The sequence below is a fragment of the Mastacembelus armatus genome, chromosome 1 (assembly GCF_900324485.2).
Source record: "Mastacembelus armatus chromosome 1, fMasArm1.2, whole genome shotgun sequence".
Lineage (NCBI taxonomy): Eukaryota > Metazoa > Chordata > Actinopteri > Synbranchiformes > Mastacembelidae > Mastacembelus > Mastacembelus armatus.
This window is the reverse complement of record NC_046633.1, coordinates 17036444-17324801: the sequence shown is the minus strand read 5'-3', so window position 1 is coordinate 17324801 and position 288358 is coordinate 17036444. Positions and strand designations below refer to the sequence as shown.

Sequence of the window (288358 nt, the reverse complement as noted above, 5' to 3'; positions counted from 1 at the left end):
TTTTTTATACCATTGTCTTATTCATACTTTTTCTAACCTGATAAAAAAAAATACTTAAAGTGAGAAATTAAGGAAAGGCAAAAGAAAGGCAGAAATGAACAGAGAACATGAAAGTGAGAGTAAGAAAATACCAGCCATAGAAAGACAGACATGAAATAAATCAAAATTTAAAATGAGGTCACTACTTACCAAAGTAGACGGGTTTCCCACAGATTGGACAGTAGCCTACCATGATAGTATATAATTATTAAACGCACAGTGTGTGTCCGTGTGCTTTAGTTGGTGTAGTGAGAAAATAAATCCTAAGAGAGCATACGTGTACATAAGTGTGCGAACTGAAAATTGACAAGAAAACCGCTTAACTGTAAATATGCGGGTGTCTTATAAAGTTAGAACCAGGATGTGGTGAGTGGGACGTCACAGGAAGAGAGAAAATGTGATTTGTGAAGTAAATACTATTGGCAGGAATAAAAGCAGCTCTCTGTCTCTCTAATCATGCTTTTTTATATGTAATATAAGCTATAAAGTCACATAAACTAGCATCATTTTATAGTCAACTGTGTATTTCCTTACATCGAATGCTTTGGGCACCGAGGCTTGAGAGTTTAAAAAAAGAGAGAGAAAGAAAAAGACAGAAGGGTTAGGAAAGAGGGACAAAAAGCAGCTGTCAGCAGCTCAAATTCCCAGATATCTTCTCTCCTTTCCTGCTCTTTTCACCTTCTTTTCTAGATTAAAAACAAGAAGTTGAGCCTCTGAATTGAAAAGCGAAACCTGACACTTGTTCCTTTCTTTCCTTCTTTCTGTCGATCCTCTTTTTCTCTGTCACATACTCACACACATCCGTGCCCCCGCTCACTGACTCACACAGACACACACACCGAAAAGGCTTTACTTCTCAATGACATCACATATGGAGACTGCAGCCAAAGTGCACAGGGAGAGGCAGGGTGAGGCCGGGTTGGTTGAGGGACAGACAGGGAGGGAGGGTGGGTGAGGAGGTGCGTGTTTGTGTGGAGGCAGCTATCCCCTCGGGAAAGGGGATGGAAGCAGCCCTGGGGAGGGACAAGGCTGAGGAGAAATGAGCGAGACAAGGATGGAGACAGTAGCCAGCTTCAGCTCAGCAGTGACAAAGAGGATGAACTCTGATGAACTTCGCAGGGCAGGACAAGGCCGATGAAATCAGTGTGGAAGACAGTTAAACGTCTGTGTGTGAGAGGAGTATGACTAAAGGTACAACTGCCTAAACTTGCAGTCAGGAAAATATAATGGTAAACGAACTATGCAGATTTTTTTTTTACTTACCTCAAGATTACTTTCTTTCAAGTAAAAGAGAGAGAAAGCATTTTGCTTTATTTTTGTATCAAAAATAAATTAGCTCATTATGAAAACTCCGTGTCAGTGTTACATTGTTAGGCAGAATTTTATGTGGCCTGTTGTTTTCAAAACAGGCCATATAAATAGCTTTTTGTTTCTATTTACCCTAACATGATATATATAGGTAGACAGTTTTGGCTGTTAATGTTACTAATTATTTTGTTTGTATTGTTTATGTTTGAATGTTGTGACCTTGTTTGGTGTATGTCTGCTGCCATCTTGACCAGGAAGAAGAGATCTTGTATCTCAGTGGGATATTCCTGGTTAAATAAAGATTGAATAAATAAATAAATAAATAAAATTATTTTTAAAATCTTCATCAATTTTACCCTGCAAAGTGCTTTTACATGTCTTTGGGTGTACTGTCATATATGTGGCAAAAGTTATATAAAGCCTTTTGTGGCTGCAGAAGGAATTGCATAAAATCTGCTAAACTACCTTATGTGATGTCACTTGAGTTGGCGTCAGCTGGGGCTGAAAACTACACTGACAGTGAAAAAAAAATCTGTAGGTGTGGAGTAAGAAAAGAGCTTACCAGACATCTGTAGCCCATTCCTTCTCGCCGCTTGAGACTAAATAGCAACTACCAGCAAAAACACTAAGTCTTGTAGAACTGCTGGTCATCAGATTGCATTGTGGGCAATGTATATAGTCAAGCATCACAACAAATTTACTCCTAATGATAACTAATGGTAAAATTGTCTGCAGGTGCACTGTTTTGGCTTATTAGATGGTCTGCCGTGAAGTTTAATACAAACTTTCATAGCCTTCACCTGATGAACTATACTGACTGTGGTGATACCCTGCTTCTCCCCTTGTGTCACCAAAGCTTGTTATTAAATGTCTTGACAGCCAGCAGATAGATTGCTATAAAATGTGATACTTTAATGCCAGTGCCACTAGCCTTCACAATTTTGACTTATTCAGTACAATGTGTTAACATCTGCAAGATGGATTGGGACAAATTTTGTCAGAAAAAGTCATGTCCATTTCAGGATAAACTGCAATAACTAATAGATAAACTATGCTTTAAATCACATGAATTATGTTCAAGCAAAGACATCAAAGTCGGGTAATTGTATGTAGTGGAACAGATGAGTACATCATTTCTCCCTGAAATGTATTGGAGTTAAAGTACAAAGAACACCATAATGGAGCTACTTAAGCAAAATCCATGTATTGTACATTAAAACTTTCCTTAAGTACAGTACTTCAGTGAATGTACTTTGTTGCACCACTGGGCAAATGTATCTAAATACATACTTGCATATACCCTACAACATTTATCTGTTAAAAGATATTTTCATTTATTACGACATTTTCTGCATATCATTTCTGTCGCTGATGAACGCTCAAAATGCATGTATTTCATCATTTGCATATTTGCATAGCATCCCTCTCCTGTGTGTCATGCTTTGCAGAAGGATGGAATACCAAGTAGCCATTTCGTCTGACCAGCATTCCCTACAGGATAACTTATCATGTCTCTCCATCAGCATTCATTGTATGTGGACAGCACTAGGAGAGTTGCATCCTGAATTGGAGGCCCATATGCATGCACAGCTTACAGTGTTTTGATGTAAATGATGATGTTGTGACTTTAATAGAGCACAGATACTGAATATACATTAAAAAAGCAGACTGGTGTTATTAGAATGCAAGGGAATAGCGAGAAGTAGAGGAAAGGAGGATTTTCACAGTTTGATCTTAGGAAAATGGAACACAGTCAAAGGGAATAGGACAAAATTAAAAAGTAACAAGGGACATAGCAAGGAGAAAGAGAGGGAATGTTATTGTGAAATGTAGAAAGGAAGGAAACAAGACGAAAGAAGAGAGGGGGCGGTAAAACCACATTTCCCATTGGATCTTTTTGGTAAGACTGTGTTGAGAAAACTGCCAAAACTCTTAACACACACATTCCCACACTGGCACACACATATGTATGGTTCATTTCTGCCAAGTTATATGAGATACACCAACACACGCTGGATGGAACGATATGGGAATATTTGTGTGCATTAGGTGTATGAACAGGATTTCTAGTAACATTCAGTAAGTGGTGGAAAGAGACAGAGCTCGGAGGAGGGAGAGAGGGAAAAAAACACTGGCTACTTTCCTCCATCTCCTCTGGTGGGTTGGATCTGGCCGAGGCCAAACCCTCCGACGCTGGCTTTGAGAATTGTGTGCAGGGGGGACACAGGAAGAGGCTCAGGAAAGAAAACGGCTGGAAGGGTTCCTTCTTCCCACGCATAAATGCACTCTTGATCACATGTGTGTACACATGAATGTACAATCACACACAGAGCAAAAAGGAGGCCTTGGAAGAATTCTTTTCCCCCACTCACTCTCACACACCCACTCATCATCACGTTTCATTTCTTGGCATCCTCCTTTCTCCTCCAAGCCCAGAATATGACATGGCTTTGGGGTTGCATCTCAGCTGCATACACACAATCAGCCGAGCAGTACAAGACATATGGCAAACAAAATCATACAGCATTTCAAACAGTTGACAGATGAAGATAACCAAAGGAAGGCAAATACTTTTTCTTTCTTCTTTTATTGTATTGTCAAAGAAAGAAAAACAGCTTAAGCTTTTCCAAAACAGAGCCAATAAAACAACAACAACAAAAAAAAAACTCTCACCCTTTGCTGTTACAAAGCCATTCTGGTGTTCATTTGGCACAGTTGGATGGATATTTTGGTGTGCTGTGTAGTGTGGTGAGCCATTACTGGGGTGTGTTATTCCACAAATATCCCCCTCTGAGATGGCCTTTCTGCAGTCAGACGATCTAAATGCTATAATCCTCTACTTATAATATCAGTGGATGGAAAAAGTCAGGAAAATAAGTCCTTGTTTTTCACTATTAATCTGGCAAAGGCTGTAAGTCCCCCCTTGCTTCTGTGTAGGGATATGATTATGGCATGGCGACTATTACTACATGATTAGTAGCCATGAGTGGCTGGGTTGGTGAGATTACATTATGGGATATTCTGCTGTTTTGTATGGTGTGTGCAGAAATCAATGGATAGATTATTTTTGTTTGTTTATTTTCTTGTGTGTGTGTGCGTGTGTGTGTGTGTGTGTGTGTGTGCACATGTATGGCAAGTCATCTAGAGGACCAGCTTGAGTTTTATAGCATGGGAGTGAGGACACTTTGGGAAAGTGAAGACATTTTGGCTGGTCCTCACTCAGTCAAACCCATGTTTTAGAGTCTAGGTTAGAATTGGGTTTAGATTAGGTTTATGGTGAAGGTTAGGCACAGTTTTGATGGTTAGTGTTAGGGGCTAGGAAATGCTTTATGTAAGTTAGATAGTGTGTGTGCTTGCGTGGGTGTGTGTGTGTGTGTGTGTGTGTGTGTGTGTGCGTGTGTGTGTGTGCGTGTGTGTCATGAATTAAACAGGTGTTGATGCCACTCTGGCTTTCACTTCCCCATAGGGATGATATGCAATGCCAGTCCACCAAATGGCTAACACAACTCTTGAAATGCCACACATACACAAGCAACAGATACTTACATAAGCCATGCCACAAATACCAAGAACTGAACTTCTAGCATGAAGAGCCCTTTGCCATAGTTAAGGCCAAGCTGAGTCTGTTAACATGCTGATGTTCATTTAGCCAAATAGAGGCTCACAGAACTCTTACTAACAAGCTTGTAAACTCAGCCTTGTTTTGAGATAACACACGAGAGGGTATTAAAGTGTGGTATAGGATCTAAATCTCTCCTTTTTGTAACACTAGCAACACATGTGGCCTGCTAGTAGGTCGGTCAATACAAATGCATGCTGTGCAGCCAATATTCAGCCTACTTCCAAATTCTAGTGATAAATGCAAATAAATCACAATGGATTTAGAAAAAAAATGTATAAAATGAACAAGACATCTAAAATGTTTTCATTTGATCTATTAATCCAACCATAAAAACCATGTCTTTCTTTTTAAATATTTCACTCAGTGTTAACATCATGTAGAAGACTGGGACAGGCTGACACAGAATGATACAGTTAGTCTGCGTGGAATGAGATTTTTACCAACCTTAAGCTACTTAAGGGGAAACAAAAAAAAAGAAAAGTGTATATTAAAGTGATGATATGCTCATTATACACTTCCAGAGTCGATCTCAGTCACTCAGCAGGGTTCTGAGTGTATGGTGCCTAGTTCTTGAGGCTGGTCCCACCTATTGTTTAGATCTGCTTGGGGAAACAGAGAGGCAGGCAGAAGGAAAGAACCTAATGTGTTGCTTCTTGCCTGTGCATTCTTGGCATAGCTCTTTTGCCCTTTTCATTTTTTGACTGTGATTTTTTTTTCTCCCATGCTTTAATAGTGAAGCCAAGGGTCCACAGCCAGCCAAGTCCCACCGCTCCAGTCTGGCTAAGCCACAGAAAGCTTGGCTTCCTCTACTCTCTCGCTCATTCTCCCTGTATGTCTACAGTATGTGTCCCTCTCTCTTTCTCTTTGTATGCCTCTCTGTTTTGCTATGTGTCTTAGTCATCTCTTTCCTTTCTGTTTGATTTAGTGTGTCTGTCTGCGTTGGTCAATCTGTGTCTTTGTCTCAATTTCATTTCTATTTTTTGTCTTCTTTTCTAACAAACACACATACACACACACCACCCTCTTTATTTCTCTGCCTGTCAGTCTGTCACAGCCAGTGGACTGGTTTAGCAGGCGGGGTTCAACTGGGTTCCACAAACACATGGCTCTCAATCTGCCTTCTTGTGTGTGCCGTAATAGTATTTCTTTTTCTATGTTGTACACACTCTCTGGTTAATGTCCTTTTAACTTTATGGACATGTTTAAAGATAGTCAGGTATTTTTACATTCATATATATTGACGCAACAGACATATGGTATAACCATATGTGCATATTTTTGCAAATTTATGTCACATTTTCAACTCCTCTGATCATTTGAAATGTCTTTATTGTCAAATATAACCTTCCAAAACATATTGCATAACCATTAGGTAATACTGAAGGTATTAAAGCTACGACGTGTCATCTAAAATTCAGCTGCTCCTCTGAAGACACTCTTTTTCAACATGGTGTATATTAGAATGTATCTAAAAAAGACAGGGTTGGCAATTTGCTCCTCTCTGTCTCTCAAGTGAAATTGAATTATAGATCAAGGACCCCTTGTGTGCAATAAAAACAGAATTCTCCAACTCAAACAAAGCCTGCACTCTGTTCTACTACGCCCATTTCTATCTGATCAGCACCATTCATTCCGCCACTTAGACAGGAATCTAATTAGACCAGAATATCAGTATTAAACCACATATCTGCCCCCTCCTTCCTCTTTTCTCTCTCCCTCTCCTTGTGTCTCTGCTCTTCCCTACAGCTGGTGAGAGTATGGTTTGTGGCTGCCCCTCCCCCAGCATTTGAACAAGCCAATAAGAGAGCATGTCAGCAAAATACCCCCCAACCCCCCCCAACACACATACACCATCACTCCTTTTTCCTTACCACCCTATCCATTCCAACCCCATCCCCCAGAGCCTTCTCTACACCCCATCCCCCTTTCCTACCACCCCTAACCCACTTACTCATCCTGCCTCCACCCTCCACACACCCACGAGACTACCCCACCCTCTCTACTTTCTCACCCGTGCTCACCCTCCCTACTAACTGCTCCCTGGTTTTCTTCCCCTTTCCTCTCAATCTGCTTCCCACTCACCCTTTTTCCTGGACACTCTTTCTTCTTACTCCCCTGTCTTCCTTGCACCCACTCGCCATTTTCCATATGCCCATCTATGTTGCTCCCTTTCCTCCCCCCACCTTTCTCCCGCCTCCCTCCCTCACTCTTCTGCGGCCTTATCTTATGAATATCGGTAGCACACTGGGTGAAAAATTGATCCTCCCCGCCTGTCTGTGGACGCTGCCACAGAGCATTAGTCTGTGTGTGATGTGTGTGTGATGTGTGTGTATGTGGAGGCTTGCTGCTCATGGGAGAGTGAGAGGGAGGGAGGAGAGAGGAGTGAGGGTGGGAGGGATATTTGCATATCATCAAAGTGGGGAAAGGGAGTGTAATGAGGAGAGAATGTGCATGAGGGTGTGTTGGGCTATGTGTGTATTAGGAGTGGTGTTGATGGGCTGGGGTTGAGTGTGTGTGAAATGAGAGAACAAGACCAAGGGAAGAGGCTATGGGAGGGGAGATGAACTGAGATGGGTATAGGTGTGTGTGTCAGAGAGAGGGAGTAGGAGGGATCCCCCATACCATCCATCAGACTACCTCCCATAAACACAACTGCTGAGAATATCATTATTATTATTATTTATATGAGTTTATGTCATCAATGCTTAATACAGGCCATATCCTTGACCTTTGACATGGTTTGTCCACAAAAATATCATGCTCTCCCTAGCTTCACTTATTGCTGGAAAAGATATATGAGGAATTGCCATACCTCATTGTACTTCACTATTGTCAGATTGTAAAGAGCTCAGTTGGTTTGCTTAAGGATGAATACACATGCACAAACCTGTTCTGTCAGTGAGAAATCCCACATGCACCATCCACACACACCTCCTTCGTGGTCCAAATTGCATTAGGCTAATTTACTTCAGATAAGGGCTAGATAAACTTCTTTTCTGTGTTTGTCACTACTGTCTTTCTGAATCTCTTTCTGGAGTTTGCTGCTGTAAAACCTTTAGTCTATGTACCTATACTTAGTTTTAAAGCGAACTTTCGGCTCTAGAGATAGCAGATGCAATGGGTAGGCTTGGTATTTGTAAATAAATAATTTAAATCCCCTTTTAGCCTGCCTCTCTGCTATCCACAGCTTCTGATTTAACAGGCATAACTAATCAATTGCCAATCATAAACCAATTCGTAGTGCATCGGCGCACTTCATTTTAAGTGCCGTGAATAAGAAATACAGCCGTATTCATCACTTTTAAATACTGCTTGGTGGTTTTTTGTTCGCGCTGAGTAAACGAGAAAGGCGTTTCCTACAAACAACTACAGATGCTTTGTGTTTTCAGGTATCGATTGGTCCGGCCTGGTGAAATCCGACTTGAGCGTTGACGGTCTGTCACATTTCACGCTGACACCAGGCGAGCAGTGGGTGCGCACACACACATTCACATACACTCGCAGGCAGGGCTCACAATATTATCGACAGATCCGAGTCAGGAGTACAGTCGAGGAGAGCACACTGACGGTAAGTTGTTGTTTAAAAAACTACTTCGGGCAGGAAAAATAGACCGGGAGTCAGCGGCAGACTCCGAGGCGGGGTCATTGGTTAAGATCGTGTTAATTTTAGCCGTGGTTCTTTCTTTGTAAATTTAGGTTGACCACTTTTTTTTAATCTTTCTCTGTGCGCTTCGCTGTTCGCCCCTTTCCAGTTGCGAAAACGTTACCGGCTCGTCCCAACTCAATGAAATCACCTCGAATAAGTTTAAACACAAAGCCCTTTTCCGTTTAGTTTCAGTAACCAGACATTTTAGGGGGAGCCGAGCCGTGGGTGGCTAGCTACGGCGTTTTTCTCCGTGTTGGTCGGTGGAGGAGGAGGGGTTGGTATGGCTCGCCAAGCTAGCGAACGACATTACGTAGACTGGACTTATACAAGTTTAAATGCTCGTTAAAGTGAACAAAGTTGCCTTAAACTCAGTTTGGGGATAAATAGGGTTATGAGTAAACGTCCGGGTATGAGCTCGTGTTGTTTTACGGTAGGAATAAGCATAATAACGCGTTTACACCGCATGCTATGCGCACTAACGTTAGCATGTCCCCCCGTCGTTAGCCTCCTGTGAGCTAGCGAGCCATGGCCGTACTCGCCGCTCTGTCGTCGGTACTGAGCCATGACAGGTTTCCCTACTGTCCCGTGGAGCCAGCTTTATAAAACCTAATGGAGCCGCCGACCCCAGTCCAGGGCGGTGTTTAGTTAAAAAACCTCGCTCCTGTCCTGGACACACGGCGTTGTGTAGTTGTTGAACCAGTTTGGGGAATCATGCTGTGTTGAGTAACGTTACTTAGTCAAAGTTGGGGGAAGTAGCTAACGCCAAGTTACAACACACACATACAGGTTTGTTAAACTTAACAGTTTAATATGAACTGTCGGAAACGGGTGAACGTGGTGAATGTTTTGATTTGTGCGTTGAACACACAGCGCTCCGGAGCTCGGTGTAACTCCACAACTTTGTGTTTTTAACAGACTCTAAGAGCTTCTTCTGTGAGAGGAAACGAGAGAAAACGCAGAAAAAAGAAAACAGAGGAAATCCCCCGAAAGGAAATGCCAATCGCAGCCGCTGGACAGCCAACGACCCAGGAGCCTAGAGTTTGCCCCCGGCTGCCCTCCACCCCGGAGCCTGTCCCTAAAGGGGCTGATTTATTCGACGAGGCGGGGGCGGCGGAGTCGGCGGAGCGAATAGAGTACGGGGGCGCGGAGGGGGGCAGAGGACTCGGGGGCTATAGTTACAGCCAGAGCGGCGCTAGGGGCTTTGTACAGCCCAGATCCACCAACGGCTCTCCGCCGCAGTCCCCAACCGCGTCCTCTTCTCTTCTCATCCACCCGCTTCACCCCCACCAAATGGCCATGGAGCCCCCACGGACTCGATCGCGTTCTCGGTCTGGATATTACCAGCAGTACGGAGGTGGGAATGGCAATGGAATAACCGGCAGCGGAGTCATGGGATCTAACCATCACCACCACAACCTCCACCACCATCAGCAACAGCAGCAGCAGCTACATCCACAGCAGCAGCAGCAGCAGCAGCATGGTACCGGTTGCGCACCACTTGGAGCTCACAACAGCCACTCGGAGAACCAGCAGCGAAACCCAGGAAGTAACGCCTCTCCCGGCGGTCAGAGGCTTTCTTCGGTTCCCGGAGCGCACCGCATCCCCGTGGCAGGTAAATATATCTCCTTGTTAGTGTCCCTGATTGTGTATGTGTTAGTGTACCCTGACCAAGAGGGGCAGATAAATAACACGGTTTATTAGACTTTTCTCTTAACATGAGCAGCAGGTAGAAGTGATAGAAGTCGAGGTGTTTAATGCCTTGGGGATGTTTTGAGAGGCAAACTGATAGTGGTAGGGGGTGTCCTGAGGTTGACATGGCAAAAGTGACTGTGCATGTGTGGGTGCATTTGTTGTATTACAATTAGACAGGGTGTTTTATGTGCTTGCCACAAAGCTGCAGTGTGGATGTGTTACACATACAGTAGGTAAATGAACAGCAGCACTCTGCAGTGTGGACTAGGGTAGCCTCAAGCTTATTGAGCTGCTGTGCATAGTTCCCCAGGCTGCTTTTCTTAAGGAACAGTGGCATGTCTACTTTTAGTCAACTACACAAATATTGATGTAGCCAGGTAACAAGCCCGACCGTGTATACAGACTAATCTTTGTCTAAACTAGTCATGGTCTATTTCCTTTCGAAGTCTCACAGGTAAGAAATATGGCTAGATAAACCATGGGTTAGGCCTTGTGGGCTGCAAATGTGGTGAACAAGAACTAAGAAAGCAAGCAGACATTCATATTTTTTCATTTTAACTACAGTCTTGTACAGCTCTGTGGGTGGATGACGTTGTTAAAGATGCAAGTTTTTATTTAGCATGTGCACATTAAAATCATAGTATTATAAATATGCTTTTGACAAAGCACTTTACAAAATGATAACATAGAAATGGAAAAGGTTGGTCATAACCTCAGTAATAACAGAGCCACAGTCTTCATAGTGGTGTTTGGGCATGTTCTGTCTACTAGTAGCTACCTGTGTGATCAATACTTTGATATGTGTCTTTCACTGCAAAGGAAAGGAAAACAAGAGTGTGCATGGGTTGCTGCTGGGTGTAGAGTACATGTGAGGGCAGTCTCACACAGCAAATGCTGTGAAGTGAAGCACACAATGTAGAAACAGCACAGCTAAAGTTTCACGTTCAGCAAGGCCATGGGAAAGCTTTTCTTTCAGCACACCTAAGAGGCTTCTCAGGTTAGGAAAATGCTTGATAGCTGGTTGTCTCCTGTAGTGCTCTGGGGAGTATTTTATTAGTATTTATTTCTTAATTAAACAAAGTAAAATACTGAAGCAAAGGCTTTGATTTTTGAATATTTCAGCCCTTCCGAATAATAGAGGGGTTTAAGAATTACTTATAGCTTAGATTATGTAAAACATCCCAGTAAATAGTTTGCTCTGGCCAGTGTAAACTGATTGCACATTGGGAAAAGGTATAATACATTCAGAAGAGTAGCAACCCACGTTTGACAGATACCAAGCCTAACCCTGGAACAGACAGAATCAGCCCCAGGATTGACTTGGTCATGCTTTTTTCTGTTTTGGGCAAACAATTTTTCTACACAGTAAAATTGAAACAGATTCCATCTCCACACACACAGCACTGAAAATTTATGAGTTTTTTGAGACCTTTGTAAAGAAGAGAACATTTTTTAACAAAATGTGTCTGCATATTGCGTGCATTTGAGAGGCAGACTAACTGTGTTTTTGGGACTGGAATTACCTGTCTGGGAGAGTGAGACTGAAAAAAAAAAATGAAATAGCTAAACATACATAAACAAAGAAAGATCCCTCCTGAAATCTAAACCTATAGTATGTCTAGCATTTTGTAGGCTTGCTGGGTTACAGGGAAATCAAGCTCTATTTGTATCCCTATTTGGACTAAAAATACAGATAAGTTTGCCAAGACATACTGCTTCAACACAATATGTGAAATATCCATCTTCAGAGTTCAGTGGTACACTGTGACCTATGACCCATACTGAGTCATAGTAGCTCGGCTTTGTGTTGGATAGCTCAAATAATGGATAGAATGACCATATTGTGTTTCCATCCAAACAAATTTTTAGGAGGGGGCACCAGTTAGAAATTTTATAGGCGCCCTCATTGTCATGAGACCTGTAGTGAGAAGCAAATAAGTTAAGATCAAACTTTATTGATCCCACAATGGGGAAATTCACTTGTAAAAGCTCATAAAGATTGTATATAAAAAAAAAAAACACTACAGGTGTGTTTGTGTGTACCTGTTTGTATGTTCAAGAGGTAGAGAATAAGAAAATCTGATAGCAGATTTGCAAGCACAACAAAAAGACTGTTTATTTTAGGAGCTACATGAAGATGGTGTTTTAGTTGCTTTAGCTCCTAAAGCAAAGCAGCTGCTTTATTTCAAGTAAAAAATATAATGCAGTTGTTTCTGACAACTGTTTACTTTGTCTTTACCAACTCGAACCTTAAGACTAATTTATAGTTGAATATTCTCTTACACAAGAGAAGCAGCTGGCTAGCTGGATCTTTCCCAATACTACACACCTTTTGTTAGTCCCTGTTTCTTTTCCCAGAACGGGTCCTGCTTGTTAGGAGAGAGTGAGAGAAGCTGAGATACTTAGCCTATTCTTCCCTTGCTAGTCACCTGCGTTGGGCTTGAAAGCTAATGAAACCCTGTACTCTTCAGTCCCCGCTTCTCGCTCTTTTCCTTGTAGCCTGTTCTAACTCCCCTTCCCCTGCTTTGTTCCTTGTTCTTTCATATTGGTTTCATACTGTTTGCAGTGATCACACTTGATAATTTCATAATTCAGTCTCATTGCCATTCACATGACTTTGCCTGTCATGTTAGAAATGTACTGTATGTAATGAGGTAAGGACTCACGAAAGCTCACGTCCACAGAGTTGAGAGTGAAAGGCATAAGTCCTTAAGCAAACGTACACTAAAATACTTCTAACAGCTGCCAAAGTACATAAAAACCTCCACTGTAGCAGTTGATATCCTATCCTGATCCTGACACACCTCTGTCACAGCCTGTCCCCTCTCAGTCACATTCATTCCTCCCTCCCTCCCCCTAGATCAGTCAAGCCTTTCTGTACCCATCCGGTCCATTTTCTCTGGTCTCCTCCCTCACATTTGGCTAATGGAGGGATCGTTCTAATGGATTGCCCAAAACAGCAGAGGGGTAGACACTCCTGCCACTCTACCCTTACCCTACCACTCCTATCCTCTCCATCTTTATGTCTACAACAGAAATGGAAATGTTTTTTTTTTAAACTTTCCTTTGTCTTGTCGTCCAGGCAACCCCCTCCAGTTTGAGGAGGAGCACTTTCACTTGGCTTGAACAAGTAGAAGGTCTTCCCTGGTTTTCTGTCTTTCCAAATATATAACAAAGCTGTCACTTTGTTCAGGAAGAGACAATCCTGGGGGATAGTAACCTCAAATTAGCTCTAAACTCAGGAGAGAAGCTCTGATCTCGTTTGAAAAAAAAAGTTGGATTTCTAAGAGGGACCGGGAGCAAAATTATCAAAGGTTACTGAAAAAGCTTTGAGAAAGACAGTCAGGGTGCAAAAACTTTACTGGAAAAGAGGAGGAATAGGCGAGTCACTTACACAACAAGTGAGTTGGATTAGGCAGTCATAGCAGTTGATGTGGGGAGGAAGTGTGGTGCATGGGAAGGCTAGCCACAGAGACGGGATGAGGAAGGGAAGGGAAAGATGATTAGACTGAAGCACAGGAAAAACAGCAAAACGGGGGATGCAAACAAACTTCATGGAATAGGGCTGACTGTGGAGGACACATAGTCTGTCATGTGCATTACTGTAAGCAAAGCACAGAGGAAGCGTGCCTGGCAGACAGCTGTTGAATGTGCAACCTGGGAGGTGGCGTGGATACTGGGAATGGAGAGAGAAAATGATTGGGTGGGAGCTGATGGAAGCACAGAGAGGTGATGCTAGTGATGAATGAAGCCATGACCAGAGGCGGTAAGTTAGTGAGTGTAAGTAAAGGTGTGTGTGTGAGAGCAAGGCATGAATGAATGTTTAGTAGCCTAAGTTAAGGAGGGGGTGAGGGAGGGGTTGTTTACTCCTGCTGTTTGAAAGCCTCCTATCCCTGTTGACAGCACTGGGAATGTCCACTGGATGTGACTGAAAAATATGTTTCAGTCAGCTGATTTGTGCTGTTCTAGTTCTGTCTTACTGACTGGACTGGACTTTATTCATATTACTTCCTATTACCTCCATATTATGTCCAAATCTGCACTCTACACATCTTTGGCAGAACTGCCATTAACCCTTTGCTTCAAGTTTAAAGCTAACTTAAAGCTGACTAAGTCCTTACAAGTGACATCTACCAATTATTCTCATTCTCACACTGTTTTATTTTAACCTCTGCTTGTGGCATTTCTGTCTCAACAAATTGTTAGTATCTTCAGCTTTTGCTGTGTTTTCAACATATCCCCTGTCTATGTCCTTTCCCATTTCCACATCTCTTTCTGCCTCAGCTGTAACTGTTAAGCAAGGAGTTGGCACCATGTATAGAACAGAGTACACCACTGCAAGTCTGTACACATATATATATATGTTTTGTTTTGGACATTTCGTGCAGTAAGTATTAAAAAAAAAATCCACACATATTCTGTGTGTTTGTTCCAAACAACCATCATCTATTCAAGAAGTATTTAAGTTGAGTTTTGGCAGTAAGGTTTTTGAAACATACGGAGCATACAGATGGGCAGCGAAGATGCTGCAAGAGTATTAGAGAAGTTACATGAAACTATTTCTGTAAATCATTCTGATACCTTTCTAGCCTGCAGGGCTTGAATATTTGATACTCATAAGTTATATTTTTGGTGGATGTTCCTGTTTTAATTGGGTTTCGCAGGAATGTATAGAAACTACTTTAGGTAGCCACTCTGTTTGGACCTACAGACTGACATCTCCCAGCTTATGACATTATCATAAGTCCTTGCCTTTCAATTCACGTATAACATGATTATATTTGTGGCTCTTGTACATGTATTTCTGCCATATTATGATCACATACTGCACAATGTGTGTGTATACCTTCACTGTGACATTTCCTCCATCCAACGGCAATATGGCTCACTTTTTAATATTAGCATCTTATAGCCATATGGTGTATTATTGGTGGTTGACTGTTGAGCAAAAATTGAGTAACACGTAATGAGGGGAATGAGGGGAATGATCTCAAATGCAGAATGAATGATATTCAGTGAATTAATGATATTGAAATGTACTATTTCTGAATTTTCTATAGATGGAGTGACATTGACATTTGGCCTAGTGTACGAATTGTGCATTGGTTGCCCTAGAGACACTGAGCAAGTACATTTGTTACAAGCCATTTCCATTTAGGTCATCACAATGCAGTCTAAATGAGTCATTGTCTCAATTTGTGATGATAGTGTTGCAGTTTGTAATGGAGGAATAGAATTAAGAATATCACCTGTCTCTGCCTTTCTGTCCATTACTTTCTCTTGACTAACACTCTGTCTTTCAGCTGGTTCCTGTGCTTCACTGGGGGAGAATGAGGAGAGGGAGATTATGAGCACAGAAGGCGGAGTGAGACAGTGTAAGGATTGTGAAGGAGGGGTTAGCTGTGTGTGTGTGTGTGTTCATGTACCTCTACTCAATATGTGCATGCGCACACGCCTTTTTTGCTTGCTGCTTGGGTGGGCTAGGAGCAGAAACATGACTGTCAGAAACATGCATACGTATAGAACAACATCACTGTTTTATGTTACTGCACTGAGAAGAAGTTGGTATAAGTAAAAGCAAAGCAGAGAATGAAGCAAGATTGTATTTAATGTAATGTAGGGATATTTCACTAAAATATCAAACAGCAGGAATATTCTAATCGACTGATAATACTCAGTGGAGCTGTTATGGGCAGTAAAACTGCGTGGGACTCTCAACACAGTCAGACCGGTATTGGCTGTGAGCTGCTAGTATGAATTGAACAGTGGGGTCCAGTTACAGCATTATAATTTACTTTAAAAGTTATCTACTTAAACCTGGCTTTTTTGTTATTGACCAGCCAGCAGGTTAGAATTAGCTGATGTCTTCTGTTGTATGGCTTCTAAATTTTGTGAAGATGTAATGGTTTCAAGAGTTGCCAAAGGCAGTCCTGTTACCACCACAATGGATTGTGTGGAAGGGCGAAGACCAAAACTCAAACGCCACTTAAGCAAAACTGATGCCGATGTCCTAATAGGCATCAAAAGAAGGGCATTCTCTGTAGCAGTTGCTCATATAGGCATATGAGTTAGATGACATGAATACCTTAAAACGCAACTCTTGTCAGTGGAGGATGTGCAGTAGTATTGCATTTATTTGTTTTACATGATTTCTATGATTGAAAACAGACATCTTTCTGCTGTTTTATGTTCCCTGTTCATTCTTACTTTTGTAAAAGGCATTCTACTGTCTGTACAATAATTTCACGATCAAGTGTGTTGGATGTGAGCACCTGTGCATGTTCGCAGACTGTGGGACGTATGATCAGAAGAGCAGGACAGATGAGTAACCTCAAAGAGTGCAGGAGTGACAGAACAGAACAGAAGATAATGAGAAAGATAATGAGGAAGCAGAGAACAATAAATAGATGGAGGAGGACAATGAAGTGGGAGATGGATAAACCATTCCTATTTTCTATATGCACCCACTTGCCATCGGGTCTGTGTGAAGCAGTGTTAGGCAGGTAATGGCTGGGCAGGCATTACTTGCCCACCTATTTTAAGCCTGTGCGCCAGCTTGTTACTCGACTCTGCTTTTGCGGTAGGGTGTGAAGTGTGCTGTGACATGTGTTCAGGAGGCGGGGTGATGTGTATTTATCTTCACGTTCTGTGTATTTTATAGAAATTGATATAAGTTCTGTAGCACTCAACAAGGTTTCTGTACGTTCTCCCATTTGTTAATGATAAGCCAGTAATTTATCAACTAAGTGAGTTATCTATCATTTTATTGATGCAACTGCCGTTTGCATTCACCCAAACTCTGCTGTGTCTTTCTGTTTTGCTAGGAGAGAGGAAGAGGTAGTTTAGTAGACAAAGACTGCAAGAGAGAGGGTGATGGAGATCATGGACATAGATGGTATGATAGGGAAGGCAAGGAAATGTGGATGCTGTCAGATAAAGCAGCAGGAATAAATGGGAGAAAGACAGGCCGGTAGATAGGGAAATAGATCGGTGGCAGGGAGGGATGGTGATGAAGTGATGGAGAGTGTGAGGAGGAGGAGGAGGATGTGTGAGGAGGGTGTCTGAGCTGAGTGCAGCAGGGGGGATGAGAAAGAGAGGGAGAGGTGGAGGAAATGGATAGAAATAGCTGATGCACTCTGAGGCTTACAGAAAATCAATAGCAGTCAAGAGGGGAAGCCACAACCCCCATCCTGCTCCCTCTCTCTGACTGCCCTCTCTTCCACCAGTTGTCTTCCTCATGTTTTTTCCTCCACTCTTTATCTGTTCCCATCTTCCATTTCCCTCAGTGCTCTCGCCCTTTCGTCTGCATTTCCAAGCTTGAACCCTTCTTCTGTACCTCCACTTTGCTGTCTTCTTGTCCCCCACATTTCTCTCCTTCACACTCCCTCTTCATCCTCACCTCCTATGACTGTTGCAGCCTTCTTGTCTTTCACCTTCTTTCCATGACATCCACTTTACTCCCAGAGGCTGCTGCATGCTCTAGATGGAGCAGGCATCATGGCCATCTGTGTCCACTCTTTCTGAATATTTTGTTCATTCATTTATTCATTCATCACACTGCTACTTAAGTTAGTTTTGATAGGTTTACACCCCCCCCCCCCCCCCACATTCATCTTTTTCTTCATTTGTGTCATGTGCCTTTTTAAATTTAAACTCACACAGCGGTTCATATTCATTTGATCAGACTTTGTTCTGTGATATTGATTACTCTGTGGTGCTAAAGACTCCTAAAAAAAGCAAGATAATCCTTTTGTTTTCCAGCCAAAACAATAATTTATGTTGTCGAGTTTGTCAAAATAAATGTACCAGCATCTGAATACTCATTGGCTACAACTACTTGTTCACAATCGAACCCTTCACTATGACAGACACCATCTCTCAACTTTAAGTTTAGATAGTTCAGAAAATTAGGAGCTTGTCACTCTGCTGTGGTCAAAATCATTTCCTTAAGGCATGTACACACATCAAAGCATGTTTCTTTTTCTACCATACTTCTCTCCCAGACCTATTCATCTTGCTACAAATGAAAATCTCTTTCTTATAGTATAAATGGTCCAATGTAGAGATGCAAGATAAAAGTTAAAAATCTTCAAATAGCTATGGTGAATGAAATTTCTCCAAAAGGAACTTGTTTGTAAGCCTATAATCCTAAATAGCTTTTTCTTTATCTAAAATGCAGGTTTTCTTTTGTTAGATTCCAATAATTTCCAATTAGTGTTCATTCAATTCCTCAGCCTTGAATTCGCAATACTGGTTTGTGTGTAGTATTGGTGTATTGGTGTATTGGTTAACTGTCTTCCTGGGTGTGTGTGTGTTGTTTGTGCTCCTGAACTGAGTTAGAAGTGCGTTCATGCAGAGAGTCTGACTCTGGTTCTGGTCCAGTCTGCACCAACAAAAACAAGGTTTGTAAATCAACACTGATCCTGTCAGTCCAAGGTGATTTTAGAAGGCCTTGTGTTGTGCAGAATGCTCAGTCTGCACAAATAAAGTCGTATATGAGAGCAGCTTTCACATTACAATAGTTTAGAGTACATTCCTTTTGTTTACCCTTCGTTAGTATTCAAGTATTCAGTCAAGAATTCAGACTCATTCTGTAGCTCTGCTGGTCAGCTCTCCTTAAGACTCAATCTGTAAATACTACATTTTGTGTCCTGTGTAGTCTGTGTTAGTCCAACTTCGGACATGATGTCATTGAAACATTGTAAACCTATCTGTAGCTTCTGTGTTGTGCTCTATAGAGTGACTGAATGACTCGTAGCTGACTCAATTTACTAGACTCTCTGCAACGGAGACAGTATTCAGGGAGGGAGCTGAATTTCTGGCCATTGTGATCAGTGAATGTGTGTCGTACAGAAGCGCGCTATGCAGCCGGTGAGTCCCGTCAATGCTTCACCAGCACTCCGTTCCAAATCACCTCTGTGAAAATAGCCTTTTAGTTGGTTTTCACTTCACTAATATAAGATTTACTTATACCTCAACCTTTTCAATCCATTAATTTTGCCTGCTCTAGGGATAGGAGTATGAGAGGACATAGTTTAGTTTTTTTTTTTTTTTTTAAGGATTGAGGAATTTAGTAGTGAAAACCTCACTGTCTGCCTCTTCTTGCATTTTCTCTCTCCCTTCTCTTCTTTGTCATCAATCCTAGCTTTTCTTCAAAGAGAGAGAGGCTGTGAGCAGGGAAAAATCCCACAAACAATCAGCCAAGGAGTGAGAAATTCTCACTTAAAAGGCTGTTTTGCATCCATTGCCTTCTAGGTTAGCTTTTTTCAGCTGTATCGTGAAGGTAGCCTTGTCTGGAGTGCCCTTGGGAGTGTTTACCCTTGGAGTCTATACCACTGCCACCATCTGTGGTGAGGACGTCTCCAGCTAAAGACGTGCCCATGACAAAAGGAATGAGAAAAGGCACAATAAATAGAAAAGACAATAAAAAAATGAAAGGATTGTGGAAAAACAAAACAGTAAAAGTCTTAGCCATGATGCAAGCGGCAGTATCATCAGAAAGCCTCTCTAATCCAGGATTAGTGTTTATTTTCTTTGTGTGTATGTGCGCATGCCTGTGTGTGCACATGCTACTGTCTGATCTGAGACAAGACTATTCCATATGTGTTTCAGTGACTTCTGCACTCGGGCAGCACAGGCATATTATCATTGTTTTTTGCTTTTGCGTATGAAATCCAAGTTGGATGAGAACAATAACAAAGGGATTACTGTACTGTTTGTAGATAAACAGTAGACTCCCCACAATGACCTAGTTGTAATGGTTCTATCGGTTTCAACAAAAGGTATTAACAACATGTTTTGAAATATTGTGTTGTAAAATAAGACAGCACAATAATTGATACAGTAGCATTCAAACACACATAACAGGCTGAGTTTAAAGAGCCATACAAATGCAGATGTTTATCTGTAAATATACATTCAGTGATTTGTCTGACAATATACTCAAAAGAAGATGCATGTTGTAAAAAATGTAAAAAATGTTTTGTGTGTGTGTGTTTACCCCAGAAATTTCAACACTTTCTAAGTTCACCGTTGTTTGGGTAGTATGAACATAGATGTTACAAATGGCAGTTTTGAATGTTGCAATGTGTTTTGGAATTTATAGAAAATAAGCTGTTGCTGAGTTCAGCGACATCACATAAAATAGCTAAACATTATATACTGATAAGTTTATGAAAATGACTAAATAATTCATTAGTGAAATTGCTGTGTGTACAGATGTGCAGAACTTGTATGACCACAGAGCAAGTACAATTTCTATGAATGTGATGTCACCATTTGACCTGTTCTGCTCTTTCCTGCTCTCCATAGGAGCCTCTAGTGGGGCCTATCACTGCCACCCAGACCATGCATATGGAGATGAGAGTGATAAGGTAAGCCACACACTTTTAACTTACTTATGTTCACCCTAACATCAGCAGTGTAGGCATGTGCACACTATTCCGATTAAGATCATGCCGCACTGTGACTCTATATCAGATTATATTTGCGACTGCAATGCATACTCATTGAACCAGAGAAGTTTGCAATTGTGTGAGTGTGCATGCACCTGGTATTACTCATGTTGTGGGAACCAAAACAGACTACGGTAATATAAATCACTGAATTTCATGCAGATTATTTGGTGTAAGGTTAGTGAAAAACCTAGGGTGAGGTTAAGGTTAGGGTTATGGCTAGGCAAGTAGTGGTTATGGTTAATTCTCCTGAAAATGAATGTAAGTAAATGTGAAATCTCCACAATAAATGGTCACACTTAACGGATCCTCCCCCACTAAACTTACAGAGAACAGGAGGCTGTGTTTTAGCCAGTAAACGTAAATGGATTTATTCAGTGTTGGTGGTGATGTGGTTCTGAACTCCAGTAACTCATGGATTTGGTTTACTGTAATGTTCTTGGGATGATGTGTGGTCAAAAATACTGCGCATCATCATACCTTTTTATTTAAATACAATATGTTTATATTAATGTGCAAAAATAATAGAAATACAGTTATAATTTAGTTTACGGAGACTTTAAAGTCAAAGTAAAATATTTTGTAACGAAATGTATTCACCTTCACCCAATTTAAAATTAATCCAACATATGAACAAATTAGAAACATTTTAAAATTGAGAAATGTTGTGTAGACATTAACAGCAGTGCCAGCACACTTTGCAAATAGCAACTCTGTTTAGCATTTCAAATTGATTGGACATGATTTGGAAAGGCATACACTTCTCTATGGAAGGCCTCACAGCTGGCAGTACATATCAGAGCAAAAACCAAGCCCTGGAGGTCAAGGGAACTGCCTGCAGAGCTCAGAGACAGGATTGTTGATAAGCATAAGGCTACAAAAACATTCTGCTGTACTAAAGGTTCCCAGAAGCACAGTAGCTTCCATAATACTCAAATGGAAGATGTTTCGCACAACCAGGAGAAGGAGTCAAGGAAAAGGAGAAGGTACCAAGAACCTGATGGTCACTGCCTGAGCTCCAGAAATCCTGTGTGGAGATGGGACAAAGTTCCAGAAGTGCAACCATTATTGCAGCTCTCCACTGATCCCGACTTTATGGCAGTGGCTAGACAGAAGCCTATCCTCAGTGCAAAACACATGAAAGCCTCCTTTGCAAAAAAGGACTGAAGGACTCTCAGACTGAGAGGAACAAGATTTTTCTGGTCTGATGAAACCAAGATTGAACTGTTTGGCCTCAATTCTAAACGTTATGTCTGGAGGAAGCCTGGCACTTTAAACTTTAAGCTATAAGAGTAAAAAACATACAAATTGTGTATGATCAGCGTAGTGTATATGTATTACTATTTTATAACTCCAGCAATTCTACCATTTCAATAATGGCACCATTTGCAAAACATAATCCTGTAGATGTAAAAATCATTTAAAACTAGCCAAGCATAAATATGTACTTCAATAAATGATCATCAGAGCGAAGGCCTGTGTTGAAAGCACACAGATAAAGAAGGAAGAAGGAGAAGAGGGGAGACAGGATGCTGAGGAAGGTGTTGCAGAATGCTTGTAGGGAGAGAGGGGAGGGTGGGAGGGAGGCGAGGCCAAAAACAGGGAGGGGGTATTGCTAATGATTTCACCTCCAGCTGTGGGACGTGGTTGAAGCAAGAGAAGGGAAAGGAGGGGAAGGAAGAAGGGAGGGCAAGGAAGGGAGGAACAGTGGCAGAGGAAACAAAATGGGCTTTGAATACTTGATGGAAAGAAAATAAGCGGGGGAAGGAGAAGTCTTTTAGCATTAGTGGAAGCATGTCTGCAAATATTAATGACTCTGTAAAAGCAAATGACCATATTTGCTCAGTGTTCATTCATGCACAGTTTCTAGGGCATAGATGCTGAAAAAGAGAAACCTGAGCTCAGTTGTGTTTCGTAGGTGTGTGTTAGCATGCACTCTGTGAGACTCTCAGCAATGACAGCGAAGCCACAACAGTTGGTGGCCACAGTGTGTGTGTGTGCGTGTGTCCCAAATTTGAACATTGTGAAATAGTACATCGAAGGGTGTGTCTATCTTATGAATCAGGATATCAGCCATGTCTGTGCGTGTGTCTGTGCGTGTGTCTGTGCGTGTGTCTGTGCGTGTGTCTGTGCGTGTGTCTGTGCGTGTGTCTGTGCGTGTGTCTGTGCGTGTGTCTGTGCGTGTGTCTGTGCGTGTGTCTGTGCGTGTGTCTGTGCGTGTGTCTGTGCGTGTGTCTGTGCGCGTGCGCGAAAGATCATGGGCAGAGCGAAAGGAAATACGTAGGGATGGGTTCTTAAAGCCGTTTCTGTTTTCAAGTGTTTCAGTCCCATCCTCTGTTTATTTTATTTCTTTATTTTGCTTCTGACACTGCTAGCATTGGTAAAGAAAAAGATAAGACTCATGGTCCTTAAATAGCAATAAAATGACCAAGTATACAGATAATGTAATTGAAAGAAGCTAAATTGCTGCTTTTCACATAAAATAGTTAAAATTAGTTTTTTCTTACTGTGCTTAATGAAATGCAGACTTTTATAAACTAAGATGCCTTTTTTCCCCCTATCAGCTAAACTACTTACATAGATTCCATGCATGACTGGGTTAGAATTTTGTGTGTGCTTGTTGTCATATGTGTGTCATACACACACACACACACACACACACACACACACACACACACACACATACACACATATATATATATATATATATGATATATGATACTGATGATGTGTTGTTGCACTAGTATAGTACGGTATTAAAACATCAGGCTACGTTATGGCACGTGCTTGAGGTCACACGCACATATTCCTTTGTCTGACACTCCTCCCCTCCCACTAACATGGGTAGACAGGCCCATCAAACTTTCATACTAATGGGCAATAGTCTACATGTGTTGAGACAGACTGTATGCGTGTGCATGTGTGCCCTATCTAAGAACTTGTCCCCTCAGATTTCAGTCTGGGGGTCTGGACAGGACAGACAGAGGCAAACGTGGGAGGGAGGAAGAGGGTACTGTAGAGGGGTTGCGCTTATCTGATGGAAGCAGAAGTGGGGGATGGGAAGAGGCTGTCGAGAAGTGTGGGGATGGAGGGTTGTTAGAGGGGGAGGGGGAGGGGGCAGGGGTGGGTATGTCAGACCTGGGATAGAAAAGGCTGGCTTAGATATGAAAATGGGCACAGTAGATGTCCCTAGGGTTTTGGGGTTGAGACTAGGCTGTGGGGTGTTGGGTTGGAAGAGAGGGGAGTTGTTGCTGAGATTTTGGGTTGGGGGTGGATCACTTGTGCCATCCATTCTGTGTATGGGCATAGATAGAATGTGTCTTCCATATCAGCTTTGATAAAGTGGGCCCCAGAAATGCTTCTGTTTCTTCTTTTTCAACAAAGTGACACTCATCTACACTAAATCTTGAAGAACTCGACCATATGTCTTTATTGTGTTATTTACCAAAAGGAACTCTGTGTCTTTATATATCGCAGTCTGGAAAGCAGGAGGACCTCATTGTGTTGGAAACATTACAGAGCTGAATCAGACAAAGCACATTTGTCTTTGATGTTAGTGTCACAGGTCTTAAGAGCTCTAGTTATGCTTCTTGGCATAAATAATGCCCCAATCATATTGTTTAAAAATTCTAAGGTTTAAGGACTCAACCCACATTTGGTCTACTCTTAACATCTTTCTTTTTCATGATGAAAGAGGCAAATCTTTTGTGTTTGATAGTCAGGGTCATTTAATTCAGATTCATAATAGTATGTAAGTATTCTTGTTTCACAAAAGATTTTTTTAAATATTTTTACAGGAAGTTTTTTCTAAAAGTAATTAAAACTTGAGTTTCAGAGTTGTTCAACCTGAGAAACAGCCCAAGTTAGTAAGCATTTTTTTTTTTTTTTTAAATTAATTTAGAACCAGGACCCATTTCAACAGATCTGTTATTTGAAAATGTTTGATCTTCCATACTGGCCACCACAAGAAGTCTCATTCTACCTGTCAAAGAGAGTCAACTGTTACTTGCAGAAAAAAATGTGTCTTGGACAATGCGTAAGGTAAGGAGGGCTCTTCACAGATACAGTATGGCTTTAAAGGGTTGGGAGAGGCTTACCCATGCACCAGTTGTCTCAGACCCAAATGTTCATGCATGGTAATTTACATGGCTTATAAAAATACAGGCAGGCACAGACGGGCACACTCAAAAGTGCGGTGTGTGTAACCCCTGCTACGACCTAAATTTGTTCTGTCACTTTGGGCCTGGTGCGCCCTGAGGCTTGATCTAGCTTCACCCCTTTTTCACATCTGCTTCTCTATTTCTTCCAGTGGCCTTCCCTTTTTGCAACCCTGTCCTCGCATGTAGCTCAGTCAGGACTAAATGTAGTCCTTGTTACTGTTTGTCTTTCCTATAAGCTGTTCAAGCTCAGTTCACATCCAGTGACTGAGCGATGGAGCCATTAGTGTTCAGCATGTTTGTGGCCCTACAGTCAACATGCATTTTATTCATGTTTGTTAGAACAGCGGTCTCCCTGTAAAGAGCTTCTGAAAGTATTGTTCTTTATAGGCTGTAGAAATCAAACAGTGGCAGCTGCCCATGTCTGAGTGTGAATTTGCGCATGTCTGCAGGCGTTTCCATAAATGTGTGTGTGTGTGTCTGTTTCTGCAGGCTGCTCTCCAGCTGTTTCCTGTTAGCTATCACACTGCTCTCAAGGTTGTGTGTGTGTGTGTGTGTGTTAAAAGTCACAGCCGCTGAGTCATTTTTATCACACTTTAACAACGTGTCTCTCCCACTAAGAGGAGAGGTGGAAGCGGGATTGAGTAAGTTTGGGGGAGGGGGAGGGGGGTGATGAGATGGTAACTATGAAGAATTGTATGTCTGTGTGCGGGGGGTGTCAGTTAAAGAACCTGCTTGTTCTTCAGAGCACAGCCAAGGTCTGCATACAGGAGAATGACTAAGAACTGACACATGAGCGTGTGTGTCTGTGTATTCTTGCCTCACCAAGTGCCAAGTGTGAGAGTCACTGCTTGACTGTAAATGCAGTGACTCACAGATGAGTTAATAGGATTGAAGCAAGAATGTATAACTCCTTAGTCAGTCTAAACCTGGATGACTACATCTTTAGCTGTGTCACAGTTTTTGTGTATCACTAATTTTTGTGACTCCAGTTGAAATTGTGTGTGTATGACGCGCACATGGGCCTGAAGTGGTGAGCGCTTGTCTTGCATTTGAATTTCCTCACTAGAAAGAGGAAGTGACTTTGAACCCTTGAGGCCTCAGAGTGCTGGTGGTGTAAAATGCTGACACCCACATGCACACAAATGCATACACACACACTCTGGACTACGCAGGAAATTCCATGTGTCACAGAGGAACTTAGTGTCTATGCATTAGTGCGGACTGTAGGCCAAGGGGAATGTTGAGCATGGTGAAAATGATTAATTTAATATGAATGCTATGGGTCACTTACCACAAACCCACCCCTCTCCCACCCTCCTCTTCTTTTCCATCCTTCCCTGTGCAGAGTGAGGAAAGCCCCAGTCCAAAGCGCCAGAGGCTGTCCAGTCAGTCTGTCTTGGAACAGCTAACCTCATCTGCCCCCCCACCATCCACACCATCTCCACCCATCCGCCCTTGGGAGTCAGGACCTCCAAGTCGGAGACAACCTCACCCCACCACACAGTACCACCAGGAGAGGTGCCTCACACCTGCTCGGCACAGACGCAGGTAAGGCGTTTTCTTTTTTTTTTTTAGTTTTAGAGATTAGTTTAACTGTAAGTTAATGGTGGGTCCCAAATATAAAACTATCCCTTTCTTCCCACATCTAGCCCGCCAGCAAGGCGTCAGCGTGGCCGTCCCTCCAGACCTACCCGTCACCTGCCTCCTCATCATCACCCCACCAGCCAAGGCCCCACAACTCGCCTGTCGCCATCAGAGCTCCAGGATGAAAACTACCAAAACAATCCCCATCACTCCACACAGCAGACATACCCAACACACACTCCCAGCGTATACACGCAGCCCCCCACAGCTGGTAGTGGGGGGGCGGGTTCAGAGGAACCCAGAGCTTTCCACCCACCCACCTTGTCACCACGTCTACTGCACCCAGCTGCTCACCACCACCATCATCACCACCATCATCAGCAACAGCATCATGCAGCACAACAGCAGCAAGGAGCCATGGTCATGGACTTGCATGAGCAGGTCAGTATGCAGGAGTTTTTATGTGGCGACATGAAAAGGCATTTCACGTGCGTGGGGCTGTCTGTTAACTGTGGTGTGATTTCTCACTAGCTGCAGCAGGGCAGTGTACCAGTGTCCTACACAGTCACTCCAGTCCCTCCTCATGGTCTTGCAGCACCTTTGTGTAGCGGTCAACACATTCCCCCTACCTGTTCGTCGCAACAGCAGGTCCCCGCCTGCAGTGTGGTCTTCAGCACTGGACAGCACTATCACCCGGTGAGATGAACAGAGAAGTGTGCATTTTGTAGGAGACGGTGGTCTTGTTTTTTAACAAAAAGTAGAATTTGTTTTGTGCAGAATCTCCTAAAACTAACCAAAGAGAGCGAAAACGTGCTAGAGGGAAAGTGGGTAAAAAGTAACAATGATCAAAATATTTTTGTTTAAAGGGGTGTGTTAGCCTTTCCAGTCTTGACTGCCATCTTGTGGCAAGACTCAGCAGATTACCAGTGCCACCTAATGCAAATATTTATTAAATCTGCAATTAAATCTGTTCTGTCCTGTGTTTTTCCACTTTCTCTTATCTATTCTTTTCCAGATGCTACAGGCATGTTCAATGCAACATTTGCCTGTGCCCTATGCCTTTCCCTCACTGCTGTCCAGTGATCCTCAGTTCCTGCTTCCTCCTCCACCACACCTTTCTCACCACCCGGCCCACCTCTCCACACCCGGACAGTTCCTGCCTTTCCAGACGCAACAGCCTCGATCGGTATGTGAATGTCTCTTAGTTTAACTAGAATTTATTCATAATATATTATTTGTATACATGCCCGTTTACTGTTAAATAACTTCTAATAGTTGAAATAGTGTTGTGGTCAGATTAGAGGAGGAGCCATACCAGCAGAAATATTACAGCTTAGAAATTAGAATTACAGCCCTAGAAAAGCAAACTACACAATGGATGCCTCTGTCTGTTCACAGCACCACAGCAATGTATTTTGTTTTGTGTGTGTAATTACTTTTCCCTGGCATTAATGGATACATTGGTCATTATACTGTAGAACAATATGTCATAACATATGCATATTTCATTCTAGTCATGCTTAATTGCGATATTGAAACCAGCAAAGTTTTCTCCAACTTTTAAAAGCTACTGTCCTGATTTAGTTAAAATGGCCTAGAATTAAAACAGCAAACCTTTTTGGCTGTGTCGCATTAACATCTGTTCTGCATTTATCGTTGTGTTGCACCTAGCCATTACAGAGGATCGAAAATGAAGTTGAGCTTCTCAGCGATCAACTTTCAGTGGGTGGAGGATTCAGCTATGCCCACCATCACCACCACCACCATCACCACCAGCCTCCGTCCACGCTGACGCCCTCCACACCACTCCAGTTCCTATCGCACCATGACCCTCTGTCTCAGGAGCTCTTTACAGTGGTGAGTGCATGGAAAAAAAAGACATGTTCGCATTATAATGTAATGTATAATGTTATGTCCAGTTCAAACCAATGAATTGATTTTTCTACTCTCTGTGCCTTTATTCACAGCCCTACCCCCACTTTATGCCTCGACGATTCACAAGCCGGCGCTACCGCTCACAGCAGGCTGTACCCCCATCACCCTACCACCCCAGCTTCCTACCTTACTTCCTGTAAGATTTTTTTACACTTCCTCAGATTTATGTTGGAACTATACAGGTGAATTTGCTTCACATCTGAGTATGAATCTAAAGAGTTACATAAAGTCTCCTAAACTTGTGGTTTTTGTTTTCAAACACCTACCACAGGTCCATGCTTCCTGTGCCGCCAAATGTGGCCCCCACCATCAGTCTAGAGTTGGATGTGGACGATGGAGAGGTGGAGAACTATGAGGTAGGATAAACTGCTGCCACAACATTAATCCAAGAATATTGTCATCATGTGATATTCAACATGAGATTTAAAAGGGCAACTTGTAAAATTAATTATTTTGACAGCACGCATGCACTATGAAATCCAATGCTCATCAGTTTTAACACAGCTTTAATGTTTTTCCTCATTGTTTTTAAACACTTGACCTGTACTAGCAATTTTTATACTAAACAGTTTGCAGTTGTACTGATACTATCAATTTGTAAACCTTGTCCTCTTCACCTTCAGGCCTTGTTGAACCTCGCAGAGCGTCTCGGAGAGGCCAAGCCTCGTGGGCTAACTAAAGCAGATATAGAGCAACTTCCATCATATAGGTTCAACCCCAACAACCATCAGTCTGAGCAAACACTGTGAGTACTGATCTTCCTTTAAAACTGTATGTGTCAATTTGTTCTTGTCTCCGTCTTTGCATTTTGGGTGCTAACAATTGCTTTGTCTCGCAGGTGCGTGGTTTGTATGTGTGACTTTGAATCTCGTCAACTCCTAAGGGTCTTGCCATGTAATCATGAGTTTCATGCCAAATGTGTAGACAAATGGCTTAAGGTGAGTCAAGAAGCTTATTGGATAACTGTAGATTTATCAACTATTTTCCACTGGGCCTGTCACAACTGAATGTGGCATAGCAAAATTTATCCGATTGTTTTTTTTGAAATATTTGGTTGTGGGAGCTTGTTGACATCATGATTACTCACAGGGTAAATTGGTGAGTCAACCGTGTTATTAATACTGGCTTTTGTCTTCAGACATCTTTTCACATAATAATCATAAGGACAATATAAAAAATAAATAACTAAAAATCCCAGCGCTAACAGTATAGCTAACTGACAGACAGCTAGCCAGTTTGCTCACAGGAGAGTAGCTTAACACAAAACACTCTTCTGTGATAAAGGTGGATAGAGTGACACAGCACTGTACTACCTGATGGCTACTGACATAACTATAGCTTACTATTAAAAGCTGGTGTGACTGGGCCTGAAATCTACTGACTTCTAAATTGATTCAGCAGACATGAAGTTTGAACACTTTTTTCAGTTATATTTGTGTTTATTATGTATTGAGCTCCTTATTCTCTGTTCTATCCAGGCTAACCGGACCTGTCCCATCTGTCGAGCCGATGCCTCTGAGGTCCAGCGGGACTCTGAGTGACCTCTGACTCATATCAACACCCAACAGACACAATCCCTAACTCATTTTTGGATGCATCAACTAATCGGTGAATCTCTCTCTTACACATTCTGCCACATTACTCAGACCAGTTCTCCTTAATCCTTCACTCTTCATCCTCAAAGACATTGATCAGTAATTCTCACCTAGGATCAGCATTTAGGGATGTGGAAACTTCCTACTGACTCGTGCTCACTTTATCACTGGACTTCCCAGGCCTTCTGCTTTGGACTATTACACCCCAGATACTCTGCCTTCCTTTAATGGTTTCTCCTTTCTATGAATGGCCTTTGAAACGCAAACACACAATGTCACATGCAGGTGAAGATGTATATGTGTTTTTTAGATGCATTATGAACCCTTCCAAACTGATCCGACTCTTCAGTCTTTGGCATGATGGACAGGGAAAAGCATTTAAAAACCTCTGTACAGTTCTACTAACAAACCTTGAGGGAGAATTGGCAGTCCAAAGATTATGATGATTTCATTGTCATTCTTCTGGTTATAATGAAGCATTTTTACTTGGCTGATTAAAATTACAGTTGAACTTTTTCTGTTAGTGTATTCTTGCATTCCTTGGTGTGAAAACAGACTGTATAGGGTGAAACAAATACACTGTACGTGTCAAAGAGCGAGTTACTTTGGAACAGTGAAAAATATACTTTATTTTTGCTAGGTGTGTGTGTTTGTATACTTGTACCTCTGTCTTTGTGAGGACCATTTCACCATAATAATCCTCAGATCTTGAGGATATTTTGGCCAATCCTCTCTTCTTAGACTCCTTTTTGATGGTTAAGACTTATTTTTAGGGTTACGGTTAGAATTGGGGTTATGGTAAGGATTGGGATTAGACATTCAGTAGTGATGGTTGAGGTTAAGGTAAGGTGCTGGGAAATGCATTATGTCAGTGAGTGTCCTCACAAAAGATAAAAGTACAACTGTGTGTGTGTGTATGTGTGTGTGTGTATGTGTGTGTGTGTGTGTGTGTGTGTGGTCCATTAACTTCCTTCCCCCTGTTTGTTCCCCACTGTAGATGAAAATGAAATTGAAATGAATTTAGACTCACTGAAGGTCATTTTAGACCTTTTATAAGCAGGATTTTTCAGAACCAGAGTTTAGCATCCTGGGGAAGGTAACAATGCTGCATCATGTTTGTTTGTTTTTATGTAACACAACATTGACACACTCTACAACACTGACTCCATCACCCCATGCTTGCAAATCTACGTAGTTCTACATTTTTTCAAATATTTCCTAACTGTAATGAAATTAATTTGGACTCTTTCTCTGTCTCACCATATCTACAAGGCTTTCCCCCAAGGAATGCTGTTGAAATGCAGTTAGGTCTCATAGAGCTAACCAGGTGGAAATAAAATATTAATTAAAAATCTCCAAAACTTTCATTTGTTCTCAGTTTACTAGCTTCCTGACAGAAATACGGCCTTTAAAACATGTATGTGTTAGTACCCAAACAGCTTTCTGTAAGTGTTGGCCGATACAGATAGAATGTTTTATCCATCAGTGACAGAGAACAAGTTTAAAGAGACTTATAATGGCAGATGTGACACTTCAGCACTTTAATATGTAGATTAAAGGCCTACACACTCTATGTTCCACACAATCCACTGATCAGTTTTCCAGTCTTTGTGTATATGAGAACTAACATTTGAATGCATTAAAACACATGTTTAACTTCCAGTACCTAAAGTATATGTCCAACCTTTTTTGTTCACTTCCTGAGGTTTTTGGGCTGTATTTCTTAATCAGATTTGATATCTTTGCAAAGTCTATGTCAGCATGTCATTAGTAACTCCAACAATGCACAGGGCAAATTTTTTAATATAATTTATCACAACTGATATTTTCTGTCAAGAGGACAGACTAACATAGGCTTATACAGACATTTGGTTTGGAATTTTCAGTTGGGCATCTGTGCTGTAATCATCAATTTTGTTGATGATTTGTTGATGATTTTGTTGTTTTTGTTGTTTTTTTTGATGTGGAACTTGCCTGTATCCAACTTTCTCCACATCACACTAAAATTTAAATGCAAACTAAGTGAATTGGTGTCCAGGAAGAACATCCATTTTATACAACTCCAGTATTGCCATTGTATAAAGTCCTGTAATATCCATGGGAATGCAGGGAAATTATATTTTATGTCATCTTTTTTTCTTTGGGGTCAAAGTTCATATTTGTGACTGTATGCATCCATTTTGTGTCTTAGGGTTGTTTTGTGTTGGACAGTTTTCTGTTGCTTGGTACACTAGCAATTACCTCAGTCCTACTATTTATGTCTTTTCAGAAGATGGTGTCACCTGAATGATTAGAGCTTATCCTTTCATTTTGCTAATTTTTTTTCCATGCAGGTTTGAATATTTTTCCTTTAAACTCTATGAAACTCTATCATTAAAATGGTGTCCTGGTAGTTTCATTATGTATTATATCTGTAACCAAAATCATTTGAAGGTCTGTTATGATGATAATGAAATTTTTAACAAACATTTGTACATTTTGTATGAGAGTTATTACTAGTAATACTTTATTAAGTAGTGCAATGATTTTTTTAATTCTTTACCCCATCTTTTGGATTTCAAAAGCTGGTTGAATAATAAATGTATAACATCCTCTTCTAAATCATGGGTGTTTCTTAGTTATCCTTTCCTGATCTTCTCTTGTCCTGTCATGTAAAATGAATCCTGGGGTGCACACACAGTTAAGGGTTTTGTTTTGTACAGCACTGTCCACTTGGTGGCAGTGTGGTTCTGTTATCCAGGAGGCTCTCGTTTTGGGTTGCACCAGCTCATGACTTCAGACCCCAGTGACATTTATCTATTTTCTGCAAAAGCCTACATTTATTTCTTTGCTTGTTAAATAGTGACATCTGCCCCAAATCGGCCATGCAGTTCATTATATAAGCATTTGTTTTATTTTAATACCACATAAAAGCTCTAAACCCCTAATTCAGAGGAAGACAAAGGCCCCTGCATCTCTATGTGTATTTAAATAGTGCAGAGGTCTGTAAAGGGATACAGTTTAGATGCAAGTCTTTGTGCAAAGCCCTAAGTTTGTAATCTAATAAAGTAATATAGTAATTGAATTAAATCTAAATCTAATGTAATGTTTTTAATCAATATGGCACAACAGAAACTAATACTAACATCTGAACATAACAAAATAGCAAACCTTATTAAATACTGAATTTTATTTATCTTTTTGTGTCGGCAAAATCATGATAATGATCATAAGTGCTTACTGTTAAAATGTGCTAAGTGTAATAACTACAGGCTATAAGCTGTAAGCTAAAGCCGTTTTGTTTTAGACTGCATCTAAATAGAGGGTTGTTCTATGCATGTTTGAGCCTGTGTGATATTTTTGTTTTAATTTCTCAATTATGGCATGGTATCTACATAAGAATTGCGTTTGTCCATTTATCTTGGTTAGTTGTAATATTTTTGCATTAGACCCTATACTGTTTATTTCCTTTTTATAGGCATGTAATGACCTTCTAACAGGTAGGCCAACATCTCAATATATATGACTCATGATGGGGATAATGTAAAACTCAGAATCAAATTTGTTCTTATCTTCAGTGTAGAAGGTGGGAATCACAGTTCTAGCCTGGAAATGTTAAAAATAGTATTTTACATTTACAGTGGTTGTTGTTGACACATGGAGTTGCTGTGAGGCCATCGTTTTCGCTGTGCGTCTGTTGTTTTCATCTTGCTTTAGGAAGGAACAGAAGTGCATCTGGTGGGTGAGCATACTGGTAAATTTAGCACTATAGGAGCCTGATTGTCTTGTTTGTTTGAGAAAATCATTGTGCATATCTAAACTGCCCTGAACAAAGCCATGGCTAGGTCAATAAACAGCATGTATGACCATGGGAAAAACTTTAGCCTCTGCATAGTCAATGTGACATTTTCAAAATTGTCAACAAACCCACTGGCAACACAACTGTTGTTCCCTTTGCTCCTTTTCCCACTGTAGGTGCTCCTGACCATCCCTCCTGTATACTTTATACTGTATTCAGCAGTGTCACAGAAAAGACTTGGATTGATTCAGTAGGTATAAAAAATATTATATCTAACAACATCTATTTTAGATACAGATATTTAAGAATCCACCACGATAACCAAATATTATTATTGCTTGGACTCAAATATGTCTCATTTAGTATGATTTAGTATACATAATATTTATGTATTATATAAATATAATCATGGTAATGGTGGATGTACAATAGTTTCTGAATACACAGTAACAGTTTTTCTGTGGCATAGATAATAGAGTGATGAATATTTCTTTATTTTGATACATTATCTTATTTTGAAACAACATGACTGATCAACAGAGAAGCTCTGCTGGAGTCTAGAAAGACAGTGTAGAAACAGGCAGACAGAAAGCTGCTAATTGACTGGCTGACTGACTGAATGAGTCACAGACAGACACAATGACACATATACACACCCAGCTGGCACATGACTGACCTTTAACACAGGAATTTGGTCGAAATAATGTCAGTTGATGTTTCAACATTGTTTCAACATTGAAACTGACTGACTGTGTGACAGACAGACAACTACATTGTCCCCATTCTCAAGAATCAAGTGAAGAAAACAAGCAGGCAATGATGAGTCAGGCTTCATCTCTAGAAGATGGAGTGTTTCTTGGTTTTAAGTAGCACATTAATTCATCACACACATTGACTTTGAACTGAACGTACCTTCTGATGCAGCAAGCTTTAAATCAGGAATAGAGTGAGTGTGAGAGTTTACTAAATGGACATATGACTAAATTAAAACAAAGTTGCAACCTGGCACCAAGAACTTGAGAAGTTCTTTACACACGCAGACTAATGGATTTTTGAATAGCTGGTGCATTTTAGTGCAGACATCCCCATGGTGCACTGTGTCGCAGATGAATATGGTCATGAACTTCTACATAAGCAACTTGGAGTTTTATAGGAAGCCAGACACTGATGCACATACATGTATGCATATGAGTGTCAGAAGTTTCTCTTTCATAATTTTTGTTTGTGGTTTGCTTCAGATACATGGGGTCAGACTGAGTCTTCAATGTTATTAGGACCAACAGTTTCAGCTTAGCCACTGGGTCACTATTGCCATCTAGTGGTGTTTATCATACAGTGGCAGCACATCGCCTCTCCTGTTGTACAGCATCCTCTTCAGGATCAGGAAAATTAATTCTCAATTAATGGAAATGTTCATTGCCTGTTGTAAGAGCTGGTTCATTCCTACCTTGATGTTCATGTTTTGGGCAAATTCTTTGTGTATGTGTATCAACTTACATACACCATGACACAAAGCTTTAGTGACAAGTGATACTGAGTCAGCAGCTTATTTTTGACTGAAATAATTTTTTTAGAAACTCGTTTTCTGATTGTTTGAAACCAATCCAGGCTTCTTTCAAGATGGATCAGTAAAGTGGTAGGTGTTGTTTACATCACGAGTCAGCTAATCCACCTAAGGTGAGTGAAACACCTCCAGAACACTTGGAAATATATAAATATATAAATCCAGCTACACTCAGTAAATTGTGCCAGTAATGAAAACAGATTAATCCTACGGTAAAATAAAGGAGTGTAAATGTCATCTGAAGCAAATTTTCTGCCTTTCTTAGTCCCCCACCTTCACCAACCACCTCTGACCCTGCCAGTCAGGTATGAAAACTTATTTTATACCAGAACAAAGGGATCATGTATGTATGTATGTATCATACATAGCACAATATATACTCTAAATACAATTAATTAATGGTGATCTACCTATTGGCAGCATGGTGGATGAGTGGTTAGCACTGTTGCCTCACAGCAAGAAGGTCGTGGGTTTGTAACCCGGCCTTTCTGTGGAGTTTGCATGTTCTCCCTGTGCTTGTGTGGGTTTTCTCCAGGTTCTCTGGTTTCCTCCCTCAGTCCAAAAACATGTATGTCAGGTTGATTGGTGACTCTAAATTGCCCATAGGAGTGAGTGTGAGTGTGTGAGGTTGTTTGTCTCTATGTGGCCCTGTGATGGACTGGTGACCTGTCCAGGGTGTACCCCTGCCTTTCACCCAAAGAGAACTGGGGTAGGCTCCAGCTGATCCCCATGACCCTGATTCAGGAAAAGTGGGTATAGAAGATGGATGGATGGATCTACATATTACATTGTTTAGAATATCTTTTTTTAAACGCTATGAACAATCATCCAATTAAAAACAAATGGACAGGAAGCAATGACTCTTAAGTCAGAAAGTGTGGCTCATGTTCACTTAAAGTTTCCACCACCACCTAAAATCTCTTGTTTAGTAGTTGATTAAACTGCTTGATCTGATGTACTAACATTAGTATGACGCTTCTTACATTTAGCAGCATCCTGTCTCTGTCGGCTGACACTGGTGCTGCAGTTTTAAAAAAAAATCTCTTTCCCCATCCCTGTACATGTGGCCAGGACCACAGTAGGACCTCCTTTTTGAATTTTGGACATAGGAGGTTTTTGTGTTTATTTGTCTGAGGTTATCTGTTCAAAAAAACAAAAAAAACAAACCAAACAAACAACAACAACAAAAAAAAACAAAAACAAAGTGCTGAGTTGTAAAAGTCAAACAAATATAAAGATTGAATCTGCAGTAAGACCTTCTCGTCTAGTTAGTCATTCAATTTCTTTTCTAAGAAAATAATGAAATTACTGCAGATGTCCATTGGCTAGCATTGCCTTACTTATTCAGGTGTATGTGTATATATTTGTGTGTGTGTATGTGTAAGAATAGAGGTTGTTTTGTGCAGATTCAGCAGTTATTCCAACATGAAGACTCCTTCTGAATGAATGAATAAAGATTAAAAACAGACCAGTACACAGCTCTAACAGTTTTAACTCCTCAGTGTAATGTTGATATACTGGAGCAGGTAGGATCATGGCATTTTGGGTTTAGCAAACTGATTCTGCCTCTATGGAGCACTGGAGAGGCTGTTGTCACCTCCTGTAAAATGTGACATCTTTATGCGATTTAGCCTGACTAAACTAGACACGCACTTCCATTATGGCAGATTGAAATCTCCACTGGTCCGTGCAAGGGAGTAATGTGTTAGCTATATGGCCTGGACTGCGAGGGATTTATGTATACTCTGAACCCATCTGTGCAAAGGATAAATCTCATCATGTTTTCTGTTGACATGATCATTTCTATTTTAGGGAATTATCTGGTGTGTAGGGAATGAGTGCACCCAAATTCATGTTTTTCAAACAAAAATTATGGGAAAATAATTGGAATTAGATTTAGATTGTTTTGACAGGCAATTTCTGTGTGATTTTTTTTTTGACCCAAAAAGATGTTTCCATAAGGTTGTTTTGTGTATTCTGCTTTTGTATTCAATGTTTTATTGTATCTCAAATAAATAAAATCATAAAATAAAAATGTATCTTGTCCAGTTTCAGCTGGGATTGGCTCTAGTGACCCTCTGTAGGACAAACTGTAGGAATAATGGACAGATGACAAACATCTCCAAGATGAATCTATACTGACACTGCCACAAAATCTGCAATGGATTATTGATGAGTGACAGGCGGCAATGTCTGAAAGAGGCACAGGCTGTTCATGTCCTTTACTCTTCATTGCTTTCACACCCAAGCCTCTGTCTTTTCACTGCGACTCTTGGTGCATAGTGGCCAGCGACATGACTCTCCTCTTCACAGACGTGCACCCACATCTGTGATTAGAAATACTCTTGGTGTGAACTTCTGTCATCCATTCAGTGTAAAAGCAATAATTATGCCAAAACTGAGGCCTCTGTTTTGGGGCTCTGAGGTAAATGATATAAGATAGCAAGATGAACTGCAGACATTAGCTCCACTGTACTCCATTGTCTTTACAACAGAAACCATGCAATAAGATTTTGTTTTGTGTTACGCCAAAGAGCAAAAGATGACCAAATTAGAGTATTCTTTACTTACTGGAATTTCTTGCCCTCATTTTTTGTGATGTTTTAAGTCTCTTCTCCACTTTAAGGTGTTTTTTTTTTTTTTTTACACACAAATTGCTTTTCAAAACTGGGTATTTTCAGATGTCATTTACAAAAGTTGAAGATTTTTACTTTTTTCCACATGGAGGTCAAATGCAGAGTGTGGAGCAGTGTGTGTGGAATGGCTCTCTGAGTGACACGCAGGACCAACCAAATTAATTTTTATTAATTTATTCACTGGATCACCAGTGTCAGAGCTAGTCTATACACTGTATACATAGCCCATATACTGTAAATGAGGTAAAATAAAACAATAAGCTGTTTTATATAACAAGCACTGTAGAATACACACTGCAATCCAATGTTCATATGCAAATACAGCATTGAACAACACACTCATTTGTGTCACAGCACAGTGCTGGTCTGATGACACATAGACTGTTAACAAGTTTGAGCTGTTTTGACTCTTCCACAACAGGCTCTGATTCTGGTGAAGCTGTTGTTTGCTGATTTGTGGCAGCACAATCTGAAGCCCTGTAGTGTGACATTCTGCATTTAGTATTTTTACTCTAATATAATAAATATCAAAAGTGTTTCATCAGGTTGAAAACGAGTGATTTATGACAACTAGACAGAGTTTGGTGAGTCTGAACTGGAAGACTCATACGAAAAAACTGAAGAGGATAATTAGATTAGATTAGATGGGTGTATATATTCCTAATATCCCTGTTGAGAGCTGTGGACTCTTCTGTGTTTTATGCTCTGTGATCAAGTTCACTTGGTGCCATGGAAAGTAGGCTAACAAAGCACCACTGGCAGAACATAGGCCATCCAGGGCAGACTGGCAGCGAAATGGTTTCCACTCAAGGAGCACACACACACACACACACGCAACTCCCCCACCCCACTCGCTTCTTCTGGCTTCTCCTCCGGGCAACACGGATGGCAGCAGGGGAAATTGTTCCTGGCTTTTTTGTGGACTTTTGCTGCACGTAGTTGTCCCGAGGAACATCGTGCGTCCTGGCTGTGCGCCCTACACTTTTGAGTTGTGCCACTTTCTTAGCGCACTAGAACTTATTGCGCACTTACTGCAGATGGCTGCTTGTGGTTTTATTCGCTAAAGCAGATTCCATCATTGCGCTGATTTGGACCATTGGATGTGGAGCGGGAATAGTTAAAATCTCACCACATCTGGTTGATGGCTGAGGCGGCAGAGCTCAGTGGGCAGTCCGGCTCCTGTACGCTATGAAATAAAGGGCCAACATGTTATCTTTGGTAAATAAACATTTTCTACGGATAACAGCTTTATTGCATTAACCTAAGTTTCTTTGCGTAGCCTGTTTGTTGCGCTGCTCAATAGTTCATCAGTCCTCATCCGGAGCAGGTGTGCGGCGAGGACGTGCAGTATCACAGCGGATTAGAAGTCCTGTTAGTTTATTTTAATTTAGAGGACAACATAAAGAAGTAGGAAATTTGCGCCGCGGAGAAAGGAGATGACTGCCACCATTCTGCTCCTGCTCTTTATTCTCTCTCACACAGGTAAGTTATTTCAATATTCTTACAAATTCCCAAGCGTTTTCGTGATACCTCCACTAAACAGCGCTTCATCTAATGATAACAGATAATAGACGCTGTCCATGGTGCTGGTATACGCGTCACAGATGAGAAAAGTGAATTGGACATGGACTTTTATATAAATATTGAAGCGCGTATGATGAGCTCCTTTCCTGTCAGAAATGATTTAAATGACATTCTCAAAGGAGATGCACTGATGGAACTGATGAGTTTGGCATGATACCGTAACCCTTTCATTAATCTCATTATTACAGCACTAACTAATGTAAGTTATGTTACTTCAAACCAACAGGAGGTGGTTGGGTGTAACCTGCTGTGTGTTTAAAATCTGGCAGTCTTTTATATTCTTTGGCAAAGAGACGCACATAAAAGGTCATTTGAACCAGTCAGCAGCTCTTACACATTTTTTTAGACTAGTAAGAAAAAAAGGTGCAGTGAAATCTTTATTATTTTTTTTAACATGTAGTAATTTATGATTTGTCCATTTTATTTATCTATGATGCAAAGCGTCCAGATGTCAGAAACATATACATGGTAGCATTAATTCATTTATTATTATTTATAAGGATCATGCTGTTTTTTTTTTTTTGTTTTTTTTTTTTTAACCAGAAGTCTGTTGGCTAAATTGGAAATATATTTTGTGCGAAATGACATCAGACTCAGCCTTCAATAATTATTAGAAATAACATTAGGCCATGATAAGGCAGTGAAAAGAAAGAAACACAAAGTCAGAGGACCCCTGTATATCCCACAATAATAAGAGGATGTGATGTGTGTGTCTGGTGTTGTCTCTGAGCTTTCGCCACAACACTTTTGCCAGCGACTCTTACCGCATGGTTTTAAAAACTCTGTGTGGTGTTCGTTTTCTTAAAATACTTGTAAGTAAGAGCAGATGGTTTGCTTGAATAATTTACAGAGGGCTACTTCATACTCACCACCAAGAAAGCATCTCGTGCCTTTTAGGAAGAATACTCAGGTGCCTCCGCCACTATCCTAAAAGATGAGTGTCCGTTTATTAACCTGACCTTGATTCAGGTTTTTGTTGCATTAAGTGGTTGAGTTCATTCACCCAGGAAAATGTTAAAACTGTAGTGTAGGCTTCATCTTTATCTCACAGGGCTATAAAAATGCAATAAATCCTACTGAATAGTGTCAATGAAACACATGCCTAGGATTTACTATAATAAATGAACATTTTCAGTGCTGTTTTACTAAAAGGAGATCCCTATCAATTTAACATATCATAGTGTGTATACAGGTCTTTGTGAACTACTGCATATTGTAGTGAAAAGTCTTTTGTGGCCCCAGAGGGAGCTCCAGGAAATGTAATATAATGACTGAAGTGAAGTTTGAGTCAGCAACAGTTGGGGCTGAAGACTGAGTTTAAAAATGGAAGAATATAAAAACTCTAGATGCAGTTATCATACCTAAGTCTTTGACCAGCTGGAGGGAAGGTAATGTGGATGTCAGGGTGTGATAATGTAAATTAATGAATGAAATAAAAGAAACAATATTTCTAGTTCTGCTGTAATGAGTTAGAAAGGTTACATAAAACATGGTTCTGAAGTGCAAATACAAAAAGTACTCTATTTAAAGTAATGGCTATTCCCTCAGTACTACTTAAAACCAGTACAGGTAGTTAATTAGTGTTTTATTCATACAGTACATATTCAGACCCCATGATCTTTACCCTGTAATGTGCAGGTTGTAATCTAAACATTACCATACATGTTTACACACTGTATATACTTCTGTTGCTTCTGCTGAAACCTAAATATGATTAAGGTCTCTATCTTCAATTTAAGAAACATCTTTCTCTTAATCATCTCTCTCAGATATGTTTTTCAGGGTCTCATTTTATGGTAATTAATTTATTCTCTGTAGTTCAAAGAAGCTGCAGTGCTGAGATTCATTTAACTCTAAGCTGAAAACACTGTCATTCACTGTGATATGAAAACTTGAAGCAGTAGGGTGGTGTTGAAAAAGAATATCCCTGCTCACTCAGCCTTCCCTGCATGTCATTTTAAAAGAAAAAAAAAAAAAAAACAAAAACAGGCAATTCATGTGACAGGCACAGTGCGGTCCAGATGCTAGCCACTGTGCACTTTTGTCAATTTGTTTGACAATGTAGCTATGATAGAAAGTGTGTGGGTCAAAAGCATTTTTTGTTCTGAGGTATTCATATGATGACTTTTACATAACCCATAATTTAGGGCTGGGTAACACAAAGCTTCAGGGATCCTAATAGGGATGGATGCATGACTCGATTTTTGTCTGTTCTTTTGCTCTGCATTGATTTACAAGGAGGGTACCAGCAATCTGTTAAGCTCCTCTACCCTACCCTAACCCCCCCGTCCTTCCCTGCTGGAGGTTTTTTCTTCCGTTAAAGGGAGATTTTCCTCTCCACTGTCTCCAAGTGCTTGTTCGTAAGGGATTTTCTAGGTTTTTTTCTTTTTTGTAAAGTGCCTTGAGATGATTGAAAGATGATTGAATTGTGATTTGACGCTATACGAATAAAACTAAATTGAACTGAATTGAATTGAATTGAATTTTAAAAAGAGATTCATCCCTAAATTCACTTTCTCAAATGTACACTATTAAAATGACTTTTCTGCCCACAGGCACTAGGGCAGAGAACGCAGAGGAGCGGTTGGTGAACTACCTGTTGGGACCAGAGCGCTACAATAAACTGATCAGACCAGCTGTCAATAAAAGTCAGCAGGTCACCATCTCCATACAGGTGACACTGTCTCAACTCATCAGTGTAGTGAGTATACACACATACTGTACATACAAATACACACAACTGTATACACACGTACAGATCATCATGTTAGTCAGGCTCTTCGGTGCTTGGACATGAGTGTTGTTGTTAATAACTCAGATATTCAATTCTCTGACCATTTTATTTGATGGGACTGAAACACATTATAAATTGTTCAGTTTAACTGGTGTGTTAACAGATATGATGATTGTATATGATTAAGGTTCAGCTATATCACAGGGTCACTTGCACTAATTTCACTTCTGCTGAAAGTGATTCTACAGATCTGCCATGGACCTTATTTTTGTTTTGTTTTTGTTGCCTGGATTTAGCTGTGACATCCATGTTTGTCTGCTTTTTATTCACTTTGAAATTAGACCTCTCCTTTGCACAGCATAGGAGTGTGCACAGGTTGTGCTTAATTGATAAACTTTCTTGTTTTTTGCACTTGAAAGTAAAAGTCAGGGAAATTTATGCTTTGGTCTTTTGTAAATTGCCAGGACTCTGAAACAGAAGCAACTAACTTGAATTCTGATAATTCCATGGTTTACACTAGTGCTGCTCTTATGCCTAAATGTCTTTCATAAAAAAGGTATTTTAACCTCACTAGGGGTCTAATCAGGCAGAATAAATGAAAAACATGTATGGCCGAGTGCAGAACTTTTACTATATGCAATCTGCCTCTTAACAGCTGCTATATAAGACCATCTTGGAAAAATCTTCATTACAGTGGTGACTTTTGAATTGTCTCATTGCAGTAACACGGCCTGGAATGCCTCATATTAAGCTTACTAATACAGCTACATAAATACTATACTAGCATGGAATAAATATTACATGTTATGTCTTATAATTAATATTTAATTTGAATGCATTAAGCTGCCAAAGACATGCAAAGCAGATTAAGTGTGAACTTTAAATTGCTTGAGGTGTAGATGACTTTGAGTTTGTCCCTTACCCAACCTTGCACTGGATAAGCAATTCATAAAATGGATGAATTCATGATTTTCAAACATTTTAAAAAGACATCCATTTCTGAATTATCTTGTGTTTATGAACTAATACATGTTAATTCACTATGGCTAAGGTATGAATGGCTCTGCTGTGGCAAAGGGCTGTGTCCACAGTCAAGACATAATGATAATGTAGAAGTTTAGAGGATTTTTTGAAACATCCATCACATTTTAGTCACTGTATTTTAATGTCACATTATGGGCTTCTAAACAAGATTGTTCTATTCATTTTTATGCTGTAGATGTATAGACATATTACAGTTTATATTACTTTCTGTGTTAAAAGTGCTTTTCAATAATATCCAAAGGCATCACACACTTCAGCCTGATTCTGTAGAAGTAGAAGGTACACTTATCCCTGAAGGTATACTTTGACATTTGAGTCTGACCTTGCTAAAACCACTACCAGTAGGCAATACTGCAACTCATTATTAACAGCTAAGTTATGTTCAACAATATGACAAGTTGACTTATTTTCTTACAGAACGAGAGAGAACAAATAATGACGACCAACTTGTGGCTGTGTCAGGTACACCCAGTGCACGTACAGTACATGTACAGTATTTTGGTGCGTTTGTCAGAAAATAAGTTCATGAAAATTCTTTCTGCAGGAGTGGAATGACTACAGGCTGAGGTGGGACCCAGACAAGTATGATGGAATCAAGAAACTACGAATACCATCCAAACACATTTGGCTTCCTGATATAGTGCTCTACAACAAGTAAGTGCCATCCCATCAAAGAGAAAAGCTCTTTGTCATTATTTGACTTATATGGTCTCATTGTGTGGCTGCATGTGTGGTGGCCTAATATTGATGGATTACATTGTTATATAAATTGAGATACAGAATGTCATTCTACAGTATTTGCCAACATTACAGCCCAGACTTTACAAAGCTGCTAAAATAAGGGTATATTTTCTAGTAATTAGTCTAATAAAAATGTTCCAGATTGTCTACAATTGATTTGCCTACAAAGCAATTTGTGATTAACCTGATTTTTTTATCACTTCAACCAAGCATGAGGGAGAGTTTGGATCTGCCATTGTAAAAAAGGGAAAGAAACCTCCATGGATAGCTGACTTCAGATACACAGATGGATGACAAATTAAAGGAAAAACCTGAATGTTCAACCCCTACAGTGAGGAGGATCTATTGGTTCTGTTAAGGTGTATGAGGACATTTTGCTGGCATGGTATGAGTCCCCCTGTCTCCTTAAAGGGAAGGGTCACTGCAAATCAGTACAATTAGTAATGAGTAATTACCATGGTCCAACATGTCTGGTAGTCTCTCCCAGGATGACTCCCCATCCATGGGGGCATGAGGGGTGATATGCCTTGGGAGATCTTTTATTGATGAGTTAGACAGCACTCTCCACCACCATCATTAAAACACCAAATGATGGAGTATATTTTCAGAAGAATGATGTTCATCTCTCCTGGGGACTGGTTGAATCACTGTCAAGGTGCATTGAAGCTGTTCTGGTGGCATATGGTGACCCAGTACCTGACTAAGGTGCTTATGTTGGTTTTCACTTAATCTGTCAGCCATCTGTATCTGATTTAATTGTCTGACATTTTGAGAAATATGCCTATTTGCTTTCTTGAAGAGTTATGTAAGATTGATGACAGTCATGTCTGTTAGATATGCTCACTTATTAACACACTCACATATTAGCTATTGTAGCTAAGCTAACATTTCCTGCCTGTAGGTTCATATTTAACAAAAAAGGCAAAAGAATGCTATCGACATTCTCAACTATCTCAAATGAATAAATGTATTTTCCAAAATATTGAATAATTCATGCAAGTGTTGATTGTATTTGCAGGAGGGTCAGAGACATGCTGGTAGAATATGACCACTGAGTATATTAAAGGGTTTTTTTGGCCTTGATTTATATGCATTCTTCTACCTCTGAGTCCATATTCTCTTTAATCTTACATTACTCAAACCTCTTGCAGTGCTGACGGTGTCTATGAGGTGTCCTTTTATTGCAACGCCGTGGTCTCCAACACAGGGGACATCTTTTGGCTCCCTCCGGCCATCTACAAGTCAGCCTGTGCCATTGAGGTGCAGAACTTCCCCTTCGACCAGCAGAACTGCACTCTCAAGTTCCGCTCCTGGACCTACGACCACACAGAAGTGGACCTAATCCTCACCAGTGACTTTGCCAGTCGTGATGACTTCACGCCCAGTGGAGAGTGGGACATTGTCTCTCTACCAGCACGCAAAAACGAGGACCCCAACGACATAACCTACCTGGATATCACCTATGATTTTGTGATCAAGAGGAAGCCACTGTTTTACACCATTAATATGATCATCCCGTGTGTGCTGATCACGTCACTGGCTATCCTGGTGTTCTACCTGCCGTCAGACTGCGGGGAGAAGATGACACTATGTATCTCGGTGCTGCTGGCACTCACTGTGTTCCTGCTGCTGATCTCAAAGATAGTACCACCCACCTCTCTAGCTGTGCCACTTATAGGTCAATCCAGTTTATGTGTGTCTATATGTGACTATGTCCTGATAATACTCAACACATATTTTTTAACCTTCATCAAAGAATCTTCTCAATATTTAAATCAATAATATTTTATTTTCAAACAGCAAAAACATATACAAGTGAAATGATCTATTTTTCACTATAATGCTGATGAAAACCGTGGAAGAATTTAAAGCTACATCTATGATTTTTATATTTCCATAAATGTTTTGCTTTACATTTACTGTTCAATGAAAAAATACAGAATAATATAACCAAAAACATTACAAGCAAATGGTTGTGTTGCATGTGCAAAAAGTGTTAATGCATCGTCCATGTTTACTGTTGCCTTGATACATTCATGTTAATGCACCTTTCCATTAAATGTACATCAGCAATGCACAATACTTGCCTCTGTGTTGCCTGAATATTGAATTTCTTTCTCTGTCACTTTCTTTAAGGTAAATACCTGATGTTCACCATGGTGTTGGTCACTTTCTCCATTGTAAGCACAGTCTGTGTCCTCAACGTACACCACCGCTCCCCATCCACCCACCACATGCCAGAATGGGTCAAGTATCTCTTCTTAGTTCGCCTCCCCACCTTCCTTCTCATGAGGCGCCCAGGCTCGTCCAACACCAGAGATAAGTTTCGCCAGAAGTACGCCACCGGGAGTAGTACTGGGAAAACCATTTCCCACAGTGGCATGGGGACGAAGCAGTACTCCAACTTCAGACTCGGTGGGATCCAAACTGACACAGATTCCTTCTATGTGAATGAAGATTTGGCCCACAGGTTTTGCTGGAAGGTGGGTGACATTCCAGATACAGGTGGTGGGTTTTCAGACCTCCGAAGACCTTTAGCTCTTCAGTGGGATGCAGATCTGGAGGAGGCAGTGGACGGAGTGAGATACATCGCTGAACACATGAAGACTGAAGATGATGACGAAGGGGTGAGAAGCTGAAAACTAACGATAAGCAGGGAGGGATGCTATCAAATGAATAAACAACAGGAAACATATTATATTAGTGATTTGAATGAGGAAAGAACTGAGTCACAAAAGCAGATTATAGAGATGGATGAGGACACATAAGCATTATAGAGGAATGAGATTTATTTATGGAGATGTGAAACATGTCTTACATAATTCAGTATTTGCTTTTGTCCTTCTGTGACATTATTCAAACATGTGACTTATCTATTTTTTAAAGATTAGATATCCTTAAAAAACTCTGTATGCATTCTTTTACAAACTTGACTGAACACAGCACTAACCTTAAAATCCAAATTGGTGGCCCCAGGCTTCTAAACCTTCCCAAAACACCCCCACTTAATAAATATTACAAACAAGTTTTGCAGCTGTAATTGCTTATAGCAGATTTTTCATCAAGCTACATCTCTTCCTCTCAGCATCAAGCGACAGCAGTGCAGTTAAAATTACACCCAGATATGCATTTGGTGTCCTCAAAACTTCCTAACCACTCCAGCAGTTAATAAAACCTCTCCTGACAGAAATCCTTCCCAAGCGTGTTTGCTTTTCCACAAACTTTACTTTCATGATTTGATCGGCCTCAGCACCCTAATAGTCTTGTTGGTTTGGTTCCAGATCATAGAAGACTGGAAGTACGTAGCCATGGTGATAGACCGTCTGTTCCTGTGGATCTTCATCCTGGTGTGTTTAGTGGGAACGCTGGGGCTCTTCATGCAACCACTGTTCCAAAGCTATAACACACCCACTGCTGATGACACTGAGTGAGTTACACACCAAAACACACAGTTACATACACCACAACACTCCGGGCAAAAACTGTTATTTAAATGTCTGGGACTTAGATAAGAGAAATGCTTGACTGTAGTGCAGCATGAACTGACATGAAGTGACCCTCTGCAAAATCTAGACTGGAAACATGGATTTGACTTTAAATTGTTTTGCAGGTAGAATGCATCTTTTCTTTTACTGTTGTCTTTGTCTCCCAAATGTGATACAGTCATGATCCTTGTTCAGCAATTATCTGTGTAGAAACAGTCTCTGTGGCTCTAATCTGGCTCTGAAAATATGTTGTCTTGTGCACATAAACCACCAAAACATTTTTATTTCATATAAACCAGTTACTGGAACACAAAACATAACATATGTGGACCAACTTTTTTGCTTTTTCTTTTCTCTTTTTTCCCCATAGGTATGGTGATTTCTAGGATTTCTCTGATGGAAGACAGAATTTAAAAAAAAAAAAAAAAGATCTCTGGAAACTTTAACTGCACCAGGTCTGGCTCTGATCTGTCTCTAATGGATGGATGTGACCGATAACTGGTCTAATCAATGCTGCCAGCAGACTGTTGTATTTCCTGGAGTGGACCTCAATTAAAGATGTAGTTATACTGGAACACTTTTCTTTCTTATTGCATGACTTCTGTTGCTGATGGCCTCATCATCATCACAGGCAGGACAAACATATCTTTTTTACAAATACAAACTTTCATTCAAAATGCCATTATTATGGCAAAGTTTTTGAAAACATACGAGAGAACTGCAGACTATTTTCCCCATTTTTTACTTCCACAATTTAAAGAATAACCAAAAGCAACAAAACTGATAGAAAAACAGTAGGCCCTTTCCCTTTCCCTCTATAAAAATATGAACACACCATCTCTCTAGCTCTGTGTTTTTCTTGTTCTGCTTCATAGCTTTGTGCCTCATCTCCACAATCCATCTCCCAAACAGTATTGCAACTTTTACTGCATTGTATTATTTTGAAGAATGTGTATTCTCCAGTTACTTTCTCTTGCTGTCTTTTTCTCATTCACCTGTTCTCTTTTTTCTACTTTCTGTGCTACATCACATCACAGAAAAATCCAAGAACGCTTAAAGAAAACCTGTGCAGAAATGAAAAATGACAAGGACGAAAATATGCTTATAAGTGATGAGAACACACATGAAATTTAAAATAAATGTGACTGTAACTGTGCAGTATATACACACACACTTTTATTGTCCACCACATTTAGAAAGGAAAAGATAAATTCCACCTGTTTGTGCTTCTTTGCTCACCAGCTCATTCCATCCCTCACTTACACAATTACCTTAAACTGTGGTTCAGTATCCTGACAGAAGATCAAATAAGCCAGAACTGTAGCACCACAATAAATCAATGGTTTTGACACTCACTGTATTTTAATGCAACAACATGCTGAATAAAAAGCTGAGAATTTATTAGGTTTGGCTAACCCTGTTCCCTGAATCAAGAAAGTTCTGAGTTTGACTCCAACTCGACCCCAGGTCCTTTCTGTGTGGTGTTTACATGTTCTTACATTGTCTGTGTAGGTTTTCTCTAGTCACTCCGGCTTCCTCCCACAGTCCAAACACACAGTTTGGTGTTAGGTTAATTGATGACTATAAATTGCCTGTATGTGTTAATGAGAGTGTGAGTGTTTGTCTCTGTGTGTCAGCCCTGCGATAGACTGGTGATCTGTGCAGGAAATGCCCCACCTCTCACCTTATGTCAGCTCAGATTGACTCCAGCCCATCATCACCCTGACTTGGACTAAGCAGTATAGAGAATGGATGAGTGAATAAATAGATGTTCCTTGAATAAAATGTTTTTTTTTTTCTGGGATGTGCTAATTTGACATATATGTGATATGTCTCTCTAGAAAAAGTAAAGGTGTAAGTAATAAAACAAGTAGAGCTGTCATGATCCTAGCTTATTCCCAGCTTCATGCTTTTATTTTGGTAGCATTTCCTGTCTTGGGCTTGACCCTTACTTCTGGCTCCTTTATTTTGTCACTTATTCTCCTGAATAGTTTCACTTGTGTCTCACTTTCTCGCTCTCCATCACTATATAAGCCCCAGTCACGTTGCTCTCAATGCCTCAGTGATGAAGCTACTGGAACTTGCCTGAATCCCTGTAGGCCTACATGTACCTGAAAGCTTCAGATCAAGGTTATTATTCACTACCTGTCTGATATCCTGCCACCCTGTGTGCTTCTCTGGACATGGATCTTTCTGTCCCAGCCTCATATTTCTTGTTGGCTCATGGTTAGTGACTCAGCACCACATGTCTTTACTTTAACTCACTCAATAAAACAACAAAAATAGCTTATTAGAAACAGAAGCTCTTAGCTCATATGACCTACAGACGTCATAGAGTAAAATTATGTAAAGAAGGATTAGGCTACCTGTCCCTTGCTTCAGCTGTATGAATGATGAGTAATGCTCAACTTTTGAATGTGTACGTACAGTATGTGGTATAGTTTGTTGTAGTTCACTAACTGTGCGCTCTTAGTGGGATGTGCAGCAGTGAAGGAGTAAGCTATGCAGATGAATGGGTCTGCTATTGCAGGAGTAGGAAATGAACATTGTGGGTGTATGTCCTGTCACATAAGAATATGTATAATTCCTTATCTACTTATCTATCTGAATCATCTGTCTATCAACCAAAGACTATTAACCAGGCCTACTGGGCCTGTCTGCTGTAGGTCCTTTCATTAATCCATCTTTAATATCATTAAAGGCTGGTCAGCTCAGTCTTGCAGGACTCAAGAGCATTGTTGCTGTTGTTACTTGCATTTTCTATATCTTTTTATCCAACATTAGAGTTGTAAAATTTGCCACTTTAGATTTTTTTTTTTTATCACCTAACCTTTGATGTCATTTAAACAATAAATATACATCTTAAAATAATATAACCAACACAAGCAAATCAAATCCAGGGCTAATCCAAATCCATATAAACTTTGTTTTGGCAGTTTCTTCGTTGAAACACAATCTTTTTTTTTAATGAATTTTGACTAATTATTATTATTTGAAGTCAAATGATGCTTCAGTTTTCATCATGTAGCCAATAGTTGTTTAGTGATGCCATTTGGACATCCAATGACATATAGTTTGTGTTAAATCTAATACAGTTTGATACAGAGATGGATATTCTGCAGGGGAGCTCCTCAGGGCCCTGGGCCTGTGTCCTGTAGTCCTGTTCATTAATCCATCAATGGATTTTTTTGATTTTTTTTTTTTTTTTTTGTCCTTATGCTGTTATGTAATGATTTATATTGTAGTGGTTGTGTTTTCTGTATTTGCTTGGGTTAACTGTATTTACAACAGTTTTTCTAAATGATGCCAAATTGTTGAATATATTACCTAAATTTGCGTGTGTTATTATGTTTACTCGTAGCAAGGAACTTTAAGATGGCTGTTGTTAGTGAGACAAGTTTTTTTGTGAATAGGTTACCAATATACTCAGAACTGGTTGTTAAGCAATCTAAATACTTTGGAAACTCCCTCATTTCCATTGTTAGGGTATCAGTGTCCAGCCATTTCTGTAACTCTGAAAGAAGTAACATACTCATTTATTGGCCGGCTTTGTGAGCTGTTATTCTTTTTGAGTTATTTGTCAAGTGACTGCCATCCAATGAAAGACACCTAGGAGAGAGTAAAGTGTTTCCATGTTTAAGCAACATTGTTTCATTCAGATCGGATATAAACACTTTTTCCAACTGATGTGGTATAATACAAACTAGTTATGTTGTATTGCTATAATAGGCAGGTGTCAGAGCAGACACCTGCCTGTTATAGCCAACATTAGGTTTTTTTTAGCAGTTTGTGCTATAGTAGCTGTTTAGACCAGTCTGGTTCAGCAGTTCACCGATTGTCCTTCTTTGAGTTCTTTTTGGTGGGTACTGATCACTGCAGAATTGCCATGCCCATTTTTCAGATTTGCAAAAACACAATAACCAATGTTATGACTTCACCTGCCAGGTTTTAAGATTGTGGCTGATCTGTGTATGTCGAAGCACAATTTCAGAAGCTCACAATCTTTTAGACGCTCTCTTGATGTCATACTTGAGGGTAAGTCTCTGTATTGTATCAGCTGTCTGTCCAGATTACTCTGAGCTGAAGATCGGGAGTTCTACATGTGAGTAAATATAAATATATATACTGTGGTTCACTCTCACCATAAAAGAGCATGGAAGTAGTAGTGGAAGAGAAATCATTTTGTTGCTTTGTGGATGGAACAGCTGACATTCTGGAAATACTTAGGCTGAGTACTAATGGTTCAGGATAAAAGAAGTTGTTCAGTGCTCAGAAAGGGACAGATGGGTTCAGCAGAAAGTGGCATAAGTATTTTTATACTTTTCAAAAGTTGATATAATGACACTAATGTGTCATTGTGACACGTGTTTTATCAGGATGACCTTAAATACATTTTGTACTTTTACCAAACTTGTTTTCATCATGTGCTGATCAAACAGCTTTGAAGACAGCACTTGACAGTTGTGTGTGGGTGAGGTGAATGTCTGTATATCTCAGTGCTACTCTGCCTGAGAAATACATGCTCAGACAACATGCATTTGTCCTGTTTAAAATTTAATAATTTTTTTGTCAGTATTATTGGTGAGACAAAATTAAGCATTCCTTTCTGCCCATGCACAGACACACAAGCACATACACTAATGTACCTGAGTTAAAACCCTTTCTAAGCCTTAGATCCTGTCAGTGGAAAATGTTTGAATGCACATGCAAGATCACATCCTGCTAATGGACAGTCTGGCTTTTGTGTTTCCGTGTGTGTATCAGAGAGGCTCCTTCCTCAGTCTGAGAAAAGAGGAAATGTGCTTGACAGCACTAATGCGCTTATGTTCAATTGAGGCCGAGTGGGTTTGTGCGTCTGCCCAAACTCCATCTGCTAACAAGAAGGTGATTTCAGGTGAAAATAACATCACCTTCCAACTGTCAGCAGCCAGTGATGACAGAGCTCATTGTTACTTTTTATGTACTAGTGCATATAAATGAACTGCACACTTGTAGCGTATTGTAAGATTTAACAGCCCCAAATTCTTTATCTCCACAAAAGTGAAGCACTATTTTCTGAAGTGAGACCATCAGCAAAAATATGATGAACTGCTGCTGTTGTGGATTGCAGTCGACAAAACACATATTTACTGTGTCCTAACTGGTGCATGTATGTGTGTGTGTGCTTGTATGCGTTCAGGTTTTTCTCACATCATGGGGACTGAGACTTGTTTACACCATGGCAAAATGGTGGCCAGCTTAGGAAATATCTGAATTTGGTTTGAGGTTAGAGATAGTCTCCAGGAAATAAATGTGAGTCAAGGTGATGTACCCTTGAGGTATAAAAGCAAATCTCTCTCTCTCTCTCTCTCTCTCTCACTCTCTGTGTGTGTGAGTGAGTAAAACAGAGACATGTACCACGTACCGGGACGTCCAGCAGCCATTAGCCGGCCTGTGAGCACTATCATCTGGTATGGGCTGTGCCTCAGTGCCACAGTGTTCTCTGGTTCTTCACCACCACCACCACCAGTAGACAGACAGGTCCAGCTGTTCTTTGACACCCTGTGAGCACCTTTGCTGTGCATGTGCTGTACCACAGTGTCCCTTCATCTCTGGTTCCTCCCACTACCAGGTGACCAGGGCATCCAGCCCCCTTTATCTGGCATGTGAGCACATTTGCCTGCATGTGCTGTACCACAGTACCCCTTGGTTCTCTGGGTCTTCCCCAGCACCAGGGGACTGGGACATCCAGTGGTCATGAGTCAGCCTGGGAGCACCTGTGCTCGGTATGGGCTGTACCACAGTGCTCCTTGGTTCTCTGGTTCTTCCCCACTGCCATGGGCCCAATGCCAATCTCAAAAAGTGAAAATGCAAGTCTAAGTGGCTAATCAATTTACTAGGGACAATGATGAGCCTGAGATCCTCCAGTGCTGCAAGCCCTGACATGTCGCCATCTAATATTGCAACATGGGATATCCATCAAATGTACAGACCTAATGAGTGTGCCAAATTGAACAACCTTTAGACACAGGAAGCACCAATTGCTAGGTTGGCACACGGTGGCGCTATGTCAGTCTACTTTGGTACACGTGTATATCATCATAGTCATTGTCAGTAACCACTGACGTTTGGTGTTTGTTAAGGAATGCATTTTATATTTATGACACATTTCCTGTTTATTTTGAGAGATGTGGAAATTGTTTGTACCGGGGTCTTCCATACACCTACCAATTTTGGTGTGTGTAGCTGAAACTACATGCCAACCACAAGACTCACTGACATAAGGGGGCACCATGGAGTCCCTGGGCCACACCCATGGCTTAGACTTTGTCTGTGACTGCTCACTGTGGTAACAGATATGTGTGGTAAATTTAGAGTTTTTGCCTATGGGAACCAGATCAAAAATAATAATTATAATTCTTACAGAAACTTGGGCCCTAATTACCCTAATGATGATTGAAGTTACTATACATTTCAAAATGTGTTACAGTACTTGTGACAGAAATGAACTGTTATTGTTTAATTTTCAGAAAAACCTACTGTAACTACAAGGTTAAGATGAATCACTACTTTCTTTTTTCCTTCTACTGTGACTCTAAATAGTGTCACCATTTTTCACAGAACAGCATTTTTCCAGGACAGTAGTTTTTAATGGATACCTTTCCATTTCTTTATCCCATGTCCTCACCCTCACCCTCACCCTCAGCTCACCCCATCCCATCTCCTCTGGCAGTGCTGGCCTCAGCTGATCCAGCAGCACTGCTTTTCAGATCAACCGTTTTTGTCCAGCACACATGTACAAACCGATCAGGCTGACATGAAATTTCACAAAATGTTCGAAGTCTAAAATAATAAGGTATATGAAAGATAAAGCTTTTTCTTTTTTTTAAATATATATAATATTTCTAGAATGGAACATCAATCAATATAGTTTTATACAATAGCTTGGCTGTGTGCATTCAATCATTTGTCATTCAGCTTGTTGAATGAAATTATATTTCTATTATCAGTTTATTTTTTTAAGACTTTGATCATAGCTTTCTTTACAGGAACAGTTTAATATGTTTTGTAGTTTTCTTAAAAAGAGTGAGATTAAAAGATCGATGCCACTCATCTGTACAATTAGATTTTTCTTATTTAATTCTAGAGAGGATAAAAGTATTTCTATTCCCAAAAAAGATGTTTTGTCTTCAGGCTGCATGCGTTACATTGCTACTATTGATTTTTGTATTTTAGTCATCCTTCTAAAACAGGATTCTGCAACAAAAATAAAAAAAAAAAAACTAACATTTTCTTTCATTTCCAGCTTGTACTGCCAACATGTTCTTTATCTCACCTATCAACATGATGTGACGCCTCAAACCACAGAACAACTAACAGATTCATATTCTTGCCCTGCAATGTTTGCCAATGTTAAAAGGGGTCTGCATCATGGTGAAAAATCTGGGTCCTGCATTGTGAAAGTTGCTCTCCCAAATAAGCGGGATCTGCCAGACACCCCTGAAGTCATCCAGAGGGCTCGTTCTGCTCCATCTACCCGCACTGGTGCCTCAGGGTGGAAACATTACTGCTCCTTCACACACACTCCGCTAAACCTGGACATGTGCCAGACCCCATCTCTTTGGCCCATTCCTTCTTTCTCGTTCCTTTATTAACCTCCATTTCTCTCCTCTTCTTCCTCCTTATCCTTCCATTATTCTCTTCTCTCTGTTTCTGTTCTTAGACCCACCCACCCTTTTTCATTCTTTTGTAAGTTGCGTGTGGAGAAATGGCAAACTAAAAATACCCCAGTGATAAACCCAATTATCTGTCCTTTTTCACGCTACACGCCCGAGTAGCTTAAAACATGGGACAGGCGATGTGCTGGATACCAGCATTCAGTATGAATTCTAGTGTGTTTGTCTCCCCACACCTGTGTGTTGTACTATTTAGTGAACTAATTTAATAGCTTCTACTGCCTGCTGGTACCAGTGTGGAACTACAAATTAACTAATCGCAGCAGTCACCTTTAAGAAGTTTGAAATAGTTGACACAATTAAAATATATACTAAAGAAAAGATGTGTATTCTTCAGTCCAGAGTAAAAATGAGTTGAAACATCCAAGATAAGGTCATGCCAGTGCAGCCAATAGGCCACTCTGTTTAGTAGCAGTCCCTTCACAGTTTTCACTGTGTCTCAGTGGTTATTCTAAATATCACCTGCTAAGCATGATGGCTTGAGTCAGCATGTCCCAGTGGATAACCCACTTTTGGCTGCATACAATATTTGATTGGTCGGTGTGTCGGCTTCTTTGTGTGTTTGTCCAGTGCATTGGCTGGATATTGTCCAAAAGCCACTGGTACAAAAAAACACTTCCCTGAGAAGTAAATCAAGATGAAAAACAAATGTCCAACCAACTTTTTTTGTTTTTAATGAACAAATCCCAGAGCAAACAATTAATATTTAACAGACTTATCCGTTCTGATATTTTACAGTCTGTGCTGCACCGAATAAGGATTTTTAGCCCATTTTGGGTATCCAAGCCATGTAAAAACATTCCCAATGTTGACAGTACTGAGCTCTAATCATGATCCCCTTCCTGTTCTGCTGCCATAGTAATGAATAAAAGATATCCAGCTCTGTCGACAGTAATGAGAGCAATACTCTTAGATGTTTATGATGTACTAACAGAGGTTTTGAGCTTGTTTAAACATCCATCTTGCCTGTGGCTCAAGTACATCTGAGTGTCACATACTCCATCCCACAAGCTGTAACAGTTAAAATGTTTCCAGACTGGTAAGCTGCCACAATTTTTTCACAATTATACCCATCAGTTTACCTGAAATCCCCTCACACAGAGACCTGTGGAACTGGCATGAGTGCATGTGTGCGTGTATGTGTGTGAAGACTCAAACACTAGGACTTTAAACTTGTGATTAAATAGAATTTATGTACAATTTGGGGCAAAAATTGGTGTCCACAAGTTGGTTCATTGTACACTCAGCGTGAGTTAACCCATTTTTGGGCTACATGCACCAGACCATATGACATTTTACTGTCCCATGGGAAATTACTTTTGCAAAACTAGCACAAAGTCATGGTGCATGAATGTGTTTCTGTCTCTGCGCATGTTCAATCTGGACTCCAGTGTAAAATATAGTTACCTGGTGCTGACGTAAATCATTACTATGTTGGTCTACTGCACACTCGGCTACAAAACACTACCTTCCCACTATAGAGCTATAGGCTTATGTGGGCAGAGTGACTGAAACTACTGCCTTCCTTTTAGACAGAAAATGATCATATGTGTTTGTGTAGTTGTGTGTGTGTGTGTGTGTCTGCTTCCACCTGCATTTGTCTGTATGTGTACAAATTAGGCAGATTGTCTCTCACTACAACACTGCTTCTGTTGGCACATGTCATTTCATAAGGACACAAATGTAGATGGTAGAACTTACATAGAGTCTTGGTAATTTTTTTTAAATTTATGACAAGGATGCACAACATTGTCTTTTGGTAAAGAGTTAGATCTATGGCAACACTCATAAATGTCATGTATGAAGCAACAAATAACACTACACTACGCTGCTTCTTCTTCAAACACAGAGAACAATATGGAACTTAGTTTAGTTTTAGTTTTCCTCACACACACCTCAACTAGGACATGGTTTGGAGGAGCCAGGGTAATCACTACTACAGGCACATTTTATTGAGGCCATTAAAGAAATGTATTGTTTAAACTCTCTTATCATTTTGGAGGCTCTGGTTTGCAATCCAACCCAAAATAAAATTCTCTGGCTGCATGACTTTTACAATGAATTACCTTGAATGAACTGTATTCTGTATTTCCAACTATCGTTTCTTTTCTCAATATATAATTAAGACATGATATCTACCTCCCTGTCTTGTGGAAGTTTGCAGAAGCCTCTGATCACCTCCGCTCTATTAAACTACAGTGAGATGCTCATGCCAGGGAGAATAAAAAAAGGGCCATCTAGATTTCATTACTTGGGGTTGAAAATAAAAGCACTTCTCTCAGGGTCAGGAAATGGGGTGCAGATATGTGGATGTGAATAATTCAACATTGTCTAAAAGTCCTAGCGAGGAGGATAGATATTTTTATGTGTTGTGTTTCATTTGAGACAGAAAGATGGCACCAGTGTGTATTGTATGAATGAGTGCAGGTGCAGGGGGAAAATGTTTGAGACATATGAGGTGAAAGCAGAAGGGCGCAACAAAGCATGGAAAGAGAAAATTGTACCGAACAATGAGAAAAAATCCAGTGCAACAATAGCAACTTAGACAGGGTGGAAAACTGAAAGAGGCCATGCAGTGATTGATAAAGTTGATTTATGTTGGTATGAAAAGAAGGCATGTGAAAATGGTGATGCTGTGGAGAGAAAAGAGGATGACACTAATGGCTTTTGGACATGGTGCATTCAGCTTTTACGAAAAAACATGAATTAAACATTGCTCAAGACAGAGCAGTGGAACAGGCCATGGTGTGTCACGCTAAACAATCCTGGCAGAAACACTGATTCTTACCTAGTTCCTTCTCTAAACCACTACACTAATAAGGCTGGTGAAGACAAGCGTGTCATGACGCCACACTGTGAGCTCAGCAGTTGTCAGATGGCAACAGCAAAATCACATTATCCCCGTTGTGCTTATTCTGTTTTTCTTCATCTGTCCTGTTTATGCAGTGCTTGTCTGCAGGGATTAGACTCGGTAAACTTCTTCTAAAAGCTAAAAACAAAAAAGAAAATGACAATGTTTTGATGGTTTTGCTTGTGTTGAAATGAGAGCGTACTGATTGTTGTGACAAATCTCAGACATTGTTATGAAGGGTGATTGTATTTATCCTGAGTGATAAGCCTTGAAAGTGAGGGAGAGGTCCTGACATAGTGTGTTTACAACACTAGTGTACACACACTTATGCTGACTAGCTTTAGATTATATTTATATGCCAGATGCCATATGAGTTTCACCACATACAAAAATACTGAATCAGTTCAGCTCTTTCTCTTATTTATTGCAAAGTACACAACCTATCACTGTTGATTCCTCAATTGTAGTGATTTCAGCATGTTTTTAGCAAAACTGAAAGGTAATATGTAATTAAACTAAACTGTGGCTCAGTGGTTGGTTGGTGTTGATAGAGTTAGAGGTCTCAGTTTACACAAAATCTGTAAGCAAGAATTACTACTTAATGGGCATACTAGGCACAGACCCAGCCAAGATGGGCGCATAAAATAAGTTGGAGCTGGTAGAGGGCAGACAATACATTTTCCTACATAATATGTCCGTACATCCTTTAGCTACAGTATGTCTGCTTGTTTTGACCTACTGACTACTTCTCTGTGTTGGATTACCATAATTAAATATATTTAACATATGATAGAGGCAGGTAGTAGTAGTGGGTAGAAGGGGTAACTTTTGAGTGTCTGTGTTTCGGCATTTCTCCCAATCGTGTCTGGTTCCTTCTCTCACAACTCATGGAAAAATTTCGACTCGGCTCAGCTCGGCTCGGCTCAGCTCGGCTCGGCTATGCATGGGCTCCTTAATTACTTTGTTTGATGACGTCAAACCAAGCGTAGAAAATCACCTTCTAAAATGAAACTTAATCAGCAGGATCTGGGGGCGGTAAACGGGGACCTGCAGAGCATAGAAGACCAGCAGCGCGTCTGAGCCAGCAATGATGTTTGGGAGCAGGCAAAGTTTCCTCCTCAGCACAGCGCAGTAGTGCAGTTTAGCGGCTGGAAAAGATACAGCATGCTAAACAATCTACCGCTAATCTTTGATACAGCTACACAAACAGTCTGGAGAAATGCAAACATCTACTTTAGCTCGTCAAGACCGATGATGACGTACTTTAAATATTTCTGTGTTTAGCATTCACACGTTTAATGTCACCAGACATGGCGTAAAAGAGTAAAAACGCTTGGAATAATAAAATCTAAATCTCTAAATAAAGTGCAGACAGGTACGAGGATTTCAGCACCATGGACAGCGCTCACTGAAACTCAACTGTCGGCGCTCACTAAAACACTTTCCTTTAGTTACTATAGAGTAGTACCAAATGATACTATTAGTTTTAGACTTTAAACTCTTATTCATTAATATATGTTCTGTTCCCGTCAACCACGGAATTAAATTACGTCTATTTTCCTTCAGTGCAAGTGCTGGGGCGGTTTTCCCTCCCTGTGTGGGGAGTCCATATGGATGCGCCAGAGGGAAGCTTTGTGCTCATAGGGGAGGGACGAGCCAAGTCAAGTTCGGATCAGATCTTGAAGGAGCGCACCGCAGAGCGAGCCAGGCTGCACCAAGGGATAGACGCACGTCGTTTGCCATTATTTCTGGCTCCCACTAATTAAACCGACAGGGTTCCCTGAGACAAAAAAAAAAGTGAAGGGGATTCCCAAACGACACGAAGAAAAGATGTGGTCGGTAGCGAGATGGACTTTGCTGCTTCTTCTGCTGGTTTTGATAACACAAGGTAAGATATGATCATATATCCTTCAAAAATGATATTTCACAGATATATGAGGGATTTTAGATTCGGTGTTTGTTTTTTTTAAAGTGGCAAAGATATTAGGTTTGTCGATCAGCGTCTGGACACTTAACCATGAGATTTTAGAATGGCTCAGTCAAACGCTTTTACACTAGATAAGTTTGTGCTGTTCTTTTCATTCTGAGATCACCAAGGTAGTGGTCTTTGTAAGCTGCGGAAAAGCCTAAGCGCCTTACGTTGGAAAGGTGGTCGACAGTAAACTTGCAACTTTTTTCAGTTTTATTCATTTGTAAATGACAAAAAACGTTAAAACCACCGAAGGATTAAACTACCTACTACATCCATGACTTGGTTTTCGCGTTAACTGGGTCAACTTAATGAAATGCAAAAGAATTCAAGTGAAAAGCAAATGAATTTTTATTAATGCAAATTTTGTTATGAGGCATGAGGCGTGATTTCAGGAAACCAAAACAGATTATTTGTTTACAGATTCAGTTCAGGGCTATAGGGGGCCTGTGTTTTGTTTGGATAGAAGACACATATGTATTGCTCAGCCTAGATGGGCAGTCTGCAGGCATTTCAGATTAACAAACTTCTTATTGCTTTTTGTTCTTCTTTAGATAAATCTGATAATATTATCCACCCCCAAATATAATGAATGAAAGTTGCATTGAGTGACGTGTGCTCTTTGGACAGGAAGGGGGAAGGAATAAGGAAGAAAGGAATTGAGGGAAGGAGGAAAGGATGAAGGATTTATTACTGAAATGCATCCAGTGACTTTATCACTGACCAGCTGAGGGAGAGAAACTGCATCTGAACTGGAGCCACTGTGTGGAATAGATGCAGAGAGATGGTAATTATGCTGCAGCATGTCAGAACATTAATGTAAACGTTTGCTCCATGGGCATAAATAGCAGCTGTCTAAATTATGCAAGGTGGCACACAGGCTCTTTCATGGTTTATCGTCCTCTACATACAATCTTTATTCCATATCCTCTTGGCCTGAGCTGCCTGTATGTATTTCACTCCTTCTCTCACTGTCTCACCCCCCCCCCCCAATCTCTCGATTTTCAGAGACACATAGTTACTTATAAATGTTTATGGAAAGTTGTGAACCTGACCCTGAGTCTGTACATGTGAAAATGTTCACATTGCTGAAGACAAAGAGACTTCTGCCCTTTAAGCTGAATAATCTTGAATGCTCCTAAAGCTACTGGTGATTACTGGAGGGCTACCTAGCTAATATTAGCCAGCTAGCACATTAGCATGCTAATGGACATGGATGGTATCTTCCACAATTTACTCACAATTTGCAGATTTATGTTTAATTTGCATTGTCATATATATATATATATATATATATATATATACATATATGTAATATAACTCATGTATGCATTTCAAAAATTAATAATATATTTTTTTAATTTTCATTAACTTGTATGTAATATATAGATATTCAGATTTTGGGGAGGTTTCAATTAAACTGTACTTTTATTTACTTTTCTGTAATGAATTATTTAATTAATTTCTATTATTTTGTTCACCTCATTTGTATGAGTGAGAGGCAAAAAACTGAAACCTTTGTTTATTTACTGTATAATGCAGCACAGTTCAATAGCACCACAAACCACAGCCTCCAAAACTGAAACAATTCTAGTTTGAGTTAACCACACTCACAATTCCCGACACATTTTTGCATATTTTAAAGCTCCATGCAAATTAGCAAGCGATTCAAGGTGAATTCATTAAGTTTAGTAGAAATATTACATGACCACACCACAAAACGCACCACTCTGAGACTGTCTAGGATTTGTGAGGACTCTGATTACCACTTATCTAGCGTCCACATTTATGCTGTAAAATAATTTCATTTTTTTCAGGGCAGAATGTTGGTAAATTTTACTGACTGTGCCTTTACCTGTTTTTGTTTTAGCATCAAATTGCACATACAAAAACTAATATGCACATAGAGGTCCCCTGTGCTAAGAGTAAACAGCATGTACACATACACAGAGGATCTTTTGCTTTAAATGGTTCCAAAATGTGCCAGTGTGTGTGTGTGTTAGGTCAGTCTGTAGGTGTATTCACAATGTTGTTTTTTGTGTTCAAACAAAAGCTGCCCTTTTAATGTGTTTGAATGCATGACTGATGATCCAGTCAGTGAACTGTGGTGATGAGGTGTGAGTGTCCGTGTGTGTGTGTGTGTGTGTGTGTGACTGTGTGGTAACAAGGCTTAAATCACAGTAACATTTATAGAGCAGAACACAGAGCAGAGGGGGCGTGGCTAAACACAAACTGAGTCATCGATAAATGTGTTGAGAACACCTCACACTGCAGCTTCACAATACTGCAATCAACGCTCAGCCTGTTCATCAGATTTAATAGTTTTAATGACATTTACTAAGCAACATTTGAACCATGTTTGATAATATATGCAAACACGGTTTTCTGAGTTTAACAAATAGCATACATATATACACACATATATATATGATTTAAATTCACACATTTCTGAAACCTAAATTTCTCTGGATGGTCCAAGGTGACACTTTCTTAACCCCGAGAGAATTGAGTGACCACTTCAGGGTCTCATTTTCACCTATCAATGCAGCATGTTAAATGAGCTGCAGGACTATAAAGGTTGAATGATTCTTTTACATAAGACCTCACATGAAAATCATGAAACACATTTTTGATGAGCATGCCTTGGAGGAATGATGTTTGATCTGCTCACTTTGAAGGTGATACTCTTTCTATGGGAAAATGTAAGAACGAACAGATACATGTGCCACCTTGTTTGAATGTCATGTGACTTTTAATAGAACCATACTAGACCTATATTAATGTATATATGTGCTGAAAATGAAAGAAAGGAACGAAACACACAGTTCTTCCTACTCTGTTTACTGGCCACACACACACACACACACACACACACACACACACACACACACACACACACACACACACACACCAAGTTTTATCCCTGTTCCCCTGTCCTATATATCTCTCACACTTTCCTGTTCCTTTGTGCACCACAGTTTCTCACTAACAAATCACACAGGTTCTGTTGCTGTCATCAGATTTCCACTTCATCTCACTCAGTTTATCTGTCTCTTCTGTCATCTGTCTCCCTCTCTTTACTTTCCCTTTGTAGTTCAATCTGTCATTTGAATTCAGCTCATTTCAACTCTCCTTTTCTGGTATAAAATTAAAACAGTTCCAGCAGAGCATTGCAGCACATTGTAAATGCAATTACTTGTTTATATAGTGTTTCCCATACAAGCTTTGTACATAATAAAGATGTAAAGACACTTTCAACGCTGTCTCTCACTCCCGCTCTGTCTCTCTCACACACTCTCCTTTAAAAGCACTTGCGTGCTCAGGGGAGAATGAAGGCTAAATGGTTCGTATAGCACCCGCTAAAACAGCCTATAAAATGGTCTCTTCTTCTCCATAACTCATTATCCATCCTTTACTGCTCTCCTCCTGCCTCCCCACATTCTCCATCCTTCCTTCTCATATTCACGCTCCATCACCGCCCCATATGACATTTATCTTCAGATCTTTTTTTTTTTTACACTATTCAAGTTGCCCTCCAGCCAACATGTCTCGGGTGCATTAAATATCTCACATGGTCTATATTTAAAATAAGTTTCTCTGAAAGTGAGTTGTGACAGATTCTGCACATTGAATTGAATAATTGATACTGTACTTTTTAGTGCATCAAGTGTAAACTACAATCTGCTGACTAATCACTAATCCTCTTCCCTCTCTTTTTCTTTCTTATAAACTGTAACTGCCTTGTCGTTTTTTTTAAATTTTTTTTAAAAACTTCAATCAGGAAGATATTTTCAGCCATTAATGAACAAGAGTCTACAGCTATGCTACTGGCTTTGTGATATTGTAGTTAGGCACAGAAGTAATTGCAAATATCAGCATGCTAACAGTTGTCGACAGTGAATGTCAATGTACAAAGGTTCAAGCTTAAATGTGATAAATCAAGATAAGAGTGGATAGAACCTGTGGCTCATTTTCAGTCATAGTTGGTTCTTTTATGATTTCCAAGATGAAATTCATTTGACCATGTCCAATGTGTCTTTTTTGCATGTGAATACATCAGCGCATGTGTGAGTGTAGGATTCTGTTTTGATCAAAGGGCTGGTTTAGTGAGTGGACGTGTAACAGAAAGCAGCTCTGCCTTTTTTAATTATACTCACAAGTAGATGAAGCCCCATGTCCATCTAATTTCTCCACTTCTTTTCTCTTGTAATTAAAAATTACTTTTCTTCTTTCTTCCCTACTTTCTATGTTCCCTGTACTTATCCAAAAAAATACAACTGTCAACATTTATTTTATTGAAATGTTTTTTTTTTTAAATTCTTCAGTTTTTTTTTGGCAATCATGGATCACATGTAAATCCATGGTGCCAATACCATGCCTCTGTTAAACTCGATTTAGCATAGCATTAGCCCCTGCTAGGCAGCTAGCAGACAGAAGGTTAGGAAGTCTGGATCCACATAATCTTCTGAGTGACATCTTAAGAAGATTTTACTTTCAGACTGTCTCTACTTCCTCTCCTCTCCTTGTCTTTTTTTCTTCTTCTTGTCATCCGCACCAGAGCGCTGTCACCAGGAGTTCAGACACAGCTGGGTTTCTGGTGTCATTGTTGTTTCCGTGACGAGGGTTATCTTTTGCCTTTGAGTGAGAGATATTGATGTAATAGGGTCAACACTTTCAGCATTAGGACTTAAAGGCCTTCTACAAAGATTTTCCTCTCAACTATTCCAAACAAAAGTTTGTTTGATTTTAGTCAAGTGGGGATATTGCTTAAAAAGAGCTTAAAGGGGAAAAAAACAATGAAACACCTCAAGGCAAAATCTGCCAGTGTCTTTCAGGTGTGCTGCAACATTCTCCTGTGTGAAAGACTATGACTCTGTCTCGCCGATCCTGTAGCGTCTGTGGTTTTGTTCTTGCTTTCTTTGTCTCTTTCTGCATTTCTTCCTTCTAATCCAGCTGCCCAACAACCTGTGGTACTGAACTATTTATAGAGGGTGATGGGCAGCAAGCACGGTGTCTGCACAACACCTCAGAGCGCACTAAAGGAGGGTTTTGAATGAGGAGGAGTGCGTGATCATCACAACACAATTGCATGAGTGCTAACCATTGTAACTGAATTAGAGGCAGGTGTTACTGTGGTGACAGCAGCTGCAGTTTTACACAGCTACTACTCAGCTACTCCGGCAAAAATACAACAGAAAAGCAAATGATGCATCTGTTTAACCAAACAAGTTTGTTATTTTAATAAAGAACTCAGTCAACACTAACTATAAACTGATGCTGCACATGGTATGAGTAGTTTTAAAGCAGCAGCAAGACACAGTAAATTGTAAATTGTTAGCTTGCTGAGGAGTTGGAGGTTTGCAGCTCGTTGTTTCCAGCTTTTCATCTAACAGCTCCCTGTGGTTGCTTCTTCCTGTCTTGTTACTCTCTGCAACATTTAAAACTGATCTGCTGTCGAAGTAACCGGGAGGATAAATACGTTGCATTTGTTGTGGCTGCTTCCCATTAAAAGCTACACTATATTTTCCCAGTTGGATGATTCAGTGTGAACCAGCAGCAGTAGGAAATATTCAGAAAACAAATACAGCTAATAGAAGTTAGGAAAGTAAAAAGTAAGATGTTAGTATGTTATCAATGCTTTTAAAAGATTTACACAATAATTTAACCTTTAGCATTGTACATTATCTGAGAGGCCCCAGTGTTAGAATGTTAAAATTTTAAAATGGAAATACAGAAATATGTGCAACCAGAAGCTCCTCCCACTCCTCTTGCAAATGTATACCTGATTGCCAGGATGCAGGCAACTCCTCTGAACTATGTTAAAATAGCTTGCTATGGATTTTCCACTAAGTAGACATGCTGATATTGTGTATTTTTAGGTTCCTTCTTAGATAATTAGTAAGTAAGACCTGGCAGTTTAGTCAAACACAGACCTATATTTAAGTAAATTATAATAAATCATGTTTTTGTACAGGAAGAACCCCAACAGCTGCCAACACCTACCTATGTATGTTTTCTATTACTCAGGAGAAGAGACGAGGACATGCTTGTCACCGTGATTTATCTCCATTTAGATATTACATGTCTGTTTGAGCTTAAATGAGATTCTATTCTAGGATGTCTTGGATATGGTAATACACCACCTGTCCATAAAGCTACCTAAATAAGCAGATGGTTTTACTTTTGGGGCTTTTAAAGTGATAGTCCACTGAATGATGAACAGCAGTAGATGTTTAATTCCACATGAATTCAGGTCAGTTACAATGATTTCTAATAGAAATGACTCTATACTGTACCGAAGCAGGCTACATTCACTGCTACCACGTGGGACTGAAGCCCTCCTCAAAGTATTTGGCCATGACCTTGAGGCAGAAAAGATTCTAAGCAAGAAAAATGTATACACTGTCGTAGTAAATAACATGTTACTCTGATTAGCGGTTGGCAGTGTGATAAGATTCAGTATCAAAAAGCTGCATAGGGATCAGCTGATAGAAAAAAAATGAGCCAATTGCCACTGAAGGAGTTTTGGTTGATGTGAACTTTGTGGTTTCAATGGTATTGAATTTTGTCAGAAAATGACAAATAAGAGGTGAAGTTTTTGCTGCCAGTGATGATCTGTTTTTAAGGTTGTGTTTGTTAAATAGTGGTTTAACATCTGCATTTAACTGAAAAGCTGTAGGACCAATGGTGGTAATTTCATTCACACGTATCTCTCTTCTCTGTCCTGCTCCCTCAGACTGTTTCTCATCTAAAGCAGAGGACCGACTGTTCAGGAAGCTGTTCAGAAGATACAACCAGTTCATCAGACCAGTAGAGAATGTCTCCGACCCTGTGACTGTGGAGTTCGAGGTGTCCATCTCCCAGCTGGTTAAAGTTGTAAGCAACCTCACCCTCGTACCTGTGCGCGTGCACACACATAGACAAACACACAAAGGTGTTTATCTTCAAGTGTCTTTGCACATGCTGTTCAGCCTCATCCTTGAGTTTGAGGACATGCATGTCACAATGTTTTCAATCTTGTGTAAAGTATGTGGTTCATGCATGCTTGTAAAGGGTTTATGTTGCATTCAGAGAATCACAGGACTTCAAATCAAAACTGAATTGGTCATAAATGAAAGCTAGTGAGGAAGGGATTATTAACTCGCCATCAGAGGACAAGCTCAGGTTCCTTTAGGGGATTTTGGGGGGTTTTATAGCTGGTTATAATTTTTTCTATATAAAACAATATAAATTATATATAACTATATAAACCTCCACTAGGGTGCACTTTTCTTGAAGTCAATTCACCTGCTGTGCAAACAACACACATTCTTTCTAATGCACACACACACACACATTTCTCCTAGCTAACAAGCACTGTTTGTCGTCTGTGTCTCTGCAGGATGAGGTGAATCAGATCATGGAAACAAATTTATGGCTAAGGCATGTAAGTACACATGTGTACACACACCCATACACAGACCCATCCCTCAAATGTTCTAAAAAGTTGTGAATGAAGATAAAAAGAGGGAACAGGTGAACAAAAAAAAAAAGAAGATATAGACATGACTGCAGTTAACTGGCGATCGATGTTAGTGTTATGCTTAGTCACACTCTGTCTCTCTGCAGATCTATAGTCCCACCCCCTGAACTCTTGACCTCAGTCAGCCAGCTGTCCTCCCACATAGCACATGTTTTGTGTCTGTACTCCAAACTGAGACTTTTCTGTTGTTGTTGTTCTCCTTTTCTTTCTCTTGTACCCAGTCTTCATAAACCTTACAAACAGCACAGATAGCGTCATGATTTAAATTTGTGACTAATTGTACTACATGGCCACAGCTGCTGTTGGATGCTGATTTGGGTAACATCATTCTATGATATGTGGGCTCTCCAGTTAAAATGCATTAAAAGGCCTGTGTAGGTTGGTGTCCTCTGTTGTTTCTAATAACCAAGCTGTGTATTTATAACAGGGCATCACTAATGAGAAGCCGTGTAAACACCCATGTCACTGAAAAAGACTTTGAATCTCAGCCAGTGGGTTTATAGTTGAAGCCATTTTAGGAAGCCCCCTTCCCCCTTCCTCCCCCAGTGGCTTTATTGCATCTGTTCTGCAGCAGCACAGCAGGGGAATCCTTCTGTAACACGTACTCTCTTTCTAAATGTGTTTGCTTTAATCTCCATAAAACCAGACTCACTTATTTATTTTATATAAACAAGAGAGCTTAACTTTAAACAGTACGCAATATTGTAAAACTACAGAGAGATATTTTTAACATTGACTCATTAAATTAGTGACTTTTTTAGGCTTAAATATTTTAGGTTCACATGTGCTTGCAACACAATAAAGGAACAGTTCAAAAAGAATTTAATATCTCATCCTATCTCTGCTCCTTATCTTGGATCCTTTTTTCTGATTTTTCATTTTTATTTCATTTTGTTTTTTTATTTATTCTTCATAAACCACTCAATAATGTACAGAAATGATTAAAGGTTAAGCCTCACAAGCAAGATGGTTCATAATTTTAATAATACATACAGAAATAAGAGAATGTGATATTATGTGAAAAGTCAAATAAATCTCCCCAAATAAAACTAGAGACAATTAAACAAATGTATTCCTAAATAAATGGATATCTACAGAAATAAATAAATCAGTTCATTCAATCTCTGTTATTTATGTTTTAATGAATTTTGAGTGTATATATATTTGCAGGCTGGCCTTTTTTTAAACATGTACTATATTTGTTGGATTTTTTGTTGTTTTATTAGTTTTCTCCCAGGCTGACCGCTTTTATTTATATCAGGGCATTTATTTCAGGATGACATACTTAATATCTGGGGCCAGGGACCCCAACAGGTAATTTGTTGGCTGATTGGATGTTCTGTCGCTTAGCAGAGATTAACACTCTCCAGTGTCTCAAGGATTGGTACAACACAATAAGAGAGTACAGTTTAGTTTAGTTTAAGAAGTTACATATAATCCATTTTTTGTCCCAAGTATACACCAGTGGTGTCCCAAATATACTTGTAGTTATTTAGCCACTACATGGTTTTCTCATTACTGGAATGTAATAGAAAGCAAATGTAGACTGGGTGTAGTGATATTTTAAACAATCGGCCATACACTTTGACCTGTCAGGACTTATATGTCCAGATAAATGTTAATGGTAGTGTGAAGTGGGTAATTAAACAGCTTCCAAGTCTTGGTTGGGTGTTAATCCCCCTTGCTAATGAATAAAGTCATGCAAATAGTCAGGACTAATGGATCTGTGACTCATGGAACTGTGACACACAGGTACGTTGACAGAATAGCAAAAAACACACATCCTTTATTTCTGTCAGTAAGCTAGGCTTTCATTTACTCCCATCTCTCTGAGCTGCTCTTATTCAGATGTGACTATTGTAGCTGTGTTATGTGCTTTCAGAACTGCCACAATCTGACTCTAATCCCAGAAGGACTTGCATCAAAAAATACACATTTGCTCGATTCTTGGTGTGAAAGCATTGAAGGCATTCCAAGTGAAACTCATGCCTCTGACTATAAACATTAGATTTTTTTAGCCATAATATCCTCATTTGGCTGTAATGTAAAACATCGAGGGAAGTTCTGCCTGCAGTATAAATAAAGCATTTTCAAATATTCTCACGAAAGGGGATGTCTCCAGTGACTAAAACTGTCTGCGGTATACAATGCAAAACACAAAACAGAAGATTGACACTTCAGCATGCTGTGAATGTTTTTCTCCTCCAGATTTGGAATGACTACAAGCTGCGATGGGCGCCGGCGGAGTTTGATGGGATTGAGTTCATTAGAGTTCCATCAAACAAGATCTGGAGACCGGATATTGTGCTCTATAACAAGTGAGACCTTGACTGAACCAGTCATTTTTTATTTTAGCAATACCTTTTTAAAGGCATCACTCATGAAACCACAGTGAAATAATGTTCAGTTCTGTGGTTCCTTTCAATTGTGTGTAGTGGTTTAGCTTCTTTTTGTTTTGGTTATGGAACCTGTAATCTTACTGTTACTATCTCACCAGATCTCATCAACTTTGTTAGCAGCAGCAGCAGCAGCAGGCTGCTGTTTTCATCAAAAACTAAAACGTCTGCTAAACTCCCTACACCCTAGCTGCCCAGCTTTAGACAGTAGACAACGTTAGCCACCAGTCTGTTGTACACAGGAGAGAATTTAGCTGCCGATTTCCTTCAGGTTTTGCAGGAGAAACAGCTAAAACATGAGTGACTACAGGATTTGAAATTCATCTCATCAGCAGACAAATGAATACAGCCAGTGAACTTGGAAGGCACTGGCAAAAAAAATCCTAATTTTATCACGATAATTTGTGCTATTAACATCAGCAAATTATTTCATCAGTGTCCACATTTCTGAAGCACAAATGGCTTTTATACCTTCAGCTGCTATACCATTCAAAAGAGCACTGTAATTAAACTAAAATATGCTAACATGATTGTCTATTGTTTAAGGTCATTTTGTGCTCTGCTCCATTCCTTCACTTTCACTGCACTTAATTGTGGACTCATTTCTTTCTACATACAACAGTGACTCATAATGTTCAATCAATGACAATTTTGTATTTCACAATAACGTGTATTACAGCTTCATTTTCTGCTGTCCTTTTTTCTTAATGCTCTTTCCTTTACTTTTTACCTTTACTCTTTCCTCAGTAACCTCACCTTTTTATTTTCTCCCCTCTTTTGTGTTCATGTCTTTCATTTTCTTCTCGGCTTTCTTCTCATTGTTTGGCATCTCTACTTCCCTCTAATGTCTGTGTCCTTTTCCAAACCCACATATGTTTGCATCATGTGTCCTCATGCTTTCTCTGCCATGGTAATATTTCTGCTTGATTGTACTGTACACACCCTAACATCATATACAGCGCTGTAGGTGATTTCCTGGTGGAGGATAAGACCAAGGCTCTGCTGAAGTTTGATGGTACCATCACTTGGGTTCCTCCAGCCATTTTCAAATCCTCCTGCCCCATGGACATTACCTACTTCCCCTTTGACTATCAGAACTGCTCCATGAAGTTCGGTTCCTGGACCTATGACAAAGCCAAGATTGACCTGGTACTTATTGGGTCCAAGGTCAGTCTTTGTGACTTCATTTGAGTCTGGCAACTATTTATGATCTCCTGATATATTTTATAATTATGTCTTCTGTCCTAAGTACAGGAAATCAGTCATCTGATCAGATACTGCATGTACGTATTTACTGCAGGACACAGTAAAGGTTTTCTCTTGATTTTACATAAAAAAGGTCAGTTTACTTATAAATGTAAGCTCTACCTCTAATCTATCCACTCATCCACTGGGCTAGAGGTGGGGTTCACCAGTCAATCACAGGGTTGACACATAGAGACAAACACTCACATTCACACCTCTGGGCAATTTAGAGTAACCGATTAACCTATTTAACTGCATGTGTTTGGACTGTTGGGGGGAAACCATCCATGTCACCAACTAGGGATCTTGATTTCAAACTAAATTGGATTTAAGAAACAGGGCAGGTTTAATGAGAAATGCAAATGAAAAGCATTATGGGAATGTAGGACCCAGCATTTTTGAAGCTTGACCCATACTAGGAATAAAAATCAGGACATTTCAGCCTTTGGTCACTACTGTTATAATCCTGTTAGTGTCTTTTTTTTAATGAAACTATGCTACTAAGTCACAGGAGTACCACCTGCAGACATCTTTTAGCAGGTGTATTCTAAATACAAATCCAGTGAAAATAACACTTTAATATTTTGCATTTTCTCCCTAATTTCCTTTTCACCTCCTGATACTCTATATAACTCTATGGTTATGGCTATTTACTTAAAACTACAGTGGTGAGAAAGAAAGTGTAAATAACAAAAACATGAACAATGGCAAATTGACACTGTATGTTGTTGCGTGGTTAAATCATTTAAATCATAATGGGGCTTGATTTTAAGATTATCTATCTCCCAGGTGAACCTAAAAGACTTCTGGGAAAGTGGCGAGTGGGAAATCATTGATGCTCCAGGATACAAGCATGACATCAAGTACAACTGCTGTGAGGAGATCTACCCAGACATCACCTACTCCTTCTACATCCGGCGGCTGCCACTCTTTTACACCATCAACCTCATCATCCCCTGCCTCCTCATCTCTTTCCTCACAGTGCTGGTTTTCTATCTCCCATCTGACTGTGGAGAGAAGGTCACGCTCTGTATCTCCGTCCTGCTCTCCCTCACTGTGTTCCTCCTTGTTATCACTGAGACCATCCCCTCCACGTCGCTGGTCATTCCACTCATTGGAGAGTACCTGCTCTTCACAATGATCTTCGTCACACTCAGCATCGTCATTACTGTGTTTGTGTTGAATGTACACTACCGCACACCAATGACCCACACGATGCCAGGTTGGGTGCGCTCTGTTTTTCTCAAAGTGCTGCCAAGGATTATGCTGATGCGGAGACCAGTTGATGAAGACAGCAAGGCTGGGGGGTTGGACAGCAGTGGGGAGGCAGGAGGAGCTGGAGGGGGAGGAGGAGGCGGAGGAGGAAAAGGAGGGAAGAAGAGGAAGAATAGCTTGATGCAGGTAAATAGTCTTTATGCACTGGCATCCTCTTGTCCCCTTGACCAGTGTCATCTTCAATAAACTACAGAAATACTAGGCTACATCACTTGAAGGTCAACTAGAAGGTCTGGAGTAGCAACCGCCCTCACCAAAGACAGCTATGGTTTCTTTATTAAAACAAATATTCTGTCTGTGACAGGGTGAAAGTTTCAAATCTGATGGTGTTGCTCACCCGGATCACATCATCATGCACATGATTGTGTGGCAAAGAACCAAATGCAAAGGTTTATGCCCCCAGTACACAACAAAATCTGAAAAAAAAAACTAAACCTGCCCAGAAAAATATATCCCAGTTTACCACAAAAGGCAGTAGCAACAACAATCCAAACTAGCACTGCTGCAAAGTTTCCTGTTTTCCCTCTCTCACTAGAAAAATGATGGTTTACACCAGTGCAAAGCAATTCTACAGGCAGACTACTTTTCTGCATATAGAGTATGATTCCATAACTGCAACAAAGAAAGCTCTCAACAATCAACTTAAAGATTCACTCCCCAGAGTAACATGTTGATATCACTATGTACAGTTGTACGATCACACTGATATATCCCAGAGATACCTGTGAAAAAACAATGGCTGAAAATAGAAATTACTACCAACAATCTCTGGCAGAAGCAGAATCTGAAACTTAATCTGATCCCCAGCAGGTCAGCAGCGGCTCCCTCAACTGTCTGGAGTTTGGGGACAGTAACTTCTCATCCGTGGAGGGTTGCACTGGGAAGAAATGCCCTTGCCCCTGCCAACATGGCAAGGAGCCCTCAGAAACGACAGACACAAGCAAGATGACACGTCAGCTGAGTCCCCAGGGCGTCAACACAGTGGTGGCCTTTTCTATGGTGTCACCTGAGATCAAACAGGCCATCGAAAGCGTCAAGTACATCGCTGAAAACATGAGGAGTCGCAACAAGGCGAAAGAGGTGAGTCGAGTCATTCTTAACTTCACTGCAGCTGACTACAAGTCAAAAATAAGATGTAAAACCGTTCCCTTTTTAGGGGTTGTCTTGCTTTTGCCTATCCATTGCACCTGTTGTTGCTTTGATTTGCACCAGAGCAGGTGAAACTGATTCACAATATCTTGTGCTTTCTAAATGGACATGCTGATATGCCTGAAGATTGTACTGTGATGATTCTGAAGGTTTCCCTTCATTTTTTGAGCCGCTTATAATAAATTAAATTCACTGAGGAGTTGAAGTAAACAAGCATTCTTTACATTAATCACATTCCAAAAATTATTTGTTGACATGCACGTAAAGCAACCATACCATTAAACGTTGAACATACTAATAATACAATGCAAACCTCTATTTATTCAAATATGCATTCTGTCCATTAGTATAATAATTGTGATAAATAGCTTTAAATGACAGATTTGGTGAAAGCAGTAAAGTTATACTTAATACCAACTTTGGCTAAAATAAAACAATAAGGAAAACACAACTGCGGAGGGAAACAAATGTTTTGTTATAAAAGATTAAGATTAAATAGCAGCAAAATTCAAACACACCAAATGCCAGTTTTAATCCGCAAGACTGTTAATGATAATCACTACCAGACAGGTGGTGTGATGACCTTGTCACATCTGAAAAACAAAAACCACCAGGAGAAGAGATGAAGCCTGTAAAGCTGTTAGCGTGTGATAGGACTGCACCTGAAAATCAGGACAGAGCTCTGAACACAAAACTGTTTGTTTGGGAACCGTGGGGTGCTGTGATAAAATCTAGCTCTTGTTCCATTCAGTGGAGTTTACGTTTGCTTTTGAGCAAAACTATCTGCCAAAAAAATGTTATTTAATGAAACAGTATCCAGGCTCTTTTGGTGTGCATGAGTTCCACCAACCTGCAACATCACAGGGGTTAATCCTGTGTTTGTTTGTTTTTTTTTTTTTACAGTTTGGTTCTTATTTCCATCCAATATTTGTTTCAGCAATGACATTTTCCTCACTCAGTAAAATGTATTTACACTTGTATTTTTCATATTATTACATGTCAGAATATCTGCAGATAAAAAGGCCTATCAGATTTTGACCAAACCCCCTGTGACAGGTACAAAAAACTAAAAATTATCCAGTCCTTCTGCAGCATGCAAGGGATCAGAGCCATGACAACAGACTCATTTATTATGAACACGTGGAGGAAAATTCATCATGAGCATGGATACTTAAGTAATTTTCACAGATTATGTGTGAGCTTCAAATATGCAGTACAGAGGTTGGCACCTGGCACTCCAGATTCATTTTCCCTTCTTAAATACTAATCCATTTCTTATTTCATATTAAGAAGAAAGCACATAAAAATAGAAAGTAATACTCAGATGGCATCTTGCAGCTGTTTCATTTTATTATAGAGAATTTCCTGTGACATGCCTGAGACAGTAACTTAAAGAAAGAAGGTGGTCATATATCTGTCTGATTTAAAATTATTACTCCATATTGGCTGCTGTGAGCATATATTACAGCCTAGAGACCAGTTTCCCATAGTCAGCTCTGCCCTACTATACTCTGAACTGTTTAAAATAAAATAAAAATAAATATTCCATTGTTATATAAATCAACCACCACCAAAGTAAACACACAGCAAGTAGACTTCATCTATAATGCATTCATGCAGAAATATGGTTATGTAGTGTTGGCCAGGGAAAGCTTTGCTGCAGGTCTGCACAGCATTGTTGCACGGCCTAACCTGTTAACAATGGTGTGAATTAGAACTGAATCATTTCAGATGTGAGTCAAGTGCGCTCCCTCCTCTCTCTGCCAGATATAAATACAGTGGGTGAACTCGCCCTCTGGGGAAGCAGCAGCCTTTGATATGCAAAACTCGTGGCTCAATCAGCTTTGTCAAAAAGCCCATCCTGTCTTTTAACACCATGGATTGAATATGATTATCATAGTTATTTCCTCCTGTGTAATTTACCATGTGCATTAGTTTTCTGTTGGTTTACAAGAAAAGTTCAAGTTCATTTTCTCTCTTGCTCTTTTTTTTTCTGTTTTTCCATCCCTGCTGTATAATCCCCACCTGTCGACTCCCACCACATCTCACCTGAGATTCTGAGATTTTCCACTTGCTTTTTAAAAACTTTCTCCCCACGTTTCACTTTTCATTTGTCACCAATGTCACTTTCCTCTGTCTTCTCACGCTTTTTGCTGTATCCCCTTCCTCGCTCACAGGTGGAGGATGACTGGAAGTATGTTGCCATGGTGATTGATAGAATCTTCCTTTGGGTGTTTGTGACGGTGTGCGTCCTGGGAACCGTGGGCCTCTTCCTCCAGCCTCTTTTTGGCTTTGTCTCATAACAGCTGATCAGTCAGGGTTTGCCGCCACCCTGTGTCAACCAATCCTGAACAAGTCACTAACTCTCCATTCTCACTTGACCAATCAGAAACCAGATGTTTGAGTCCAACTGCACTATTTGGTGTGCTGGTTTTGCTTCTTGCGTTTCACAGTAAACAGCAAAGTTGAGCAAAGTGAAGTTTATTTTTATGATTTTCTAGCTTGAAAATTTCATAACAGATAAAAAGGTTGCAATGCCTTAATATCATCCTTTTCATGACTGATTATTTTTCCTAAAACCTGCATAATAACCAAAACTGCACTGCCCCTTGCCTTTGGATAGTCTTCTTAAAGCAAGAGAATAATTCAGTAAAATTAATTATTTTAAAGAAATCTTATTTGGTCATCAAGGACCAAATATATTGATTTGATGCAAAGTTTTATTTCCATCCATTATTTTTAAATCAATACAAGAAAATAAGTTATACTCTAATAGTCAAATAGCATGAATATAAAGTTGAACTTTCATGTTCATTTTTTGTGTGTAGAGAGCTTAGTGAGCCGGAGTCAAATTCCTTGTGTGTGCACAAACTTGACTAATTAAGTTGATTCTGATTCTAATATTAGTTAGATGCTCAGCTGCTGTTTCCAGCTTTCTAATAAGATAATCAACTTTAGCACTAGTTTAGGTTATCTTTTGGCATCCATATTTTTCTGCTGTCTTATTTACTTGTGTGGCATCACAACTGTTAATTTTACATGCTGTCTTCAGAGACAATATTTCTTTATAATTCTTAATGTCATAAAAATAGATGTCAAAAAGTCAGGTCTTGACTTAATTTTGACCAAATACTGCATTTAAACCTTGTAGAGCAATGCTGATTCCTGCATGGTTCAAAAAGGTACTGTGTATTAGAGCTTGGCTGGGATCAGCTTGATGGTGTACTTTTTACAAATAAGGGCAGGCTCTTCTTTTTATAAGCAACTGTATGTTTATAAATGTTCTTTTTGATTAATGTTCCAAAAGGTAATTGGTTGGCCTGGTAAATAGTAAACTGGATTAAATGGCGCTTGATTAGTTGCTCCTGAAATAGCATTACATTCATTAATTTATGAGAGGATTCTATCATCCAGTTCCATGCCTATTAATTTAATCTTTTCCTTGTCATTTTTGATTAAGTTCACTATCAAGAGCAAACCTGCAAGAAACATGCACAACAGAAAATGTATCCTCACATTGAAGTACTACATGTTCAAAAATATAGCTTAATTTTATTTATCCCCATCGTTTTTTGTAACATATATGTTTTAATGCATCTGTAATGCAAATCTCCTGGTTGTTCTTTTGTCTGACTGTCTTTGAGCTGAAAATAAAAGCAATATTTCTTCAAATAATGTGAATTGCATTTTCTGGTTGAGCTTTTTCAATTACGTCAAAGGAAAAAAAAAATCAACTTCTGTGTAAAGCACATGGCACATTAAGATTTTATACAGTATATGCATACACACACGCACACACACACACACACACACAAGCATACACATATTGATGCAATTGTTTTGATATTTTTGTTGCCACACAGAAACAGCCAACAGAAGTACAGTCATTCTCCAGTTGTAATATGTTATATGTTATATAATATAGTTATATGTAATTAAAATCTGGACATTTCAGTGCTATTCAGATATTGTTTTACATTTGCAATCAAATGAACAACATCACATAATCACACTGATTCATCTCAAGGCTGTAGTGCATGTGAAAAAGGTTGCAAAAGCAGTCAGTTGTTGCAGGTCGTAACAAGTCAGTAAATCTTAGATGTGCATGGATTATAACAGAAGACTAAATTTAGGTTAACATACTGGCGTTTGTTTCAGAATATTTATTGTTTTACTGTCTGTGCTACATAGTAGTTTTCATATCTGTAAATGACAATCATCCAACTGTATGTAAACTTTTATGTGGTATAAACAGTCTATATGACTAAAGAAATCCACCCACAGACAGTATTTTTATGCATTTTGTTATGCAGGATGGCACATGTTTGCTTATGGGTCCCTTTATATTAGCCAAGAAAATTCTACAACTTGTAGGTGTTTTTGACAATTGTATCCTTACTACACAAATACATGTGTTCAGCAACTCAGGGTTCAAGAGCCTGCAAAACAGTAAGGGACTTATTCTCATGTTCCAGTTGCAAGGTTTTTCTCTGCAGGGTCTGATTGATGCAACCTTTGACTGCCCAGCTGCCCTCTGTTGGACAAGTAATACTGGCCAACATAAATGTTTGACCTCAATCATGCTCTTGTGCCTGAGTGGGAAAAAATCTCTGCAGCCAAGGTTGTATGATCTGGTGGAAAAACTCCACAAAAGTGCTGAGGCTGGTGCAGCAGTAGATGAATGCTTATGCATATGGTATGACATGTTCAAGAATCATATATGGGTTTGGGCGTCTGCATATTTCCTACCATGTATGGTTTAAGGGATAATTTTACCAACTGGAACATGTTTTTAACTGTAAATTTCTTTGATAACATTTTAAAAAGATTGGGTTAAATGAAACTTAAATACCACAAAGCAAACACATACAGTATATGCCCGACCTTAATGGGTCTCAATGAATCCCTGCATTGGCACTGAACATAAACCTCTAATACTGAATAGCTGTATGTAAACACAACTCATCAGAGACATGGCTGCACATATACTTATGCACGTACACACACAGAGCAATTTGACTCACTGAATAATCTTGTCTATAGAACGTTATGGTGCCCTCAGAGCATGGACACATGACTTTAGCATACAGGCTGGAGAAGTCTCAGAGATGCTGCAGGGGGTGCAGGGATCAGGGACATAGCGGAGCTGGACAAAATGCTACCGTCCACAGCTATTTGTTGCCAAATGAATATACAACCAAATGAAAGGGGTGTTCATGGTCATATATTCTATGGAAACTCATAACCTAGAAATATTAGCAATATGATCTGTTACTGGCTGAATTAGCCTTCAGATAGCTGCAGTAATATTGTCTCAGTAACATAACTGTGTGGTACAGGGCTCTTTATGTTGAAGCCTCTGGATGCAGTGTGGTTAGGCTGGTAGTAATTATTTAAGTGAGAGAGTTCATTTGATTCATTGAGAGCAATCTAATACATGAATATGGATGATAGATTAAGAATTCGCTTTACAAAGAATACAAATTCCATGCGAACAATTTAAGGCTTGCTGCTTGTTCAGTAAGTCTACTGACCGAAAAAAATCACAGATAAAAATAACAGATGTGCTTTCCAGTTTAATGTAGTGTTTATCACAATACTCTGCCTCGACCAAGAGCAGCTTAGATTAAACAAGCATAACAAACTAATATTGTGTGTGCAGTCAGACTGGAGAGAAATGGCTTCATTTCAGGTGTTAACGGCAAAAAAGTAATATCCAGAACTGCCCTCAGCGGCCCGCAGTATTGCAAATGGCACTTTAATGGTTTGTTTTTTAAATATGTGTGTGAGAAAGAGATGGCAAGAGAGAACATTAGTAAAGAGAGGCATAAAAAAATATTTTTTGTACTAAAATTTGTGTTGGTATGAGTGCTGTTATATAGAGCAGGACATTTAACACGTTAAGTGCATCTCAAGTATCTCTGGAGCATCCTGCTTACATGTTGCACCAATATAACAACAAGGATAACACAGAATATTTATCATCTTCCATTAATGGAGTTAATGCAGCATAAACCAAGTGTGTTCATCTTTAACTGCTGAGAGACCTCAGTGAGTACTGACAGAGACATAGGGATGCACAGACAGGAGGGAGCATTCAGACACTGTTGTATAATGTTATAGATAATATGATTCAAGTAACTCATTTATTTTCTGTTAAAGCTGTTATTCCCTTGACAAAGAAAAAGATTTAAGTAACCTACTGTATGTATGTACTCAGAAGACTAAATAAAGTGCAAGCTGTCTTCATGTACATACAGTATCACACACATTTGTAACACTCAAATGAAATGGATATACGTCTACAGTTAATAAGGGGTAGTGTAAGGTGCAGTTTTAATTTTTGGTCATTAAAGAGAAGAATACAGTGTGGCAGTGGCAGTGTGGCTCTACATCAGAATACAACACACACACACATACACACATACACACACACACATTCAGCCCTATGACACAATAAGCGGTGCACACATGCAGCAGCTTTGCTCTGGTGGATTCTTGAGCTTTATAGGTTATCCTTCTTGAGTCTTTTCGGTGTATGTCCGTTTTGATACACTGGATTGATGTAAATTTCATTGGATAGTGTCCAATGACAATAGAAATAAATGTATAGATTGGCTGATTGAGTGATTGATCTTGGTGGGCTTAAGATTGTTTTTCTTGTAAGGAGCCATGAAAACCAGGATTTTGTTCACATTGTGAACTCTGTGATGTAAATATTGAGTCATCTACCCAGAAAGTATCAATAGTCTGCAATGTGCAGCCGACAGTGTTCGGTCACTTGATTTTCCAAATTGTATATAAGCAGGCAATTAGATTTAGACTTAATTCAAAATGATTTTCACTCTACACTTACAGGCAGAAGCAACTTGTAGAAATGAAAGGCATTAATGGAGTAGCATAACCTAGTATTATGAAGTACTGTCTACAATAGCAGGCTCTTAGTAACAGAGGTCAAATGAAATTGGGATGCTATGCAGAGTTAGAATTACATTGTATCAAGTCATTTGATTCATGTACTATTTTCTGTGAGGTTTGCAAAAAGGAATGGCGCTCAATCCTAATAGGAAACATTACCATATGTAATACAAATTTACATCTGAGTCGCAGTAGAAAATTATATTTCAGTGCTGCACTGGCATATTAAATCATGTCATATGGCTTTATGAAAAGCCAAGTTGTGAAAATGGATGAAGCAAAACAACCTATGTGGCTGCTGTAATATTTAGATACATAATTCATTTTTTTTAATGCTGCCAAGGCTGCCAGGGATTTATGACGTAGCTGAGGAACTCTATTTGAGCAAAAGTGACTAAGAAAGTGCATTTGATCAAATTCACGAAAGGGATGGTGACATTGAAAATTGTGTTAAATGTCCCACAACACATATCCACAAATAGTTGTCTTCATATTGTATTATCTGAAGGTGGAAACTTGTTAACACTGTCATACTGATTTTTCCTTTTGTAAACACTGAAGTGGTGTGAAGAGTTATGATGCAGAAAGGCTCCAATCCATTCAAGAATAAGAACTGTTTATCACTTGTTTTTAATATTACACACACACACTCACACTCTTGTATTTGTTATCTTCTTAGGGCCTCATCGAAATTACTACCTTTTAGGACCACACTTTCTCCATGCAAATTACATCCCTGAACTTGAAAAATTCAATTTTAATGATATTATGTCAGATGACTGAAATGATTATTTTTAAAGTGTCAATATTTTTACTGTACTTTTTAAGGCTGTCTCAAAAGAGAAGCAAAAAATCCACTATGAATTCAATCAGTCGGGCGCCTTTCAGACATAGCCATGAATTAAACGTGGGTAAGGTGCATGTCAGAAAGGGCTTTGTAGCAATATGACAGCTCTGGCTACATACAGGAGAGAAGCAGAGAAGAAGTCAGTTGTGGCAAAACCTTTCACAATACTTTTGTGCTGTTCTTTTACAGCAAATGGTAATTCATACTCAGAAAGTAGAATAAAAGTGACATTCATTACAAGATGACTAGTTAAAAACACAATCATCTCCTCTAATTTTGTATTGGTCTTGACCCCCGATACATTATCTAAGCTGTTTTTTTTTTTTTTTAATTGATCTCAGTTTGTGGAGTTTTTTAATCTTGTGTTACTTACTTCTTTTTGAGGGTGGACTACATATTTCTGATAGTCTATCTAAACTGTCCCACTCTGATGATACTGGGACATGCTCATCTTCAGTGATGTCTATGTTGTAAACATAGTTGGTCCTTACTAGTCCAAAGGTCCTAATATAGAAGGTGTTTCAACTTGAATAGAGGTTGAAGCACAACAATTCACACACACACACACACACACACACACACACACACGCACACAGACAAATCAACACATACAATGTCTTGATACATGTGAGGTACAAATACACAATATGCTGTGTTTCACACAAGTGTTCCATTTGGAGGATGTGTCCGTTAAACAAGTGCACTGACTATTATTGATTCTAAAACTTTTATCTGTGTGGGAATCCTTACCTAACTTTGTTTTTTTTAGCGGGATGAGAGCATACCTGATGTTCCCTGTTTGAGCAATCAATTCACTTGTGAGATACTGGAGGAGGAAGAGGTAGAGAGCAGAAGAATAAAGACAGAAATGCGGTCCACAGCAGCAGAGAGGTGTTTCTTTGATGGCTGGTGGAGGCAGGAAATCACAAGATTTAATGTTTGACATTAAACTGAGCAACTCTCACAGGCACACTTCAGACAGAACAGTAGGAGGGAGATATACAACAATATTGCATACTGGCAGGCTCCAAAAATATATCATACTGAGTGTTGTTTCCAAATTGAACATTCCCAAATATAAATGAGTTAAAACTGAAGTGCACCGCAATATAACAATTTAACAATTTAACAGCCATTAGTAAAATATTTTTCAGAAATTTCACAGTTTCAGACAGATTTGTTTTTGGCTTACACAACTGGGATGGCTGGTGAAAATGATTTTATATGAGTATATTTATGACACATTAAAAACAAAACTCCACTGCCAATATCCAGACAGTTATCAATACACAGTTAAACATACCAAAAGCATTTCCACAGCAGACCAGTATGTAAAATAATGATCTGACCCATCAGTGGCCCTTGCAGTGGGTATCAGGCTATGCCCTCATAGATTTTCAGATCTCTATGACATTTCACCCCATTCTCTATCCCTCACCTCCTATCCCTTTGATCCGACCTTTCTACATCGTATCTGCTTTGTATCTGCTTAAATTAAATTACCCCACTGGCTTTAGTTGCAGTTTCAGGGAAAAGACATGCCACTTTAAATGTCATTTTCTTGATATAGCTGGACCCATCTGCCTTATTTTGTGTGTCTTGTCTCTTTTGTGTGTCTTGTCTCTTTTGTGTGTCAAAAAAAAAAAAAAGTTGTTTCACACTCTAGTTTTGTCCTAGGGAGAGTTCATACAGCAGGAGCTCTCTCATAGGCAGGTGGGTTGAATTGTGCTGAAGCAGCTTTCTGGAGGTCTGGCAAGGATAGACTTAAGTCAACACCCAGGAAAATACAAAGTGTACTGCTACCATTTTACATGGTATAAAGGGGTGATCTGGCCCTTAAAGATGAGTGAAATCACCATGACGACAATAAGTAAGATGGATAAGAAAGCCAATTCCTTCATCTGAAAGTGGTTTGGGTTGTCACATGTCTGTCAAAACGGGCCTCTAAGAATACCTTACAGCAGCTATTGCAGCAATCTGGTTGGGCTCTAAGCAGAAAAAGATCAGACTGGTCCTTGAACTAAGAGAGTCCTCCATATTGCAGTTATGTTACAGTTGCAATATGTATATTATGTTTCCATAATTTTATTACTGTTAGATGATCAAACAGGTTTTAAATGAACTTTGCCTGTTGCTTCTAGAAGAGGCCACAATGGTGCACACATGGCCATTTGATTTCATTTTGTTTTATCTTATTTAAAACCACTTTGATTTCTGCACGTCTTTCCCCATCATTGTTGTTTTCCAGACCTTCAAAATAATAATAGGTGAGAATGGAGAAGACTTAAACATGCGACTTTTTGTGAAATATCAGTGCTAATTTTATCTGTGTGGATATGCCTAACCTAGCCTGCCAGGCAACCAGGCGACACTGCAGGAAGTCACTGCACAGGCCACTTTTTCCAACAAACAATTACAGACATTTAAATTCAAAAAGCATATGTGTAAAAACAGACGTCAGAAAACGCCAGAAATATTGTGTGGCAATGTTAATTAAAATATTGGCAACATTTCATACTGACATGTAAACTAATGGAAAAATTATATTGTGCTCTGGTCAAGCACCTTCACTGACACGTTGATTAAATGTAAACAAAAAGGGCAGGTCTGTCAGTGAGATCAAAACAGTGTAGCATCAATATGCTCAGTCACCCACGCTATTTCTTCATTTAAGTGCTCAATACCATTGATTTGAAAAGGTCATTTCAGGGAAGTCACACAATCTGCAGTATCTGCTGGAATGACATTTTCATCCTGCCTGTTTTGTGTCGGCCTCGACGATGAGGCAGTGTGGTGGCATAAGCTGCTTTGAGAGCGCTATGACATCATAATGGATCTTTAATGACCCTCTCTTTAGAAATCTCATTAAAGATCACTCACTGAGAGCTACTCAGAGAACAGGAGAGCAGAGAAAGAAAAATGTTGTCTAACGTCTAATAACACACTGATCATCATAGAGGTATCACCTCTTTCTTTTCAGACCCCAGATCAAGTGTTGTAACGTTAGCAGAGCTATGAAATGAAAAGCAGCATCCACTAGTGTCTCTGGATTTCCTATGATTTTATTACTTTTTTTTTAATCCATGAATTATCAGGCAGATTTAAAGACAACATGGGCTAATATCCCAAAAGAATGAATCATAAAACGCCTGTTAACATATTGGAACAAGGACAGCGCACAGCAGCAGATATTTCATTTAAATTCTTAATGGGGGAGACAGAGGGCTAGTTAATAATACGGTATGATATCAACATGTTTGTTACTGACAGTTATTTGAAAGCCAAGTGACATAAATATATGACAGCTCTTTACAAATCAAACTACTACTTTGTATTTCGGGTGCAGTAAGACAAGTATGGTGCATGCGTGTGTTTGTATACTACAGATAAAAATGCCACATTAAGACCGAATTGATAGCTGTCATAGCTGTGCCCCCAAGATACTGCTTCAAATATTGGTCTGTTCTAGGGCTGTATTATTCAGTATTCATTAGGGTTTGTGCATGCTTGTGTATGTGTGTGTGTGTGTGTGTGTGTGTGTGTGACAGAAAGAGAGAGATTAAAGTTGGCTGTATGGTGACAGAAACACTATAGCCCCAATGATTCAGACCTGAAAGTTCTTTATGACAGCTTAACTTGAAGATTTTTGTGTGTTTCTACATGAGTGCACGTACAGGAGCATGCATGCATCAGCATGTGCAGTTCGTGTATGTGTGATGTGAAAAGCTGAGGGAGTAAAATGAGGAAGAGAAAAGAAGTCTGATTGAGTCATACCTTTAACTTTCAGCCTAGAACATTTTTGTGACAACTTTAGTGGTAGACGCGCACGATGTGTGTACAGCCCTGTGTGTGCAGATGGTGCATGCGTGCAAGTATCAAGGTATGCAGCTCCCACAAGTGCAGACAGAGAGTCGCACTGAGTCAGATCTCTGTCTCTCCATGAGAATATTTTTCTGACAGCTTCAGTAGAAAGGAGGCAGAGAGGTAGAGGGAAAATGACATACTTGGTTTTACTTCATGACAACTTCTGTGTGTGTGTGTGTGTGTGTGTGTGAGTGTGTGCTTGCTAGGTGTTGGGAATTTGCTTTTCTATCCCTGTGCTACATTTGCTTTTCACTGGAAAAACAGCAAACAAAATGTCTGTCGAACAAAATGTCAGTCCAGCTCTACATGTGTTACAGAGCTGATGTTACTGATGACATTAGCTGTTAAAAACCTCATTTGTACAATACTTGCATTAATCACTTTGTGGGAACATAACTTCATCCACACAGTTACCTCATGGGGACTCACCTGACATTTGGTGAAAAATGTTGTTCTCCACAGGTGTATCCATTCAATTTAAAGACTTTGTTTTTGTTAGGATTTAGGATTGGGGTTGTATCAAAGACGTTTGTCTTATTCATTCTATCAGAGATAGAACCAGCTTTTTACCAGTAAAACATTGGCTGTGCACTATGCTTTATCATGGATTGGTACTTAGTCAGCCATACCTTTGCTCCACCAACCACTACTCCCTAATTTTTTAAGCCCTTTCTCTGGCAACATTGAAATATTGTTTTTGGAATTCCATAAATCCTGTTCATCTTTGTGTGGTTTATTCAACTTTGATGTGCTTTTGATGTGCTACTAGAAATGCAGTTCTCATGTAGATGACCTTTAGTGCATGGCTCTAGTAATTATGTCACACAACATGGAGTGAAATGGGTTATGTAGTATGTGAATGGAGAACGCCTGTGTTAGGAGGATTTTGATAAGTGGCTCAGAAAACACCAGACTTTTCCACGGGGACTATTTAAAGGCATAATAACATCTAAATATTTTAGTTTTACTAGTGTGTAGATATCAGCGATAAAATCTTTTTGTTGAAATGTGTCAGCATTACCCATCCATCCAACTATTATTCATACCATTTCTTTTTATCAAGAGTCTAGGGGGTTTTGTTAGGAGTTGAAGCCAATCCCATTTGAGATGAGGGTGATAGTGGGGTACCCCCTGGACAGATCACAAGTCTATCACAGGGCTGACACATAAAACAGACAGAAAAACTCACATTCACACCTACAGACAATTTAGAGTCACCATTAACCTAACAAAGACAGCAACACATCCTCATCTCTCTGTCACCATTAACCTATGTCCAATCTACATATCTTTGGGAGAACATGCGAATTCCAGGCTGAAAGGCCCAAGGTCAACTGGGGTTCAAAGCCAGAACCTTCTTGCAGTGAGGTGACAGTGCTAACCATTACGCATATTGTTAATGGTAGTGAATGTATCCCCTCCTAAAGGATAAAAAGAAGTTTGCGTGCATGGTTGTGTGTGATAGTTATTCTCTTCCCTTATGCCTTTAAGCATGAACTGGTGCACTAACAAAGCCAGCAACACGTCCTCATCCCTCTCTGTCACCATTTCTCTCAGTCCATGCTTTATCCCCCTCCCCCCTCCCATAGCTCCAGCATGTGCTGGGCAGTGGGCCTGCAGGATCTTCCTTGTTTTTCCGTATCATTGATAATCGACCGGCTCGGGGAATGGAGGAGTGGAACAGCAGAGCGAATGCTACCCTGCCACTTCAGCTGCTCCTGGCCGCCACGGCAACTGGGGCAGAAAATCAGACTTATCACTTTGTCATAATCAGCAATCCGCCACAGTTTCCAATCTCTGACACCCTCTGTGTCTCTCTGTCTGCTTTCTATTTTGTCTGCCTCCTTTTCTCTTCTTGATTTGTATTTGATGATGTTATTTATGATGTTATTTTACAGTAAAGAGGCTGTTTTTCTTAAGCATCTGAGCCATGCTATTTCTGTGTGTGTGTGCACATGCCATACGTGTTTGCAGCTCTTTACCCTGAACCATCCATTAGCAATGCAGAACTTTGTATATCTGCTTCCTCCAGGGAGTCCAATCATGGAGCACTACCTGTGCAATCCAATCTGAATAGCAGTCTGAACTAGACATAGACATGTGATTTCTGGACTGTCTTCCAAAACTTTGTGCATTCTATTTCCCCTCTGGGGTGTTAGAGACCAGAGAACTTCCAATCAATAAAATGCACAAACTGTACACAAGCATACTGATTTAGACTGATTTTTGTTTGGGATCTAAATGATTGCCTTTGTAATACAGTCCACATCTCGTCCCTTTTTACTGTGCTGTTCCCTTTGTCACCTATTGCCCTTTTTTTCTGTCTCCAGTTTTGTCTCTGTCTAATATCACTAGTCTGAGAGGAGGATTTGTCTTTACCCTCATGGAAGCCACTGCTTCCCAGAAATGTTGGTCATTCAGCCGTACTGGATTATTGGTGGTGGGAGAGGCTTTGCACCAGCCTTTCATTGTCACCCTAAACGCTAAAGTGACTGCTCAGGTGCTTGTTTTTCCTGTGAGACACCATAGAACAGTGTGCAATTGTGCATGTGCTATAAATGCTACAACAAATATGGGCAAATGCATGAACATGTTTTTTTCTAAAATAAATTGTCTCCCAGTAAATATCTGGAAGAAATGATGCTTTGTGAGAGAGGGCTCAATTCTCAAAGAAGGACAGATATTGAGGCATAAATTGCTGACGAGGTGGTGGAATGGGAGTATGAATGCTACAGCTGGAGTCAAAGAAATAGCTGTTTTATAAAATTCAAATAAAGAAGTACTGATATAAAAATATGCGACAGTGAGAAAGCAGGAAGGAAGCCGAATAATGTGACATTACACCAATGTAGGTATTATCTCCTGCAGCATGGATTCATGTCATCTTTAAATTACATTGTGTGAAATTCAGATACGTATATGCTTATACTGCCATGCATAGGCTTAGATGAATGCAAACTTTCCTATATTAGCAGCATGTGCATATTTCTATGTGCTTTATATGTCAATATTTTAATCACAAACCACAATCCTAACCTGAAAGCAGCCTCTTAAAGTGTTGAGGATCAGTCAAAATGGTCTTGAATTGTCCTTATTTTGAAGGGTTTAAACTCAAGGTGGTTCACATAAATGTAGACACGGGAACACACAGACACAAACAAGCACACACGCACATATACACAACCAGATTATTTCGATCGCCATTTACCTGTCTTTTACTTTTGAACTGAAAAGGTCACTGAACACATGGGAGCATGGCTGTTAAACAGTAGTGGCAACAACCACAGTTTGATAAAGAATATGTGGACATTTTTTATTATGTGTGTGTGTGTGTGTGTGTGTGTGTGTGTGTGTGTGTGTGTGTGTGTGTGTGTGTGTGTAAGCAGCCAGGTGAATGTGCCTTTAAGTTTTTTCATTAGGTTTTGCTATGGTTGACTTAAAGGGCAGCAGTGTCTGAGTAGTCCAACAACATAAAGTGCTGCATTACGTTGCCATACTTCCTCAAACATGGCACTTTCTGCTTTGCAATCAGAGACAAATACAGTAATTTGAGAAAGATCCCACTGATGGGGTAAATGGATCCCATGTGGTTCTCTGCTACACTAAATTACTCTTTTCTCTCTGAAAAAAAGTAGTGGTTTCCAGACAGATGAAAAGCTGTTATGAAACAGGAGAAAGAAAGGAAAATAAAGAAAGGTCTGAGAAAGAACTGTGTGATCGTTCCTATGCTCCCAAGAATTTTTACAGTTTCACATTAGTTTTATAACTAAGCCACAGATAGCTCACTTTGACCTCAACTCAGCACTGATGACCCCTAACGTTAACTCAGTTTCATAATTATCTTGGATTAAAAGTGGAATAAGACTAATTACTGCAGTAGTCTGCAAATTAAAGACCATCCAGGATCTACATTTTGCATCCAGCGCTGGATAACAAGACTTCTTAAGCATTTACTGTCAGCTTGTGTGCACTGACAAAGAAAAAAAGAGTTTGTTTGGGTGTTAGATAAGCAGTGAGGAAGAGCCTGCTTGATAGGTGTGTGTGTGTGTGTGTGTGTGTGTGTGTGTGTGTGTGTGTGTGTGTGTGTGTGAGATACAGATAGGCGGCATTTCCCTCTGGGCAAGTCTTGGCAATAGCAGAGCAGTGATCAGGTGCTCAAGAAAGGCAGTATTTAATGAGTAACACAAAGCCAACGAAAGCAGCCAAATGCTTTCAAGCATGTAATCTGCATGGGTACAGCAAATAAGTGTATTCCTGATTATGAATGAACCATCAAATCCAATGCATTTGTTTTTAAAGCTTGTGTGTGTGTGTGTGTGTGTGTGTGTGTGTTAGCATGTGTGTGGGTGCAGAATGATTCACCTTGCAGTTCTTCCAGCTGCTGTTAGCTCAAACTTAATTAGGAGAGAGAGCAAGAGTCCATCTCCTTCCATGAGTTGTTTATGAGTCAACCAACTGCTTATTTGATTGCCTGAATAAATGACACAAAGCAAATGAATCTGTTCTCTCTGCTCTCTGTCAGATGGTCTCGCTCTTGGCCCTTTGCACCACCATAAATCACTCCCATTCTTCACACTCTATCTGTGCTCAGCTACTTATCTTTTACACGGTGACATGCCTGCGTTGTATATTACATGTGAGGTAAATAAAACTGTTATACCTACTTCAAACCCTTATTATGTTCATATAGGTCCACTATTCTCTCTTTGTTATGCCACCATTATTTGGTTACAGGAATGAACTGAACCAGAGGAGATGTATATTTTTCACTTACTCAACAGTGCAAGGAAACTCTCTGAAAGATCAATAGCTGGATCACCTCATCCGCTCAGCTTGTACAGCAGGTAATTAGATAGATTGTTCTACAGTAAGTGCTCATCTTCACCACTTTACCTTTTATCAGTGAAAGGTGATAGTTTGGGAATAACAACATACATAAAATGATAGCACAGGCACCTTCTTACGATGGTTCACATGCACTGGAATCAGGTTCTAATCAGAATCCATGATGCCAACACACATTAGAGGCTTTAATCAGATTTGGTGTCACAGTGTGATGTGGTGTATTGTTCCTGTCAGCTTATTCCTTCACTCCAGAGCATTGTGTCCTTTGCTTAAAACATTTGTTGTGCTCTACTGGCGCAGACACAATCTCTTTGTGACAACAAAGAGATTATAGCACAGCATATATAGTATGGTGTCTGTCTTTAGGTAGCTGAATGAATGAAGCAGCAAATTGCACTCTGACAATTTACGATAATGTGCTGTGTGATGGGCTTCTAGGCGGAAACTTACAGGTCACTGCTTCCTGAAAGATGATCTGAAACCATTTATCATAAACTAAAGTGCTTCATGACATCTATGAGTGTCAGTCCTAAAGTAAAGTGGTAAGTCCAGTAGTTCAGCAAAAATCCTTTGTGAGCTTTTGTGCTGTAACTTGAGCTGAAGTCTTGATGGAGTCATGACGGATGTTGGTCTGGCGAAGATGTGAAGTAAAGATTTTGAATACCGTTTTTCTTCTCCAGTTTAAGTCAGAGGTGAAAATTAGTTTCCCACACAACAGAAAAAAGTTTGGGTACAGTAAGAATGTTATGCTAATAGCATCTAATGTAGTTCTGGCAAATTCACTTTAACCTACTTCTACTCTGCAAGATTTTTCATTTTCAGACTCGTAGGCCTCTAATTTATCAGACTTCACACAGCTTCCTCTGGAGCCACCAGAGGCTTTATACAACAAATTTTCACCTATGCAGTTGTAATCCTCAAGACCTGTAAACAAACTTTGATGTGTAAATTCGATGCTGTCCCCATTTAACCTTACACACACACACAGTCCTCACTCTTCAGCTGCCAGCTGTAGTAAGAGTGGGGTCAAAGGTGTGTCAGTGTCATCAGTGATGGGTGTGATACGTAACACAGCGTATCGCTCAGCATTTATATTTACCCCTGTGATGCTGAATCAGACACAGACCTGAAACCTTAACCCATTGAAGATAGTACATGGACTGCTGCTTTCTTTTTTTGTGCCAGACGCAAAGGACTCTGGGAAGGACTGAGGTAAAAAGTTGTTAATTTTCTGTGTTTTACCTGTTATTACTGTTCTTACCGTCAGTTTTGTGATTAACTGTTAGTTGTGTAAGGGAGTGTTGTTTTGGAGTTCATTTTGTGGTTCTAGGAAGTAAGTGAGGAGGGTTGCTGTGGGAGAGATATATACACTTGATGTTGCAGTTCTGGGTAGTGCGGTGTATGGGACACGTGCACTTATGAAAGACGAACAGCTCGTGCTCGTCCCTCAGTGCTTTGCTCTCTGCCTCAGTTCGTTCAACCAAGCTGACGTGTGCCAACCATATCTTCACTTGTGTTTTGCCAGGCCTTCATCTAACCAGCCTTCAATAGCTACTGCTGTCTGATATTAAAATATTAGTCCATGCATTTAATATTATTGCACGCTAAAAATGCAGGTTAACAGCAAAGTAAAGGTACTTCACAAATTGCAGTGTAATTAGTAGACACAGTAGGAAATGCTGTATATTTAAGATTCATATGGGCTAAATGGATTGTGAGATAGGCAGCATATATCATATATGTGCATTTAGTTATTTGTCGGTTTCCCTCTAGATAGACACCAGCTCTGCTGTCCCCAGCTTGTCTTCATTCCTCCATCCTCTGACAGGCCAGTCCTCTTCTGTCCCGCCCTCAGCCTGGCTCTGCTCCGGCAGCATCCCATCTCTGCACCAGGACACACACACACACACACACACACACAGAGGAAGAGGCTACAGGGAAGTGGAGGCAGAAAAACCTCTCAGAAGCTGTCGCTGCTCCACCGCTGTGTCGAACTCGGTCCGAAGCCACAAAGAACCATCCGTCCTTCATCATTCAAAGTGGGCATCACAGCCGTGATCCTCCGTTGGTCCCACTTGGCTGATGAAGTCATGAGTCCTGCGGGACCGTGGCAACAGTAAGATGATATGATCTTCGCTGAGTATGAACGCAATTTCAGTCTGGGCGATCTTAAGAGGAAGCATGAAGTTTGCGGTTGCGGTGTTGTGGTTCTGCCTGGCTGTCGGGAAGGCTTCACTCCAAGGTAAGGATCGGGAAACGCATTCATCTTTGAACTGTTGCAGCTGCACCATCCTGTCCCTCCACAACAAAAGCTCAATGCTGAAACATTTGAACCTTGAAGAAGGTTTAGGATGGTGCTGCGCGATCAAACATAGCAACCGCACCATGTTCAGGTCTCATTAGTCTAATGAACTGATTGGCCGCTGTGAGAGTTGGATAAAGAAGCTGTTATATTGTATAATCCACACGCGTTTGCGCTTTTTATCGTGCGCGTGGCAGCAGGAGAAAATGACGGGGTCAGGTGAGAGGAGCACAGTCCTGATTTATTAAAGGATGAGAGCGCAGCGCCCTCCCGGGGACTGAGGATCGACGATCGGATATGTAACACGTGAGGACACTGTGGGACAACATAGTCTTTAATAAAGACTGGAATGAATGGGAAATGAATTCCCTTATATAATAAAGTTGTGGCTGTGGTAGGTAATATATTTTAGTTTTGCTATGAAAAGTAAAGAAACAAATTTTGTCAAGGTGTAGTTGAGCCATCGCTTATAAATACAGAGTATAGTGGTCCAGCTGCCGTGCTCTCTCTGCCTCACTTGCTCTCCGTGCGTGTAACGGTGTATATTGATATTTACATCACTCTAATCTTGAGATGGAGTAGCTGTTGTCAACACATGCTGTAAATCCTGCTCGTTGTATATAGTGTATATATGCTATATGTGTGTTTGTGTGGGTGAAAGAAAGAAAAAATGAGGTGAGATGTGCTGATTTATTGAAAATAATTCCATCTTCAGTGACCAAAGTCAGCTCCCACTTAAATTCAGGGGGAAGACATTTTAAAATTATCACTAATCTTCTTGCAAAGACGTTTTGATTAGTGGCACCTGTCAGAACAAGATGAGATTAAAGGGCTAGTTCACTCAAATTACAAAGCAATCAATGAAAATAAAGTACCATGCAGATATCATCAGCAAATTTCGAGATGTTCGTCTTCATCACTTTTTCTTTTGGGGTACTTACAGCATTGAAAACACATATTGAAATCTTCAGTTGCACAGAAATTATGCCCCCAGTGCAACTCTAAATTGCCAGTTGGTGTGGATGTGAGTGTTTGTCTCTATAATTTGTCTCTGTGAGGGACAGAAGGTGTAGCTTGGCTCTCGCCCAGTGTCAGCTGGGATTGGCTCTTGCCCCCCTGCGACTCTGGATGTTCCAGGATAAGCGGTGTGGGTACGTGTCTACAACACTCAGGATAATGCACAGAACTTGCTGGTAGTTACCCTAGGGGCTGTTTCTTTAGTAGAAAGTAATTTAATACAAAGCTACCCTTCGTGATGTTTGATGCATGCATGTGCGGTCATATACTGTATGGTGCGTTCTCTAAATCAAGGTCATTATGACTGCTGGGTTAACCACTATGGAAAGTCTTGGTTCCCCTAGAGGGATCTTTCTAGTTGCATTGTGGGTACACTGATGGAATCTGTCTTTTTTTTTTTTTTTTTTTTTTTTGTTAGTCTTGTTTCTTGCCTACAAACATTTCCTGTAGTCTGGAAACAGCTCATGAGGAGCTGGTCACAAATGAAGTGACAAAAGGCAGAGACACAAAGTTAAACTGCCATTCATTAGGGGCTCCCCTCTGTTTCCCCTCTCATCCTATTACCCCTCTCTGTGGTATATCCCGCTGTGGATCCACAGTGAACAGATGGTTCCAGTGTCAAGGTGATCATACCACTGTGCCGCCCATGGGGTGTTTCAGATGGAGGAGGAAGCACATTGAGTGTTGGGTCACCCCTGTGTCTGTATCAATCATCAGCAAATGGTAGTTTCTCTCTCATACACACACTTGCACACAGTGGCTGCACTTGCTGCACATTGTCTTCTTATAAGAAATACACACACGCACTTAGACCCACAAGCACAGTCACAAACATAATGCATCATAATTTCCCCACAGAGAATCAACCCCATCCTTCCAGCCATCCCGCTGTATGTCCTAATCGATACGCTCCCCTTCACCTTTGCTCAAACAACCACACACACAGACACACACAGTCAGTCAGGGTTTATCTGTGGGAGGAAATGGGCCTTGTAGAGGAATCTGTCCCTGTGGTGTTTGACTGGTTTGGCTCCTGTGTTTTTGTTGTTGAGGATTATGAGGCACAACTGCTTCCTGCAGTGATGGTAGATAGGATTCAGCTGAGTGAGTCTGCCCCCATTTCAGGCCTTTACAAAGTGAGTACTGTACAGGGGATCTGATGCAATGGGTGGTAACCTGTCTGAGTCTGAACATGGCATGTACTTTAACTTCAGAATCCAGCACAGTGAAGACGAAACAGTATCTGTATCCATTACACTTTGCCACTATCGACACAGCAACGTTTCTGTGAAATTACCTTTGTGTCTTGTTTTTGCAGGTGTAAAGTCAGTCTTGAGTGCATATTTCTTACTCCAATCAAAAATTTAATTTGTAATTGAAAACAAGCAAGACTTTTTTTTTGTGTCATAAAAGTGTTGATTTGAATGCAAGTCAAAAAGCTTTTCTTGCAAGAAGAGTTTTTATTGGTTGGTTTGACTTGGCTCAACAGTGTGGCTCCATTCACAATTCTCTCGCTCTGGACCGGAGAGAAGATTTAATGTGTTAAGCAACATAGAGGTACAGTAAGCTGGCATTATACTGCTCTTTTTAATTAAGCCTCTTTTAAATTTAGCATATGATTTTCGTTATATCAGAGGTCTTTAACCCTGGTCCTCGAGCGCCACTGTCCTGCTTGTTTTCCAGATATCCCTGCCATACTCACTGCTGATTGCCTGGATCAGGTGTGTTCAGCCAATCAGAAACTGGAAGGACAGGGATACTTTTAAAACCTGCAGAACAGTAGCGCTCAGACCAGGGTTGGAGACCCCGCCTTAAATTATAGTTTTATGGGTACTACAGTGGGTACGGAAAGTATTCAGACCCCTTTAAATTTTTCACTCTTTGTGTCATTGCAGCCATTTGCCAAAATCAAAAAAGTTCATTTTATTTCTCATTAATGTACACTCAGCACCCCATCTTGACAGAAAAAAACAGAAATGTAGAAATTTTTGCAAATTTATTAAAAAAGAAAAACTGAAATATCACATGGTCATAAGTATTCAGACCCTTTGCAGTGACACTCATATTTAACTCAGATGTTGTCCATTTCTTCTGATCCTCCTTGAGATGGTTCTGCTCCTTCATTGGAGTCCAGCTGTGTTTAATTAAACTGACTGGACTTGATTAGGAAAGGCACACACCTGTCTATATAAGACCTTACAGCTCACATGTATGTCAGAGCAAATGAGAATCATGAGGTCGAAGGAACTGCCCAAGGAGCTCAGAGACAGAATTGTGGCAAGGCACAGATCTGGTCAAGGTTACAAAAGAATTTCTGCAGCACTCAAGGTTCCTAAGGGCACAGTGGCCTCCATAATCCTCAATGGAAAAAGTTTGGGACGACCAGAACTCTTCCTAGACCTGGCCGTCCAGCCAAACTGAGCAATCGTGGGAGAAGAGCCTTGGTGAGAGAGGTAAAGAAGAACCCAAAGATCACTGTGGCTGAGCTCCAGAGATGCAGTAGGGAGATGGGAGAAAGTTCCACAAAGTCAACTATCACTGCAGCCCTCCACCAGTCAGGGCTTTATAGCAGAGTGGCCCGATGGAAGCTTCTCCTCAGTGCAAGACACATGAAAACCCTCATAGAGTTTGCCAAAAAACACATGAAGGACTCCCAGATCATGAGAAATAAGATTCTCTGGTCTGATGAGACCAAGATTGAACTTTTTGGCGTTAATTCTAAGCGACATGTGTGGAGAAAACCAGGCACTGCTCATCACCTGCCCAATACAATCCCTACAATGAAACATGGTGGTGGGAGCCTCATGTTGTGGGGGTGTTTTTCAGCTGCAGGGACAGGACGACTGGTTGCAATTGAGGGAAAGATGAATGCGGCCAAGTACAGAGATATCCTGGAAGAAAACCTCTTCCAGAGTGCTCAGGACCTCAGACTGGGCCGAAGGTTCACCTTTCAACAGGACAATGACCCTAAGCACACAGCTAAAATAACAAAGGAGTGGCTTCGGAACAACTCTGTGACCGTTCTTGACTGGCCCAGCCAGAGCCCTGACCTAAACCCAATTGAGCATCTCTGGAGAGACCTGAAAATGGCTGTCCACCAACGTTCACCATCCAACCTGACAGAACTGGAGAGGATCTGCAAGGAAGAATGGCAGAGGATCCCCAAATCCAGGTGTGAAAAACTTGTTGCATCATTCCCAAGAAGACTCATGGCTGTACTAGCTCAAAAGGGTGCTTCTACTCAATACTGAGCACAGGGTCTGAATACTTATGACCATGTGATATTTCAGTTTTTCTTTTTTAATAAATTTGCAAAAATTTCTACATTTCTGTTTTTTTCTGTCAAGATGGGGTGCTGAGTGTACATTAATGAGAAATAAAATGAACTTTTTTGATTTTGGCAAATGGCTGCAATGACACAAAGAGTGAAAAATTTAAAGGGGTCTGAATACTTTCCGTACCCACTGTATGCTAGTCAGGCTTAGTGAGACTAGTTTTGTGCAGCCTTACCTCTATAGAGGTCATCCACGTCATCCACGGGCAATGAGAAATACAGTGTATACACGACCAAGTCAAACCCACCAACAGAAACTCAGTGTAGATCCTGTCCATTACATCCAGTTCAGCTTGTAGATTTGAACTCACAAACACATTTTTTTTCATTTAATCAAATAAGCTGATTTGCAATAAAAATTTTATGATGCAAAAACCAGTTCTACTGGCTTCTAATTATACATTAGATAATTCAGTGTGAGAGATTTTTGTAATATTTAAATTTTCCTTTTTTATGGTCAAATTGATTGCAGTCTCAGACCTGCCAAAGAACTGGCATATGGAAAATCACCTTAAACTCTGAAACTCATAAATATGCAATAAGTTAATGTGTCTAAATTTATCACCTATGTGTAATAGTAATTCTAACTGCATCTCTAAATTCAAGTCCTATCCTTAAGAAAGTGACTTCGACGTGAAATGCAAATGTACAGAAAGACAATTAAACTGTGCCTGCATCATTTCTTACACCATCACTTAGATGTCTGCTCAGGATGCTCCATTCTCAACTCACCAACCCCTCAGGCCTTCCTACCTCTACCATAAGGAGCATACCACCAGCATCAAGTATGTAGGATGTGAGGGATTGGATTGAGCCTTGTCTGAGTTGAGAAAAGTTGAAATGGGAATTTGGTTTCTGCTTGCTATCTGTTTAGCTGTCTGTTCTCATTCCCCTTGCCCCAGTTAACTTCTCCTTGTGTACCAATCTCTCCCCTGCCCCCTCGTTCTGTCTCTGTCAGACACTGAAGGGAATTGCTCTGGGTCACTCTGTATCACCCCCTCCCTTATCAGCTCTCTCCACTCCTCTGCTGCATTCCCCTTATTTGAGAGGCTGTTGATTTGAACTTCTCATTTCTGTCTATCAGCCTCTGTTGCAGCACTACCACTGGCAGTGCCAAATCATTCCCTCTTATGCTCAGAGCTCTGAGCTGATAGAGCGGCTGAATTACTGTGGGAGGATCCACTGTGCAGCTCAAGTACAAATACCACATAACGCTGTGAGCGTCCAGCAAATGCTGCTGTCATCTGCATCTTTCAGAGCGATTTACAATGAGTAGCAGGCAAGAGGTTAAATGTCTTGCTAAAGGACAATTCTGCAGTGTATAAATCTCTTAATGAGCACACATACAAAACACATTTGTTTCTGTGATTGTCTCCCTAAGAGACCTCCCTGTCACCCAGCTGTCTGCACCTGAACAGTGACTGGTAAAAGAAATGTTCCTTCATTGCAATGTCTCCTGCTCAGTATGAGCATCATTCTTTAACTGACTATTAGGTCTTGTGCCTGACTGCACAGAGCACTCTGAGCTCAGCGCCTCTCCCCTGGCAATTGTTCTGTCTGAGGTGATCATGTCAGCATGATTATTTTGTCAGCCTTGGGAGCTTAGATGCATTCGCTGGGCCATGACCAGCTGTCAGTCTGGGGTTGAGTGTGTGTATGTGTGACTCTAAGGTCCTGACTTAATTTTTCCTTCCCCTTGCTTTTGAAACTCTTGAGAGGTGAGTCACGTTGTTCTGTGTTCTCAAACATGTATGACTTGGAATAGGGTGTGATTTATGTGTAGATCTGCCTGTGCACATAACTGTTACTGACATTTAAGTAAACTAGCCAACGGGCAATTTTTCATTACACTTAAGATTCCTACTAGCATCAACATTTAAGTTGACATTTGCGGTTTTAGATGAGATGTCTTGTCAGGATGAATTTTATGGATGTATTTTTTTTTTTATTTTAAAATTTACAGCTACTTATTATAACTGCATCCACATTATACCATTTTTTTCTCTCAAACTCTTTCTTTCTCTTTTTATCCCACCCATCCAGCTCAGGAGGACTTTGTTTCACTGGCTGAGATGGAGGACTCCTTGTTGAGGAATCTTTTCAGGGGTTACCAGAAGTGGGTTCGGCCGGTCCAGCACGCAAATGATACCATCACTGTTCGCTTCGGACTAAAGATCTCACAGCTCGTTGATGTGGTGAGAACACAATACACAGATACACAAACACAGAGTGGACCGATCCTTGCCACAAAATATATACGCCGTGTGAATATTACATAGGTGGAGGTGTCTGAGCAGTGATAACATCCTCAGCACCCTTGAGCAAAAATTGGAACCATACATAGATGCTTCACGGAGACGAAACCCAGCGCACCATGGAAGCTCTCTGAAGAAATTAAAATGGCCTTATATAACATGGCTAATAAAATCCTGACATAGTCTTCTGAGGATTGGTGGGTATTTTTTGGAATGAGATGAGGAAAGAAAGGGAAGGAAGAAGGAGGGCAAGAAGTAAAACAGAACTACTGCGAAGGAAGGTGATACAGTGTACAGCATGGACTGATGATTATTATGAGAGAAGAACGAGGCAACAGATGGAATAAAAAGGAGACTGTGAAAAGGATTTGTTCATCAGTTGCTCTTCCTGTGTTTAGGATGAAACAGGCTGCAATTTAATGTTAAGAACTGGCAGAAGGAAAGCAGGGAAGGAGAAAAATTGCAGACAGTTAAAAATGATGATTATTTGCTAAGGTCAACAGAGGGAACTACACCCTAGAGGACACACTTAAGACAGTGTGAGGATAAACGAGGCAAAGGCTGAGGAGCTGTAGCATTTAAAGGTACAAAAGACATGAAGAGAGTAAAAAGAAACAAGAGGACGAAAGGTTAAATGAGGAAGGTCCAAAGTGGTCTTTCATAGCAGCAGAGGAAGTAATGAGGCCATCAGGCTGAGAGGAACTGGATCACATCTATTATTTACACAAGAACACACACACACACACACACAGCCGTGCTCACAAAGCTGTTCCCACAATGCCATAGAGGGCTACACTTTGACTACATCAGCTTTTGATGTTGGTACTCCTGCCATAGAAAGAGAATGTTTAGGACAGTGCCATCTTGTGGTAATATGCTAAATTACAGTATATTTTTTAACCAATCCCCACCTCAGATCAATTTTCATTTACAGATAATGGGAAAACAACCAGGATTGCCTTAGTAGCTCTCAACAGCAGACAAACCAGAAAATCTATATAATAGATGTTTCCCTCAAAACTAGTTTTACTTTTTTTCTGAAAATTTCTGAAAGGATTTTTCCTCAGAAGCTCCACAAAATGCATTACTGCTTTTCTCCTCATCCTCTTTTTTTCCCCACAACCCTCTCTCACGCGTCTCAGATGTTTTTGGGCAGTTCTTTGTATTCATAATTGAGGCAGCAGTATTGATACCAGTTTAGCCATAGATATTGGTCACTGAATAGTAACTTGCACTCCTCTCAAATTAAATGCTGAAGTTGCGTCTGAGCTGTTGTACTGTGCTTTCTTAGTGACAAGCGTGTGTAGCAATTAACCCACTTTGGGGGAAATAAAACTTCCTTTCTAATGAGGATTAATTACTTTCTTTCATTCCATTTAACTTTTTGTCTCTAGCTTCTGCTTGGCTCCTCATTACCTCATTAGCCTCTCATTTTGTCCACAGTAATCACTACTGAGATTTATAAATTATGAACAAAATTCTCTTCCTTTTCTTCCTACAGGATGAAAAGAACCAGCTGATGACTACAAATGTCTGGCTCTGGCAGGTAAAGCTGAATATGGCCTCTACCATTTATAATTACTACATCATTTATGTGATTTGTTATATCTGTGATCATTTTATTTTTAAAAAGGTGTTTCTACTTGACTGGACTGGCCAGATTGTGACACAGAATAATTCATCAGGGGCAGTGTCCTACAATATCCTTTCTACTATAACACATTTTAGTATGAAATCTACAGAAAATTGTAGATAAATCATATGGAAAGATTTTAAGATATGAGAGAGTGCTAAAAAATGGTGTAGTCATGGAATACAACCTAAATTTTAACATTCATTCTAAGATGATTTCAAAATCAGCTATCGCAACCACCAGAGCAGGAGGACCTGAGAGAGGCAAAGGCACAGGTAAGTATCCAGCTGAAAATTCCTCTAGGATGGAGGGGCACGGGACCCAAGAGTGCTCTTCTTGCCCTGTAACCCTCCCAGTCTATCAGGTACTGGAGGAGACATACACCAGGAGAAGAAGGCATAGGGATGTAATTTATTGTCTGTTTTCTGAGAGTTGGGACAGGACAGCTCCGACACCTACGTCCTGCCATCCCCCTCCACTATGAACTGAAGTTGCGGGTCTGGCTGAATGAGTATGGATGCCGACATGAAGTGCTCCTTCAACTCCTTGAAGGCCTCTTCCAGGGACCAAATGAACTGGATCTTAGGGAACGTGAGCCTGGTGAGGGCCTGGGCGATGCTGCTGAAGCCCCTAATGAAACGGTGCCCGTGTCGGGGGAGAAGAGGAGGGTGGAACTGGGGAAACCCAAGCCTGGCTGTCTCTCACGGAGACTTTCCCGGAGTTGGTTGTCCAGACGAATGGCTAGTTGAACAAAAGAATAGAAATTGGGAGCATCGCCCCGACAGGTTAGCTCATCCTTTAATTGCTCAGATAACCCTTGCCTAAGCAGTTCTTTGAGAACTGACTCAGCCCACCCCGTAGTAGTCCCACAATGAACAAATTCTTCAACTTATTTATCAGGTAGGCTCTGGGGCACATCTCAAAAACATTTGAGCACTGAAGCAAGAACACCCAGCAACCCCTGGGCAACAGCGACTCAGGAGGCACAGCAGATCGACTATGATCTGGTGGTTCGATCCTTGGCTTCCCTGGTCCACAGGCAAGACACTGAACCCCAAATGTATGGTGTGGACAAATAGTGTAAAGAGTACACTTGAGTGTAGAAAAGTGCTGTACACGCATGGACAACTCCTGGTTAGTCTTAACCAGACTAGGAAGCGTATGTTCCTGCTCCCCTAGCAAGGCCTCTTGTTGGGACAGCAGCTCATGAAGGGAAGCACTATTGGCTGGTTTCTTGGGTTGGGAATCTGCTGGGTCCATGTTGTTGGCCAGTTTGTTCTGTTATGATTCAGAGGCAGGATCCAAATGGAGATTCTGGAATCTGGTAAAGAGTTTATTAAACAGAAAATCACTGGAGATGGGCAAAGAAGCTAAAACTCCAGGACTGGACACAGGTGGAGCTCGTCAGTGATGCCTGGTCTCTGGAGGTGCACCTGCAGTTAAATAACAGACAGGGGAGACAGCAGAACACACACGAGGAGAGAGGGAGAGAGACAGAAGGGAAAGGCAGGTACTGCCGCCTCATGACTAAACCATACAACAGTTTCCAATTGTCCACAGTGCTGAAGTGGAAAAACTGTTGTTCCTGACTTAAAGACAATTTCCTGAGTCAAGTGTCTTTTATAGCTACAATATACAGTCATAATAAAAAAATTACTGTTTTTCAGGAGTGGATTGATGTGAAGATGAAGTGGAACCCAGATGACTACGGAGGTATTACCTCCATCAGAGTGCCTTCAGAGACAATATGGCTGCCTGACATTGTCCTGTATGAAAAGTGAGTTAGACTGCACTGTGCACATTTTGAGGTGGTGCTTCATGAATCTAATGCACATTTATCATCTAAATCTATTTAGCTTTTCTTATTATTCTCCGTCTTGTTTTATTCCCCTCCACTCCTACTTCCTTTCCATTTTGTTTTCTTCTTTTCTCAGTGCGGATGGTCGTTTTGAGGGTTCTCTGATGACCAAAGCCATTGTACGCTGGGATGGCACCATAACATGGACCCCACCTGCCAGCTACAAGTCCTCCTGCACCATGGATGTCACCTACTTTCCCTTTGACCGACAGAACTGCTCCATGAAGTTCGGCTCCTGGACGTATGATGGAAACATGGTTGACCTGGTCCTAGTGGATCACTACGTGGACCGCAAAGACTTCTTTGATAATGGCGAATGGGAGATTCTCAATGCTACAGGAGCAAAGGGAAGCAGGCGGGACGGGGTCTACTGGTACCCATTTGTCACCTACTCCTTCATCCTCAAGAGGTTGCCCTTGTTCTACACTCTCTTCCTCATCATCCCATGCCTGGGCCTGTCCTTTCTGACTGTCCTGGTGTTTTATTTGCCATCAGACGAAGGAGAGAAACTGTCACTTTCTACATCTGTCCTGGTGTCACTCACTGTGTTCCTCCTGGTCATAGAAGAAATCATCCCTTCATCTTCAAAGGTTGGACACCTAAAGGGTTTTTGTTGAAAGCAACATTAATTTGAAGTGTGTAAAAAAAGTGTCTACTCTGCTGTATTTTGTTTAATCTACCCTGCTTTTCCCTGTGTTCAGTTATCCTAATTGCAATCTTAATTGCATCATGCCCTAATTAACAAAGATCACAACTACAGTTCTCTCAGTAACCTGCAGCTTAAACTGCATGTCAACTCAATTAACAAGCTACTGATACATTTCAGTTCAGCAGAGAAATCTACAGAAAACCAGAGCACAAAGAGCTCAGAGAGACATAAAATGATCACTATCACTGGAATCTCACTATACACTTCATTTTTAAACATGTCTTTGACCCACACTAGAGTCAGTGTGGGTCAAAGATGTATTTAAACTCTTTACAATATTGAAGGTCCTACATTCAAAACTCCACTTGAGTAAAAAAGCAAATAATGAACGTGTAAAATGTATTTTAAGTATCCAAAGTAAAAGTACCCATTATGCACAACTGCTGCTTTCAGGGTGTCAAACTGTGCAATCTGCACCATCCTGAAGGATGTTTTTCTTTTAATTGTACATGCAAAAGATCATATTTTGAGTGTAAATAATTAGAAAAGTCAGGTGCATCAATTCAAGGAGTCACTTTATGGTGGTGTTGTGTGAAAAGTAACATCTTCACTCTTATTTGTTCATGTAATTCCCAGCAGAGCTGCAACAGTGACAACACCTACAGGGTTATGTAGGCAATAACTGTGTATCTGTAGCCGTGAAATGTATATGTTTTTGTATGTTGTTAAATTTAAATTCACTGAGAATTAAATGCTCTCAACAAGCCAAGTGCCAACTATTACCTTTTTTGATACATTCCTTTTCTTTTTTTTCCATCTTAGGTAATCCCACTGATTGGAGAGTATCTGCTCTTCATCATGATCTTTGTCACCTTCTCCATCATCGTCACTGTGTTTGTGATTAATGTCCACCATCGCTCCTCTGCCACTTACCACCCTATGGCCCCCTGGGTAAAGAGCCTCTTCCTTCAGAGACTGCCTAGACTGTTGTGTATGAGAGGACACACTGACAGGTAATGTAGGACCAGCAGGAATAAAAGGAATGTCTCAGCATTTAGGGAAATATGCTCAACCTCTTACTGAGAGTTAGAAAAGATTTACATTATTCTCATGTCTTTATAGACATATATGGTAAATATATAGCCAAGGTGTTTTTTTTTATCATTTGTTTTATCAGTCCTCTTATCTAACTCTTGGCAGGACATTCAATATTTTAACATTTTTATTTTCTAAAAATGTTGAACTATCATTAATATTTGCCAGGAGGCATCAGATGACACATATATATGTAAAATGAGTAAAACATTTATTGTCTATTGTCCTCAGATATCACTACCCAGATATGGAGATGCACAGCCCAGAGCCAAAGCCCCGCAGAGGTGCAGGGAGGAGGGGGGTTCCTGGCCACAGTGGAGGCCAGCAGAGAGGCCCTCTCAGAGGGAAGGAGGAGGAGAACCAAGACTGGCTGGCCATGCTGGAAAAAGCCACAAATTCAGTTCGCTACATAAGTCGTCACATCAAAAAGGAGCACTTCATACGAGAGGTGTGGGGGTGGGCGAAGATGAGGAAAGGTGTGGGAGGAGATGGGTTTGCAGCGTTTGTTGTATTACATTCTTTTTGAATATTTGATACTGTTGCAGCTCCTTGCTTGTTAAATCATCACTTAATTTATGTCTCATTTGCTCTACAAATGGTTACCAAAATAACAGAAAACAATGTGAGGAAAGTTCCACTCTGACAGAATGCTTGAAGCTGACACTTTGTCACATCAATCACTTTCTTTGCCCTGTCTCTCCCTCTCTCACTGTCTCTTTCTCCTTATCAGGTAGTACAAGACTGGAAATTCGTGGCTCAGGTACTGGACAGGATTTTCCTTTGGGCTTTCCTCACAGTGTCAATACTGGGCACTATTCTCATCTTCACCCCTGCTCTGCAGATGTACCTCAGCACACCTCCATGAACATGAACCCACTCACAAATATTCTTCAGCAGCTCATTATTGTTTTCCAATTTGTCTTTGACTATGATTTATTGATAAAGCTCAATAAAACATTCATACTGTGTATTTCTATTGTAGAAACAAGCTCAAGCTGCACATGTTTACCTCCCTACACAGTGTTTTTGCAGCCCGTGATGATGAGTGGAAACTGTTCTGATCTGGATGCGACTAAGGTTTAGGGAGCATGCACAGGAGTGCAAGTGGTAAAAGCAATAAGCGGGCAGTAGAAGTGTGTATGGTTTAAATATCCATGTTTGTATAATTGTAGTTATACAGTACATACACAATGTTAACCCATGAGTTGTTTTGTATGTCACATGCACCATGTTGTCCAGTCAGCTGTACTCCACTGTATGTACTGTAATGATGACCACAATAAAAAAGAAATTCAAATGTAAAAATTTCCAGCCTTGTTTTTTAGAGTAGCAGGTGAGCTGGTCAACTTTTCAGAGCTGTACACAAGGGGATACTGGTTTGGTGATCCACTGGCTGATAATTGCAATAAGTTGTTAAATTGATAACTGTAAATGTGTTTGGCATTTACAGACATTTCTGCTGTTGGTCGACAGGGTACATCAGTGAAATCATAAAATGAAGAGAATTCAGAACACAATAAAGATACTTAGTGAGTGTCAATAACGCAGTGTAACCCATCTTACCTAATAACGCAAGAACCATGTACTAGTAGAGACCTGTCCAGGGTGTACCCCTGCCTTTCACCCGAGAGAGAGCTGGGATAGGCTCCAGCAGATCCCCGTGACCCTGGCTTTCAGGAAAAAGCGGGTATAGAAGATGGATGGATGGATGTACTAGTAGATAAGTAAGCGAATTAGAATGTGTTTTTGGGTGTAATGACACTGAATCACCACTAAATGGCAGCAAACACCTTTTTTTTTACTAACGAAACTCCATTCACTGCTTGAACTCTGTTTTCATGGAAATGGTTACTTGATAACAGCACCTCCAGAGTGGTCTGATACAGGAAGTTCTGTGACCATGTTCTAATGCATCAAACTGGATGAATTGCTGGATATTTGAAGGTGATTAGTATCTAACAGAGCAGTGCAGATAAACAAGCTGGCATAAAAATGATCAAAGCCTGTATGACTAATATCGCTGGGAAATTTAAAGTGTTCTGTTATGCTGAGATTTGTTATTTTTGAGTGCATATGTTGTAATAAGTATTGTAGGTCATATATCATACTGTCTCTGTCCTTAAGCTGTCAACTTTGCTAATGAGCACATCATCAATAGTAATTAGAAAAGGAAGCAATACTTTTTTTGTTTCCCTGTGCTTACTAACGCAGGCCTACCTCTTATTAGTTGTAACTTTTTTTTATGTAGCCTTCAGGTTTGTGTCACCCATCAAATATTGTTACAAGTACCTAGTGATACCATAGCATTTTGCACATTGGCTTAGCTTTTGAAAGCCAGTTTCTTCTCTTCATTAAAAATGGCATGACATGCTTAAGTGAAAGCCTCTCTCCTGTTTCCCCTGCACTTAAACAGTCTGACCTCAACCCACTCTTCTATTATTCACTGCATCGGTATGTCTGTGTGAGTTTAAGACTGCATGACAAGAACAGTGTGTGTGTGTGTGTGTGTGTGTGTGTGTGTGTGCGCGTGTGTGTGGTTGTGTGTGGTTGCGTGTGTGTTTGTGTGCGTGAGACAGACCATGACAGAGGTGAATGTTAACCCCTCAATATTCCACATAAATTAGGAAACTTTCAAGTCCTTAGAAAAATCTCTGACCCTGTGTAACCCCTGTGTAGAGCAAATTGTCACATGGAATAAAGCAAAAATATCCTACAAACAATTATGATTTTTATTATGGGAATGACAATGTCAGTCTACCTGCTGTTCAGTCCACAACTGCATTTTTTTGGGTTTTTTTTGCCTGAACTGGCTTCGATTTATGTCTCCAACATGTGCTAGTTTTGTGACGGTGGGAGGTATTTGTCTGCTCCAGCTTCTGTCTCCTACTCTGCTCCAGCTTTAATCTCCCAGTCTGCTCCAGCTTCTGTCTCCTACTCTGCTCCAGCTTTAATCTCCCAGTCTGCTCCAGCTTTAATCTCCCAGTCTGCTCCAGCTTCTGTCTCCCACTCTGCTCTAGCTTTAATTTCCCAGTCTGCTCCAGCTTTAGTCTCCCAGTCTGCTCCAGCTTCAGCTCCTAGTCTGCTCCAGCTTGGGTGTCCTAGTCTGCTCAAACTTTAGTCTCCCAGTCTGCTCCAGCTTTAGTCTCCCAGTCTGCTCCAGATTCAGCTCCCAGTCTCCTCCAGCTTTAGTCTCCCAGTCTGCTCCAGCTTTAGTCTCCCACTCTGCTCCAGCTTAAATCTCCCAGTCTCCTCCAGCTTTAGTCTCCCAGTCTGCTCCAGCTTCTGTCTCCCACTCTGCTCCAGCTTAAATCTCCCAGTCTACTCCAGATTCAGCTCCCAGTCTCCTCCAGCTTTAGTCTCCCAGTCTGCTCCAGCTTAAATCTCCCAGTCTACTCCAGATTCAGCTCCCAGTCTGCTCCAGCTTTAGTCTCCCAGTCTGCTCCAGCTTTAGTCTCCCAGTCTGCTCCAACTTTAGTCTCCCAATCTGCGCCAGCTTTAGTCTCCCAGTCTGCTGTAGCTCCAGAGCCCCAACCTGTGACTGTGATGGAGACCAGAGCTATCTGGAAAGAGTTAAAGGTCCAGGTTATCCACACTCTGATCCTGTGTGATGTTAACACCGGTGTCCCTGCACAGACCTGTGTGTTCCCGTTCATGTCTGTGGTTCATCTGCTCTAACCGAGACCATGTCTATTCCTGATCCTGCATGTGGTTGGGGAACCAACGCCCAGACAATGTGTGCTCCTGTTTCATGCCAGTGGTTCAGCCATCCCCACTGAGGCAACGTCTGTTCCAGCAGTTTGTCAGATGATCAGCCACCTGAGATTGCTCTTCTATCTGCCTGTAGGTGGCCCTCTCTGTGTTCTTGTTCCAAGACCCATGCACCCACCCACCATTATACTAATGCTTAATTTTCATGTCATAATACATAATTTTCATGTCATATTCAAAGGGATAATTTGAGGCACACTGCATCTTAAGGCAAAATATTTACAACATATTGCAATAGGGCATTTTTTTAATGACAAAGTATACTAAGGGGTAAAAAAAAACATATTTTTAAACCATCCATCCATCATCATTTATACCCACTTACTCCCAATTATGGTCACAGGGATCAGCTGGAGCCTATCCCAGCTCTCTTTGGGTGAAAGGCAGGGGTACACCCTGGACAGGTCACCAGTCCATCACAGGGCCACATAGAGACAAACAACCTCACACACTCACACTCACTCCTATGGGCAATTTAGAGTCACCAATCAACCTGACATACATGTTTTTGGACTGTGGGAGGAAACCAGAGTACCTGGAGAAAACCCACACAAGCACAGGGAGAACATGCAAACTCCACGCAAACTGACTGGTTGTGAACCCAGGACCTTCTTGCTGTGAGGCAACAATGCTAACAACTCAGTCACCGTGCTGCCTATGTTTAAAACCATATCATGAAATTCTTTCTTGCACACTTCCCTTCACAATATTGAAACAACAATAAAATAGAAATGATAATTCAGTGAGATTAATATAAATTTAGTAAAATATACTAAAAAGAGTTCGTGTGAAGCTGCATAGACAGTAAGTTTGGTGTGTAAGGAGTAAGAGGGAAAGGCTGCTCCAGAGACGCACTGTGCAGTTTTTATTACATAGTGGAGAGCCTCCCTGTCCTGCATAGTGCAGTTTCCATACTACACTGTGATGGAGCTGATGATGACACTCTCCACTGTACCTCTGTATAAGTTGCTAAGGATCTTGGTTGGCATCCCAAACTTCCAGAGCTTTCTCAGAAAATTTTGTGTGGGCTCTCTTGATGAGGTGTTTTGTGTTTTGAGACCAGGTGAGATCCTCGCTGATGTGGGTTCCAAGGATCTTAAAAGTCTTCACCCTCTCAACCGCAGCCTCTCCAATATAGATGGGTATGTGCTTCACCTTCCTCTTCCTCTGATCAATAATCATGTCTCTGGTTTTGTCTATATTTAGAGAAAGATTATTTTCCTTACACCAGGCCTCGAGTCCCACCACCTCAGCCCTGTACTCTGTCCCCACCCCTCTGGAGATCAGTTCAATTACTGTGGTGTCATCAACAAATTTAATAATGCTGGTGTTGTTCTGAGGGGCCACAGAGTCATATGTGCAGAGCAGAGGACTCAGTACACAGCCTTGGGGGCAGCCAGTGCTAATCATTCTTGTGCCTCATGTCAGGTTTCTAAGTCTGACTGACTGGAGTCTGTAAGAAAGTTCAGCACCCAGTTGCAGAGGGGTGGTGTCAACCCAAGGAGGAGAAGCTTGTCAACCAGTGACAGTGTGTTGAATGCTGAAGAGTAATCAATACAGAGCCTACTTACATATGTGTCCTAATCCTCCAGTCTGTCTATATTGTGTCTTGGCTTGTCTGATGGATCTGCGCAGGTCATATCTTGCCATTTTGTAGCCAACAGCATCACCAGAGACAAATACAGCAGTGTGGGCATGGACATGGACCGCACCTCCCAATTAATCAATGGTTTATTATTGGGGTAAATTCTGCAGCGTTTTGTGGGGATGAAATCGCCTGTACAGATGCTTATATATGTACCCAGACACAGCGGCTGTTGGAGCCAATACCAGCCAACACTGGAAGAGAGTCAGGGTACACACTGGACAGATCATCAGTCCATCACAGTGCTAACACACAGAGACAAACAGGCACACTAGTATTTACACCTTCAGGCAATTTAGAGTCACCAATTAACCTAAACCTTGGACTGGGTGAAGAAGTGGAGTACCAGGGGAAAACTCACACAGACAGAGGGCAAACATGTAAGCTGTGCACTGAAAGACCTCAGGTCTGAACAGAATTTGAAGCTGGAATCTTCTTTCTGTAAGGCAAGCTGTTCTGTAAGCTGTTTACCTCGGTTTGCATGAACAACCGTCATATCAGGTAGTGTAGTTTGTGTAGGGTGTAGATTGTAGGGCATTTTGCCTCCTGTTTCTTTCTTTCTTCTCTGCTCTGAGTCTATGTTGCTTTTAGTGTGATTGCTTTCAGTCCTATACTCCGGATTATAGGACCTAATGTAGCTCTATCGCTACCTCGTGTAAAATCCACTAATTTTAGATGGATGTCCTTCCTATAAAGGACCTGACTTGTTTCTTTTTCATGTGTGGCTTTGAAAACATGGCTTTTTATCTGGGAACAAGAATTTAGCTTCAGTTTTATTGCATGTCCCAAGAAGGTTGCTTGTTGCTCAACTCATTTTAATTTGCACAAATTTATATTGGGAACATTTTTGGCCAGATGTTAAAACAACACAGTTGTGTCTGTCTCATCGGCCTCCCTTGTTGATAAGCAGATGATCAGATCAGCTATAGGTAGAAAGTTTGTTAGAAGAAAGAACTAAACGGGCGAACACAGGCTACTCACCATGGTCAATTTTTACCACATGCTACACTAAGGCATAACTTTCATGACATTTTGTCATAGCCTCCTATTGAATCTTTTTTGCTGAGTACTTTTGTGTACGTTTACTTAGTTATCAGCAGACTTTTTAAAGCTTAAACCCCAGTATACCACAGTTAGGTATACTATAAAATGTCACCTTAGCTGAGCTCAAACTGATAGACACTAACATATATGTCAGTTTTTATTTAATATAAGCTAAACAAAATACAAATGATATATAAATATAATTATTTCATGTTCTAAAAATATTAAAAAAGAAAGATTCTTTTTTAAAAGGGTTTGTCTGGTAGTTGATTAGTGAAGCATTGTTTCCATATTTTAAAATACTTTTTAAGATGAGTGAATAAGTTTTGAATCAGTGTAATGATTGAAAATCTGATATTTATTCATGATGATAAACACAGCGAGTGCTGTCAGTTTGATTTCAATAACAGGCATATCTATAGGGATTTTTAGTGTCTTTCAGCTTGATTTTTTTCCCTTTAACAAAACAAAGTTACATAAAGCTAACATTAAAATAAGCTGCCTTTTCTGCTCTCACCATCTTTGTTCAACAGCAACAGGGAGCTGTTGTTAGTATAAATGTTCAACACCAAGTAACAATACAATTCAACTGCTAGCAGGTTAAAATAGTGTTGCAGCTAAAAGCCAGATAGTAGTAGCTGTTGTGAAAACCAAAACAGAGCTTAAAAAGTTAACATTAGACATTATATTCATAAGCAAAGTTATCAAATGTAGTGAAACATATGTGAATGTTTTCTAGATCATTATACCTTTACTAGTCTTTTTGCTTGTCTAATCCTGGTGGCTAAATGTTGTGGTGAGCACAAAGAATTTTTCTTATGTGTTTTTCCTAAAGTACTGCAGCTGCATTCTTGTCATTTCACTTACCAGACATGTCAAGTACATTTTGAAGTGACAGTATGCTGAGACATTGCAAGGGCATAAGCCTCAGCTCACATCACGTCTGGTCTGACTCCACATGAAATGTTGTTTATATGTTTATATTTCTGGCCTATGCTCAGGGCTCCTGTGCTGTATGCTATATCTTATCTTGTTGTGTGTGTTAAATAGGGGAGGGTTTCCTTCCGTTGAACTAGAAGACACAGCACACTATACATATAACGCACAGGAAATAAAATGCGTGAATGAATGAATGAATGAATACTTATTAAAACACACAAGCTCACATGACTACAAGCACACATGTACTGCTAACTCCAGTCCCTGCAGACCGAACCAAAAGGACAATTATTTAACTGAATTGAGCTGAGCTGATGGTAGTCTACATACATCTATGACACTCTGTGACCAGACTGAAGTCAGAGAAGGACAGAGGAGAAAAGGAGAGGTATGGGAGATGGGGCGTGGGGGTGGGTGGTTTACAAACGCACACTGAAGCAAATGGGGGAGGAAGAATGACAAGCTTAAGAAGTGCTGCGGGCACTCTCGTAATGGTCTAAGGACATTACAGCATCTGATGTTCACAGGCAGAGCGGCAGGAGTACAGAACAAAGACGTGGAAGATAGGAAACAGGGTGGGAGAAGGTAAATGGAGGGGTGAGGAGGAGAGGGGGCAAAAAAGTACATGAATGGGGAATCAGCAGGTGGAAGATGTGTAAAGGGCATAAAAAAGCAGAAAGTTAGAGCAAGTCAAACTTAGTGAAGGAGTAGGAAGGCCTATAAAAAGACGATCCAAAGGTAACAAATGTTAACAGATCATCTCTGCATTACACCAAACATCAACTTAAAATATCTCCATACAATCGAATGAGGCACAGACACATACCTGCACACACACCAACACACAATAATGCACCGTTTCATGTCATGGTGGTGTTACGTGTGCCCTGAAGAAGTTTTTCCTACCTACCTACCGTTTCCTGAGGAGTATCTCCTTCTACCCATCCATCCCCAGCCCTGAGTAGAATTACTTGTGAAATAACAAAATAATACTGGACAGTACTGTGACCACAGTGCCTCCCTGCTGTGCTCTCTAAAGGTGGTTGATGCGTCATCATGTCCTACCACTGTAAAAAAGTGAATACAAAAGATAGTGAAAACGTGAGCTACCATCTTGCTTCTGTGATGGATTTTGCAAAGCGATTCAAAGAGATTAGCAGGAGGAGGGTGTACAGACTTTGCTCCTGTGCAGAATCTGGTGAAAATGACAGAAATCAACTTTAGGAAACACTAAGAGTATGTGATTTGTACTTTGAATTAATATTCTGGCTCATGTACCATAAGCTAACAAGGAAGGGGCGGGGTTTATGAACTATATTGCAGTCAGCCATCAGCTGATGTGGGGATATGATGTTCCAGCAGAAAGCAAAACAAGTCATCCTAAACTTTGAAACGGAGAGGGAGCTTCATTTTTGCGCACGCGCACGCCGTAGTAGTGGGCCCTCCCCAGGTCAAAAGTTTCTAAATTCGCCCCTGGAGTTGAAAAAAAAACTATAAAAAGGAAATGACTCACACTTCAGAGTGAGTCATTTCTGGACAGAATGTGTGTGTTAATGTAAAACATTTTATTGTTGCTCAGATGCATTAAACACATCCTTCTCACCTGACTATGGGTCAATAAGATGCCACCTCAGAGGTAAGCCGTTGAGCACGCGCTAAGCAAAGGTTGAACTAATCATTTAGGCTATAAAAAATAGTTTGGGGGTAATTAAAGTAAAGGTCGGGCAGGTCGACATCTGTTTGAGGTGTGAGGGTGTGAGTGTGTGTGTGTGTGTGTTCATCTTTCCTTTGAGTCATCACCTATGCAAAGAATGACGACGAGCCCGAACTGACTGGAGGGCACTAACCTTGACGAAGTTGACGGCATTGCGCGTCAGCCGCAACGGACAGGTGGCTGTCACCTTCAGCGCGCAGGAAATACGCAGAGGACCAGCTCGAGATGCTTGTTATTTAAAAAAAATGCAACCGAGTGCAGAAACAGGGAAAGAGCGGAATCCAAAGAGACGTCTGAGGTGACCGTGGACCCAAACACTAGGAGACAGACGACGTCTGTGTGCGCGCGCGTCTCCTCCAACATCAGACAAGGGGAGAGGGAGAGAGAGGGAAAGAGAGAGAGAAAGAAGCACCAGCAGACAGAGAAAAACCTGACTTCCTCGAAGTTTGACATCTCCACCTGCATACAGAGGGAGACCTCCTCCGCCGCTGCCATGGAGCCTCGGAAGTGCACTGTGTCAGTACTGCTTGGACTTTACCTGTGGGCGACATTCTTCTGTCAAGGTTGGTAACTGATGCGGCTTTCAAGCATGTTCTGTCTACGTCTGTCCAAAGAGGCCAAGCGCGACCAAAGAGAAAAGACGCAGTTTGGCACCTTTGCGTTGTATTTCTGCCATTTGAGCATCATTGACGTAAATATTTGTCAGAAAGATGAGAGTTGCAGTTCAGACACACTTCGGCGTAGTTTGGCTGTTTACTGCACATCTGGCGTGTCAGGAACATCTGTTTTTATAACTGTAAAGGCCATGCAGAGGAGTCGTCCGCGGATCCTTCTGTGGTAAATGTTTCTTATTTTATGCATCAAGAAAGTTTAAACGACCTTAAGATATTTGTGTCATCCATATTTGACTTTTGCGCCTGTAAACAATAGTGTGTGTGCTGCGTCCCTCGAACAACAGTGTGATAAAATGCTGTATCACCACATTTCTGGGTGTTTTGGCCAGCGAGTCTTTTTTATTAGACCACCAACATCTGGCCCAGAATTAGGAGAGCTTCCCGGTGATGATGCATAAAGCCCATTGGGGCCATTCATCCCTTTAGTGTAATCTGCTGCTGAAGGATTGTTAAATGCATGACTGCAGTGGAACAGAGTTAGAGGACCCTCAGAGGAGCGTAAATCTCTGTAATATATCCCTGGTTTACGCTCAGTGTCTCTACATGGAAATGTTTGCGTTTTTTTTTTACCTCCGAAAAATTGATCAGACCTTTCTGGTGTCTTTCCCTCTGACTGGAGAAGAAGGAGAAGAAGAAAAAACAGGCTGTGACACAGAAGCACAAGCAGGAACGTCTGAACGGCAACAGTCAGTCTCAGAAATTGATGAGGGTACAGTGAAGTTGAGGTATTTGTTAATTGGAGGAAAGCTCATACATTTTATTTCCTCATCTAAAAGCTCTGACATGGGCACAGGTGAGGCTAAACAAGCTGCCGTCTGTGGATATGTCATACCAGCATATTCCATCAGGATATACAGTCACTACATTGCAAGTAAACAGGAACAGGCAAAACCATACAGCATCAAGCTCTACAGGAGCATTTGTTGCTATATGTTAGTGTGTTTACTTCCAAGATAGTTAAAGCTGAACATCTTTGAGTCTTCAAGAAAAAAAAAATGTCTGGAGTTTCTATCTCCCTCATGTCTCAATGAAACAAAGGTTTTCTTTCTTATATTGTGGGACAGTTATTCACAATTCTGTGGTAACAATATGTAGGAAAACAGTGCAAGGCTGGTTTAAGCTGTGCTAATAATAAAAAAGGTGTCCTGTGATGTCCTGTGATCTGTGATGTTCATTTATTTAGCTGTTCTTGTGCCCATTCTCTGTTCCAGGCACATTATTTCCAGTTAGTTTCTTTAAATGGAGTGTGTCAAATATATCCTCGAACTATAACACACTTATTATTCACTATGAAGATTTAGATCTTTCTAGTTGTCACAGCTCCAAGTTGGGTGCATGCCTGCAATTGTGAAAAGGGGGTCCTAGGTGCAAACATGCATTCACATGGATAAGTTCCTGCCAGCCTGTGGCCATTAAATGTGAGCAAAGTCATTTTATGCTATTACAGCTGATAAGAAATTTCCTTTAATGATAACATCAGCTAAAAAAAAAAAAAACAGCAATTCCATGAATCACTGAGTATAAATGAATGTAAATGAAACTGCTATTTAATGAATCATGCATCACCATTCAGGATGACTCAGACAAATGTCCTTTTCTATGGCTGCTGATTACCTGCGGCTTAGGGTCATTTGCAGTTTTAAACTACCCTCAGTAGCTGGCTGAGACAAAAACAGCAAAGAGTCCTCATGAATTTACCTAAACATTAGTCATGCATTCACTTTGACACAGAGAAGATTCCAGCTGAATTATAATGGTGCCCCTCATCTGCACAATGAGCAAATAGGCAACATTTTGCAAAAAGGTCAACTTTGTTTGTGGTTAACTGCCCCCAAGTGGCCAAAAACCTCATTAATGCAGCTTTAATGAAAGATGCTTAAAAGAGATAATGCTGCACCGCATCAAAAAGTGATTCCACTAAAAAAAAGGATAGCAAATATCTTATCAGGAAAACTTGCATGTTGCGTGAGACTGCTTGTTTTCTGCATTTATTTACCATGTTTGTGTGTACTCTTGGGTCAGAGCGAATGTTCCTTGAAACTTATTTCCACAAGTAAATAACTGACCTTGTTTGAAATTCTTGAAAAAAAAAAAAAAAAAAAAAAAAAACTTGGCACGGTCACATTCTGCTCTGTTTTCTTTACTTCTCAGATTCAGGATATGTATCGATCTTTTACAGATAATTGTGAACCAGCTGGTTTAATGTGATTCGATTTGAAACTTGGCAAAGTTTCCTAGATGTTCAGAGTGCCTGAGGCTAATCAATACGTAATCTGTCTCTGGTGGCATAGTCTGTGTGCATGTTGTCATGTTAATTGTCCCTGACTTCAATTGTATCTAGTTTCCTGTAAATTCCTAAAGCAGCTTGTTAGGAATCAAAAAGGTGCTTACCAGTGCTTTGCTTTACATCGGAGCTATATATCTTACAATGCGAAACACTGTAGATGCATAGCATGATAATGTGAAGAATATGCTATTTGTACCCGCAACATCGGCAAGAAAAAATAGAGGAACCCATTAAGGAAAAGGTGGATCAGCTCCTTTTATCCTCTCAGACCCCAGGGTCAAATGTTCCTTGTCATCTGTAGTAAACACTAACAGCAGTCTTCCTCTAATTTCCAATGTGTTCTCTATGATTTGTTGTGTATTTATTTTTCTTTCTTTTGCTGTTCAGTTTGACTATCTGTAAACCAAGCTACCTCTTGGGGACATTAAGGATTTATTCTGTCATGGCCTACTGTCCTCATCCCTCTTAGTGTGAAGTTAATACTGCTATGGGCAGCAAGCTGTCGAGAGTTGCCTTCCAGCACTGATATGGCGTAAATAAAAATGGGCAAAAAGCTGAGATTAGGATGTTCAGTCAAGCTAATTCAACCTAATTATAGGACCTACATAAAAGTTATGAACCATGTTGAGCCAAATATATGTCCACAATGTTGCATTGCCCATTTCAATATTAAATATCTGGATTCTGCTTTGAAAATTAAACATTTCTTTAGTGCTCCACAAATTTTACAAATCGAGATCAATTTACCCATCACAGTTAGTACAACTCTGCCTGTGAAAACTTGTATAATGAGCCTTGGAGGAGCTTTATGAAGTCTGGAAATGACCTTGATGGAGTAATTGGCATATTCTCCACTATGGGCTTGGGGATTACAAGTGTGCAACAGACAGCCTGCATCATAAAGTGGAGGTGTGGAGTTTGAAAGATGTGGCTGTGGGTTTGACTCAGTGAATTGTTATACACAGACTTGAATTGTGTCAAGTCTGTGCCAGGAAAAATGAGAAAACCCTGGATATGTCTGTAAAAAGGATTTCAACAGCAAGTGCTTTCAAGATTGAACGACTCGTAAATTGAAATGCCTGTCTGTCTAGTGCTGCAGCAGCTATAAAAACAACCCCTTTTTATTTCTGTACAGTCCAGCTGAGCTTTAATGCCTAAGGTTCCCAGTGGTCTCTAAAATGGAAATATGAGAGGTCACTAATGCAATGAATGAAATGAATGGTAGCAATTTGAAAATGATAGATGCCTTTAGGTTGTGTTGGGCTCTGTCTCTGCTGGTAGCCTATGTTCAGTCTGTCTGCTGACGATGTGGATCATGAAGCAAATCAATGAGCGCTGGGTTTATTGATGAAAGAAAAAAGAAGTTGTAATCTGGGAGATGAAAGAGAAGACTGATTTGGAAATTTGGAAAACATTTTGAGAATGAAACCTCCTGCTGAGAATAAAGTCTTTTAGACTTGGTGGGTTTGCGATATGTTTCATGTGCAAAATATTTGCAAATATGGAAAGAGAAATATTTGGTATTTGGCATTGGATTAAAATGATTTATACTGGTTTAAAAAAGCAGCACTGACTGTTATATCAAGTTTTTAACTTAATGATCAGTAAAATATGTTCATTTTGTTTAGTAGTGCCATGAGCATTGTGCTGATTTTGAGCATGGTTTAGTTTTATGCAGCTGCCCTCGACAAATGTGGATGTTCCTTTAAATCAGGTAAAATCCAATAATCCCAGGGGAAGTCACATGGTGGTAACAGACTACAGAAAATCAATTAAACGAAACATTAAATAAGAGAAACATATTTAGACATTTTAAAACATACTTATATTACAGTATTTAGGTGAAGCAATAATGAAACTAAACAGTGTCTTTAGAACATCCTTTGACCACATCACACTTTCTTGTGTTGCAGATTTAATTTTAATTGGATAACATTGGCATTTTTGACCATTATTCAAGAGTCAATAACCCCTAATGGCAAAGAGAAAACACTACCCCTGTTCAACATGATGTTCCACCACCATGCTTCAATAAAGGGACTCAAATGATTAGGATTGTGTGGTTCACTAAACATGCTGCTTTGAGTTCTGCATAAAGACTTGAACTTTTGTCTCTGTGTGGCCCTGCGACGGACTGGTGACCTGTCCAGGGTGTACCCCTGCCCTTCACCTGAGAGAGAGCTGGGATAGGCTTGAGCAGATCCCTGTGACCCTGGCCTTCAGGAAAAAGCGGGTATAGAAAATGGATGGATGGATGGATGGACTTGAACTTTTGTCTCATCAGACCAACCATCAGTTTACCTGGACAACCACGATAGGAAAAGTCCTGGTGGCTCCAAACTTCTTCCATTTCACAATAATTAGGTCCGCTGCGCTTCTGGGAGCACTCAAAGTTTTATACCCTTGCCCTGATCTATACCACAAGCTCATCACAGAGGTCTAAAGAGACTTCCTTGCACTTCATGTGTGTCTTCATAACCAATGTCCCTTCGGTTCTCTTTGCTACAGTCAAGTTCTATAAATATGTTTTTTTGGCTTTGTTATTATGGGCTATTGAGTTTAGATAGATGTATAAGTTATGTCTTTCAGTGTAACCAAAGGTCTTATTGTGGTACAATTTTGATCTATTAGGAGTTATTGTATTGTTTCAGTACATTGCTAAAGAGTTAATGAAAGTGAATGAGACAGCATTCACTTTCCCTACTATTGCTTCTTAGCCAACCTCCACTCCAGTCTGTCAGATTAGAGATAAGTAAATAACAACAACATACTGTACACAGCAGCAATTGAGAAAAGCAAATCCATAAGTTTTGAGCACGTAGAAGGAAAGAATTTTGTTTAATGACTGATCCATTAGTTGCTGACAAGCACACACACACACATACACACACATACACACGCACACACTTACAGCTGTGTCACAGATATTCCAAGTCTTTGTTTAGTACCCTATGGTACATTTTGCTTTGATTACTGAATGAATTTACAGGATATGATCCACACAAAACTACTGTATAATATTTCTAAAAAAATAGCTCAAGTTTTGGTTTCAGACTGGCTTAATATGTCCTAATGCTTAAAGATGCAATGTGTAAAATAGGAAAGATTTAGCGACATCTAGTGGTGTGATTGCAAAATGCAACTTTTTAAGCAGCAGTTAGTATTTTTTGGTGATTTTAAACTAAGGACAACGTATTTATGAATACCATGTTTCATTTTTGCTATTTGAGCCCTATAAATACTGCACATAGAAGTCACAAGTATATCGCCAGACTTCAGCAGTCATACGTGTATAGTCCGTGGGCCATAGGCCTTCAAAATCAGTCAAAGCTGATACTACAGGGGTCAACTCCTTATTGGTACCAAGTTCACTGACACAAAGTCTGACAACTGCATATGTTGTGGACTAATATAAAAACAGAAGAAATGATCTTCCACACCCCTCTCCCTCATATAAACTAATCAAATCCAAGTAACAGGTCCTAAACACATAGCCACACCCAACTACCCACCCACCCACTGTGACATCACAGTGTACTATAGCACCCTAAAACACACATGTGCATGAAAGTTACAAGGTTAGACATTAAATCACAAAAAATATTTACAAGTAGAATATACTGTGTAAATGCAAACATACAGACCACACTGAAAAGAAGGAGGCATGCAGAGAGAATAGTATGAAAGACTGACGGCATAAAGCATTGCATGTGACGCACTGTAACGATGAACATGTTGCTCGTAGGAATCAAAGCAAAACTCAGTCTGATAACCCAGACTCACAGCCCGAGGATGCCCTAGAATAAGTCATCAGAGCTAAGCCATGACAGGCTGCATGTATCTACTGTACCTGTCAGTATCTCAGTCTGTCTGAGGAGTAGGAAGTTGCTTTTTCACTGAGAAAAATCAAGTTCAGAACTTGCACTTGACTGTGCCATCTCTACCATCTCATAGGCACAACAGTGACAAGACTCTAAGTGAAGCAGGAAATAAATGGATTGACTTAATTTTATTATTGTAGCTCAACAGCAGTAAGCCATGTTTCCACCCATTCGGAGATCATCTCATTTTTACACTGACTCTGTGTGAAGCGTGTTCTTCCGCTTGTTTTGGCTCAGCTTGCTTCACTCTATCAATTCGCAACACTTCCGCTGGCTGCCACTCTGTCACATCAAGATTTAGGGGTGCCCCATCTGACATTCGCCAGCACCCTTATGCACAAACACAGCGATCTCTATTTGTTTATTTTTGTCTCATTAGCTGATCAGTCATCCACTCAGTCATCATGGGTTTGCGCATGCCTTGGCTGTCCCTCTGTAATTGCTAGACTATGTAGAGACAACAGCTAATTTAGACATGGGTCAGTGGGAAGATGCAGGCAGAGACCTTTTCAGGCCTGGCTGAGATGAGACACTGAATGATGATGGAGTCTGGAGGTTTGACTGAATGCTGTGCTGGTGGTAAACTAGACATGAGAAAGCAAGATGTGTTTCAATCTTAAGGGTGCAGATTGTGTGTAATTATTTTTTACATTGTTATAGTGTCAACTGCAGGGCACCAAAGCAAAAACCACACTATTTTTAACACATAATAGCTTTTAGTTGGAATTATACAAAATATAATGACCATAAGTTAGAAAATGTTTTTATGAGACTGACCCTACTAGAGAAAATCTGCTCAATCTATATTAGAAATGTCATAATGAAAGAACAATTAATGCAAAAGAGGTTGTGTTTGCGATTGCATAGAGTATGTAAGGATTCTGAACTATCTGTGACTAGAAAAAGATTTGAGGATTTTAGGATTGCTCATGTAGTCAGTTGTAAAATACACTCCTGAAGAAAATCTGAACACCAGGCTAAACATTACAAGTATTTGGATTTCCTGCTGGTGGATTGTAACCAGGTTGTAAGTAGTGCTTCAAAATGCCAAAAGAAGAAACAGGAGCAAGAGACAAAAAAAGGAGTAGGCAATTTACTGAAAACATTTAAACTCAAACAGGCCGATCATCAGTTGATTAAGTTTAAGACCATTACCTTAAAAAGTTAAAATCTGCACAAAAATCTGGTTTTCTGTCATTTTCCTTCAGACAAAAAGGCTTTCTGTCTTGAACATGGCAGGATTGTTGAGCTGCACAAGCAAGGCCTCTCGCAATGTGCCATTGCTGCAGAGGTTGGACATAGTAAGACAGTCAGTTTAAATTTCTTAAAAGCAGGATGTCATCATCCTGAGGATGATTCAGGATTCCCCTGTACTGAGCCAGAGGATCTGACAGGCTGTCTGTGAAGACACAGGCCGTTCCTCAACCCAAATTAATACAAGGGAATCCCACTGGAGATGTTTTCTATGTGGCACAGTGGAGAAGGCTCCATCATGATCTTCAATAGGAAAATGGAGTTTCAGATTGTGCAGGGCTGTCAAATGGTGGCTGGCTATGTGGAGATGTTGTAGCGGGTATCCCTCTTGACTGAGGGCCCTCATCTGTGCGGTAATGACTGGGTCTCTCAACAGGACAATGCTACAGTTCACAATGCCTGCCTGACAAAGGAGAACAACATCACTCTTTTGGACCATCCTGTGTGTTCCCGAGATCTAAATCCCACTGAGAACGTTTGGGGATGGATGGCAAAGGAAGTTTACGCCACACCGTGGCTGCCCTTTGTGAAGCCATCTTCACCACATGGCTATTTTCTATCTCCTGCTCCTGTTTCTTCTTTTAGCATTTGGTTATGGTGGTTATGATCCACCAACACAAAATGCGTGTTCTTGTAATGTTTCCTCAGGTCTTAAGATTTTGTTCAGGAGTGTATTATGGACATATAATTCTAAGGTGTAATATCGATCAAAATTAAATTAAATGGTTAGGATTTTGTTAAATCAAATCATGTTGATGCATGGGGATGTGGTCTACAATATGAGATGCAGTGCATTTTTAGTCAGATTTGACTATGACACCTGCATTATTAAGAAACTACAGTATAGTGCCAAAGGGAAGACATGCTAGCTTTACAACTGAGTTTATTGTTGCACTAGGGACTGTACTGTAAGACTCATTCCTGTTAAGTCGAATGCCTGATTATTGGCTGCAAACCTCCTGATGAGCCCTGATAAATACAGACAAAACAAAGCATAGTTCACTAAGCTCATTATGTTCATTATATTGTGACTTAATTAGGATTTCTTTATGGATTTGCTGTCACATTAATAATGTTGGAAAATACATGTAATAATAATCTTGATTAGATTAAACTCATTATTATTAAATAAACATTTTATTTTTATTAAACTACTGAGTTGATTCTTTGTTAAAGATGTATATAGTAGAATTTAAATGCTAGTTCCTCTTTCCATTGTTTCTAATTCTTCTGTTACTCTCCCTCCTATAACTTTTAAGTTAATCTTTTTCTTTCTCTTCACAAACTGCCTCTATCCTTCACATCTTCCCTTTCCTCTGCCACTTTCACTGTCCATCCCTTTTCCCCTGCAGATTGTCAGGGTGGTGTGCACCAGCGGAAGCTGTACCGCGACCTGATGGTCAACTACAACCGGCTGGAAAGACCCGTCCAAAATGACTCAGCACCCATCGTGGTGGACCTGGGACTCACACTGCTGCAGATCATTGATGTGGTGAGTGTGTGTTTGCCTCGCTTTAAGTACAAAGAACATTTGAGAACAGAAGGAAGAAATGACAGTGTGTGTGGAATTTGTTCCAGAAAAGAGCACAGGGGAGTCTTTTTGAAACTTTTTGCATATTGAATATTTTTCAAACGTTTTTTGTTTTATGTTAAATGCATTCCATCTTATTTATTTACAGTAACTGTGGTGCATGCTAATGCACATACCTTGCAGTTGTTGTGTTTCATCTTCCTGAACTTAAACCTGCTCGTCCACCAGTGACAGCACCAGACCACATGAGAATATTCACCTTTGAAATAGCAAGTTCCTTATTTCTTACCTTGATCCTTTTTCATTTCTCTGCACTACAGGATCTCAGCCTGTATTTGCAGAGAAAGAAAATTCAGCCTCAGTGCTGGGATATGCCCTTTTTTCTCACTTCCCTCCCCTTTTTGTTTAGTTTCATGTGTTTCCATTAAATTAATAGGTCAACATTTTATGACTTTTTGCTTTCTTGCTGAGCGTCAGATGAGGAAACTACTTTCACATCTATTAAATGTGACGCTACAACCATGAGAAACCTTATCTTATATATATATATATATATATATATATATATATTACATTTCATTTTTGTTTCATCCAACAACCGAAGAGTCAAGTCAAGGACCATTTCATGCACTGGAGCAATAACTTCCTCTCCACTGGTTGTATGGTAACCTCACTCTGAGCAATACTTGTGAGTTTCAGAGGTGGTCTATTTGTATACAAACTGAATATAAAGATGTGATTATATGCAAATGTGCTTAGGAGGGTGTAAACCAATTCAAATATGCATTTGCACTGTTCATCTTGGGGACTTTATGAATCAAATTCATATCATGTATAGAGAGAAACTAAAAAAATTGGAGAAAAACGTATTTTTAAAATACACACTATTATCACTATTCTCCTCAAGACAATCACAATATAGCAACAAAGGGCATTTCTCAAAAGGTCAGACTATTCTTTTAAACATTCCAATCCCAAACGCAATAGCTTTTTCTTCTTTATTTTTATGTATAACATTTGAAGCGGTTTCTTAAGCCAAAAACATTTAACATTTAAAGCATCAAGTTTCAATGTTCCCTACATCTTACACACACAAACATACCCCAAAACACACACACAAACAGCAATCCTCTCTTTCGTTGTCATTTTTAACACCTTTTCATGTCAAACCCACAGCTCTTAAATCAATGCTTGTGTGGTTTTGGTATATTTTCTGTCACATCTTATTTTATGTTTTCTCCCTTCTATGTCTGCATTTCCTCCTGTTCCCTATCCCGTGTACCTACCCTCACAGACACCCACATATAACCTCTTGCTTGTTAGCCTCACCACAAAGTCAGAGCACTCATCCAAAAAACCCAAGCCGACACCCCGTCACATCCCTGAGCCAGCACTGTCATGTCTCCTCATGCTAACTACAGGGTGGTAGGAGCTGGCCTCTAATATAAGATTCTTATTCTGTCAATAATAACATTAAGTCTTTACGGCACATATAAGAAAACATTTTGATGCCTTCTTAGAGCTTGCAAATAACAGACCAGAGACACAGAGTCAAGATACAAGGGGAGAGAAAACATATGGTGCTCTTGAAAACCCATGTGACAAGACTGTTTATTTATTTATTTATTTATTTTTTGAAGGACGACATAATTTAACATGCTAATAATTTAGTGTTGGTTGACAAATTATAAATACTGTTGTGCTTAAATTATTGTTAATAGTCTTCAATAAAAGAAAAGTAATAACACACGTTAGCCATAACTCTACAAAGACCAAAGACAAACATTTCATTGTTGAATATTATATATTCAATAATATGATATATTCAGCAAATCAGTATCTGTGTGTTTGCTGTTTATGTATTGTGATTAAGTTATACTATTCGTCGTTGTGATACACAATGGATATACTGGCAAACAGTAAGAACTCAGGCTTACTGGGCAGTTGTAAATAATGTAAACTGGGTCGTGCTTGTGTGTGTGACTGATATGGCCTTTGATTCCTCCATCTGCTCCTCAGTAACTCTCTAACTGGGGAACTGGGGCAGGTTTGTGTCCACAGCACAGACTAGATTCATCCCCATGAGTAATGACACATACATAGACTGACAGACCAGCACAGGGATGGTCGGCATCTAGCATAAAGACTGGAGGACTTACAAAGAAACTAGTAGGGTTCACTGGTAGAACATAACTAGGCACTCAAGTACTGTATTTAAATTGAGATTAGTGATACATACTGGTAAATTCCTATTTCAAGTTTCATGAGAAAAAGCTGCAGTAGATTAAACTAAGTTAATTCCTAGGCAGCATAATAAGATCCTGAGTCTGCTGGTTTACTGGAACTCACTCAAAGCCAGGAAGCAAGTCTGCTAAAGAACCCCAGGAATGAGGACAATTTGTAATTTGTACACTACACAAGTTATAATGTGTTAATTATTGAGCCTAGAGGTACTGGCAGGCAGATTCTGTCATCTTTAGACAGAACCAGGGCACCTCTTTCCCTCAGTTTTCAGTCCTCCTGTATAGAAAAGCTAAGTGGCTGTTCCCTGTAGTTTTATGTTTAAAAACACATCCTTTAGTTATGCTCATCTTCTCATCTAACTCTCCATGAGTAAATGAAAAGGTGTATTTCCCAAAATGTTGAACATCCTTCAGCCTCCAACACTTCCAAGGTTAAGAAAGAAAGAGACAAAGAATGAAAGAACCCGTCAAAGAAACCCGTGATAGTTATGCAGTACATCAGGAGCTGTTTGCATGGTTGCAACTTAGAAATATTCCTCTAAACAAATGTTGCTTTGCAGAAGATAGCTGTCAGTATTGCTCTTGTCTTCTGATGCACTGGTATGGTGCAGCAGAAATTTGACCCTATGTGTTGAACCACTGAAATGACAGGACAGCCTCTCCATCCTTTTTTATCACTGTGCCCTATTAACGAAATGTTCTGCTGTAAATCAATGAAAATCTAAGGTGAAGCCAAGTGCGTTAAAGCACATAAGGAAGGTGTGATTCATGGTTTTAGGTCTTTTCCTCACTGTTTGTTGAATCACCATCACTGAAACACTGATCCTCTGATCTGAATTGAAAGAAAAGATATAATGTAGGATGCTATCCTGTGGGGATAAAGCTGAATGGATTTCACAAAAGAACGCAATTTCTGGAACAATATGTATTGAAATAGGACAGAATCAATACTTGCGTATGAAAACATGTTTTTCGCCTCAGTAATATGATGTTAGAAAACAGTTAAGGAGCTTTCACTAAATGTGAAACATGTCCATCAGTCCTTTTTCATTCTGTCGAAAACCAATCAGAGCAGATTTATGAGGAGATTACAGTGTTTTTGGCGAGTGTGACAGGGCTGATACTGCCCATTGCAGCTGAGTGAAAATCCCACAAAAAACTACAAAGGAGAGGTCAGGCACAAACCAGAATGAGAACACAGCAACCGCGAAGCAAAGCCAAATCTCTGTGAATGCGCGGTAGATCGTACACCAAAGGGACAGAAAATCATTGCTTTGTGAAACACACAATAGGAGACTGTGCTATTTACGCAGCAGAGAAAGGAGGCTGTTTAAAGAAGGACAGATCAGAAAGGACAGGTGGAGATAAGAGCACAGAGGGAGTTAGGGAGGAGGTGAGGGGCAGAGACAGAGAAGCAGAGACTGTGAAAATTGATCTTCACTACAAGGAGAAGTATGAGCAGCGAGTTTAGTTAACTTGTTATAGATGACAGCAGTTAAGCACCTTCAGAAGGTACATTTTTATTCTAATGAGACAGAAAGTTGAAATTGATTTCTTTGTATCGTAGTATCAGATTTAAAACTTACATGATATACTTTGTTTCCTTGGTATTTCCACAGCAGAAAATAGGCATGTGTTATCTTTTAGTGATGATGGTACAACATACAACAGTATGAATGAATGAGTATACAACAGTAAATGGAGACCTGCTCCCTATGTAGATGTATAAAAGTGATATCATGCAGGTGGAGTCACAATTAAAGGTTAACTCACATCCAAGCATATGGTCGGTACTATTTACATCTTAGTCTGTTTCACACTATTGCAGTGCTCAGCAATTGGTAGTTGTAATCTGCCCCCCTCAAATAAACAAAACAAACAAAAACCCATTAATGCACCTGCAAATACTGAACTAGGTGTGATGGAGTAAAGTACAATATTTGTCTCTGAAATGAATTTGAGTCAAAAATAGAAATACTTGAGCACAAATACATTAATATTGTACTTAATTACAGCAGGTCAGTACATTGATATTGCACTTAATTACAGTATGCCAGTACATTCAGTTACATTTACTTTTAAAGTACTCATGTTGTCTCCACTCATTAGGTCTTTATTTTTAGAACAAGCTGTTATAAATCACAGATAAAGATTTTTTCAAATCAGTCAATGTACACAGTGAGACTGACTGAGACTGAAGAAAACTGTCTTTATGATCACATTGAAGCACAATCCTCTGTGACCATCTCTCGACATAAGAACCAGTTAAATTCTCACTTTCCCTCTAAAACAGTGTTAAGAGAGGAAAATAAAAGCAGAACAAAACAAGTGAGATGCGGATGAAATTGTGTGATAGGAAGGAAAAGTGCCTTATGTAGTCGAACAGGTCAGGTGGAAAGGGAACTAGAAAGAAATAAAGTGAGTAAAATGATTTTATGATTTGATTTTACCACAGTAACATTCAAGGTTCAATGAAAGTTCATATAAAGGTTCAATAAAAATTCTCAAACGGTTGGAATAGCTGTATTATTCCAGCTTCATGGGTATAAGATAATGTGATATGTCACTTCAGTGATTCTGTGAAAATAAAAAAGGACAAAAAACGAAGACAATAGATGCTGTTGTGGCCGACTATCACCGTCACAGTTTGCACATTTTCTCAGGTGGAGGAGGGAGCCAGCACAGCGTACCAGTGTTTAACATGAAACAAAACCTGTCCCTGTCATGTAGGATTCTGCAAAACACACTGTAAAGAAGCCCGCTCCTGACACTGATTTCTTTTCCTCTGCCTCTGTCTGTTCTGCTTCTCTCCCAGTCAGTCTTGATTCTTCTCACTCTCACTCTCACCTTTTTGTTTTTTATCTTCCTCCTGACTTCCGTGCTTTCCCTTTTTTCCTGTCACCCACTGTTTGACCATCAGCTGACCCTTAAGAAACATGATAAAATGCAGCTGGAGTAATTGTGTATTTCTGTTTTTCTAATGGTGATAGGAATTGCTATGAACTCTTTATTGAAGAGCCCTATCCTTTCCACCCAACATCACTCTTGACTTCCTGCACAAATTGCTGTTTGCCCTAGTTTGCATTTTCTAAATATTCCTATTTTTTTCATGATTTTTAAATGGCAAAACATTGAAACTGCTGCATTACATTTGAGTGCATCATTGTGATTCAGTGGGCAAATCAGCTCTGAGTCATCTGAGGTGCTGTTTGACTTCATTGCCAATCTGTCTCATAACCTCACATTATGTTTACCAGATATGCAGTGTTTATTTTTTATTCTTTCCTGCCCTACAGAATATTTTATATTGCCACTATCTGTCTAAAACCACATTCACTCACTGCTGGTTGTTTTCTCTCTCTCTCTCTCTCTCTCTCTCTCTCTCTCTCTCTCTCTCTCTCTCGTTCACCTCCAGGATGAAAAGAACCAAGTGTTGATCACAAATGCCTGGCTGCAGCTGGTATGTCTCCTCTGCAAGCACTTTTTCTGTGATCACTCTGTGATAATTGCCAGTTAGTATATTTTTGGAAAGTGTGCGTGTGTGATGTTTGTATCATGTGGGCTCTGCCATTCATTTTTTTCATAACATGGTCCACAAATGACTGCTTTTGAAGCCAGAGAGCGAGGTATAATTTAAAGTTGTAACTACAGAAACTGTTTCTGCAATTACAAAAAAAAAAAAAAAGTTTATATATTGCACTGACACTCAAGGGCCTCATGTGACAGAACGTAATACAAGCCTGAAGGAGGTTGTACAGTGTCATGTCATGTGGTTTTAATGTTGCTTTCACTCCTTTCAAAATAAAAAGACAACAACATCAGACTGTGTCAGAAGGGACATTTGGCACTTTTTTTTAATGGTATTTAATAATAGCATGTGATATGGTAATGTTGCTTGTAAACATATGTCTATGTGATAGGAGGATGGGGCTAAAAATACAGTGGGTACGGAAAGTATTCAGACCCCTTTAAATTTTTCACTCTTTGTGTCATTGCAGCCATTTGCCAAAATCAAAAAAGTTCATTTTATTTCTCATTAATGTACACTCAGCACCCCATCTTGACAGAAAAAAACAGAAATGTAGAAATTTTTGCAAATTTATTAAAAAAAGAAAAACTGACATATCACATGGTCATAAGTATTCAGACCCTGTGCTCAGTATTGAGTAGAAGCACCCTTTTGAGCTAGTACAGCCATGAGTCTTCTTGGGAATGATGCAACAAGTTTTTCACACCTGGATTTGGGGATCCTCTGCCATTCTTCCTTGCAGATCCTCTCCAGTTCTGTCAGGTTGGATGGTGAACGTTGGTGGACAGCCATTTTCAGGTCTCTCCAGAGATGCTCAATTGGCTTTAGGTCAGGGCTCTGGCTGGGCCAGTCAAGAACGGTCACAGAGTTGTTCCGAAGCCACTCCTTTGTTATTTTAGCTGTGTGCTTAGGGTCATTGTCCTGTTGAAAGGTGAACCTTCGGCCCAGTCTGAGGTCCTGAGCACTCTGGAAGAGGTTTTCTTCCAGGATATCTCTGTACTTGGCCGCATTCATCTTTCCTTCAATTGCAACCAGTCGTCCTGTCCCTGCAGCTGAAAAACACCCCCACAACATGATGCTCCCACCACCATGTTTCACTGTAGGGATTGTATTGGGCAGGTGATGAGCAGTGCCTGGTTTTCTCCACACATACCGCTTACAATTAACGCCAAAAAGTTCAATCTTGGTCTCATCAGACCAGAGAATCTTATTTCTCATAGTCTGGGAGTCCTTCATGTGTTTTTTGGCAAACTCTATGCGGGCTTTCATGTGTCTTGCACTGAGGAGAGGCTTCCGTCGGGCCACTCTGCCATAAAGCCCCGACTGGTGGAGGGCTGCAGTGATAGTTGACTCTGTGGAACTTTCTCCCATCTCCCTACTGCATCTCTGGAGCTCAGCCACAGTGATCTTTGGGTTCTTCTTTACCTCTCTCAGCAAGGCTCTTCTCCCACGATTGCTCAGTTTGGCTGGACGGCCAGGTCTAGGAAGAGTTCTGGTCGTCCCAAACTTTTTCCATTTGAGGATTATGGAGGCCACTGTGCTCTTAGGAACCTGGAGTGCTGCAGAAATTCTTTTGTAACCTTGGCCAGATCTGTGCCTTGCCACAATTCTGTCTCTGAGCTCCTTGGGCAGTTCCTTCGACCTCATGATTCTCATTTGCTCTGACATGCACTGTGAGCTGTAAGGTCTTATATAGACAGGTGTGTGCCTTTCCTAATCAAGTCCAATCAGTTTAATTAAACACAGCTGGACTCCAATGAAGGAGCAGAACCATCTCAAGGAGGATCAGAAGAAATGGACAGCATGTGAGTTAAATATGAGTGTCACTGCAAAGGGTCTGAATACTTATGACCATGTGATATTTCAGTTTTTCTTTTTTAATAAATTTGCAAAAATGTCTACATTTCTGTTTTTTTCTGTCAAGATGGGGTGCTGAGTGTACATTAATGAGAAATAAAATGAACTTTTTTGATTTTGGCAAATGGCTACAATGACACAAAGAGTGAAAAATTTAAAGGGGTCTGAATACTTTCCGTACCCACTGTATCTTAAGACAGCTTCATAATGCGTGAAAACATGTTCTCTCAAAAACACTTCTCATCCTAACATTATTTTCAATTGCCCTTTATAATTTAAATTGACTGTACTACAAAGTTATGAGTTGAGTTTGTTTCTAGTGTCAAATTGAGCATTTTTGTACTGTTTGATGGTTTTAGCACTATGAAAACAGTGGCACAGTACCCAATCAAAATTCTTTGTGATTTTTGAAACAATGAGTACTTGATGTCAGATAAACATGCAATGGACTGGTGACCTGTCCAGGGTGTACCTCTGCCTTTCACCCAAAGAGAGCTGGGATAGGTTGCAGCAGATCCTCGTGACCCTGGTTCAGGAATAAGCGGGTATAGATAATGGATGGATGGATGAATGTCAGATAAACATACTGTAGGCAAAACCTACATCTTATTTCCACATGTAAAATGACAGTTTTAACTACTATGCTAGATTTTATCAGTTAATCAGAAAACATGGAAATAAAGGTCTTTTATATAGCAGTGTAGTTCTGGTATTATAAGGAAAATTGTAAGACCAGATACTTAATCCTAACACTGGTTGCAAATCTTACATACTAGTTCTTATTTTCAACTATAATCTACCTTTAACATTACAAGAGAAGAGGCAGATGGCAGATGTAGTGCTATGTCAGGTAATGTTGGCTCAGGTTGGTGGAGTGTAGGCTTCTAAATCCTCTAAGACTTGTACTTGTTTTCAGTTTAGGAACAACTTTGCAAGGTTTTTTGACTATTTAGATTTGCTCTGACAGCCCAGTGCACTGTGCTTGTGACTGGACATGCTTATTTACAGTTGCAGAGCTGTGTCCAGACAATCTCTGTTTAAGGAGAAGTTTAATGGAATGTTAGTTGTCAGGTTTCTAACGGCATCTACTGTATGCATCACCATCTAAGCTGCTCAACTCAGCTACACCTACTCCATCATGGAGAGTTGAAAATAAGTTAACAGTACCAGAAATAGGAATTATAGCTGCTTAGTGGCTTAAGGAAAATATTACATCAGGACAGTCAGTAGGTTAAAAAAGCCTCATCATCACAACAGCCCCAGTCAAAGTAGTCCATAATGCATGTCACTGCCTCAGGTTGAGTTGGCTGTAAACCTGATTACATGATATGAATTAATCAATTTTTCAGGAGCCCACTTCTTTAATACTGGCATTTGGTATAATGGCTTAAAGGGGCTTTGCAGATGCAGCAGATTTTAAAGTAAACCCAAGAAATACATTAAGTAGCACACAGAAAGTGAAATAAGAAGTGGCAGGTTCGCTTTTCATTTTAACTGGTTCTTAACTGTGAGAATTGTAATAAGCTCAAGTGTTCTATAACCATGGTGTTACTTTGTAATCCTTATAGCCAGCTCTTATGGTTGAGTGCACTTTAGAGGGTCAGTTCCCTTTAATGAATAAAAAGCAATTTCACCTGGATTTGAAGATACTGTACCTGTCTCGGATATTTCTGGCCCGACTGAATACAGTGTACAGTAGGAGAATGAGACAGCATTCACCACACTGAAATTAAAATCCTCAGCAATGTGTCTTTCCAGAAACTGTGTCATTGTTAATCTTGATAAAGTACAATTCATGCTGTCACTGTTTTCAGTGGATCTACTTTCTACAACACCTGCTCACACCGTGGATTATCCGGTGTAACTGGGACACCACTTCTGGAAAGGTATATTACTGCTGAAGATTTTAAATACATTTTTTCCATTGCTGTGAGCAGTACAAATGAAAATCCATTTACTTCAAGTATTTTGGAGTAAAGACAAAAATCTCAAAACTGCACTAAAAAAAACAAAACTTTGAATATTGCTTAAAAGTGTGACTTAAATGCACGTTTTAGAGAAATTATATTTCAGAATTTATATATACAGTAAAATGTCCATTCATTATCTATATCTCTTATTCCTATCAAAAGTCATGACGGGGCTGGAGCCAATCCCAGCTGACACTGGGCAAGAGGCGGGGCAGCAAACCAGAGAATTTATATGCATTTACAAGAAAAAAAAAAAAAAAAACATAACTGGAATAAATAATTTATGACCAATTTATTATCCAGTTATAAGTGTAATTTAGAGGCTTCTGGCTCTTCTAGCAAAAAGAGGATTTGCTGTGGCAGAATTAACGTCGAGAAGAAAGACTAACAAAAACAATCAATACTAAATATTGACTTATCTCCCCAACTACTTCAACTATTACTTTTATTGGTTGTGTGACATTTTATACATTTGTATCCTGCAACATTATCAGCCTCAATATTGCATTCAGTGTACAATATAAGACCCTTGTGACAGATTAGTGATGCGTTCTTAAGTTTCTGTTATGTAAGGCCAAACCTATTCTTAGACAGCTGTTACCTTACACAGCTTAGTGTCCTTCTGTTCCTGACTACTTAGTTAGCGAGCTGTGTTGGCTGTTAGTTGTGGTTTCCCGGCCAATGAACATGAAAAGAAGGCTTTCTAGCACCAAACTGCCAAGGCTCACAGATGACAAGTGGAGTGATTAAGTCATTAGCTGCATGAGTGGAGACATATGTCAGCACGGCCGCTTTAAATGGATGGCATCTCTTTGAAGAGAATATGGTTTTGGGATGATTGTAAAAATCACTATTACACACAGAGACACACTACACAGACAACAAGGCCACATGGACAAAAATACACATTACATACACAAGCACACACACACACATACAAATGAATTTTCCTGGTGCACCGTGGCCACACTAATAACAGGAGTGTATTTGCTCCATGAGGAATTTGCCCTATGGCTGCAACGTCTGAACCTCTCCATCTGTACAGTATGTGAAACATCTGTACTTATGTGTACTAGAAACTGGAGTCTGACTGATACATTGGCAAACCAATATACGCTATCGGCCGATATGAGCTATTTGCAGACAAATCAGTACCACATTCATAATGGTAGACAAGTGATAATTAAAAGAAATGTAGAGACCAAAGATGAATCCTTCAATGTCATACTTTAATTTAACGTATGCCAGCATGGAAAATAAGTGCATTAATTTGTATTTGTGAATATTCACCGTGTGTGTGGAAGGAGGGTGGCTGTATTTGCATGAAAAAAAAAAAACATAACTGGAATAAATAATTTGTGAGCAATTTATTATCCAGTTATAACTGTGGCTGTGATTTGATCATGCCGGCATGACGGTAGACTCCTACGGGTTAATTCAAATACTGTTCAAATACTTCAGAACGTGGGTGTGTGTGTGTGTGCGGATGTGTGTGTGTGTGTGTGTGGGTGTGTGTGTCATATACTGGTTGGATTTAAAAATCATCAAATCCAAGTCCAATTTGGTATCGGTCTTAAAAACCCTGTATCAGCCGGACTTCAGAAGCAGCTACCCTCCTTCCACACACACACAGTGAATATACACAAATTAATGCACTTATATTCCAAAATACGCAGTCAAAATCAAAGTGTTCCTCAAATCACACATCATCGGCCCATTTGTTATAGTGTTTATAATGAAAAGAGACTCAGAGGTGACAGACAGCACAGACTCAGTGTTTGTGTTTTTAGATGCTTTGATGCTCGGCTCAGTTAGCTCCTGGCTCAAATGAGAGTGCAGGGGTCAGTGCCAGCAACTGTTGCCCTGGCAAGGTTAACACTGCCAGGCTTCATTAGCAGAGTTGGAGACAAAATGTAAGAGCCAACAGCTGTTGCAATTATATCCTGTGTGAAGCAGGGTTTTTAGATTTCCATTTCATCTGAGGTTGATTGTAAAGAGTTTTTGATGCATGTTAGTCTTGCATTAACACTGCGCTCCAGCATATATTTTAAGGATAGAGGCTGTGGATCACAGATTACGTTTGCAGCGTGTGTCATTGTACCAACCTAGTTAACCTGTAAAACACATCTTTCTGACAGAGCTGTAAAGGTCAACTAATACTATAAATCTGCTTGTTTGGATTGTATAACCACCAAAAACCGCTTATAAAACAGTGGCATTTGCTACATCTTCACTCCATTAACTTTTATAATCAATGTGTTTTGTCCTCGCCTTAATGTCTGCTTTTTATTTGCTTACCTTTTTGACGGCTCTCTCTATCCATTGTTGGTTTCAGTACTGGACAGATATTTACCTCTCATGGAACCCAGAGAGCTACCCTGGGGTTCAGAACCTACGCTTCCCCTCCAATCTGATTTGGGTCCCAGATATCCTCCTCTACAACAGGTACAGATGGTTAATCTGATCTTTTGATGTTCTGCTTTTTTGGACAGTATAATTTCCAGAACCCAGGATGGTATCTTTAACAGTGAATACTTTACTTTCAACTAATCAACTAATTGATTAATAATTATAGGTACAATCGGACAAAATATTGAACAATTACAATAGCATTAACCATTTGTTATTTCCACACTATTCCATTTAAAACCAGTTCAGTTATTTGATTATTTAAATTAGTAAACTTAGTTAAAGAAGTGAAAAAGAAGGGTAGTTAAAATGACGAAACCTGAGTTTTGTTGGTACTTGTATTGGTAGCTACTGGCGTAAGCACCAGTTCTGTGATTATAGTTTGCATTTTCTCCTTACTTTTCTTTTTCCCTGCTCTCTTCTTCTATTTACACCAGACTGTTTTCTGTTACCCATGTCCAGATACCGTAGATTGCCTGGTCTCTGTTTACCCAGTTAGCACGGTGGATAAAAATATTCCCCTGATGAAATTTCACTCTTGGTTACAGCCTCATTTAATGAGATGATTATGCTGATTCCCTCTGGGAGGACATACACCATACCTCCCATGGTGCTTTGCATCTGTTGTGTGTAATGGGCAGCACTGGAGCAATGTCCCTTAATGTATCTGCAACATTTTAGGGGATTTTTTCTTTTATTTTAGGTACCATCATATAAAGATATTTATATGATGTTTATGATATTTATAAGCGTGGCTCACATTCACATCATGCTCCGTAAGTCTCTGTTGAAAACATGTCTGGCTGAGCTCATCTCTAGTTTGATTGTCTAAGAATGTTTGATAATGAAGAAGAATAATATGTGTAGCGTGTTGGTTTCTTTAATTTAGAGATCAGTCTAGAAGGGAACTTCTGCTGCTGCTGCACAGAAAAATTGCCTAGATACAAAGAAATTAGATTGCTAGATGTTGATATTCACAGTGCAGCATGGAACGATTTAAGGACCCCACTGAGTTTTCCAGTGAGTAACTTGATTGTTTTCCAAAGACTTTTTGGGTTTCAGCCTTTTTTGTAGCACCGATTTTGTCCTCAAAAGACTATATGACACTTGTAAAGAGCTGACTGCATGGTAAATAAATAACATCCAGCTGTGACATACTGAAAAATCAACAGCTAGTGAAATTATGGCTCATATGAGTAATAAGGTCCTCAGTTTTCTTCATTTAGCTGAAACATTATACAAGAACTGTAATTATGCAACACTGGCTCCAAATGAACAATGGGACAGGAAGAGCAGCCAAAAAAGGAAAAGAAAAAATATGTTTACCTTCCAGAGAAATATGCTCTTTCTATCTTGACGTTCTTTCAGCTCTGTAAGATTCCATTATTTATCTTGGAGCCTGCAACAGTGAGATAGACACACATAAGATAAAATGCAGAAAGTTGGAAGCATCAGACACTGAAAAGTATATTATTTGGTTATTGCATCCAGTTTCACACAGCAAACAAGGTGATGGAAGAGAGGATTTACCTCCCTTATTAAATCATGAAATGTGATGTGTGGTGCTCATGTTTATGTGGCATCAGGGGAGAGAGGTGGTGTGATTTTTTGACCATTTTGAAACGGTTACGCTGCAACGAAGGGTATTTAACAGGGGAGTAAGATTTTTAATGCACCAGTCCTTCTCACACTTCCTTAGAAAACCCTAGCCCACATACTTGTATATACATAGACGAAGATGATATTACACTCATAAAGAATCACATAGACAACATGACACAAGGCAGAGTTGACATTAATTGATGGTACTGGCATTTCAATGCTACCCTCAAGGTGAGTGAGCATCCTTTTATGGGTGGAGAAAGTAACATATTTCCAGCTAGTGTGTGAGGGAGATGGAGAAAGGATACGTCTTGCTATCTAACAGGGACGATACAGAACATTAGGCAGCTTACGGTCTGGGATCAGAAACCACTAATGATAACGACAATATAGTTCTGACACAGACCCAGACTGAAACTGACGTTCCTTAGGCATGCAGTATTGATCGTGAGTAAAAGCAATCATTTTAACTTTAATGAAGCAAGAAAAGAGATTAAAATCAGATATCAGATAAGATGAATTAATACTAATTCTGAGAAAATAGTTCACTGGTGCAGCAAGAGAAATACATAGTGATTATAAAAAGTGAATTTTAAAGCAGAATAATGCAGTAGGTATCTTTATACATACAAAAAAACATTGTTTTTACATTGCCCTGTATAACAGAATTGCATTTACAACCCAGCAATAATGTAGGACATGCTGTACTTACATTTTCTCCAGGTACTCTGGTTTCCTCCCACAGTCCAAAAACATGTATGTCAGGTTGATTGGTGACTCTAAATTGCCCATAGGAGTGAGTGTGAGTGTGTGAGGTTGTTTGTCTCTATGTGGCCCTGTGATGGACTGGTGACCTGTCCAGGGTGTACCCCTGCCTTCTGCCTGAAAGAGAGCTGGGACAGACTCCAGCAGATCCCTGTGACCCAATGTAGGAATAAGATAATGGATGAATGGATGGATGCTGTACATACATTTACACCATTTAGGAAATGTTCCTAATAATTTAGTTTCAGTTTGATACAATAAACACTTATACTGAACATGGCCACAGCATTTCTTTCTTCAGTATTTCTTCACAGTTTCACAGAAGGAATCCCAGGAAAACACCTATGAGATCTGCTGCATGACAGTTTGTGTGTCACTGAGGCCATGATTACTGTAAAAAACATGATACTGCATATGCTTAGGTCCGAAGAGGTAATGTACAAAGTAACACACACTCATACCACATACACACACAGACACACACTAAAGTCCAGTAGCAGTGAAAACAACTAAACCTGATTAGATTGAGCAGAATCTGGATTTGATCCAACTCAGTATTCAGAACTGAGGAGACCTGTGAAAGCTTGGACTCTATGTGACTGCATGTTGCAATGAGGAAGACTGATGGCTATTATTCTAATGCAGCAAACAGCAGTTCCAGTAGTCTTCCTCTCTGCATGAGTTTTGGAGAGGATGGCAGGAGTTTCTATAACAATCCCTTAGGAAAAAGATCAATGACTGATGTTGTTTTTCCATTTGCCGAAAGTGCAGTAATGTATTTTCTTGTAGCCACTATACCAGATGCAGAATAGTCAGTTTTTCCAGCCCGCAGCTGGGTAGTCTCTCAAAGTTAGTCCAAAACTTTTTGGACATGAACATGAGCTGTATGCATATGTACTCATGTCAACACAGATAAAAACATATCCTTTTCAGAAGAATAATATATACACCTGTCCCAGGCATGATTCTGGATATTTCACTATTAGCCACTTGGAAGCTGGGACACAAAGGGACTGAGTTTTCTGTTGTCATATCTAAATAATGTAAGCTATCTGTCTGACAAGCTGCTTTCTTTAGTATAGACAGTTTTACTTGTGCATCAAGCGTGTGCGATGCTGTCTGCACTGACCTTAGCTTTCTTTCTGAATCACTTTTGCATCCTGTATTTGTGTTTTGATGGTTTTGAAAATGAGAATTTCAACCTTTCACGTCATATGCTAATGTCACCCAATTAAAGTATTTTAAGTACACATACTCTAAATGCCATTACAAGGCTAAATGTTCATTTAGATAATTTATTCCCTTAGTGGATAAGAGCAATTATAGCTGTTGCAAACTGTACTCCCAGCCTCTTTGTTTTCCACCCTCTGCTAAGTGAAAAGACTGATTAGATTTAGATTATTGATGTAGCAACTATAAATCTGCTTTGGGTAAAGCCTTGTTGTGTTTTATGTCTCCTGGGCACAGTCCCAATGCGTTTGTCAAAATTTATGGTCTACTTGTCCAACAAAAAGCCTTCAGGAAGCATTTAACATGCCCCTCACTTTCTTCCTCTGCTTCCAGTCTCACACTGTTGGCAATAGAAATGTAGCAATGGACAGTAATAGATGATGGTGTGAGTCCAGATATTGTGTGGCTTTGCATGAGCTGTCATTGAAGCATTTCCTTCTCTCAAATGTAAGGAGGTGATGTTTTCAGTCTTGTATGACTGTCCCCATTTGTCTGTCTCTTCCATTATTCAGTATATTACCAGACTCAGATTCTGCTCAGCTGTACTTACAGAGACAATGGTACTTTGTGCTGAATGCCTGATATGCTCATAGTAACATTGTGTTTTTTCTTCAGGAAACCACATATGTCTGTACAAATATTCATGTCAGTCGATCCAGATGTTGATCTTTCAGTGTGGATGTGACAAACAAATATTTACTATAACTTCAATTCAATAAAATGCATTGTCCATTACTAGCCTGACGTTTCATATGGTACAAAGCCTAAAATACCACAACCAGATTTAGGTATTCTCCAAATAATCAGCCACACTGACCATGAGATTAGTACTCTCTCATTCACTCATTAACATTAACTCAGAGAGTACTTTATAGTTAACAGTTAGTTATGAAATTGAACATTTTTTCTCCAGGCATTTTGAGAACACTTTTTAAAAGTATCAATTAACATGGCTCATTTTTGTTATTCATGAGGTTCCTCTTTCTACTGCAATGAATGCAGAGAGACATTTCAGATCCAGTATAAAAGAGGCTAAGAATGGATGTCCCCAGATATATGAAGCCCTTTGGTTTTATTCTCTAAAAGAAAAGTGAAAGGTTGTAATTTTCCAATGACAGCTTTTGTATTTGTGCGGATTGTGTAATCTTCTGGTTTTGCTATCTGTACCCTAGTGTAAATAATGCCTGTCTGTTTGAAGGACATTTCGATAGCAGACAACCATGTTTGTTTTAGATCATCAGAAAATTAAACACTATCTGTCTGGATCTGCTCTAATCCTGTTTGTCTCTACCTCTCTCTGTCACCTTCATTCTCACCTGCTGTTTATTGTCTGGGCTTCACTATTTATCTGTCTACATTTGTACTTAACTCTCAATCAACTTTCTAACCTCAGGTTCTATTATCCTCTGCTTTCTGTCTCTTTATTTGGGAATGTTATTTCTTATGTTTTTTTTGGGAGGGGGGTTCAAATGATCTATTACTGTTTTTACATTATCCACTTTTGTCTCCTCGTAGTGCTGATGAGAGGTTTGATGCTACGTTCCACACAAATGTGCTGGTCAATGCTTCAGGATCCTGTCAATACATCCCACCAGGTGATACCTCCAGCCTATTCTTTGTCACTGTTGTTATCTAAATTGTAATCATTCATAGCTGCAGTTATTATAACCTCACCAACATCACCATCTTTTCACATCACCACTGTTAAGATCATCATTGTTACATTATTAGCACTATCATTAATGTAATCATTATCACTGTCATCAGCATGCTCATCATTATCACCTAACTCTGAGTGTGTAACTTCCACCTTTCTCATCAGCATAATAGGTCATTTGCAAGGTACAAGAGACTGGACTGGTCTTAACTTAGTTGAAAGGTGAATGTTTTTTTTTTTTTTAATCAGAATTTCATCATAAACTATCATTAGATTTTTTTTTACCAGAAACACCAAAGCATGATGAATATTTGCAATTCTTTTTTGTCTGGAAATTTTTCTTATTTACTATTATAGTGCATCTCAGAATCAACCCCATCTTAACATGCTCCCCTAACACACTCCTTGATCATACCAATCAGCCTGTTAGCATCCAATATCTAGGACAATGACAAACTCTAAATAATCCCAATTGTTGGCATCATGTTGCTACCCCAATTCAACAATCCAAATATGTGCTGCGGTTTACAAATCAGTCCACCTTACAAAATCTATGCTTAGCTATCTTTGCCCCAGTCATACAGCTTACTTCACAGAGGCATTCACTGGAGTTAAAATGCATTGTCCTCCATGTTTTTTACTGCCTGGTTCAAGCTGTCCCTCTTTATCACCGACTCACTTAACTTTCCAGCCACGCTCCATTGTCAGATCTTTGTTTAAGCTTTTCCCTCTGGAAGGCCATTTTTAGAGCATCAATTGTAAGTTCCACAAAATACACAAAGTCCGGTCTTAGGTTAGTTCCGAGCTGACTACCTAAGTCTTCATGAACACTCTTGTTCCTTCTTTTCATCCATTGAGTTTACCTCTGGCAGCTTTCTGTCCATAGCTGGTGCCAGACATTTCAACACTTCATTATGTCCCTAGGGGTCAATCTCAGTTCCCTTATTCTATGACTCCTTGGTCCCCGGTTGACCATCTAAGACACAAGGAAAAGATGCAAGTGAGAAAACATGGATGTAAATATTGGAATTGAGATTCACAATAAGACAATTGCCCTTGCACATCTACTCAGATTTTAGGTAGAACGTTTCATGAATTGAATCCCACCTGCCTTCATGTTCCACTCTCCAATATAGTTCAGTGGTTTCATTTTTAAATGCAATGACTTCAGTTTTGTTAATTAAATCACCTATGAACTGTCACAGTTTGTGCTTTCCTCTGTAATGCTGTTTTTTCAGAAACTTTAATTTTATACATTTTATAAATGTTCTTTGATTAATATAATATAAACCTATAGAATGTAGAGACAGTGATTTGATGAGCTGATGTTCTGACTCTGAAGCTTAAAGAGTGTCCTGACATGAAATTATTTGCAAGGAAAGACTTCCTGTCACAACTGATGTCTATTTTCATATCAGGCTGATCATTTTTAAAGTTTTTTTGTGAAAATTGAAATAGGAGAGATACTAATTCAATGAAGTAAATAGTCAAAGCACATATCACAAGCAAGTATTTAGCACCAAAAGTAACCTTTCCCAACACTTCTCTCCAGGCATCCTGAAGAGTACCTGCTACATTGATGTGAGGTGGTTCCCGTTCGATGTGCAGAAGTGTGACCTGAAGTTTGGGTCCTGGACTCACAACGGCTGGCTGCTGGACCTCCAGATGATGGACGTGGACATCTCTACCTACATACCCAATGGAGAATGGGACCTTGTAGGTAAGAAGAACACAAGTGCACACTAAGACACAGTCAGGTGCAGAAAACCAGTAAAACAAAATAAGGGAAATCAGCTTCCTGCTGCTTACGTCCAGCGGGGTGTTGCTGTAAATTGCCTTTCTAAAGTTTCAGTGAAAAGTGATTGAAGTGAATGTTAGTGGACCATTACCATTAGGTGAAAAGAGCCTCAAACTGGCTGTTTATCAGGGCAGACTGAGCACAAAATGAAATATTCTGTTCTGCATTGACACAACAGGATAGACATAGAGTGATGCAGGCACAGACTGAAAAAGCATATGAATATTTGTTAGATATGTTTCAGCGTTAGAAGGAATCTGAAAAGTGACACTTTCAACATTAGCTGCACCTTCATTGTCATATTCTGCAGAGTTAGACAACCAGTCAGCATCATGCAGCTCTAACGGCATGTGTTTCAGTGATACTGACTCCCTTGTAAGATGCCATTCTCACCGTCAGTCAGTCCTGCTTAACGCGTGTTGCGTATATCCTGGGGAATATTGCTACTGTTTAGAAGCTGCATACATAAATTTCCTAATTATTTCTTAGACTCTTATACCATTTATTTGATTATATACATTTATTTTAAATAGAAAAAGTGGGCCTTATATTTACTATTTATCATTCTTTTATTTTGCTGTGTAAACATTAGTAATAATTCGACAAATTAAAACTATTCTATTCAAATTAAAACTATTCTAGGAGACAGGCTAAGACTAATCCCAATTCCACATCACTAAATCACTTTAGGTTACCTTTCTGAATTGTTAATAAGCAACTGACAGCCATCTGGTAGACAGATGCTTTGAAGGCAAGAATGTAAATATAACAGGTAATAGAGAAAAGTTTATTAATATTTTAATTAATTTAACATTTGTTTTGTAATAAGCCAAATGTTGTTCATGAATTAATGTCTTCTTGAGACTTGGTTTAAATGGTTTATATTAGACTTCATTCTTGCTGGGTGCCAGTGTTTTGTCAGGTTTAAATTGTATATTTTCCTTGTACTTCATGCCATCCAACCATGAACACAATCAATAAAAACTGAGGAATTCAGAAATTTGGTTTAGAGCAAAGGTTCCCAAACGTTTTTCTGCAGGACTCCCCTATTTAGATATAAATATTTTCTTACCTATTTTTCTGCCTCTAATTTCTTTGAACCATCCTGTCTTTCCCTGTGCAGATGAAGGACTCTCATTATCGCTAAACTAATTTTGTATGTTAATCAGAAGCCAACAGAAGAATTCACATTCACATATACAAACATACTTAGACACAAAGTGAGTGTACCCAGCTGGCTGGGAGAATAGAGGGGGAGCCAAGGGTGTGTGTGTGACAGCTGGCCCAGGGATGGTTCACTTAATCCAGGCAGCAAGCTGGCCAAGAGCACACACTGTCCTGGTGCCTCAGAACATACCCATGCCCCTGCCAGTGTACACACTTACACACACACACACACACCCTCACACACACACACACACACACATATTCACACACACACAGGATGTGGTGGACACATCTGCTGGTCTGCAATCCATCAAATTAATAGATGACTAAAAAGGCTATTTCTCTTCAGTGTTCAAGTGACACATTTTTAATGAAAAGAAATTGGATCCAGACAATTAGTTTAAATTGAATTTCTATAGAAACCAATGCTGTTTTCACACACATATGACATCCCCATTCCAGCCTCTTCGTGAGTGTGAGTTGCGCAACAAGGCTTCATTCAGAATCTCTAAACACTGAAACATATGAATGGTTACAATGCTGCTCGAGCCAAAATCAAAGTCAGCACTTTAGGTTGAGTTTGACTGCCCGTGCTGACCGCTGACTGTGAGTACAAGTGACACTCCCTTCCTCGCTCACTCTAATACACTTAAAAAAACCCACAGATTTCCAAGGTTATTGATTTCTCATCGAAGGGAAGAGACAAAACGATACGTAGTCCACTTTGGTACACAATGGCTCTTATACACACAAATTCAACCTATGATTATTTTTGACCAGACCAAGGCGATATTGTTTTCTGTGGCTAATCTGTTATACCAACCAGATTAGTAGCATGATGGTGAATATGCCAGCAAGACAGACAAGGCAGAGTAGGCACTGAAGGCTCATTTGAGTTTGAAACTAAATTTAAAGGTTGTGGAGGTCAGATTCATGCGATTGTGAGCATGGATGGTTTTGTGTGTCTCTGTGTGTCAGCCATGTGATAGACTGGTGTCACATACCCTGGCTATTATCCAGTGCCACATATGAATGTACATCAAGCCTTCACAAAAGAATTTCTGTGGTAGTTTGATAGATTTGTTGGCAGTGTACCTGTTTCCCAACCAATGTTCATTCTACATACACCACTGCAGTGTATGGTTAACATCTGTGCGTATGACTCTTTGGTCTGCAGAGATGTGAATTTACTACAGCTTCCTCTGCATTTTCTAACCCTAGGGCGCCTGTTGCACTCCAGCTATCCAAAGATAGATGAGAGATCTAGGAATAGCCTCTCCTAAGGTCCCTACCTTTCATTTTCCCTCATATCTTAAGCATTTTTTTGTTGTCCTAAGGATCTTTGGATGAGAGTGTGATCCACAACTAATAAAAAATAACATAGTCTCAAATCTCAAATATTAGTTATCAGTAAGTCAGTGACTGATTTAAAATACGGCTTCTGGTGTAAAAGTAAATAAATAAAAATAATTCATTCACTAGAGTCAGTACAAATCTTAGGGAAGCTGTATTTTCTGTCTCTGATGATTTTGATCAAATAAGCTCAACTGCCTGTTCACTGCTGCTACAATTGAACAATTGTCCCTGCTTTGTTTTTACCATCCACTACTTATTACCCTTCAAATTCAATTCCATTGTGTTTATCCTGTAATATCTAAATGACTTCTGCCACTGCTATTTCTTATGAAATGCTATATACACCACCAGTCAAAAGTTTGGACACACCTTACCATCGAATTGAATGAGAAAGTGTGTCCGACTGTTTGAATGGTGTTGTAATTAAATTGTCTTGCCTTGCCATAGATCAGGAAGTGTTGCTGATGTTAAGCTGTAAAGTTCATTGGACTATTCGTAAATTTAACCTGCGTTGTCCACAACTCACAAAGCTGGCATCAAGCCAGTCGAAGTACAGATTCAGAATAAGACTGCAGCCAAGCAAGGGGCTGTAGAAAACATATTATTAATGATGCAGGACACAAAGTGTAGGGCTTTAACTTGATTGATACCTTGTACAACAATAAGCTGTGTTTTTAGTGAGTTTTGATCAGCGAAAAAGCAGGTTTAAACACAAGGTGAAACAGATTTGAGTAGATTATTGTTTTATATAAAAGATTAGAGGCACTTTCCCACATGGTGACCAAGACAATATGTTAATGCCGTATATGACTGCGCTCAGTGAAAGCCTGAGATTTTACCTTTAGATATAACAAAAACCTTAAATTAAAATTTAACAAATTTAACTTTTTTTTAACAGTAACAAATGTCCAACCTACTGCTTTATACAGAATATAAAGAAACAAAATGTTTTATGTTTTGTTTTGACAGCATATTTTTCATTGCCTTTGAGGGATTCAAATTGAACTTCTCTTTTGAACCATAGAAATATAGTACCACTACAGATTTTACAGTTCACTGATTGTTACTGTAACTAATCCTCTCTGCCAAGCACAGTCAGGAACACTGTAAAAATGCCAATAAAGTTTAAATCACCCCATGTCTTTGCAATAATGGCTTAATTTACAATGTCTCAGAAATTATTCAGCTAAGCAGAACTGGGAACAGGAACCTTACTGTATAATGCTGTGTTTTCGACCTTTAATCTACTTTGTCTACATTTGTCTCCCAGGTGTGCCAGCTAAGCGTAATGAGCTGTACTATGAGTGCTGTAAAGAGCCTTACCCTGATGTGACGTTCACGGTCACCATGCGTCGGAGAACACTTTACTACGGCCTCAACTTGCTCATCCCCTGTGTGCTCATCTCTGGTCTGGCCCTGCTGGTCTTCCTGCTCCCTGCAGACTCTGGAGAGAAGATTTCACTGGGTATGGAGTAGGATACATGCACACAAAGTCTCACACACCAATCAAAGGGAAAGGGATTTATGATTATAACCACACATGGCAACAAAAATGTATCTCTCCCTCACTAGCCTGGGTAATCTCAGTCCACCAGATCCTGACACTACTGCTAACCCATTCATTTTCATTATAGTCCTTGCTCTCTGCTAATGCTGATATCATGGCTGTGAATTAGCATTTATGTTGGATTCTGCTCATTAGATGATGAATAAAAGCTCCATTATAAACACAATAAAGATTATTACCTGGACCTGAAAATGCCAGCTTTTTTTAAAAATGCAGTGAGATAAGGTGAGAATAAATATATAACTGTGATCATCCCCTTGATGGAAAAAAAATGGCTGAATATTCCAAAATAAGTCCACATCTGTTTTCACCTATTTTGAAACAACCAGATGTATTTATTTTGAGTACTCTCAAATCACCATTTAAGTGAAAACTAGACTGTGATGTAAGACTATTTGCTTTGGTTTACTGCTCATCTCTGTATGCTGCCTTTTTCTTTTCCAGGCATCACAGTGCTGCTGTCTCTGACAGTGTTCATGTTACTGGTGGCAGAGATCATGCCTGCCACTTCAGACTCTGTTCCGCTGATTGGTAAGACATTTCCCTGTTCCCCTATTGCTCATTTTAATAATTATGGGATTGTGTGATCTTCTTTGAAAATTATGAAAAGCAAGAAAACAAAAAAACAATTTAGATGTATCAAAAAATGATCAAGGGATATTTTCTGGACACCTACTTGTGACAGACTCATAATAAGGTTAGAAAAACATTCAAATCTTCCACTTTCTTACAAACCTTATTGCCAAAGGCTGGACAAGAATATAACAACAAACAACCATAACAAATTAAGTTATAAAGTGCCTTAAAATGTAACAAGTTAACCAAATCACTACACAATGTGCAATATACAGAATATGTTCGTGTTAGAAATATGAACTATATCCAGCAGGGGTAGGCTGTTTACCTGTCTCTGTCCAAATGTTAAAAAAAAAAAAAAAATCAAAAAAGATCATTTACAAACACATTTTTGTTCTATACTTTTTGCAAATGAAATGATAAGATAAAGTGTTTTAATTAGTGAGCTTTTCAGAGATTTTAACCTTTGGACATTGCCAGGCTAGCTGTTTCCTTTTGTTTCCAGTCTTTGTGCTAAGCTAAGCTAACAACCTCCTGGCTCCAGCTTTATATTGCCCCAGGAACAGCAGTGGACTGTGAAATGATTTTGGCATTGTGACCCTGGGGAAGCCCATGGAGGATTTTTCTGCACATGAGCCCATTGAGCAGCTTTCGCAGGAATAAACTGGTTGTTCCATTTTTGAAACTGCTCTCCAGTCCTACATAATAGACCCATGATTTACATAGAAAACAAAGCAAATTTTTACCCCACGTCATTTACAAAATTGATAGAGTCCATATGTATATGCCTACATGCCGGTATGTACCAATGCAGCAATATTAATTCTAAAATAGATAGAAATATACCGGCAGTATGCATGCTTGTGTTCAGTTCAGCCTCTGATCTCAAAACTGGCCAAGAACTTTGGTTCTTCTTTTTTGTTTCCCTCCAGTTTCTCGTATTTTTCCTCTCACCTGTATAAAGCAGATCCACCCAGTCTGTGGATTTTCATCAGTTTTCATTTATACTTTGCATGCTTCACACCAAGTCTACACTGTTCATGTTCAGTGGTCTGTGCACCACTGAAGAGTGGTATGGATGTTCTAATCTAGCAATTAAAGCAAACAACTATATTTCCATAATGTTGAGTTAGTTTCAAGACTGCACATTCAACTAGGTTTGTACATGCTACAAAATGTTACAGCATGGTTGGTGTGTCAGTGTTGAGATTTATCCTCATTAACTGTTAGCATTTTGTCAAAGAGGCTGAACCGTGGGAACACGGAGGGATGCAAAGACTAATTTATCCAGGAGGCAGTTGGCCATGATGGGCTATAGTGACAAAGAACAGTTAAATGACTTGTTGATATTCACACCCCACATTCAGACAGCAGGGCAATTTGTAACGGAAAATTGCGGTTGTGGGTGAGAAGCTGGGCGTGGGAGGATGCTGATGCCAGATGTGAAGATTATTTTAAATGTAGGAGACAAATAGAATTATGGTATATGAAGCAATACTGATACAGACCAGAAGAGACAAGGCAGTCGGCTGTGAGATGCGAGGGGATGCTGCAGATAGAGAAGCTGCTTGGCGTCATTTGGCAGCTCAGTGATGCAAAATGAAGCCATTAGCTAACTTCCCTTTATTAGAGTAGACATATTAACACATTACCGATGGAGTAGAACTGATAGGTTGATAACAAAATAAAATGCACCTCAACATTCAATCTAGGAGTTTTTTTATAGATCTAATTATACTCTGACATTGAATTTTGCTTGGTCTGCCTACTGTACCTGTGCTGATGGATCAAAATGAAAAATGACCTGTTTTTTTTTTTTTTCCAGACCAGAAAACATCTCATGTTGATATGCATTGGGCTGTGTGCGGACAGGATAGCATGCTTGACTACATGCATACTGTAGACATGTTCATGTGTCTGTGGCTTTCAGTGCTTCTAACTCTGTGCATGTGGTTTGTCTGCTTTGTAACTGAGGTGGTGTTCGAACCTAACACTTATTATAAACTTGCCAATCCCTAACCAACCAATTGACTTGCCTTGCAACAGATAATATCACATTGTTTTATATGTAGATACATGAAATTCCAAATTCGCTGACTTTATTTTTGTCCATTAAATTATATTAGTTTTCACAGAAATGATGGCATGCTGTTCCTTTTTCAGCTCAGTACTTTGCTAGCACCATGATGATTGTCGGGTTATCAGTGGTGGTAACAGTGCTGGTGCTTCAGTTTCACCACCATGACCCCCACGGAGGGAAGATGCCTAAGTGGGTAAGAATTTTAAACCCAATAATTATTTACCAGTAGAAACTTAGAATAGGCAGTTTAGATCTGCTCTAGGCAGTGAATTATTTTCATACAACTTCATGATATAATCTTCCACACACCTATACTCATGTATGCTTTTACTAGCCTATGTATGCCATTTGTTGGACTTAAAAAAGTGACATTTATTCATTGGTTGACAAAGCTTGTGGTAACATAACAGTCTGTCTAACAGTGAATCTAAGTATATACTAACAATTTATTTTAATAGTTTGTAAGTGGCAGTTATAAGTAAGACAATCTGGTTATTTTGTGGTAAATGTGTGTTTATATTTTAAGGTTGGTATTGACTCTGAAATTATAAACCAAAATCATTTCTTTGTAAACAGGATTATCTACTTTAAACCTACTGTATCAAGCAATGCCTTCCATAGACAGCTTCATACTTTATTTTGTCACCAGCCTATGACACATTATCCACCCCATAAATCACAAAAAGTCCCATTTGAACCTCCGTTTTTCACTCCGGTGCTTCCTCTAGCCTCTGTTTACCTTTAATTTTGCCATTGATCTCTTCATCTGTTGTATAATCCACCATAACCTCTCTAACCTGTTTCCTCCCACTGCCTAATACCATTTCTTTATCCAGGTTCGTGTCATCCTCCTTAACTGGTGTGCTTGGTTCCTCCGCATGAAGAAGCCCGGAGAGGAAAGCAAATCTTCTGTGAGCTCCACTACTCCTGTAACTTACAAGTACTCCCACCCTCCTCCACACCACACCAGCACTAGCAGCATCCAGATGAGCACCATACCAGGCCAGGCATCCACCCAGTCAACCACAACTAATGGAAGCATGAACCTGTACTTTGGCTACCACTCAATGGGCACAGACAACCCTGCTTTCCCACCAAGCACTGACTCAGGTATGGTGGTTTGTGGCGGTGGAGGTGGCAGCCATCCTAACGGCTCCACCCCACACGACATCCACTCAGAGCAGACGAGGCAGACTTTCCTGCTCGAGCAAGTTCCTGAAATTTCCCTGATCCTGGAGGAAGTGCAGTACATTGCCAGGCGCTTCCGAGAGCAGGACGAAGGAGAGGCGATCTGCAGCGAGTGGAAATTCGCAGCAGCGGTGGTGGATAGGTTGTGCCTGGTGGCCTTCTCGCTTTTCTCCATCATCTGCACCTTCACTATCCTCATGTCAGCTCCCAATTTCATTGAAGCTGTGTCCAAAGACTTCACATAAAGCTTCTCTCTCTCTGCTGAAAAAAAGAGAGGTAGAGGTAACATTGAAGTTCCTGATGTGATTAGAACTGTGCTGCACCAGCCTCCCTGCTATTACTGTGTGAAGTAACAAGATCCAGCTAATTCAAGTGTTGTTACAATTTGAAGTACGTCAGCACCAAACCCTTCCCTCTGTCTTCACATATTTGTCAACAATATCTGTATGTAAACAGAGTGATGTGGTTTTTCTAACCCACAGTGGCTCTCCTATCTAACGCTGTACATAGAGTATGCTGCGTAGGAGGTCGAGGCTACATGCAGTTGTATTGATGTAGAAACACACTAATGCACTTTTCATCTGTATCCCTGCTGCACCACATCATTTACCTGCTACCGCTTGGGCTTCATGTTTCATCAGGGTATATTGTTCACTTTCACTCCCATTCCAGTTTCAGCATCTTAATGTCTTCAGCAGTTACAGACAGTAAATTGTTATAGAAATCCTCCTTAGGTCTGTATTCTAGTAATGAAAGTTTTTTTTTTTTTTTTTTGTATTTTGTAAATAAATGTACATTTTTGTTTATAAATGTCGTAAAGCCTTTTTTAATTAAGTTGGTGAGTTTACAGTCACATGTTACTAGACATGTTATACAGCAATGAATATAATCTCTTTTAGCTACACAACTAACTAAGTATTTTAATTTTCAGTGCCCATTATGATCTGAGCAACTGAGCAACAGTCAAGCAAATCCTCATATTTAAGAAGCTGGGAACAATGAAATGTTTCCCATTTTTGCTGTGCAAATGAGAACCAACTGAATTCAGCTAGTCGATTAACCAGCTCTCATTTCAACTCACCATCTTTTCACTCTTTTTCCATATGAGGAAATATAGAGTTATTACTTTCTCACCTCTTTCTTACCTCTGAAGTCATCCTCCATCTTTCCTTTTCCATTCTTTTTTGTCACATTCTCTTTATCCACTGTTCAGATCCAGGTGCCGTATCTACAAATATGAAAAGAATGATTTACCATGACCAGTAAAAGTCATAATTGTGACTAATTTGCTTTTAAGTTTATTAAACCCTGAGGTAATTTCTGTGGGGACCTCCCAACAGCTGTCTTTGCCTCCATCCTAGTGTGGTTAGTGCATGATCCATTCTGGCTATTTGTAAATCACTGACATTCATTTAGAATGGATTTATCACTTACCACTTACCACTTATCTCTATGAGTTATTTAATGTTTATCTGACCTGTGTCCACAATGAAAAAGGAAGTATTGATTCAAGGAGGAAGTAAAAGCAAGTGGTGACTAAAAGACTAGATTTGTTCCTGTAAAGGTTTTCTAAATGTATTCTCTAGGTTCATCACCCCAGTAGACATTTGGTACTTGTCTTTTATAGTGCAGAGTGCTTTGTGTTTAACTCTGTAATATTAAGTGAAAAGGAAACACTTTCATCTCTAGCCAACAACATGCGACAAAGCTTACTGGATGACCTTATGTAACAGGTTTGTGTTGATCCTTGTTTCTCCTCATCACCTGAGCATCCCCTCTGATCTTCTGCAGTATAAGATGTATGATTTCCCACTTTTATGAGAGGCAACTGAACTCGCTGTATACTCAGATGTGGCATTTGGCTGTTGTAAGAAAAGTATAAAAGCAACAAGGTACAGTTCATTGTGTGACTGCCACAGAAGTAGTCACTGAAATGGAATTCATGCTGTTATTGTTGATGAATGAACTGAGAGCAGACGAGTAGTTGCCACCCAGGGATCACCTTTCACACCACACTGAATACAAAACTGCAAAGCATTTAAATGCCATATCCCTACACGATGGCTGAAAAGAAATTAAAAAAAAATAAAATGTACATTCCATTTATTTGTGTCCATGATATTTCTTTATTTTGTATACAGCTTTGCAAATACAGACACCATTTAATAATCTTTAAACACTTGTATGTCCAACCAGGGGTGTGATATTTAGATTTGGGTAAAATATCACAACTAAGGTACTTTATTTTTTGCCAATAAATAAATAATGCTATTAGAAATTAAGTTGCTGTAATTCCTCATTTTAGCTTTCTGTTGAGAGTTATGTGAGAATATCAATTCCACTGTCATGGCTGTACAGTAAATATGAAGCTACAGCCTGAAGCTGCCATTAGCTTAGTAGCAAAACTAGAAACAAGAGTAACTTGAGATTATCTATACAACTTATATTACTGTATGTACAGTCTCATACTGTATGTACCATTAATAGGAAGCTACAGCCAGCAGCCATGATTAGCTCAGCTTAGCATAAACACAATCAGCCAAGAAATAACGAGTTTTAGAGGTGCTTGAAGATGGGTTTTGTTATCTTTGGACAAAGCCAGGGGAGCTGTTTATCTCTGGTTGCAGCTGCACATTTATTGTATATGACAGTGGTATCAATCTTCTCGTCTAACCTTCTTCAGGAAAGTAAGTAGCAGTAAAGTTATTTAACCAAAAGGTGAACTGTTTCTTTGATATTGGTCAGTTTGTCACTGCAGGTGTACGTTAACCACAGTTTGCAGGGATCGCTGCAGGTGAACATGGAAGAATAAGCATAGCTGTTTTTTTTTTTTCATTGAGCCCATGTTGGTTTGTTGTTATGCCTGTCAAAGCCTATGACACTAATGGATAAAGGGCCTTCGGCTATTGTAAATACATTTGTGTAATAGATGATAATAGATTAAAGGATAATGAAAGAAATTGTTTAGTGACTGATGTTCAACAATATGAACACCAGAGTCATAATGACTCACATGAGAAGTGTCCTCTACATACAGTACATGTGACCTGAGCTGACATGTGATGACATCCAATTAATGTGATACTTTGTGAGATAACCCCTATTGTTAGTGTTGATGGGTTTTCTGCATATCTTATTTTTAAGTGTAAGAAGCAATTGTGGCATTGTTGGAAGTGACTGCAATCAAAATGTGAATTCAGGGTAAAAGATCTGCAATTCAAAAGTGCAAGCAGCTCAAAAAGCAGTATGACTATCATTGAAAAACATACAAACGCGTATGTGACGGTTTGCCTTACCATGTTTTCTCTTCTTTTTAATCACCCGTGTTGTATTTTGGCCAACCTGAGTGTCTTTTGCTTTGTGCATCTCACCTAAGAGTGATTTTCCTTTTAATGATGTACATACAACAAACAATCACTGTACATGACTATTTTGAGAATAAAGGAAAAATGTGCTAATTGCTTGTATTTGAGTGGCTGACATGCTACAAATTACTACACAATACAAATGACTGCACTCACCAAAGTTGTCCTGACTTCTCTCTTGTAGTGACTGGGCTATAATAGAGTTGCTGTTATCAGTCTAACTGAATAGTGTAATCACAGTGTTTCATCTGATATGCCTGGCTTATCATAACGTGATTAGCATGGTATTTTTCATAGTATAAGCCTGAATGGAATATTTTCCCATTCGGGAAGTGTATTTATTTGCTTTCCTCCAGACAGTTACAGGGAAGATTGGTGTTATGGTCTCATGTCTGTACAATAAGTACGACCTGCAGCCAGTAGGTGGTTATCTTAGCATAAAGACTGGACACACGGGGACACAGCTAGTCAGCTTCTGTCCAGTGGTAAAATATCTGCCAACCAGCTCTTCTACAGCTCTGTCTTTGTGACAAATTAAGTAACCGCTTTCTAGCTGCAGATACGAACAATCAATCTAACTCTGTGAGAAATCAAAATTTGTGTATATAGCAAAGCATTGAACTGAAACATTTATGGATTCCCTGTATTGGACACTTCAGAGGGCGTGTGGCCAGACACAATGGTGTTAGTTTTAGGACTACACAATTTCAGACTAATGCACAACGTTGTGCATTAAACTTCTGTGTGCCCAGAGCTGATAGGTTAAACTGAGCTGATATATGAACATGTAACACCCAGCAACCTTCCTCATTTTTCAGCCAGAATGAATGTCTGCGATAGACCAAGTCAGGGGTGATCCAATTTCCTTACTGCCTGTGATATTAGTCAGAACATTTAGCAGCTCACACACACCATGGTGCTCAGCAGAGTGATGCCATGCTCACATTGGTCAAATCTAATCTCAAGCTTCACCTCATGCAGACAGACAGATGTTGGTGGCTGGAACTGCACCACTCTCTCTCACACCATGCTGCAGTAGCACGCAAACACAAATGCACATATCTTCCATTAAACAACAAGACTGACAGAGGCAGTGCCCTTACTCCACCTTTCCCTACAGAAGCAGATCTGGTGAATTGAGTTTGCTCTGGTGGCATTGATGGTGCCAGGTCAGCTTGAACAGATCTCCATAAAATTTGTGCAATTAGTGTCATGTACAGACCTTACATGAACTTCCTGTGAGATCTATCGGACTTGTAGAATAGTTGTCTCATTTGTCACCAGGTCAGAAAGAATCCAACTACATGTGACCTTACACCTCAGCATGACTGAGGTGTGTATGTAATCAAATCTTCCCTTTAGTGCATCTAAAGCTCAAATATACCGTATTTCATTGGTTTCATTTATTTACAGCCATTATGCATCCCGCTCCTGGTCGTAAATTTTAATTATTTCTTTTTTTTAATGTAAGCACATATGATAAGCTATGCTAAACAGCTGCTGAGTCTAACGCCACTGATGCTAAAAGTGATATTGAACTTCTCAACTAAGTCTTGGCAAGAAAGTGAGAGTGCTACTGAAAATGTTTTACCATTTCTTTACATTTTACAATGAGCATCCAGACAAAAATCTGAAAGTCACTGCCGTTGTGAAATGTGAAATCATTTGATTATGAATAAACTCATGTGACCCAGAGAGTGCAATCTGATATATACAAACACTTCGTAATCACACATTTACTGTTGTCAGTATCATTAAACCAAATTGCACATCACTTCAGTGAGAACACAATCCTGACCCTCCGTCAATCTGTGCTTTTCATCATTACAAACAGGATGATGAGTTGCAACATAGTCATGTTAACAGCTGTCCTCAATGTCCTACAGCTGCTGTCATCAACTACTGTATGTGTGCTCTATTTCTTAGTCTTACACAAAATCTTTTAATGCCCCCTCCTTATGATTACCCCAGAAAAAAAAAAAAGAAACATTGCCTTTAGACTCATCTGTTTCAGCATGAACCCCATGTCCTCTTCCCTCTGATTTAATCCACACAGGGATGAAAATGTGTGCGTGTGGGATGATAAAACATTGTTAATCGGGTTTCAGAGTGACTGGGCCATATAATCTCATTTACTTCTTCAATCCTTTTCCACCATTTTCATTATGATTCCTACCCTAATAACTGTACAGTACATTCATAGTTATTCGTAGTGCATAAGCTTGGCTCATAAGGATTGATCATCAAAAAGGAGGTTAATAAAGGAGGTCAGGAGGTTAGGGGGTTGAAGAGCTGCAGAAAATCATGCATGTGTGAACACATTGGGCAGTCATTTTGCACACACTGCTTGGAACAAATTTGACAAAATGAATTGAACTGGATCATTGTGCTTTCCCACTGCATGACATTTGCAGCATTATAGAGCTGAAACTTGTTTTCACTAGCACCGTTCAAATCTGAATGATGGTGAGATTAATAAATGGAAAGATTTCACCTCTGAAGTGTCCTCATGTCCTGATGAAGTGCACTCAAAAGCCCCTTCGAAGCTAGACGACTCATTACCATTTACAGCTTTATGACATGGGCGGCATCTGGCCCTTCCACCGATCCCAAACCTGCACAAAAATTGAGAGTATGTTAGTGCAATAACTAAAGTGCATAACAGTGAGGACAAAGGGACAGATGACAGAAAGGACATTTTAAAAAAGTGAGTTAATGAGAAACAGATAGATTTTAAAACTTGAGAAAACGGAAAATTTGGTAGAATCTCAGATGAAAAAGTGAAGGCTGATAGATAATGCATGTCCTTAATGCTCCTTAATGTTCAGTAAAGCCAAGCAACTACTGCTGACAGCTTTATAGTTATCAGACAGAGTAAGCAGTATTCTCATTTAACTGAACATTTTTTTCCTTTAATAGTGAAGATAAATGTTAATAGTATGGGTGTTCTCATTGGTCTTAAATATAACTTTTCCAATTGAATGAATTATCTTTGTTTCTACAACAAAGTGAGCATGAGCTCATGCAGTTCCCTGATGTTAAATATAGTGTTTATATATGCTTGTTCCTGCCTTCTATTATTGGAGCAATGAGGTGTGTAGGAGCCAGTGTGTGTGACAGTGTGTCTACACCCCGTCCCCAGTACTGTAGTGGGTGTGTTTGAAGAGCCATATTTTATGTGTTTGCACTACATGCCTTAAGTGACACAAATAGGCTGCTGATGTGCGTGGGGGATGCGGTGGAAACATCTCATTATTTAATGATCATCACTTTTTCTTGTCTCAACTCATCTCTCTTAGCTGTTTGTTAGCTTTTTCTTTGTAGGTTTTTAATGTGTGTATTTCATCCATCTACTGTACTACTATATTTTATACAATTTGTGTACTGTACATTTCCATAAGCACATTCACAACCACTGAATGTGAGTGTGAATGGAACTCCCCAGTACAAGAGTTTAGTATATGGTGTTTACACCGTGGAGATGTAATATGTAGAGATGTATAAAGATATAGATGTACTGCAAAACATCAGGTGGCAGCAGAATTTGTTGAGAAATATAACTGGTCTCCTTAGACACACAAATGTTTGATTGTGTTAAGTGTTTATTACAACATAAGGGAAGAACATGCACTTTCAGAATAAATTGTGTCTGTGGAAAAATTTATTAAGAATTCCACAAAAGATACAACATTAATTCAAGGCAGGGCATTTGAAATTCCTTTTTTCTCCTTGAATAAAAATCCTAATCATCCAACTGGCACAGGAGAGCAGAGGCTTTTGATATCCAATAGTCACTGGGTCGCTTGGAGGGAAGCATTACTGTCACAACAAAATTAGTTGAGTGGCCTGCAGGGAGACAGAAATGAAGGTTGATGAACAAAATGAACCAAAATAACTATCCTTTGCATTGCTAAGTCATAGGAGATCATTGTCTTTACCCCTCCCAACCCCCCACAATAATTCCCTAAAACAAATCAAGGAATATTAACACAAACATGCCCATGTCTGCCTTAAAATGTTAAATAGTAAAGCATAAACACAACTCTAATGTGAGAGAAGGTATCTGTATGGATCTGTATGTACCAGTGGTGGACAGAGTCCCAGCTCTGGCTGAGGTCTTGTACAGAGGAGCGTGGTACAGGTCAGGCTCAGGCACGTAGTTCTGCTGAGGCTCAAAGTGCACCACTGGTAGCATGCTGTTCATCACTCGAGGTAACGCATCCTCAATCACCATGTTGGCATCATCCCAGCGACTGGCATCCATGAACATACCGTGCACAAGCACACCATCCTCTGGCTCTGGTAACTGTTCATGCAAATAAGATGAGTCGAAGAAACATATTCACAGTAAGTGATTGAGTAATTGAATTATTGTTACTTGTGTTTCATAGTAAATCGGAAGAGCAGTCCCTCTAGAAACTGGGCCTCTGACAAAAACATAAAACCTTTTCTTTGCTACTGTAGACTAGCTATTTTACCTCAGCTTTATGGATTTTATTTTCATTTAGCAAAGTGCTGAATTTGTGACCCAACAAGGAAATTAATTCAGCATAGCAAAAAAGAATGTTTATTCTATTCTCTTATACTGCATGAAATAAAGTGTACTACTCATAAAGTTATTAATCTCAGCTCAATTTAAAATGACAACTGATCTGAAACCTAATTGCAAACTGTAAAAATGATTGATTGTTTTAGCTGTGAATCAAAAGAAGCTATACTGCATGAGTGTATGAAGACAAAAGAACACTGGCAGGTTGGTGGTTGTGTTCTGGCACTAGACAATCCATCTAAATCCTTGTACAGAGTAACACATTAACCTGCGGGTGAGTGTACAACATCTGTGCACATCCACCAGAAGGCAATTTGCATTGTTAATTTTGCTGGATTTATTGTGGAAAAGGAAAAAAGAAGCTTGTGTGAGAAAACAAATCTGGAAGAAATGGCTAAAATACTATATGGACAATAGAAGTTGTAAGTTCTTCAAAAATAAGTAAGAGTGCACTTCAGGGAAAGTTTCTTGGAAAAACCGCTACGAGGGCAAATATGTTTGGAACAATCTTATAGGCCCAAGACCATAGACAGACTATATTTATCAGAATCCTTAAGCATCACATACCAGGAACAACCCCCACTGCCTTTCCAGTACCTCCTTATCCACGTCCAGTTCTTCATTGTTGGGCAGAGTGCGCAGAGCCTCACTCACTGCTGCCTGGTCCCTGTATGCTGGCAGCACACTGAAGCGGAAGCTGAGCTCATCAATGGGCAAATTGTAATGTCTGGCATGGTTCTGAAGCACCCCTAGAGACCAGCACACAGGTGAAAACACAAAAGCACCTTTTATTGTGTTCTTTTGTGTGAAACAACACATTTAGATAGTGGCAGCTGAGGATGTTGAGTGGTTAAACACTACAGTACAATAATCACATCATTTTCAGGTAAGCTTCGAAGAATGGTCATCATTATTCTATAGTACTACAATATATTCTTGCAACTTTGAAATTTCCTTTACTGCTAATTCTCGTTACAATATTTTAATGGTGCAGTGTTTTACCAGTAAGAAAGCCTTGAGGGAAGAAGAATCCAGAGACCCAAAAAGATTTGGGCTGGCCACGTGTGATCCAAGTCTAGCAAGAGATGAAATACAGAAAGTGAGGGAGGGATGTAACTGAAAGTATCTTAAAATAGCTACATTTTTAATGTGTTGTGTTCAGTGTTTAACAAGCCATGGTGCATTACAAGTGTGCTGTTACTTATGGGACCTGAAAGTGACTCAGTGATTGCACTTGCACTGGCACAGTGAGGTGGATTCTCTCTTCTGAGGTAGTGAACATTGCAGCATGACTCAGGAGCTACCCATCATTTTATAGACTCATGCAATTCTCCCATGTTTGTCCCTTTTGTATATGTGTGTAAGTGAATTTTAGTAATTGTGTGACACACATGTTCAAACCAGTCTTACGGAACAACAGCTTAAGTCAGGGGAGATGAACCAGACACTGAAAGAGGCATGTAGGAGAGAGTGAGAGAGATGGTCTGAGCCTCAGGGAAGATTACAGAATGTTCATGTGTTAGTATTTTTCAGCCTAATGGGATAACCCACAAATACATGCATGCATGCATGCACACAAACCAAACTGATATGCATAGTCATATCGTTATCATATTATTTCCATGTTGTCACTAATCTCTGATTAATTTAAATGCTTTTCAGCTGTATTTATTGACTATTAAGGTAAACAACCTATTTGTAACTCTGCATAATTCACACCAAACATGCAAATGCGTGTGTGTTTTTGTGTGAATGCCTGTGTTCTCTTCTCAACCTGGATGAAGGCAGTCCTGAGGGCCAGGTCCCTGACCCAGGAAGCCAGGGTTTTGAGGGAAGGGTAGGCAGAATTTGCCCAGTGGGTGGGAACCTGGTTATTTAGGAAGCTTGTGTAGATACGGTCCATCTCCTCTGACATCACCACTAGACCTGCTATAGCCTTCTGCAGAGTGACAAGGGACATCTGGAAAAAACAGATTTAGATACCGTATTGAGGTGGAGAGAATGACATGAGGATCCTCTACAAATGCTTTTTATTTCTAATATGTATATTTGTGGTGTTTTGACAATGAGAAGCAACAGGAAATATCAGCAGTTTGTGTCAATATGTTTGTAGAACATGTACAATTAATAGGAGAATGCAACGGCACTTTTTACTACAGGCTTCAGGTTTTTCAGTGCATATGTCACTGTAACCATAAGAATGTCATTCTTGGTTTGAATCAGCTGATGTCTAACTTATCTTTCTAATCTAGTGTGCTTCAAAAATTGGGCACTCCAACTGTGAAGGACACTACTAGCTTTCAAGTGGGGATGTGACAGATAAAGTCTGAGAGCCAAACCAATCAAGGAAATATCAGTATCTGTCATATAGAAAATGATGACCCTTAGATTTAATAACCTGGGTGTTTTTGCTCTGGGGAAAGGAAGTAAAAATGACCTGGAGTACAATAAGATAAAACAGGTCAGTCTGTTCATATCCATCACTGGCTTGTTGCTGTCTAATGTTTGGCAGACAATACGATGATTAACTGATGGATTTCAGCTCCTGTACAATGTTACAATGATCTCAGTGTGGTGCTTGGTAACTGTCAATCATAATTAAGTGTGATATGTGGCACAGCAAAAAGCAGCAGCTTTGGATGGAAGGATTGCTGACACTGTCTCCTCACAAATGGAAAACTGACTCACTGTAATTTACTTCTAGTCCTGCTCTTGTACAGGTCTATGCATTGCACTGACATATGTACAAATTGCTTTTGCAGGAATTATATGAAGTTGCAGGTCTTGTGGCCCAGAGCTGCTGTTTTGTTGGTCTGTGCAGTCTTATCTTTGCTTTAAGTTATGAATAGTTAGCCTTACGGTCATCAGCAACTACTGCCATAATTGGAGTGTAGAAAGTTTTTGAGTGCTTAAATATAAAATAAGCCCTGCGATGCAACAGGCGCAGCAGCTAAATAGTTTCCATTAGAGAAGGAATCAAAACAGGGATTCAAAATGCCTTAGATGAAAACAAAAACAGGAAAAGAAAAACCAAACGTGCAAGAGCAGAGATGCAGGTACAAACTACTACAAACAGTACTGAAAGCAGCTTATGCATATACATAAAATAAAATTTGATATATGCATAAAATTGCTGTATTTCTCTTTTATTTGGTGACAAGACAAGACAAAACAAGATAAGATAAGATAAGATAAGATAAGATACGACAAGATAAGAAACGACAAGATAAGAAACGACAAGATAAGAAACGACAAGACAAGACAAGACAAGACAAGACAAGACAAGACAAGACAAGACAAGACAAGACAAGACAAGACAAGACAAGACAAGACAAGACAAGACAAGACAAGACAAGACAAGACAAGACAAGATAAGATAAGATAAGATAAGATAAGATAAGATAAGATAAGATAAGATAAGATAAGATAAGATAAGATAAGATAAGACAAGATAAGATAAGATAAGATAAGATAAGATAAGATAAGATAAGCTTTATTCATCCCCAAAGGGAAATTCAGGAGTACTAAAATACTGAACAAGATACTACTTTCTGTGCCTCTGCCTTAGCCTGACCAACCCACGAAAACTGTCTGTCCTACAGAATAGTCTGTACTATTCAGTGTGTGTGTTCATATTCAGTGTGTGTGTTCATGTGTGCTTTATGCGTCACCCTGAGAACTCTAAGCAGCTTGTTGAATCTGTCAGCTTCTTGGCCCAACACGGTTGTGAGGGAGTTCAGGCGGCCGTTATCATCTCGTACAAACAAGGATTCTACTGCCTCATCCATCTCCAGACGCTCTGCCCAGGGAGACAAACCCATTCGCGGACAGGAAGATATCAAAAACAGCATTTACATATAGAATTGATGACAGTACACATTTTTAGCAATTAGCCACACTTGCTGTGAAAGTGTGTAGCTGTATGCATGTGTATGTATGTATGTCTATATACCAGGTATCTTGGCTAGTATAGATTCCGCCAGCTCACAGACTATCTCATCATTACTTTTAGGTCCATGTTGGGCTGAGGAACGAGGGTTAACATCCAGTATGGTGTTGATTAAAATCATGGTTTCTTGGCGCTGAAGAGGCAAACACACACAGGAAAAACACACAACCTGAGGCTATTAATGTATTGATATTTTACACTTTCACTCTTATAGTCTTTAAATAGAACTGTCTCCAGGACAGATCTTGCAACAGATCCAAATTACATCTTGAAATATATAATAACTTTTATTAGGTAAAGCACAATATTCAAGAAAAAAAAAGCTAAATAGCATTTTGTTTTGGATATCTGCTCATATAACTCTATATCTGTATCTCTATACCTTCAATCATATAGGTTTAGAGTTTTTGCAGATTTGTATGTTTTTCTTTGATACTAGATACTGTTAATTTTTCAATATTGTTCCTCACCTGGAAAGCCAGGTTGGCGTTCTCATGCATGCCAAAGATCTCGGGGTCATCAATGATTGGAAGACTCTCAATATACTTTTTGTATTGCTCCAATTCATCTGTATCTGGGGCATAGTAGGTACCTTAACACAGAGGGGATAAAAATGCCAGATGTAACAAATGGAGTTTTGAATACACACAGACACACACACACGCACACACCTGGTGCAGGGGATGCTAATGTGTTGTTATTGCTTTTGCTGCTATTTCATGGATGTTCAGTGAGAGGGGCAATGGGAGAAGGGGATTGACCACTACCTGAGGAGGAGAAAGTGTAGCCAGGCTCTAGAGTTTTAGGGGAAAAGAAGCCTTTGAGGATAGTCCTGAGGCAGCGTTGGTCCCAGGCATCTGTCACTCTACCTCCATATGTGATCTCACCTGGAAGGACACAAAGACAACTGAAAGTTACCAATTTGCATAAATGCTGTTACGGATGTGTTAGAGGATCCCACATACAATTTTTTAAAAATGTGATTCAGAGTCAGTAGATAAAATACTTCTGTTATTTGTCTAGCTGATCAAGTTATAATTTATACTTTATACTGTTTACTTTATTCTGTCTGTTTCGACACTGGTGTTTTTTCTTTTTTAATTAAAATGATATATTTCTATATTCCTTTCTGAGACAGTGGGTAGGTAGTCAAAAAATGCATCTTTTTCCTCAATAAATGTTATGGTTTTTAAAAACATCATTTTTACTCACACATTTGGTCAAAAGACCAAAAACAGGTTTTGTTTACATATTTATTTTTTGTTTGTCTGTTCTTCCTTCTCCAGCCCTTTTCTCATGCAGTAATACACAGCAAAGAAAGGCAGACACCTGTGGGGCCAGCAGGAAATAACATGAGCGGGGGGCAAAAGGGGTAGAACTGTGACATGCATTACTAAATGGTATAGTACATATTACCAAAAGAAAAAAAGAGAAGATAAAAATCAGACAAATCTCTCCTGGCGCCGTTAATAAGCTACAGGCATAGTAAAGCTGCCAGAGGCTTATTTTCTATTTTATTTTTTGTACAATACAAGAGAAACTGCTCCTTCTAAAAGAGGAAAGGCAATATCATGCTTGATTGGAGTCCACATTCTTTTCCTCAAATAGTGTGTAGCTCTGCCTCATAAAGACCGTCAGAATTAAGGATTAAACTAATAACACAGTAGTGTAATAACAACAATGAGAGACATCAATTTGATGTGATGTGCTCCACTGAGACTGAAGAGACTGAATGCAGCACATAATTATTTGGCGGTGTAATTGAAAAAGACATAGAAAAAAAAGAACTTTAGAGATGTGAGGGGTATTGGTAATGAAAGCGATCCCTCCTTCTTCTTTATAACAACTTTGAAGATGACTGTTATTTAAGTCTGAGATCAACTATATTAGGCTGATAGAATTAAATTCAACTAAAATGTCATACAGTATGTGTCTATATTTGTATTAAGGATATGGATACATGTTGAAAAAGGTATAATCACTAAGAAAATTAAAACAGGAAATAAAAATTCCAGTAGCTATTACATTAGCCTGAACCCTGCTATGACAATAAGATTTTGATGTGAAATGTGACATTCAAAGTGGTAAAAAATGTTCCACCTCAAGTTGATTATGAAAACTCCAAATTGTAGATGTGGAAAATAAATCGAATTTTTCATTTAATTAACGCCATAATTTTCTGCCAGATATATATATATAAATATATATAAAAACCATCTACACAGTAAGTCATTATTCAAAATCAGTGGGTAAGATATGATAGCTTTGTCAGATGCATGCCACAGGTACTGCATACACTCACTCAAGTTGCCAGATACTTCTCATTAAAGTGAATGCAGCTTTCAATAAAAAATAAATAAAGGCTATAATGAAGTATGTACAAAGTTTTTTGAAGGGTTAATTTAACTACAGTACATCATCTTTGTGAAGATAATAGCTTTAAAATTTAATTGCATCATAGTAAGGTGTTTCAAACGTTTAGTCTTTCCTTGTTGGTACAGCATAAGTAGAGTGGAATCTTCCACGTACAATAATTGAAAATTTGTCTTCTTCATATTAAATAGATCGCTGTTCAACTGTTCAGTGTCCTTATCTGTTGAGTTTGACAGAGAAGAACAGCTTTGCTGTGGTGGGGACATCTGTGCTTTCCGTTGCATTTCTATAAACACAGCTAAGAAAGAGCGCAGTGGCAGTTCACTGAGTGAGAGCACAGCTGCATGACAGAGTGAAACAGTGTTAGAAAACTGCCCTGCTTTGTGAAATCAGCAAACATTTTGCTTTCACCATTTCACATGATACTGAAAATGTGTATTGTTGACAAAACAACACATGCTGTGCTCTCACTGGCAACATATGCCAGCACAAGTAGCGACTGTTTCCTGCCTTGTTTAACAGTCTTAGGTTCTGCATAACACTGGCACATTACAATGTTGAATTTGCAGAGCCCAGTTAATAAATCCATGCACAAATCCTTGTCCTTATGTGTGGACATCATACCAGTGATGTAGATGAGTGCATCCCAAGGGATGGTGCCATCTTTGCAGTAGAGGTTGAGGTTGAGCAAACCACACTCCCTGTCACTGTCGTTAAACTCATAGCGAATGTTCCAACCCAGAGGGCCAAACTTCTTCCGCTCCTAAGACACATGAAGATAAAACACAAAAAATGACATATGAAGTGTGACAGGTTCACACAACACAAATACATACAATCCCAATTCTAAAAAGTTGGTACACTGTGTAGTGATTGGTAAGGAAACTGATGGTAGCCACAAAAAAGTTGAGACAGAGACAACAAAAGGCTGGAAAAGTAAGTGGTACTAACAAGGAAGAGCTAGAAAAACATTTTGCAACTAATTAGGTTAATTGGCAACAGGTCAGTAACGTGATTGGGTATAAAAAGAGCATCAGTTTCTCAGAAGTAAAGATGGGCAGAGATGAACAGAATAGTGTTCCTCAACGTAAGAACAAGATCCAGAAGTGCAGCTGTCTTCTGTTTGCCAAAGCTCATGTAAGACAGTCTGTGGCAAAGTGGAAACCTGTTCTTTGGTCAGACAAATCAAAATTTTGATTTCCTTTTTCAAGGAAGGCCTTGCATATTGCCTTGCTGGAGCAGGACAATGCTAAACTGCACACTGCATCTATAACAGCATAGCTTCATAGAAGAAGAATCTGGGTGCTGAACTGGCCTGTCTGCAGTCCAGACCTTTCACCAATTGAAAATATTTGGCACAGCTTGAAATGAAAAATAACCCAGAACAGTTAAGCAGTTAGAATCATATATCAGGCAAAAAGGGGACAACATTCCTCTCCCACAATTGCAGCAACTGGTTTCCTCAGTTCCCAGATGTTTACAGACTGTGGTTAAGAGGGGATGCCACACCGTGGTAAACATGTGCCTGTCCCAACTTTTTTGACTTCTATTGCTGCCATCAATTTCAAAATTACTTATTTTTTTCTTAAAATTGTACATTTTCTTAGTCTAAACCTTTGGTATGTTTTCTGTTATATTGTGAATAAAATATGGCTTTATGAGATTTGCTAATCATTGCATTCTGTTTTTATGTAAATTTTACACAGCATCCCAACTTTTTTGGAATTGGGGTTGTGCAACAATATGTAACAAGAGAGTAAAACACAGAATATCCAGACCCTCAAAGCATTTATGACAAAGTATATATAACCTGGATTATTGCATGGAAAAAGCAGATTCCAAAGACGATCTTCCTCCACTGGCATCCCAGAATGTGGTCTTCAAAGAAATTTCTGGAGATCTCTGTGAAAGCTCGTCGCATGTTGGCTCGCAGGCCTTTAGGAGGCTCATTAGTGACCTGGCAATGACAGCACAAGCACACTGGGCTCGATGGCTGCTATTTACAACACCACAGTGAATTCTGCTCTAACTTACTGGAGTTGAGTTCCTTCTTGTTAAGTTGGTGAGCCTATTTCTGTGAAACCTTTAGCTCTTGTGAAATTATCCTTCATTAAAATGTATTAATCCCACTGTTGAAAGTATTTACCTTTATTTATCTGAGAAGCAACATGAATTAAGTGAAGCATTATGGTGCTCATCATTCCATCAACTAAAGAGCTTGTGGAGTGATGTGTCTCCAAAGGAACAGAGAAAAGAATTATTCAGTCATCAACAAAAGAATAAATAACCTAATGAATGCTTCTTTGACTATGCAGAAAAAGGCATGCCTAAAAGTATTTTTTCACTAAAACAAATGCTGTGGGGGAAAAAACAGAACCCACCACAAAAACAGCAGCCATTTAGTCATTTGTGTCACCCGGAGCTCTGTTATCTTGTGATGTGTGCACACTGCAGTGTGTTTCTCTGCCATTATCTGTCATTTGTCAAGTTGCAGTGAGCTAAGCACACATTACAGCTATGCAGAACAAGTCACAAAGATGTTACAAAGTTGCACCAACTGAACCAGTCAAGCGAAGACCATTAAGCTAGCTTTATTTTCCATACTTCCATTTTTGTAGCTGGTAAAAAACAAAACAACAAAAAAAAAAAACATATATAACATAAAAATATGTTAGGCAATGTCTTGGTCTACTAAAAGGTTTTGAGGGTTTGATTTCTCCACCACAAACAACTGAAATCTATTAGTCTTCATTGTTATTTTTTTTAATTGGACAACTAGTCACAGGGATCTGCTGGAGCCTATCCCAGCTCTCTTTGGGTGAAAGGCAGGGGTACACCCTGGACAGGTCACCAGTCCATCACAGGGCCACATAGAGACAAACAACCTCACACACTCACACTCACTCCTATGGGCAATTTAGAGTCACCAATCAACCTGACATACATGTTTTTGGACTGTGGGAGGAAACCAGAGTACCTGGAGGAAACCCACACAAGCACAGGTAGGATAACCAAACTCCAGAAAGGTCACTGCTGGGTTAACCTTCTTGCTGTGAGGCAACAGTGCTGCCCACTCAGCCACTGTCCTAACTCTCCTTAGGAAACAGGACGCATTCTTTATTGTTTTCCCCTAATAACAAAGCATGGAAAATGCTGCATATTTTCCTGATAAACTGGATGCAAATCACATCCATTTTAATTATACGCCAAAATCAGACTCATTTATCCCAACAGAAACAAGTACAATGCTATTATGTAACACCTGAGCATACTAGCACAGTTACTCTTTGTAACTAATGAATGTAGTTGTACAGTGTGTGTGTGTGTTGTTTACCTTGACAGAGTTTTGGAGTACTGTAACAGGAAATACTTTGGTGGGCATCGAACTGAGAAACAAACGAAAATTCTCGTGGATGATTGTGTCTACACAGGAAGAAAGAGAAATAATATACAAAAGAACAAATATGTTAATGAGTGTATCTCTGCCTAAACAGAAAAGACAAATGCTGAGCAGTCAAATAGTCAATTTGTCCCTAGCAGCTCAGTCATGGTGTGTTGTCTGCACACTGCAATGCATGTGATTATGTCTTTTTTCTTGGCATTTTTTAAGTTTCAGAAAGCGAGGCACAGAGCTAGGGCTATGCAAAACAAGTCACAAGCCTACTATTAATGCTCCTTTAGGTAATGTTGATAAGTAAACTACCAATGTCATGATGGTTTAGCTTCATTATTATGTACCTTCACAATATCTTATATGACAGGGAAAATAAATATTCCATGACTGCCGCAGAATTGGCTAAATTACATCTGTGGTCCCTTTAGCAGGAAGCACAAGATGGTACAGAAATTTCACAAATTATCACAGAGTAAATTACACACTGCTCTTATGAAGTTCCTTCTATGCAGAATGGCAAGGCAGAAAACTGGCACAAAACTCCTACCTTGAATCAGCAGTGAAAAAGGGACTACTGCTGCTAACAATTTTATGCATTGGACAAAAGGTAGCAAAATATACAAAGTTACCAAAGGTAAAAAGACTGTATTTTTAAATGATGTGACAATGATGATATCCACTTGTTTTTTGGTTGCTTTTCCCACCTGAGACCAAGATGTACAACAATATAAGAAAGGGTGAAGGATCATCAAATACACTTTTGCAGTGTTAAGACAACTTTAATACAATGTTAATACTCAGAACAGTCAGCAATTGTATTTACTAATGTTAACTTTTCAACTTGTAGTTTTAATCTCCACCATGAAATCCATTCCTACTTCTTTCTTCTTTTACAGTGTTTTTACATGCATGGCAGATTACCAGTGTTAAATATGCATGCTACCTCCCCTTACTGTACTAGAGTAAGTAACAATTTTATTTTATAAAGAGCTCTGGTTATTAAATCTTGAATAAAGCCATTTGAGCCTGTGATTGTCCCTTATCTCTAACAACTGCAAAGTTTGCAAAATCAACACATTCGCAAAATCTTTGTTAATAATAGACTTATTGATATATCATTATTATTTTTTAGGAGTGCTGAGACAAAATTTAGATGTGCTTGAGCACCCCTAAAAAAGGGTCTCAAATGCCAGTAATACAAAATGTTTTGAAAAATGTTTCACTACCCACATCTGACAATGGTTTTGTCATGGTCCATGACCTGACTTCCTGCTCTGGACTCTTATTTTAGATTCCTATGTCCTGTATCACCTGGTTTAGCCCCAGGTACTTTAGGTTCATTTGTATTAATCAGTTTCACCTTTGTCTGCTCTACTCCTTATTCTCTCGCCCTGTGTGTATATATACCAGGCCTGTTCCTTTGCTCCCCGCCGGATCGTACTTATGGACTCATTGTCTGACTGACTTGCTGGTTAAGTGAATGATAACCATGTCTTTGATTCCTGGTTCCTGAGTTTTGGTGTCTCCTGTTCTTGTGTCTCTGTACCCTGTCTCCCTACTCTTGGTTCCTGTGTTTTCCCCTTATTTTTTTGGTGTTCTAATAAAAGCCTCTGTTCTGCAACCTTGGCTGAAATTCATTACATACCACCACTGTAACAGGTTTGTTCTTGTGTGATCACCATGTACACAAATACACATAAGTGCTTCTAGGTTTATGTTACAATACCAGGCTCATTAAAGGTCTTGATGAGCTCCTCCATGGCTAACAACCAGGAGACAGCCAGATGACAGTTCTGCAGGAACACCCAGTTGCCATTCTTCAGTGCTGCATGAATCATTTTCTCTGCTATTGGCCCCTGGCCTTGCCCCAAAGAAATGGACTCAACCCTGAGGAACAGGGAGATATGGAAGAAACACTGATCACCTGTACACAGCTGTACATGAATGCTGATTATCGTAAGAAGTAGTTTGTATGATGAAATAATTGCTTATTTTTCAAATGATAATATGCTGTGATAAACCTATGAAAAGACAAAACTGGGGGGGAGGGGTGATTCTAACTATTATTTATTTATTGGTTTTTGTTACTGTAACAATATTACTACTCCAGACACCAGCTTTGGGCTTCAGTTCAGCTATCCTTTTTTACCTGTCAAGACACCCTCTCTCTTTTGCAAAGCGCTGGAAGGCACCCATGGGGTCAGAACCTGTGCTGAGGATGAAGATCAGTGGGGTAGAGGGGGACATGTCACCATAGAGGTTTGCCAGGTCAACTGGAGGATTTTCCACAAACTGCTTCCCCAGGCTGATAATCACAAATTCTGTTGCTGCAAACACAACCTGGACAGGAGAGGGAGGAAGTACAGTATGTGCAGAAAAGTGTGACAAAAGAAAAGGTAAACATCCAGTGAAGTAAGAAAACAGTAGACTAGTCTAAAAAGTACATTTGACAAATGAGACTGAGAAAGACTGAAATTATAGGGACATAAATATAAATAAAATTTAATAATTAATAATTGATGGGTAATTTTTATCCAAAGTGGGCAGAAAATCATTACACAGACCAGTAAACTCATTTACTGTCATTTTCCATAGGCAAGCAGGCACATTAGAATAATTTCTCAGAGCTGCAGGGAGGACTGAAGCCCAGAATAATTTGTCCATTAGGGCAATTAGCAAAAATTTGCTTTAACAGCAATTCTTCTATTTTGAAACTACCAAATGTCCAAAACCTAGCATCTTTCCAAAGACCTTACCTTGTCTTCCATCAAGCTCTTGATAAGGACTAACTTCTGGAAGTTGGTCAACCTCTCATCCCAGTAGCCTCTGATCCCACTGTCCTTCACCTCTTGAGACTCCTCAAGAGCAGGCAACTCTGACACATAATCTTTCCAGGTTTCTGGATTAACAGATGCTTCAAAACACCCTGAAAGAGAGGTGTCTGTCATTTCATACTATATAAATCTTCAGAAGAGATTTTTATCATCTATGTCAATAGACTGCATAGACTTTTGCACACTATAAATGAAATTAATTGTAGAGAAATGATTAAGATGTAAACCTGACAGTGAGAAACTATTTTTTGTAACTAGGTCAAACATTATACTTTTTATATTTAGCAGGAACACTGTGTACTAAATATGCTGATTTTTGCTATATCAGCCGGGATAATAGTTGGGTTGGGTTACCTAGCTTGATGTGGATATGGGTTCTGGTAATTTCTTTGGAGATGTTCTTGAAGCAGGGCAATGTGGCCTCCAGCTCACAACATATTTTCCAGCAAAAATCACTTAGCCAAGGCACATCAGGCTGTTGTGCATATTCCTAGAAGATGGGGAAATCGAAAAGTCAGTGAATATAATGCTAATAGGGGTAGACAGGAAAAAGATGGAAGACAGACCTTGAATAAAGAAGCAATAAAGAAAAATTTATTGATATCATTAAAAGTGTGAAGAGAGCATGATTCAAAACATCGACAAAAGGTAGATATAACAGATAATGATATAGCAAAGATGTAAACACAAATTTGCAATGCATTAAAAATTAGTCAAAGATAGATGGTAGATGTGTTTAAGTTGTGATGAAAAAGACAGGAGACAGAAATGCAGATGTTAAGGAAATGAAAGGGAAGACCATATAAATGAGAACTGACTTGTGGGTGAACACAGAAATATACCGCTGGGTGATACTGACTGATCCTTTTTGTGGGCTCTAAAGCATCAGAAATGATCAATAACAATAGAGCTAAATCTTAAAGGCTGTATTGCGCTTTCCCAGCTTTCCCTACTGCCCACACCAATGATGACTCAGCTGGTGTCACTGGTATCTACCTTCTGTCTGTCCGCCCACCCACCTGTCCATCCGTCCATCCATCTATTTATCCATCATCCATCTAGTTGGATTATTCAAAGATTTATAGTTAAACAGTTAAAATGACCTACTTTACCTCCTCTAAAGGTGTCCCTCTTTCACAGCAATAATTATTTTGTCAACCTCGCCACAGAATTATTTTCTCATATGTTCTTTTGTCTCTCCTCTACATTTTGTATTTCCATGTCTCACTAGTTCCTCAGCAATAAGCTGGCCGTGAAAGACACAGTCGGATTGCCATTTTGTGACAGACTTTTTTTTTCTTTTTTCTATCAACTCTATCCTAACATAAAAGCAGGAGAGAATAAAGATACTGCCTGCAGGCTAACCTGGAGGTATTTTAAAACACCTCCTTGTTTATCTGCAGTTAAGAGTGACTCCAACAAAGTGGAATAAATTGCTCAATTTTCTTCTAATTATTAGACTGCTTGGAAAGTTGTTTTTTTTTCATTCAGAACTAATGACACAGTTAAAAATAGGTTGTTATCTTTGTATTTTAACAGGCAATTAAGACTCATGCCTTACAATTTGTTCTGGTTTCAGTGATCAAATCTTCTCGCTAACAGTTGGCCGTTCTGGTATATTCAAACCCTGAGAAGCTGAGCAGATGTAGTTCAGCTGTTCAGCTCAATAACTCAGCCTACTGCATCAACAATTTGTAACTTCAAACTCATTGTAGTTTGAATGTGGTGGGGATGTTATGCTATAACATAGTAAAAGCTGATTTCACAATATGAGATACAGTGTAGTTAGAATATAATTTTCCCTGGGTTTAAAACAGGTTGAGGTTTTCATTTTGAGTTTATATTTATATGCACACCAAGAAATAGCAAATATGATTCAAATGTGAACATGAAACCCTTATATGTTGTGTGTATACATAGTACATTTTACCTTTTACTTGTAATAAAACAGATTTATGAAACTTGTTTTAGGGTTTCATCTGAGTGATAATAACATATAAAAAACTGAAAAATAGCAGGTTAAATGTGGAACTAACTGGTTTTAGTCAAACTTACTTTACACTAAAACTTATTTTTATCACTATAGTACTCAAAAATGTTTTGATTTTAGCCATTCCCATCTCCATCCCCTCCTATATGAGATTTAGGACACTAGCAATTTATAATTGTTTCTGACTTTATTCCCCACCTCACCTTTTCCAAAGATGGAGCGCCTCTTAGGAAGTGCTGCCACTCCTTATCTGAGATCTCACCACACTGCCTCATGATCTCTACACACAACATGAAGCTGTAGATGAGCTTGTGCTGCTCGAAGAGGCCACGGGACACGTTGATGTAGGAGTTCAGCAAGATCTGGTCCAGTAGGATCTGGAGGCGCTCTTCTAACACACTGCTCTTCTCTGACATCTCAATGGTGCAAATAAAGAGCTGTGGAGGTTGAAAAAATAAGGTTAAAAAAAAAAGGTTAAAAAAATGAGATGGGGATTTGTCTGTGGCTTGAAAAACAAAGCCTGGTCACTCTCTCTTACCTGTTTGAAATATTTCAGGGAGAACTGGTACATAGGATCAATCTCAGAGAGACTGGCAATGACAAAATATAAGATTGAGCCTCGGGTGGCTACGGGTCGGTAGCACTCCCTTGCAGAGTTGATCATTAGCTCAGTGGCCTCCGCCTCCTCCAGACGATGCTTTATGGCCTGTGATGTCACCTGAAGAACATACGAATATAGTGAGAAAAGAAAGGAAAACAGAATAATACAATAACAAGGAAAATTGGTGTAAAGTATTTACAAAGATGATGCAAATTCATCATCCTCTCTCACTGTGTCTCATCTGAAATTTACCTTTGACTCTTGGAGAGTCTGAACTAATTCTTCATTGTCAAGTATATTCCCCTCAGAGGTAAAGAGAAGTTTAAGGATGCGGTCTTCAATATCTTTCAGCTGGTTACGGTCAGCATTGATTTGCACAATCAGCTCATTCCTCTGTTCCTCAAGATGTGGACTCTCCAGACGCACCACATCACTGAGGAGAGGAAGACAGGTTGTAGGAAGATTAGAGGAAATTGGTAGAATTTAGGGGAAAGAAAAGAAATCAAACAAATATATCACCAAATTATAGTCAAGGGGTTAGTGAAAAGTGCATTTAGTCTGTACTGAGGTACAAAAAGAGTTAGTGGTTGAAAATGAAATCATGGAATCAAACACCTATTAGTGTACCTGAGCAGTTGGTCCTCCAAGCCAGACTTGGTCACAGTGAAATTGATGATCGTAACTTTGATACATACCTGCAAGACAACCAGAAAATGCACAGGCAATACATAAACTGCACAAAGATGCATTCTCATCATCCTTTTTTTTTACACAACCACAATTCTACATGTACCCTATACATAAATTAATTTGCAAAACAATTTAATTTCCCATGTCACTTTTAATATTTAAAAATGTATTTAGCAGTTCCAACTTAAAAGCTGTATAGACAACAGGTTTTATTTTCTCTGTTACCATCATTATGGACTGCTGGCTTGAAATAACACTGCAGTAAAGGGTTTCATTCAAATGATGTTGCACTTCACCTGGGTTGGTGTTGAATAAAAATTCATAGCACAGTGGGTAAGCTGGCTGGTGTCTATAGCTTTTGATAATGCCTGAAAACCAACCACATTCAGTGCCACTGCAGGAAGTCAAGCACTAATCAGCAGGAAATGTGCTGGCATGCCAAAAAGGTATAAATGCTCATGTGTTATTGTTTTTGTTATTCCAAAAACATGAATGCTCTTACTCAACACTCAAAATATATGGCTGCCATAGTGCCATAGCTAAACCCCTCAGGCCAATCACTGTGTTGGTGTTCAATCTCAGACTCCACAATGGCTTGATATTTGTTGATGCTCACGCAAATCTACTGGTGCCACAGAACCTCATCTCTAAGATAAGTGTGTGTGTTATGTGTGCTGTCCTACCTCTGGCAGATAATGTGGGTTTGCCATCTTAGTAGTCATATAGAACCTGAAGTTTTTGTCATAGTCAATATCTGAGTCTCCCAGTCTGATCAATGTCCGTCCACCAGACACAAATGTCTGTTTCAGCAGGATGGGCTCCAGCGCTGGATCTAGGCTCTCCTTTAACTATCCGCACATTGTACAGAAATACAAGAATATGTACTACATTCCCCAAATTTAAGTTTGAATTATTTTCTACCATAAATCCTTTCCTTTCACGATGACACGGTTAGTGTGTTCCTACCTCCTCCAGCAATACAGGCATCCCCATGCGGATAGCATTCTCTAGGGTACGGAGAAAGTTTGGGTCTGTCAGTTTTATCACCTTTAGACCATGCTTGGCCTCCTTGGATCGGATCCATCGGTTGGCCTGAGGATGAAAGAAATAACATTTTAATGTTAGTCCCTGATGTAACAAAGGGGGGCAGAAGAAAAGGTACTGGAGTGTGAAAAGAAGTAATGATACTATATGTGATGGAGATAAGTGTTGTTTTAGTGGGCAATGTGTCACCTAATGTGAATCATGTGTCTTTTAGACAGTCAGACAGGGAATCTTATTAGAGGCATCTTTATTTCTTAGCCACATTTCAAACAAAGGCAATTCAAAGTTCTTAGGCTTGTCAGTCATCAAGACAAGGGAGAGGGCATTATATGGAGTCCAAGACAGTGCAGCTGTGACATTATTTCCATCCTGTGCATGTTTTAAAGTCTGAATGAGCTGAGTTGTTTTTTTTTCCGCAGTATGTGGAAAAGCTGGATGGTGTGTGTGCCCTGAAGCATGGGTCTGTGACTTTGTCTATGACCATGTCTGACAGGAATTTTCTATTTTTAGATGTTTCTGTTCTGCATGCTGTTGTTGCAGCCATGTAGCCAATGTTTTAAAATCATATGTATCCAAAAATCATCTGAGATAAGAAATGTGTGAAAAAAAAAAAAAAAATTACTTTGGATTTTTTAACCCAGGATGTATCGATTTGCATGTTCCTGATGTAAAAAAAAATTGGATAAATGAATGAATGGAAATGATAGTCAGTAAATAATAAATAAAACAAACAAACAAAAAAAAAAAATCAGTCTTCAAAGGCAGTAAATGGGAACTGTCTAGGTTGTAATTCCTAGTTCACCTGGTCCTGTGGGTCAATCATAAGTGGCCAGCGGCGACCCTCCGTGACTAGGATTCCATTCTCTGTAGAGACGTTGTCACGAGGAAGTCCTTCTGTGTTCCACTGGCGGATGACAAAAGGGTCACCCAGGATGTTTATCAGGCTGAAACTGGAACTAATTGGAATGTACAGCTCCTGGCACTGTTTTATCCACTGTTCAATTAGCTGGGGACAGGGAACAAACAAACACACAGTTGCATGTATTTTTACTTCATGTTTTACTTTTTATTTATAGAATTATTTTATGTGATTTGTTTGTTGTATGTTATGCATTTTCCCTTATTTGCATCACTTCATTTACTTTGTGTTTTAATATTTTTAATATTATATATGCAAATTCAGCTCAATGCCATCAGGGCTGAAACTCAACAATCCCTGTACCACAGCACAGTGAACCTACCATCTGTCTATATTGGGAAGTGAATGCTCCATAGTAGGCCACACAGGCAGCACCAATGAAGACATTCCCTACAACATTGATGATCTCTTGCTCAAATTTTTCCACACTTTCCTCCCAGCGTACTTGCTCGTCACCTAAAGCAGATGTCAGTTTCCCTGCCCTGGTCAACTGAGCCTGTGTCAGAGCCATGGTGTTAACTTTGAGGAAGAGATAATAAAAAAGAGTGAAGAGAGAAAAAAAGAATATTAAAGTAAATGCCGACAGACTGTTTTTCCTTTTTATTGGATACCTTGAACACTTCCTGGAGGAATTTGATCCCCTAAGATATCCATATGTAAATGTATATAAAACATACAGTGGCTGAGCAGTTTAAAAACAAAGGCAGGCTTCAAAGTGTTAACATATAAGGGCACTCCATTTACCCAAATCCTCCTTCTCATTTACGCTGCTCTCAAACTGCTTCTGTAGGACCTTGATCTGGTTCTCCACCTCCAGAAGCTTTTGTTGCTTCTCCCTCAGGGTTGCCATCGTCACATCCAGCTCCTCCTGCAATGAACAGGAGAGAGGGAGAAAGGGAAACACTACGAATAAACCATTCAGACTAAATTTCAGCCGTTTTTCATTATTCACCATTTATGTATGCTGGATTATCAATAGGAATGGATTCATGTATAGTGAATAAATACTTATACAAAATAGGCAGCAGTGCGATTTTAAAGCATAAGTAATTTAAAGTGATAACCATAAAAATGCAACATGTGTATGTATTTATTGTATATGGGTTAAAACTTCATTCTGCCTATGTTACCTGCGCCTTTGCCAGTTTTTGTCTCTTAGGGCCAACTTCTTTGAGGACTCTGGAGTAAAGATTCATGGCTCTGACCCACATACACATGGATCTACAGGCTCTGGATACCTTCTCCACCTAAGAGCAGCACCACAATAAGGAATTACACAAAGAAACGCTGAAAGATAGCATATTACATTGAGGTGATTTTTGAAACTCTTGTGTGCTGTTAAGTTATGCAACTGTTCCAGAGGTTAATGCTGCGTATCTGATTTTATTAGCATGTGTACTGTATCACCAAAACAATATATAAGCAGAAAAACATATCAGTGTTTGACAAGAAATCCAAGCAGACCTTCTCAGGTACAAAATCAGGGTTGCTCATGTATTTTTGCAGTTTCAGCAGGATCTGTGGTTTGATATTATCCTTGTCGTAGTCTGTCAGACGCCTGAGGAAATTGGCATCCCCCAGTAATTGTTTGGCACTAGGCCAGTCTGGCCTGTAATGAGAAAGGGATATTACTGAAAAATATATTATCTAGTGAAAATATAAAACAATAATTACTATATTTTATGTGTATGTTTGGCTTATTTTATACGAGGACAACATACACATTTAATGTATGTGTTTATGTACCGTTATTTTCAATATGAGTCTGGCAGGTGGGTAGACATTTAAAGTACATGGTGCATAAGTTAGAAAACCCATCTTAGAACTGTTAATTGCTAGCAGTAATACAACACTACTTACAAATAACCAAGGCACATGATAATGTGAAATACCGCAAGTCACAATATTGTAAATATGTATGGCCTACACATAATGGTTACAAATCATGTCCAGTAATTTTCTTTCAGCTGCTCTTGTTAAGGATCGGCACAGCAGATTGACTGATTTAGCACAAGTGTTACACCGGGTGCCCTTCCTGACACAACCCTCTCATTTATTCTGGCTTGGGACCGACATTAAGACAGAATTGGCGTTTCCCTGTCCCCTCTGCCTACTCCTGGTTTTATTCTTATATGGTTAGAAAATCACCCAAGTCAAGAGTAATCACACAATCCTAACTCTGAACACAAAAAAACAAAATAGTCTAATATATCAATAAATACATTATATATTCATATTCATGTTACTTTTCATGATACTAGCAGTAAGTGAAAGATCTACACAGTACTACAATCCGTTGGTGGAAAAATGGTTACTACGAGGATAAAGCAGATATTATTTTGGACCAGATACAGTGCAGCAGTGTTGTAGATGAATGGTGAATAAGGTTGAAAGAGGGATGAGGGCCAAGTCATGAGATGGTAATGCCACCGGATGCTGACACAAAAAATATTTGGGATTGGAAAATAGGCCGAAATCTGACACATTTGGAAGAGAGATTGTACAACAACAGAACCGAGTGATTGTAATCATGATGATCATTTTTGGAATGGCTGAAATTATGTTGATAACTATACTGAAATGATCAGTTTTATTACTACTCACTTTCATCATGTTTGATGAAGTGATGATTGTGATCATGATGATGGATAACCATGATGTAAATGGAAATGTTATGAATTCAGCATGCCTGATGAGTTGATTTTTATTTATTTGGTTTTTTGAAATCACTTCACCCAGAATGAAAATGGGCTGTGTATAACAAAATGAGATGGCACCTACTATGTGCCATTGTGTAAATTTAATAAATTGTACTGAACAAATTATTCACGTCATATACTATAGAGATTAACCAATATATTTCCATTCATTCTTTCTGTAATAAAATATTGGGATATAACATACTAATCTCAGTGAGTTGAGAGTTTATAAGGATCACATTCATCTCTACAAAGTTCCCTATCACGGTCGTGATAAGAGAAACATCTTTGAAGATGTTTTATAGATACCGCAAAGAGAGCATACTTACTTGCAGTTGAGCAGGATGCAAACAGCCTCCATGACAGTCATGACCAGTTCTGGTGGATTGGTGAACACCTTGATCTCAGAGATGTCAGCCTTGTCAAGAGAATTAAGAGCCTGATTGGCATGCTCAAGTGCTGGCAGTGCTTCATCCAGGTCCCGCTGGGCATCATCGGCTATGGCCTGCGTCTCTTCAGCTTTAACTTTGGCCAAAGCCTCATCTTCTTTCACTATTTTTCGCACCTGTGGCAAAGATATAGTTCTGTACCATCCGCATGTGAATACTATAGCAATGGCAAAAGAGTACCGTGATTTCTCAGGACCCAACAAACACATTTTTGTAAGTTTTGTGATGAATACAGCCTAACCTCTCTAATACACACACACACACACACACGCACCTCGTCAGCTCTGTCCTGGTCAACAGTCAGTTTCTCCATGAGGGCATCAACATCGATGGACTTTTGTTTCAGGACTGGCTCCAGAGCAGAAAGGTCTGCTTTCATTTTGTCCACAAGCTCATTGGTCTGCAGTAGTTTGGTCAAACCATTCTTCACACGATCCCTGGCCTATTTATGAACATCCTCATATTATATGTATTATGTACAGTATATGATGCCTACAGTCATAAGCTACAAAATAAGATAAAATATAATAAAATGATCACAGAGAACCATATTCACTACAATACCTGATACACACTTATGAGTAATGAGTTGTACTGATAACTGTTCATGCATCGTGATGGTTAGACTTACAAGCACTAAATGCTGCCTCTTCTTCTCTAGCATGCTCAGATAGAGGTTAATGAGCTCCAGATATGAGGTGGGTGTGGTGTAATAACGGCGTCTCAGCTCCGAGTAGAAGCGCTCAGCCATGTCAGTGACGCTAACATGAATCTCCACACACATGACTGAGAAGCTGTTCTGCAGCTCCTTACTACCAAAATCTACATTCTGGAAGAAGACTTGAGAGACAGACAGCAGTGCCTCACGGGGCCACTGGACACCACAAAGAAAAGAGGAGAAGACAAAAGGGTGAGATCAGGTTTGCAGGGAGGGCAAGCAAAATGTACTGTAGTTTTGGTTTTTAACTTGGTTATTTGAACTGTGATTCAAATGATCAGTAATGATACAATGTGAAACCCATATACTCCTGTATAATCTGAAACATTAGCACAAATGGCAAGAATGGCGGTTGAGAGAAAGACTAGTAAAATTTGAAAAATGGAAATGGAAAAACAGGAGGATTTGTACGCTATGGTGGAGAAAAAAAAATTTTACTGTAGGTATAGTTGTAAGGACTGGCAGTATGGTGGTAACTGACTGAAAAAAGAACAGTGCCATGGGCTGATTTATATGAAGGTCATTCATCAGAAATGTACAGCAAGTGATACCTACAACATTTGATCTTGTGTATGTGTGCCAGTTAGTATTACTGTTTATATTCTGTTTATATACTGTTTATATTTATCCATAACAATTACTTAAGAATAAGGTTCACAAACACAGACCAAACAGTCATATGCGTACAGTAGAACAGAGGTGGCTATCTCTGCATACCTGCACAAACCAGTCAATGGTGCAGCAGTTGACCAGCGAAGGAAACATGCGGCAGCGGGACCTGAAGGCATCACCAACGGGACTCATACACAGCACAATGTGCAACTTCTCACGTACACGAGAGATAAAATACTGGAACACCTGAAGGCATGACAAGACAAAGAGAAAATCTCACACACACACACACACACACACACACACACACACACACACACAAATAAGAACAAATAAGATACCTTCATTTCTAGAGGTTTGGGCTCAGCAGCCAGATGATGAAAGGCTGATGTTTTCTTACAGTTACCTGGGGGTACTCACTTTAACCATCTGTCGTTGCACTAAGTATATAATTTTAGCTCACTGTGGACAACACTGTTTATATGTTTTATAAGTTCTTTATTATATTTAAGCTTTTGATAGTTGATACACTTGATTTTATTTGAACAGCTTAAACACTGGATTGGCAGATCAGTCAGTGATTTAGAATTTATTAAAATCTCTATGAAAGGACTCTTAGTGTTGCCCTTGGTGATCTCAGACCCTCTCAGCTGTGGGTGAACCAAGATCAGTTCCTGACCCTTGATCTGGATCATCTATACATGAGTTGTTCTGTACACTATGCTTGTTATCCAGTAAGCTCATGGTGACATCAAGACATCAGGAATCTACTGTGCTCAGCCAACAAATAACCCAGTACATATTCCCATTACATGTATTATTATGTATTTTTTTGTGTAAAAGAAGATAAATAGTTATAAACAGTTTTTGTTTCTCTCTTTTCCAGTCATTGTGCTAAGCTAAGATAACTTTGTGGACTCTAGCTTCACATTTATTATACAGACAGGAGAGATGTACAGTATCAATTATGTCATCAAGTCTTGAGCACAAATATGTGTATTTCCCTAAATGTGAAACTTTCATTTAAGTACTCTGCATCCATTTGACTCAATTAGAAAAAGACACCCACATTGGTTAGGCATTGTCATCATAAAAGGCTCAGAGTTTGAACATTTATTGTTTGTGTTCTTCCCACAGCCTAATTTCCATACAACCTCAATGACCATGTTAATATTACTGTTTTTGACTGCAAATTCACTTTTAAGTTGCAAATAAAATTAGATTATTTTTACCTACAACTGCATGAACATCAATTTATATTACATATTTTGTCAGGTTCTTATAGAACAAATTATTGTATAAGAAAAGCTATCAAAAAAACCTACCCATACACACAGTGCTGCTTTGAGATTTGTGAATTCTGTCAACAATGAAACTCACTCATAATTTTTATCATCACCAGAGACAATCTGACCCAAATCTGCTTGTTGGCACAAGCTGTAGATCATGTATATACGGTTTGTCTTTCACTCTGTGCGTACCTCATCTCTGTTCTCCTCACTGACTCCAGCCTCTTTAGCTTTAGGACGGGTGGCAGCTAGTACTTGTTCCAGCTCATCTTTCTCAAAAAGGTTGGGTACCTCGCCAGAGTTCAGCATATTGTTGATATCCTCCAAAAACTCCTCCACCACAATCTACAACACGCAAGTGAAAGTGAATAGTTAAAAATACACACAAAAAAATCCTGCAGAGTAATAGTTTCACATCAGGCAAGTGACTTCATATATACCTGAGTGTCTGTAAAAAGGAACACCATATCTTTGCCCTCCACACCAGCCATCTTGTAGAGCCTCCTTAAGTCTTCATGGAAGCTGTCATAGTTGTAGCCTCGACTTAGCTCGATCTCAAAGCAGCGGTACCCACACATGTGGGCTGCCAACCGAGTGAGGGACTGTTTGCCTGTACCTCCCACTCCTACTAGAAGGGCATTTCCTCTCTCCTGGCGAATCATACGGGCAATCCTAGAAGATGAGAAGCCATTGATTTTCACCACTTGTAAGAAAGAGCAGGAAATTCAGTCGTTTCAGATACAAGTTCCACACCATGTGATCCATGTATGCTTTCAGTGTTTTTTGAGCAAGACACTCTGTGTATCCAAAACTCACTATTATTACAAAGAACACAAATGTCTTGATGGAACATTACCGACAGATATATAAGCAGAGCTATATACAAACTAATTGATTCAATCAAAACATACCTACACATTTAAGAGGCATCTTATAATCAGCAGGGTCATATGGGCCATTCTATGTCATGTAACCATGTTCCTACGAACCAGAGGACTGGAGACATACAGGTAGAGCATGTCAGCCATGAACCAAAGGGTTGGTGGTTCGACCCCTTGCTTCACTAGTCCACATTTTGAAGTATCCTTGGACAAGACACTAAACTCCGGTGGCTTTTTCATCAGTGTATGAGTGTCTGAGTGATAGTGTGTGTGAATGGGGTGAATGGGCAAATAGTATAAAAGCACTTTGAGTGGACTTGAGTGTAGAAAAGCCCTCTACAAGTATAAGTCCATTTGCCATGTACACACCTGGAGACGTGCTCAATGGCATCCTGGAAGAAAACCAGTTTGGTCTCCTTGGAGAAGGTCATGTTATAATCATCAAGGTAGTCCTGGAGAACAGTCTGGATTTTATTCATGTCTGTGAGATCCTCATACAGACGATCTTCTTTCTCTGCACCCAGCTACAACCATGATGAGATGGAGATAAATGTGTAAGTACAGCATACAGTTCAGTATAAACAGTATAGGCATAGCAATCAAATGATTTCTGATCTTATCAAGTGTTTTCCATAAGAAGATAGAATCTGACCTTGATGAAATCCCCAAATATGATGGGCTGGGTCACAAAGTATGAGGGTTCCAAGTTAATGCTAAAATATTTGCCTGGCAGAAAGAAAAAGATGGTCAAAAAGAGGGGTACTGCAATGAAAAAGCAGAAGGTGGGTAGATTGACATTTAGTAGTTCAACATGTACAGGACTGCATATTTAGAAATTTTAAAATTATTCGTTGGATTCTTGTTCTTACTGGCCATTTCACAGATGATGGTGTTGAAATAAATCTTATCTTGTTGGTTGATGAGTCGGTCATGGAACACCCGCTGACACTCATGGCAGAAGAGACGGAAGATCTGGTTCTTGTCTCTCACTTGACTTGGCTCACACTGCAATATTCCTGATGATTATGAAAGGGAAATAAGTATGGAAAAGAGAATTATTGCAATTTTTCACCTTAAATACAGAAAAACAAAAGAAATAAAGAAAAACAAATGCATGATAACAAAGCTAAGACATCCAAAAAACATAAAACTGTGCTACCAAATACATATGACAAAGAAAATAATATAGGTTAAATAATGAAAATTAAGATGTGTGTGCCTGTGTGTGACTGTGTGAAATGATAGGGAATATAAACATTTTCATATCAATGAAAGAGCAAATTTTGCTCACAATATAAAAGTAGGGGTCATGAGTGCCTTAAAATTTAACGAAACAGAAGAAGCAAAGAGGTTTCAACAACATTAAATCATGGAAAAAGTGGGTGCAGCTTGGTAAACCTAACCAACCATAACACTGTATGTGCCTGTATATTTCTATGGTATATGTCAAATAAATAGTGTGTAGAAAGCACTCTGATGATGCCTGCTGGGCAAAGGAAGGGAGGGTAGGGAAGAGGGTGATGGTATAGACAATTTGGGAGCATAAGGCTGAGACTGTACTCATAAATGCTGGTAATGTGGTATGAAGAGATAAATCAGAGCTGGGCTCCATGCTGTGGAGGAGCAGTACAGTATCTGTCAGTCTCTTTCAGTAAAGCCAAAGCTTAGTTTATGCTGAGGAAAAGAGGGGATGTAGAAACCATATATCTCTGGTTCTTGTGTTTCAACTGTGTGAATGTTTTCCTTTTTCTGTGTCATATTTATGTTTTCATTGTTTTCCTTTTCATCCTCAACATTTCTACAACTCAATAAAATGCAAAATCAGAGGAAAAAAAAACGATAACAGCCTCTGCACTACAGCACCCCAGGGATGTTAACTTTTAGTAGATGTGACAACCTTCTCATGTCTCACCTTGGACACACTTGGAGAGGTCGCGAAGATTGAAGACATAGTGTGACTTAGCTGGAGTGGGCAGCAGGTCCACGCTCAAACGGTTGTAAATCTCCACAGCTGCATCTACAATCTGTACAGCACAGTCCTTCACTGCCTGGGAAAACTCACTGAGGAAACCATTCAGGATGGCCTGGAGGAAGGTTAGGGAGAAATTGTAACAGGCATGAAAGAAGCAATGCAGTGTAATTAAATCAATTTAGTAATTGTGGTGAAATAGAGTGAGAGTAAAAAGGTGCAAGAGAGCAAGAGCAAAATTAAGAGTGAGATCTTAGAATTCTGCCAGTTATTTATTTTATGTGTCTGTCTTTCTGTGTATATATGTGTCTCCTAACTTTAAAAATGTGTTTAAGGCTTTGTTCGGAGGGTGTGGGTAGACATAGCATGCTGAAGTGGCGGATGAATCGGGGGGTCACAGGGTTGCGTCCCCCTCCTGGAGGAGCACATGCGGCTGCAATGGTCATTTCCTGAAGGACAGCAGGACAAATAGAAAGGAATTCACAAAAGGCATGACAAGATAAAGTCCCATGTCAGAAACTCAGGCAGCAGACTCGTGTTTCCAGAATTAAGCAATAATAGTGTCTCTGGTGCTCTGAGGCTTGTCATTCCATCATGTGGAAAAAAATCATAGAAGGTTCAGCAACTACATTAGCATTGCAAAAAATCTATTACAGCTATGTGTGCCCGATGTTTTCCTGTGGGAGAAAACAAGACATGTTGCCAGTGAAGGTATTTTGATTCACTGTTTGAGTGGGCACAGAAAACCAATCTTAAACATTAAAAACAGGAGGAAGTAGCTAGACTACTGTAGTTCTGTCTGAGATGCCTTCAACTCAGGGTGTGTTTTCTGTATTTAACACATGTAGCGATAGAAGTAGAGACCTTTTGGTTCTATTGGACACAGAATACAACAAAAATACCCTTCTGCTGAACTCTGCTAAACTGCAGTGACAATGTTCCTCATCTTAAGTGTACCTGAATCTCCTTCCAGAAGAAATTGTTTCTATCATAGAAGCCAGAAAAGTCCTGGAACTGACGCAAAAGTTCTATGGGGGGCTGAGAGCCATAACTGTCCAGCTTGGGCATATTCAGGTCATCCACAAAGACCACTAGTCTCTTATTAGCAGGAGCACCTACAGGGAGAGATAAGACATGAAGAGAGGAGTTGGAATTATTTGCCATTTTTTAGACTTTTTTTTTAATTGCAGTGTATGAATGATTGTCTGGTAATACCCAAAACGTTTTTCCTCTTTTTCTCCAATTTGGACTCAATGATTTCCTGTGTGCGGGCAGAGGAGGTCTGAGCAGAGAAGTTGATGTAGACTGGAACGTATCCTGCCTTTTCCTGGATACTGTTCAGAAGGCCCCGAGCCACCACAGACTGCAAGGGATACACATAGAAATTCTTTTATTCTACCACTTACTTCCAGGCTGTTCCAGTCTTTCAGTCTGAACTGCAACAAAACCAACAGCTTTACTTAATGTTCAAAAACATTTCAATGATTATCTTAAATACTTAAAGATCTACAGGTTTAGACTAGCAAAATAAAAAAACGTTCTAAACAAGCTCTATGCCAAGACCTCAAACACTAAGCTAAACATATATGTCTCATGCTTAACACAGTGGGTCCTGCTGCACTACTGCTGGGAACTAAGCTTAGGTTTCTGTCATGAAAGGCCATTTGTGGCTCTTTAGTATTTTTTAAGGGAAAAATGGGCAAATTATTATCAAGAATCTGCTGCACCAAGGCTTTTTATTTATTTATTTTTCCATCTGTTACAGTGTCACAACTGATTCTACTCCTTACCTTCCCCACTCCAGTACCACCAGTGAAAAGTACAGAACGTCGCACAGATAGCAGCTTCTTCATTAGATAGCCATAGCGGACAGTGTCTGTGGTGGGAACCAGCATCTCAAAAAAGGGCTCTTCTTTGTTGTATTTGAATGGAGGGATTATCGACTCCCATGGCTCCAGACGATTGTTTTTGAAGTTCATGTATACACTCCACAGGGTTCCATACTTTGGGAGCTACACAGCACATATTAATGCATAGTAATCAACGCACTTGCAAATACACACAATGAAGTCAATGAACTCTACAAAAATGCATACAAATGCCTTTACTGGACTGAATATCATTAGCTATAAAAGTGTATTCCAATTTACTACTTTGATAATTGCTTTTGTTGGGTGTTATATTGTGCTTTGAAAGTTTCCCTGCAGCTTGTGAATTTGTGTCTGTATGCCCTGTTTCCTGAATCCTGCTGTTGAAGATGTGGGTATGTGTGCAGTTTAGATTCCCTCAGGACTCACAGCTGGGAATGACATATACTAGCTTCATCTTATAGTAAACAAACAAACAAACACACACACACACACACACCTATGTAAACAATCACAATACACATTACAAACAGCACCACAAAAACATCAGCTCCGTATGCAGAGCAAGATGAACAGATGTGGAAGCAGGTGGGATACTCCAGATGCAGCCTTTATGAACCTTCCACTTAGTGGCTTACTCTATCTTCAGGTAAGTGAGTCACGTTCATGTTCATACCTAGCTGTGTTGTGTCAAGACATTTCTTCAATCATCTGCCTTTCAAAGGCATACCATTCAAACAATTATCGTCCTGTTTCCTGGCAGGCTGAAGGACTCAAAATCAGCCTGCACCTTCTTTCATCCTTTCTGTGTACATCATTTTTTACAAATAAAAAATACATTCCATTTTATAATACATGAATCATAATTTTATTGGCAAAGTAAATGAAAATACATGAACTTTTATAACACTGGGATAATACTCTTTCCTTTCCACTATGTTCCCTATAAGCCACTGAAGGTATTATTAAAATGTACAATGTGGATGTGCTACCTTCATGCCATCATTTCATATGATTAATGAGTAGAATCTTCATTTAGATTGTGTTCCCAGCTAGATACACCCAGTGCCAAAATACTATGATATAATGTATAATATAAACTAGCCTTTAGGCCTTTTCATGTATTTCATGCTATTACTAGTAAATGCCTTTGAAAATGAATCTGACTCGCAGCAGTACGGTTAATATATATAAGTAACATCTTTGTCGTAATGTTGTGTATGTCACTGTGTTCTGAAAGTATGTGATGTCTATAAAGATTACAATATAACGTAAACTCCCTTCATGTAGTTTGAATATTATTGTATGTATCTGTGGATGTATGTATAGTTTGTACCTTGGCATTGTTGTTGTCTTCAAACTGCTTTGTGACAAAGGTGTCAAAATCATCCCAGTGAGAACTGGTCAAGTTGCCACCTACTGCCCATAGGTAGCAGAATATGAAGGTCTGACATAACACACTGTTAAGATGCTTGGAATCCTGAAACCAACATATACACAAACAAAACAGACAAAGAAGCTCAATCAGTAGTAGTAAGTAGTGACATGATTTAAAATAGACATATAACCTACAGTATTTTAAATGTAGAATGTATGTGTGAGGTATTAGTACTACATGTGGTTAAGGTGCTACCATTGCTCATTATACTGGATGTCTTTGATTACAGAGCTGACTTGTACATAATGGTCACAATTTGCAGACTTTTCTTTGTCTAACACCAATTGAAACAGATTAAACTGACAATAAATTCTGTTTAATGTACCATTTTGAGGTCTGGCCCTCCTTTGCCCAGCAGCAGTGCCTCCAGCAGGGAACACAGTGTGGTGACTTTACTGATGTCCACCTGGCGCATAGCCTGGATACAATGCTTCAACACAAACTGAAGACCCTTCTCCACATACTGTTCAAACAGCTCCAGCAGGTATGTGCGTGCTGGGTCTGGGAGCTAGAGAGACACAGAAAGAGTGTGGAAAGAAGTCAAAAGGTCTACACAGGGATTTTGACTGAAACGGCATTAACAGTTCCATAAGCTGTTGGCTTTAAAATGTGTTTTAGACAGAGGAAAACCAGGAATTACAGTTCATGTTGTATCGGGTATTCTCTCCTAGCCCCCAAGAAAAAACCTGATTGAAACAGTTTAATGAAGAGGTTGAATTAGTCAACTGAGGGAGATAAATGTGGAAAGAAAAAAGAAGGCAGAAACAAGGAAGTCAACAAAAATAAATGAAAGGTAATAAAAGATAAATGCACTGTCAAGAAACAGAATAGTCTCAGTCAGTTAAAGAGATACACAAAGAAAGAGGGTTGATAGGAAATATGATCGCTTTCACTATAGTGTTAGTCACCCTAAAAGGGCCACTAATGTTGCAAGTAATAAACTTTGATGCAATGTGCTGTCATCAAAGTTTATGATAATGCTAAAGTTTTACTGCCTGTAATGTCTGAAATGATACATTATTATTCATATACCACTGCACACACAATCAGGAATACGTTTCCATCATTTCACACTCGTAGAATAAAAGAGCAATGATAGGGACAAAGAAAAACTAAGGATATAGAAGGTTTCTGAAGGAAACCAGATATGTTATGTGCTACTGCTAACCTCTGAGACCAATCGTCACATAAAGATAAAATTGTATTAGCAATAATAAACTTAGATTGTATTAGCAATTATTAACTTAGGAGAAGTTACATATAGAACTTTAGGTACCCATCCTCTATGCTTTAAGTACATGTTTAGCAATTGGCAAAAGCATATCAGCAACTCTAACAACCATCAATTTTAAATAGAGAAGTGACAGAGTATTACAGGATGCACAACCTTTGTGCCTAGACCAGTGATCCATGTCTGTACATAGGGCATCCATTTGAGCTCATCGGGATCAATATATACCATCCCACAGCGACTGACTGTGGCTGGAGATGCCACAGCCAAGTCCTGGACCTGAAAAACACAGTTAATGGAGGAGATTCAATAAATGGATCTAAGAGAACCAAATACTGTAGAACCACATGATTTAGGTATATTGTAAAGCAAACAAATGGCATCAAACTTTTATTCAAGCACTGGATGTTCACCTTTGGACCAATATTCAGCACTGTGCATAGTAACTTGACATGCAACATTTTGACTCATCAGATTTCCCCCATGTTAAGCTCTAACCTCAAACATCATATGTATGGATGGAGTAAGTTTGATTCGCTCGCTGTTAGCCAGACAGAGCATCTTGTTGTCATCCAGTACAGTGTTCATGTTTTCAATCCACAGAGCATCAACTGGGCCATCGCAGATCACCCACTTGTGGTCGTCACTAGTGTCACTGACTGCGTCACGGACACTCAGCGCCATCAGACCATCCTGCCACTCCAGTGTCAATGTGTTAACCTAAGGCGTTGAGGCAAATAATGAATGTGCAGAGAAAGAAGTGTAGAAGCAATGGCATCATCTGAAGTGTGGTTTATAATACCTCTCCATAGAGCTCTCCCATCGTAACAGATTTTGGATTGAGGACATAGGTCTTGACAGGTTGATAAAAGGGGTTGTTGGTCTTGTACTCTGTGCAGTGGAGAGTTTCCAATGTATCTGCCAGAATGGTGTAGACAGTGGTCTTACCTCCACCAGTAGGCCCAACTAACATCACACCATGGCGCACTAACATAGTCTCATAGAGTTGAATCACCTGATCATAAGAAAAAAACAAAATATAAAGCAGATAAAAATTAGATGTTTTGAAAATTAACTTGTTATACACAAATCCAGTGTGTACAGTTCAATGTGACTACTATATCAAAAAAAAAAAAAAAAACAGGCTAAAAAAATTACTGTTTGCTTTGACTTAATTGGGGCTTTGACTTAAACACTAATGACAGATACTAAAACTGAAATGTCTGCATGGCTAGACACCAATAAAGGTAAAAGTAAGTAAAGTGATAAATTATCTAACTGTACTGTACCTTCTTTATCATGGTAGGCAGTGGCTGAAGGTTCCGCTTAACCAGGGACTCCAAGATGGTGGATTGCAGCACACCATAGTCATGCTCAGGTATAGACACGCCAGGGAACAGGTCTGACAGAATACCACTGGAATAAAGGTTTACATAATACAGACACAAATAAACACATAAACACATATACACAATAGAAAATAATGGTTTTCACAAATTATAAAAAATACACATCTTTCAGTGATTAGAATTTTTCTTATGATAGCTGTCGTTCATGTCTAATTGCCTTCTATTTTCTGTTATTTTCCAGAAGAATCACTTCCGGAGTTAGGAGTTAGCTGTACTTTCTTACCAACATATGTGATACACTTACCCAAACAACACAGCATCACCAGTGAGGAACTTTGGCAAGTTGGAGTCCCTCAGAGCTCTGATAAGGACCACATCCTCACTAAGGTGGGGGTTGTCTCTCTTTAGGGACCTAAGAATACACACAGCATTACTTTACAAAGTGTATGTATTTCACATAGACTTGGCCATATATCAAGCATTTTTCAAAATGGGGTAGACCTATAAAAGCTATTGTTATTTTATTTTAAAAAATATTAAAATAAGACTGTATTTTATTGGTGGCAAACCTAAAGCTTGTAAAAACAAAGAGGTGTGTTTTTTTCCTCACAATCTTTGGTTTTGAGTTCGAGGTCACAGCATTATTAGCTGCATTCAGTTGCACACCAATTAAACAGCCCTTGCAAAATATATATGAAAGTTATATAGGATATCAATGTGACTTAAGAAATGATTACACAGGCAGCTCTTCCAAAGGAGATATTGTATTTCACTGACATAAATAATTACTATATGAAAAAAAAATGATCAAATGGGTAAATGAATTAGTGGAAAAGGGACTCATTAAAAATACAGATGTAATAAAGGCAATAAGCACCCAACGGGAGCCGATAATTCAATATTGCAGAACCTGATCTCCACAAAATGCTGGATCCATTTGATTATAAAAAGCAGGGTAAAAAACATTAGAGACATTAAGCCAGCAGGAAATGAATGTGTGTTTAGTGTGGAAAGCACAGACTCAGAGGAACAATATCTGGGCAAAGACAGACAATGAATCAAGGGCTAGTTACAACAGTTTCTCAAGCTTGAACTAATAGCCAGCAGGCAACAGCATGACTTTCACTACACATGGTCAAGAGCACCCACTCAGATCTATTCATGCACCCACACAGACCAGGAATAACTGTGTGATGCCTGTCGCCAGCTCTTTCTTTGTCTTTTTAATCTTGTTCTCGTGTTCTTGTTCAATGCTCATTTAGTTAAGACATGACTAAGAGAAGGAATTACTCAGTGATGACACAGCGTAATTAATACTTCAGTGAAGTAGTGCTTATTTTTTTTTATCTGTTATACTTAGCCTCAGAAAGACTGAGATTATTTTAACAGCTAGAGCTGTTAAGCACTGATCTGAGCCATCCCTGGCACATTATATGAGTTTTTTATGCTTTTAGATTTAGATTTGATCAAAATATCTGCTGAAAAGATTACACCTTAGCACCTAGCATCTAGAATCTAGGTTTAGTTTATAATAACTGGACTACAATATGTCAGCTATGCAGCAAATTTTAGACTGAACAATCGTTCTTCCACAGCACCCTCTGACACACATACTGTACGTACACACATATGTGCGTATATTTGGTTTCAAGGTACAATGGTCCCTCTGGGACATTCCTGGAGACGTAAATGGTCATTTGCTTATCTACAGATCTGAATGGATATGCGTGTCAATGAGTGTATGAGTGTGTTGCCCTGACCCAGCCATGACCAGGACAGATTTAACGGCTCTCATGCCAAAGTCATAGTGGTCCTGCTGGGAGAGCTGCTCAGAACACAGCTTGTACATCTGGGTCATCTTCCTTGCTAGGGTTTTACTGGACTCAAATCCCTCAGAGTACAAAATCACCTGGAGGAAGGCACAGAAAAAAGGAAATGGTGAACTGTTATGTAAAGGAAATAAGCAAGCATACACCAATTAGCTACAACATAACACCATGATCATTGAATAAAGTGAATAACATTGATTATCTCGTTACAGTGGCATCTGTCAGTGTGTGGGGTATATTAGACAGCAGGTGAACATTCAGTCCTCAGAGTTAATGTGTTCAAAGCAGGAAAACCGGGCATGTGTAAGGATTTGAGTGCCAATATGTGATGGGTAGACAACTAGGTCAAAGCATCTCCCAAACTGCAGGTGTTCCCAGTCTGTAGTGGTTATTACCGACCAAAAGTTGCCCAAGGAAAGACAAGCAGTGAACCACTGACAGGGTCACCAAGGCCCAGGGCTCACTGATGACGTTGACCTACCATAGATAAACCTTTTCAATTTCATCCATCCTATTCAAAAGATTCATTTTTGTTTGAATCCTTGGTCATAGTTAGTTAAAAATAAGAAACTGTACACTGGTTTCTATGAACAGAAACATTCAACTGCTATAGTAGTGACAGCATAACTAATGTGGGGAGATTGTAGAAGTTATTTAAAAAGTGTGTCTCCAACATCCTCACAACCAGTTTTCACCAGTTTTGCATCTGTTGTCACTGAATGGCAGACACATGTGTTCTTTCTGACAGTATAACTATGAAAGCAAACAGATTCACAGAAGATGCTCATTGAGCTGCAGAGTGACACGAGTGCTGACCAACTATCGCACTGACTCCTGTGTACACAGTATTAGGCAGCTGGTCATAATGTTGTGGCAAATCGGTGTATATAAGAACACCTAGAAAGCCTGTTACCTCAGCAATGAGTGCATAGTTTGGCACCATCATGGCTATGGGTCTGAAGAGAGCTTTAAGGTTGTCAGGTAGCTCTGTTCTACCAGCATAGCCCGGGTTCATGGTGATGAACGCAGCACATGTCATTGTCAGCTTGATCTCCTGCCCCTCAAATCGAAATCTTGAAAGCTGCACAGCATACATAGTTGAGTGAGATGCATTTGTTCATATGTTGTTGTCTTCATAAGAAAGCAAAATTTGTGGCACTGACTTAAAAGCAACAAAAAAATATGACTTCTTGTATGATGTCCCACAGAATTAATTGGTATTCACAGAGAATTCAAAGAGAATTATCTACAAGAGTCTGGAGTCTGAATACTTTATAAAGCTACTGTAAATCTTAAAAGATGTGAGCCCAGAAAATAATTTCACAGTAACAAACTAACAAATTATCATTAGGTTAGTGCAATGCATGTCATCACTGACTAATGTGAGGTCATACCTTAGCAGCTTTAGCATTTCGTATGGTTATGAGTTGCTGAGCAATGACAGACAACACCTCAATGTCAATTCGGTTAAATTCGTCAAAGCAACACCAAGCCCCAGACTGAGCAAGCCCACTGAAGAAGCGCCCCATCATCTGGAAAAGAGACATGACTAATTAAAAATGAGAAAGGCAAGGTATAATAATAATGCTATGACATATAAAAGTTTGGGTTGTCAATTCTATTTCTAAGTATTGCTTTATTTCTTCATCATACCATACTAAAATTTCAAGTCCTGTAATTCCAGTAATCACTGCAACATAAAAGTAGTAAGAGAAGACTGTGTTTTTCTCTTCAGTGTTCAGTTTTGACTAGAAGGCAGCCATGTTTGCTATACAAGCATTGCATTGACTTTCAGGGGCAACAGTCAAAGTTAGTAATATCACATTGACAGCTGAGCATTAACACAAAAAAACCACAGAGGGTTGTGATACTAGCCTGACTAAATCAAAGCCCTGTCCAGCTTTAATACAAGGTGTCAAGGTGTGCTAGAAATAACTAACTGCAGCAGACATAGAGAAAATAGCTTTCCAGCTGTCTTTTCCATATGTGCTTTCAGCTGCAGTGACTCCAGGACACAGCACTGTTTAACATTAAATTACAATGCACCATGTGTTCTTATAAAGGTACTGTCTCAAGGTTAAAAGGACCTCTCTGAAGTTTGGGGGTTTAACATATAGATATATTCTTAAATCTAATTGAATGTTGAAATATCAGTATTTTTGTCTATGACAAGTGATGATAACTAATGAATGATGACTGCACATACACAGAAACAATGAATATCTTAGATGTATCAAAAGGTTCACAGATTGGCCCTTTCACTAAAATGTTAAAAGAAATACAAACATATAACACGTCTAGTCCATTGTCAACAAAATACAAACACTTTCATCAGAACAAATATATAACACATACAAATATATATGATTAAAATATTTTGCTCAAATTAGGAGACACATACATACTTTACAGCATATATTACAGAACAATGGAAAGTCTCCAGTCTGACTGAAGGCAATGCTTAAGAAGCACACATCTAAGGCTCTGTATGCCAGTGCTTTAACCTGCAGAGGGCATATGGCTTGAATGCTTTTGTAATAGTGCCATCTAATGGTATCACCTGGAAGAGTCTTCCAGAGAGTAAATTTCAATGGTATTAAAAGCAAAGTTAAGAAAAGAAAAATCTTTTGAATATAATTGGTCATAGTCAACCTTGTAATCAAGCCCATCAGAACAGTTGAAGACTACACATTGGATGGCCAGGGCCTTAGCCAGGTCCTTGGTGGTTTCTGTTTTGCCTGTCCCTGCAGGCCCAGCTGGAGCGCCTCCCAAATCCAGCTGGAGAGCACCCATCAGACACAGGTAGCAACGGTCCTGCACATAAGAGTAAGTCGACAGATACACAGGAGAAGATTTTGGCTGTTACTGTTTGAACAAAACTGACAAATTCAACATGATAAACACAATAGGTTGTGTTTCCATTCTATACTTGCACCACGGGGCTTTACACACAAGTCAAAGTCAAAGTCTGCTATATTGTCAAATCAGTTCAAATGAGCTAACACAATGCTAATTTACATTAGCCACAGTTGAAGCTTGTCTAACTAATGTTCAAATGTATGCTTCTTTTTTTTTGTACATTTGAAATGTTAAATTTTGTATTACCGTGAGAGGTGTGATGACAAGCCTAGGACAGGCTCCCAGGTATTCATAGCCATAAACATAAGTAGACAGAGCCATAGTGGCTACACATTTATCCTGGTCTAGGTTCCAGTAGTAGCGTAGCTGTCTCTGCCATTCAAAGTTATACTTAGTGTCCACCTAAAAAAAAGAACAAAGTTTAATTTTTTTTATCATACTATTCTATTGAAAGTCTGTAAAATGGTTAAATAATATATGCAAGCTGACTGACAGTGTTAAAATGTGTCTGCCCTCTTGAACTAACCTTCTGCTGGACTAGATCTGTGACAATGTCTCTGGCATGGACATCGATGGTAATGAGGGCAGTGATGATATTACGATGTAAAGTAGGGAGCTGCCCTCGTACCAATGCTGCCAGGGAATTCAGTCTCTGCAATATACACAGCCACATAAAAATTCTGAATTTACAGGTAAACAAGTAAAAACACTTGCACAAACATACATTTGGATTTGTTTTTGTCTGAACAAACAATTATTTTTAGCAATACATTTTTTTTTTTTTCCAATAAAGTAAGTACGTTTACTTCAAAGTTGCTGAGTTCAAATTCCTGCAGGGCAGCAAAGTGGTCTTGGTCTCCCTCCAGACAGGCGTCCATGTCCCTGCACCACATCATCTGTGAGATAGTCAGCACCACCTGGTGGAAAAACAGACAAAACTGATTTAAGAGTCCTGTGTCACAGACAAGAAGATGTATGAGAAAAGCAAGGAGCATCATCTGAAATGCTGTAAATCACCTGAAGTCTAGGCAAGTTTTAGACTACAGCAAATAATTCTAAAAGTGTAGGCTGGCTCCTGAGAGTGAGCGATCACAGAATTATAGGAGTTCTCACAAAATATTATAGTGTATGTGTCTTCTTCTCCTTTCAGCTGCTCCCTTCAGGTGTCGCCACAGCGGATCATCTGCCTTCATTTTACCCTATCCTCTGTATCCTCCTCACCCGATTATAGTGTATGTGTAATTCTGTGTAAACTGATAACTTTACATTTACATCCTATGCAGATCCAATTGATATAATACTATACTAGGCTGACAAGCCAGACCCACTCCTTTCTTAGGGAGTTCACAGCTGTTTATCTGTGATGCGATGGGCTCCAGTCGGTATTGTGTGTCCACTGGCCTGCGCCCTGGAATTCAATCTCAACCCAAGAGATTTCAAACTAATTCTTTGTATAAAATAGAAAAAGTGTTAGTCTGGCTGGCCAGGCTAATACCATACCAACAATGGCACACAATTATGTTCCTCAAAAAGTATGAGGAGCACTGATTGCTAACTTTAATGTGCATGTTTATGTGTGTGTGTGCATGCATGTGTGTGTACCTGTGATGGATGTCCAGCCACTACCCATTCCTCTCTAGACTTCACCTGGTAGTCTACAATGGCTGCCTTGCTGAGGCGTTGCAATGAGAAGAACATAGCCTCCTCCACCTTGCAAAGCCAATCTTCCACATTTCCTTGTGCCTTCAAACCTTTAGTCAAACCCACCTATATAAGGACAAGAAGAAGTTACAGTTAAGACATGACTACATCTGTATGTCTTTTTTAACTTAAAGTTCAATATTAACTCTCGTGACTATCACTGATGAGCCCTTTGTCTAACATAGCAGGTGAATTAGCAATCAGTGCAAGGAAAATTGCTAGGGCACTCAAAAATGTTTCATCATCCTAATTGCAGAATTTGAGCTGTCAAATACAACTATACCACTATGATTGCTGCAATATAATTTACAACTGAGGAGGAACTGAATTGCATCTGGGTGCAGAAGGAAGTCTAAAGCAGAAACAGCACAGGCTGCCTATGGTGGAGGAAAACACCTGCCAATCCTGCACTGGTGTAATTAGCTGCTATCCATTTATTTTGAATTTGTGACAAACCAACACATTTTTTTTATCTGTAGTTTCTTAAAAATAGTACATAATTCATTCGTTATTCACAGTCAATATTCATTTGGTATGTTCAGTTTTTGCCTTAATCACTGGTTGTAGATGTTTTCGCATAATTTGAAAATCTATTTTATGTAAGCTCTCCTTTAGGGTTGCTAAGTAGGAGGAAAGTGGTGTCACTCAAGATGACTGACAAGGTTAGCTATTTTTCTAATTTGTTACTAAGGAAGGTAAAACAAGAGTATGTTTTTCCATTTTGCTCAGTCTTTCCCAATCTCAACAACAAAGGAAAATGAAGAATAACAGGGAAGAAAACACAACAGGAGGGAATGATGGCCAAGGGTTTTAAGGTTACTCAAAACAAACCTTCTCTCCCTCAGGAGAGACCATATACAGTATATCTTTGCTGTATGTGGTCTCCTGTTCTCCACCGTCTAGTCCGGTTCCAGGATCCCTGGAAGGTTTTTCGTGTAATAAAGCAAACTCCAGCCGTGCAATGGCATCAAAACATTTCCTGAGGTGAGGCTGCACGGCCTGAGGGTTTCTTGTCTGGGCCAAGATCTTTAGCAGCTCATCATTGGATAAGAAGTAGAACCTGCAGGGGACAGACAAGTCATGAACATCAGAGTAGCCAACAGTACCAATCATCCATAGTTTTTATCACTCATTGCTCACTGGGAAGAGATGTTTTGTGTAACAAATAGTAACTTGGCTGCAGAAAATCAAGAGCAACATACTATGTGCACATAAAAAAACTACTAAACAAATAGGAAATAAAAGTAAAGCAAATTGTTCAGAATGACACAAGAGCAGACAAATTATGATATAAAGGTTTTATTGTAATATGTATTAGACCAGGTGAGTGTGTACCTGGGGAATACGACTCTCTTTGACTCTAGGTAGGTTTCTAGACACTTCTGTATCTCATCCAAAAGAGCATTGTTGTTCTGAAAAGTCTCCAACAGATCTGTGTAGGTTAGAACAAGTGTATGCAGTATGACAACGTTATTACTCATACGTGTCCATGTGTTATCATATATATCTGTCTGCCTCTCGAAACATATACTGTGCATTGTGTCCATTTTTGCACTCATGCCATAAGTCACCTACCAGGCTGTGTGGCTGCTTTAAAGGCATTGGGCATCTTATTGACCCTTGCCATGATCTCTTTCCAGGACCTGTCCACCTTAAGAAACATCTTGGACTCAGCAGGCAGCTGCCTCTTGATGTCTGGGGCCAAGAAGATACTCTCTAGGTATAGCCAGTTCCTTTGGCACGTAAGCCACTCATCCTGGGAAGAAAGGTTAAAAAGGCAGATGGAAAACAAAATGAAAATGGGGAGGCAGACAATAGTGATGGGGGTGATTAAAGAGGTTAAAGATTAAAAAATCTGAATAAATTCTATTTTTAAAAGTGTTACTGTTATTCTTTCCTTACATTAACAAAATTATACTCTCAGTTGGGTGTTTTTTAGGTATACCTAAGTAAAATAATGCAGTCTAATCCAAAATCATGCAATAATTCTCTTCCCCTTCCTGAAGATGATAATGTTTAGTTTGTCTTTAGTGTTTCACAGTGGTGCTAATTCAACATTTTGGAGGCTGTAGTTTGTGCTGCTGTTGACCTGTATTGCATTATACAGAGAGGTGTTTCTGTTATATAGCCTAACCTCATGGCCAAACCTAAAAGGTAGGGAGGCTGGAAAGCAGGGTTTATTACTGGACTGCTATATTAACTGCACTAGTTTTAGTTACGTGTACCTAATAAATTACACACATTAAACACTGAAAAGCTATAATATGGTTTGGAGCCACTAGGGGAAGCTACTGTGTATTATTTTGAGGCCAAATCCAAAAGTCAAACTGTCCATTTAATGAGGTAGACAAACCTTTAATTTCTAAATTAAAATTTAAAAAAGCTATGCCATTTTTTGGTAAAGATTTACCAGAGTTTGGTTGAAGAGGATCAGCTGTCCCAGCAATTTGTCCACCCTGACCTTAATGGGAGCCACATAACGAGAAGATGCCACTGTGCCCACACTGATAATGCTGTCATCCAGGAGTACCTTTGCAGTAAGCACAACAACACAGATGATTAGATACAGTGAAACAGTGCTGGTGTTTTAAAAAAGACTGTGTTTGAGTGCTGTATGCTACCACCTGGATATCCTCTGTGCCTCCCAAGATAAACACTTCTTTGGAGTCACCGTGAGACAGCACAGTGAACTGTGTTGTCTTCCACATATCCTCCACCTGCATTGTTCATTGAGAAGGCAGGGGTTAAACAACTTGGAATCATTGTAGTGTATTCCTTAAATACCTCTGTGCATGTTTGCATTTTGTGTGTACCGATGTGGCCAATCTGAAAAGCATAAAATATCGTCTTACTGATGGATAACTCCAAATACTGCTTGACCCTGCATACAATATTGTCTCTGAGTGGTGTTTAACTCTGAGGTGTGAATTTAATCTCCCCTGTATGGTTAACTCAATTCAGTAAAGTATGATCTACAAAGTGCTACACCATGCTGTGATAATGGGACAAAGTTAGCTCAACTGTAGTGCTTTTGCACCGCAGCCTGCCATATGTTACAGTATAATATGTGTAGGTAGCACACTGATTTTTTTACACATATTGTGTAAATTCACTATAGCACTGTAGCTACTATGATGCTACTTTAAGATACAACTGTACAATCAAATACTTCATACTCCATCCATCCATCCATCTATTATCTATACCCGCTTATTCCTTAACCAGGGTCATGGGGATCTGCTGGAGCCTATCCCAGCTCTCTTTTGGGTGGAAGGCAGGGGGACACCCTGGACAGGTCACCAGTCCATCACAGGGCCACATAGAGACAAACAACCTCACACACTCACATTCACTCCTATGGTAGTGGAGGCGATGTGGGCGGGATCCGATACTTTGAAGGGCTGCTACTGTAAATAGTCATTCTAGTTAAGATATATTTCTATATTCTGTGTTTATTGTAGTTCAAAGTTTTTATGCCACACATGGTTATTGTGTTCATCACTAAAACTGAAAAAAAAAGCATATAGGTATGGAAAATATTTTCATCAGGCTTTCATTTTCTCCAGCAACAGGAATTCAAGTTAAATTAATAGTTTGACATTTTTGAAAATCCACCCCTTCACAATCTTGGCAGTAGATAAGAGCAATGCAATGTTCATATGTGCTTGGTTTAAATATAAAAAACTACAAAAAAACTACCTGCTTCTAGCCTTTCTGGTAAGCACAGCTAACAATCTAGTGGCTGTAGCTTCATATTCATATGAGAGCAAAAAACTTAAATTCATCTATAATTGGAATAAGATATAAGTGGTTATATCTGACCACTCTTTGCATCTCTGCACAAATTAGTCACCACTTGTGAGGACAGAAGTCAACTTTATCTGCAGTCAACTCAACTTTTTTTAATTGTCGATAATTAATGCCAGCCACTACGATATACACTAAGACTCTAAATTAGCCATGTTGTGCAGGCCACAAGCCACAAGAAGTTACAAAAACACACCCTAAGGACTTTTTGCTGTGTGTCAATTTCACAAAAATAGGCATTTACCTAGATTCAATACTGGCAAGGCTTTTTGTTAGGTAAGAACCAAATGTACTGCCAGTTGATGTAAAGTGCCTTGAGATGATAGTATTGTGATTTGATGCTATACAAATAAACTGAATTGCACTGAATTGTTAACCTGCATGATTTGAGGACTGTTTCTGAAATAAAGAGCAGGTGACATATGCTGAATTTTAAGAAAAACAGAATAAAATTTCTGCATTTTCAGAGGTAATTATTGAGTTGAGTATGAATCATCAAATTGGCATATTCGGGCACAAAAAAGCATGAATATAAGCTCAAATTTATAAGAGAGGAAGGTAGACTTTACTTCTATTACAGTTTCTTTAGTAGATATTGATAGACATATAAAATCTTTATACATAGTCAATCCACCCACCTTTGCAATAATAGCCTCCATAGATGCCTCTCCAGAAGCCTGTCCTGACACCTAAAAGTCAAGAGTTATGTTAGTCCTGTTTATCCAGTTGTAACATAAAAATAACTTAAAGATACTTTCAGATCTGTACTTCTGTCCTTGACCTCACTCTGAGGACAAAATATTAAAAAAAAGGATAAAAACGTTAGCACAAGATACTAGGTTAGATTAGGGCAAGTAGTAGCACCTACTTATTCATTTACTTATTAAATAGAGACTGAGAAGACTGAATTTATAACTCTATTTATGTGGCACCTCCTGTATTTCCCTGCCATAGGAAAAGACATTGAGCTCCTCCAAAGCAGCAACAGTAAGCTCTTTCATATTCAGGGATGAGCCCACAACAGACTCAAGTATCTTCCAGTGTTCTGCCTTCATACATGGGTTATGTAGATCAATGATCACAGGCAACTGAAAAAAAAACACACGATAATCATTTAGTCCAGACTGGCTAAATCACCAATAGTAATAGTCACTGCAGAGCACTTGGTTCTACCCACCCTCTGCTTCATAACTTCCACCTTTTCCTTCAGACATGGCACTATATTGTTAAGTGGCAGGCCCTTTTCCAGCTGATTGACATATTTACTGTATTTGTTGACCTGAGAGCTGACCTGCTCCATGTCCAGTTGTTTAAGTGTGCTCTGGGGAGAAATGAACATAGCTGAACTCAGTTAAGCTTAAAGGAAACGAAAAGCTGCTCATGTGCCTGTACATTATACTGCATGTGTGTTCAGGCTTACAAAAATATTGCATTTATATTAGATGCACCTCACCTGCAGCCAGTTATCTTGTAAAGAGTCCCATTTCTCTAGAGAGTCCCATAGCAGCTGCTTTAGCTTACACTCTGCAGTTAACTCATCCAACGCGTCAAACTTGGTCACCTCAACCTTTATTTACCAAAGATGGGGAAAACCAGTTTGGGTTAAGATGACAGGATTGTTTGGTGATGAGGTTTGAATACTACAAAACAACTTTCTACCTAATTCTATATAACTTACCTTATGTATTTGATGGAAGAATATTGGAAGAAAACAAGGATAGAATCTATAGATTTACAGTACCTTGAATTTCTTCTGGTAGGAATTGTAAGCAGAACCCTGGGCCTGTAACTCATCTATGGAAATCTGGATCTCCCCCAAAAGAGGACGCACTTCAGAGGAAACTGAATTGATATCTAAAATTTGTGAATCCTATCCATAAAAAAACATTGAAGACAAACAAGTAAAAATGGAGCAAAAGGCATTTACATGGACGCACATTGAGTAATTAAGCTCAGCTTTAAAAGCACCCTTCCAAACTATGAATTCCTAGGTCGGTATTAAAGTATGCAATTAATAACAGGGTTAATTTCCATTAACCCAGATTACTTAATGTGACATTTATTACAACTTCTCCACCTACTTGTAACTTAAGATGGACTTTTATGACCTCTTGGCCCAGCTCCTTTATGTCTTTTTGCAATGACATGCAAAATTTATCCATGCTGGAGTCCCTCGCTGCCACAGCCTTATCAATGGTGCTGTGCAATGAGTTTATGAAGGATTGCAAGGGGTCAAAAAAAAACTGCTCCTCAGGTGGCATGGGAACTGAATACACCTGAATCAGATTATACATCTTACAAACTGTGTCCTGTTCCTCCTCTAACACCTTAACCTGGTAAAACAGAAGAAAAAGAAAGAAACAAAAAAAAAAAAGAAATGCCATATGCCAGAAATGTGAAACAAACAAAGGAAGGAGGAAGAAAGGTTTGATGTCTGTTTACTGGTATTTTGGCTTTGTTAAAACGAAGAAACTGCTATTAATGTGAAATGTATGACTTACCTCCTCCTGTATCTCATCCAGAAATATAAGGGCATCAGCTAACTCATTTGTACTTGAGGGAGTGAATTCTAGTTTAAACTGAGCTTCACAAGCCTTGGCAATGACAGCATCTAGCTTTTTCTTAGCCTGCCGAGTGAGCGTCTCGTTAATGACCTGGAGTAGAGAGTCATAGCAGGGCAATCATTCCTACATGCCTTGGGCATTTTTGCTGTAGTTTTTATTGAATATTTGGCTGTAGTGAATTAGATCAATCGTTGGGGCAATGGTCATCACTTATACTTTTATTTCACTTGAGATTTATTTAACCAGAACAGCCTTAATGTTATCCTATTTCAACCAGTTGTTCATCATGGTCAAAAATCTACATTGTACATGAACCAAAAGCACCATACATCATTATTAAAAAAAATATATTAATTAATATTGGTTATGATTTACCATAAGGTTCAATGAAATATGGTTATATGTACAGTGGGTACAGAAAGTATTCAGACCCCTTTAAATTTTTCACTCTTTGTGTCATTGCAGCCATTTGCCAAAATCAAAAAAGTTCATTTGATTTCTCATTAATGTACACTCAGCACCCCATCTTGACAGAAAAAAACAGAAATGTAGAAATTTTTGCAAATTTATTAAAAAAGAAAAACTGAAATATCACATGGTCATAAGTATTCAGACCCTTTGCAGTGACACTCTTATTTAACTCACATGCTGTCCATTTCTTCTGATCCTCCTTGAAATGTTTCTGCTCCTTCATTGGAGTCCAGCTGTGTTTAATTAAACTGATTGGACTTGATTAGGAAAGGCACACACCTGTCTATATAAGACCTTACAGCTCACAGTGCATGTCAGAGCAAATGAGAATCATGAGGTCGAAGGAACTGCCCAAGGAGCTCAGAGACAGAACTGTGGCAAGGCACAGATCTGGCCAAGGTTACAAAAGAATTTCTGCAGGACTCAAGGTTCCTAAGAGCACAGTGGCCTCCATAATCCTCAAATGGAAAAAGTCTGGGACGACCAGAACTCTTCCTAGACCTGGCTGTCCAGCCAAACTGAGCAATCGTGGGAGGGGAGCCTTGGTGAGAGAGGTAAAGAAGAACCCAAAGATCACTGTGGCTGAGCTCCAGAGATGCAGTAGGGAGATGGGAGAAAGTTCCACAAAGTCAACTATCACTGCAGCCCTCCATCAGTCGGGGCTTTATGGCACAGTGGCCCGACGGAAGCCTCTCCTCAGTGCAAGACACATGAAAGCCCGCATAGAGTTTGCCAAAAAACACATGAGGACTCCCAGACTATGAGAAATAAGATTCTCTGGTCTGATGAGACCAAGATTGAACTTTTTGGCGTTAATTCTAAGCGGTATGTGTGGAGAAAACCAGGCACTGCTCATCACCTGCCCAATACAATCCCTACAGTGAAACATGGTGGTGGGAGCATCATGTTGTGGGGGTGTTTTTCAGCTGCAGGGACAGGACGACTGGTTGCAATTGAAGGAAAGATGAATGTGGCCAAGTACAGAGATATCCTGGAAGAAAACCTATTCCAGAGTGCTCAGGACCTCAGACTGGGCCGAAGGTTCACCTTTCAACAGGACAATGACCCTAAGCACACAGCTAAAATAACAAAGCAGTGGCTTCGGAACAACTCTGTGACCGTTCTTGACTGGCCCAGCCAGAGCCCTGACCTAAACCCAATTGAGCATCTCTGGAGAGACCTGAAAATGGCTGTCCACCAACGTTCACCATCCAACCTGACAGAACTGGAGAGGATCTGCAAGGAAGAATGGCAGAGGATCCCCAAATCCAGGTGTGAAAAACTTGTTGCATCATTCCCAAGAAGACTCATGGCTGTACTAGCTCAAAAGGGTGCTTCTACTCAATACTGAGCACAGGGTCTGAATACTTATGACCATGTGATATTTCAGTTTTTCTTTTTTAATAAATTTGCAAAAATTTCTACATTTCTGTTTTTTTCTGTCAAGATGGGGTGCTGAGTGTACATTAATGAGAAATAAAAGGAACTTTTTTGATTATGGCAAATGGCTGCAATGACACAAAGAGTGAAAAATGTAAAGGGGTCTGAATACTTTCCGTACCCACTGTATATGTGTGCAGAATGTGCCTATGCTTGTACTCACCTCCAGACAGCGGAGAGTGGAGGACACAAGATTCTGTTTAAGTTGTGTTTTGTCCACAAGCAGTATGCCAAGAGCTCTCTTCTGTTGGATAGCTAAAGCCTCCTTATGCTCACTGTGGTATACCTCGAGTGCTTTTTCGAAGAAGGACAGGTCTGTGAGATGAAGTGACCATATTTGTTATCTTGCATGCTTTACACCTTTTAACTAAAACCTGTGCATGTTTTCTTATTGGGTGTGTTAGAGTGACTGTATTCTATTAAGCAATATCTGCTTGTCAAGGTAGATAGGCATGTAATGTTTAATTTACCATAACAGCTCCAAAAACATATAGGTAAATACTCATTCATACCCTGCCCTTTTCCTTTCCATAATTAATACATTTATGCTTCTCCTAGTACGTTTCTTATATGTATACTTGTAAAAACAGATACAGTATTATGTACTAATAATAAAGAAGATAAAGCACAGTAAATAAAAATTAGGAAAAAATAGAAATGAATATGTTCCGTCTGTGCACAAGCTTTGATCATAGCATCTGCAATAATGCTGGATGACCTTGTGCTGTTAGTAAAACCATGGTATCAATGAGGATGTGATTGCATATTAATAATTTTACCTACACCTACAATTTGAGTTGAAACATAAATCAAAGAAATATTATTAGTGGTCTCTACATGAAGCCAGTTTAATTGTGTTTAAATGGTACAGTGTGGCTTGTAAACATAACTATTGTTTGTTTACAAGAAAACTTCTTAGGTGTTAGCAGAGGAAAGTTGAGGGTTGTTTTTTGTCAAGACTGATTATTCACAAAAGGCACAGACCTTGTTTAAGCATTTATATTTTTATTTAAAACTTGACTTGTCTTTTTAAGTGTCAAAATATATTTTCAAACAGCAGTACATCTGGCAATACAAACAAAAAAACATTATCAACTGTACTGCTCTTTGTGTGATAAGCAGGAAGATGTCTGTACTGATGTATTGTACATCACCATGATCCTGTTGTTGCATTGCTTCCAGATCCTGATTCTCATTCTCCTTATAGAACAGTTGAAAAGGCTCAAATGTGTGGGAATAGACTTTCGCTGTGTCAAAGGCAAACTGCAGCGATTCCTAAGGGGAAAACAAATCAGGCACATACGGGAGGTACAGGTTGAACCTCTGGAGAAAAAAGACAGAGCAGTAAAGTAAAAACCTACCTTGATGTTCTGGGTGATGCTTTGGAAGTGGCCATCAGTCTTCATAATATATCGCAAACTGGGGCCCAGTTCACGTCCATGTTTCTGGTTCTGAAAATAAACAAACACATCTAAATGTATATAGAAAGACTATATCGCAAACTGACAGTGTCAGTGTAAAAGTTATATTTCTGACATATCAAGATTCTACATACACACCTGCTCTTTCACCAATTCTTGTGTCAGTGTATGAACTGACAGCACTGTCTCCTGAAACTGCTTAATGACCTTTGCAATAGTCTCCTATAGGAAATAAGAAATGAAATGACAAATACACATGCACATCACTGTAGATAGGAAGTGCATGGTAAATAATTAACTTACAGTGTAAAAGACCATAACAATTTAGGAAGCAAACCTGAAACTTTTCCTCAGAGGGTTCATAGGTCAAAGAATTTTTGTCTACCATCAGCTCAGCGATGAACATCGGTTGAACATAGGGAGTTCCTGGCTCAGCAGACTAATAAAGATACATGCACCAGACAAGCTGGTCTTTTTCTGTTTCATAATGTGGCTCATTGTAAGTAACAACTGCATTAGTTTTATGATTAACAATATAGAAACACTGGTCTGACCTTATCCATCTCTGCATCAGCCTGGTCAATGGCAGCCATAGCATGCTGGTTCCAGCTCTGAATAATGGCATGGCTGGGTGTTTGACATACCCGCTCCTGGAGCATAGACAGTAGTTTGGCCACTGCATTCACCATCAAGGTATGTAAGGTGTTGATGACCAAATAATCAACAAGACGGATAAAGCTGGGCATATGAGGGACAGAGAAGGGTGGGACTGGATTAATGTGACACATATGTCTGACCAATGATGTCATTCACAGCAGACATTTGACTTCTCATAATGGGGAAAGCATACTAATGTGATGATGTTCTGACCAAGTGTGCCAATAAACTAGCCTAGTTAAGTGAAATTCAGTCATTGTTCATTTCAGTTTTTACACCAATTTTTACACCACGTGTTATAAATGTCTTCTGTAACTAAAAAGCCAAAAGGGTCAAAAACAGGAAAGTTACCCACCTTATTAACTATAATGATCCATCCATCCATTTTCTATACCCGCTTTTCCTGGCTCAGGGTCACGGGAACTATAATGATACTAATAATAATATCTATGTAACTATATCTAGTTATTATTTACCCACCTAATATGGCGGTCAGAGAGAAAAGTCTTTTTGATCTCCATGACAGTTTTCTTCTTTTCATCATCTGTGTCATACAGAGCACAACCATGTAATATAGAGGCCTTTGTACGTACATTTGTGTGTTCACATGCACTGTATGTATGCACTTTGACTACCAAATTCAGCTTGAGTTTCCATCAGATAATTGTGACACGCACAAACTGTCACCTCCTTTACCAAGTCTTGAAATTTCTTCAAGTCATTCAGTATCTGTTGAATGATGAATAAAGGCAATGAGTTTCTAAGAGGCATAGAATGGTATAAAAATGTAGGCACATACACTTTAAACAGCAAGACGAATGCAGAATCGCACCTTTTGCAGTTGTGTGAACTGGGTGTCCTCGAACTCCTGCAGTGTGTAAGTGTGTTTTTTCTCAATGTGACACAAGCCTGTATCACTGAGTTGATAACACATTTTCCTGATGTCAATCAGTGCAGGACCTAAGTACTGTATGGCATACAACCGTATTATTAATACAATAATATCCATATGAATCACATTAATTCAAAGTTCAAAGGTACAATCTATGCAGTGTAATCTATATTTAAGATAGATAGACTTGTTGATATCTGTAGGAAAACTCAAGACACATTCAGTTTATATACACAATAACATACCTGACTGACAATAAACAAACTCTTCTGGAGGGACTTTCTGGCCACATTAATCTTCTTGGCACGAATTTTAGTGCGCCAGATATAGAAGCGTTTCCACTTTTTGAAGAGGGCAAAGAAGGGGATGCGGATTATCTTGCAGTAACAATTTTGCTCTTCTTCCCAGCGCTCATGAGTCAAAAATTCGAACTCATCTTCACGCCTCAATACCATGACACTCTCGGTCACCATACAAATCTCACTCTTACGGTAATCAGAAATCTGAACTTTGGAGGGAGTGTCCACATGTCCTCCACTCTGAATGGAACAGGTCCGTTGGGAAAAACTTGGGGTTGATACCGCCCTCTGGGTCAACTGAATAGTGGTAGAAAGATACAAAGAAAGATCATTTTTCTTATGTAAGTAGGTCATTTAAAGGAAATTTATAATGAATTGGGGCTGGCTTCCCTGAAGAGACTGGTTTTGCTAAGATAATTTGGACATTAACACTGCTTTTTAGGACATGCCTAGTAGTAGCCTAATAGCTAGATTCATTTATTTATTTATTTAGAATGTTTTGTTATTATTATTTATTAGAAAGATTGCTTTTTCCACAGCCTAATACAAATAAGATAAATTTGAGAGCTATTTACTGGTAGTCTTGAGTTTTAGCATTGGCACTCTTTTAGAGTAGCAGTGCTAAAAATAACTTCATAGTGGAGGGACTTTTATGGAAACTGTCCATAGATGTCCATAGCGAGTAATGTTCTCTTCTCAAACGTATGTCACTGACCTTAGCAGTGGTTTGCACAGGAGGTAGATGGACAGGCAATTGTTCACGATGCCTGTGTGGCTGCTCTGTTTGTTTGGATGAAGGTAAAGCAGTGTACCAACCAGGAAAAAGCATCCGTTCACGGACTTTTAAGTGGTTCAGACTTGGTTGTTTCCTTATTACACGTCTCCTCAGCACTGCCTACATTAAGGGAAAGAAACTGAATGACTCTATATACATTAAAACTAAGACAATAAGCTAATATAAATCAATAGTATGGAAAGTCCTAAATCCAGTATGAAGGTATCATTTTCACCTGTGGGTCTTTAACATGGACTGGGGGCCTTGGCTTGATGGTGGACCTCTGTAGTTCAGGGAGCTTCTGCAGCCGCTCTGGGACAGCATATAAAGAGCAATCTACCTTTACTATGGCCAGCTTTATTGATTTTACATGACATGTTAACGTCTTAAATGATTTTTAAAATGACCAAATGCTCATATATACGTTGTGCCTAACTCTGGACTCACTTTCGCTGCTTTGGCCAGGGCAGCTGTGCAGTGAGGCACCCGGAGATGCAGAGGCCATGGCACGTGTTCACAGGATCTAGACATGGTACAGTAAAGCAATAAGGTCAGTTATTTGGTTAAGATGTTAACAAACACAAAGTAGCAAAAGAATTCGCCGTTAAAACATTAACTTCCATTCTGAATACTTTAGCTGAAGTCTAACTGTGACAAAGATTTTCAATAGCATTCACGCTAATAGTAGTTACACATGATATCAATCAACGATATTTCAAACTCTTAACGTTATTATAATACCATCTATTTGAGTATGTACTGTCTTGAAAATTATTCAAATATGCCTACCGTATCAAATATTCAGGTCCAAAATGCTTTTGACATAACACTATGGTTATACAGCTAGCGTTATAATAACACCATTGTAAAACAACGTATCATGTGCTGTAGGCTTGCTCTCCTGAGTTTATGTTTACGGTGTCCTAGCAACAGTATTTGTCGCAACCAAGCAGTTGCAGGGCTTAATGTTTCCCGTGTTTCACCCTATCCCATCGTGTCCTGTGATCAACCTTATTATAAACAGCTACTTCTCGTTGTAGACCACCTCCTCTCTCCGGCACAAGGCATTTCATTCCAATAAACCCCAGAGTTTCTCACACAACTAGCTACTTAACTACTTGGGTATGCTGTCCAGACATTTTAATGGCCCGGCCGGTAGATTTGGCTATCCATTTCTAATTATTTAAATTAATTATAAATATGAATTTAAGTAATGCATTTATTTGAGTCGCTGTTAATTTTGTTAACGGTTAGGAGTAAATGTTTTATTGATTTGATATAAACACAACGATATTGTAAAAAACGGCCAAAGCAATGACCGGTGGCACAATTACTGACAAAAATGGGCTCAATGCCTTTGCCCGAGGAAACATCCACATGCGGAAAAAGTAACGGTAGCAGCACATTGACATTTCTGACAGCTGGATATCGTATAAGCTTCTAACCAACTAAATCTTGTAGCTTCTTCAACTGAACGCTGTGGACAGGATTTTATTTCAACTGTGAATAAATGCAGCTTTAATATCACTATTCACTTCTCTGTGGAGCAGAGAGACCCGGCGTCGCAACGCCCGTAACCATGGTAACTACACAACAAAGATGGCGACAATTTGGCCTCAAAAATATTTAACCCTTTACAGGGCACTCACTGAAATACTTAGAAATTCAAATTTTCAATCCTAAATCAGTATTGAAGGATTTTACAGGATGAATAAATTGTTGTGACTTTAGCAAAATTTTTCATTGTTAGGCTGAAAATCAAGGTCACTGAAGTTACCATATTTGGTTCCTTGCCCAAGTAAGGCAATCATTTTTCCAAAAACTGTATTCCTAAAAGACATATAACAAAAATATAAATAATGAATAAACAAATTAATTTCCAAAATAAAAATGTGCAACAGTAATTATTTTCTCCAAACAAGTATTTTTCTTGAGGCACGTCTACTTACAGCTGTAAGAAATATCACATTCATATCAAACTATTACAGTGAAATTCAAACTTGTTACTTAGGCAACATTGAACTCAAACATTTCTGAGTATAAAGCTGATTCAAAGAAGAAAGAAAAATAATTTTTTCCTGTAATAAGGTTTACAGTACAAAAATTAATATAGATATATATGGCATGTGCATGGTCAGTAGAATGAGAACTGTTAGGAGGCCTAAAGTGCCATCTATTTCCCTATTTATAGCTTGTGATATTCTATAAATGGGTTAAACAAAGTATTGTACATTAGCATTGTAACATAATGCATTATAATGCTTCAATTCTAAAAGAAAATATCTATAGTAAATCTTAAATCTTACTAGATGTCTAAAAATGGTATCTCCTGGTTGATAGTAAATTCTAGGGGCATCGGGCATAAGTCTATAAATAAACTTTTCCCTAACTGCTGTAGTTTTACCTGAATAGGGCATATGATCAAATATGGTGTCATAGTTTTGCCTGCTAAAATTTCACTAGTTTCTAGACATTCTATGTAAATAACACCGGTCTCAATAGTTAGCACAACTATTCAACTGAATAAGGTCTGAATTTATCAATTTACCATTACTGGTTTCAAAGTTGTCGGGGTGCTGTTTTGTGCACCCACTAAAGTTACCAAATATGGTTCCTTGCCCGATAAAGGAAAGAAAATGACGAAAATGCTGGTAAACGCAATGAAGCCTTAATATTTTCATCTTAAAGGCTGCCATCTTTGCACACACCACGTTAATTTTTTGTTAAACTTTGTCTTACTCTTTCCATATGAATAGAGGGAGGGGAGGATTCTGTGGCTGGATCTGTTAAACATATTATGTGGAAATATAGAAATATCCAATAAATAATCATATTCTTCAAATTCCCATTGATTTGCTGTGGTATGCCATAGACCACTTTTGTCCCGCCAGGCAATGCCCTGCCATTCTTCTGGGTACCACCACAAATATATATATCAGACCTGTGAAAAAACACAGAACCCATATACCGACACAAACAGTACCATGAAGACCACTGTATTTTCAAGATGTTTATTTTGCAATTATAAAAAACATCAGACATATGTATTAATATAAAATAATAAGTATTGCTAACATGTGGCTTTGGCCAAAATCTTAATATTGACAAAACAAAAGAATAAATTACTTTTCCTATAGCACACTGACAACTCACAATTATTCAGTCTCTGGATCAACCATGGCTGTTTTTCTTCGCTGTGATGCCAGTATACTCAGCTAGTAAAAATCAAACATATGGAACAGTAGATAAATAATAGCAGTATTTATTCGTTTTTATTCATGTATTCAATAAGGAAAAAAATACATATTTTGTCATTATATAGATATATATATATATATCCTACCTGCTGTGTAGCAGTAGTTGCCCTTTGTTCAGCTTGTGTGAGTCTTCTTTGGAGACGACAAGCCTTCTCTTGACACTCCGCTAGCTGCCTCTCATACTAAACACACAATTAGTTGCATAAGTCAAAAAAAAAAAAAAAAAGAAAAAAAGGACGATATGGCGTATTCTTGACTACCTATTATCACAAACAGACTTTTCCGGCTGTTGTTCATGGGTGTGTGTTCTGCATTAATAATATGCAAAAACTTTAAACCCTCGTAAAGTTAATCAGTACTACCCCTTTCTTCTTATTTAAGTTAAATGTGTATTCTATAAATTTCAGGCTAAACACAAGAATCACTGATGTCTGTTGCATTGTTACAGACATACATTAGATTAAAGCAGCTTAACAGCTACCTGCAGCTTCTCCCATCTGGTAGAAGCCTGTTTCCTACAGTGCAGGACAAACATTTTTTATATACCTGTATATGAACAGAATTGTGTTTCGTTTAACAGTAAATCATCCAGTATTGGAAATAAAGTGGTGTGTGTTACACATACAATACCTCAGCAATAGTATTGTGGTCTGTTTCAAGCTGGACCTCTAGCTCGTGTGAGCGCTGCTTCTGCCGATTTAGTTCTGCCCTAAAACAAACAAAAAAAAAGAAGCCTGGAGCAACTCACTTCTCAGACACAAAAAAGGAAAAAAAAAAAAAAAAAAAAATTATAAAGCTTGTTTTCAAATGTTTCAGCATCTTAACCACCGCTGTGGCTGAAGGCAAAGCAGCATCAAATGGCAAGTCAATTTTTTTCCTCAAAATCTTTTGTCCTCCATTTCAGCTATTGCTTAGTCTTTGATCCAGTCTGTGATAAAGCTCATAAAATAAAGTCCTTAGGCAGTGAGGTATTTTTAGGCAGGTAGATTTAAAAACACTGCAATTGTACGAGTTTTGTACTCGACATTAATTGACATATTTCATTTTATTGACTACTGGTACTGGAGTCTGTCAGTTACCCACTAGTTTCCATTTGAATGGTTAGCATTGTAGGGCTTATTTAACGAGAAAATCTCTGCACAGCCTGCTTACTCTTTATGAGCAACACATTGCTTCGCATTAACCTACGCAAGCAAAAAAGAAAAAAAAAAATCCCACAATGACCAATGTTATTAGAGTCAGCAAATTACTTTCATTTAAGTTTATTTCTTACTTGAGACCTGTGATTTTAGTCTCAAATGACTGGACCAAGTTTGTAGCTTCCTCCTTCCAGCGCTGAGTGCTTTTTTGCTGTGCAGTGAGGAGACGCATTAGATCAGCACTGGAGGTTCGGCTACTCTCCTCCAGCTCCCTCAGCCGCGCATCAAGTCCCTGCTCCTTCAGGCTGTACTCCTGCTCCATCTGTGACACCTGGAGTAGAGCAATAGCGTCAGGAAAGTGTATCCTGCTGGTCCAAAATTTATTTTAAACAGATGAAAATCATTCACACACAATCATTTTCTTTTCCAACAACTTTCATTTATTTTTCCACACTCAAACACCACAGGTTTTTTACACATGAAAATCATTTTAATCATGGTGAGAACTCTGTAAAATCTGTAGTACAACAGAAGATATAATTTTGATCAAAATGGTTGAAGCACTTCTTTTTTTTCTTATCAGGTTGATTGCAGAGCAGTTTTCACAATGTGTAAACACTGACGCATATTGCCCTGCATTGTCACTTCCTTTAATTTCTTTGTTTACTACCTGTTGTTTGGCTTTCTTTTGGACCAGGAGAGTCACCTTCCGCAGCTCATCCATCTCCCTGCGGAGCTGCAGGTTCTCTTGTTGCAGTTGAAGCCGCTCCTCGCTGATGCTGACACAATCATCGCGGGCTGTGGCCAAAGAGCCCTGCAGCCGTCGCACTTCCTCTTGACACCGGGACAGCTCCTCACTGTAGCTATGGATGGATCAAGAGAGGAAGGGGAGAGGGAGATGCTTAAGATATTTTCATGCAAGCTATCATCACTGGCAGCAAATAGAGTCAATGGCATATCCACAACACTGTGCATGCTCCAGGACGTGAGAAAGAACAGAGGAGAGGTAGAGATGTTAATGTCCTGCCTACAAGGCTAAGTAGTAAATATCCCACATACTCCATCTCCATCTTTTTTAGTTTGTTCTGAGTGCTTTGTAAAGCAAGGCTCATGTCTTCCTTCATCCTTTCTGCATCTAGACACCTCTGATGAAGGGCATCAATCTTCCTGAACTCTGGCTCCGCCCTGCCCTCCTTATAGACCTTAAACAAAAACACATCAGACAGCAGTAAAATGAAACTGCATTTACTGAGCTCCTACTTAAAACCACATAATCAAACACTGTCAGAACTCTGGACTTTGCTATAGCAGCTCTTTTATTCTCCTGGTTGTGATACTTTCACATATACCTTCTCCAGTTCTTCCTCTACAGCTTTTCGCTCTCGCAGGGACCTTTCAATCTGAGACTCTTTATCTGCACACTCCTAGAGAGATGGAATGAAGGAACAAGAGAAGTCCGTGAAAGAGAGGGTTGGAGATGGAATGAAATAAATGAGTAATAGACAGTTAAAGACAACAGAAAAGGATTTAGTGTGATTTTTGAAAGGTATTTGTCCTTAGCAAGGCAGGTTCATACCAGCTGGAGTGCTGAGAGCTCTTCTGCCATACGGTGGATTTGGACATTGCACTGCTTGCGAACATTTTCCACCTGTTAAACAAAAAGTATGAAAACTAATATGGACAATGTTGACAATGATGTGGGAAATGTAGTTGCTTTCTTTCCAGTTAGTCAGTAGCATTTCCCAGACAAAAGTGAAGGTACTTGCGTTGGAGACTTACCCTTACAGTTTAAGTGTGAAAGTGAAGTCAACACGTGTGAGGAAACTTATCCATATTCTTTTCTTTGAGTATGCTTATTTTGACTTGACTATTGGGCAGCACATTCAGATCCTTAAAATATCAGTCAACACCTCTTAGGCTGTAAGGATGTATTGCATGGACCATTTAAGGAATACGATTTTCTACTGGGTCAAACAAGCATTTGCTTTTAATACTAAAGATATGAGGAAAAAAAAAGTGTGGGTAACGCTTCCTTTTACAGTCCCCTAATTTTTTTCTAATTTCATCTGTAGTTACACTGTATTTACCTACTTGTTACAGATGGTAGTCACCCATCACATACTGTAAGTTTCCCTTTCCCTTTACCAAGTAAATTCTTAGTAATTAGGGGACTGTAAAAGGAAGCGTTACCAAAGTGTGTTGGCATGTTGCTACATCTCTTGGCACATTGCCACCAGATGTGATCAGCAGAATTGTGCAAATCAATCAGCAGAACACATGAACCAAAGGAGTGTGAATCCTCACTCTCGTGAACAGGATAACAAACAAACAAAGGCTCACTCTTAAAAACACAGATTTAAAAGTGGTAGTAATCACCCAAATTCTTGTTTTGGGAAAATCCACCTTTCGTGCATAAATCAGGAAGGAAAAGAGCAAAGGCACAGAACAGTCCATAATTTATAGAAAGTCTAATGCTTCAAACACTACTCACAAAAACACTGTTTGTTGAATGCCAACCAGAGATTATGATGGCACCCATTGCTGCTGTCAGTCATACTAAGCCTCATTAACAGTATTAAACATTTACAGGGCTTGAAGAGAAGACCCATTGACAGAGCATTTATCAACGTGTCTTCTACTGAGGTTAAGCAGGGAAAAGACCAAAGATTTCAGGTGTTTAAAGCTAATGCTGAAGAAGTGATGCAGTTGGAGTTTGTGCTTCTATGTCAATCAAAAACTGGTTTATGCAATTTTTAGAATTAACATTTCTTTGAGTGTAAACAAAGAATAGAGTCTGAGTAATTTAAGTAAAGATGTGAATAATTTATTGGTAGCTTAAAATCAGACTTTAGTCACACACAGAGCAAAGTAAAAACCACACAGGAGCTCCCCCCCGATAGTTATATAGAATCTCCTCACCTCTTTCCTGGTGCGGACTGCAGCGTCCTGGATCAACTGTTTGATGGCTTCCTTTGTCTTCTCCAGCTCTTCTATCTTCTGTTTCTCTCTTAAATGGGCCTAAATGGTGGAGGTACAGAAATAGAGAACTACACATAGTCATTCCCCATTGCTGAAAATGGAGAAATAACAGAAAAAAAGGAAGATGATGGTAAGCATGTCTGTCACCTGGTCCTTCTGCAATACAGCCTCTTCAGCCACCTGAACACTCTCTCGGACTTTGGCCAGAGCCTCATACTTCTCCTCTTCTAGGGTGGTGCAACGGCCCTGGAGTTCACCGACCTTTCTCTCCCACACTGCTTGCTCTCTGCGAACAGCCTCTGCCTCCTGAGATGCAGCTTTTAGCCTGGCAATGGACAAAAAGGAGCGAGCACCAACTGCTCGGGCAAAGACTAGGAAATGAACCCTATAACTGATGTAAAATACCATCATTTTCCAAAAATAGCACTGCTTCAGTGAGCTGAATAATTATTGTGTTAAATTGTTGGTCTGCTGCTAGATATTTTAAGTCAATCTGAAATTAGAATGGGTGTTATCTCAGGTTGTTTTTAAAATCTGCAGAGATTCTACAAATTTCATTCACTTTAGTTTCTCATCTCATTCATCTGAAATTTACATATGAGTGGTATATGTTACTAGATTCATTTTATAAATGATTAAAATGCTTGCCAGAGTCAGAAGAGCATGAAAAAGCATTTACAGGTAAAGCAACTGTCTAAGTGGTGCCCACCTGGCCTCTAGCTGGCTCAAGGCCGTCTGGAGCTGTTGGAGCCTTCTGTCTGCCGCATCCTCTCGGCCCTGGGCCTCTGCCATATCTTCCTCCTAAAAACATATACATGTGGCTGTCAGACCAGGGCTGGTGATTTTCAAACAGACTCAAACAAATTAAGCAGTTTCTTAACAATATGATGACCAAAGAAACACAGTTTATCTTGCATTCATTGGTACATAGAACCAGCTTTGAACTGTTTAAGCACAACCTCAGCATCTGTCCTTATTGACTCTCATTAGGTGAACAACCTATCTTCTGCTATTGTGTGTATTCTATAGGGTTTTTTTCCTTCTCTTACCCGTCTCTGCATCTGGTCCTGGACATTCTGCAATAACTTGGTCATTTCATCCACTTTGGCTGTGGCTGTCCTCAGCTCAGCTTTGGCCTGTCTACAGATGGAAATCAGGAAGAACAGAGAGAAAATAACAGTTTACTCAAATAAACCAAGCTTGATCCTCTTTCCTCATGAACATGAGTGAGCTCTGTATTTCCCAACATGGCGCTAAGCATTTTGAGACAATTTCACATTAAACAGCTCATCTTATATGAAACAATTTATTTAAAAAAAACTTCCACTATGGCCTCTAGCTGCTGATGTAATCTGTGAACATGCAAACAGTGACCATTTTTATTTTATTTTATTTTTTTAAACCTGATGCTCAATTCACCCTCTGAGGTAGAGAAATTGTTGTCAGTCTACCTGATATTCTACACTCACAGAGCAAGAACACTGGCAACAATAATTTTGAATGTCCAAGGTATTTAGTTACCTGAGCTGGCTGTATAGCGCCTCCATCTCTGTGCTCTGCTCTGTCACTGTCTTCAGGAACTGCTGGTTAGTCTGTGTGTGGCAAGAAACACAAGAATGCCATTTGTGTGGCATGGCTCTAAGCGTACACCTCAAATTCTATCCTGAAACCAACCTTCCCCTAAAACGTCCTTCTCAAAGTGTTCTATACTCTTTTAGAATAAACCCTAAGGAGTCTCTGTCTGTACTACAAAGTCAATCATTCTGACATCCAGTGACTGAAAAAGGCTGCTTGTATGAGAAGTCAAAAAGGGGAAAGCCCAGGGCTCACCCTCTTATTAAAAATTCATCAGAGATCTAGTATTACTCCCTACACACATTTCATTGTAGCTTAAGTAAGCACAAGACATGCATACACCTGCATGAGTTTTTGTGTTATATGCATAAAGCACTGTATACTTTAATCTTCAAAAGTGCTTCCGTCAGGTTAATTGGCTCTCTAAATAGAGGTTAAACAGTTTGGCACTGAAAAGTATTTATGGATGGGTGGGTGGGTAGAGAGAGAGGTGTGGGAGATAAACTATGTTTTGGAAGAAGAAAAAGCTATGGCGGTTAAAGGATTACCAAGAAAGCTTCAGCCCAAGACAGTTCTGGGTGACTACCAGAGTGATTTAGAAACCGATTCACTTAGTTCCAAGATTAATTATTAGAGCAGGGTTCATTTTGGAGAGGAGCACAACATTTCGATCCCATGGCTAATTAGGAGGCAATAATTTAACAAGCTTTTAATTAACCGTCACTTACTGATTCTACTTTCTGATTGGCTATTTGGAGTTTGTGTGTGTGCTGCTGGAAATGAACAAGCTGATCCTGTGAAGAAAAAAAAGAAGCATTCAATAAAAATTAATTGCTGGTAATTACCTCATGCTTATATCAAATGTTAACAGTAGCAAAAAATGCTCTAATTTGCTTCACTTTTTTGGATAATGTCGCCATCTAGTGGTGAAAACTTAATGTATTAGTAACATGCTGGCTGCATTTTAAAGAGGGAATAGCGAACCTTGAGCTGCTGTATCTGAGAATTGTGGATCTTTCCGTCAGAGATGGCCTTCTGGTACACTTGCTGCAGGCGGTCCAGCTCCTGGGCTGCAGTCTGCCACAGCTCCATGGCCTGCACCCGCTCCTGAACACATACATGAAGAGGAGCTTAGAGAAAGAAGAACCCAATAACAAAGCGAACATCATCTTTGTGCATTTATTAGAGACTGCCGTGATCAACTACGGAAACCAGCTAGACCTTGTCAGAAAACAATACTTTCTAATCAACACCCAAATTAATGTGTTTTTATGTTATATCTTGTTAGTGAGTCAACACTAAGTCAAAAATTGACCTGGGTTTTATCCAGAATTATGAGTCTGTGTAAAAATGGGAACTTCATTAGTGTAGTGCTATGTAGAGCCATTGGGAACAGCTGTTGTTGTTGCTGCTACTGTTAGTTAGTAACACGAATGCATGAGCAACCCACATGTTTTGTCTTCTGTTTGTACATGTGCAAAACACACAGGATACATCATGTAAATGTAACAGTTCAGAAGTTGTCAAAAAACACCTTTAACAAAGCTGAAGTGGCTTCTCTCTGCTCTATACTGAATACAGAGATCAAATTTACAATCAGAATCAGAATCACAGCATCTGGTTTTTCAACATTCACAACAATAAACCTAAATGTATTTTACTGACATTATTCCTGCTTCACAAGCTTTCACACACTAATAGTATGTGTTCTGTTCATGTTGAAATGGTTTTTGGCTGTACTGAATATGTCATCCTTCTAACTTTTTGAGTCATCACTGATTTTAATTGTCAGGCTAGCTCTATTTTTCTTTACTTTGTGTGACAGTGTTGTGATTTTAAAATTATGATTTTTATCTGCATTTAGTGACTGTCAGTCAAGTTTTGTACTGCACCTAAGAGTTCTTTATCAATCATAGTCTGTCAATTATTTTATTGATGAAATTGTTGATAAAAACAGTAAAACTCCCTGGAATGATATATACTACTTTAATAAAATTGTTGCAGAGAGCAAATCAATTAATTCACTAATGTTTTGCATGTAAAAAACGTAAAAGATATTGGAGCTGGGAAAAGAGCTGCCTGTGTGTGCAGCTCCACACACAGACCTCACAAGATGTTGAATACATTTATTTGTAATACAAAGTCTATCCATGATGTCAGGGCATACCAGTAGATAAAAGAAAAAAAAAAAAACAAAAAAAAAAAAACTACCCACAAATCCATGTCCTTTGTAAAGACAGCTACAACTGTATACATCACATACGGACATATGCAGACCTTTTCAGACAGCTGGATCTGTTCTTGTAGGTTTCTGATGACTGCTTCATCCTCAAGTGTGCTGCTCTCTGTTCCTGAAACCATTGGTAAGGCATGAAGCTGCTTCTCAACTGACTCTCTCAGCTCCGCATGCAGCCTGAAAAAGGGAGGGGTCGAAATGAAAGGAATCACTGAGAAAAATAGTTTTAAATTTGCACATACTTTTTGAATTTAAATTATAAACAAAAAAAATTTAATTTAACCTTAAATACCATTTATATTATTAGATTATAGTATTAAGATTACTTATAGTAACCTTATATTAGGTAGGGCATACAAACAGTCTTTCAGTGTATAATAATTCAAATCAGAAAAAATATTGTCAAACGTAACATTCTCACAATGCAAGAGCGTAGAGGATATCTCCTGCTGTACAACTACTCAAAATATATTGACACCTGAGGTATTTTCCTACCTTTCATTCTCCTTAACAACGCTCTCCAACTTGGCTTTGATGTCTGTCATCAGTGTCTGTTTGAACAAGCAGATCAACACTCTTATTAGTGATAAATTTAGATTGTCTGCAATCAAAAGTCCTGATCTGCAATTTTAAAATGTAATACACAACTTTAAAAAAAAAAGAAAAAAAGAAAAAAAACTATAAAAGATCAGCATTCTTCATCACAAAGCCAACAAAAATATGTGACTCATCAAAGCAAACTTAGATCAAGAAATGTCAAGATCAAGAAATATTTATCACAGAGCTCTACCTTTAAAGTTATGGACTTTCTGTTACTCAATTTACCATTTTTACCAAAAATTCTACTTCTGCGTCCAATCATTTAGAGTATCTTTAAGGATGTTTCATTATGTAGCTAATCCACTATAGGGAAGTATGCACAGTGCACAAGGTGACAAAGACACTATGCACTACAGGTTTTATTCCACAGGAATTATTAGGCTATTTCATAATTGTGAGTTTGAACATTTCTTATGATTGTCTGATTGTTATGCTTTTCACCTGGTATTTCTGCAGCTGTTCAGTCATTTCATCTATGTGTCGATCATACTCAGCTATGAGAGGAGCCATTATACTGCAACAGAAAAGAAAAATGATGTAATTTGTCAAAAAAATAGAGGGTTGTTTGCAACACAACTCAAACTAACAGCAAGAATATATTCACTTGGTACAAGAAAACTTTGTCACGACTGACTTTCTGTCTGAGATCCAGGGTGCAGGAGACTCTGCCTGTCCTGCCTCATCTACCTAAAAAAGATAAGAGACACAGTATGCTGGTTATAAGAATTAGAATTATGGGTGTGTAGTAGTAGTAAATTAGAATAAATAGTCCTGAATACTTCATTAACACCAAATATAAATTGAAAAAGTATCTGCCCCCTTCTTGATGTTTTCTTCGGAATCATTTAAGTGTGACAAAATATGCAAAAAAGATTTTTTTAAAAATCACGAAGAGGGCAGATACTTCTTCACAGCATTGTATGTATGGTATATCCCTGCTTCAGTCAAAGACTTAAAGAGACAGGGATATCTTTGTACCTGAGATAATGTGGATTGAGTGCCGAGCCCATACTGATATTGACTGAGAGCAGAATTTAACCTGCGAACTACAAACACACAGACATACAGTCAAGCACATCCAACAATATTGCCCCACCATCCACAGTTGCAAATTCAAATTGTCACAAATCAGGTTCCAGTTTTAAATGGTGCTGCTCACCAATCAGGTTCTGTTTAGGCATAAAAGGACATTGTCAACATCTTAGGAACAGAAACTGAACATTTACTAGAGCAGCCAAAAAGGTCAGAAATTAGTTTTGTACTGAACTTCTAAAAGATAAGAAAGTAAAGTCAATAATACAGACCATAAGCTACTGACAGCTACACTATGTAAGACAGAAAAGATGACAGATAGAGATGCCTGCGATAGAGGCAGGGAGCAAACCAGGTAAACTGAGACAAAAGACATAACGTTATAAATTATAAGAAAGACCCAGGCCTGTATTCATCAAGCCTCTCAGAGTAGATAACACAACAATGAAATATAAACAACATGTCTTTCTTTCAGGCTTGCTAAGTACCAGCACTTCATCAAAAAGATGTAAGGAAACTGGTGAAGTGCAGGGCATTTCAGGATTTCTGTCAGTGTTAGAGAAAATATACAACCAGCCATCATCACCACAGCAATATCTCTTAACAATAACTCCTAAGGCTGATTCTGAGATTATTAATAATGACCAGACACTGGGTCTACTTATATATTCCAAAGTAAGTAACTTAAAACACGTGGAACACAACATAGTGTGCGTTTAAGTAGACATACTAGAGTGATAAAAAAACGGAGCAGTAAAGGAGTTTACTTTGGAATTGTATCTGGGGTGTGATATGATCACGGTGACCTATTTTAAATGGCTCTCCATTAAAGGGGGTTTAAGATGGTTTGGGGCTAGATATGTTTAATATACTGGAAACCTGCTGGAGCCTTCCTCTCCGGCTTGTACTTACCTTGATCACGCAAAAACTCCACTTCTGCGTCCATCTTGAGGGTGTGGCCTAAACAGAAACAAACAATAGTCGTTAGCTCACAAAGCAACATTAACATTACAAAAGAAAAAGCTAACGTAATAATTTGTCCATTAGTTATGACAACTATTGTTTTCAACGCAGTGTTTCAGTGCGGGACCTTAAAAAACCTTCTACAGCATCGGGACTTCTGCTAAACAACGTTACAAAGCCGCTAAAAATGTTTCTGAGCTTCCATTACCTGCGCTTGCCAGGTGCAGCTAACGCTAGCGTCAACACACAAAGCTAATGAAACTCGGCTAACGCTAACTAAACCTTTTCAAACGCTTAACAAATGGCTTGCCCGTAACTCCACATCTTCAGAGAAAGTTGACGCAATATTTCAAAGTATAATTCCACATGCAGTATTTTCAAATACACATAATTTTACTTTAATCCTCGGTTCCGCCGTCCTTTTTGAAGCAAACAAGTAACAACCAATGACAATGAAGATGTGCTCCGTTGAAGTGATTCCGTCTGTACAACAAAGGAGTAAAAGTTCCGCTCTGTATCGGGAAGCTTCACACGGATGTTATTTTCAGGGATGTCTATTTAAGTTTACTAGTTTCAGTTTAAGAAGAGTTATCGAGACATTTTTTCGATTCAAAGAGATCATGTTTTCGATCCGATTTCCTGGAGAGCCTGAAAGCAACACACATAGCTACACACGTAGTTAACTACTAGCTAATATAGTTAAATTTTCCTGGATGGCTCTAGTTATATGGTTTGGGAAAGTAACGTTAGTTTTTGTAGCCAATGCTAACGCTAATGAATTTATCTGTAATTTAAAAACGCTAATGTAACATTAGTGCATATTTGTCTAGAATTCAAGTCTAATCTGAAACAACAACGGGGACATCAAGTAAGTTCATTTTGATAGTTGCAAGTTTCCATTATCAGGAAATCAGTTTTACTATCTTAATAAGTTAGTGAGTAACAGACCTGTGCTTTACATTAAACCTAGTTTGATAACAGACTGTTTAAAGAGCCCAACAGTGATTATAATAAATTATGACAAGCTCAGCTTGAGCACAGGTGAAAGTATTCTTTGCAGTGCAGTGTCTTAGCCTTTGACAACATGGGGGTAGTTCTTGGATTACAATTAATGACACTAATCCACATTCTGCTATGCTGTGAATCTCTGTAAGTTTACATTTTATTGCTGCAGTGTGTCATTATAGTCACATTATCAGTTTGATTTTTTGACATTTTCTTTTAGTCCTGCTATGCAAATGGAGTTTGCTATCCAGCACACCTGGGATAGCAATCCTGTAAGTCATGACCCTATCAGGATCCTTTTCTCTCCTGGCCAAGGGGGGCTGAAGATGGAGGTGTTTGGCCCCTTTTTCAATGACCCAGCAGCTCCTGCAGGGCCCCCCAGTCAACCTTTCCCCGGACTCTGGGATTACGAAGGTAGGAGCCCAAGCCTGCACTGAGTAGCTTGTTAGACACACAAATACTGTATGTATAAACAGAAGCTTTTTGGGGGTTTTACTGATAAATCCATGATTAAAATCTGTTTAAAATTTCAATGTGACTCATGTCAACTTATAAAAGCCCTTTAAAAAGTGTAATTTCAAAGAAAATAAATATTTTTACCAAAAGTTTTTAACAGTGTTGTTTGTCAAGAATATTACACTTGACTCTGTCCTGGCTCTGTTTTAAGGTCAAAAAAAGAAGCTCAATAACTATCAGAAAATATTGAACTGAAGTTGCAGTTCCCCTATTGTTTCCAGTTTTTATACTAAGCTAAGCTCACCATCTGGTCCAGCTATTGAACCATAGTCATAAGCATGTTCCAGATCTTCTCACCTAAGATAACTTGACAATGAACCGAATGAGTGTATTTCCAAAAGTTGTCAAAACGTTTACTGTATAATTATTCTATTGATACGCTCCACTTGTCATTGTGTTGATTAAAAATGAACTTTAGAATCTTCACAAAGGTCACAATAATGGCCTGTTGTAATAGATTGTATAATATTATACAGACATTACATTTATAGTTCCCACCCCTCAATAATTGTACCTATTATAACTCTATAATTCCAATTATGATTCAGTGATTTATTCTGTATGATGCAGTTTTAGGACATTTTATAAGATGAAAGAGAATTATGAATGTATTCCAATAAGGATGGAAAGACTAGGAACTAGCTCTGTTTATGATGCCATAAAAGTAATTTCATTATCATTATTATGGTGACACAGCAATTAAACCTTATATTGAGGTTGAGTAATAACAATCCTATCTAATTGACCTAAGTAAGCTTGATTTCCGATTAATGAGCCCCACATATTTGGCCTCATTAATGTTACTTATTAGATTAAAAACCAACCCCATTATAATCTAGGTAGATAATGAGCATGCTTCTAGGTTATCATGTATACCAGTCTTCCTATCTTGTTTGAAAGTTTATATATCTATTACTTTGAATGATATTGTTAACTTAAAATAAATGACTCAAAAATTCAATTATTGTCTCTGGAATAGGTGCTAATGAGGTTAATAACACCATTTAAGCAACTTATTAATGTGGGATTAAAGGTCCTTATCTTCTTTTTTCAGTTGTGGAGTCTTTCTTCCTTGATAGTACTACAAAAAATTACCTGGAGGTGGAGCTTTGTCCGTAAGTACAGAGGTACTGTCCATGTCTATGACCATATCTTTATATACAGTACAGTAACACTGAGAAATCTTCTCCATGTTTCTGTTTTAGACATGGACAACACCTAATATTATTGCTGTCAGGAGTTGGCCAAGCATTCCTGGTAGGCAAGCATGAAGGGAGTTATTAAAGGGCTTTTTGACATTAGGTGATAAGTATTTCTTACATTTCTCCTTATTTCCATCTTCAGCAACAGCTGCCCATGATGTTTAACGCCACCATCACAGCGGACAGATGGATGGGTGAGGCTCTTCTCCCCTGGTCATACTTTCCTCCCAACGTTAACAAGATGAACTCTTATGCAATCCACGGCTCAGGAGAGAAGCGCACATATGAGGCTCTGTACCCCATTCCCAAGGAAGAGATAGTGGAAGGCCAAAAACCCAACTTGTGAGTATGCTGACTCCTATGTGCAGTTTGACATCATGTAAGTCAAATAGACAAACATTACTCAAGGCAAAATGCCATTTTGTACTAAAAGGGGACCTCCAGCTATTCAGTATTGCACCTTTAAGAAGTTGAACTCATGTAAGGCAGATATAAAAAAAACTCAATGAATGGGATGTACAGTGTATGTGTTAACAAATGTAGAATTAGTTTTGTGAATTTCCTCTTTCTGTCTCTTAGCCACCGCCTGGAATATTTCCAAAATTTCTACCTGCAAAGCATCATGGGAGACGAATGGATCCAACCAGAGTCTGATCTGTGGAGGGGAAAGCCCTGAACTTTTCAAAAACACTAACTTCTCTCTATCGCTGCACTCCAGCATAGCAGCAGGGTAATAGCACAAACATTCATTTACAGGGAACAAAGGGCAATCAATCTTGATTAGTTAATGATGTCAAACCATGTGACAAGAAAAATGTTATCAGCTTGTCAGACCGCATTAGCCCTCACAGAGAGACACACACACATCACAAGGTATTGCATGTCACCATAAATTGCCTTGGCACAGTGTGACCTACAGTGGTTACATTGTGAATGGTGGCAAGGAATGCTCACTTTCACATTCAGCTCATGTATAGTGTGTCTGTGTTTCACTTCAGTGAGATATAAACAGCAGATTCATCAGATGATTTTTTTTTTCTCACCCTGAATGTCAGGAGACCCACACAAACAATAATACACACACCATTAGAGTGAAAAATATGTTCTTTAGTTAGAGTTATACTGTAATTACATATTTTTAAATCATTCTTATATCTTCATTGATTTGATTCATATATCTATATGTATGTATGTATATGTATATATATTAGGGCTGTCAATCGATTAAAATATTTAATCGCAACTTAATCGCACATTTATATCTGTTCTAAATATAAATTAAGTTAATACTTTTCAAGTATTCACTCTAATCAACATGGTCAGGGATAAACATGGATGCTTTATGCAAATGTATATTTATTATTAGTGAAATCACCCTAAGCATGAAGAACATAGACATGTTTCAAAGACAGTAGATATGTTTTTCAAAGAACTTGTTCGTGTCTATTAAACACATGGAAAAAAAGAACAAGTTCCCACTATTTGTTTCTTTGTACTGAGCCAGTTGCTCAGACAAGCCAGCTTAATTCACATCGACAATAAATACAGACAACTTTTGTCTTGACAGAACCATCAGACATTGGTTTGTAAATGAGTGTATCTTTCTCCATTTATTTATACACATATATATATATATTTCTCCATTTATTTATATATATATATATATATATATATACATATACATACACTTTATATTTGTCATTTCAATCAAATTTTCCATTGAGAAGATAGATAGATTAGATAGATAGATACTTTATTCATCATTGGGGCATTGTATTTTAAAAGCACAGATATTCAAACATTCATAGAAATTTAATGAAATCCATCCAGGTAATTATTTTCATAGCCAATTATTGCTAAGTCCAGTGGAATATATTTCAGATCACAATAATGAAGGTACGACATAAGAGAATGCCAGACACACACATAGGGACAGGCAAAGAATTATGATAAAGAATCATACTTATTTTCAGGCTTGTAATGAGATAATTTCCGCAGGTTGTTTTTTTTTTTTTTTTTTTTTTTCCATGCCTGCAGTATGCACTACTGATTTTTCATTATAGGTTATAATGATGTTTTGCCTCAGTATTTGAAATGTTGCATCCAAATATTCCTGCTATGGTTAGCCCTATGCTCTGTGATGGACTGGTGACCTGTCCAGGGTGTACTTTCACCCAACGAGAGCTGGGATAAGCTCCAATAGATCCCTGTGACCCTAAATAACAATAAGTGGGTATAGATAATGGATGGATGGTTGGGCTTACTTTTTTTAGTGAAATAGAAAATGTTTTAACATGTCAGCATGTAAACCTTCTATTGTTTCAACTTCACAGCAAATTCAAGAATTTCTTTGTGTACATTTATTTCTCCGTGACAAATATAACAACTTAGTCTACTTAATGCGTTTCTAATAAATGCATCAAAGCTACTATTCTCTGTTGTTTATCCTTTGTTGTTCAACTCTCCCGGCAAGATCCTATAAGTCTAGGTTCTGTAACGTGGCATGAAATTGCATATTTGGCCTTAAATTTTAATGACCTGAAAAAAAAATTTATTACATGAATTATTAATTAAGCCATTTTAACCTAGCAGATTGTCTGATATGACTCAGCACTAAGAGTGTGAAATCTGCCTTTTCTCTTTTGGTCTGATCAGGGCTCATCCTGGCCATTTCAAAATGGTACAGAGTGTGGGTTTAATGTATTGGCTTCACATTGCAATGTATTCCAGAAATGCAAAAATATAATAATGCATAAAATATAACCGGCACTTCAAACTAAGTAGAAGTACAGAAGTATTATCAAATGTACATTGACAAATTGCCACTATGACTAATGCATTATATATAATATTTGATATTGTTATACAGGTAACATTTTGCTGTTTGTTAAGCACAAATGCTAAAACTAAACTAAAATAACTGAAACTTTGCTTAGCACAGTCTTGAAACACAATGTAGCAGCTGGCTCAGGCCAAAGGTAACAAGCCAGACTGGCATGTTCCCCTTGTGTTGAAGGTAAGGTACATTAACTGACTTCTGGCTTGAGCTACTGTGCAGAACGAGGGTGTTATCAAAGGTTTCTTCTAATGCAAGAATGTGAATATTTGCCATATTTCACAAAATGTCAAACTATTTCTGAAATACTGTTTGTCCTCTTATAAATATCAAATGATTGTATAACTGTGATTCACTATGACAAATAAATGCAATAAAAAAAAGTTGAGAGCATATGGAACTGGCCCTTTTTAACACTCTGTAGTTCACCCCCCACCCCCAATTTGGTATACACCAAAATCCCCCTTACCTACTTTTCCACCTACTTCTAGAAGCTGAGATCACAGGGTGTACTATCCCCAACATAAACTGACACTGACACACTCGCACACAATGACAGGGGACTAACTAATCTCTGTCTTTTCTCCATGACCCCATGAGTCTTTCCCCCTTACCCCTGCTACAGCCCCTTGTAGAGCTTGTGTATTTATCAGAGGCTTCTCTCGGATCACTGGCTGGCAAACTGCTTCTCCTGAGCAGGAGATGGGGGGCCAATTGATTTTCATGTTGGATGTGTTGCTCTTCACTGTGGCAGCCCAAAAGCCCATATTGAGCCCTATCAGTTTTAATTGGCATTCTCGCCTTTGAAATGCATCCTGTGATTAGGCCTAGAGAGCCCACTGCTTAAACCAACCTCCTTATCTTTGCCTGCAGTGCCTTGCCACCACGCTGCACACTGTTCACATACACACACACACACACACACAGGACTGGCACAATGTTTTTCACTATCATGTCTCTTACTAATAAATTGTTGCCATAAAAACACATTTCTGGACACATTTAGACAAAAACAGAATCTTTATTAAACACTTAAAAGAACACACGACTACTTCATACACACCCACCTGTCCAAAGGCAGGGAATGTGTGTCCCCACTAAGATTTAAACCCTGTTCTCTCTAATTAGTATGAAGAGATGAGAGGGAAGAGCAGAACAGGTAGCTGCCTCTTCTCTACCTCCAAAGCCCCGGCAGACAAGCAGACACGAGAACCGTCTTATTCCCCCTCAGAAAAAAAGATCAGCCTGCTCTAAAACATTCAGCACCAGCTTAAGGGTGATTCTGCTTGTCAAAAACTTTCTGGTGATCACCCCAGACATAGTACTTCTTTTATTTCCAAGAGATGTGTGTCTCATTTCTTCAAGTTTAAAGAGTGTTTGAGGGTATGAATGAGGATAAAGTTGTGATGAAAAATAGAACGCGAGGGATAAAGGACTGATCTCAGAACATGAAAAGAGTGAGAGATTGAAAAAGGGAAAACGGTAATGACTTTGACTAGTTTTAAGGTTTCTGTGATAGCGGTCCAAATCAAAAATTCATACTGGAGCTAAGAAAATACTGGGACAATCCATAGCCTTTGCGGGCTAATGAAAAAAGACTGTATCAGACTGCACAATGTGACAAAAGTTATCAACACACTGTGATACAAATTTCTTGTATGTTAGGGTTCCAATCTACCACACTACACAAACAAAAGCCAAATTTGATTGGTTTTTATGTGGTACAGCGCTTTTCTGACAAATCACCATTTAAACCATCTATTCCTGGAGGGGGCCTAGAGTCAGCCCTAGCTTACATTGGGTGCACCTTGGACAGATCACCAGTCTATCACAGGGCTGACACATAGAGACACTCACACTTATATTTACACCTCTGGTCATTTTAGAGTCACCAATTAACCTAACCCCAAACTGTATGTGTTTGGACTGTGAGATGAACCCACACAGACACAGAGAGAACATGGAGACTCCACAGAAAAACTCTGTGGTTAAACAGTGTTCAAACCCAGAATCTCTGTCTTCCACTAAGGTTAAGGTCGATAAACCTATAATAAAGATGAACATGGCATCCCAGCATTTCCCTGGACCAGCGGAATGCTTATTAACTGTCTAATTATTGCCTAACACACCCATCATTACTAAGTAGGGTGCAGAGGTGAAGCTTGGTGTTGGGCACAAAAAAGCTCTAGACCTAAATGCATCTATAGTGTGTGTGAATACCCGATTGCTAATTGCAGCTGAAGCCTGCTAGTGTTGTGTGTATGAGGATGGCATGGTCAGAATGTGGGATGAAGCTGTAGGAGGCTGGAGAGAGGAAAAGAGAGATGCAGAGCCAAGCAAATGCCAGGAACATTAATGAGGGCCAGACAAGTTCCCCTTATCAATAACACTGGGGTGTTCAAGATAAAACACAGAGAGAAAGAGAACGGGGAAATGGGGAAAAGGGACAGAGTGGTTTCATTAGAGAAGAATATTAGACAACCATTTTCAAACTTATCCAAGTGAGCGCTCTTTGCTCACCCACCCATAGAAATGCACACATTTTTCATATCAACATGAAGACAAATTACATGCAGAAACACACACAAGCATATATTCTGTTCACACCCTATAAAAACTGCCTCATGTTTATGTATCAGTTAATAATTACACTTAATTCTGCTTTATATACACACACACAACACACATACGCACGTTCATACACATATACAGAGAATTATAGAAAGAGGTGCTGCTGCTCAATTTGTTTATCACAAGATGGAATAGGATTCATATGTTATCATTGCATAAACATTAGAAACAAATGATATCAGTACAAGGGGAAAAGAAAGTAAATTAAGCTTTCTTCCTTATGAACACAGAATATAAATCATGAGTGTTTGCCTAATTGATTTCATTACATTCCCACCTGCCTGCCAACTCTCATTCATCCGTGTATTGTTTATCTTCATTTTAAGCTAGATGGATGAAAAAGGCTGTTATTGGATGTGAAGCCTGCTGAATTTCATCCTTTTTAGCGAGCGCATTAATTGCCAATTAGTTGCAGTTCAAAATTATTAGGGAATATTTGTTCTTGTAAAATAAAATCATAAAGTAGATAGATGATAAAGGAGTGTCCTTGTTTGGGAGGTGCAAGATGGTGATATTCTTTGTTTTTAAAAAGCAAATAGACTACATTACTCTTCAAGGTAATTTATGTGCAGCTTGATATTACTTGTTGTAAGTGAACAAGTTCACTAACTCTTAATTGGGAAATAAATCACACAGTTGCCATAGCAACAAACACTTAAAAGTGGTAATGACAAAATGAGAGCATGCTGATAGTGTCTCACAGTCATGTGGTGTTTTTTTTTGTTTGTTTTTTTGTGTGTGTGTGTGTTTCGGCGTGTATGTGTCTACTCATGCGTGTGTGTTTTCACCTCCTTATGCTCATTACAAGTCTTAGCTGAGGCTATGCATTGTACATGGCATGTTGTTTCATTCCATTAGGTCTTGCTTTGTCTATTGCTCTTATGGAAGGAGCTACAAGCTTGTGCATTTAAAACTGTGACAAATGTTGAAATAACAATGTAGTTATCTGCGTGGAGTAAACTAAAATAATTACATCATTACGTGTCACCCATGCATTTCTTACACTTAGTTTATGCTTGTAATTCCTCTCCTTTATCTCCCTTTCCATTATTATTATTTATTTCTTCTCCTTTCCTCCTCTGTTCTTTTCTTGGACCCTGTCTCCTTCTCTCCTCTTCCCTTCACCTCTTGAAATGGATGGAGGTAGAAAGGGCGTTAGCGTAGATGAATGGATCTGCTGGCCTAACACAATTTGGCCCCCTTCAGTAGACAATTTAATATGGCCTCCCCCACAGTGAGGTTATCCCACCAAGACGCTGCACTAAATCTTACTTTGACTTACTATGATGGATACAGATTTGACACATCAAAATTGTCTGTGTGCGTGTGTGTGAGAGTGTGCATGCTGGTATTTGTGCATGTGTAGGCATGATGAATATGACAGACAATCGGCAGAAGGGTGAGCTGTGAGAGGCAGAACCGATAATTATGGTATTTATCTGGGTTAGGTGTCATGGCTGCCTATGCTGCATTATGAACAGATAAAAGTCTGAAATGCATTTTAGTTCATTCTGTCAATTCAACACTTGCACCTCACTTTTTAAAAAGATCAGACCATAGAGCAAAGAGATGAAATGTATAGTTTAAATAAATATTTTCAGTTGCAGTATGTAGACCACTGAAGCCATAAGGAGATTACAGAGCAGTGGTTTTTAAACCAGGCCAAAATATCAAGCCACAGCTGTTTTCACATCCACATGAAATAGCCACTATACAAATGTCACCCTGTAAACATGCATTTTTAGTTACTAATGCCAACTAAAATTTGGCAATGACTTTATTAATAATGAAACATTTAGCAAAATTCAAGAATTCATTACAATCACAACATTAAAGCTTAATGGAACTGAAAAGAGGGAGATATGACATCACAACATTTCACAAAAGTGACCACTTCACTGTACACCAGTGTGCTGCAGCACACCACTTGGGAACCACAGCTAACCCAGAGAAGTGCATTTCATAATGAAAATTACATTACATTTTTAAGTATAATAGTATGCATTAACAGGAACTCAATTCACAAGCACTTATTATATTTTGAAAAAAAAAACACACCTGGTATTTATAAAGTTGTTCAAATCTGCTAAAATCTAAATGGCATCAAAATTCCAAGCATGTTATGAAAGCCTCTGAAAATTAGGACTTCAAACCTTGTAGTCTTTGATTAACTTCATTAAAATATAAAAATCTACATGTCATTTTTGTCTTTACTCAAAATTTAACTACCTGCAGTTGAGTCAGTTCAATTTAATATAATACACTATTTATCTCTCTATGTTCATTATATCAAACTTAAAACTCCTGACTTTCTTGACTGTTTTTTAACGAGAATAGTAAACAAGTAAACGAACCTAGGAAATAAAGGTGAGGCAACAACTCTTTAGTCATAAAGGTGTTACATTTTATTTCCAGTTACATTTCTGTCACTAATAAAGCAGGCTCCATGTTTGAATCCCCCACGCATCACAGTGCCTAAGCACAACAGCATCTACTCTAAAGATAACTGGTACATTTAAAGAGTGTATCATGCCAGTAAAGTTTTTATGGTAATGCTAACAAACTAATCCTAATGTTAATTGAGTGAGATAATTAAACCTTTATTTCTTTAATCAGTTGTGGCCTAACACTAACTGACTTACATTTGAATAACCACTTCCACCCTGTCCCCCACTAACAACATATTATTAGCCAAGATTAGGGACAAATCACTGATTTGAATGTCACTGGTTGAGCTCACTTCATTTTAAAACTATCATCAAGCAGATCAATCAGCAGATATTTTTAAGCAACAACTGGCAACTGGCCCGTTATTATTGGGAACTTACTAATTAGAAGTTAATATATGTTAACTCCAATGTTCATAAATAGTCCGTAATTTTGAACAGAAACACTCTTCATGTTGAAACTTATCAGGTTAGTAAGATACAAAGTTGTCCTAAGTGTTGCTGAATTTTGAGATGCTAGTGAGCCGTGCAACGCTGCAGCAGCAGGGCAGAACACTGATATCCTGTGAGGCTAAAAGAGAAACCATATTGACAGATAATTTTAATAGAATGGGGGCAGTGAAGTCTAAAATAAACTGTGGTGGGTAGAACTCAGTACAATGAAGTCTAAAAGGGAAAGGATCAAAAATGTATAGCTATTATAATGTGCAGAAAACTATGATAAAAAATGATGTGATCTTTGGTACCAGAATTCATTTAATTACTCTCCACGGAAAATCACTTCATGTGATCTATGAGAAAGAGTCAGTGTTTAGTGTAGGACTAGCATAGGATTTATTGCAGGCTATTGTACAGGGATCATTTAGATTTTCTTTCTGCTGGATACTCAGGGCTTTGGCTTAAAAAAAGTAAGTTAATATAGTATTGACTTGTACTGTAAGAGCTAGAGTGCCTTTAATTTACAAATATTGTTGCATCTTTCCAGATGCCATTATCCTCTTTTATGTCTGGCTATAGCCTATTACTGAAATTAACAACATCAGACAAGATACCCTCTTTGCAAAGCTACATTGATATCCAACCTGCCTAAAATCAATTAGGAGAATTCAAAAGTGTTATTAAAAGAACTGTGCTGGACTGAACTGCTCATTCATGGTATAAAATCTTCATAAGATTTTAAAAACAAACTAAACCAAAAAAGCCAAAGCATTTTCATTGTCTAAAATTAAACTGAATGTTAATGAGAATAAAGTTAAACTAACTTAAATAAAAATAAAAAAGGATGGGGTTGACTAAATATGACTAAATCTAGCATGAAGTTTTGATCTCAGGACTATAATTAAGACTGACTCTAAAAAGAGCTGACAAAATGACCCATTAGAGAAACTAATGTGCTTGCTAATTGACAGTGAACAAACTTATAGCAAGTTCATTAGCTCAGAGAGCTTTCTTCCCCCTCTTTAACAACATTCCTTATTAAAGTAAATGATGTACCACTAGGTCACCAAGCTCCTAGAACCAAATATAAAGGTAACCAAAACAACCATATAGAAGACACATAAATTTAGCTGTGCCATACTCTGGTTTGACCTTAGGCCTTTATGTTAAAGAACGGTAATAACAATAAAGCCATGCAGATGCACGGATGTAGAAGCCTAATTAGACAATGCAGCACTCTACAATATCTGGGACAGAGATGACCCCAAATGTCACATACCAGACGGTTTATGGAGCATTTATATGGGTGGTGTGGAAGGAAAGTGCTCACCCAAAATTCTTAAATACATTGTCCTTTGTGTGCTCATGGCATGTTGGACACATTGGCAGCTTTGCAAGCCTTAAGACAGTACAGCTGACATAACAGACCCTGGTCTTCCAATAAGCCAACATCCACAATCTGGACACCGAATGATGTTAGGCCTTGGGTTTTTTTTTTTTTTTTTTTTAAACAAGAAGCAAACAGAGACATTGAAACATAAAAGACGATATCTCCTCACATATACAAACACTCCAGCATCTGGAAAAGTGGAGTCACTTGGACAGTTCCCATCTTACTGACAGCTCCAAGACAAGCACTTTGGAGAGTGCCTGGAACTGCAACCTTGACAACTACAACAACTGCTAAAAGCAATATCACAAAGCCTAACTCACTTTAACACATTTCAGTGTTGACCTCATGAGGAAATGTTAAATTTAGTGCTTTCTGCTGTGCAGACTGTATTTGGTACACCAAGAACAGCACTTTCTGAGTCAGAAAACTGACAAAGAAACATTGTGTAAGTAGAAGGTCAATAATGTGGAGTGTTAATATTCAGCCTTGGTTTTACAGCTTTGAAAGGATTATAAGCAAGTTTCATCACATGAAAGTAGTGCCTCCTGGAGAGCTGGCATCATTGATATAAAGATGTGATCAGAATTTATTTGGAATAGCACAAGCATAGTGCAGGAGAGGGAGAGAGCATATACAAAAGAGGTTGTACAGAGTAATATAAAGTAAGAGAGTTGAAAGGGGAAAGAGGAAAAAGCATAAACAGTGCAGAAAAGGAAAAAAAATGGGAAACAGATGAAAGCAACACAAAACTCATCTAAGACAGAGAAATTGCATGGGAGAGTGAACTAGAGGGCAAGCTGAGACAGAAAGAGGAGAAAATTGGATATAAATGCTAAAAGTCAAAACGGATCCTACTGGGAATGTGCAAAAGAGGTGAGGTTTGCAAAGGGGAACTAAACGAACAGTAAAGCGGCAGAGGGAGAGCTGCTATTTTATTATCATTATATACTGTCTATTTTTTATTGCCTGTTGTTTGCTGGTTGGCAACAAGTCAAACTGCTCTGCACAGTGCTGAGTGAAAGGAGATTAAAACTTCTCAATTTTTACAGATAAGACAATATGAGAATATCTTATTTTTCCCTTTTCATCGTTCTATTTTCTTGTTCCATCTCTTTTCGCCCTCTCCTCTCCCTCTATTCTTCTCCCTCCCCTTTTCTTCACTTTCATCACTTGAGTTGCCTCCCTTCCTTTCATTTCTGCACTCCATTCTCACTTTTTTTTATCTTGCTGATAAGGCTTCTATCTAGCTGCCAGTCAAGTCTTATGCCAAGCAGACACTGATAATTCTCTGACATCTTCTCCAACTGCAATTAACTAAAGCTCTGTCTCATTTCAGAAAAAAAAAAAAAAAAAAAAAAAAAATTCTATCTGCATTTGCTCCCTGTCCTTCCCCTTTTACTCTGAGATGTGATCAGAGCATTGGCACACATTTAACTTTTAAACCTAACAACACATAAACAGGAGCAGCTAGCTTCACTCGTCACATCTACGCTGAATCTCCCAGTGTTTCTGTCTGTGTGGAATCAAACTTGGGGCACTGGGCTAATCTCATTTCCAAAAGTAGGCGTGTTTAATTTTGTTAGCGAGTTTGTGCACAGATGGCTCAGTGAGTGAGTGAGTGGGTGAGTGAGTGAGCGAATGAGGATAAACTGCCACAGCTGCTGTGCTCCTTTACAGCATTACATGGGTAACGTGTCAGTGACAGCTAATAGCTCATTCGCTGCTTCAAATTAAAACACAATCACCTAATAGGAGTACAGGGAGGGAGGCGGGATCTAACCGGATTTATGAGAAAATGAAAAGTGATTGGATGTGAAGTTTGAATTAGAGGAAAGCAGTCTGGTGTCAGACTCTATGAAGGTGACTGACTGGACTGGTGAGCGGACAACTCTCAGTGGACCAAATTCCATCCAAAGCCTGTCTGTCAAATTAACGTGATGAGTAGGCCCGTCCCAACAGTTAGGCTGCACAAGCAACTTGCTAAATATTAATTATGTTGTAGTTCCAATGGCCTTATATGACCTTTTCTAACTCTGGTACAATATTTCAAAGGGCGAAATTTATCATTGGCTAGTTATCCATTGCAGTAAGACAATCAAGTGTGTGTGTGTGTGTGTGTGTGTGTGCGCGCGCGTGTGTGTGTGTGTGTGTGTGTGTGTGTAGATAACATCTCCTAACTCCATGTTTTCTGATACACTAAATTCTCACTTGAAGTAGCAAGAAGTCCACACTACTGTGCTGCAATGTTTTGGGATTTCAGGTCTGAATATACTAATAGAGACATAAACATTCTGAAGAGAACACACATCACAAGCCAACAAGTGGATCACAACCCTGACTTATCATCACCAGCTTATCATTCTTCATACTTTGCTTTTTAACCCATCTGTCCATCCTTTCAACAAAGTCATCATCTCTCTCTTCATACATCAGTGGATGTCTAGGACATCATGGACCCCAGTCTTATCACGTGCACTGCCATTCTTGAGGTAATAATATTGATGACAGCTGAGCACCACTTCTAACCTGTGTAATAGCAACATTAAGTGCATCTGACTGTTCTTGTACATTTTTCCAATATATTCCTCCCTTCACTCTAATATAATGTCCCCTACACATCTGTCCTGCCATCACTAGCAACGAGATGGGATTGCCTTCTTGGTAAAGAGTGCTCCATGCCGAGCTAAAGAGCTTTTTAATCCTCCTCAACCCCACTGGCCCACGCTCCTTCCCCATCTCCCTTCCTCTCAACCTTGCTATTTTCCTCTGCCACTCTCAAATCTCTGTTTTTGTTTGGGATAGCACTTCTCTTTCTCCTTGCATCTCTCTCAAAATGTGACTTACACTAATAATTTCTTCACCTTTCACTTTGTTTCACTGCCCTTTTGGTACTACCTTTCTCCCTTTTCGCACCCTTTAGTGTAATTACTGTGTTGGATACAGTCAAGTGGGAAGGAGGAGGGATTTATATACAGAACACTGAAGAGGAGAACAAAAAGGAAAGAGAAAGATGGACAAAGATGCAAGAGAAAGAGAGAAGAAGCGAGGAAGAGTAGAGAGATAAGGAAGAGTGGTGGGAAAGAAGAATAAGTGGAGAGAGGAGAGAGTGTAATGTAATCTCACTGTGGGAAATGTGGTAATATATCACCTGCCACAGTTAATAAAATGTCACGGCGCCATGTCTTTAGACAGGAAAGAAAGGTTAACTGGTGCTTCATATAAATGTACCTCAACAAGCACAGGTGGGGGAGATTAAGGATCTGTGCACACAACAGACATACTGTAAGCAGTCATAGACACATAAAAGCATGCAGGCTGTGGGGCAAAGTAGGCAGATGAGCTCATAAAAACCAAGAAACGCTAACGGACATTTCCAGCACACTCACAGACATGCATGCAAATGTATATGCAAGTGCGTAGGCAGCAACATAAAAGTGCACATTTCTGAACACATGCATGGCATGTGTGACTGCATATACAGTACAGTGCATGCACAGAAAATATCATGTGCATCCTTTGATGATAGTTGTAATCTATGGTGGAAAATCTCATTTTCATAAAGAGGAGTTTTTTTTTTAAATTATGCATTCCCACATCACTCTTTTCTCCTCTCACTTGTCTCTGCTTTCTCCTTTATTTTGCCTTTCTCCTTCCTGTTGTCTCCCTCTGTTCATTTCTCTCACTTTCTTTCTTCTTTCTCCTCTGTGCATATCACCACTCTTCATTCTCCACCTCCCTCTTGCCCTCACCTTCCACCTCCTCTCATCCCTGTGGTCAGCTCATCCCTCTCTCCTACTCTTTCTTTTGCCCCAAGGATACATCTCCCCTCCTACACGGCCTCGCCTCATCCTTCTCTCTCTTTCCATTTATTTATATCAATGAGCAAAAGTCATCGTTTCATCTTCCTCCAGATGAACAGACTCCGCTTGTAGAAAAGGACACAAGAAAAGAGGAGCGGAACGCAGAGTACCACAGTTTCTCTTAGTCCTGTACTAAGCCATGGGAATATTATATAAACTCTCCCTTGTAAGAGGAGATAATTCAATGTGTTTTGGCTGGCTGGGAAAGGGACTGTTTCACCCCAAACACTCCAAACGCATATTAATGCAGAATTGGAGAAATCAAGACTTTATTCCAGCATTTACACAATGGAGTACTGAGAACAAAAAAACCCTTTTCAGAGTCAAATACACCCCAGGCTTATACTTTGGACTGAAATTCACCAGTCATACTAAAAAATAAATACATAAATCAAAATAAAAAAAATAAAAAAAAATTTTAAATAAAAATAATTGTCAACATAAAAAAGAGAAAAAATGGAAGAAATATGAACGTCTGAAAATATTGGTTATGAAAAATAGTTTCAAATTTCTGGTTTTGAATGTTTAAAGATCATCAGGTGCACATTACAGTGATTATTTTGCAATTATGATTCACTTATAAAATAATACTGGGAGATATTAACAGAACAACAAACCATGAAATATAGACATTAAGGTAAAATCTAAGAACACAGGGATGTCTTCCATGCAATGAGACTATTTCTTAATTAAGGAGATACATATAGATGATACAGATGTGCAGTAATGTAATGTAAATTGTAATGGTCTTATCTTAATTGTAAAGGTGTATCTTACTTAGGTACAGCAACATGCAATACAGTACCTACTGTACTGTGAGGCAAAAACAAATGTGTGATATGCTTATTGAATGAATTCATTTACAATACAATACAATACAATTCTGTCCAAATCTGTCCATTGTCTAATACTTTGTTGTGATTTCTGTTCATGGCATGCTGCAACAAATACAAAATGCCTCATGTGGGCCAGTAAAAAAATTAAACTGAACTTCATTTGAACTGTGCAGCTTGAAAAGCTTGTGTTTTTATAATGCTCTTATTCCCAATAGTCTGTGTCATTTCTGTGAATCTGACCAACCTTTTTTTGTATAAAATAGCACATGTGCACATAAACCTTAGATGTGAGGGATAGCCTATGTTCTGTCACACAGGTGCGCAGCCCTCTGGGCTATTGCTAGGGGTCATATCCCCTCACTGAAAAGAAATTAATTTACGCCCACCCGGGGTGTGCCCCTCTCGCTGAGTGTCCACACGTCCACAGCTCCCACATATAAGGCGGCGGTTCGGGCGAGCTCTCCCCTTTCTTTTCTTCAGCCTAAGCACTGAGAACAAGATCTTCGAATGACATGACTTTGGCAGACTGTGGCATCACCAGAATCTGCGCCAAGTGTGGTACCAGCTACATCTATGGGGACGACCTGCATCCCCGCTGCATGGGCTGCATGGGAGCGGAACACGCTGGCAGAGCCCTCACCCCAAGGGCGAACTGTGCGTCCTGCAAGTGGCTGCCCCTCGGGGCACTCCGCCAGAGAGCAGGCTTTTTCATTCTTGCCGCCGAAGAGAGCTGGCAGACCGAGGAGAGGTCTCCTCTCTCTGCTCTGCCCTCTGCTCCCACGGTTTTCCCCTTCTCTCTCCCCGCCGAGGAAACTCACGGCCAGGATGACGAGCTTAAACCCATGGCTCAGCTATTACAAGAGCTCCCAAGCATTATCACGGCGGCGGCTAACAGGTGTAAGCTCCCTGTCCCTCCTGAGCTGGTTCAACTGCTTCAGTATGCCCACTTCGGCCGGTACAACCCGCGGCGCCACGCCATGTACGTTTGACCTCAATCACCTACCATCTCCGCTTTCCTCTCCACAGCAGCGTTGGAGCCAGCCAAGCTAAAAGCTCCGGTGTTAACCTCCTCCCCCATCACGCAGGTGACTGACCTAACGGTAGGTGGTTTTCCCATGGTCCCGGGTCTGGAACAGAGCCTGGCCTCTCTGTTTGGAGCAAAGTGCATGCTACGGGCCAGGCAGCGGCCTGCCCCCCCGGCTCCGAAGGGGCTTAGCTAGTTGCTAAGCTAGCGAACAGGATATCATGTCACGCGGCGGTCCTCACGCAGGGGATTGGCGTCTCCATCCCAGACTGGTGGCTCAGATATGGAGCAGGTTCATACCCGCAGCAGTGGATGTTTTTGCAGCTCGCGGCAATGTGTACTGCGACCTGTGGTTTTCTCTCCATGCTGGGGGTAGACCCCTACGCTCATCGGCCATGGCCCCGTTACCTTCTCTATGCGTTTCCCCCAATCTCCCTGATCCCTCAGCTGCTGGCCCAGGTTCAGGAGGAGGATCTGCAGGTGATTCTGATAGCTCCGGACCTCCAGATGCAGTGCATGAGGGCATCTTCCCCCTGGAAGATTCCATGGAGGGAGGATGCTCTGTTGCAGGCAGGGGGCGTGGTAGTCAGCCCTCCAGTAATGGGGCAGCACCTGTGGGTTTGGCTGCTGAGAGGAACCGCTTAGAGAGTTTGGGGTTTTCCGCCTGCGTCGTTGCCACCATACAAGGGGCAAACGCCCAATCCACTACAGCATTGTATGGTGCTAAATGGACCGCGTTTGAGAGATGGTGCACACAGAATGGCATTTCTTCCATTGCATGCCCTCTCTCCGCAATTCCGTCTTTTCTCTGATTATTACTGGAGAGAAACTTGGCATTTAGCACCATTAAAACATATGCTGCGGCTATTTCCTCATGCCATGAGGGGTTCGGCAACAGATCGGTGTTCAGTCACCCGCTCACAAAGCAGGTCCCTCTCTGTTTTTTATTGGGAAAAACCTCTCTTCTGCTGGCATTAGCCTCCGCGAAGAGGTTCAGTGATCTGTCGGCTCTATCAGTATCCCCATAGTGTCTTCACATCATGGAGGATTGCAGTGCGGCAGTTCTGCATCCTAATCCAACATACATGCCTAAATCCATCACTAGTTCTTTCCGATCTAGAGTGATCACACTGCAGGGCTTCTTTCCCCCTCCCCACGCGTCCGCAGAGGATGCTGCTTCACATCTTCTCTGCCCGGTGTGCGCTCTGGCATGTTATATAGAACGCACGGCGGAGTTACAAATTGCAGCATTTCTGGCTATGGCTAGCGATAGCCCAGAGGACTGCGCACCAATGAGACAGAACGTTGGTTACGCAAGATTCCGTGAATTGGGTGCAGCCCTCTGGGCTGTGGGCCCCACTGGTCCCTTGAGCCTGCTGAAGAAAAGACAAGTTCGTTTTCTTAGGGTTTTTCTTCAGTGCGCAGGCGCGAAGAGGGGATATGACCCATAGTGATAGCCCAGAATTCACAGAATCTTGGGTTATGATACGTAAGCAACGCTGGTGAGTGTATTTCTCAATGTATTTATTTGGGTACATCCTGAACTGGTGCTTCTTGCAGGTTCTACCAGTTATTTACAGTATTTTGTGTCATTTTTTCAGCAGAACTGATGATGTGATAGCTTTGTTTCTCTTTCAGCATTTTAAATTACTTGAGCCATGTTGTGAGAGCTGTGTATTTTCTTCATGAGTCTTCAGTTTGTCATTTGTTATGAAGTCTTTTTGTATCAAACATCACAAGTACATAAATAAAAACTGAGTATTAAGAGTGAAAATTGTCAACTCTTGAAATGTGGGAATGAGCTGGTAAGTGGACAGATTCAGACCGGAAGAAAGTAACACATGAAATAACAGTGCTGATGCCCAACTAATTCCAAACTTTTTCTGCTTTAAACTAGTAGATTACAGCTTGTCTGCTACTGATAATTAACTACAGAAGCAGCTGAGACAACGGTTTACAGCTGTGCTGGAGGAAGCCCATAAATGTTATGAAGATATTCTTTCTTGTTAAACTGAATTGCACAGTGTCAAGGTTAAGTAGTTTAAAAGCAATAAATACACAGGTTTTTGGAAATATACATAAAATGAGTAGGTGTATTCCTAACAGAAATGCTGTGCTTTTTCTCTTTTAATATTTGTTCATATTCTCAGATGGAAAAAGATACATTTCAGACAGTATTACATGACATTTGGGGTGGATTTGTGTTGTGGGATGCTGGGTTATAGAAATAAAATTTGATTTGACTGCATTTAATATCTTGTAAATTCTGCATTTAGCCCACAATTGCTATGTATCAAAGGGTTTAGTACCTACAGCTAATTCAAAGCCCTTAATGCATAAGGATGGCCACCATATTTTGTAAAATGAGACCTTACAATAAAGTAAATACACACATTTTAGGTGTGATATTTTCTTTTCTGCCATAAATAATACCCAGTAGTTACATATTCACCCCTTTAGTCCCATTCTAAACACAGATATCATTACACTATAAAGAATTCAAGAGGCCATAAACAGTTTTACCATATTCTTCAAAGACTTCATATTTCATTGTATCTGCAGTTTATTTTATCCCACAATTATTTTAGCCACACCCCATAATTACAAAGTAACTGCACTGTGATTTCTGGACAATAACCACAAACGCCTGTAAAATGAAAAAATAAATATACGTTAATTTTATGATATACATTTTTGTTTGTGTACAGAATGTCATAACATCTTTCCTACTGATACTGATTACTGGTGAAATATGTATTAGCCATTATATTTGTCACTTTAAAATGTAAATATAGCATTGGCCATGAGGTGAGACACATTTAGTTCAACTTACAGAAACACATTATCTCAGGAATTGTAGCATATAATCAATTATCGTTCAGTGTTTTACAAAAACATGTACATACGGTATATATACGTAAACAATTACAATTACAACAAACATACATATGCACATACACAACACACGTACACACACGCACACACACATATATGAAAACTAACCTGTATAAATAAACAGAATAAAAGTATATACTATAAATATAAATACTATATACTATAAATATGTTGGTTAGTAAATAGCCAGTAAAATAAATAGAAGTTAATTAAAAGCCAGATCAAAAAGATAGGTCTTGAGCCTGTTCTTAAAAATGTCCACACTTGCAGCTGCCCTCAGGTCTTCAGGGAGGCTGTTCCACAGACGAGGGGCACAGTTATAAAACGATGCCTCACCATGGGTTTTTGTCCTAACAGTGGGAACAGTTAAGAGGCCAGTGCTAGAGGACCTTAGGGATCAGGAGGGTTCATAAGGTGAAAGCAAAAGAATGAAATAGGAGTGATGCGAGCTCTCATTCTGGTCTTGTTCAGGAGACATGCAGCTGAGTTCTGGAGGAGTTGTAATGGGTGCATTTCTTGGATGGATGGGTTTCTTTTTCGAGAGGCCAGATAAGAGAGCATTGCAGTAATCAATTCTGCTGGTGATGAAGGTGTGCAAGTGTTAGCTCTAGAGAGAAAGGGTCTGACTCGGGTGTTGTGTTTCAGGTGATAGTAAGCACTCCTAGTCACATGTTTGATGTGTGGTTTAAAACTAAGATCTGTCATTCTATAGATCAAGCCATTCTATAGCTTTTGAAGAAATCAAACCAACAAAGAATTCTCTCTAAGATAAAACAAGTTTCTCTGAATTTTTTGCCTAAAAATGACAGGTTGGATACTGACTTGTAGCTGTTAAGAACTGATGCATCTAAAGTACTTTTCTTCAGAACAGGCCTCACCATGGCTGTCTTCAGTGTTGAGGGGAAAACCCCTGTCTGAAGAGAGTAATTCACGGTGTTTAATAAGTCTTCCTCACAGGAGCCGTAGACCCTTTTAAAGAAGGAAGTTAGGATGGGGTCTAAAGTTCATGTTGTAGATGTTAATTGTGCAAGGACTTAAGGATTAATTTCTCCATTTCTCCAAGGAGCTGTTTGTTTTGTAGTTTTCTTTAGTTTCACTCAAGCAACTTTATCCAGGCTTGCCCTCAGTTTCCTGTTAAAATTGTGGACAATGAAATCACAAGATGAGGGTATAATGTCTATTGAAATGTTTTTTAAATGACTGGTTGTCAGCGATTCCAACATCCTCAGCAGAGGCTATTTTGGTGAAGAGGCCATGAGTAAGAACTAGGTCTAAGGTGTGGCCTCTGTTGTGAGTAGGCATAGTAACATGTTGGATAAAGTTCATACAGCTTAAACCATTTCAAAACTCCAGGGCAAATGTGTCAGATGGATCGTCTATGTGCAAATTAAAATCACCTAAAATAATAAACCTCTCATACTCCTCTCGTACTTAAGAAGTCGGATGTAAAAGATGTGCATCTTCCTGGTGGCATGTACACTGTGACAGCATGAATGGGAGGGCTGCTAAAAACAATGCTATGGTGTTCATTCAAAAGTTGTGTGTTCTTCCAGTTGAGAGCCACTGTAATCAAGAGGCAGCACCTCAACAAGAGTAGCATGGTCATCCATGTTGGGCCATGTCTCAGTTAGAAACATGCAGTCAATTGTATTATCTAAAATAAAATCATTGATAAGAAACGATTTATTTGAAAGTGATCTCATGTTCAGGACTGCCATATTTATTGAAGTTGTGTTTTTGCTTTTCTGGGATGGATTTATGAAAGGTGGATTCTGACTACATATTGACCTGAGATTACTGATATTTGTATGGTGTGGCCTTGGGGCAGGCAGAGCTCTGTCTGTAATGATAAACTGTATGGGGAACGTGGTTGGTGGTGGTTAGTAATGGCAGGCCTGACTGACAGGGGGAGTGCATAGGAAATGTAGTGCTGTCGGGTGTCCTCAAAGACGGGGGTGTTCTGGGTCATGTGACGAATACTGTATGGTGTATTATATGTTCGCAGCTAGTATCCTGCTCCCAAGCCTGCTTGGCTTTAGTCTGTCTGGTTTGAAAAAATTAAAATTGACAATGAAACCATCTTTGAATTTAGTGCAAGTGGAGCGAAGCCAGGAGTGGAAACTAAGGAGTCGACTAAAACACCCTGCTCCACAGGCTAGTGTGGGGACTGGACTAAAGATGAAGACAGATATTCTGTTTCTATTTAGAAGATTAAAAAGATTGATGAAATCCTTTTTTGTCAACTCAGATTGTTGGCGAGCTTTTTCCAATTGATCCCACATGAACTATTATGCACTGAATTGAGGATGGCACTGAGCTGTCAAGTCCAAGTCCAAATCTTACATGAATATTTGTCCTGTGGCTTTCAGAGAAAGACTTGTCTGAACGAACAAACAAACAAATTGAAAAATCATAATATCCAGGTTGTGAATTAGGGCTGAAACTTTATTTAATAACATATATCTGGTCTTACTGCTTTATTTTGCTTGTCTTTACGACAAAATAACCAGAATACAGAAATAGTCTCTTCTACCTATACTTCTTTTGGTATTTCTTTCTTCTCGCATCCCTGTAAATGTTAATGAACTTCACTTAGTCCTGAATGAGATGCTTTTGCTCTCATTAACTACATCCAAGTGCCATGTTACCGGTTTGTTCCATTCCTTGCAGGTACACTGCAAAATGTCTCCACTTTGACAAACCATTCAGCTTATTATCTAGTCTTAAAATGTTAAGACATAAAACCAGTCTGACAGTGAAGTGAGATTATTTTCAGTTTTTTTCTTTACAGATGTAAATGAACTACATACTACAAGAATATGCATGTTATTTTCTAGATACAGCTGCTTTACTTTGTCTCACTACAAGCTGTTGAAGCACATTTCTATAGATACTGCAGTGGGAAGAGGTGGCACTGAGTCATAAACTGGTGACTTACAGAGAAGGTGTATCCCAAGTGTCACTTACACTGTAGATCTCTATTTTAAATGTTCATTCCATCCATATAAGGGAAGTGTTTCAACCAATTCTTCCACCTCAAGCCTGAGAATTCCTCTAAAGTGGAAGGTAATCTTTCAAGTTTCTTTCAGTGCACTTAGGGGGTTGCCTGAGGGTCTGTGTATGAGAGACTAGAGTCGGTCAGGATAGCTGAGGTCTGACACGTGTCTTTTCAATCAGCTCTCATGTCGTGAAACCAAAAAAAAAAAAAAAAAACAACCTTGCACTGTTAACACCTGATGGGGCTGTTCTCAAATATAAAACTCAGCTGGGACTTCTTGGGGAATCACACACACACACACACACACACCAGTCATAATGGAATAACCAGCTCTGTTTGGAGTTATTGCGTTAGACTCAGATGAACGTGGAATGAGACGGAACACCTTTAGTTTTCCATTAAGGGGAATGCTGTGAGGGAGGGGAAGCTGCCTGGAGTCAATGGTCTGTGTCCGGGGGAACACTGCAGAGCTGGATAGAGGGAATGAGGCAGAGGGTGGAAAAAAGGATGACGATGATGTTATTGGTTAGCTGCTGGGACTGTGATTAAATCCTCCTTGCTGAGAGAAGTCTGTTTCTCTTTCGTTGTCAGAGCATACAGTTCAGCTCTCTCTGACAGCTACTTTCTCATCCTGGGTCAGTCTCTCCACATGCTGTGCACATTTCCTGTTTGTCTTTCAGTCTCAAGACTTAAAAACTGACAAACTGACACCATCTGTCCCAACATATATTTAACCCCTCTCTTACTTCTCTCATTCCCATTCATTGGCTTGATATCAGTCATATGGTCTCCAGAGGATCACCCCACCAAATCCTCCCCAAACCTCATTCCACTGCTCACTACTGTGTGCGTGTGTGTGTGTGTGTGTGTGTGTCAGAGAAAAAAAGATTTAAAAACCTGGAATACAGATTAGACAGTTATGTCTTTACTCGAAGGGCCTTATAAAAAGATTGCCTGTGATTAAAAAAAAAAAAAAACTTTCAACTGAGAAAATCAATATTAGTTATGCTTGTCATTAAAGTCTCTTCAACAGCAAGCACAGAACTGTGTTGAGATTCAATATTCTGTCAAATCGTGTAGAAAGAGAAAATTATTCATAATGCCATGTGGAATAAATGATTTAAAAATCTCTCTCAGAGGTGTCAGTTTTTAAATAAATGGAGAAGTGAGGAAGCGGAGGAGCATCTTTCACAGACTTCATAGAAGTCTCTTGCATGGCAGTTTCACTTAGCAGGGTGTTCTGACTACTTTTTCTCTCTGTATTGCCTTTCTCCTCCCCCCTTTGCTTCCCAATTTCTTCACAGCTTGTCATTTGCTTTCACATAACGCACTGATCTCCAAGTGAAAGACACACAATTAAGATTCCTATTGCTTTTGCTTCACATTCTTTCTGCTGACAAAATAGCCTTATAATAGTCATGAATGTTGGACACGCTCTTATATGTATAAGATTGTGCATCTTATGTGACCATGTTAATCACATGCAAACTAAACCTTGCTTGGCATCATGTTGAAAGGCTGAGAGTTTGTGCTCGACGCTTTTGGGGGATGGTTAAAAATACGAAGCTAATTATAAGAGCATTTGTTTGGTTAAACCAATATGACAGCATCAGTCAGATCACTATGTGGAGTATTTGCGTCCTACATTACTGTCTGGAAAATTGAAAAATGGGAAAACACATGAAATTTTCTAATTTGAAGATGACGTTTGTTCAATCTTTTTTCTATACAGTGTCAGTGTTTTGTGTCCAAAGTGTACTGGAACGTCTCTTTTCCCACACATTTTTACACAGATTAGTGACAGTAAAACAACCAACAATGGTAGGCCTGGTGACATGTATGGGTCTGTGCAATGACTGCTAGAGGGGTTAACAACAACAGCACCTTTGATTTCATTTCCTGAACAGCAGTTACACAGAGTATCTCAATGAGATCTAAAAATACTTTAAAATGTTTTATCTTTTGTTCGTTTCACCTGCTGTGTGATCATTTCCAAATGATGCAGAGGAGATGTGACAGTGAAGTCACAGTTGCTGAAAACATAGGGAAAAGCTGGAATGTCTTTTTTAAAGCAGTGGTTTAATGGGTTAAATTTAGACGAGGTGAATTGTGAGTTTTGTAGGATCTAATTTATGGCTGCATTATTTAATATTTTTATAACAGTGGATGCAATCATTGTTTGTAATGTAAAAATGTCATTCAGATTGGCCAACCAATAAAAAATTATCAGCCAGCTCAGTTCCCCAGTGCCTTTCAGTTCATTATTTAGATTTTACAGCTTTCAACTTTTCTGTTTTTAGTGCATTTTCACAGAAACTGTTTCTGCCCAGCACCAAACAACACAACTTTAGTGACTGGTGAATATAGTGAAGCAACATTTCCCTCAGGTGGTTAAGACCATATCAGCGCTAAAAGTAAATACTGAAGATCGATAAATCAATCAATCAATCAATCAATCAATCAATCAATCAATCAATCAATCAATCAATCAATATGTCTGCAAATAGGCAACAGTTTGCTAAAATATTCACCATAACAACTTTATAGTGTGTTACTGTAATATGTCAATCTTTTGTTACAACTGGTTGTAGCCTAGAAAATTAATTTGCTTCAAGCAAAAGCATTTAAAAAAATTAAAGCATGGGAACTAATCAGAATTGATATTGGAATGGCCAAAGCCAAAAAACAGTGCCACACATAAGTATGAGCCCTAACAGCCTCACTCAAATATCACGCTTCTCCAGATTCTCTTGTGATTAACATCGGTCTCGATCTTGATGGCTATAGACCCACAAGCACACAAATGCACACACACATATACACATGATCACGGGATGTCACTGCTGCCCGTAGGTCTGCACATACATGAGTCATTGCCATTGTAAAAATCATTGTACACCACATGTAAAGAGTGGGGTACTTCTTACAGAAACTTTTACCATGCATGTGAGAAATTGCTACTAATTGGCACCTTTACACTGAGGTAAAGTGATAACAAGAACCACTGTAAAAGTGAAAATATCAGCAAATGCTACCACCTACAAATGCCACTACTTCCACCTGCAAATGAAGGAATGAGAGAATTAAAGAGATTAAGGAATGACAAGTACTTTCTAAAAGGGAATGAGTTGCTTGTGACCTTCTGCAGAGCGACACTGAGCTGTGCAAAACCACTCTGCCACCTTCTGATAAGGACTGAGGGAAGCAGAGGGACAGAGACAGAAGGAGAGAGAAGGAAGACAAAGAGAGAAGGAAGGAAGACAGGGAATGTAATGAAAAGAGATGAGGTTGAAGTATGAGACAGAATAGATGAGAGGGAGGAAAAAGGGAGGAAATAATTGGACTGAGTACCAAGTGATCTTTTATTGTTTTCAACTACATAAAATACTTAGAAGAGAAGCAGTCTGCTGAATTTGCCACAACTGAAATGGACCTCTAACTAGTGTTTGATCAACCTTTCTCTCCTTGATCCACACAACTCTGTGTAATCTCTGATGACCTCCTGCCTCACTTACACACACACATACACACACACACACACACACACACACACAATCACACACCACATCTGAAGGCTCCCAGCACTTATTTCTTCCCAGTATGAAAAAAAGTTGGATAACCTTTCAGCATCTTGTCCCTACTTATTAATATGCCTCATGGATAAAAGGCAAGAAGGGAAAATGTCTCATTTAAATTTGGAGCGACGATGAGATGGATGTGGGGTTCCATTAAAGGTACCTCTCTCGTTTCACACACAAGAACACATACACACTTGTATGTACACACTTTGGCAGTGTTTCACGCAGCATTGCATGACTCAGTGATTAAAAGGATGGTGGTGAATCTCAATCTGAGCACGTTCTTCCCAAACCTGACATTTCAACTTATTGCTCCTCTCTAATCTTGTGTCTATAACACAGTAATAAGTGTCTCGTGGAATAGCTTATGTCTTCTTTTCTCCTTTTCCCTCCTGTAGCACAGTTTTTTTTAACCAGCTGTAGCAGCTTCTGAGTTTTTTTATATAGTTGAGTTTTCTTTTAACTTGCCTTCACTTTGGGTTCCTTTTACCACATCTCACTTGTATGTATTTCACTAGTAAAACTGTTTCCTGCACTACCTTTGTCCATCCACTCTAGAAGCAGCGACCCCAGTATAATTTGTTTTTTTAGCTCTTATTTTGTCAAGCACTAGCCTTTCCTCCAGCGGTTTAATTTTTGATCAAATTTTAATTTCTTTAAGGCAGTGTAGCACTAAATTAGAAAATATTGTGAAGGGTAACAAAAGCAAAGTGGCTGTTGAACTTGGACCTTAAAATATTCAAAATGCAAAAATAAAAAAAACAATTAAAAAAATCACTATGACTTCTGCCAATAACAAATGTCACCCTACAAGGATGCTGAAAACTTTTTCAGCATCCTTGTAGATTTGCTTTGACTGAGTCTCTCACTCATCGGTATGTGTTCCAGTTTGACAGACTTCTCCTGCTCTACTGTTATCGACCTTAGAAGCAACAACCCTAATATATATATATGAGAAACGTGGCTGCTATGGTGACGTTTATGTAATGCTAATAGCGTCCTGATATTTTAAACAAGGTGTGACTTTCTTTTAGGCACCATAGCAGTATATTACCACTCTGTCTACAGTAGGTGTAGTGTGAACAGAACCTTAGCAGAGCAACTGCAGACCCAGTAAATTTGTGTGCAGCAAAGACAGGACTGCTTTCAGAGCCCAATACATGATACATGTGGTTTTGAATGTAAAATGCAGGGAAACAGAGCTGAAGGTTAGGAGTACGATGCAATTGCAAACAGCAAGATTGATTTAGAAGCATCTCTTTTCTTGTAAACCCACATGAGACAATCGGACACAGCCTGGATTTCATCAGCAGTACATATACATTTAACTTTCACTAATGACCTATCTATGAATGCTGGTGAGTGCTTTTTTTAATAAAAGCTGCATTACAAGCTACTGACCATGGCACCCTTCTTGACACTGTAATGCACTGGAGTGGTGCTTGTGAAACAGCTTTATATTGGTATTTACCGTCCCAACTGGCACCCTTCATTATACCCAGGTTCATTATGCTTTATTACACTTACTGATGATGATGATGATGACTGGTGTCCCACAAGGTTTTATTCTAGAGCCAGTTTTCTTTTCTCAATCATCTTTCAGTGTCCCTGCTTTCTTTTGCAGTTTTAAAAGCAACAACTAGTTGTAACTAAAAGTCATTCATCTCTCATTAAGTTCATAACTATACTTGATTGTTTATAGCTGGAGGCTAAAAGGCTGAAATACAGTTTTTTTTTATTTGAATAAACAATTTCAAATCAGCAAATTAAGTCTCCTGCTCAGGCCGGGAAATGCAATTATATAGATCCACCAAAATTCTACAATAGCTGCTTTTGCAATAGTACCTGTCAGACTTAATATTTTATTACCTCACAAAAACCTGGCAAAAATATCAGCTATGTGTTTGTGTTCTTGACACTCCACAAGCCAGTGTATAGTCTGTGCAGAGCTGTCTTGACTTGTCCATAGCACACACCAAGGAATAAATGTGACAAGGTTTTTCCTATGAGGGCCAGCTGAATGTGTATTGTCTTGCCTAAGGTTGACAGACGCAGTTGTTTTCGTTACATCTGTGTGAGAAGTGATTTTATTGATGCAGTAATACATAATTTATTAAATGTTTTGTAATGTAATTAATATATTGACTGCATGTTCCTATTATGTCTTGTTTAGGACTCTTAACCTCTTAGCGCATATTATATCTTGTTTAAAATACAACAATAGGATTAGGATAATATTTTCCATGGTCCACTCTGTTCTTTAGTAATTTAATTCATTGTATGGCACAAACAAGTAATAACAGATGATCTATGATGGTCATCATTATTAGCATAAAAGAATGAAAAAATAACTTTGAGTTTTGACAAAAAGGCAGTTGATTTGATAAGAGAAACATATCTGTTATATAAAACAGTGTTTTTTGAACTTTTTAACTTCTAAAATCCTGATCTGTTTCATTGGTTGTCCTACAATCTATAGGCTAGGTTGCATTTAGTTGTGACTTCACATTAAGAGGTCAAGAGCAAAAGGGTTTTCCATTTCCATTCCATAAACACCAGGGGTGATTGTAGGATCTGACTTTTAGGGGTGCTCAGCACATAAGGAGATTGTGCATTTATACAGGGCCTTATGCCCGGGGGTATATCTGGGGACTAACCCCTGCTCTCTCCCGTTGTCTCATCACTGTCCTCTTCTCTCATTCTGTGTGCTGTCAACCAAATAGCAAACATAACATCCAATCACAGAATCTAAAATCTTATAAAAGGCATAAATTGAACCATACAGATTCATATTACTCTAACTGAATAAAGGGCTGTTATGGGTAATGCAGTCAGGTAGTGTCATTTAAAGCTCACTTTCTCACAGTAACCTGGTTGTTTTTTTTTGTTTTTTTTAAATGTAAACAGAAAACAGAATTTTCTTTTATTTGTTACTACAGAATAACAATTGCAATGCTTTATAATACTGCACAGGTTTGGTATTTTATCTCCACTTAAACTAAAATAATGAAGTGCATCAGTCACTAGCTTGTTTCCTGGCAAGTGCACAGCTAAATCAGCTAATGTTGTTTGACAATATTCACACCATGGAGCTGTAACCACACACTTTCTAAGTCACAGTAATAACAACCTGATGTTCACAGCCAGAACAGTCAGCAACTGTATTTGCATTTCAACTTACTTGAATTTAATCTCCACATTGAAATCCATTGCTACCTTCCTCTTGTTCTACACTGCATGTGTGTGTGGTGGAGTAATATGTTTGTGAAATCTGACGTTAGATAATAATAGGCCTAATGATTAATAATTATAAGTTTTAGGGGTGCTGAGATGAAGTTCAGGTTTGCGTGAGCATCCCTTAAAAGGGTCTAAAATCACCCCTGATGAACACACGTAAACAGTATAACCACTTTAAAACCTAAACCTGGTGTTAAAATATAAAAAAATAAATAAAACAATATTATTAGGTTTGCAAAAATCATATTTATTGCAGCGTTGTTACTATTAAATAGCTTGAATGTCAGCTATTTATAAATTTGTGTTCATGTATATATACCCACTAGTACACTAGTGTACTCAGACACGCACACTGTCACACAGAAACATGCACAGTGACACGCACAGCCCTCAGCTGTCAGGCTTGACACAGCAGTCTGAATACCAGCTGTCATCATTCTTCTTGTCTCGCTGTCCTGGTCTCTTTTCACTGTCCCCTACACCCTGTCACTCTTTGTACTCTTTTCATTCACCCCCCCACCCATATTGTTTGTATGTGTTGGGTTCTTCCACCTCTCAGACTTTGAGGCAGGATCCATCATTGTTCCTAGTCAGGTAAATGTCAATCAATCAATGTGTGAAAAAACAAAACAAAACACTCAATACACGTAAAACAAAGCTGATGATGTCTAAACTGAAATTGTGCAGGCAAAAAAATCACAAGTCTACTTGTCCTTAATGCTTAATCATTAGCTAAAAGAAATGCAAGGCCAACCCCAACTTCTTGATGTTGACAGGATCCAACATTGTTTCAGTATGTTGTTTGTTGACATAGTCAGGTAAATGTCACACCCACACAGCTTCACCAACACAGTCTGCCCTGTTGTCAGCTATAAAGTTTCAGATGACTGTGACAATTTCTTATTGTATTGTCAATCAAACATTGGAATCACCTTATTTGAATCCTGAGCTTAACAGAAGAAACTACCTTGGGTGGTAATGATGCAGAAAAAGGCCCACTGCCACATATACTTAAAAACCACTTAACATTTAGACCATGAAGAACATGCAGATTACACTTACAATAAAGAATACAATTGGCAGAAAATCCAGAAGTTGTTTGTCCTGTCCAGCAGATAAAAACTCTAGTCTAGAAAGTCTAGAAAGCAGATACCATATCATCCATACCATCCACTGCTCCACTGCACAAAAGCAATGAGGTGTAATAGTTTATTTTGCTTTTTCACCTCAAGAGCCAGATCCAATGAACATCTTCATTAACTGCACTGCAGACATCAATTGCAAAAAATTACTGCTCAACAGATATAAAACAGAATTGATGATGCCTAAACTGAAATTGCACAGGTAAAAATCACAAGGCCACTTGTCCTTCATGCTTAACCATCAGGTAAAAGAAATGTAAGGTCAACCTCAACTTCATTTTTGAACTTCATGTTGACAGTGTGCTTTATAACACCTAAATATGAGTTACTGAAGAGAGGGGCTGTATCTGTTATGTTGACTCTGAGAAACCAGTATGTGTTTCATTACATACTGAGAGCACTAATGCTGTTTGCCTGCACTCTTAAAAATATGTCATTTGCAACTGGTCCAAAATTCCACATATATAAAACAACCTGGTTTTTCACAAGATCAAAGAAAGCAGATAACAATAGATAGATAGATAGATAGATAGATAGATAGATGGATGGATGGATAGATAGATAGGTGGGTGGATGGATGGATGGATGGATGGATGATAGATAGGTAGGTAGGTGGATGGATGGATGGATGGATGGATGGGTAGGTAGGTAGGTAGGTAGATAGATAGATAGATGGATGGATGGATGGATAGATAGATGGATGGATAGATGGTGTATAAAAAAGCATAAGCATAAATATAGTATTATCATTAACATAAGCGATCAGATAAAATACTGTTCAGTTTAGGTAGTAAAATAGCTGAGATATTGCACTTAACATGTCTACATTAATCTAATCTAAGAGTAAATAAGATTAAAGTATTGCACATTTGTTTAATTGCTATTGTCTAAATATGTATGTATAAATATGAAATGAATATATGCTTGAACCAAGTAAGTGTCTCAAAGCCCCTGCACACCCACGTAGGGCTGATAAGAATTGAAATCTGTGCAAATGTTCCATATAGCTGTGCGGCATAATTCATTTTAATATAACTCCCTCTGTAGCACAGCCAGCACGGCAACACTTGGTCAGAAGACAAGAGTCGACCATACAAATGCATCTTTTGTATCAGCTGCGTGAACTTACTGTGCTCTTAGCGACTGAGCCAGGGAATTGACTGACTTTTGGCAAGCTCTTCGGAGAAAATACAGAGAACCTCTGGAAGCTATTGTGACTGACTGGCCCTGGTTAGCAAGTTAATTGTTAGCACACCAGCAGAACTTCAACAACTAGCCTTGCCAGTGACACAATGTCAAATTTCACTTTGTGTTGTGAATGCTGCTTCAGAAGAAATATTAAAAAAAACTGTCAACTCTTGGCTGGACTGGTGGTGTGTGGAAGTTAAGGGACCACCAATTCTTCAAACTAACTAGATTCTAAAAAAATGTTGTCCAAACACACTTAAGAAAGAAGTGTTTATACCTGTTCCAAATGCCAACAATCAAAAGCCTATAATAGAGAGTGAGTCATACAAGCATTGATTCACAATTCTTTAACAGCCTCTTATCTCAGGCATAAGTGGTGTACACGCAGATGTACTGTACACATTAAAAGTGACAGAAGTTGTGTGAAGAACGAAAAGTGAGAGCTAGAAGGAGAAGTGCAAATCCTCCCAAATGTCATATTCCTGAATATTACCACAATTTTTAATGGTTACCATAAAGAATGAATCTTACTGGTCCAACAGCAGCAGAAAAATGACTTGCTGGTAATTTTTATACTCGGATATTATTTATTCAGACCAAGGGGCAGCCGGAAAATACTAGAGCATGGTAGAAGGTGATGATGGCAGTTGTGTTATTTATTTATTTATTTTTTATGGGCACTCTGCTCGTGTATCCTTAAAGTTAAAATTTTTTATGTCTTATAACACTGACACACTGAATGAAGGAGACAGATGAAGTGCCATCGTTTTTGAGGTTGGAAAAGTGTGGGGGAGGTGAAACAAACTTTCAAGTATCTGAGAGGATATTAAAGCAGCTGTTTAAACTGGCATAAGGTTGCTGTTTAAAGTGAGGATAATTGAAGCTGACCTAGAGTTCACCAGCTGTCATGTGGGTTTCCTCAGTCCAAAAACCATTATGTTAGGGGCTGGAGAGTTATTATTTATCTACTAAGCATTTTTATGTATTAGGGTAAAAAAATTCAATTATTTTAGTAATAAAAGCACAAGCATACTGACTCAAGCCTGATCATGTTACCTGGGCAGGAATAAACTACCACTGAAAATGATTAAAAAAAAACCACACAAAAACTGACACTTTAATCACAGCATGTAATTGAATGTAATTCCATTTTTGAAATCCAGTATTAACCGAGTAGTTTCAAATAGGGCTCTCAGGCTGAGATAGACCGTTCTGCAACTCTGACCCTGACATAGATAAGTGGATATTGAAAATGGATGAATAGATGAGTGATTTTATAATGTGCACCTACATTTTCTCTTTAAATATTTTAGATATTTACACTCACATATGAGCACTATAAATTTTGCTTGACTTGTTGATGCATAAAACATTCTTTTACTGTTGATCTGTAGTATTCCTGTGCTCACCCACATTCACTTACTTTATTTTCTCAGTCATTTTTCTCTGTCAGTCATGAGGAGTAAGCAATGCTTTGCACAAAAACTGATTCATTTATTGATCATTCATTCACTCGGTATGTCAGTCAGTGACTCAGTCCTTGACTTGCCTCTCCTTCACTCCGTATCTCCCTCATCCAGCTACGCTGATGATTCTCTTACTTCTTATTCTCTTTTTCACTAACTCCTCCAGGAGTTCATTGAGGACAAATGTGAGAATAGAACAACAGCATAAATATTTCTGGGTGTATGCCACACTGTGATGGACAAGCAGAGCAGTACTGTGGAGATGGTAGCAATATAACTGCTTGGTGGTTAATTACAAACTAAGTGAGACTGGTGCTCTAAAGGAGAAGATATCTGTATGTGTGCATATTTTTCATGTATCTGTAATGTTTGGTTTTGTGACAGAAGTGTACTTAGTTCAATATTAGGCCTGTGTGTTCATGTAGTGAGTGACAGTGCATTAGTGGGAGAATTTAGAAGTGGATGTTAATTTGGGTGAGAACACTCCTAGGCAATTAAGGGTTGTGTACACAGGAGAAAAGTGCAAATGAAATAGCACAAATAACACACACACATACACACACACACATACCCGTGTGTGTAAACACATACACACACACCCCCTAAAGAGAACACCAGGAATGTGAAACCTTTCATGCCTCAGCATGAGTGTGTCTCTGTTTATGTATCGATGAACACACCAGGCTACACACACACACCATGGTGCATGTTTTGCTACCATGTGAAACCACACAAATATTCACATGTTCATGTACTGTACTCACAAAACCATGACTGACTGCAGCCATTATATAAAGACAGGAAGTAGGTGTATGTCTGTGATTGTGTGTTTCACTGGGTCCAAGTAAACTTATGGAACAATTGACTGTTTGATCAGACCAATTGCCTGATTAACCTTTGTTGCACCTGTCAATCTTTCCAATTCTTGCCTGACATATGCACATATATAAAAGGATGCTGAGGTTAGAGCTGCCAGGAAGGAGGCCTAGAGGAAGACCAAAGAGGAGGTTCTTGGATGTAGTGAAGGAGGACATGAGGATAGTTGGTGTGGGTGAGGAGGATACAGAGGATAGGGTTAAATGGAGGCAGATGATTCGCTGTGGCGACCCCTGAAGGGAGCAGCTGAAAGGAAAAGAAGAAGATGCAATACAAAATAGATATATAGATGTGCTAGTCGTCACCAGCCGTATATCAATGTACCATGTAACCTCAAAAACTAGTTACCTAGTTCATTATTGACATGCTCCATGGCTTTGGAAGTAATGTGCAGTTTTTAATGTAGGTGTTTCATTCTTTGCACTGCCTACTCTTTGGTCTTTGGTTTCATAAAAGGTCTAAAAAATGACATCATCCTTCAAACTCCAACAGTCTGTAATTATAGTTGCTAACAATTGCTGGACAATTGCCATTCAGAAGAGGATTCAGATAATGGTAAATTGTCGGGCCAGTGCAACTTAAACAAACTGAACAGGCAAGTCAATGAGTAAGACTCAGAATGTAAACAGGTAAATGAGTGAGTGAGCAAAAGCAGCTGACTAATCAAGTGAGTGAATGAGCAGGTAAGTGACTATGCGTCTGGCTGATTAAGTCGCCAAGCACTTAAGCCTGGAAAGCAGTTGAGGCATTTTATATGTTAATGTGCAAGAGAGGAAAGTTGGGAAAGAATGTGGTGTGAAAAGAAATGAAAGGGCAAGCAGCGGTGACAAAACGTGGAAGCTGAGCACAGGACGGAGGGAGGAAGGAGGAGCCGGGGAGAGTGGGGGAGTGGATGACTGTGAGGGAGCAGAGAAAGAAGGGAGAATCACTGGAGTGTGGAGGAGGGATGGAGAGAAGGAGTGAGGGTGGCTGTGGAAGCTGGTGGTAATCAGAGGGCAGTGATGGGTGGTCAAGCTGTGTGCGTATACGTGAGTGAATGTGTGTGAGCCCCACTGTGGTCAAAGCTCTGTGACAGACCTGACACCACATCCCTCTGCTCTCACAGTGTGTCACTCTCACTGTGCACAGCTGTGTGTGTAAGTTGCATTTTAAGGTGGCTGAATGGATTTTCAGACACTTTTCCTTTTCTCCTGCTCATTTGCTGAGCGCCTGCACTGATGGAATCTCTGTAGCTACAAGTGAGCAAAGAGGTATGAAGTCTGCATCAAACCTAACCTCACATTTTAATAGGATGTTTTACTTTTTGAAGTAACAACTACACACCATTCCAGAGTACAACTTCTCTGTTGACATTATATTCTATACTGCTAGGTCATGGCAATTATAATGCATTGTTGGTGATCCAATCATCTGTAACAGTGATATTCCTTTACCACGTGTTTATTATTGCAACCATGACTACAAAAGTTACTTTATCACAAATGGGAATCTTTTCGAACCAAATATATTCTAACCAAGAAGTTTTTATGTCTACATCTATTGAAACCATGACAGTTCCATAATCATGTCATATGGCACATAATCATACATATGATGCATATGTCACCATGATAACAAGGATCTCAGTAAACATACTGCTGGAAGGGTCTTATGGGTCCTGTGCTACTGTAGAGACAAATGATGTGTAGTTTCATTTAGGCTGGAGGACTGGTTTTCCAGTTGCGTCACAATAAACTTTGAAGAAGAGGGTGCAACAAGATGATGCCAGACCCTAAAAAGTTAAAAGCAATGCAAAAAACATGATGGAAATATTTTTATATTTTTCTTTCATGTATTAATGGAAAGGAAGGTTACGGGCTCCTCATCACTCCACATAGATCGGATGTTTTTGTCTGCCACTATTTTCAGGTTCTTTACTGGAGAGGAAGCTTCAGCGAATGTTTGTCACAGACTGTTTCCATTGCATTTTGTTTGTCTTGTGCTTTTATTGGTACAAAAACTTTTCCATCCTTCCAAGTATATTATCTGCAGATTTTAATGTGCTTAAAAATAGGTGGATAGTGGATTTAGAAAGTGATCTGTATTGATATATTCTCAGGAATATATAATATTTTTACTCTTGATTTAATCACTAATTCCTAAGGTTAGTTTCACCAGGGATTCTTTGTCTGACAAAGTGACAATATTTTTTGTTGACCATTAGAACATTTCCTTTTATGGTAAATGCAAAAAAATATATATATTTTTTGAAACAAGCAATATTATTGCATTAAAAGCAATTGGACTAAAACCCTAACAACACTCGGGACAGCTGACTTTTTAAAAATTTTTTAGGACAGAATTACTATTTTTTTCTGGAAGAAAGGCAAATACAGTAGCAAGAACTGTATGTGAACCGTTGAAAGTGGAATTACTTTTTCTATACATTTGTCATAAAATGTGAGGTGATATTTAGAGGATGTCTGGTGTGAACAGCTCTATTGAGGTCATTTCACAACATGTTGGGTTGGTGTTGGGCTCTGACTGGGCCACTCCAAAAGGTGGATTTTCTTTGCTTGAATCGTTCTGTAGTAGATTTACTTTGATGTTTAGGGTCATTGTCCTGCTGCATCACCCAGCTTCTACTGAGTTTCAGCTGGCAGACAGCCACCCTGACATTATCCTGTAAGACCTTGATATACCTGGGAAATCATTCTCCCTTCAACGATGGCAGCTGTCCAGGTCCAAAGGCAGCAATGCAAGCCCAAATCAGGATGCACTCTCTCCACCTTACTTCGCTGTTGGGATGATGTTTTCATGTGAGTATGCAGTGTGCTCTTTAATGCCACTGCCATAATGGTGCGTTTACCTCCCAGACAATTCATCCTTTGAATCATCAGCCTAAAAACTATTTTCCCAGTAGATTTGCTGTTTGGCAAACTTCAGGGGTGAAGTGATGTTTTTTGTTTTCTCCACGATGTTTGGCCATGGACACAATGCTCCACACAACCTTGCACTATGATTTAAACTCATGAGGAGACATGTTAACCAGCTTCATAGATTCCTTTAAGGCTTTAACAGTTACTTTCAGCTTATTTTCTACCTCACTGAGAATTTTCTACCTCATTGAGCATCCTGTCCTGCATTGTGCCTTTGGAGTCATACTAGGTGTGTGACTCCTTCTATGGAGAGTAGCCACAGTACCACATTGTTTCCATTTACAGACAGTTTGTCTAACTGTGGTCTGATGAATATCTAACCAATGTCAGATCACTTCATAACAATTTCCCGTTTTACACAACTTAACAATTCTTGATCATAGGAAATCTATTTCTTGCCAGGCTTGGTTTATATCAGCAGATCCTTGAAGTGAAACTTCTGAACAATTAAGTGCTTTTTTTATAAATCAAAGCAGCTCTAACTCACACCTCCAAGCTGGTCTCATTGATTGAACTCCAGGTTTGCAAACCTGACTCTAGTTAGCCTTTGTTGCTATGATTATCTTAGGTTAGGGTTTGCATACTTTTTTAAACGTACCACACAGATGACGTGTACATGGTGAAGACAAATTATCGTCTGTGAGTACAATGATTTGTGTATTATTAGTTCAAAAGGATTTTGCATGTCAATAATTGTAACTTAGATGAAGATCAGAATATATTTTAAGACAAATGTATCCATAATTGTAAGAGCTGTTGCAACAAACACTACAGATTGAAAAAAGAAAATTAATACAGTGCAAAGTGACCTGATATACAATTCTTTAAGTGGATTTAGTGTGACATTACTATTACAGCAGTTATAGTATAAAAACTGATTTGATATGTATTCTCTTGTTTTAGTCTTGCCATGTTAACTTTGTACTAATAAGCAATATTATTGCATGTGTTAATATGCATGTGTCAGTGAACTCTTGCTTTTCTCTCTTTTGACCCTGTAAAACAAATAGCTACCTAGAGGGAAAGACAAATTCTTTCAAAAATGTAAAAACATGTCATTGTCTATATAGGTGTGTGTATTCATGTATTCTTTTCCACAAAAGCTAGTCATCTGTAAACATAAAAAAAACTGGAGAACAGTTAAGCAAATCTACCTCTGTCTGTGTTTTTCTTAGTTCTCTGTGGGCTCACTGTCTTCTGCTTGGCTAAGCTTTGAGATCACCTTTGTGTGATCGTTGCACTTACCGCTGTGTGTGGGCAGGTGAGAGAGGGACAGAGACAATGAGAAGATAGCTCATTTTCTTTTCTGCCTTGTTACCTTCTTCCTCTTTGCCACCACTCTACTTTGATACTGCTTCCCATCTACTCCCTGCCTTTTTTCATTTATTCCTTCCTTGAAACCCTGAAAATATACAAACAACTTGACAGTAAGACATGGGCACATAAACTGGTGTCCCAGTATGGAACACTGAGACAAAGACATACACACCAGTACAGTCCAGGATGATCCCAGTCATGGATCACTGGTAATCCTGACACTATAAGAATGCCCTTGTGCGTGATTGTGAAGACACATTTATATGTGCGTTTTCAATTGTTTTTTGTTTTTTTTTGTATCAGAACACACACACACACACACACACACACACACTCACTTTCACTTCTCCCACACACCTTCACTTCTCCCACACATACACATAAGCATGAGTATCATCCACCTCTCTTGTTGACGCTTGCTAGTTAGTTTAAACGCCAGTGTCAACATCTCTATTCCTTTTTATGCACATTCTCTTTCTATTTCTCTCTCACACACCATCACTCTGCTACTTTACATTCAAATCTTACCTTGGCTGTGCTTGTGATTAAATTCCTTGTCTCAGAGGAGAGCAGATGCTATTGTTTCCCCCCTTTGGCTGCCATGAACGGAATGAGACTTGCAATCCCCATTCTGGTTCAACTGCCTTGCAGTTGCACTACATCTATGAGCCACGACATGTAGTGGGATGAAACTGCAGGGTAATATATGGTTGCCATTACCCCTAGGCCTGCCAGCTTAACCTCTCTCATAGATCTCCCAGCAGAACCTGCCCTTTCTACTATTCAGACTAAAAACTTTTTCTTTCTAAGTTGACTGTTGTAAGCTCAGGTGTGCAACTGTTCTGTTATGTTCCATCCTTATTAACATTTGTGAGCATTTTGAAGTTACCTGTCCTGTTTGATGAGTAGAGCAATCTTTTTTTTTCCTCCACCAGCATTATGGTGTCAAAGTTGGCCAACAGGTGGCACTGCAACTCTTTGTTTTCTCTGTGTGGGTAGCTGTCCGTGGTTCTGAATGTAAATCTTCCTGATCTGCTGTTCCAAAAAGCGAGATGGAGAAGAGGGGAGAGAATGGATGGGACTGAAGGAATGTAAACAAGAAGAAAATGATGGTAGGATTTAAAGACAGGACAAGACAGAAAGAGGGGAGAGCGGCAGTTTAGGAAAGGGGGAAATTAATGGCTGAAGATGAAAAAAAGAAATGGTGGGAGTAGTAAGAAAGTGTAGAGAAAGGATTTAAAAAAGAGATGTTCAGAATACAAAAAGAAGGAAACGTGAATAAGCAGAAGAATTAATAAAAAACTTGCAAAACTAAGACAAGAGCTGAATGGATTAGAGCAAATAATCAGGCAGGTGACAAAAAAGGGAGGAAATAGGAGGAAGATACGTAAAGTGACAGGGAGGGATTGAGCCACGTTTACCAATTCAGTACAACAGAAGGCAAGTTACAAAGAAAACAGGTTCATCCTGTAGGCATTTAGCAAGGTTTAATTAACTGAGGCACAATGGTGAGCACTGAAGGAGGATGACCAAATGGAAAAAGCTGGTGAAAAAGAATGGAAATGGAGGATGAAGAAGAACATGAAGACACTTTAAAGTGCCGATTATGATGCTGACAACAGATTACATGAATGAAAGGTAAGTGCAGGAAAATGGAAAGCAAAAAAATGAAAACAAGCAATTGAAACAAAAATGAATTACATCTTTACGTCTGTGTGTGTGTGTGTGTGTGTGTGTGTGTGTGTGTATGAGTGCATGGATACACTCAGTTGCTGGTGTGTGTTTCCCTGTGTTTGCATCTGCCACAGTGACAACAGTGTTTATGTGTTCACAAGGGAGAGTGGAGCAACAGACACAGACAGATGGGGTTAAGAGGGGTGGAAAACATTAAGTGTGTCATGTCCATCTGTGTGCATGTGCATGTGCTGATCATCGCTGATGCAGTGGAAGCAACAGTACAGTATGCATGACACAGATAGCAGGATTTATGCTCTCCATAAGACTACAGATAGTGACAGGGGGAGCCTCTGCTTCCTTTCACTCCCCCTGTACGACTCTTTCTCTGTCTGCCTTCATCCAATCTCCCTCTCACCAACCCTCTCCTCCTCCTGTGTATATTTGCTTTGCTTTGTCATACCCTGACAATGATCCAGTAATGGGATTGTCAAACTCAAAAGTCTCTATCATCTGTGGCCTCTCTGTCTCTATAGACAGTTCAGTAGTGGAAAACTGTTTACTCACTATGGTTGACTTTTAGTAGAGCTGGGATGGTTCTCAGGTTCTGTCTGTTTTATGAGGTGATCTACAAGGATGTGTCGAGGGAACAGTAATTTTTTCAAGCATGAGTTTCATTTCTGCATTTTTTTTTTAAACTTTCTGCTAAATACAAATGACTTTTAGGATTCTGTCACTCACTACCAATATTGCATCAGGTAAAATACCCTGGAAAGGTTACATATAAATTATACTGTATGGCATGTACCTTGCTTGATATTTAGAAAAAGGACAAAGGACACATGGCTATTTAACAGATACTGTATTCATATTAGTTGAATTCAGTGGGCTTACTTTTATATTGCTTTTTCCTACCAATGACTTTTTATCTATTACAAAATTAGCTGCCAGCAATGACAATAGAAGCCCTTGAAGTGTTATAAACTTATAAGAGTAGCATGTGACCAAACTTGTTTCAAACAAAAGTAGAACAGAAGGTGTACTCAACTAGACCAGACTTGACTCAACTGCTGTTGTTCCGGTATCATATTTATTTCTCCAGCTGTAGTGTTACAACATACAATATGTGTAGGCAGTTTTTTTTTTATGTACTGGAAAATAATACAAATATTAACAAAAATAACATCATGAAAAACACATTTTTATGTCATTGTGAATTACGTCATCATGTTTAATGTAGCTAAAACATTATTTTGGAAGGATGATTGAATGATGAAAAGACTTATATGATATAAATAATGTTTAAACTACCCTACCTCCACTGAGTTTTATCCTGTAAGTGTGCCCTTATTGGCTAAAATGTATGAACTTACATTATTTAGAAGAATGGACCTGGTACCACAAGGCAACATAACAATAAACATTCCCTGTACTATCTGTAATATACTGTATCTGGATACTACTGTCCGTATACTGAAACTGGAACAATTGAGTTGATTGATTATGTACTGTAATTCTACCAGTGTCATGCTGTCTGCTTTAGAAGACTGTGAGCAACACAGTTTTAACTCTAGCAAGGATTAGTAGGCATTTTCTGGGGCATAAAGGGCGTCACTAATGAACACAGATCACATTTACAGGGTCAGGACATGAGAAGAGTTTAGGCCCAGCCTTTAAATACTAAACACCTTTGTTCACTTCACTGGAATGTTACTGGATGGACATTTACAAACTGTTAACTTCCAACAGTCCAACTCCCTGGGACCTAACTTCATTTCTGAAGTGAGACTCATTTATCTGGTGTTTCACTTCAACTTAAAGAATTCACATGGTATGGACACAGCTGGTTCAGGGTTAGTGGTGATATGAATAGTTAGATTGGTGACCTGAATGAAAAAATGGATATAAATGATATTCCTCCTAGAGTTGTATTAAACACTTGTATAAATAGACACAGGAAGACCTTGAATTTCTAAAAGATTTAAGTATTGTGTTCTTAATGTGATGTTAAATCCTGATAATGAAAATCCATCCATTATGTATACCCACTTATTCCTAACAAGGGTCATGGCGTTCTGCTGGAGCCTATTGATAATGAAAATTTTACTTCTATTTTGGTTTGTTGTGAAAAGGGCTTTACTTGTGTAAAGAGCCATGCATGGAGTAACTGATTTGATTGATAGAAGGAATGAAAGAGGAAACAGGGAGATGAAACATAAATCAGAAGAAAGAAAATTAACAGGGAAATTCCTGCCATAAAGCTTTTTGTGAAGTTAAAAAATCAATTGAAAACACAGGATTGTGGATATTTGTTCTGATCATTCATGTGACATTCTGTATAATTAACTTACGGTGGCCGACAAGGGCAAATGCGCTGCAACGGCCAAAACATATGCAAGAGAGAAACGCTGCAACAATGAAAACACACACAAGAGAGAAAACACAATGGAAGTGGGCCAGGCCGATAGGGGGACCCTGAACTGAGGGATGCTATGAACAAAGTTTGGCTAACTTTTACAGAGGCGACATAAAAAAGGTAGATTTTCCATTTATTTCTTTTTAAACACTTGGCCGTCATGTTTAACAATATTATAAAAGTACAGTATTGTAAAAGATGATGGCCGAGTGTTCAAAAAGTAATAAATGGAAAACTGGAAAACGTACCTTCAGATCTCCCACCCTGCAAAAGTTCCCCTCCCCCATGTCTCCCAACATTGTATGAAACTTTTGATCAAGTAAACATGTAGTAGAACATTGTTGGCACATATTAGCGCATATGAGAACAATCATCAGAGGATGGTCATTCTGTTGCAATTCAAAACTATTGTGTCATACCTCTCTTGCGTGTGTTTGTTGTTGCAGCATTTCTCTCTTGCGTGTGTTTTCTCTTCTGCGTGTGTTTTCTCTCCTGCGTGTGTTTTCTCTTCTACGTGTTTTCTCTCCTGCGTGTGCTTTCTCTCCTGCGTGTTTTCTCTCCTACGTGTTTTCTCTCCTACGTGTTTTCTCTCCTGCGTGTTTTCTCTCCTACGTGTTTTCTCTCCTACGTGTTTTCTCTCCTGCGTGTGTTTTCTCTCCTGCTTGTGTTTTCTCTCCTACGTGTTTTCTCTCCTACGTGTTTTCTCTCCTGCCTGTTTTCTCTCCTACGTGTTTTCTCTCCTATGTGTGTTTTCTCTCCTGCGTGCGTTTTCTCTCCTTCTCTCTTGCATGTTTTCGTTGTTGCAGCATTTCTCTCTTGCATGTGTTTTCTCTCTTGCGTGTGTTTTTGTTGTTGCAGCATTCCTCTCTTGCGTGTGTTTTCTCTCTTGCATGTGTTTTCGTTGTTGCAGCATTTCTCTCTTGCGTGTGTTTTCGTTGTTGCAGCATTTCTCTCTTGCGTGTGTTTTCATTGCAACATTGCTCTCTTGCATGTTCTCTCTCGTGTGTGTTTTCTCTCTTGCATGTGTTTTTGTTGTTGCAGCATTTCTCTCTTGCATGTTTTCTCTTTTGCGTGTGTTTTCTCTCCTACGTGTGTTTTCTCTCCTGCGTGTGTTTTCTCTCCTATGTGTGTTTTCTCTCCTGCGTGTGTTTTCTCTCCTGCGTGTTTTCTCTCTTGCGTGTTTTCGTTGTTGCAGCATTTCTCTCTTGCGTGTGTTTTCTCTCTTGCGTGTTTTCTCTCTTGCGTGTGTTTTCTCTCTTGCGTGTGTTTTCTCTCTTGCGTGTTTTCTCTCTTGCGTGTGTTTTCTCTCTTGCGTGTTTTCTCTCCTATGTGTGTTTTCTCTCCTGCGTGTGTTTTCTCTCCTGCGTGTTTTCTCTCTTGCGTGTTTTTGTTGTTGCAGCATTTCTCTCTTGCATGTTTTCTCTCTTGCGTGTGTTTTCGTTGTTGCAGTATTTCTCTCTTGCGTGTGTTTTCGTTGTTGCAGCATTTCTCTCTTGCGTGTGTTTTCGTTGTTGCAGCATTTCTCTCTTGCGTGTGTTTTCGTTGTTGCAGCATTTCTCTCTTGCGTGTGTTTTCATTGTTGCTGCATTGCTCTCTTGCATGTTCTCTCTCGTGTGTGTTTTCTCTCTTGCATGTGTTTTTGTTGTTGCAGCATTTCTCTCTTGCATGTGTTTTCTCTTTTTTGCTTGTTTTCTCTTTTGCGTGTGTTTTCTCTCTTGTGTGTGTTTTCGTTGTTGCAGTATTTCTCTCTTGCATGTGTTTTCTCTCTTGCGTGTGTTTTCGTTGTTGCAGCATTTCTCTCTTGCGTGTTTTCATTGTTGCAGCATTTCTCTCTTGCATGTTCTCTCTTGCGTGTTTTCTCTCTTGCGTGTGTTTTCGTTGTTGCAGTATTTCTCTCTTGCATGTGTTTTCTCTCTTGCGTGTGTTTTCGTTGTTGCAGTATTTCTCTCTTGCATGTGTTTTCTCTCTTGCGTGTTTTCGTTGTTGCAGTATTTCTCTCTTGCGTGTGTTTTCGTTGTTGCAGTATTTCTCTCTTGCATGTGTTTTCTCTCTTGCGTGTTTGGTTGTTGCAGTATTTCTCTCTTGCGTGTGTTTTCTCTCTTGCGTGTTTTCTCTCTTGCGTGTGTTTTCTCTCCTGCGTGTGTTTTCTCTCCTATGTGTGTTTTCTCTCTTGCGTGTGTTTTTGTTGTTGCAGCATTTCTCTCTTGCATGTTTTCTCTCTTGCGTGTGTTTTCGTTGTTGCAGTATTTCTCTCTTGCATGTGTTTTCGTTGTTGCAGCATTTCTCTCTTGCGTGTTTTCATTGTTGCAGCATTTCTCTCTTGCATGTTCTCTCTTGTGTGTTTTCTCTCTTGCGTGTGTTTTCGTTGTTGCAGTATTTCTTTCTTGCATGCGTTTTCTCTCTTGCGTGTGTTTTCGTTGTTGCAGTATTTCTCTCTTGCATGTGTTTTCTCTCTTGCGTGTTTTCGTTGTTGCAGTATTTCTCTCTTGCGTGTGTTTTCTCTCTTGCGTGTTTTCTCTCTTGCGTGTGTTTTCTCTCCTGCGTGTGTTTTCTCTCCTATGTGTGTTTTCTCTCTTGCGTGTGTTTTTGTTGTTGCAGCATTTCTCTCTTGCATGTTTTCTCTCTTGCGTGTGTTTTCGTTGTTGCAGTATTTCTCTCTTGCATGTGTTTTTGTTGTTGCAGCATTTCTCTCTTGCATGTTCTCTCTCTTGCGTGTGTTTTCGCTGTTGCAGCATTTCTCTCTTGTGTGTGTTTTCTCTCTTGCATATGTTTTCGTTGTTGCAGCATTTCTCTCTTACGTGTGTTTTCTCTCTTGCGTGTGTTTTTGTTGTAGCATTTTCTCTCTTGCATGTTTTCTCTTCTCTCTTGCGTGTGTTTTTGTTGTTGCAGCATTTCTCTCTTGCGTGTTTCTCTCTTGCGTGTGTTTTCGTTGTTGCAGTATTTCTCTCTTGCATGTGTTTTTGTTGTTGCAGCATTTCTCTCTTGCATGTTTTCTCTCTTGCGTGTGTTTTCGTTGTTGCAGTATTTCTCTCTTGCATGTGTTTTTGTTGTTGCAGCATTTCTCTCTTGCATGTTTTCTCTCTTGCATGTGTTTTCGTTGTTGCAGTATTTCTCTCTTGCATGTGTTTTCGTTGTTGCAGTATTTCTCTCTTGCATGTGTTTTCGTTGTTGCAGCATTTCTCTCTTGCATGTTTTCTCTCTTGCGTGTGTTTTCGCTGTTGCAGCATTTCTCTCTTGCGTGTGTTTTCTCTCTTGCAAGTGTTTTCTCTCCTATGTGTGTTTTCTCTCTTGCGTGTGTTTTTGTTGTTGCAGCATTTCTCTCTTGCATGTTTTCTCTCTTGCGTGTGTTTTCGTTGTTGCAGTATTTCTCTCTTGCATGTGTTTTCGTTGTTGCAGCATTTCTCTCTTGCGTGTTTTCTCTCTTGCGTGTGTTTTCTCTCCTGCGTGTGTTTTCTCTCCTATGTGTGTTTTCTCTCTTGCGTGTGTTTTTGTTGTTGCAGCATTTCTCTCTTGCATGTTTTCTCTCTTGCGTGTGTTTTCGTTGTTGCAGTATTTCTCTCTTGCATGTGTTTTCGTTGTTGCAGCATTTCTCTCTTGCGTGTTTTCATTGTTGCAGCATTTCTCTCTTGCATGTTCTCTCTTGCGTGTTTTCTCTCTTGCGTGTGTTTTCGTTGTTGCAGTATTTCTCTCTTGCATGTGTTTTCTCTCTTGCGTGTGTTTTCGTTGTTGCAGTATTTCTCTCTTGCATGTGTTTTCTCTCTTGCGTGTTTTCGTTGTTGCAGTATTTCTCTCTTGCGTGTGTTTTCGTTGTTGCAGCATTGCTCTCTTGCGTGTGTTTTCTCTCTTGTGTGTGTTTTCTCTCTTGCGTGTTTTCGTTGTTGCAGTATTTCTCTCTTGCGTGTGTTTTCTCTCTTGCGTGTTTTCTCTCTTGCGTGTGTTTTCTCTCCTGCGTGTGTTTTCTCTCCTATGTGTGTTTTCTCTCTTGCGTGTGTTTTTGTTGTTGCAGCATTTCTCTCTTGCATGTTTTCTCTCTTGCGTGTGTTTTCGTTGTTGCAGTATTTCTCTCTTGCATGTGTTTTTGTTGTTGCAGCATTTCTCTCTTGCATGTTCTCTCTCTTGCGTGTGTTTTCGCTGTTGCAGCATTTCTCTCTTGTGTGTGTTTTCTCTCTTGCATATGTTTTCGTTGTTGCAGCATTTCTCTCTTACGTGTGTTTTCTCTCTTGCGTGTGTTTTTGTTGTTGCAGCATTTCTCTCTTGCATGTTTTCTCTCTTGCGTGTGTTTTTGTTGTTGCAGCATTTCTCTCTTGCATGTTTTCTCTCTTGCGTGTGTTTTCGTTGTTGCAGTATTTCTCTCTTGCATGTGTTTTTGTTGTTGCAGCATTTCTCTCTTGCATGTTTTCTCTCTTGCGTGTGTTTTCGTTGTTGCACTATTTCTCTCTTGCATGTGTTTTTGTTGTTGCAGCATTTCTCTCTTGCATGTTTTCTCTCTTGCGTGTGTTTTCGTTGTTGCAGTATTTCTCTCTTGCATGTGTTTTCGTTGTTGCAGTATTTCTCTCTTGCATGTGTTTTCGTTGTTGCAGCATTTCTCTCTTGCATGTTCTCTCTCTTGCGTGTGTTTTCGCTGTTGCAGCATTTCTCTCTTGCGTGTGTTTTCTCTCTTGCATGTGTTTTTGTTGTTGCAGCATTTCTCTCTTGCGTGTTTCTCTCTTGCGTGTGTTTTTGTTGTTGCAGCATTTCTCTCTTGCATGTGTTTTCTCTCGTGCGTGTGTTTTCTCTCTTGCATGTGTTTTCTCTCTTGAGTGTGTTTTCTCTCTTGCATGTGTTTTCGTTGTTGCAGCATTGCTCTCTTGCTTGTGTTTTCTCTCTTGCATGTGTTTTCTCTCGTGTGTGTTTTCTCTCTTGGATGTGTTTTGGCCGTCGCAGGGCCGTTTGCCCTTGTCGGCCACCGTATTAACTGGATAAATGTGATGTGACTAAAAAGAATACTGGAAATAAGCATTATGGGATGAAACAGCCTTAGTGGAACAGTGATTGTGAGTTATAATTTGAGTTGTGTTCTGCAGAAAAAAATATTTCTTAAATGTAAGGATACGTATAAGAGAAGATGTTTTAGAAATTTATTTAAAGTTTGTCAATAGAATTTTTACAAAAGTTTAGGGTTTTTTAAGAGATGTTGGAGGAGAGGACAAACACTGCATTTAGAACAAATATGAACTCTCAGTTGCTTTCGAGAGAAATAAACTTGGCCCAAAACAGTTAAAAATTATTCAAATGGAGATTCTAATAACGGTGAAGTTTCATTTGAGACTAATTAGATATTTAAAGTGGAAAATTGATTTTCTTCATTTGTATACATGCAATAATTATTCTCTATTTAATTATGCTATTTTAAATAAAATTTGTAATTTAAAATGTGTGTTAGAAAAGATGAGGGAGATTGGATATAATTCAAACAATTTGCTGAATCGTGAGATTACATAAGAGATGCAGAGAGTAGTAGAGAGAGCAAACTTAAAGATGTGATCTTCCTAATGAGGCTTTTAAATCACCTAATATGCTGAATATTTTCCATTATTTATGTCAAATTTGTTTTCAGAGTGGTATTATACCTTCAGCATGATACAAATCAATAATTAAACCCATACCAAAATCAACAAAACCTGATTCAAGAATTCCACTAAACTATAGAGGTATTAGTTTGATTGGCATTGTTAAAGTTCATACTAGCAATCTTAATAATAAATAAATAATATTTTCTTTGAGTCCTGTTAAACAGGAGAGTTTTAATAAACATAAACATCAACACAATAGTTTTAGGAAAATTGTGGCATATATTGTCCATATTTTTGCTTTATTCTCTGTTTTAAGAGACACTAACACATTTATTTGTTTTGTTGGTTTTCAAAAAGCTTTGGATATGTGTGCTGGTGTTGATAGCGAATGTTATACTGCTATTAAAGCCCTGTATAAAGTTGCCTGCTTTCAAGTAAATAATCTCAGGACAGATTGGTTTCCCACTCTGTTAGGGGTGAAACAGGGAGACACACTCTCCCCTACTTTATTTGCTCTTTATGTTACTGATGTAGCTAAAAGAGATTAAGGAGGAAGATCTAGGTATATTGATCGATGGCATGAATTTTAGTGTTTTATTATATGCTGATGATATGGTTTTGATTGCTACAACAGAGACATTTACAGAAAAGTGTGGTCATTGTGTCATAAATGGCAGTTTGTATTTAACTATGAAAAAACACAGATCATGCACTTCAGAAAACATAATGAACAGCAGATCATGTATTTCATTTGAGTTCTGTCTTTCAATTACAAATATCTTGTTTTTCATTACAATATTTTTGCAGAAGGAAGAAAAATACTGGCAGACTCAGCAGGGAGAGTGTTGTGATCTATAACGAATAAAATCCAATTACATCAAATGAAATTGTAACATTTCTTAAACTGTTTGACTCATTGGTAGGTTCTGTTTTATTTTATGCTGCAGGAAAATGTGGTTTTAAAGATGCCCCTGAAATCAATTCAGTTCAGAGTCGAGCCTTGAGGTGTTTTCTATGGCTGCATAAATATGCTGCTAAATCGGCTATTGAGAGGGACATGGGAGGGGATCCATGTCTTGTCAAAGGTTTGAAATAATTAGGTTGTGGAATCGCCTGGTACAGCTGCCAGAAGATGGGGTAGATTTTTAACTGGGACAGAGCATGTAACTATCCTTGGTCAAGAGGGTCATGCAATATTTTCTCAGTATCAGTTAAATTCCTGAATAGCCTACATTGTAATATAAAAACACTAAAACAAGAACTCATAAGGAGCAATGTTTAAATTAAGGAAGATTAGTACATAGAGCCATATATTACACTTAGCTTTGCAGAGAGGGCAGAGGTCGTTGTGTACTCAGGTATGACCTGATACTCAACCACTGGCAGCTGAAGTAGGCAGATATAGAGCTATCCCTGAAAAACACCATCTGTTTGCTGTTTGTGATCTTGAGGATGAGTTTTTTTTCCTGTTTCATTACCTTTTGTATGGTGAGATAAGAAGCCAACTATTAGAAAAGGTTTAGAAGAAAAAGCCAGATTTGCTTTGGCTGCCAGAAAGTGCCATGTTACATTGGCTTTTTAAAGAAGAAGTGTTTGGAACGACTTATAGAAAGTGCATGGCAACAAAGACAGAGTATTTTGTATTCAGTTTAAGTATTATGTTTAATTCAATTGTATTAAACATTTTGTTTAAAAACTGTGAAGTATATTGGTATTTTCTTTTTTATTAATGATCAGTGTCTTGCAAGCCCATATGTGCTGGGCACCTTGGGATGTAGCCTATGACACTTTAATAAAATCAATCAACCAATCAATTTATAGAAGAAGCATTAGGCCACATCCGAAGGCAGGCTGAAAGTCCCACCATCATATGGATGCACTTTCTGGATGCATCCCACTACCACTCACATCCCTCTGTGAGAACTGATTTTGCATACCTTTGTAGTCAAAACGTGATTAATTGTATAAATGTTCTTTCTCCCACCAACAGGGTCTTGCTTGTCAGCGTCCAATGACAATGATATGACAAGATATGACAACAGGAAAAACCAGCAGCCTCTTATAACAGAGGTTTGTATTTTTAACTAAATACAAACGTGATTTTGTAAAGACAAAGAAGCCCAATTAGGCCATTTGAAGATGTGTTGAATGGGTTTTACATATGATTTAAAAAATAAGCCTACAGTATACACAACATGTTACTAACCTTTAAGACTTCTACTGCTGTTTTCATAAGAAACCACTACATTTAAATATGCAGAGCTTACAAGTCAAAACCCTGTGCTATCATTGATCTGAATTGCAACCTAGGATGGTTCTGTGATGACCAAAATGTGATTCTTTTTTCTTTACTGCTTTGTATCTATTCCTTTCATACTTGTTTGTGGTCCGTTGATTTATTTAGACTCCATATTCTGTTTTTCTGTTCTCACTGCAAAGAGAATTACCTTTCTTCCTCACCCTGTTCAACCTCTCTTTCTACCGTTTTCAAACACACACATTGTCTGATTTGTTCTTTTTCTCTCAACCTCTACTTGTGAGATCAATTCCTCCCCCAGGTAGGCTCAGTCTGAGTTATTCTGCCACATAGTGTGGGAGAGGTAAAAGGCAGACCAGTGTCTTACTGAGTCAAATTTCATGTGCATCTCAGTGTTTCTTGCATGCTTTCTGCATTTGAATATCACTAAATGGGATATAAACTAGACCATTTCTCTCATCCTCCAAAGATCTGAGGGAGGATTCAGTGCTGTGTTTTGAAAATGGATGACTGTAAAAGGATGAAAACAGTGATCACCCAGGAGCTAGCCATGGTAAAACAATTTTACTGATGTAACATGCAGAGGTCAAGGAGGACAAAGAACACCTTGAAAAGGTTTTATTTTCTTTTGATGAACTAAAGAGATCAACACTTACTCACTTAATTCCCAAAACAGTAAAGGCAGGACGAGATGTCTCACTGACCTCAAAAGTTTCAGAGAACTGCATTGTTTCAGGTAAAGACTCTTTTATGCTAATGCACCTCTCACATCCACTTCAACTCCAATGTGAGTTTAAGATCACCAAAACCATGCCATTAAAGAAGCATCAGAAGCTGCCTAACAAGAAAACACTACCAGTGTTACAGTCTGTGTGGGTTTGGGCATAAATACACAAATTTGTATGAGCAGACAGAAAAACACAAATGGAAGGAGCTGAATGGGAGCAGTGAGGGCCACACTCTTGAACGAATGATTAGTAAATTAACTACAGTACATGTGTCTGATGTTTAATCACTCTCACTGTATAATTCCACTACTACTTCCACTCCTTAGCAGCCCTGGTGAATGAACACCAGTCTTGCCAATGTCATATGGCCTCAAAATCAATTGTGAGTGTGAGAGGGCTGCCGAGTCTATGGGGTCGTCAGATCAGCACTGTGTCAATAACCAGTGTTTCTTTGAGTTGGGTCATGGCACAGAAAAGGCTCTCCAGTGTTTTCCAGCTTCCCAAAAACAACATATAGCCAGCATGCTGTCTGAGTCACCATATAAACCAAAGAAATTCCATCTTGGTAACAAGACAACCAAGCTTATTCTGCTACCCCAAGCAAGACACTAAAGCCTCTTGAGTTCACACTTAAAAAGTTAGTTATCTTCACCCTTTTAACCTCAACTTGCATGCTGCTGACTCTGTAAATCTTAGATTTTTCCTCTCTTAGGCAATTCCTGTCATGGTTTGGCTAGAATTGTTCACTGAACCCAATGAGCAGACAAAGAGAACATGATTTACTCATAGGAAACATTAACAGCACAAACTACTGGGAGTATGGCAAGACAACTGCTACCATGAAAGGCAGAAGTACAATCTGACACAGAGGTGTTGTAGAGTGCCGTCTTAACTAGGACTCCCTCTGATGGTTGATGAGAGTCAAATGCGTCTTGTTAGCTCGTTACCTCAGCAGGAACCCATACGTACAAACACACACATGCACACAAGCACGCACACACACACACACACACACACACACACACACACACACACACAGAAGGACAGAGAGACTGACACAACATGTCAGCCATAATAGATTCCTGACAATTTCTACTTTATTCTCAAATGGTACTGTCAGCTTCACAAAACAGGCTTGCCTCTGCTCTTAGATTAGTCATAACTGCCTTCTGAGGGACTATGAGTTGTTTTCCTAAATCTACTCTCATTTGCCAGTCCCTCCCTGTCTTTGGCTGGCCTGCATGAAGCCTGACTTAGTATGAACCCAGTCCTACTAGCTTTCATGTCCAACACAACCCTTTAATTAAGCTTCATCGGTGTCATCCAAGATGGTGACGAGTCTATATGCAGAGGTGAGTTTGACAGTTTCTTTCCTTATGACACTTATGAATAGTTCATCTGTGTTTGTCAGTTAACACCCAAACAGTGCAATATTGGTTAGTGCAATATCGACAAATTAGTGCAATAATTGTACATACTGTGCATAATTGTTAAATTGTATATAATTGTAAATAGACAATACTCACATGGAAGCTCTTCATCTTTATTGTCACTTAACGTCCTATTTTTTTATTAAATTTATAAATTTTTCTATTCTATAAAAGAAGCACTTGTTGCAGCGAAATAATCTCTGACAAAGAACCTGTAGTCACCATGGTGACTTGGTTAGCACTGTTGCCTCACAGCAAGAAGAGCCCAGGTTTGCAACCTGTCAGGGACCTTTCTGTGTGGAGTTTGCATGTTCTCCCTGTACTTGTGTGGGTTTTCTCCAGGTACTCTGGTTTCCTCCCACAGTCCAAAAACATGTATGTCAGGTTGATTGGTGACTCTAAATTGTCCATAGGAGTGAGTGTGAGTGTGTGAGGTTGTTTGTCTCTATGTGGCCCTGTGATGGACTGGTGACCTGTCCAGGGTGTACCCCTGCCTTTCACCCAAAGAGAGCTGGGATAGGCTCCAGCAGGTCCCCGTGACCCTGGTTAAGGAATAAGCGGGTATAGATAATGGATGGATGGATGAAAGCTACTGTACACTTCTTGTCCAATGCCAAATGACAGACAGGCAATGACAGTACTAGTTCCTGAACGCAGCAGAGCATTTTGCTACTAAAGAGCTAGATATTTTTCTCAGGATTTGGTGGATACCAAAAACAGATCGAAAATAGAGTAAACCTTTATCTTATTTTCATGTGGTGGACTGAAAACATGATTTCAAAGTAATGATAACGTTTATTGTTAGTTGGATGTGTCAATAAGTAACTGTTGTAGATAACAGGCAACAGGCCTTAATATGTCTGCATTTATAACTCATCCTACTGTAGGTAATCAGTTAATCCTGCTTTAAAGTAAAACCTGATTCAGCATTTTAAATTACATGAAAGTCTTGCTTTTCATAATAAGCCCTATGAAAATCTTCTTAGCTTCTCTATGAAGCAGCCATTTCAGCCCACCTCTCTTTGTACTTGGTGTTTACACACACAAGAAAAAAACATGTTTCTTGGTGAATTAATTTTCCTTCAACATTCACTGCGTTAAAAGATCCCCACCCTCCAACACACACAGACTTAATTTTACACCTCATGTGGACGTTACATTGACTTACATTCATTTCCTGGAGACTTCATCTTAACCATAACCACTACTTGCCTTAATCCTAACCTCACCCTAACTTTAAACCAAGTTGTCTCTTTGTCTTTGGCTCTGGTCTCCATAAAAAAGCTGAGTTCCCACATCACTGTGTAAACAAGTTTCAGTCTCCATGATGTAGGAAAAACATGTGTGTAAACACACACAGGCGCGCACACGCACACACACACACACACACACACACACAGACACACACACTGTGATAATACCCCAGGACCTGTATGGCTATCACTCAGCCTTCAGCAGAGCACTGAGCATTTATCAATCTCGGTTCCACTTCACACCCACACACTTTCACACTGGCTCAGTTGTCTTTTTCTCTGGCAATACTGTGGGTAGATGTGTGTGCACCTGTGTGTATTCATACCTACATAGTGGCAGTACTGTTTTATTACCAGAAGGGTGAAGCTCCTAATTTCCCTTCAACAAGGTCATATCCTGTTTAGTGAGGAACAGGAAACAAATGCAGGATGTGACCTGGATCCCACTGCTGCAAATCACTGATGCCATGCCTTCTAAGTTGAGCTGGTCTCTTTCCTCTCTTTAGTGCTCATAAGCGTACACATTGCTTGAATTATAATGCAAGCCGAGTCAAGATCTAACACACAGCCTTGTTGTTTTGCCTTGCCGCGACTGATAAATCCTAGTTGTGGTTTTGTGCGTCTGTGTCTGCATGCAGTGCCTACAGCACCTGTCAATCACCGCTGTCGTTTTTGAATGAGCTTCACTGGGAGATGAGGGCCTATTTGATTTGATCGCTGAGGGGAAGCATACGGCCTATATCACTGTATCACATACACAGAGGGAAGAGAAAGTTGCTATTCCTGCAATACATCAGATCCTTTTGAATGCACACATACCGGCAGCATGCATAAAACCAAACAAAGAACCAGGCACACAAAAAAACGCCGACACATGAGCACATGCGCAGGAAGTCGACACAGCTCTTGGATCTATTATGTTACAGCAATGCTCCAGAGCTTTTAAATGAATATCCCCCATCCTCATCATTTAGGAAGAAAGAAAAACAAAAAGAGGGAGATCAAGTTGAAGGTATGAAAGATATGAAAAGTTGACCATGTGTGCTGGGTTGAGAGAGAATGAGGGAAAGAAAGGAAGACAGCGTGTCTGGGCAGAAATCTGGAGTTTTGTCTCCTGCTCTAGACAGAGTAAAGCACAAAGAGACTGTGGGCTAGCTTGGCCTGCTAACCTTGGAGTGCTAGTAATTGGCACTTAGCATTAAAGAGCACCTATTACTCTTGGATAATAAGACACAGAGAAAAGAAGAGCTGTAAGCTTTGAGAGACAAAAAAAAAAAAAAGAGTTGACCCTCCATTAGCTCAATAGAAATGTATCTTAATAATACAAATGGTTAATATTATTTCAAAAATAATGGAAGGAAATCTCATTGTCCAGAAACAATACATGTGATAGATTGAAGACACACAAACTATTTCAAACTTAGGTTTTCACAGACCAAAAACATCAACTGAAAATGAGTGAGTTGTTGGATGTTTTACTATCATGTCTTACTTTGCCTCAATTCATATGTCTGGAAATAAAATTGCTACAGTTTTTTTTTTTTTTTTTTTTTGAGAGAGCCAGGTATTCATGTTACACCTGTATTTGTAACAGATAATGCACAGGTCTGTGACTACTACAGATCAGTATCTGTATTAGTACAATGTACTGCAAGTTTTTGAGTCAAAACAGCTTCCTGCTACTATGGCTGGAAACGATGCTGTGGGGAAACTGAATCAAAACAGTAAAGTTAAAAGTCCATGAAACCAAAACAATGGGCTGAAAGACATTAAAACAGAGTTTGGTAAGGTGCACATGGAAATGAGTGACTAAAAATGTAAAGAAATAAAATGGGCATATGAGAAACAGGCAAGCAGAAAATATGAAATTATGAGTTTTATAGTATAATGGCCATATATTGTAATAATCTACCAGTTTCCTTCTTTTTTTTAATTTTGAAAAATAATACAATAAATGAAAACACACCAATGTTATTGGTCCTGCCTCCAAATTCTAGACACAAGAGGAAAAGTTAGATATTTCCTGGAATAAAAAAAAAAAGGAAAGCAAAAAATATAATTTGTTCTTTTGACAACTCAGACAAGAAGTCATCATTAGCAAATTACTCTAGTGTATTAAGTTTTTCACATATGTTTGCCAGCTTGTATTTCAGGATTGTCAAAATAAATATGACTCTCCATTTCCTTGTCTTTGCTATTTGGGTTTTTTTTTTTTTTTGCAAATGAAACATTTAAGAATAGAGAAAGAATACTTCTGGCTCTGCCTTGTATTTAAGTTCCTTCTGGGAGGACCACACATTCATTCAACAGATATGCAGAGCACCTTCTACAATACACTTCCACCTCATTTAGCATTACACCTTTGACACTCATTACCTTTCTTTTCTTGCCTTGTCTCATTTTGTCTCTTAATTAGTAGCCCAGTATTGTTGTCCTTTCCTGGACATCACATTTTCTTAAAACAAAGTGTTACTTGAGTTTGGTAGTCTGTGGTCATCATTTTTGAATTATAAAACAGATGTTTTTTTTTTTCTATGATAATGTAGATAGAGGTGAATGCAAAGTGGCTCTATCCACAGCAGCAGTGGTTAAGATTCTTTTTAACCTTGCACTGAAGAAGTGGTAATCAGCATAACATTAACACATATGCAAGACCCAACAATGTTTTTATGTCTCCTTTTTGTCCTCACTCTGATCTAATTGTGCATATTCCTTTACCAATTTATTGTTCAATAATATGGCTAAAGCTGGAAATCACACTTTTACACACATGCAGTACACAGACCTACCACACAACACAGTTATGTTGTGTATTCAAAAGACAAGTTCAAAATGTAGTCCTTTTGAACCTTCTGAGGATTTCGAGCCACAGGAATATTGGTTTCTAATTTTAAGCATTTTTTTTCTGCGACATAAATATTCAAAGTCAAATTCAGGAAAGAAAAAAAAAATGTTTATAGTTGTTAATTAGATATTTATCATGACTGTTTAGTTTGATTACACTTGGCTCACAGGCCAAAAAAGGCATAGATCTCTATATCGGTCATGTTTACATTGAGTTAATTGTTAGATATCATAGTTTCCAGCTGAACCCTGCCCACTTCAAACTAATGAGAAAAGCCAGTATAAAAACCAAAAGGAAAAAAATCATTTCTCAATCTGAATCCAGCATGTGACCAGTGGACCACACTACTAACAATGAAAACTACTGAACTGCAAGGTAATTACAGAATGTAAAGACATTGAATTGCTGTTGCTGGAAAATGCTGAATGGTTCAATTTCACAAAAATCTTAGGGCTTATAAATTTAATGATCCTGCTCAGGTGAACAGTGTATTTAATGTGTGGGACACTTTTAATTGTCTGTTACCACAGGTAGGGTATACTCGAACATCAAGGACTCTATGGGGAAGAATCCAAAATGATAATATTTACTCAACCTCTTTTTTTTTTTATGTAATCTGTTTGGCCCTAGTCACAGCCTATGGCATCCACAACAGTCAGTCACCCACATAACAAAGCAACATTATTTGTAAAATCCTATTCAGTGACGAACTGCATAATCAAGCTCACAGATCATTAACATGTGTGCCATATTAAACTTCAGCCAAACCCCAATTAAGGTAGGATTACCCATGCATGGCCAGTTTTATCCTCATTTTGGAAGTGTGGTGTGAATCTATAAGCAGCCCACAGTTAATTTGGGCTTGAATCTAACTTGTACTTGTACGTGCTTCTGTCACTGGAGCTGGTAGTGCTAGCATAAATTGCACATTTACGGTTAAAAATCTTATGTTCCATTTATGACTAGTGGAAACTCTGATACTGAGACAGCAATCTACCTCCCTCCCATTGCAGTCTTCATGTAGGCACATACAGTAATTGATTCCTATTAACTGCAGGTACTGTTGTGACTGAGTTGTGCATAAAATCAGCACTGCACACACAACATCTCCAGCAGGAAATGTAGCACTATATGATAGACAGTGAAGGCTGAACTAGGATTTTAAGAAGATGAAGAGCTCTGTGCAAAACTCATTAAAAATGGTTAACGACTGACATTGCTTTATTAAACATGTGCCCACTGTTTGCACACACATGCACAAACGCTCACTTCCAAAGACACATTCACGCAGCACCAGTCCAGGGACTTAATTATTGCCACATATGAGCAGAAGAAAGCTTGCTTATGGTATATTATTAACATAGTTTCATTTTCCTTTTAATATTCAAGAAAATGTTATTAAAAAGAAATACCCTCCTTTGCTGAATCTTGAATAAATAATATATTTGTTCATTTTCTGTCACAATGAAAGCATGACAGAGATATGCTATAACAATAAGAACAAAATCCTTTGAAGAAAAGATGTATTAATACTTACAAGCCTCAACTCACTTTCTACCCTGACCTTTTAGTTTACCATGGCACTTTTTGGTCTGTCTTTTCTCATTCCTACTTTTTTATTTGTTGACTTGCTCTAATCATTATATTGTTTGCCTGTGGCACAAAAATGGCCTTTTTAATTATACTTCTAGTGTTTCTTCACTTTCTCCCACAGGATTAGTGACCCTGAAAGTCCAAAAATATTGAGGACCTGTCTAATTATTAAGAGTTTATACTCTTATACACCACTAATCTGCGTATTCAACTGAAAACCCTTTTTATTTGGTTGTATTTTTACAACTTCCCTTACATTTCTACCACCCACATCATTCAGTTCGGTTGCATTACCATGCCACTGGACATTGATATAACATGTGTTCTTTTATGCTCTCACAACAAATGCAGCCGTGATCTGAAGAGACCCTTTAAACTTCCCTTGCCTTGACAGGCCTTGAAACACAAAGATGTTTTTTTTTTCATTACATATTTTAAAACAGCTGAATATGTAATGGATTCATATGCATTTTGATGCATATCTGGATTTGTAGCCTCCTTTTCTACGTAATTCCTCCAGGCTCTTCCAAATTTGATATGTACCATATTTGGGTGACCCTGAATGCTGCCCATGGAGGGGGGCTAAAGTAAACAAATATCACATATGAAAACAAAAAAAAAATTGATGAATTAATTAAGGATTAGAAATGACTACAAATTTCCCATTTGTAGAGCTAGAAACATGCTTTCATTTGTGACATGTTGAGCACATGTGGGACATGAAAGCATGGTCATATTGGTACAATCAATGAATTATCAATATTTTTATTTATTTTTTATTTGAATGGTGGTCCATAAGAGTATTCATGCACCCATCAATTTCTTATCAAGTATATATGCTGAAGAAATCTTGCTTGGTACCCAAAGGTTAAATGGGGAATGTGCCTAATGTTATCAGTGGCACCACCATGTGGCCACTTACAAAGCTCTAAATCTTTGAATTTTCCCACAGTCTCTTACTTCCATATGCTTACAGCTAGAAATGTGCTTTCAATTCCACATTATCCAGCTGATTAATTCTCCCAGTAGCAGCAGCTTTCAGGAATCACACTGCATTTTCTTCAGGAAATGCACATTCTAGTATCTTGCTTGTTATTTCAGGCAACATCTCATTTTGGAGCAACATGAAAAGCTAAACAAAACCCTGCAGGAAACAGTATGTTATGCATTATTTATACTGTAGCTTGTTCATGAAATGACAACTCTTTTCATGTAAGGCATGTAATTCACTTCACATAGCATACTAAATGACAGTGACCTTTTATCATGGCAACACTAATTCTTACACAGTTTTTGCATGTTATGTAAGTAGTATGTACTTGTGTCAGTTTTGCACATGGACTTACCCCGAGATTTCTCTGACATATTTACAAAGAACAAACGGCATATGTCTGACCAACTGTTGCTGTAATGTAATTTACAGATTAATAATATTAGTGTGGATCAACTATAAACTCACCCCATCAATCCTGTAAAAAGCAGAGGACTTTCTGATCTCAAAAAGCTATGTGTGAATGCATATAAGAAGCACTCAAGTCAGAATGAAATCTGACTGCTCCTGAAGGAGGTTTGCTTATTTTCTTATTAAAGAAATAATGAAAACTGGCTCCAGCATTTTCTACTTATATGATTAAATAGATTGTGCCCCGAGCCTTAAGGAAAAATACTCATAAATGCCTAATGTTGCAAAACCTGGATCCAAAGCCCAGATTAGTATATCAAACGAAGCACTCTGTCTTTGGTCCATGGCCTGACTTTTCACCAAATTTAATTAAAATGTCTTTCAATGTGACATCAAAGTAAAAAAAAAAAACAGACACACCATCAAAGTAATGCAGCTTTATCAAAATGTCTTATTGCTGTTTGGACTGATTAGGGTCTCTCAGCAAGTCACCTATGGACCACACAATTAAGAAAATGGCACAACACACCACACACAATTACAGGTGTGCTCCCATAAGGGACAAATAAAAGAGCAAATGATAAAACCAGATCAATTTTGGTCAATGATCAGAGGTTAGTGAAATATAGGGAGGATGACTGGTCATGTTTTTCCTGGCCATTACATACTGTAGATCATGGGTGCCCAACCCATGTCCCTTGAGGGACACTACCAAGCTGGTTTTCCAACTATCCCTGCCCTACCCACTGCTGATTACCTGGATCAAAAGTTCAGGCTTTTCTGGAAAGATTTATCCCCTCCTGTGAAATTTGACTAAAAATGTCTTTCCAAGTGATACCCAGTGAAGTAAATTGGTGGTTTTATCTCTTCTCAAAGTAGCGCTTGAAGGTTTTTTACCCAAGCAGTCAGACTCATGAATATATGTACTACTGGCATTATGTAAAATATGAACACACTGAAGTAGAAGGTTTTTTTCTGCTTGAATATGTTCTGGAAAACAGATGCCTGTAGATGACTGTAGCTGACATTAAGCCTTAATAAGTCCAGTGTTCAAATTTAGAAACAATGCCACAATTAAACAATTCCATCTATTTATAATATTTCCATATTAATACATTAATTCAAGTTAACCATGACAGAAACCGCTGCCTCACTAAGTGGCCATGGATAAGTCCTTGGAATGGTAAAGGATTTCATCCATGTTGCCTTGAAGAGATCTGTTTAAGCATATTGAAATCTTGCCAACCACTCAAACAAGGCTAAGAAATATCTCTTCTACTTATTATATTTTACTGTACAGTGCCTGCATTGCATACTGTTGATGTGGATTGTCATGACGTTACAAATGGCTGTTACTCACTTCAGTAATGCCTCTAGAATGATTGTTGCTTGTTCAAATATGTGCTTATCCTAGATACTTGTTGATGCTTCCTCAGTGTGTACCTTGTCTATCATGTATGAAAGTTCAAATAAAGCTCAGTCAGCCCAGGATGGCAGGGCCACTCTCTCACATGCAGATAAAATAAAAGCGTGCACATATTTAATGGTCTGTGATACTGTATGTTAGAAAACAAATCATGTGGTACTGGCTGCAGGGCAACAGTGGCCAGTAAAAGAAAAGCTGCACATCCATACAAACTGTATTTAAGTCAGAGCAACTGAAAAACTGAAGTGTGGGGTTCTGGATACAGAATGAATGACACTAACTGCTTTTCTACAGGTGCAGTTTTTATACACGACTGCAAACAGCAGCTAATTGTGATGTTGGTTTTTTTTTTTTTTACAACTTTACACAGGATAGTTCACTACACCTGTCAACATTTTACCAAAGTTGAATTTACGGTAGACTTTTAAAAAGTCCTTGAAGTCATCTGGGTTTATAGCCTCTCTGTATAATTGGCAGCCTCTAAAAATGATTTGTAGAAATTCACCGGGGAGTTCGATAACTTGGGATGTGTGGTGAGTTTCTTTGCACCTTGAGGATCTGTCCACTTGAGTGAAGGGAATCCAGACTAGAGGTGCAGTGGAGGGAAAAGCCAGAGAGAGCGAGATATGACATAATCCACAGTGAGATTGGATGCTGTGTGATATCTTGTTTCTGAGCTTCACAGACTCAATCAATAGCTGCCAGTGATGGAGAAGGAAGCTCTCTCTCACCTGCACACACAACTGTCAGTGAGGAGGAAATGGGGAAGCTAATGAGAAAAGCTTTGAGACATCTTTGTACTGTAGCTGTCCTCTTCTGGGACACGTGGACACCCTGCTCTACCTATTTCCCTTCTTAACAGAGAAATACAGCATTCAGTGCAACATATTATTTTACTTACCACTTGTTTGTTCACTTTCCATAAAGAGGCTGTCCACTGTAGAATTATACACTTGTAACACATAAAAAATGACAGCACACTGTGTAACAGACGCTTGTTCAGCAGTGCAGTGCAACTCCCAGTTGGCAGAAGACAGAAGGCAAAGGAAAGAAGTCTGAACTTATTACTGGCAGCAGATTTTGATAAGTGACAAGAAAGTTTTAACCCATAAAACCAGTTTAATAACTAAAAACTACTGCAAGTAAACTCAAACTCTCTGTGATGCAGACAATAATAATTGTGTCTGTGATGATAACTTATGCTTCTCTAAAATGGGGAACGGCATCCTTATTCTAAACATTTCCTAACATGTATGGAGATCAGTACGGTTGCACCTTTGGCATTCAAACACAACTTCCACTTCCAAGTCCGCTGTGGTATTACAAAGAAAGGAGAATACTATTACAATTAAGAATTTTAATTGTTAAAGCTTTTATGTTTGCAAAACTCTCCCACGGCCCAGAAAAGTCATTTTAAAGTGTGTAACATAATCCTAATGTAAAGTCTATAGGCTGGGTGGGATTGAGCAGGTGAGGTTAGCAGGAAAAACATCAATCGATGTATGTGCAGTAGCCCACGCAGTGCTGAAGTAAATCCAGAAGTTCACAATCTTTTGGCCTTCAGGGTCTGGCAAGTTATTTTCATCTTGTAGTTGAGTGTTCAGCTCCCACAGTGTATCCAACAAAGGCACTGAGGAGCCATGCTTACACCCTATACATGTAAACTGATCTAGGCTGACAGTATGTTTTTATGCTGTTCAATGTGACGCTGGATTAGGCAGTTAGCCTGCTCATTTGTCTAGCCTGCAAATGACAGTAGCAGCACACTTTTCCCTGGGGGATGTTATTAGCATCTAAGTTAGTAAGCAGAGGTGCCACAAAACATGTCCATGCTTGTAAAAGGCGATATCAGATATTATAGTTTAAAGTCTGCTCTTTATGTGCCATGCTTCAGGCTGTTGTCAGGCCATCACTGACAGCCAATAATAAAATGATGATGCTGATGCTTCATGAACTACAGTTTAAAATGAAACGATCTGACTGGCTATATGTAAAGAATTTATCTTTGATTGTAGACAGAAAAATCATTTCTGTTATGAATTAGCCCAGTGGGTTTGCTGGCTGTTACTGTATCTGGATGAATCGATTATTATGGTGAGAGAGAGGCAGCTGAGAGACCGAGCGTTGAAACAGAAGAATTCTCTAGTCACTGAGCAGCCTATTACAAGTTTAACTAATGCTCCCCTGTTTCCCAACCTTGGTATTTGCTTTGCTCGTGTACGTTTTGGTGCCAAGTGTAATGTGCATGGTGCACGGGTGGGATAAGAGTAACAAACAGAGCAAAGGTTTTTCAAATACAACAGCATGAAACAACTGGAACAGATATCTGAGTCATCTCTTCATGAAGCAGCATCACTCAGTTGGCACTTTGGACCATTTATCAGCAACAGCAAATGACTTACAGCGAATACACACAAATAACAGAAATTTCCTTAAATTGTAAATTAACTGGTGTATTCAAATGTTCTCCAACCAATACCTGCATTTAAACTGGAATAACAAATACACTGAACGTGGTGAAAGCAGGGACACCAGTGGCAAGTACTGTAAGTGTGCACCATCTGCCATCTGATGGCAACAGGATGGATATGTTGATAAATCTAAAGCCTCTGATTTGAGAAGCACGGCGCCAGAGTGCAGTGCCATTATGCACGGCTTTCCACCATATTTGCCTTCATTAAATCATTTAAATGACTCGAGGCTGCTACACAATAACCACACGCACCTCTACAAACATCGTTCTGGTCAGTAAAAACTGTGTCCTGCCTGATATATGGAAGACGTTGGATTACCAGAGCTCATTAACACTGCGTGTCATGACCTCATTTCCAGCTTTCTTTGCAGTTTTCAGTGTTCATGTTTTGCTCTTGAAATGAAGTGCAAACTCTGCTGTATAAAATTTTGTGATATGATGCGACAGTTATGTAATATGTGACAGGAGACACACTGGATGGACGGAAACATTTCAGCGGCTTTGACACACCTAGGTGTTCATGCTGCTTTAAACAAGAATAATTATTTATTCTGCCTTTTAGGCATGTTTAATCACAATTAGATGTGGTCTTAAATGGTAAGTATAGCCTGCAATGCACAGCAGGCAAATAGATCCAGAGGACTGAGGCAAGCAGAGAGACAGATGGCTAACGGAAGGTCCATGTACACAGCCCAGAAATTACAGTGTTGCAGTCCTGGATGTACTGT

The 288358-nt window shown here is 39.3% G+C and overlaps 9 protein-coding genes across 14 annotated transcripts in view; 6 read left to right on the top strand and 3 right to left on the bottom strand.

The window, feature by feature from the left end:
* LOC113128347 (cysteine-rich protein 1) overlaps positions 1-390 on the bottom strand; it is a 1951-nt gene extending 1561 nt beyond the window's left edge. The window contains exon 1 of the mRNA XM_026303612.1: positions 190-390. Coding sequence (XP_026159397.1) covers positions 190-232 — 43 coding nt within the window. The 5' untranslated portion in view covers positions 233-390. The remainder of the gene's footprint in view (positions 1-189) is intronic.
* Positions 391-8407: 8017 nt separating this feature from the next.
* Positions 8408-31402, top strand: rnf38 (ring finger protein 38). Its single transcript, XM_026303533.1, has 13 exons — positions 8408-8537; positions 9531-10227; positions 20619-20680; positions 26267-26469; positions 26571-26946; positions 27037-27201; positions 27521-27691; positions 28177-28362; positions 28473-28576; positions 28712-28796; positions 29064-29185; positions 29279-29378; positions 29919-31402. The coding sequence occupies exons 2-13, from the start codon at positions 9609-9611 to the stop codon at positions 29979-29981; spliced, it is 2256 nt and encodes a 751-aa protein (XP_026159318.1). The 5' UTR covers positions 8408-8537; positions 9531-9608; the 3' UTR covers positions 29982-31402.
* Positions 31403-39449: 8047 nt separating this feature from the next.
* On the top strand, positions 39450-47987 carry chrnb5a (cholinergic receptor, nicotinic, beta 5a). Its single transcript, XM_026303174.1, has 8 exons — positions 39450-39495; positions 42153-42298; positions 43793-43837; positions 43920-44029; positions 45268-45794; positions 46253-46743; positions 47398-47543; positions 47972-47987. The coding sequence occupies exons 1-8, from the start codon at positions 39450-39452 to the stop codon at positions 47985-47987; spliced, it is 1527 nt and encodes a 508-aa protein (XP_026158959.1).
* Positions 47988-59997: 12010 nt separating this feature from the next.
* Positions 59998-76026, top strand: chrna6 (cholinergic receptor, nicotinic, alpha 6). The gene is made up of 8 exons (XM_026303276.1): positions 59998-60055; positions 66873-67012; positions 67518-67562; positions 69867-69976; positions 71014-71221; positions 72089-72700; positions 73385-73654; positions 75901-76026. Exons 1-8 carry the CDS (start codon positions 59998-60000, stop codon positions 76024-76026), a joined length of 1569 nt encoding a protein of 522 aa, XP_026159061.1.
* Positions 76027-92126: 16100 nt separating this feature from the next.
* Positions 92127-105538, top strand: chrnb3a (cholinergic receptor nicotinic beta 3 subunit a). 2 transcript variants are annotated; one of them, XM_026304161.1, is made up of 8 exons: positions 92127-92439; positions 98894-99045; positions 100607-100651; positions 102406-102515; positions 102673-103186; positions 104068-104258; positions 104572-104816; positions 105071-105538. In XM_026304161.1, exons 1-8 carry the CDS (start codon positions 92340-92342, stop codon positions 105421-105423), a joined length of 1710 nt encoding a protein of 569 aa, XP_026159946.1. In that variant the 5' UTR covers positions 92127-92339; the 3' UTR covers positions 105424-105538. The 2 variants fall into 2 exon arrangements, with proteins under 2 accessions (XP_026159946.1, XP_026159947.1); XM_026304162.2 differs by having other exon boundaries at positions 104572-104788; positions 105071-105349.
* Positions 105539-113943: 8405 nt separating this feature from the next.
* chrna8 (cholinergic receptor, nicotinic, alpha 8) lies at positions 113944-150736 on the top strand. The gene is made up of 10 exons (XM_026304163.1): positions 113944-114013; positions 122899-123038; positions 128736-128780; positions 135012-135121; positions 140198-140277; positions 141892-142059; positions 145931-146125; positions 146672-146758; positions 148967-149076; positions 149720-150736. Exons 1-10 carry the CDS (start codon positions 113944-113946, stop codon positions 150314-150316), a joined length of 1602 nt encoding a protein of 533 aa, XP_026159948.1. The 3' UTR covers positions 150317-150736.
* A 6326-nt stretch (positions 150737-157062) lies between these two features.
* Positions 157063-209909, bottom strand: dnah6 (dynein, axonemal, heavy chain 6). Of its 3 annotated transcripts, XM_026302530.1 has the most exons (82): positions 209787-209909; positions 209445-209520; positions 209233-209309; positions 208938-209117; positions 208169-208519; positions 207864-207998; positions 207667-207760; positions 207512-207575; positions 206929-207112; positions 206712-206813; positions 206513-206596; positions 206315-206404; positions 206108-206228; positions 205117-205268; positions 202980-203132; positions 202560-202811; positions 202220-202348; positions 201932-202045; positions 201656-201799; positions 201411-201566; positions 201117-201167; positions 199296-199388; positions 199082-199201; positions 198247-198427; positions 198007-198103; positions 197503-197731; positions 196573-196737; positions 195777-195887; positions 195497-195622; positions 195217-195372; positions 194764-194925; positions 193506-193643; positions 193025-193192; positions 192043-192191; positions 190587-190694; positions 190223-190349; positions 189736-189948; positions 189432-189653; positions 189090-189212; positions 188028-188210; positions 187601-187744; positions 186187-186408; positions 185612-185759; positions 185354-185511; positions 184714-184845; positions 184340-184511; positions 183297-183443; positions 183080-183153; positions 182797-182951; positions 181987-182218; positions 181739-181891; positions 180363-180503; positions 179559-179801; positions 179202-179369; positions 178808-179043; positions 177244-177388; positions 176910-177026; positions 176524-176647; positions 176102-176298; positions 175663-175866; positions 174783-174908; positions 174500-174664; positions 173754-173821; positions 173379-173559; positions 173064-173243; positions 172729-172962; positions 170890-171025; positions 170458-170627; positions 169851-170041; positions 169428-169588; positions 167642-167730; positions 166118-166264; positions 164932-165070; positions 162702-162821; positions 162405-162526; positions 161938-162067; positions 161657-161784; positions 159760-159945; positions 158988-159060; positions 158583-158734; positions 157520-157742; positions 157063-157282 (listed from the first exon to the last, which is right to left on the bottom strand). In XM_026302530.1, exons 2-82 carry the CDS (start codon positions 209500-209502, stop codon positions 157179-157181), a joined length of 12099 nt encoding a protein of 4032 aa, XP_026158315.1. In that variant the 5' UTR covers positions 209503-209520; positions 209787-209909; the 3' UTR covers positions 157063-157178. The 3 variants fall into 3 exon arrangements, with proteins under 3 accessions (XP_026158315.1, XP_026158316.1, XP_026158317.1); XM_026302531.1 differs by lacking the exons at positions 209233-209309; positions 209445-209520; positions 209787-209909 and having other exon boundaries at positions 209039-209094; XM_026302532.1 differs by lacking the exons at positions 207512-207575; positions 207667-207760; positions 207864-207998; ... (3 more) ...; positions 209445-209520; positions 209787-209909 and adding an exon at positions 207387-207413.
* A 1953-nt stretch (positions 209910-211862) lies between these two features.
* sclt1 (sodium channel and clathrin linker 1) lies at positions 211863-223279 on the bottom strand. 3 transcript variants are annotated; one of them, XM_026302534.1, is made up of 23 exons: positions 223176-223279; positions 222728-222775; positions 221762-221829; positions 221418-221470; positions 221225-221297; positions 220679-220734; positions 220225-220360; positions 218932-219054; positions 218676-218741; positions 217894-217964; positions 217422-217512; positions 217082-217173; positions 216520-216697; positions 216313-216411; positions 214970-215041; positions 214743-214817; positions 214453-214595; positions 214064-214256; positions 213528-213724; positions 212885-212963; positions 212341-212436; positions 212151-212212; positions 211863-211938 (listed from the first exon to the last, which is right to left on the bottom strand). In XM_026302534.1, the coding sequence occupies exons 2-22, from the start codon at positions 222759-222761 to the stop codon at positions 212153-212155; spliced, it is 2055 nt and encodes a 684-aa protein (XP_026158319.1). In that variant the 5' UTR covers positions 222762-222775; positions 223176-223279; the 3' UTR covers positions 211863-211938; positions 212151-212152. The 3 variants fall into 3 exon arrangements, with proteins under 3 accessions (XP_026158319.1, XP_026158318.1, XP_026158320.1); XM_026302533.1 differs by lacking the exon at positions 211863-211938 and having other exon boundaries at positions 212054-212212; XM_026302535.1 differs by lacking the exons at positions 211863-211938; positions 223176-223279 and adding an exon at positions 222987-223134 and having other exon boundaries at positions 212054-212212.
* A 77-nt stretch (positions 223280-223356) lies between these two features.
* Positions 223357-227929, top strand: c1h4orf33 (chromosome 1 C4orf33 homolog). The gene is made up of 6 exons (XM_026302536.1): positions 223357-223646; positions 224004-224197; positions 225354-225414; positions 225505-225556; positions 225644-225843; positions 226081-227929. The coding sequence occupies exons 2-6, from the start codon at positions 224011-224013 to the stop codon at positions 226175-226177; spliced, it is 597 nt and encodes a 198-aa protein (XP_026158321.1). The 5' UTR covers positions 223357-223646; positions 224004-224010; the 3' UTR covers positions 226178-227929.
* Positions 227930-288358: the final 60429 nt, after the last annotated feature.

Bases quoted from the DNA above. Each gene is read 5' to 3' on its own strand.
- rnf38 (XM_026303533.1), top strand. From the start codon at position 9,609: ATGCCAATCGCAGCCGCTGGACAGCCAACGACCCAGGAGCCTAGAGTT. The intron at 27,202-27,520 runs GTGAGATGAACA...ATTCTTTTCCAG, and splicing joins CTGGACAGCACTATCACCCG to ATGCTACAGGCATGTTCAAT. The intron at 27,692-28,176 runs GTATGTGAATGT...TGTTGCACCTAG, and splicing joins AGACGCAACAGCCTCGATCG to CCATTACAGAGGATCGAAAA.
- chrnb5a (XM_026303174.1), top strand. From the start codon at position 39,450: ATGACTGCCACCATTCTGCTCCTGCTCTTTATTCTCTCTCACACAG. The intron at 45,795-46,252 runs GTCAATCCAGTT...ACTTTCTTTAAG, and splicing joins TCTAGCTGTGCCACTTATAG to GTAAATACCTGATGTTCACC. The intron at 46,744-47,397 runs GTGAGAAGCTGA...GTTTGGTTCCAG, and splicing joins CTGAAGATGATGACGAAGGG to ATCATAGAAGACTGGAAGTA.
- chrna6 (XM_026303276.1), top strand. From the start codon at position 59,998: ATGTGGTCGGTAGCGAGATGGACTTTGCTGCTTCTTCTGCTGGTTTTG. The intron at 69,977-71,013 runs GTGAGACCTTGA...CATCATATACAG, and splicing joins GATATTGTGCTCTATAACAA to CGCTGTAGGTGATTTCCTGG. The intron at 72,701-73,384 runs GTAAATAGTCTT...GATCCCCAGCAG, and splicing joins GGAAGAATAGCTTGATGCAG to GTCAGCAGCGGCTCCCTCAA.
- chrnb3a (XM_026304161.1), top strand. From the start codon at position 92,340: ATGAACGCAATTTCAGTCTGGGCGATCTTAAGAGGAAGCATGAAGTTT. The intron at 92,440-98,893 runs GTAAGGATCGGG...CCACCCATCCAG, and splicing joins CGGGAAGGCTTCACTCCAAG to CTCAGGAGGACTTTGTTTCA. The intron at 100,652-102,405 runs GTAAAGCTGAAT...ACTGTTTTTCAG, and splicing joins CAAATGTCTGGCTCTGGCAG to GAGTGGATTGATGTGAAGAT.
- chrna8 (XM_026304163.1), top strand. From the start codon at position 113,944: ATGGAGCCTCGGAAGTGCACTGTGTCAGTACTGCTTGGACTTTACCTG. The intron at 146,126-146,671 runs GTATGGAGTAGG...TTTCTTTTCCAG, and splicing joins TGGAGAGAAGATTTCACTGG to GCATCACAGTGCTGCTGTCT. The intron at 149,077-149,719 runs GTAAGAATTTTA...TTCTTTATCCAG, and splicing joins GAGGGAAGATGCCTAAGTGG to GTTCGTGTCATCCTCCTTAA.
- dnah6 (XM_026302530.1), bottom strand. From the start codon at position 209,502: ATGGCCTCTGCATCTCCGGGTGCCTCACTGCACAGCTGCCCTGGCCAA. The intron at 170,628-170,889 runs GTAACCCAACCC...CCTCTCTTTCAG, and splicing joins CCATATCCACATCAAGCTAG to GGTGTTTTGAAGCATCTGTT. The intron at 170,042-170,457 runs GTAAGGTCTTTG...TCTCCTGTCCAG, and splicing joins AGAGCTTGATGGAAGACAAG to GTTGTGTTTGCAGCAACAGA.
- sclt1 (XM_026302534.1), bottom strand. From the start codon at position 222,761: ATGGACGCAGAAGTGGAGTTTTTGCGTGATCAAG. The intron at 221,471-221,761 runs GTACAAAGATAT...TATCTTTTTTAG, and splicing joins CTCAATCCACATTATCTCAG to GTAGATGAGGCAGGACAGGC. The intron at 217,174-217,421 runs GTAAGAGAAGGA...ATATGTTTTTAG, and splicing joins AGGACCAGATGCAGAGACGG to GAGGAAGATATGGCAGAGGC.
- c1h4orf33 (XM_026302536.1), top strand. From the start codon at position 224,011: ATGCAAATGGAGTTTGCTATCCAGCACACCTGGGATAGCAATCCTGTA. The intron at 224,198-225,353 runs GTAGGAGCCCAA...TTCTTTTTTCAG, and splicing joins CGGACTCTGGGATTACGAAG to TTGTGGAGTCTTTCTTCCTT. The intron at 225,415-225,504 runs GTAAGTACAGAG...TTTCTGTTTTAG, and splicing joins CTGGAGGTGGAGCTTTGTCC to ACATGGACAACACCTAATAT.